The 286,698-nt window shown below is 38.1% G+C and overlaps 28 protein-coding genes, 2 long non-coding RNA genes and 2 other non-coding genes across 46 annotated transcripts; 22 read left to right on the top strand and 10 right to left on the bottom strand.

Annotated features, from left to right (window-relative positions):
- Positions 1–26,637: 26,637 nt before the first annotated feature.
- On the top strand, positions 26,638–28,264 carry LOC133843263 (circadian clock-controlled protein daywake). The gene is made up of 6 exons (XM_062276722.1): positions 26,638–26,805; positions 27,181–27,273; positions 27,337–27,490; positions 27,552–27,685; positions 27,757–27,906; positions 27,960–28,264. The coding sequence occupies exons 1-6, from the start codon at positions 26,721–26,723 to the stop codon at positions 28,163–28,165; spliced, it is 822 nt and encodes a 273-aa protein (XP_062132706.1). The 5' UTR covers positions 26,638–26,720; the 3' UTR covers positions 28,166–28,264.
- Positions 28,265–31,619: 3,355 nt separating this feature from the next.
- Positions 31,620–31,691, top strand: Trnam-cau (transfer RNA methionine (anticodon CAU)). Its single transcript has one exon. It is a non-coding gene; the product is annotated as a tRNA-Met (tRNA).
- Positions 31,692–32,137: 446 nt separating this feature from the next.
- Positions 32,138–32,209, top strand: Trnam-cau (transfer RNA methionine (anticodon CAU)). The gene has a single exon. It is a non-coding gene; the product is annotated as a tRNA-Met (tRNA).
- Positions 32,210–37,870: 5,661 nt separating this feature from the next.
- On the bottom strand, positions 37,871–38,762 carry LOC133843205 (uncharacterized). The gene is made up of 2 exons (XM_062276645.1): positions 38,519–38,762; positions 37,871–38,456 (listed from the first exon to the last, which is right to left on the bottom strand). Exons 1-2 carry the CDS (start codon positions 38,594–38,596, stop codon positions 37,950–37,952), a joined length of 585 nt encoding a protein of 194 aa, XP_062132629.1. The 5' UTR covers positions 38,597–38,762; the 3' UTR covers positions 37,871–37,949.
- Positions 38,763–38,885: 123 nt separating this feature from the next.
- LOC133843203 (uncharacterized) lies at positions 38,886–39,849 on the top strand. The gene is made up of 3 exons (XM_062276644.1): positions 38,886–38,994; positions 39,055–39,369; positions 39,472–39,849. The coding sequence occupies exons 1-3, from the start codon at positions 38,929–38,931 to the stop codon at positions 39,685–39,687; spliced, it is 597 nt and encodes a 198-aa protein (XP_062132628.1). The 5' UTR covers positions 38,886–38,928; the 3' UTR covers positions 39,688–39,849.
- Positions 39,850–43,403: 3,554 nt separating this feature from the next.
- LOC133845446 (uncharacterized) lies at positions 43,404–45,420 on the top strand. The gene is made up of 2 exons (XM_062279908.1): positions 43,404–43,729; positions 44,855–45,420. The coding sequence occupies exon 2, from the start codon at positions 44,861–44,863 to the stop codon at positions 45,329–45,331; it is 471 nt and encodes a 156-aa protein (XP_062135892.1). The 5' UTR covers positions 43,404–43,729; positions 44,855–44,860; the 3' UTR covers positions 45,332–45,420.
- Positions 45,421–48,038: 2,618 nt separating this feature from the next.
- Positions 48,039–48,832, top strand: LOC133839801 (uncharacterized). The gene is made up of 2 exons (XM_062271378.1): positions 48,039–48,313; positions 48,364–48,832. Exons 1-2 carry the CDS (start codon positions 48,215–48,217, stop codon positions 48,805–48,807), a joined length of 543 nt encoding a protein of 180 aa, XP_062127362.1. The 5' UTR covers positions 48,039–48,214; the 3' UTR covers positions 48,808–48,832.
- A 9,452-nt stretch (positions 48,833–58,284) lies between these two features.
- Positions 58,285–59,826, top strand: LOC133844989 (uncharacterized). The gene is made up of 2 exons (XR_009894670.1): positions 58,285–59,319; positions 59,382–59,826. It is a non-coding gene; the product is annotated as an uncharacterized LOC133844989 (long non-coding RNA).
- Positions 59,827–68,778: 8,952 nt separating this feature from the next.
- Positions 68,779–69,326, top strand: LOC133844804 (uncharacterized). Its single transcript, XM_062279067.1, has one exon. The coding sequence runs from the start codon at positions 68,782–68,784 to the stop codon at positions 69,244–69,246; it is 465 nt and encodes a 154-aa protein (XP_062135051.1). The 5' UTR covers positions 68,779–68,781; the 3' UTR covers positions 69,247–69,326.
- An 8,649-nt stretch (positions 69,327–77,975) lies between these two features.
- Positions 77,976–84,420, top strand: LOC133844767 (uncharacterized). Its single transcript, XM_062279017.1, has 2 exons — positions 77,976–78,600; positions 84,298–84,420. Exons 1-2 carry the CDS (start codon positions 78,000–78,002, stop codon positions 84,318–84,320), a joined length of 624 nt encoding a protein of 207 aa, XP_062135001.1. The 5' UTR covers positions 77,976–77,999; the 3' UTR covers positions 84,321–84,420.
- On the top strand, positions 79,656–80,358 carry LOC133844942 (uncharacterized). Its single transcript, XM_062279235.1, has one exon. It carries the CDS (start codon positions 79,674–79,676, stop codon positions 80,298–80,300), a length of 627 nt encoding a protein of 208 aa, XP_062135219.1. The 5' UTR covers positions 79,656–79,673; the 3' UTR covers positions 80,301–80,358.
- Positions 84,421–107,547: 23,127 nt separating the features above from the next.
- On the top strand, positions 107,548–116,019 carry LOC133845903 (uncharacterized protein DDB_G0271670-like; the record flags this gene model as incomplete). Its single annotated transcript, XM_062280559.1, has 3 exons — positions 107,548–107,680; positions 108,544–108,624; positions 115,589–116,019. Coding segments are annotated over 3 exons (570 nt in total), but the record flags the coding sequence as incomplete, so codon positions are not given.
- Positions 116,020–120,356: 4,337 nt separating this feature from the next.
- Positions 120,357–124,544, top strand: LOC133841166 (translation initiation factor IF-2). 5 transcript variants are annotated; one of them, XM_062273478.1, is made up of 3 exons: positions 120,357–120,374; positions 123,253–123,435; positions 123,538–124,544. In XM_062273478.1, exons 2-3 carry the CDS (start codon positions 123,255–123,257, stop codon positions 124,353–124,355), a joined length of 999 nt encoding a protein of 332 aa, XP_062129462.1. In that variant the 5' UTR covers positions 120,357–120,374; positions 123,253–123,254; the 3' UTR covers positions 124,356–124,544. The 5 variants fall into 5 exon arrangements, with proteins under 5 accessions (XP_062129462.1, XP_062129457.1, XP_062129461.1 ...); XM_062273473.1 differs by lacking the exon at positions 120,357–120,374 and adding an exon at positions 122,828–123,069 and having other exon boundaries at positions 123,232–123,435; positions 123,553–124,544; XM_062273477.1 differs by lacking the exon at positions 120,357–120,374 and adding an exon at positions 122,829–123,069 and having other exon boundaries at positions 123,553–124,544.
- Positions 124,374–127,687, bottom strand: LOC133841165 (ADP-ribosylation factor GTPase-activating protein 2). Of its 3 annotated transcripts, XR_009894276.1 has the most exons (7): positions 127,301–127,685; positions 126,900–127,223; positions 126,619–126,771; positions 126,378–126,518; positions 125,482–126,322; positions 125,204–125,422; positions 124,374–124,464 (listed from the first exon to the last, which is right to left on the bottom strand). XR_009894276.1 is itself a non-coding variant. In XM_062273470.1 (6 exons), exons 1-6 carry the CDS (start codon positions 127,379–127,381, stop codon positions 125,268–125,270), a joined length of 1,695 nt encoding a protein of 564 aa, XP_062129454.1. In that variant the 5' UTR covers positions 127,382–127,685; the 3' UTR covers positions 124,977–125,267. The 3 variants fall into 3 exon arrangements, 2 of the variants coding, with proteins under 2 accessions (XP_062129454.1, XP_062129455.1); XM_062273470.1 differs by lacking the exon at positions 124,374–124,464 and having other exon boundaries at positions 124,977–125,422; XM_062273471.1 differs by lacking the exons at positions 124,374–124,464; positions 126,619–126,771 and having other exon boundaries at positions 124,977–125,422; positions 127,301–127,687.
- A 538-nt stretch (positions 127,688–128,225) lies between these two features.
- On the top strand, positions 128,226–130,959 carry LOC133843242 (serine/arginine repetitive matrix protein 2-like). The gene is made up of 2 exons (XM_062276697.1): positions 128,226–128,480; positions 128,547–130,959. Exon 2 carries the CDS (start codon positions 128,785–128,787, stop codon positions 130,807–130,809), a length of 2,025 nt encoding a protein of 674 aa, XP_062132681.1. The 5' UTR covers positions 128,226–128,480; positions 128,547–128,784; the 3' UTR covers positions 130,810–130,959.
- A 584-nt stretch (positions 130,960–131,543) lies between these two features.
- LOC133843805 (protein maelstrom) lies at positions 131,544–133,222 on the bottom strand. Its single transcript, XM_062277508.1, is given in 7 exon segments — positions 131,544–132,097; positions 132,160–132,243; positions 132,245–132,570; positions 132,635–132,758; positions 132,760–132,782; positions 132,838–133,039; positions 133,108–133,222. Coding segments are annotated over 7 exon segments (1,281 nt in total). The 5' UTR covers position 133,222; the 3' UTR covers positions 131,544–131,689.
- Positions 133,223–150,513: 17,291 nt separating this feature from the next.
- Positions 150,514–153,274, top strand: LOC133842510 (uncharacterized). The gene is made up of 5 exons (XM_062275622.1): positions 150,514–150,726; positions 150,795–150,902; positions 151,752–151,916; positions 151,980–152,080; positions 152,150–153,274. The coding sequence occupies exons 1-5, from the start codon at positions 150,612–150,614 to the stop codon at positions 152,609–152,611; spliced, it is 951 nt and encodes a 316-aa protein (XP_062131606.1). The 5' UTR covers positions 150,514–150,611; the 3' UTR covers positions 152,612–153,274.
- A 900-nt stretch (positions 153,275–154,174) lies between these two features.
- LOC133844290 (uncharacterized) lies at positions 154,175–155,077 on the top strand. The gene is made up of 2 exons (XM_062278208.1): positions 154,175–154,742; positions 154,811–155,077. The coding sequence occupies exons 1-2, from the start codon at positions 154,649–154,651 to the stop codon at positions 155,047–155,049; spliced, it is 333 nt and encodes a 110-aa protein (XP_062134192.1). The 5' UTR covers positions 154,175–154,648; the 3' UTR covers positions 155,050–155,077.
- A 2,347-nt stretch (positions 155,078–157,424) lies between these two features.
- Positions 157,425–160,018, bottom strand: LOC133843711 (uncharacterized). The gene is made up of 3 exons (XM_062277364.1): positions 159,148–160,018; positions 158,901–159,096; positions 157,425–158,081 (listed from the first exon to the last, which is right to left on the bottom strand). The coding sequence occupies exons 1-3, from the start codon at positions 159,929–159,931 to the stop codon at positions 157,592–157,594; spliced, it is 1,470 nt and encodes a 489-aa protein (XP_062133348.1). The 5' UTR covers positions 159,932–160,018; the 3' UTR covers positions 157,425–157,591.
- A 5,089-nt stretch (positions 160,019–165,107) lies between these two features.
- LOC133841307 (uncharacterized) lies at positions 165,108–260,111 on the top strand. 2 transcript variants are annotated; one of them, XM_062273693.1, is made up of 3 exons: positions 165,108–166,772; positions 254,264–254,913; positions 257,524–260,111. In XM_062273693.1, exons 1-3 carry the CDS (start codon positions 165,285–165,287, stop codon positions 258,419–258,421), a joined length of 3,036 nt encoding a protein of 1,011 aa, XP_062129677.1. In that variant the 5' UTR covers positions 165,108–165,284; the 3' UTR covers positions 258,422–260,111. The 2 variants fall into 2 exon arrangements, with proteins under 2 accessions (XP_062129677.1, XP_062129678.1); XM_062273694.1 differs by lacking the exon at positions 165,108–166,772 and adding an exon at positions 244,850–246,108.
- Positions 168,400–179,486, bottom strand: LOC133841713 (T-related protein). Of its 4 annotated transcripts, XM_062274396.1 has the most exons (8): positions 179,153–179,485; positions 177,916–179,061; positions 173,008–173,347; positions 171,962–172,082; positions 171,006–171,149; positions 170,135–170,945; positions 169,178–169,541; positions 168,401–169,086 (listed from the first exon to the last, which is right to left on the bottom strand). In XM_062274396.1, the coding sequence occupies exons 3-8, from the start codon at positions 173,340–173,342 to the stop codon at positions 168,798–168,800; spliced, it is 2,064 nt and encodes a 687-aa protein (XP_062130380.1). In that variant the 5' UTR covers positions 173,343–173,347; positions 177,916–179,061; positions 179,153–179,485; the 3' UTR covers positions 168,401–168,797. The 4 variants fall into 4 exon arrangements, with proteins under 4 accessions (XP_062130381.1, XP_062130380.1, XP_062130379.1 ...); XM_062274397.1 differs by having other exon boundaries at positions 168,400–169,086; positions 173,008–173,344; positions 177,916–179,485; XM_062274395.1 differs by having other exon boundaries at positions 177,916–179,485.
- Positions 181,769–183,855, top strand: LOC133841714 (succinate dehydrogenase [ubiquinone] flavoprotein subunit, mitochondrial). Its single transcript, XM_062274400.1, has one exon. It carries the CDS (start codon positions 181,829–181,831, stop codon positions 183,773–183,775), a length of 1,947 nt encoding a protein of 648 aa, XP_062130384.1. The 5' UTR covers positions 181,769–181,828; the 3' UTR covers positions 183,776–183,855.
- Positions 220,515–222,102, top strand: LOC133844398 (peritrophin-44). Its single transcript, XM_062278351.1, has 2 exons — positions 220,515–220,683; positions 220,739–222,102. Exons 1-2 carry the CDS (start codon positions 220,629–220,631, stop codon positions 221,767–221,769), a joined length of 1,086 nt encoding a protein of 361 aa, XP_062134335.1. The 5' UTR covers positions 220,515–220,628; the 3' UTR covers positions 221,770–222,102.
- LOC133845615 (uncharacterized) lies at positions 225,205–227,677 on the bottom strand. The gene is made up of 5 exons (XM_062280113.1): positions 227,329–227,677; positions 226,833–227,275; positions 226,081–226,775; positions 225,518–226,023; positions 225,205–225,445 (listed from the first exon to the last, which is right to left on the bottom strand). The coding sequence occupies exons 1-5, from the start codon at positions 227,603–227,605 to the stop codon at positions 225,318–225,320; spliced, it is 2,049 nt and encodes a 682-aa protein (XP_062136097.1). The 5' UTR covers positions 227,606–227,677; the 3' UTR covers positions 225,205–225,317.
- LOC133843458 (uncharacterized) lies at positions 227,885–229,707 on the bottom strand. The gene is made up of 3 exons (XM_062277029.1): positions 228,944–229,707; positions 228,549–228,884; positions 227,885–228,493 (listed from the first exon to the last, which is right to left on the bottom strand). Exons 1-3 carry the CDS (start codon positions 229,584–229,586, stop codon positions 228,201–228,203), a joined length of 1,272 nt encoding a protein of 423 aa, XP_062133013.1. The 5' UTR covers positions 229,587–229,707; the 3' UTR covers positions 227,885–228,200.
- On the top strand, positions 237,613–238,444 carry LOC133844358 (mpv17-like protein 2). The gene has a single exon (XM_062278307.1). The coding sequence runs from the start codon at positions 237,738–237,740 to the stop codon at positions 238,329–238,331; it is 594 nt and encodes a 197-aa protein (XP_062134291.1). The 5' UTR covers positions 237,613–237,737; the 3' UTR covers positions 238,332–238,444.
- LOC133844847 (uncharacterized) lies at positions 251,466–252,481 on the bottom strand. The gene is made up of 2 exons (XR_009894641.1): positions 251,896–252,481; positions 251,466–251,782 (listed from the first exon to the last, which is right to left on the bottom strand). It is a non-coding gene; the product is annotated as an uncharacterized LOC133844847 (long non-coding RNA).
- Positions 256,473–257,339, bottom strand: LOC133841310 (uncharacterized). Its single transcript, XM_062273696.1, has one exon. It carries the CDS (start codon positions 257,251–257,253, stop codon positions 256,600–256,602), a length of 654 nt encoding a protein of 217 aa, XP_062129680.1. The 5' UTR covers positions 257,254–257,339; the 3' UTR covers positions 256,473–256,599.
- A 12,754-nt stretch (positions 260,112–272,865) lies between the features above and the next one.
- On the top strand, positions 272,866–276,748 carry LOC133845093 (C-type lectin 37Db). Of its 3 annotated transcripts, none has more exons than XM_062279449.1 (2): positions 272,866–273,035; positions 273,164–273,613. In XM_062279449.1, the coding sequence occupies exons 1-2, from the start codon at positions 272,982–272,984 to the stop codon at positions 273,548–273,550; spliced, it is 441 nt and encodes a 146-aa protein (XP_062135433.1). In that variant the 5' UTR covers positions 272,866–272,981; the 3' UTR covers positions 273,551–273,613. The 3 variants fall into 3 exon arrangements, with proteins under 3 accessions (XP_062135433.1, XP_062135432.1, XP_062135431.1); XM_062279448.1 differs by lacking the exon at positions 273,164–273,613 and adding an exon at positions 276,303–276,748 and having other exon boundaries at positions 272,967–273,035; XM_062279447.1 differs by lacking the exons at positions 272,866–273,035; positions 273,164–273,613 and adding exons at positions 276,096–276,226; positions 276,303–276,748.
- Positions 276,749–280,417: 3,669 nt separating this feature from the next.
- On the top strand, positions 280,418–280,870 carry LOC133844840 (uncharacterized). Its single transcript, XM_062279108.1, has one exon. The coding sequence runs from the start codon at positions 280,500–280,502 to the stop codon at positions 280,755–280,757; it is 258 nt and encodes an 85-aa protein (XP_062135092.1). The 5' UTR covers positions 280,418–280,499; the 3' UTR covers positions 280,758–280,870.
- Positions 280,871–281,580: 710 nt separating this feature from the next.
- LOC133843908 (uncharacterized) lies at positions 281,581–283,008 on the bottom strand. 2 transcript variants are annotated; one of them, XM_062277672.1, is made up of 2 exons: positions 282,790–283,008; positions 281,581–282,711 (listed from the first exon to the last, which is right to left on the bottom strand). In XM_062277672.1, the coding sequence occupies exon 2, from the start codon at positions 282,702–282,704 to the stop codon at positions 281,745–281,747; it is 960 nt and encodes a 319-aa protein (XP_062133656.1). In that variant the 5' UTR covers positions 282,705–282,711; positions 282,790–283,008; the 3' UTR covers positions 281,581–281,744. The 2 variants fall into 2 exon arrangements, with proteins under 2 accessions (XP_062133656.1, XP_062133657.1); XM_062277673.1 differs by having other exon boundaries at positions 282,794–283,008.
- Positions 283,009–283,831: 823 nt separating this feature from the next.
- LOC133843542 (uncharacterized) lies at positions 283,832–285,348 on the top strand. Of its 2 annotated transcripts, none has more exons than XM_062277141.1 (2): positions 283,832–283,876; positions 284,152–285,348. In XM_062277141.1, the coding sequence occupies exon 2, from the start codon at positions 284,165–284,167 to the stop codon at positions 285,011–285,013; it is 849 nt and encodes a 282-aa protein (XP_062133125.1). In that variant the 5' UTR covers positions 283,832–283,876; positions 284,152–284,164; the 3' UTR covers positions 285,014–285,348. The 2 variants fall into 2 exon arrangements, with proteins under 2 accessions (XP_062133125.1, XP_062133124.1); XM_062277140.1 differs by lacking the exon at positions 283,832–283,876 and adding an exon at positions 283,953–284,084.
- Positions 285,349–286,698: the final 1,350 nt, after the last annotated feature.

Below are 286,698 nucleotides of genomic sequence, written 5' to 3'. Positions count from 1 at the left end.
GCTTTCAATTTGCAGACAATTCTTAGCTGCTTATTTTTCGTCGTTTTTACCAACTGTTCTCACTCGGCGACAGCATTAAAAATTCGTAGACTTAACACCAAAGTTGTAAAGAAATACATTTGCTTGGAGTTTTTTCTCAGTCGTAAATTGTCAGGTATCTAATGCATATTTTAATGCTTCCTAATGGTGCATAAATTACTGTTGCTTCGCCTCTAATTACAACTTTATGCACCAATTAATCGAGCCATATTGCGATTCAAATTGTTCGACACCTCTGGAAAAGAAGCAATGCGAAGTAAATTGGAAAAAAATAAAAATGTTGCCTCAGCGAACAGTTCATTAATATTTATAAGAGCACATCAAAAATCCAAAGAAAATACCTTCAATGTGTCTGTGTGGCTTTTGTGTGCTTGCTCACCAGTATGTGGCAGTTGAGAACAAAGCGACCAAATTAATTTAACGCCAACACTGCCCCCACTTGACCATCGAACTATCTATCTATCTATCTATCTATCTATCTACCAACAGTTGCAACTAACAACAGGAGGAGAAAAAAAGAAATAAACTGAAGCCAGAGATAAAGAAATGAAGCAAAACAAAAAATAGAGAAAAAACTTTGGTTTTCTCTTAATTTCAACAGCTAGACAAAATGGCGTTGAGCATACCAATGGCCATAGGCCAACCCTAGTTGTCGTATCTAAAACCAAGCACAGTCCGCAATAGTGCACATTGCCACACTTGATTGATTTCATTTTATATACGCTGCGATTTTCCAATTACAGAAGCGCTAAAATCAGCACAAAATCAACGAGCGCACAGTGGAGTAGAATGAGTAGATTTTAGCTTTCATAATGAAACAAATAAAAAAGTCCAGTATGATCGACTCTAAGATACCCGGTATCCATTATGAAAAGAGGCAAAACAGTGCAACAATTATTCTTAAATTATACTAAAAATTTCTTTAATAAATTCAATAACACTTTAAAGATTTATAAACACTATCGTTATTATTGTTAGTACAGAAAATCTATTATATTTTTTAAAATTCTTTTTTAATTCTTTAATATTTAATATTAAGTTAACTTTCACCCACTGTAACCCATTTCAAAGGCTGAAAATAACATCTATAGTGGCACATTGAATAAACTAGGGTAGTACTCACTCCCTTCCTCTCTATCTCTACCTCTCGTTCACTGTGCTGTATGTTCGATTTTTCAAAAAGCACAAAACAACAAGCCTAATTGCGGAAGCAATGCGCTGGAGAATCAGTTTTCTAAAGCTGCTCTGGCCACAAAAGTGTGGTGAGAGGTCGCGTAACGTAATATATAGAAAATTTAACTTTCATTTCATTTTCGCTTAGCTTCTTTTGCTTTGAAAATGGCAATTAGCGTGGGCAAGCTAAGACACTGGAAGTGGATGTGGAAATGGAAATGGAAGCTGGGTTGGGTCAAGGCTGTATTAATGAATTAACATGGCCAAATGAGTTTCTGGCCAACACAATACAAATGGTCGTTGTGCTTAACTCTTGGCTTACGCCAAGCTAAAGCTAAGTGCAAAACTTTTGCAATAAAATGTTAAAAGAAGTTCGCCACGTGTTTCGCATTGAGAATACTGCAATTAGTCCTGTTTCACATTGTGTTACAGCTTTTGCTGCTGCACTTCACAAAATGCATTCGCGCAATTTGGCGAATCAGAAGCCGTTAAATTGTACAGCGCATAACAAATTGGTTTTTTTGGCAGCTACAACATGTGCTCCAGACATACGCAGACAAGCCTTTCACTGTCCACATTCTCTCCGCCTCGCTTTTCTCACCAATCCCATAAACACCAGCAAACACTCCCCCTACCACCCTTTACAGCCTTTCGCGCAATTCTGTCAAGCCAGCCGCGACCAAAATTGTTTGTAGCCCATCGTTGTTGTTGTTGCTGCCATTGTTAATGTCATTTAAGGTTGGAATTGGAGTCAAAGTCGCAGGCAGTGTCTGCTTGATATATTGTTATCATTTTAACAATGGAAATTATTTCATTACATTGTTTTTAAGAGCCCTTTCATTGTGTTAGACACGGCTCGTGTCAGAGCCTGGCATAGCATTAGAATGGTCTGTGGAGTGAGTCTTGAAAATAGCTAGAAGATGGAAGTTGATAAAGTTTATAGTAAAAATATCAAAGAACTTAATTGAAGGCTTTAAGAAATACTCACGAAATTTAATATAATGGATACTGATGACAGAGCCGCAGATGTGTATAAAAGTGTAAAGGATTCTCTTTAGTTTAGTGGGAAAGAAAGAAAGAAAGCTACAATCGAGTGTGATTGACTGTAAGAAACCCGCAACACATTTTGAATAAAACCTAAACAGCATAAAAATAAGATATGTGTTGAACTAAAGCATTAATAAACTCAAGAAACCTCAAGGATTGTCTACGATTTTTGATCAATTGGATGAGATTTCGCAACATTCTAATTACAGTCGAAAAGTTAAACTAATCCTTTTCAAATTATTCTGAAACTACATATTGAAAAACACTTTAACTTTCTTTGCACTTGCACACGACTAAGTAAATGTAGATAAAATATGGACCAGTGAATCGCAGTTAATTTTATTGAAATTTTCAAACACGCAAAAAATGCTATTTTGTCTGTGTTTTGTGCTATTAAAAACTTTCACTGACTAAACAAATTGCAAACGCAATGCTTTCGAATTTAATAAATCCCCCAAAGCGGGCTTTGAAGTTTCACTTACTCTTATTTCTTTTCGCAAATCGTAGAGATACTTATGAATGCGCATTTACTTCATTTGCATTTAAAATGAAATGAAATGAAAATCAGACCAGCATAAAAATACAAGCAAGTAGCAAAGAAATTGAGAGCCGATATGGTAAAATGTTTAGTGAAGTTGGAATGTATTTGGACATCATTAAAAATGCCACATTTGAATGAGTGTTTGAGCAGTCCAAGTCCAGGAGGGAGTCCACCTCAAAATCCTCTTCCTTTTGGTTTCGGTATCGTCTTTTGCTTGATATGCATAAATGTCAAAGTGATTACAATGCAGGCTGAGATGTTCGCCCGCAAATGTGTTCATCGTTTTGTGCCACGCCTCACTGCATTTGGCCCCCCAAAAAAAAGGACAACGATAGCGGCTGTGAACAGATAAAGCTGTGAGCTGTGAGCTACTACTAGTGGAAGCTGTGAGCTGTGAGCATTGAGTGTGACAACGCCCATTCATTCGCTCACTCGTTTCTTATACGCCCATCGAGCACGACAAGACAGGACAAATCTGAAGTTGGAGCTGGAGCTGGAGCTACAGCTTCAGCATCGTCCATTCGTCGTCTTGATGTACGCAGGTGCGCTTATTGTCGCTCGGCTGCACTTCGTTTGAGGGCAAGCCGAAAATCTCGACAGAAGCAGATCAAAGCCAAGTTCCTGTCCCAGTCTCAGTTACACATGCCCATCTCGTTCCCCTTTTCATTCTTGCAAGTGCTGCTCAAGCTGTCTTCACTTTTCGCCTGGATTTCGAAGTGTGCTTGGACACAAATGAAAAGCAACGTTTTAATAAATTTACCCTCGAAATCCGTTTTTGAGCGCATTTCATGTCAAACAATTTCCGGTCACATTTGCGTGACAAGTGCCACCACAATGAATTGAGATACTTTTTGAGTTTTCGATGATTCGTCAGTTTCGTGGTGACATTGAGTATCAACTTGGTTTATATTTGATTTGAATAGTATGCTTGAATTAACTCGAGTTGGCATGCCATTTTAGTGATTTAGAACATTTATGAAGCAACGTTTAAAACGAGTTTTAAATCCTCTCAAATTGTGACCCACACAGAGTTCTTTCTAAATAGACAGACTATTTAAACGTGCTAAAAGGTTTGCAAAAAAGTTAAGGACGAATATAATTAGTAGCTCTAGAGTTCAGTTAAGTTTAGCTCGAGTGGTTATATCCCATAGATTCGAATAGCTTCTATTGACTCAAAACTTGTACTAAGCAACCTTTCAAGTGCAACTTTAAGCCTTTGCAAATTTGAATATCCACAAATGTCTTTTTAAACATCTGCAAAAGGTTCAGCGGTTAGCAACAATACCCCATAAATTAACATAGCATTTAATGACTCAAAACTTGTACTAAAATACGTTTCATGTTTGCGACTTTAAACCTTTTCAAATTTGTATCCACACAGATGTCTTTCTAGGCGTACTATTGAAACGTGCATTTGGAAAAGGTAACAAAAAAACAAACCGAGTTGGTAGCTCCACATTTCCATAGACAGCAGCGCCGTGTGTGGGTCTCTGTGTCTGTGTCTGAAAACACTTTGAACTTTTTAAATTTTTAATGAATCAAAAATGTTTTCACACTTTGGCTCACCTTTTTTGCTGCAGTAAACACCCTATGCCACACGCACACATGTCAATCCATGTGTGAGTTGTCTGCTCTGCAACTCGCTACATGTCCTGTTTTGTGCGAGTTTATTCCCATTTCCAGCAACAGCAAGAGCAGCAAAAAAAGCGGCAACAGCTCGGCAGTTTAGTCTCCCAGACTCGTGAGTCGCACAAGACCCCACAAAATGTAATTGAACTTAATTCGATTTGAAGCGAGACAAGTTTTTTGACAGCTGTTCAAGTTCTCAAAGGCTGTGCTTAAATTCCAGCTTAAATTCAAGGATTACAGTTGCTGTTTAAAAGAAAGGAAATTATTGCAAACTAAGAATCGAATTCAAACATTCCACTTAGCAATTACTTTTCCAACAATAACTCAATCACTCATGTTTTTATTCGCCTCCCAGCTCACTTTATTTTTATACCCGCTAACCATTGGGTAGAAGGGTATTATAACTGTGTACCAACAAAAAAATATATGTACCAGGTAGAAGGCGGTATTTTCAACCCTATAAAGTGTATACAATATATTCTGGTATATTCAATATGGTATATTTTGTGTTCTCTGGCATTTGTTAAATGTAGCGATATGTAGCGGTATATACTAAATATATATATATATATATATACATATATATATATATATATATATATTCTATCATTTTCTTACCTAGGCTGAGATATATGTAGACTGAAAATTTGTTTATACTCTATAGTAGTAGTAGTATATAAATATATTCTATACTTATTTTGGTATGTTAATTTTGTGTATTCTAAGAATAACACCGCTCTGTTTTCATTTTATTGAAAATGAGTACCGGGTATCTCACACTCGATCACATTAGACTGCAGCTCTCTTGCTCTCTTGTTTTTTTTTTTAACTTTTACAATCCCAACTATATATGTATGTAGTTGGTGCACCTATCAAGTCAAGTGCCTTCAGGCTGAGCGAGTCCAAGAGTTGTGGTCAATTTTTGCGCATATGTTGCGATGAAGTGAACTCAAGTGCAGCAACTCCACACAAACACACACACAATACAAATTTTCCATTTTGCCATGAAAAGCACTTGAGAAGGCAGCATCCAAACAACAACAGAAAAAAATATTACATCCAACTGCACCCTAAGGCCCTCTGTGAGTGGAGCCAACAAGTTCATTTTTCTGCCAGTCAGCCACACAATTGCCACATGACACAACACTCTATGTGTGTATGTGTGTGTGGCATGTGAATCTATCCATATATGAGAAATGTGATTGCAAAATTGCATCTTCTTGATTGCAATGGCTGAGTACCGATTTTAATTGGTCGAGTAATAAGTAATAAGTAAACTTCAGACTCACAGCTCAATCTCTTTCTGCAAATACTCGTTCTTCGTTCTCTTTCAATTCAGCGAGCTGCAGAGCATAATCATAAATCTTGGGGGCTCGCAAGTTGAGCCAAAGTGCATATAATTTTCATTTAAATACCTTTAGAATTTGTAGCTCCTTTGTGTCGTCGCTCGCTGTCTGGACGCCGTTCGCAAATACATATAATACTATCGAGAAAAGTAGCTAAAAATTTGTCCTTTCGAGACTTCGGCACCGTCATCGACATCGACAACGTCGTAACGTGAAAGCCTGAGCAATATTTTTGCATTTTGCAATATTTTCGAGAGCGTTGTTAATTTCATGGGTGAATGGTTAGTGTTTTCATAGCAGCAATTTCTTTTCTTGAAAGGTGCCATCGCAAGCAGCCTTACAAGAATGATGTTGACTCACTTCGCGTATTTTTTAGAAATTTTCTTATGCAACGAGCACAACAAATGCAATTAAATCAACGCATAACTTTGCATTTCTAATCGGCTAGCACAACTTTTTAATCACTTCCACACCTATTCGAAGTTATGCCGAGTGCTGATAATAAGCTCTGTTTAAATTAAAAACTTTTCACCCTCCAAAAATAAAAAACTTCTATTTTAAATTTTTTTCTGTGTTGGTTTCCACTTGCGGCTGCAATTTCCCATCGCTAATTGCAATAAATTTGCGTTAATAAACTGAAACTGAGGCAAATTGCCAGCAGCATTGGCCAAATGGGCAAAGCCTGCCCAGCTGTTTGAAAGTTTTAGTAGAACAGAAAAAACAATTTCTGTGCTTAATTAAAAATATATTAAAATACTTTAATCTCTATGAGGAAATTTTACATTTGTGATTTAAAGTAGCGCTTTAATTTGATTTTTGTTGTGCAAGCAAAATTGATTTCTTCGATTGTTTCCACCTGAGCAAGGTAAATGAGGGGTCTCCATCTCCCAATTATACTAATTGCACCTTGAGGTCTTCTTCTGCTTCAGCTTTCGACCACGCCCACAGCAATTAGCATGTACAACCAGCGGGCAGCGATTAGTTGACTTTTTCATCGATGCTTTCAGAGTGATTAAAATCGCACAATGGACAAGATGACCAGCGATGATGCTCCTTCCACTCTCCACTCCGTTCCAGTCTCTCTTTCCATCGACTTCCCGCATAAGTAAAACCACACAATGCCTCACATTTGCATACACTTTGAACTATTCAAACAGCTACACATCCAGAAGAAGAGTGTGGAGTGAAAGGAGTGAAAGGCTACCCGTTGACTCGACAATTTTGCGAAATTAACCTCAGACCTGACTGAGACTCGGCGGCCTCAGGTCACGTTGTAATTTACCAGCCACAGCATTTCACGTAAGCCACTTGGGTCAACGTCAACCACTCTCTGACCCCATGCTCCTCCTGACCAAATGCCTCGTCAACTGAGGCTGAGGCTGAGGCTGCTGACATGCGGCGTTGGCATAAATTTAAAGAGCGACTCGGTTAACTTGGTCAGAGATCAGGGAGACGACAGAGGCAACAATGAATGGCAAGTGTAGCTGTGTGGAAGCCACGTCAGCTAACTAATGATGCCCTAAATTGAATCTAATCATCATTAACAATTACACAGCGCTGGCTCGTGTGATTACCCCCAGTTAGGCCAGTCCCAGTCACAGTAGCTCACTCGACCATTAAGTCTAATCATATGCAAATAATTAAGCGTACTGACACGGCCAACACACGGACTGCGGACGGAGGACGAAGGACGAGAGACGAAGGACTGCAGACTGCGGAGTGGCAGGCGGTCAGACAGTCAGCCGTTGAAATATTTCCCTGAGGTCCCATCGTGCCAATTGTCGCCTCTACTTTTGTCTATCTCACTGCCAGATGGACAGCAGCACAGCCGGAGGAGTCTGGGTGCAAACCTTTACCTCAACTGGAGCAGCGTACAGTGCCTGCCTGCTGATAATGCACACACTCGGTTCATAGGTGGCTAATAAATTTGAATATTAATTGTCAGTGTCTGCGCCTGTGCCTGTGCTTATGCTTGTGACTGTGGTTGCACTCTAAGATTAAAATGCGCCAATGCAGTGTAACGCCTAAGTACGAGTACGAATATGTGAAGTGAGAGTCAAGCCTGTGGTTTGAGTCACTCTGCCAACACTTCTGGGACAGCATGGTTTTCAAGTGCTCTAATTGGTTTGCAAGCAAAGCAATTCTTAGGTATATGATTATTGGCAAATGGGTTTATTAAAGGTAGTCAGCATTGTAATTAAGACATTGGAATAAAAAGAAATGAAAATTCAGAGAAAAGATTTTCCAATCTATTCAGTTTTAGACGACATTGAAGATTAATAAAACCTTTAACTATTTAATACGATTTTAAGGAAATAGAATTTGTATCTACCCTAAAAAAATGAATGTAACTTACTTACGAAAAATTTGTAATTAAAACATCGAAGTGAAAAAATAAATAAATTTCAGTAAGATAATCTAATTTGTTGAGTTTCAGACGATAATATAGATGAGTAAAATAAAAACTATAGAATCCAACTTACTACTATTAGAAATATTTTGTAAAATAAAAGTTTTCTTAATTAGATTTTAGAATGAAAAGAACATAAATTGTAGAGAAAATATGTCCTGTACAACTTAACACAAATTTAAAATATATTTAAGGTAGAAGTCTGGTAGTGAATATATTTTATTAAAATAGATGTTCAAATATAAATGATAATAATACAAATTTTATATTTTTTTAACTTTAAATAAAAACTGTGCAATTTAATACAATTATAAATGTCTTTATATATCCAATTATCCATAAATAACATTTTAAAGAAGTCAATAAAAAAACCCTAGACAACTGTAAAACTGTTTTCTAGATACAAGTTAAAATATTCGTATTGATACCTTAATTTGCCATTAAAAACTTCCCAATGGATGCGTTAATTTTATGCCATTTTCGTCAAAGATTAATGCCTGCTTTGGTTAATATTTTAAATTCGTATGTTACCCAAAGGAAAAACCGAGCACAGACAAACAAAACAAAAGACGATTCAAAGAGAGGAGCAAAAATTGCATCAAACCAATAAAGCGCTCATATGGACAGCCACCAAAAACCGAAACATAAAAAATGGCCAAATGAATTGCTGCGGCCCATCCAAAAAGTTTTCCTACTGTTCGCCTGTGTGGTGGCATCCACATTGGCATCAACAGCAGGCAGGGGGCAGTTGGGCAGCTGCCACGATTAATTTAACGCTCCACTGTGTCAAGCTGTTGTTGAATACGTTGGATACACTGTCCGAAAATAATCTGACCGAGAATTTGCATTTAAGACTTTTGCAGTGGTGGCTTTTTTTTGGTGTTTTCTGGACTCCTGGTTCGTGGCTTTTGGGCGCAGTGCACTTGTCGAGCGGCCAATGGAACATTTTCCGTTTCCGATGCGTTGCAAAAATGTTGCCACAGACAAATGGGTAACATGAGAACTCGCTCTCGCCTCTGGCCACCGCAAGTGGCAAGAACTGGCTGAGCTCCGACACGTGTGAAAACTGGGGGCACGCCTTCAAATTGCAGCATCCCTAGCCAAAAATAAAAATGCGATTTAATAGCTAAATTAAGCTGTATGTGTGTATGTGTGTGTGTTGGTCTGCCAACATTTCTGCTGCGTTAGGCAACTTTTGCCAAGTGTGTGTGTGTGTGAGGCACCTTTTAGCCAACCGCGCTTGGCTGATTGCATGCCACATCAGGAGTGTGTGTGTGCGTGTTTGGTGGCAGGAATCTGCACACGCAGCACTGTTGCAAGCTTCGTGGCCATTTGTCGACGCTTTTGACTTTTAATTGCATTAAATAAAAGTCATATAATAATTGCATAATTGAATGCAGCCAATGCCCAATGCGCTGCGGGTAAAAATTTGCTGCGTGGTTGCACATTATTGTTGCAAATAATAACATTACGAGTAATGAGCCAACAAATTGTTGACCATCAATTGAGGAGGCCAATTCATCGCACAAACAATTTGCCCATTAATAAATGCAATACATTTCAGCTAATTCACAGCCAGCACAAAAGCTTTGCTTAGCTCTTGCGTCTCTTTAATTTAGATAAATAGCAAATTTCAAATATTTAAATACTTTACAATGCGGTTAGGTTAGCTGAAAATGATATTCTAATTTAAATTTCAAGTAAGCAAATTATACAATTAATTATAAAATGCAATTTAATTTCAGAATTTAACAATAAAAGCAAGCAGCACAAACAGAAACTTCAAAATTGAGGCATCAAAAAGTTCAACTAACATCTAATTTTTCATATTGTAAACTCGAATATTAATATTGGGGATAACAATAAAATAAGTAATGTATACATTTAAAAAAGCGAACAATTATGTTTTTTAAAAAATTAGATCCACATTTATGAATACAGTTTATCTTACCTTTTTTTACACAAAATGAGTGTGTTGCTTATTGTGTTTAAGTTTCATAAATAGCAATTAGACAGATTGTTATTGAAATATTATATGTTAATCCATTATGTGTTATCAATTATACCTAATTTTATTCTTATGAATTGAATTTCATCTAAAATATTGAGCTAAAATAAAGTGAGAAAATCAATTCTAAGTATTGTTTGTATTAGTTATACACAAAAATTGATAAGGTTTGTCCTGAATGAGTTACCTTATAATGTGTTTTTATGGTACTTTAATTACTTATTAAATCTACAAACAAACAAAAAATGTATAGAAAATGTGTTTAATGTATTTTGTGTTATAGTTGCATAAAGAGCAATTAGAAATTTTGTTATTTAAATATTGTTGGTTCTTTATTTCAAATCGTATTTTTATGAATTTTTTTTTTTAAATATTAAGCTAAAATCTTTAATTATATTTCATGGTTTGATTTTTGTTCCACTCATATTAACAGTTGAAATTGTTTGCCACAGTTTGGTTCCCTCTGCTATTTACTACTCAGAGATTCATGTCAAATGTGTGCAATCATTGTCGTGTCGTTTCAGTTTCAGTTCTCCATGGCAGTGGCAGTAAATTGCATATTGCTAGTCCGCGTTATCGCAGCTTTTGGAAACAAGCGCGTCATTTTTTCCATTCTAAGCCCGAAACGAAACGAAACGAGAAACAATCTGCAGAACACTTGTAAAACTTGACAGGCGTGCAGCGGACAAGGTTTACGGGCAAACTCGGTTCGTTGGTGCGTCACAAATTTACAACGGAACAGCTGCCGCCCCACCACAACACCCCCCTCCCAAGCCAACCCAAAAAAGAGCGAAGAGGGAGCGTTCCACAAACATTTACAATTTATTGCACATTTGCCTACAAAATATCGCCCAATTCAGGGCACTGCACATTTAATGGAGTATGCAGATGGGCGCCCAGGCTCAACGTGTTGTGGCACTGGCAACCAGTGACCTCTTCTGCCCCCCTCCCTTTCCCCTTAAGGGGTCCAGTTGGATGCCGGATGTAGGGCGTTAGGAGGTGTTGTGGGTGTGACATTACAGCATGTTCCATTGCACATTTGATGAATTTATTGCAGTTTAGAATTTTTTGCTCAATGTGCAGCAGTTGCAATTTTCCCAAAGAACCAAGCATGGTGCACGGAAAAATTTCAAACTGCGATACGACGCCATGTTGCTATAAAAAAAGAATAGAAAAATAAGCAAATTCTAGCATGACTGTACATTTTATACCCTGGATATACGCGAAAACCTACTTACGGGGAAGTACAATTTTTAGAAAATGTCTGCACCAAGTTGATGATCTAACAAAATTAGAAAACAAATTGTTTGGTCGAACTCTATTAAACTTTTCCACATTTATGCCAATGAGTTGCAGTGTTCCGCAAAAATATAATTAATTAAAAAATGTGGCGATTTAGTACCTAGTTTGATTACTTATCAACCTACTCTCGTAATTTGAGAAATACTTGTTAGACAATGATTGTCTGCCTTTTTGTTTAAGGATGCCAATCAAATTACTTAAAACGAAGACTTTATTTACATTTCTTGAATATATAAATTAATGCATTTATGTTTCCCCAAAAAAAGTAGAGTGCTGGGTATCTCATAGTCAAATTCACTCCACCACTGCAATCTTGTTGCTGCTCGTTTTGTGTAGATGAAACTGTCAAAATGAACGTTTAGAAACTTATTTATAGTTTGGCGTATACAATTTTCAAAGTGGGTGCCAAAAACTTGGTGCTCGATAAGCGTGCAGCAATGAAATGAAGTTGCAGCGATATCGCCAATGACAGTTTGCCATATAAGTTTGTGAGTGTGTGTGTGTGCTGGGGATTAAGTTGTCAGTTAAAGTTTGATGATGTACTGAGATTAATTAATAGTCGTAAGCTCAGTTTTAGGCAGCTATTCTGTATCAACTACTTGGCAGCAGGATGCCCAACGTTCAGTGATTAAATTACCTTGCACAAATTAAGCAATTTCAAGGCTCCACAGTTGTGTTCACCTGCACGCTCCAGCACGCCGTTTGTCTGGTTAATTACCCACTGATTACAGCTAGCTGCAGTCCATGCGGAACTCTTGGCCAGCTGGCCACTTGCTTTATAGCCAACTAAGTGGTATTTACGTTTTAATTTAACGCTTCTTTTTGGCCTCCGAGAGAATGAGAGAATGGCGCCAAATGCGCTTTCGGTTTCAAGAAGTGCAATACAGGAGAAGTCGAAGGAGAAGGCAAAAAGCAAAAGCCAAAAAAGCAAAACCGGATGCCAAGGCTAAAAAGCTTTAAGTAAAAGGCAAAGACGTTCCCCGGGCTGGGCCGGACTTTACCGTCTGTAATTGCTGCGGCTGCGGGCAAAGTCCCTTAACACAGGACTCTGTCGGTAACTGTTGCCGTTGCCGTTGCCGTTGCCATCGCCATTGTCATTGTCATTGTCATTGACGTTGTCCCGTTGGCGCCCATTCAAGTGGTTTTTGATGACAAAATGAAAGGTAATTTTAGCGAAATTCTCGCTCTGATTTCGCCACTGCAGGGTGTCCTAGACAAATGACAAGTTATGCCAGCGACAGACCAAAAATAGTGTGAGCCCATAGGCTTTTGTATGTGTGTGGGATCGTTAATGCAAAAAAATTGGCTTGTCGGCAATTGCCGGCCCAAAAAGCAACGCTCAAAATGTGCAAAGTTATAATAATGAAAGCGTTTTTCGGTTTACCGGAAATTGTGGCTACATTAGAGATAAGTGTCCGATGAGGAAGATACAAAACTCCAATCTTTAACATGCTGGACTTTAAATGGATTCCCCGCTGAGATAAACACCTTTAAGAGCAGACAGAAGGAAATCAAAACAAAACCAAAACTCACTCTGCTAACTGGGCATATAAACGACTATCTGTATCTGTAGCTGTATCTGTTGCTATTGCTGTCTAACTCTGTGTGTGGCAGTAAATCTTTATAAGCGCGAATAATTGGTTTCCTCATTTAATGCGAATGGTTGCCCAGGAAGAGGAGGAATAGAAGGGAAGCACAGCATTGCAATCGTTGCGCCGCCGTCATAGTAGAATATGCTTCACAATAAACATCAACATTTTTTTTGCTCTGCTCTACGCTGCGCTCTGCCTCCCAGTCCGTGTTGACTGTCAGAGCAAACAGCAGGAGTCATAATATTGCAACAGCATTGGGAACGCTGCAAAGTTCGAGTCAAAGCTTCGAGTTGTAGTTGGAGTTGGAGTTGGAGCCGGTGTCCGCTTTGACTTGGGGGAGCGAAAAAGAAATTGCTGGAAAAAATTAATTGCATTTTCATTATGTTGACTGGCAGAGCAGTCCGGGTGTTTGGGGGCAGGCAGACAGACAAATGACATGGATATAGGCAATACAACGAGGGTAAATGCGACTAAACTGTCCTGTGAAGTTAGATTAATTTTGATCACAATGCGCTGCCGAGATGATAATATGAAATACTTGAACGGGAAGGCAATGAGAGTCCTTACTAGCACTTACATAACCGTTTAGCTTTTAGTGCAGATACTATAAATAAAAGACTAAACTCATGCTCGCATTATCATGAGTTGCAATATATTTCAAGCACGCGCTACAAAAGTGGATCCCCTTATCGATGTCTTATAAATTGATCAATAAAAAGCAAAAACAAAGAAACGAAGAATAAAAAAAATCGAAATGCCGCAAGAACTTTTCTTATCTGCAGCAATGCGGCGGGAAATTGATTTCACAAGCAGGTTTTATATAAACTTGTTTATGTGTTGTCTAACCCAAATCGCTGAATCGATAAGATCTCAGAAATCACATGTTTCTTGCAGGTTAGGTCGATGATGACTTCCAAGAATGAATTATATTGAAATGAACCATACCCTAAAGAGTATAAAGCTTTGTCATTATATTGCATGATTCATTTCAAATGAAATCGAAATGTTGGTAAACAGACAAACGTTTTTTCAAATTACAGCCATGCCCATGAAAAATTATCACATAAAAAGTGAACGAGTTGTATAAAGTTTGACTGATATCAGGCAAGATAAAAACATTACAGAGTTATTTGCATAAGATACTCACACCAAGAAATTATTCTGAACTTCGATTCATTAGTTTTTTGCTGTTGAAGTTTCCAAAAGCGATGCTGGCAGGTGTTTGTCGAAAGTAGAATAGAAGAATCTCACACTTGATCGATTTATACATGTGATAAGCCTGCTATTCTACTTGCCAATCCACACCACGAAAACAGTTTTTGGAAGATCCTCTTTACACTGTTGTACGATCACTTTTATATTTTAATTCACACACTTTAATCCTTTGCCAATCACAGATTTCAATCAGGTTCGCAATCTAACATAGAATCCATAATATGGTAACTGCAAAACGAAACACGGAACGAGAAACGCAACACAGAACAGAACTGAATACTTGGGAGTTCAATAACGAAATAATGACATATTTTCATAGATATCGCTTTTTATATGATATGCCTTATCTGACGAACGTTTTTTATTTACTTTACCTCTTACTCAGGCAATATCTTTCCGACAACACACACACACACACAACGAAGTGTGTGTGGAGTAGATAACTGGATTTGGATTGGACACTCTTATCGATAGTCGCGACTGTGAATGTGACAAGTCACATACTTATACACAGATAGATACGACGGCGGCTCATGACGAATGTGCCGGGGATAAAAAGCGCCAAGTGAAATAGTTCAATATAGATATGACAAAACGGGCCAACAGGTTATATATATATAGTATTGTATTTTATTTCTCAACTAGCAGCGCATTGAATTTAGTTGTTCATTTCATCATTAGTTCTTTAACTTACTTATACATAAATCTTATCTGAACACCCAATGTCCAGTTGTGGCTATTGAAACACTTTTCTGTCTGTGTGTGTTTGTGCAACAACATTGAGCACTACCTGCGATTTTAGCCGCCGTCGTCACTGAGTCAACAACGAGCAGCGAGCAGCAAACAGAAATTGTGTAAAAGGTCGTCAAACGTGTCGACTCGTTGTTGTTGATAAGAAACCCCGAAAAATCAAACCACATATGAATTCGTATATACTCGCTCAAGTATTCATATATGTACTATATATACTTGTATGGTCATACATATATGTGTCGACTGTATTTTCGGTAATAATATCAATACTTGCTTCTACTGCGGCAGTTACCAGTAAACTCAACCAGAGATAAGATACAGAAATTACCTTTGATAAATGCCAATCGGGTGAAGAACTCAAGAAGGTAGCAACACACAGTTTGGAAACTCTCCTCATGGGATAATCAAATATTGTAAATTCCAAATATAAATAATCGAAAAGAGTTTCTTAATCTTAACTTACGAAGAGGTCTTTCTCTCTCTTTCTTACTCTCAAATAGAACACTTTTTTTATCTATTTGATCAATCAAAAGCGATAGTTAGCTTTGATAAACAATACTCGTTGTAGTGTCAAGAATTCTCTAGACTTATGTACTTCATACATAAAATTATATACAACATAATAACAAATAATTAATTTTAAAGAATATGTTCTATAAATAAACTGGGAAATAAAATCCTATATCCTATATCACTCTTTCTTGGCATATTTTTATATTCAAAATCCTCCAACTTATTCTTGTCTTGCATGACATACCTCTTTTATCCACTTTAGCAACATTTCCCATGAGTTTACAGAGCTAAAAATAGGGCATTATGACGTGCTGAGAATGAATTTCTCAATAAGTGCCACAATAATTCACACCTATTGCAACACGTCGGCCCTTAAAAAACATTAACCCAAATCTCTTGTCTAATCAATTTTATGCTTGGCCATTTCCGCTAGCAACACTTACTAAGTAAACTAACAATTTCGGAGTTGCATAAGCCAACTTTGCCTCATGGTTAGCAAATAATATTTTCTATTATTCTTCGTACTCGATAATTGGGTACACAAAAAGAATGTGGCATATCTTATCGTGAGCCAAGTCAAAAATATATATACTATATTGATATGTACTTTTCTTTCTTTAAGATTTGATATGCCTTTTCAGTTTAGTCATCGTATGTTAACTTGCCCATAAATCGATACGTGAAATACGTTTGCTTATCCTGTGAATGATATCATGAATAATTCTTAAATGGGGTTCAATCAATATTTCTAGCGAATATGTTATTACTTCTCTAATTTGAAGTCAATACAACAAGTGCAAAGCATATCAAAGCAGTTCCTTGTTTGCAATATTCTTTGGAAAAGGTTATAAAATCAACTAATAATAATCTTTTATGAGGGGTCGGCATAACATCCGTGTTGGGTTTCTATAACATTTCGAAAATGGCGCCAACCTGAGTGATTCAGTCGTCTATTGATAACTTGTCAAGTGGAGCAGCGACAAGTATTTTACTTGTATTTTTTTTCCTTCTTGCATTTATCAAAGTTTATACAATTGTAAAGTTCGATCATTGCCCAAAAGAAAGTTACCCTTCTTTTAGGTATACTATTCGAATCGAATAATCAATGGAATATGCTTCCAAGAATTTAATTAAATTCCTCAAATGACAGGCCACTGAATCGAGCAGCCATCCATTCATTTTGTGGGCATATTAGGGAATATTCAGAATTCGCACGTAAAACTGATTAAAAACTACGTGTTGTGATTGCATAATCAACGTCAATGCACAAAACGCCCCTGCAAGCACTGTCTGATTTGGGGTTCTTGGACACTGCAGTAACTTTTGTATAATGGGCTGAAATATCGATGGGGAAAACGATGAGGTAGCTAAGGTAACAATTCATGAAAAACTTGGCCTGTCAAAATTGGGTGTGAATTTGGTGGCGGAGTGAGGAAAGAAGCTGAATGCATGGAAATTCATTGATAAAGAAATAATAATTTCCGCCCTTGTCGCCCACAAGTGCACACAGCTAAGATGATTTTCAATTTCCGGGCGATGGAGAAAGAAAAGGCAACAAAAAAATAAAATATGAAATTAAAGCGATTTAAAGCGCTCTAATGGCTGTTGTTGTTGTCGCTGTGCCAAAAGGTCGAGGACCGAGGCAAAAGTCAAACCATCAAAGCGGGGCAAACAGAATGGCGTCGCATCGACCTAAGCCTGGGCAGATTTCACCTGCGGCAGCTTGCAATGAAAAATCGTTTAATGACACCATTCACACACTCAGCGAGAAAGAGAGAGAGAGACCCAAGAGTGAAGGGGAAGTCGTTTCGAGTGTCTGCCTGTTGCAGAGTGTGAATGTGTTTCGTTGCGCTGTAGCGCTGCAGGCAACAATTGCAACATTTTGCAGCCGCCATCGAAATGGCAACTACGAGACTCGTACCTGCAGCTGTCCTTTGTGCCTTTTGCTATACCCCGACATCATTTGTCAAGCTCTATGGCAATTAGATTTGCCTTATAACTGTTTTCTATTTCCATTCTTTATTTTGCACTCTACTAAAGGGTGAATAAACTGCGGCACATAGACATCGCCTAAGGGCTTCTTATCTGCATAAGTTGTATACTTTTGATAGAGATGCCTTTCCCTCTGAATAGATCTTGAAAATTAGTAAGTACCAAAGATATTCAACATTCTCCCATCAATCACAGCGCATACATTGTTGATCTTTATCATAAGACTTGTCAGCTTTTGACTACTAAAACGGACGTTTGCCTAATCTAAATATACTCATCGTTCATCAATCAATTTCACCAAAGAAAAAAATAGAATTACTTCTCAGGTTTTCAGAAACGAGCTTGAAGTATTTTCTAGAGTTTCCTATTATAGTTTTTCTTTGTTAGTCTGGGACTGTACACGGTTCTTTTGAGTTGGCGGCCCACATTTTTATACCATTTTTTTTTCATTTATATTAAAATTTAGAGCCGTTTATAGCCCCGATAAGATATGATGAACTAACGAGTAAGTATATAGTACATATGTGTATAATGTTGTCGCCGGACCTATTCGTATATGTGTTTACCTGTGCCACTTTTAAACAAGTGATTTCGATTTATGATTAGAAATTTGAACATAGGTAAACAGCTTATGCAGTCGTGATAACGAACCACATGGATTGCTCTGTATGTAAGAAGGGTGGAATATTGAATTGAATTGAAGAAGTACAACGAGAACGAAGATGATTCTCGGTTGCTAATTATCGATGCATCTCATGCCAATTCGATGCCACAATGCCACAATTTTAATCAATGGCCAAAAACCGCAGCAAAGTCAACCACTGTCAATGCAGCTAATGCTCATTGCAGACTCATGGCAATTGCCAACTGCCAATTGGCCACAGTCAGGAACACTTTCGCATGCCGCAGCACGTAGAGCTCGTTAGACATTTTCTTAAGCTAATATTTTCACAGCCCACGGTGGACACGGACACGAACACATAGACAGAGAGAGAGAGAGAGAGAGAGAGAGAGTGGGCTGCTGGCAAGAGAAGATTATTCAAATGATTGGAAATTATCATGTCCTTGCATCCATTTTTGGCTACCATTGCCTATTGCCGTTTCGCAGTGCAGGTCCAATGTGCAAACAACAAATTGCATTTGTCATCTGCTGCATAAATAACGAGATAATACCGTAACATAATAACTGTCAATGGGTGTGGGTGGTGTGGCCCAAGGCGCCAACTCCACCTCGCCAAAAGGTAATCCACCTTTCAGCTGAACGTGTCTCCCATTACAGTGTGTGTGTGTGTGTGTGTGTGGCAAATGCGAATTTGTATCGTCGATTTGCATATTTAATCAAAATTAACATGACCGATAAAATCAATTACACACACACACACAGAAGCGAGAGACTGAGACTGAAGCGTAGCAGCATCTGCAAGATACAGATACACACACACTCTCTCTAGCACCTTGGTGAATAACAATTGCATTAGAAAATGTCGCCATTCTCATTGTCATCCTGCTGCTGCTTCTGCTGATGCTGCTGCCTCGACTCCATCGTCAACGTGTACAATTTTCGGTTCGTTTGCTTCTAAAATCCTTTTTGCAGAATCTACGACCATGTCGCTTTCAAACTGTGTAAACTGCAGTGCCATCCACATGTACTTGTCCCTGTCCATGTAGTTGTCTCTCTGCTTATGTGTGTGTGAGTACATTACTGCATTGTTACAGACACTAATACGCCCAACGGCTTATCCTGTCCAATGTGCTTAAATTGTTTCTTCCTGTCACACTGATTTTCTCTACTCGATTTATTTCATTTCGACTTTTCCATTGTTGTTTCTGCCCATTGCTCTTTGATATCGAAATGAATTTATACTCGAAATGCCATGAAAGAACAACAATTCCTGCACTGCATTGCACTGCGACTGAACTGCATTGCACTGAATGCTTTAAAATCCAAATAAATATCAGATTGCAACACTCTCGGTATGTGTAAATATATTTAATTGCATTTACATTTACATTTACATAATATTGCACTATACGTGAGTGTGTGTGTGTGTGTGTGCAGAGACAATTACATTCATATTTACTTAATACACGCATTGAGTATACTCGATGCTCGGCACGGAGATTTAAATAAGCAGCCGTACATTTTATGATCCATTAGATATGAAAATATATACTCCGATGACCCTTCAATAAAGTCAAAACAATTGAGATAAAATCACTGCAATCTCAAACAAACTAATTGCATATTATATGTTATATATAAATAAATGAGTTTGATATTGTTTACCAATTGTAAGTGTCATATTTCAAATAAAGACAACAAGTAAGTAAGCTACAGTTGACTGTGATACCCGCTACCCATTTTAAATAAAACTAAAACAGTGTAGTATTATTCTAAAATATACCAAATTAATATACCTAAAAAAGTTTATTAAATTTACAATCTGAACTGCACGAGTTGAACACTTTCCTACACAATAAAGCGCCACACGAACCCAAAAAATGAATTTCATGGCGTCATAAAAGATGTCCCGCGAAAATTCCTTGAATTTAATTACGCTTTCATTGCCCTTATCTATATAAAGAGGGAGCAGACGAAGATATTCGCATTGAATTGAATCTAAAGGTAAAGTTGATTTTTCCATTTAATATTTTCTCGCAGACAAATTAACACCAATTGCAAAAGAGCTTTAGAGGACCGACAAACTGCTTAAAAGTCATGGAATGAGGTTTAATGGGCGAAAGGGAGGGAAGAATGGAGGGCGTAAATGGACTCCATAAATTCGCATTGATTGCGTTCAATTAAAATTCAGTTATGCTCCGGCGGCGTTTGGCAGTAACAGGAATATTTTAATTAATTTTCACGCGCTCAGCACAAAATTTTCGTTAGCTGCCAAAGTAAATTTTGTACAGGTCTCGTCATCATGGCAGTTGTTGTTTGGCATTTATGCGCATTTAAACTGCAGACTGCAAAAATATATATTCTGTCACTCATTTCATGTCATTTATTTTTAACAAAATCTTTAATTATTATTTCTGTTGAATCAGCTAAATTTAGTTTTAAATTATTGATACGCTACAATTGAATTGAATGCTCGAGTGCAGTGGCTTAGCGTTAAATCCTTTGCTAGATTTATTGGAATCTGCAGTCAACTTTTAAATTGTTTTTTTTCTCAAAGTCGATTTAAACTGAATGAAATTTATTGCGCAAAATATTTGCTGAAATGCATTTACGATACGACTCTATGTAAATGCTTTCTATTGTTTGTCTCTGCAAAAAGAAAATATATACTCACGGTGTGTTTAGTAAAAGTCTAAACTGAAATCAATTTAAATCAAATAGAGCTTGGTCTTGAAAAGCGCAACGCGTCAGTTTAAAGGCACAAAATAAACCAGTGCAAAGAAGTCTTCGTCCTATGGCTTACATCTATTCGCTGTGCAGACATCAACATCATCAACATGTATATAGATACACTTTGTCTAGCATTTCAATTGGCAAACATACTTCAGCTTGAAAGCGACTGCCAGAGGTTTAGAGTAAAAAAGCCGCACACGCTGCGATAAATAAACAACAAGCAAGCGGGTTTTCCCTCCATCTCCTCATTTTGCACATTTTCGAACCTTGTCTACGCATTTGGCGATGTCGAAAGCCTTTCATCTACTTCAGTGCTCAAGTAGCAACAGCAAAATACACAAACAAGTCGACGACGCATCGTCAAGGCAGTAAGGGCAACCGACAACAACGCAGCTAAGTGTGATTTTCGAAAATGGCAAAAGTATGTTTTTCAAATCTGACTTTTGCGTCAATTTCAAGGCCAACAACAACAACATAAACTTTGGCGCAATTTGCAGTCTAGTTTTTGGTGCAAATTGTCGTCTTGAGGCGGATCGACGCATCGCTTGAATGTCAGTGTTGATTTTTCAAATTATTTACCAAGGTTCCCAAATGATGATAGCTCACACTGAAACCTCGAAACCAACAGGCGTTGATGACTTTGCTTTGTTTACTCGCACACAAGTCTCTGTCCTGTTCTTCTGCTACAGCTCTGAACATATGAATAGAGATTATATTAATAATAGTATAGATTACGATTATTACATGCCATGCAGATTAGTTTTAATGTCTTGAACTAATACCTCGATTCAAATATATAATATACATTTCTCTATTATTTATTCAATTTTTTCATTTCTAAAATTTAATTGATTTATTTCCCTATTCATAACTGTTCATCGTTGCTTGTGTGCCCTGGCGGCAGTTTAAGCTGTTTTTCCTGTTTATTCTAAACTTTGCTTAGCTCGCTCTATTGAAATTTGCAGTTTTAGTTGCTTTGACTTTACAGTTTCATATAGCACACAACTAATAGGTTTTCCTTACAAAGATTTAGTCATACTTCTCTTGTTGTCCTCACTCCATACTTGGGCACAAAATTACTCAACTCTCTTCTAAAGCTTCCTCGTCAGTTTCGTCCGAAAACTTCAATAGTTTGGCTTCTGTGTCAGTTCAAATTTTAATAGCGTAGCATGTATTAAGAGTCTATCTTTAAGACAAGAAAGTGACTTTAAAATATTTATAGAAGGAGACATATAAACATATAATTTTTTACATAAATTGAAACTTTATTTTCTAAATTTTAAATAAATGTGAAATATTCAAACACTTTGATTTAAATCGTTTAAAGCATTTACATTTTCTATAATATTCTTTATAACTTCTATGCTCTGATTTAACCCAAAAATACTTTTTGTTGAATTAAGTTGAGCTTCGCCAAGCGCTGGCTATTAATTATTAGCTTGAATAAGTTGGCAACTCTGCCGCTAATTAAAATAGCCCCAAAAGTATGCAATGCGGCAGTAAGTCAACTTTTTTGGCTGTGCCGCGCTCTGTTCTGGTTGTGACTAATCTATGTATGCAAAGTTGGCTTCCAACTGCAGTTGCCAAAACGCAGCACCACACGTAAAAACTGTTATGAAATTCATTTGAAGTTGAAGTCAAAAAGTCGCGGCAAAAAAATGCGAGGACAAAGGGAGACACAAAAGTTTCATACTGATAACGAGGCTGGCGACCAAAGTTGTCCCTTGATGAACTGCGACATGGACATGGACGTGGTCACATGTGGCAGCAAGCAGCTCTCGAAACCAGTCAATTTAAGCGGCTTAGAAGCCACCCTTTTGTGCTTTTTGTATGCACACGCTGCGTATGCGTAATATTTATGCATTTATTTGTGTTTCTACTCGTAATCAAATTTACATATTTGGACCACTGAAATTAATTATAATACCACCGCACACACACACACACACAAACAAAAATCGCATTTAAAGATAAAGAAAGGGAGATATGAATCGGTTGTGAGAAAAAGAAGGCTATGAATATGAAATGTGTGGCTGCTTTTGGCTTTGGCTTTGGCATTTGGCTTTGTGGACCCGGCCAGCTGCCAGCTCAGCGCCAACGCCAGCGCTTTCTCCATTGAATGTGTTGGTAATTTCATTTGACCAGCATCCTTTGCACCCACCGCATACCACCGCATATATATTCACACACATTGCAAAACTCATTTCACGGGTCACAGAGTACAATCATCCGAGAGGGCAGCAGCAGCAGGCAAAGCAAAGCAACAAACCGAGGAACAGACGAAACACCAAAAGCAAAGCACAACAAAAAAAAAAACCTGGCCAAAAATTGATTATGGCGGCGGCTGTAACGCCAGAGGGTCAAAGTGGCAGTGTAGAAGGCAAACCAAGGCAACTATCATCAAAATCCTATTAGTTGGCCCATACAATACGATGCTGAATCTGAAGCAGAAGCAGAATGCAGAGCTTCAGAGCTTTGTCCTTGTCCAGTTGCCTGCATTTTGTCAGCGTTTATTTGCCAAATTAATTCCCAAAAAGGTAAGCCAAACTTGCGATTTGAAACAATCAGTGCTGGCAAGGTTAGGCTGTCCCTTTCCCTCTTTCCCTCTTCTTCTCCCCTATTTCCCTACCCTTTAACCCAATTCACCATAACCCTTAGTAAAAAGGGCCGTAGCTGTTGTCCTTTTCCCTTTTTTTTTGTCGCTGCAGCTGCCATTTGACCAGCGGGCAACCGCCACCTTAGCTAGCACACAATTTGTGACAATTCCTTTTTGCGGATTAATATTTGCTCTGCTCCAGTCCCTTCCTTTCACCCTCCTTGCTGTCCTTTGCCGTACCTGACCGGTTGCGCTTTTATTTGCCTTGTTGTCTCCTTGCCTTCTTGCCGGCCTGGTCTGTCCTTCCTTTGTTTGTTCTCTTGGCTCGAGCTCTTTAAATTAAGATACGCATATTTTTTAATAGTCTTTGCATCGTGTGGCCATCCAATGCCAAAACAACTGTTGAAAACTTATCTGAAAAGGTGTTTCGGCAAAGGGTTTTATACCCATTGTGATCTGAAGCACGAGATAATTATTTTTAATGCTGTGCTCATTGTTTTAGAACTTAATAATGTTTTTGGGGTGCTGCAGCTCTTATTTGCTTCGCTTGCCAAATTATTATTAAGATGGGTCCAATTGGTTAACTTTCACTGATGTTGTAACAGATTAACACTGCGGTCGAGATCCTGTGTCCCTCACACTTTCCAAGCCCAACTGCCTTAAAAGGTGATTTTTATTTATGTTCGTAATGTTTAAGAGTTTAATATAATATTTATACAAATTTAGTTTGGAATTTTGAAATCACTTATGCTAAAGGAAAGATAAATATTAATGAAATACATAAAAAAAAATTGGAAATAAAAAAAAGCTGCTTAATATAAAATCGGGATTACCAAAAAACAAAAGTCAAAAGACAGGTCTTTACTTTTGGTCTTTAAATTAATTAATTAATTCATTAGTTTCAAAAGATTAAGTTTGGTTTGGAAGCTAAAACATATCTATAAATACATATAAAAATGAGAACCAAAGTCAAGTACAAGAAGCATTAAAAGGTTTTCATTATTAATGGATTCAACAAAATTCCGTGCAACATCAGATTGCTTATTCATGTTCATTGACATTTGACATTGTAGAAACAAATAATGGAATTAAATTGTTTTAGAAATACAAATTTTGAAAACCAGAAAAGTTTAAATTATAAATTTACAAATTGCCAAAACTCAGCAATTCAGCATTTTTATAAGCAAACGCAAAATATTAAATATCTTTCGGATACACTTCCTCTGCATGTATCATTGCATAGCACTTAGGAAAATGATTTAATTTTCGTAATTGCCCCCAAAATAAATGTACTCTTCTTGCAATAATTGAAAAATAAGCTTAACAGGCAACGCGATGCAATCAGAAAAACTTATGGAGACAGAAGAGAGTGGGCGGAGTAGCATACTTGTAATTCCATTGAAAAATATACAAGAAACAGCTATGCGACCGGCGATAAGAGATACCAAAAGTTTTCCCTTACACAGAATGCACTTGGACTCTAAAAACACCAAACCAAAGGCTACAATAAAGACTTATTGTGACAAAGAAAAAAAACTATACTTGGGCGCATAAAAGATGTCGAAAAATAACGCCTTCTATCGGTGGAAGTAGACCTGCAGCTGATTTGCCATCGTCTGAGGGCATGACATCTATCCTGATATATGGCTGGACATGCATTCAACTCTTTTTTGTTGCACGCTGCAAGTTGCACGTTGCACAATGTCCGACTAAGTTCATGTCGTTTGTTTTGGTCCGTTTCCTTGGTCTCGTAGGCACTAAGAAGCCACTTGAAGGACACTAATGCGTCCACTGGACAACACAGCGTAAAAGAATTGTTGACTCTAGATATTGCACATTTTTTTTGGCTCTTATGCTGAAACCAAAGTTGTTTCATATTTACAGTTTTTTACGCATTTTCTTAGTTTTGGTAAAGTCAGTTAGTCATCTAAAACTTGTTCTTTACTCATTTAAATAAAATACTGTGAGATACCCAATAGCCATTTCGAATACAAGTAAATCAGTGCGATATTATTCTCAAAATATACCATTAATATACCACAAAAACTAAAATATACCATGATGTATATTTAGTATATTGATATAGTACTACATTCAAAATGTACCATAAAGTATAATATATACTAGATTATAAGTCAAAGCAGCTAAGAACCTTAGTATGTAAGCTATTTATCTCATACTAAAATATTTCTTAAATAACATATACAATTTTTGTCTGATCGCAATCGAATTTTCCGGACCTATAAATACTATATTTGTTATTATGGTACCAAAAAACAATTTTCAGTAACAATTTTCATTTTGATTTCGATTTTTGGAGGCGCAGACTTAAAACAAACTTGACTTCATAAGAATATCCACATAATAACAACAAATTTGTATGACATTCTAATGTATAACAAATTTTGTTTAATTTGATCTTCTTTCTTATTTTGGATGTATATATTTATCTATATAAAATTATTAAACGTACAAGGCAAAGCTTTTTAATCATCTGTGATTATAATACATGTTATGTGGATGGTTTTCATTTTTGTTGTATATTTCTAAATATGTGAATTCCAAATAATTTTACCATTTTATGCAGTCTTAAGGTTGCAGCAAAGTTTCTAATATGATAAATCAAGTTCAAGCCCGGTAAGCCGAGAGCAATGACCAGCTTTTCTTCTCGGATCGTGCATAGCATAGCAAATCGAAGAATCAATTGCTTGCCACACGATGTTGCAACGATGTACGCTAACCAAGTGTCAACACATTTTGCGTACACTTGCGAATTTTATTGGCGTCTTTTTATTTCCCCACCGAAAATAAACGAGAAACTAGAAAACCGACAAACGCAAATAGTCGATGATGAAATGGTAACTCCAACTGCCAACTACCAACTGCTAGCTCCCAACTGCTAACTGTTCTCTCTTCTCGGCTTAATGGCCCACTGACCAGCTGTTTCCACTGTGCAGCGGCTGCGCAACGTCTCAGAGCAAATGCCTGTTGCAGTTGCAGTTACGAAATGCATTTGTGAGCCGCGCTCAAATCCAGTTTTTGGCCAGCGGCTTCAATGAAAGTGAAGTGCAAAATATGAAAATTGTAAAATGTTTTTCGCGCGTTTCATTCAGTTTTCATTCACAGCTAGCTGCAGCTGGACGTGTCAAGCGGCTGATAAAAACCGAAATAAATAAATAAGAGATCAAACTGTGATCGTGTCGTCTAAGATGTGGCAACTACTTGGACGCGTTGTTCTGCTGGCATTGGCCATAAGCGTAGTTCGAGGCGACGATGGCTTTCTGACAGAGCCTCGTAAGTTTCAAGTGGAAATCGGAAATAAACGCTTAATCAATAGATCCGAGTTCAAGTGGTCCGATCGATATACTTAAAGTAGTTTTGTGCTTTTGGCAAATGAATGCTGAATTTGAATATCATTATTAATTATGTCTAATACTCAACACATACACACACACACACTCACATGCTAAGCGGCTAAGCTTGGACGACCGTCACATAATTGTAACTAACCCACTTTATGCTTTTTGCCAAATATTGCACCACTAAACCGGATTTGTTTCTCTGCATTTATGTGTATTGTTTTATCTTGAAATTCGACCCAATTGCACAAAACAACACCATAAAACATAAAACAAATAAAACTGAACCAAAATTCTAATCGAACCGCAGCAGATTACATTAAGCAATGTAAGATAGCCGATAAGAATTTCGTCAACTGTTCCACCCAAAGCATACAGCAGCTCTTCGATAAACTGAACGATGGTAAGTCAGTGAATGAATCTAAGATAATCAGAGGTAATATGTGGCTGTTTATTTGGATTCAAGGCATACCGGGTCTGACAAGCATCAAGAGCTTCGATCCATTCCACTTGAATCGCATCAGGATATCCCAGGGCAATAGCAATGCGATTAATCTGAAAGTCGAGCTGGCCAATGTGAAAATCAGTGGATTTGGGCACACCAATGTCATGGAGAGTCTGTAAGTGGAATCAGTTAAATGCATTAGCTCTCCCCTCCATGCGTATTCTCCTCTCTCTCAGTGTGTTCAAAAAGGATTACAGCTGGAAGACAACGTTCACGTTGCCGGTGATGAAGCTGCAAGGTGATTACAGTTTATTCGGCCGCATTCTCCTAATACCGCTTAATGGACGTGGCCAGGTCTTTCTCGATGCAGGTGAGCCTTTACTTCTCACTGAACTTGCAATGCACACAAGGTTAATTGACTCTCCCTTTCTTCCTCCCCAGATAACCTGACTGTCACCATGCACACCAAAACGAGGTTGTATGAGAAGGGCGGCTTCACTTTCTATAATGTGACCAGTTGTCGCGTGGACTTTAAAATGGATGGCCTCAAGTCGTACTTCTCGAATCTGTTCAATGGCAATAAGCAACTAGGTAAGTAACTGAACAGAGTCGAATAGCTCACAAATTTTTTTTCCCTTTTGCAGAGGACAGCACGAACAAGTTCTTCAACGACAACTGGCGCATGCTGGCCGATGCTTTGTACACGGTGATTACACAGACCATCGAGGATATAATGCTGGATATTCTGAAAAAGATATTCCACTTCATACCGGCGAACTATTTCGTCAGCGATATTCCGACACCGGAACAACTCTACGGCAAAGCGAAGACAAAGTCGAAGCCAAAATAAAACACCTGATGTAATGTTTAATGGTTTCGGCTGACTTAATATAATAATTAAATGAAATTGGATTCGATAACAAAAACTTTACTTAAGGGAAATTCTATTTGAAAGATCACAACAATTCAACTCAAAATCTGACAGTGCTTAAATGACGAAAGAATTAAAGATTCTATTTAATTGCAAATACTATACAGGGAGAAAAAAAACTGATTGAAAAGTAGATTGCAAATTTTGATGTAAGATTTCACCATCTTGGTTAAATTTTGAGATTTTTCCATTCTTAGTTATTATTAATTTAAATTTTAAAATTGGAAAATCTAAATCTTATCTTGATTTAGGAATAAACCCTCTCGGTTTAGTTTTAATCTCATATAGTCTTGATTCAAGGTATTATTCTTGATGTCAGCACTTTTTTTCTTTCGGTGTAAGAACTCTGCTTGAATGACTAAATCTGTTCAGAAAACTATATACTTTAAAAGAAATTTCATGCATGGATTTTTATGTGCTGGTATTTGCAAAATTATCGAGTGCAGTTAAGTAATTTGAGCCATAAACATGAAAAACCAAGTTAAGCGTGCTTCAGAGGTTCAGAGGGGAGTCAGGGTTAACCACAACTACGGCAAAGCTAAAGCTGTGTGTTTAAATTAATTGCCGCAAACAGTCCCTCAACCCTTAAATTAATTTATATTTATATTTTTTTTGGCGCATTGGCTTTTTGAAGTCTGCCAATAATTTGTAAATGCAGCGGCTGCTGATGTTGTTTTCGCTGTTGTTGCTGTTTTTGGGTTTTTAAATTACCCGCACCGCAATTAAAACATTTGACGCAGCGGCAGTGGCCATTACAAATGTCCGGCAATTAGTTTAAATTTAATGCGCAGTGAGTTTTTGACTCGCGCTTACATTTTACATAGTTACAGCATTTTGCGGTTGCAGTGCGCCATTCTTTTTTTGTTTGTTAGGATTCTGAATACCAAAGCGACAAATCCTGGTGCGTGATTGCAATAAATTCGGAGACTGTGCCAGGCCAACAAAATGCAGTCGCTCACAAGGTAAACACAGCCAGAGATGCGAGATGCCAGCAGACAGTGGAAAATGTTGGTGCCACAAAAACCAAAGACAAACAAGCTGGTCTAAAAACTATTCTTATGATACAGCATTCTTAATACCCTTTCGAGTATTAAAGGGAAATAATATTATCTAAGTTTAATTGAAACAAAACTCTACACAGAGAGGAACAAATCTAAATTTACATTTTTTCGATCTTAAAAATAAAAAATCTTGGAATAGGATTGTTAGCTGGAAAACTAAAAACGAGATTTTAATGCTACGTTTGCCTATTAAGATTAAAAACTTTAAGATATTAAAGTTAAAATCTTGTTCGAGAAAGTTTTATTCTAGATTGAAAATAACATATGTTTACAAATCTTGATTTAAGAACTTTTTGATCTTAACAAAATAGAACTTCAAGCTATCTAAACTTAAGATTATTTAATATTGATATAAGATTTTGGCTTTTAGATTCAATTATTACATTTTTCCATTCTCGAAACAATATTATAATCTTTCATTATTCGATTGGGCAATCTAGATTTTTGTAGAATTTCAATCTTAATTTAATTTGTTTTTTCTTTCTGTGTACCCTTGGATTTCTACTACAATTCAATTATTCCCTTTTAAAGCAAACATTTGTGCAAGATGTTTTCAGAATGCGCTATACTCCTCTTGCGTTTGATGTATGAAATGCACCCTTTGGTTTTTGCATGTGTGTCTGATAGAGAGCTTCCTCTTTTTCTCTGTAGTTGCAAGTATTTCAATATTCGCAGCCAATGTTGTTCAATATTTGCCGGGCCTGTATTCCAGCACCTATCTTCACTTTTGTCAACGTGACAGATATTTTTTGTAGCGAGCTTAAAAGTATGTAAATCGCTGTGAATTCAAAGTCTAAAAGTATGCAGCTCTCGTTTAAAGGCGCCGCATTAAACTTTCATTCTTAAGGCGCATAATTGCACAACTGGCAACTGGAGAATGGAAGTGGACAGCGGAAGTGGCCAGCATGTCCGTTGAATGCTGCTGGCTTTCTGCACCCATTTGGACAAGAGAGAAGTTTTTGTGTTCGCCTCTTGTTTTCTTTGCCTGTCTAAAATGCTGGCAGCGGTCAACTTGTTGTAACATTCGACATCAGCTGTGGTTGCCACAGAATGTGACTATTGTTTCGAGCTTAGAACACTTTTGAAAAACTTGTGTATAGACTTCAACTCAACTGCGCATTCAACACCCAGCATAAGCTCGCTCTTTGTCAACTACATTCCACAAACATGTGAAAACCTAATTAGATCAGCATAAACTTCAACGCACGCCCATAAATTAAATATTTAATTATTATGTCCACTCAGCGTAGTTGGCCAATTAATTATAAAATAATTTCAAATTAAATGATGTCATTGCACAATTTACGCACATTTTTATGGATTAATTTATATGTAGATCTACATTGCAAACAGTTGTATGTTAAAAATGTGCCATAAAAATACTTGCACACATGAACTTTAAAGCCCGAATAATAAAAATTTATGGCCAAATAATTGCAATCTCATTAGGACACCCCTGTGTTGTACACAACATGGACATGATACCGCACACACACACACACACACACACACATTGCCATACCGCCAATTTTTGTAGAGACACTGCCATTTGGGGAATGTGTAAATATAAATATCCGCATTTTGTGAAATATTTAACAATAATTGAGCGTAAAATAATCGCATGAAATGTTTCAGGGCATCGATAAAATCCTTGCCACGCCAACAAACTCCCAAACCAACTCTCCCGACCATTTCTCCCCCCTCGAAGTTGCAATACGCGTTAATTGCAGCGATTCTGTTGGGGCAGTTGCCATTGCATCGCTGTGATGCACACGTACACGAATTGCGGCGACAATTGTAATTAAATAGACACCACACATGGCAATGGCAATGGCTGCAGCTCTCCTGTCTTCTGTCCTCTCGATACACAACAATCGTCGCCAGCAATGGTTGGGCAAGCGGAAAAGCTTCAATAATACTCAATGAGATACTTATGTATGTAGACTTGGAACATTCGATATACAGTGGAGAGAAAATATCTTCTGCCGATCCTTAGAAAGTATAAGTATATTTTATTAATTTGGCAATTAAAATCTTAAAATATAAGGTATATAGAAAGAATTTTATTTAAAGAATTTCTTATCGCTTCAAGTCACTACATCATTTGAAATTAAGGAACAAACTCTAATAGAATTGATAAATCTTAATTTTTTTATGATTATTATTAGAAATATTAAGTATTTAAAATTATTTTTCAATTCGATTTGAATTAAATATTAAGAATGTATCTGATTGTAAAATAAGTATCTTAAAGATTCGCAATCTTTTTTTAACTGATCTGAGAAAAGCATTTTGTCAACAGTTTTGCAAGCAGCAGAGTGGCGCAGTGGAAGCGTGCTGGGCCCATAACCCAGAGGTCCGAGGATCGAAACCTTGCTCTGCTAGTTGGATTAGTAACTTTTTTAATTTTTTTTTATTACATTTGATTTGATTTTATAATATAAAATCGTTAAGAATATGCGATTAAGATATACAAATTATTATATTATAATTTAAATATTTATGAAATGATTTTAAAAATGTAATAAACATGTTCACCCTAAAAGAATACCTTTCAATACTTAATAAACGCTCCTCCTAAAAGTATGCAATGAAAATTTCAATATGTACGAAGAAGTTAATTAGCAATAACAAGTTTTTAGTAAAACATGTTAATTATTCGCAAGTAATTAAATTAGAATTTGTCATTTCTCATATATATTTAATAAAAAATAAAAATAAATAATAAAAAAGTAGTATAAAATACCTATACGGAGCGGGACTTGAACCCACATTCACAGACATATTCACATGCGCGTCATGTGTACGTTTTGACACACTAACCACAAGCAGCAGAGTGGCGCAGTGGAAGCGTGCTGGGCCCATAACCCAGAGGTCCGAGGATCGAAACCTTGCTCTGCTATAATATAGGAGTGTATTTGTGAGCGCTTTTTTTTAATTTTAGCCATTGTCAATGGTCTGGTTACCTTTTCTCATTTACAAAGCGAATTGCGACCATTTATTTGAAATAATTGAGTTGTTGTTAATTTACATGCACACACACATGCGTGGTGGTATCATTTTAGCAGGCATTTTGTGGTTGGCTTCCATTTGAACGACAAACATCGAGCATCGAGGCGAACTTCAACACAAAGTGTAAAAAATTAAAAAAATAAACAACATTTCGTTTTAATCGATGCGCTTTACAATTTTCCAGTGTTGTTTTCGATTTTGGTTGCGTGTCATTAAACTGTTGGCAACGTGTGTGTAGAGTATTAGCATTTATCTGGTAGGAAATCAGAAAACAAACTGTTCTTTTGAAAAACGCAACGATTATGACAATTGTAAATTATTTGCGTAATTTGTTGACAATAACATTGGTAAACAGAATGCAGATGGATTTGGATGAGAAGCGAAAGACAAACAATCAGCGAATGGCCATGAAAAATAAAAGAATCCCCATCGTAATAAGAATTTTACAGACTTCCGCTCGGCTTCAGCTCAGCTAAGGATGTCCGCCAACGGCAACAACAAGGCAGAGCTGAAGCAATGGCGTCGTTTTACAAGATTTTATTTACACCTCCTGTGAAAATGTTTACACTTGAACAGACAGCGCCAATAAGCGCAGGACGAAGGCTGAAGAGCTGAAGAGTTCCTCCCCATGCCGCTAAAATGAGCAATGTATAAACCTCCAGGATGCCGAAGGCAGCGCCTCAAACAATTGAAAGTGGATTTCCGGCTTAAAAATTTTGCTCAAAAGGTGGAAGAGTGCTAAAGCTCATAAAAAACCGAACGTGGAGGTGTTGAAAAAATGCTAACGGCCTGCATAATACGCGTATATAGTATGATGAGGGGCGAGAACTAGAACATCGACTACGAAGACGACTGAGGCATGTCATAGCGTAAATTTATGTTAAAATTTGTAGCAATTGCAATAAGTTCGGCGCCCAGAAGCAACGTTTCTTCAGAAGATTGGGCAATTTGTGTGCAGAAGCAAATAAATTTTGCGTTTCTGAACGCATTTTTATGCGCATTTTTAATACGAGCAGCTACTCGAAAAGTGGGCGATTGCTTTAGGCTATGCTTGGTTATGATCTCTTTAATGCGAGCTGCTGCTTACAATTTGTATAGCTTTTAGATTGGTTAGTTACTATGATATAAATAAGAGACAAGTTGCTTAAAAGTACAAGCATATTTTAAATGCAAAATAGCATTAAAAACTTTACGAAAAACTGATAACAGTTTCTTCACAAGTATTTACCAAGCACTCCAAAAGTCAGAATGTGAGTCTGTTGGCACTGCCAAGCCAATAATGTACAAAACGTCTTAAGAAATGAATATATATGTACTGAAGTATATACATATACAGAGTAGGATGCAATCAACCTAGAATCCTCAGTCTCCCCATTCCTTGTCTATGCTCACTCCCCAAAGTCACAACGACTGTCAAAATTAGCTCTCAGCTGGCAACGCCTCAAAGTGCAAATATTGAGCCAAGTGAAGGAAAACTGCCATAGACTCAACCTCAGCCTCAGACTCCGACAGAGTCTTCCCATCCACCTCAACCTCAGTTTCCTTCTTTGCACTAGGAGTACACTCAAGCAGTTGGCAGACAACATTTCATTTCATCAAAATTTCGACTCGCTTATATTTTTCTCTCATTGCCGACTGTTATTTTTGGCAATTTGTTTGTTTGCCAATTGTCTGCCGGTTATGCTTATCCTTTTTTGTATGGCCATGCCCCTCAGGCTTATGCTCTCTGGGCTCTGTGATTTAATAAGATTTCATTTCTCTGACTGTCTTTTTCATGGCAATTAACATAATTTTTGTAAGTGGATTTTCATAGTTGAGCGAATTGCGAATTAAAAACTTTAAGAGAAACTTTTGCAGCAAATGGGCATTGAACTCACACTCCACTCGCCACTCGCAAATGGGTAAGTTAATCAAAATTCGTGCGATCCAACGATAAGACATCTATTGAGACCGAGTTTGACTATAAACCGCTAGCTCCCACCCTTTCGCCTTTCTTTTTGCTTTTTTGCCTTTTGCTTTTTGCTCTTTGCCGCCCCCCAAGAAACGGCATTTACATTTGCCATCACTTCAATTGTGTGACAAAAATTATTATGCCAACTTCATATGTCGAGAGATTGCGATTGCGATTGTCATTGCCAATGCGATTGCGATTTCGACTGCAGATACAGACTGTGATGGGAAAAAAGAGCAGAAGAAAAAAAAGCCAAACCAAAAACTTGAAGAGTATGCAAATTTCAAAGCCCAGAGCAAAGTTAACCCACAGAACCGGGGTTAAGGTCTTAAATTGCTCAGAGATCTCACACTCTCTCGAGCACACTCCATTAAAATGTAAAAGATGTCGCAAAAAATAACGTTAGACGTTGTCCAGCCAACAACGATTTGCCAATTATGATATAATCATAGAGAATGGATATTAGAGTTCTTTATTTCGAAATTAATTCATAGTTCAATAAACTCATCATAATTGGGCGTGGCATAGATTGTAAAGAGAACTTCACGACTTCTTATCGACACGACTTCTGTTCCCGGTTCCAGTCACGTGCCGCAACATTTGAATTTCTCATGCCACTCAAACAAAGTAATTTGCATGTCTTACCCACATTTTATTTATATATATGTTTCGATTTTTTTTCTTTCTCCAAATTCGGTGTTCAATTGCATAGAAATCGGTTTTAAATCGATCTTCTCACTGATCCGGATGCTTGAAATGCTTCACATTACTTTAATTCCATTTGCGGACTAGCTTCTATTTTTTACCTCACATAATTTATACTTGGGATTTCCCAGTGGAACTTGTTTATTCGCAATTTATAGACGGATTTCAGTTGTAGATACCCTTACAAAGGGTAAGGTAGAATTTATGGGAAAGAAGTAGCAAAATAATACAGATACTACAGCTATAAAAGTACGGTATTATTCTTAAAACATGCCAAAAATATACCAAGTGACGTATTTGGCATTTAAATATACCATAGAGTACAGAAAATATACCACATATTCAGCCAAAGCAAATAGGACCTACAGTAAGTAGGAGTTTTTCATAAATGCTGTCATTTTTATTGTATACACCGAAAATCTCTAGCTCTGTAGCTTCAAAATTATGATTCCTATGCGATTTTTGTCAATTTTAGGGGGCAGAAGTTGGTATTGGAAAAATTTTTAAACAAACTTGATCTGCGTGCAAACATAACAAGTGCTTAATATCAATATACGTTTTTTAGAATACTCGTATCACAAAACGTAATAATGATATATCACTGTGATTAAAGGAACTGAAATCCTTGTAGAGTGTATAGATTTCTATAAGAGAAAAAACAAACTATTCGCACTTGCTTTTATTTATATCACCTCTAAGCTGAGTCATTAAATAGAGGCAAGCCGCCAATTTGTATGTGAGAAGAATTCAATGATCAAAGGAGAATAGAATGCTCCAGTTTTGAGGCTCATTTGGAGTACTTTTTATGCAGTGAACCGCGTGACAACACCATCGTAATAATGACAATTATAAATTGCACATTCAATTTATAACCTTACAACAACAATTACAGTCAATTTCATGACAATTGTATCAACCGAGATGTTTTTCAACAACTTGCGAATTTTTTTTTTTTTTTTTTGGGGTGTGCAAAAAATTCGAAACGGTAAGCTCAGCAAATAAATTGAATAAAAGCCATTGAAATGTCAATAATTGAAATGCGTACCGTAAGAAAAAAAGAAGCGAAGACAAAAGAACAGCAAAAATTTACATTTTTATGTAACAAATTTAATTTGGACAACTCAAGCGAAACACAAATGGCATAAATTTCGTTGACCAGCCGTTGACGGAAGGACATTGAAACAGGTGTGAAAAAGTTGACAAATTCAAAGAAGACAAATTGAATTGTTTTTTAGGCCTCAAGTGAAGAGCTGACAGTTTGCGAATACGAAACGAAATAAGTAATCGACGAAACAGAAGATGGAAGATGTTAGAAGTTAGAGTTAGGTTTTTCATTGACTCTGTTAATTTTTTAAGAAATGTCAATAACCGATTTGAAACATGAAAAGTATTATATTTTTTTATGTTTGTCTATAAATTGAATAGTTTTTTCATCACTTACTACATACTTTCGTAGTTTAAATTCATTTAAAATCCTCAGAAAACTTAATGTTAGCTAAGAACCTACAAAAGAATGAAATATTGTTAAATTCAACGTTCCACACAAAATACCGAAACTTATTTTAAGTGCAATGAGGCCTTTGCGAGAATTTATCGCTGTCTTTTTACGAGTTAACTTAGACAAAATTTATATGTGGGTAGGAGATGCACGAGTACGAGTTCGAATACGAATAGGAGTATGAGTATGAGTATATATAAGTACATATTTTTTGCTTACCCCATCGGCCCGACCCGGCCTGACTTAGCTTGGCTGCTGCTGAGTCACGAGATTCAACGAGACATTACTGCTGTCAACGACTTTTAGCTTAAACGATGTGCATTGCATCCTTAATTACAGAAAGTAGAAAACAGAAGAGAACCCGACACTCGAGAACCTTCTAGTCGTATTCCCCACTCAAACAGCACATTCCGTAGGTTTGTTGCTTGTTTTATCGGGATAAACTCGGGAATGACACAAAAAAAGAAAGAGAAGAGAGTAACTTCAACTATTTGCAAGCTTTTATTGTCTTTGGAAAGATGTCGGTTAACTTTGTGCATATCTATCTGGATATCTATCTAGTAGTATTATATAGTTGTGGGTAGGCTTTCATCTCTCTCTGCGACTCGATTACGTGGCCTTTGGGCTGACACGTTCTGCATGAGTAATGAGTAAATTCGTAATGATCAGTTTCTGGCTGCTGCCTGTGCAAAGTGCATCAATGAATTATGCTGGCATTATTTAATGGGCAATGTTTATCTACCGAGAGTAGTTTCGGCAACAGTTTGCCGCGCGACATCATCTTCTTCGCCAAGAACCCTTAATTTATGCCACTGCCAGCGATATCAGTCGCAATCAACACACGAGTGCTCGAAACCCCCAAAAACACATGGCAAGCAAGCTGGCTCTAAATCATTGTCGTCTGTTTCACATTGGGCTACACAAACGTCTTGCCCTCCTCCTCCTTCTCCTTCCCTCTCGTTCACACGTACACAAACTCACACATTCTCCATCTCTCTCTTTAGCTTCGCTCGTCCGTTGCCATTATCAGCGTCATCAATTCGCTGCCTGCAGACAGCTTGTCACCGTCGGGTAAACATGCGAATTTCGCAGTCGAGCTGGCAAACACGTGACGTTGACGGTGACTCTACCTGCTCCTCTGTCTCTATCTCTGCCTCCGTCTACCTTTCGTATCACTCTGCCTCTAGCACTGACTGATGAGCAGGCAACAGAGGACGAGGTGTCCGACTATCCGCTGACGATGACGCCTCATAGCCGACAATGATGTCAATTGTGCGACAAAAGGTATTTTGCATACTAAAATCAGACAAACAGCAGAGCAACAGCACAGACAGGGAGTCACACATTGAAGACAGTGCCCAAAATACTACAGCGCGATGACAATAATTTAGATTGAAGACTGAAGTGCTGACAAATTTATAACATTTAAGACGAACATTATGAACACAGTTATGCACAATAAAATATATCATTATATCAACCCAAGCTGAACATTTTTAGATTGTTGAAACCTTTCGATTTATCGATGCGTCCATGAAGCGTGCCATGAAAGATCTCCTGACCCTTGGCCTGTGTCAATTGTAGGCCAAACTGAAAGTTTGTCTCTGGCAGAAAACTGGGCAACAGTTCCTCATCAATATGATAGCCCCGCAGTGTATAGGTGCCTTTTGGCAAAGGGCATTCCTTGAAGAGTTTGCCAAATCGCAGCATGTCCTGATAGATAATGCGCGTCAAAGGCTCGGCACTGCGATCCTTTAGCATCTTGCAGAAGTTTGTACTTCTACTGACGATATTTGTATAATTTCCCAGTTCACCTTGGAGACCAATGCTTATCGATAGTTCTACATCATCTAGAGGTTGAAGCACATTGATAACTGCATTCAAAGCGCTGTTCTCGTCATCATTCTCAACTTCTAATCTCACATCTAAAAACTTGGCATTCGGCTCGAATTCAAAGCGCGTGAAGACGACTTTGAAAGAACGCTAAAATCGAGAGAGGAAAATGTTCAGCAATATGATTTTTAAGAAGACTATTTCCTACTTACCCAAGCAGATGACGAGGAACTCCTCAGTAGGATGCCAAGTAAAAGAAGATACAAGCTAGAGAACGACAGTGCACGCATCTTCGGTCAATTATTGTCTGACTTTTTTTCAATTAAGCCGTAGTCATATTATATCTGCTATTACGAAACATGTCAAGGATGAATGAAGCAATAATATTGTAGGCAATTAGACAAATCAGATTAGATAGAAATCAAATAATGCCATGGCATAATCGTTTGAAACCTAAATCAAAGGTCATTTAAAAATCATTCAGGCATTTTATTTTTAACGAATTTCCCGATATCATTGAATCTAAATGAGTTTGTCCATTTCCACAAGCGTTTTCCCATCGCTATAAATAGCTAGAGTTTAACGAAAACTGACAGACATCGTGTCCATCATCGAATTCATCATGTTGTGGAACGGTTTAGCTGTATTGCAAATCGTTTTGGTTCTGTGCCATGGAGCCTTGGCCGAGGTGAGTTATCCTTATAATTAAAACAGTAAATCCTTTACTGAATCTAGTTTCTTTGAATAGAAAATGTTGCGGCCTAAGTTCAAGGATATCAAAATCTGGAGCGAAGAGAAAATGGTCAGCCACAAGGTTGTCTATGATCATGCCGATCCTCATTTGAATTTCTCAATGGAAGTGCATCAGGAGCTGCAAGATGTGGATATCCATTTGGAGGCACGTATCTCTAATAAACTGGATCCAACCTACACAACCACTCTGAATACAACCATCAACATCTGTCGAGTCCTGAACTTTGCCAACAAGTCACCTGTGGGTCGATTTGTGCACGGCTTCATTCGTGAATATGGCAACATCATCGATACTTGCCCGATTCCCAAGGTAAGTCAGTTGCATGTGTGTGATCCTTTTGATCCTACACTAACATTTCTCTAGGGAAAATACAAATTATCCCGTGACTTACGCTTTAAACGCAAATTCCAGGGATCTTACTTCATCAACAAGTTTTGGTGGCCAGAGGATCCAACTACCGCTATTCTCCCAGAGTTCGATTTCGAAATCTTCTACCAAGCCAATCTTCTGGATGCCAGCAAGAAGCGTACACTCATCATGAATGATCACTTCACTGGCGAGTTCACCGTACAGGATGTGAACAACCTGAAGCCTGGCATATTCGCTATGCTGCCCAAGACGGCCTAAGAGTATTTATATATCTCTGAAGTAGATGCGCTAGAGAAGGCCTCGCAACTGGAGTTCAGTTTCAAGTTTTAATCAGCACTTTCAATGTTTCAATGGTATTCTTTTAAATTGTCTATCAACCTTTTTTTTATGTTTCAATGAGCAATATAGTTGCCAATAAGCGCAGCCAAAAAAAACCCAAACTGTATTTTACTATCACACTTTGAAGTAGATTTTCTTGATTATTAGCTTAATGATTTGAATCACTTCATTTAAATTTTCAATAACTTAAGCTTACAATACAACTTTTTTATGTACACATAATATTTCATTTCGAACACTAGAAATGATTTTTACTTACAACCTTTCTTTTTTATATTTTGTCTAGTAGTGTAGTACATTTTTGAAGAATGTTTTCTTAGTTTAATAATTCATTTCAATATTTATCAACTTTTTTAATAATCAGTATCTTATGCGTATAACTTTTGGGTCTCAAGTATAAATATTTTTGTATTCTGCCAAGTAGTGTTGAAATTTAAATGTCAGTATCTTCATACTGAATTTCACTATCAGACTTGGAAGTAGCTTTTCCTGATTCAGTGATTCATTTTGAATAATTATTAACCTAAATATTCGGTACCTGGATTTGTGGACAAAAACATTTCCATACTCTGAGAAAATTTCTGCTTTATATTTGGTCTAACAGTACTGAAATTTTAATGCGTATGCGAACTAAACAAACCAAAAAAAAATATTCAACTTATAAATGAATTATGTATCTTAGAAAGATATTGTGAATCTATAGCTTCTCACGACTTTAGACGTAAATTGCCTGCAAATTGTCTAAAGCTGTCACTTTTGGAATATCCATCAACGTCATTTATCATACAATTGTTCATATTTCTACGTATCGCGATATTTGCATATTTTCGCACAAATTGCACAAATTGAATTAAAATGGGCCGTCAAATGGGCCATCAGAATAGACGGTAAAAATACGAGAAATTAATATTCAATATATTTGCAATAAAATGTTTGTGACTTGCGTCGTGTTCATTGTGTTCCCCGTGACAGTTTGCGAATTTTAAGAGTGCTTTTGGCTATATTTTTTGTTGTTGTTATTCGTTTTTTTTTTGTTCATTGTTGCACTGCGAAGTGGCAATCGCAATGATTTCGTGAGTATTTTGTATGATTTATGTGAGCTGGCGATCGATTTTAGCTGTGCTGCGTTTTGTTCGAATTCAATTTTTGCCAATTGACTGTTTGCAATTGGTCGTGCTCAGCTTTCTGAGCGAAACTATAAAACGTCAACACAATCGGCGAATGCTAAAAAGTTGCTGTCCAAACACTGACAGTTTAAATGACATCTATTATAACCCCAGTATCATTTATTAAATCAACAATATTTATTCCATGAATTTCATTTGAATGAGCCAACAAATTTGTTTTCATAGGGGTAATGTCTAATATGTATAAGAAATTAGTTCAGATAATTGCATAATTGTGGTATAAACCACAAAATGTTTAATACAAAATATCATATTACATATAAATTTTTCGACTAACCTGTTATCATTCTTTTAAACCGAAGGCAAATGATTAAAGCATTTGCGACAATAAAACCTTTTTTTGTATGTAGGTAAATATATCGATCAAAATCTTAATTTTACATGTTCCGCTGGTTAATTTAAATTGCTCTTGTTTATATTCATACAATAATTTTCTCCAATTAAAAAAACCCAAGATATAACCTCTAACACCGATCAGATTTCATTCAGTTGTATTTTGTTTGCTTCGCCTATTATAACATGAATATAATATCAACGATAATTCTTCTTTTTGGATGCATCTCTCAATTTTCATATGTGGTAAATATTAAATATATTGCAATCAAAATAATTATACTAACATTCTAATTTTTATTAAGATGTCCAAACTTGAACTGCAACATATTCCAGAATGTAAAAATCTAAATTTTACATATCTCCGGAACTTTTCTTTGGCAACACAGAATTCCGAACTGTTTTTAGACACGGATACACTTAAGACATTAGATTGGGGACTGCAGTTGAATATGGATTTTCACATACGAAAACCAAATTCGAAATCCTATCAGAGTTTTTACAAATACACCTTCGACGTATGTCCGATGCTGGTCAATCAACGGAACAATGTGTTTAAAAGATGGGTATTATCCTTCTTTGAATCTGGAAATATAAATTCACGTTGCCCTTTTCCTCCAAATCATTACTATATAAAACATTTTAATGTTAACAATCAAGTTCTTCCCACATTTCTGCTGGCTGGCTCTTATCGCTTTTCAATGGACATTTTTCAAAATAAGGATTTACTTATTTCATGTTTCGCAGATGCAAAATTAAAATAAAATGGAAGAATAGCAATTCGACGTATAATGAATAATATTTATATTAATACCTAAAAATTTGTATGTAGATATTATTAACAAAAAATTTTTTTCTTGACAATAAAAATTATTATAAAAAATATGTTGTCATAACGATCTTTTATTTATAATATTAAACAAGTAAGAAAGTTATAGTCGAGTGTGCTCGACTGTGAGATACCCGCTACCCATTTTTAATAAAGGCAAAATATTGCGGAATCATTTTCCAAATATACCGAAAATACTAAAAAAAAATACTAAAAAAATATACCACATGGTATGTTTGGTATATCGATATAGTATACCATTCAAAATATACCATAGACGGCACAATGTGCCAGATTGTCGGCCAAACAACTAAGACCCCTAGTAAGTAGGCGTTTTTGCCCATACAAAAGTATTTCTTTAATAACTTCCACAATTTTTATCTGATCGCAACTTAATTTTCAGGAATCATAACAACTATAGTAATTATTGTATAAACCAATTCGCAAATCTAGCTTTAAAATTACGCTTGTTATTCGATTTTTTTGATTTGCGGGGGCGGAAGTGGGCGTGGCAAAAATTTGAAACAAACTTGATCTGCGTGCAAACATAACAAATGCTGTCGAAAAAAAATTATAGCTCTATCTCTTATAGTCTCTGAGATCTAGGTGCTCATACGGACGGACGGACTGACACACAGACACACAGACGGACAGACAGACAGACGGACATGGCTATATCGTCTCGGCTGTTGACGCTGATCAAGAATATATATACTTTATAGGGTCGGAGATGCCTCGTTCTACCTGTTACATACATTTCCTGCCGGCACAAAGTTATAATACCCTTCTACCCTATGGGTAGCGGGTATAAAAATGCGAATTTATTATTAGAATATGTTTTTTTACCCTAAATACAATTTAGTTCGTCAACCAAAAACTATCGAAAACAATTTAAAATTCATTCCAATTTAATCCAATCCAATCCAATCCAATCCAATCCAATCCAACGACCTTTGGTCTAAATCAGTGTTATCAGTAAAGTCGATATATTTTTACATTTCAATATGTTAGCACGGTATGTTTAATAATATAATGGGCTTTTTCCTGAACAATTTTATAATTATTTTGTGAAAATAAAAAATTAATTTTTTACTCAAATATAAGCTGTAACTTTTCTAATATACCATTTAGTCATATTTTGTTTTCATTGCCTTTCAAAGCATGAATCTATCAACCATTATTTTTCTATTTGGATGCCTTTTTCAATTTCCGAGTGTGGTAAATATAATTATGTATATGCAAACAAAAAATAATGTACATAAATATATTGTTATTTTTTAGATGTCCAAATTTGACATAGTCAGGCCTCCTGATTGTTCAAATTATAATCAGTCATATGCTCGCAATTTTTCTTTGATCTTGAAAAAGGATATAATGAACATAGAGTTGGACTTAATAAGTCCGTTAATCACGGGATTGCGTGTACATTTGGATTTCTACACCCGCAAAGATGATTTTAAAACATACCAGAGTTTCTATCAATACTCTTTCGATCTGTGTTCGATGATGGGTAATCACAAGAATAATATGTTTAAGCGCTGGTTCATATCATTTTTTTCGTTTGGTAATTTTAAGTCGTATTGTCCCATTCCACCAGATCATTACTACTTATGTAAGTATAATGTTAACAATGTTCTTATTCCCACATTTCTATTCACTGGCTCTTATCGACTGTCATTTAATGTATTTCAACATAAGAAATTGGTGAAAGATTTTGTACTAGGCTGCAATGTAGAAGTCAAAATTAAATAATTAAATCAAGCAGAAAATCTTAATTAAATTGCAATATAAAAGAAATACAATTAAATATGGTTTGTATAGTTATTTGTAAAAAATCAATTCGATTTCATTGGACTAATTAAACTAAGAGCCAACTTATAACTGACTGTAACATAATGTAGAACACAATTGTCGGACCACATAATGTAATAATACTCGTTACCCCTAAGATAGAAGGGTATTATAACTTTGTGCCTTTATGAAATGTAAGTAATAGTTAGAAGGAGGCATTTCCGGCCCCATAAGGTATATATATTCTTGACAATTTAGCCATATCCGTCAGTGAATCAGAGAATTACCCATATATTGAATACAGAACTGCATCAATATACAAAATATAGTATTTGGAATATTTTTAATTATTTTGCTGTATGATTTCGATATATTTTTATAATAATACCGTTTTCTTAGAGTTGCATTGCAAATAATAACAAAAATAAATTATAGGAAGCGGGTATCTCACAGTCTTATTTTATATTCTTTACTAATTTGTACAAAAATAGACCACAAACAAACGAAACTAAAAATAATTTTAATTGCGTGAGGTTGTTATTAAATTTGTTGTTTGAGTTTATATCTTTTTTTGTAACTTATCTAAAGGTTTGGATCTTAATGCCAGCAATTTGTTTGATTGCTTTGACTATACAGGTGATTGAATAAATTGTGGTATTTGGCATATAATTAATTTTTTATCAGATTCATACTTAGCGCATAACTAACTCCGGTTTTAAATATTTTAATATGCTACATTGCTTTGCATGTTACCTAAATTTAGGGATTTTGTTTAAAGTTTTTTAGATTAGAAGTTTTAGCGTTAGTTTGATTGTTTCGCTCCATGGATGATGAATACATTAACATTATTTCTGCTTTTGGCATGTGTTTCTCAGTTGTCTAGCGCGGTAAACAGTTATGTTAATAATAAATAAATAATGCAAACAAAATAATAATTTATTTTTAGAAATCAATGTTTGACGTTCTAAAGACTCTAGAATGTGATAAGTATAACTCTTCATACATTCGCAATTTATCTGTAAGTCTCACGAATGCCCAAATGAATGTAGACTTTAATTTAATCAGACCGTTAGTTCCCGAAGTACGCTCCAATATGGAATTCTATAACCGCAAGGAAAATTCAAAGGCATATCAGAAATTCTACAAATACTCAATTGACGCTTGCTCCATAATGAGAAATTTAAGGAGTAGTATATTTAAGCGTTGGTTTTCAACATTGTTCGCGCATGGAAACTTTAGGCCGGATTGCCCAGTTCCTCCAAATCATTACTATGTAAAAAATTATAACATCAAAGATCTTCACATTCCCTCATTTCTGATTCCTGGCTTTTACCGTTTCGCATTTAATATATTTCAACTTAAGAATGAGGGAAAACATAACGACTTCCTAATTTCTTGCTCCATAGAAATAAAAATGAAATAAATGGAAACACATGATACCAATTCTTTTCGAATATTGTAATTTAGTAATCAAAATTTCGTAGCCTAGTTATTTATATTGATGACAAAAACCAAAAAACAATTAAAACTCAATTTGTAAACGCAGTTGTTTATACACAATTTCTTTCTCATAAAAATGATTACTGTCATTCCAATATGAAAATTGCCCCGAAAATGATCAAAGTATATCCGCACGGATTTATAATCGAAGCTATTTTACTGATTGTGTCTTGCAATGTACCAGTTGCCAATGCAGTAAGTAACCTCAATAAGGATTAAAATAAAAACTTTAATTTTCCTTAAAGTCCAGCGTCGTTATTCAATCTGGTGACTGTAAGTATAGCGCCAAGTTCTTTGATAACTTTACGATGACCATTATCAACAACACACTCAATCTGGATATGATCACCAAAAAACGAATCACTCGTAACTTTAGGGTCCATGTTGACTTTTCTCTCAGTCTTGGAAAAAGCAAGCATTATCAGAGCGTCTTCACACGTATTTTGGATCCTTGCGGAGTTGTTTCCGCGGTGAAAAATAATATATTTAAGTCCTGGTTTCAGTCAATGCAGGAGCATGGCAACTTTATGTACAACTGTCCAGTCGTAGAAGGTCATTATTTTCTGCACAACTGGCAATTGGAATCTCAACTTATTCCACAGTATTTGCATGGAGGAAATTATCGAGTTACTGGACACTTTTTCTTTGGAAAATTTAAAACAAAGAGCGAACAATTTGTTTTGGACATGATTGTTTTTGCACTTTTGAAAAAGAATTAATTTAGCACAGAAATATATACAATAATATGGAATTCAATTTTTAAATTTTTTGTTTTTACTGTAAGTTTTTATTCCCGGTACTTGTAGAGTATTATAACTCTGAACCTTTAGGAAATATATATGTATATAATAAATAGAAGGAGGCATCACCAACTCCATAAAGTATATATCTTTTTAATCAGCATCAACAGATGAAACGATATTACAATGTCCGTGTATACTGCAAAAATAATACCTCACTGTTTTGCTATTATTGAAAATGAGTAGCGGGTATCTCACAATCGAGCACACTCGACTGCAGCGTTCTTACTTACGTTATTATAACATTTATATTCTTTTTTGTTATTGAGAACGTTATTTGAAGAATGAAGTAAAACGTAATAATTTCAAAATTTCGCACCCTATATATTTATATTGAGGAGAAAAGAAAAACCAATTAAAACTCACTTAGTCGACAGAGTTGTTTACACTTAACTTGTTGAAAAATAATTATTGTCAACATCATTCCAATATGCAAATTGCACCGAAAATGATCAAATTATATCTGCACGGATTTATAATCGGAGTTATTTTCCTAATTGGGTGTTGCAATGTACCGGTTGCAAAAGCAGTGAGTAACATCAATTATAATTATAATCAAAACTTGAATTTTCCTTAAAGTCCAGCTTCGTTATGCAATCTGGCGAGTGTAAGTACAGCCCCAAGTTCTTCGATAACTTTACCATCACCATTACCAACAACACCCTTAATCTGGATATGATCACCAAAAAGCGTCTAACTCGCGGATTTAAAGTTCAATTAGACTTTTCCATCAGTCTTGGCAAAAGCAAGAAGTATCAGAGCGTTTTCACGCATATTATGGACACTTGCAAAGCAGTTGCTGCGGTTAAAAACAATATCTTTAAGTCCTGGTTTCTGTCAATGCTGAAACATGGCAACTTTATGTACAACTGTCCAGTTGTAGAGGGTCATTATTTTGTGCGAAACTGGCAATTGGAATCTCAACTTATTCCACAGTATTTGCATGGAGGAAATTATCGAGTTACTGGACACTTTTTCTTTGGAAAATTTAAAACAAAGAGTGAACAATTTGTTTTGGATATGATTGTTTTTGCATTCTTAAAAACGAATTAAATCATCACCAAAATATATTACCAGACTACGAAATTAATTTATTGAATGATCCTCAAAATTTATATTTAATATTGAAAATTTCTGTACCCGCAACCGGAGGGAAGAAGAAGGGTAGCTTTGTACTTACAGACAATGTACATATGTAGTATATAGGAGGAGGCATATTTAGATATACTTTTAATCAGTACCATCAGCCGAGACGATATAGCCATGTCTGTGTGTCGTTCCCTTCGATCGTGGATCCGTGGACCGTATATCCGCATGAAGCAATAGATCTCAGAGTCTATAACAGATAATGCTATAATTTTTTCAGCACCACTCGTAATTTTTTGCACGCAAATCAAGTTTGTATTAGTTTTTGCACACGCTAACTTCCGACCCGCAAACCAATTAAATCCAAAAGCAAGCGTAATTTAGAAGCTAGAGTCGGGATTTTCATATTCATCAATAATAATAACTAGATTATTTACCATTCTTGAATTGGGTCGATCAGATTAAATTTGTAGAAGTTGTTAAAGATAAAATGTAATGCGAAAAAGATGGCTGCTGAATTCGACGTTTGGTTTATCTGGTTTATTTTCAGTTCTATGCTATATTTTTTATCACAATATATATCGACATACCAAATGTAAGCTTCGGTTTTCGTGTTTTTCGGTATATCAATTTGGTATATTGTAAATAGAATATCACTGTTTTGCTATTATTAAAAATGGGTAGCGGGTAGTCGAACACACTCGACTCTAGCTTTCTTACTTATTATTATTATAATTATATATATATTTTTTTTGTTATTGAGAATTTTATTTGAAGAATGAGGGAAAACATAACGATTTCTAAATTTGTTACCCTAGTTATTTTTAGAACATTGATGAGAAAAGAAAAACCAATTAAAACTCACTTAGTCAACAGAGTATAAACAACACTTAAACAATTACTGTCAACATCATTCCAATATGCAAATTGCAACGAAAATGAACAAATTATATCTGCACGGATTTATAATCGGAGTTGTTTTAATAATTGCGTGTTGCAATGTGCCGGTTGCCAAAGCAGTAAGTAACATCAATAAAGATTACTATAAATACTTGAACTTTCCTTAAAGTCCAGCTTCGTTATGCAATCTGGGGAGTGTAAGTATAACCCCAAGTTCTTCGATAACTTTACTATCGCCATTACCAACAACACCCTCAATCTGGATATGATCACCAAAAGGCGTCTAACTCGCGGCTTTAAGGTTCAATTTGATTTTGCCCTGAGCCTTGGCAAAAGCAAGAACTATCAGAGCGTTTTCACTCATACTATGGACACTTGCGAAGCTGTTGCTGCAGTAAAAAGTAATATCTTTAAGGCTTGGTTTCAATCAATGCAGGAGCACGGTAACTTTATGTACAACTGTCCAGTGGAAGAGGGTCGTTATTTTGTTCATAACTGGCAAATAGAATCCCAACTTGTTCCACAGTTTTTGCATAGAGGAAATTATCGTGTAACAGGACACTTCTTTTTTGGAAACTTAAAACCAAGAGTGAGCAATTTGTTTTGGACTTAATCATTTTTGCATTTTTAAAAAACAATTAAATTATAAAAATATAAAGCACAAATATAATGCAAAATTAAATTATTGAATTAATCTATTTTCCAAATTTATGATTAAAGATGAGTGACTCATCTTTGGTCTAGTTTTGTACATTTTTTTAAATGCGTTATTATTATTATAATTATATATGTATATTGTTGCGTGATTGCTCTCTGAATATCGTTTTTAACGCTGATTAGAAATGTTCATTAAAAAAAGAGAATCGATTGAGCTAACCAACCAGTATTATACAATTGATGGCGTTGTCAATACCTTTATTTATATTTTACCCTAAAATGTGCTCAAATATCTTAAAGTTTACTATCACAATGTTTATATTTATGTCAATAAAGACGAATATGGTATGTCTTAATATTCAATTCAGTTAAACATAAATTCTTAATAACTTTTTTGGCAGGCGAAAAGAATGATATTTAATAATTACTGTTGTAATTTCAATCCCGACATAATTTCCAACTTTACACTTCAAATACCAAATGGATTAATTTATGTAAATTGCTGGTTAAAAAAAGCTCTAACCTTTGGTCTAAAAGCCCATTTGGGCTTCGATTATCGTCCGTCCAAAGCGAAACTCTTCGAGAGTGTATTGCATCATGATTTTGATTATTGTTCATTATTCAAAGCTACCAGAATGACACTTATTCGACGATTGTATCTTAGTATGAGAAAGAAAGCCAACTTTTCTCCCTCCTGCCCCATGGTACCCAGTTATTATTATATGCATGGCTGGAAAGCAGATGGAAACATGGTCCCGTCTTTTTTGCCCAATGGAGAATATCGAGTAACTGCGAGTTTTTATTATGGACAGTCTCGGGAAGATAACGAAAACTCTGTGTTGAATTGCTCAGTTGAAGGCAATTTAGTTAATTAATAAAAGGCATATTTACATTTAAGACATATTTATATTTAATTTATTTAAGTATAATACAGCTCTTTCTTTTATTTATGGAGGTCCTTATTCTCAGTTTTAATTGCTAGTTTAATCCATGTATTGTATTCTCTTATCTGCATTTGTATTTTTAATTTCCCTGTTTAATGACTGTGTTTTTAAATAATTATACAATCAATTGTCAACAGATAAGTTAAACATTGTATTTTTATAATTTTGTAATTATTGTAAATTTATTTAAACCACTTTATATTTTAAATGTTTTCGATCGGAAATAAGATTAATATTAATTTTAAACACGCTTCGAAGATTGGCCAATTGAGTTGAACTCAGTCTCATTCGATTGCTGCAGCAACAAAAAGTGCTTATGTACCGGAATTATACCAAAATTCAAAATGTTCTTAGATTTCATAAAGTTGATGTTAATCTTTTTAGTGTTCATGCTAATGAATTGCGCTTTGGTACGTCCGAAAGATCTCTTTTGCGATTACGTGCTTTCTAACTCTCATTTCAACAGGCAAAGTGGGTGATGTTTAGCAATCCACAATGTTTTTACAATCGCGAAACATTTTCGAATATTACTTTAAAGACTCCAAATGGAATAGTTTATTTAGATATGTGGATAGCGAAAGCTTTACCAGTCGGCTTACGAGGTCGCGTAAGCATTGAGGTTCGAGCAGTTAAAACCAAACCGTTTCATCACGTTTTCGACTTTGATCTTGACTATTGTGAAATGCTGAATAATCCTAGGATATCTCTAAGTCGTCGATGGTATATGAGCATGCTGAAGAAAGGCAACTTCACCAACACCTGCCCAGTTCCACCACGTTACTATTACTTGTACGGATGGAAGGTCGATGGAAGTTTGGTGCCTTCATTTCTTGCGATGGGAGATTATCGTGTAACTACTAATTTTTATTATGGAAAGTTTATACAAAATGAAGAGAAACCACTATTGAGGTGCGTAGCTGTTGTAAATTTGGCTGGTTAAATAAATTGAATTTCTTTTGATAGAGTTGGCGAGTTTTATTTTTATATAATTTCATAATATTTTGTATTATATCATACTATTCTTTACGGGCCCCCAAGTTAATTGCCTATGCTGACGACATAAGCATTTTGATAACTGGGAAATGCCCAACCACCCTTAGTTCCGTAATGGAACTTACTTTGCGGGAAGTTAAAGCATGGGCCGAATCAGCCGGGCTCAGCATTAACGCGGATAAAACGGACCTTATCCTCTTCACGAAGAGGTATAAGGTACCTGCGTGGTCCCCCCCAAAAATAGGCTGCACTATGCTAAAGCCGAGCCTAGCAGTAAAATACCTAGGTGTGGTCCTCGACAGCAAACTGACATGGAAGCTCAATGTGTTAGAAAGGGTGAAGAAGGCCACCGGAGCCTTGTACATGGCGAAAAGATGCTTAGCTGCACTTGGGGCCTCTCTCTAATCTAATGCGGTGGATATACATCTCAGTTGTTCGCCCTATCCTCACCTACGGTGTTCTAGTGTGGTGGCAGGCCACTGAAAAAAGGACGTACCTATCCATCATGGAAAGGACACAGCGTCAAGCGCTACTGTGTATCACAGGCGCTCTCAGGTCGACGCCAACTAAAGCCCTCGAGGTAATAGCTGGTGTCGAACCATTAAACCTATACGCGCAATCCATAGCCGCAAAATCGTCCCTACGGATTGCCGCAACTGGCAATTTGGGTCTGCTAGGCTATGGTCACAGCGCCATTGGTAGGGAGACTAGTAGAGACTTGGACTATACTATCCCCCTTACCAGTACTGACCATATTAACACTATATTCTTGGAACCGGAGTGCTGGCGGGAAGGGTTATGCATTCCCGAAGCCCTCAACCTCTTCACCGACGGCTCGAAGATGGATGATGGTGTCGGAGCGGCCGTATACTGCCCGGACCCGGTCTCCAAACAATCCTATAAACTCCCAGACCATTGCAGCATCTTCCAGGCGGAAGTTTTTGCCATTGGAAAGGCTGCCGAATTGGCTCGGGGTTTACAGCGTGATCACACCTCTATTAACATCTTTGTTGACAGCCAGGCTGCAATAAGATCAATGCACTCTGATGTGGTCAAGTCCAAAGTTGTCCTGGACAGCAGAAGAGCAATAGAGTCGCTGAACGCATCTGCGGTCGTGCGTATCTATTGGATCCCAAGCCACCAGGGCATCGATGGCAACGAGATCGCAGACACTCTCGCCAAAGAGGGAGTAGGGCTCGATGTCGGTAACATGTGCAATGTTCCGATACCCCTGCGAACTCTAGGCAATGAAATTGAGGTGCGCTCTAGACTTCAGTGGGACGCGAGCTGGCGTAATGCCAACTCGTGCAAAACTGCAAGGCTGATGTGTGCCTCTACTAACAAAAACTTAACCAAATTCGTCATGCAGCTTTCAAGGAAAGACTGCAGGCTAATGCTAGGCATTTTAACTGGCCACTGTCTGTCAGCTGTCCATGCTGTAAAGCTGGGCATCACGAACAGTGATCAGTGCAGGAAATGCAACGAACCCGGGGTTAAGGAAACACTTGAGCATCTTCTCTGTAGATGCCCAGCGTTATCCCGACTCCGGTTGAAATACCTTAATTCGCCGTGCCACAACGATCTTCGGGACGTCTCACGGCTATCTCCTAGGATGCTGCTGGCTTTTGCCAAAAATGCATCCATACTGCGCGATTTCTGAGACGTAGATAAGCTACCGGTACAGCTACGGACCTCCACTGGTCTATGCTTTGCCCCGTACAGGGGCAGCCGGTCCTACCTAACCTAACCTACTATTCTTTACATTATTTTTTAATTCCGGTACATTTGATAACAATACTGATTTAAATAAATTGTTGGCTAAATTCTGCAATTGATCTTGATTATAAATTCAATTGGTGTTTAGCTAAAATATTCTCCTGAACGCCTCACTGAATATCAGCGGCAATTGAGCTAAACTCAGTTATCAGTCTCTTTCGATTGCTGCAATTGCAAAATCTGTTAATGCAGCAGAATAACACCATAACAAAAAATGTGCTTAAATTTCATTAAATTCTTTTTATTAATTTTCCTTTTCATGCTATTGCATATTACTTTGGTATGTATATAAATTTTTCCTTTAAATGTCAAAAGATTCCTAACATTTTATTTCAACAGGCAAAATGGGTAATGTTTAGCAACCACTATTGCAATTATAATCGTGAAGTATTTTCCAACATAAGTTTAAAAATGCCAAAAGGAGTAATTTACTTAGATATATGGATGATAAAGTCTCTCTCAGTCGGCTTAAGAGGTCATGCCAACTTAGAATTTCGAGCGATTAAAAATAAACCCTTTCAGCGAGTGTTTGAATTTGATATCGACTTTTGTGAAATGCTCAATAGTCCGAGGCTCTCTCTTAGTCGACGATTGTATCTCAGTATGCTGAGGAAGGGAAACTTTTCCAAATCCTGCCCATTGCTACCAGGCTACTACAATCTATATGGATGGAAAGCGGATGGAAATTTGGTGCCTTCGTTTCTTACATTTGGTGATTATCGCGTTACAGGCACTTTTTACTATGGAAAGTTTCAGGAAAATGATGAAAAGCCTTTATTTACGCGCACTGCACAAGCAAATTTAGTTCTTTAAATAAATTCTATATTTTTTTATAAATCAAAGAAGTTGGCATTTATTTTCTTCTAAAGTGTTTCTGCAACATTGAAAACAAATCAAATTCATTTTTAGCCAAAAAGCAATATTTGTTTAAGAAATATATATCTACATATTGAATATATGTATATTTATTTGCTATTATTATTATTCTATAATATTCGAGTATATCGAGTTGTTAATATTCACATGCGAATGCTGCAATTGATATAGATTATGATCAGTGGTTAGTTAAAATGCTTTTCTAAACGCCTCATTGAATATCACCAGCAACAGCCTTAAACTCTCTTGTCAGTTTTAGAAAATATTTTCAGCTGTTAAAGCATTTATGTGCAAACTTAAAATGTGCTCAACTATCTTAAGGTTTACTATGATTTCCTTTCTTTTCATGGCAATGAATGATTCACTAGTAAGTCTACAAGATTATTGGAAAGAATAAATAAAATACTTACATTTATTTCAACAGGCCAAAAAAATGATGTTTAGCAATGGACATTGCGATTACAATCGAGATGTATTTGCAAACTACTCCCTTCGCATACCAAACGGAATAATTTATATAGATATGTTGGTTATAAAACCATTACATGTTGGCTTGAGAGGGCATCTAAGCTTTGAATTTCGAGCGTCAAAAGCAAAGTCTTTTCAGAGAGTATTTCATTTAGATCTTGACTATTGCAATGTTCTTAAAGCTTCGATGAACTCACTCACTAGACGATGGCATCTCAGTATGATGAAATTGAGTAATTATTCCACAAAATGTCCAATACCACCTGCTTACTATTACATGCACGGTTGGAAAGCGGATGGAAATTTGGTGCCTCCATTTCTCACAATGGGTGAGTACCGTATTGCTGGCACCTTTTACTATGGAAAGTTTCTGGAAAATGATAAAAATCCTTTATTAAGATGCACAGTTCAAGCCAATTTAGTTGGATAATAATTTTAAGTTATTAAAGAAAAAAAAAGTCAATTATCTGACATTTTCTGAATTAATAATTATTTCGACCATGAAAAAAGTGCCTAATTGACGTCTGCTAATAGCAATAATTGCATAAATTAAATATTTTTCAATGATGTCACAAAAAACAGAGGAAAATTGCTTACCCATACAATGTACATATTTATAATTGAAAGTAAAGGAATGTAATCGCAAATCCTTATTCTGAGAAAGACACTCGTATTTGATTGACAAACGTGAAATTGTTTTCACATTGTTTAACAATATAAACTTTAACGGATTGCCACGTAAGGACTAAACGGTCAATTCAGTAACCATTTCAGCTCCATTAGACAAGAATGCAGTGAAAACCCTTTCTGACCGAGGCTTAACTAAAATTCATTGTTCAGTTCAACTTCAAAATATACACGGTCGTGGACTATCACACATTTACAATGCTTACCAATTGGTCAGACTGGCAGCTGCTTAGCTTTAGCTTACGCTCGAATTCTGCATTCAAGTTGTAAATCTTGAAAAATGGCCATTCAATGCAAACATTTTGAAAACATTCATCAATATGTTGGCTAAAAAAAAACGACGAGACCATTCGATACGTATTATTGGTTGCGGACTACGCACCAAACAATGAAAATCTCAAATTTAACGTTAAAGCTGATACACTGCGAGAAATTATGTGTACACATTTATAAATGTTCTTATTTAAATGTTTTATTATGCGTATTACGATTTATTTACGATTTGATTATTATAAAGAACAGAAATCTTTTATAAAACTTTTTTTAAAATGCCTAAATTGTTTAACCAATCCTAGACTTTCTTAATTATGAATCAATTCCTTATAGAATTTCAATTAAAAATATAAATATATTTTGTAAATTTATAACCTTTTATTTTATAACCAGTTTTAGCGTTACTTACAACAAATAAATTCAAAATCCCTTAAAGAACATAAATCTTTAGTAAAACTTCTTATAAAATGTTAAATTTTGTAACCAATCCATTATTATTATGAACTTATATAGTTAATTTAATTCTTACTACTTGGGATCCATTTATAAATTTCTTACCTATTATTTTAAGATTAGCTTCAGCATTATTAATATATTTTTAATATAATAAATATGTTTAAAATCCCTGAATTCGCAAATATATTTGAAATATATTTATTTGTCAACCTTCCCGAACTTTTGAAGTGTCTTTTAATGCAACATATTGCACACAGACCGCCACCGTTGAACCAGCTTCAACCTTCACATATGGCTCAGCAACAGCAGCTTGGCAGCGTCCCAACCTCGAAGCCACACACACACATAGAGCGTCGGAACCTCACAGCTAGTCAGAGCCAGTCAAATCTGTCCATTTGGCTAATAAATCCTTGAGCAGCTTATTGAGCAACGTCTGCGCATAAATATTATGGCTGGCAACTGGCCGAGAGAAACAGAAAAAAGAAAAGAAAGAGGAGAACATAGAACGACTGTCGCCTTTCCATTCACTTTTCACTTCAATACTTTTGTGTCCTATCCCCCATCTCTCTCTCTCTCTCTCTTCTTCTCTCTTTGTTCCCCTGTGGCATTAAAGCGGAGCATTCTGTGCCTGCCTCGTACGTGTTAAATAAAATTCAATTCTTTTTTTTTTTGTAGCTCACTCACTCTCTCACTTACACTAGCTGGCAAATTCTTGAGCTGACATTGGATTTCGGTTGACTGTCGTGTTGGTATTCGAATGCAGGATTGTTGTTGTTTTTGTTGTTCGTGCTTCTTAAGTACGCTCGCTGCACTAAAAGGATATGCAAATTGTTTGAATAGCAAACGACATGCTTAACAATTTTAGCTCTGGCCTCTTCTATAAAGAAATAAAATCCAACACATAACATTATTCTTTAGTTTTGTGTATGTTTTGCCACTGCTTTTCGTTTTGGTCAAACAATTTTTCTTGTGGCCATCGCAATGTTGTTTGTTTTTGCGCATTAAGTTGTTGCTACAAGGATACCAGACCATGTCCTCCACCTCGGTGCAATGTACAGGAAATCAGGAAATGTTTTGTTGTATTTCACACTCGCTGGATATAAATCACAATGTCCCATGTTGCTTGTCCCACACTCTTACTATGTTTTCCACTCTTGATTTCCCAAACTTAAACTGTGGCCTGCCTCCTCTTGGATTATTGAATTAGTTGATTATGTTGTGGAGGCAGGAGGCAGCCAGTAGCTTTTCTATTTGGGTTTTGTGCAGAGCAATAAATCTTTTGTTTTCCAGTTCCAATTTACACATTTCAAATCTCATTTAAATCCGTAACAAGGCCAATTCCTTGTTGTGGTATGAAGAGACACTTGCAACTGTTCCCCACCTAGACAGAGTTGCTTTACTATCTAAAAAAAAAATCAATATTAGTTTACACTCTCATGTTTTCATAGGTATTTCTTGTTTATTTTCAATTAGGAAGTAAAACTTTTTCAGGACGAAATTAAAGTTTTATTTGAGTTATGCAAAAGTCACATGTTAATTTCCCAAGTTAATGCCACATCAAAAACTCAGTTTAATGCGCAATCAAGCACAAAAATTGAGCAAACATATGCAGGAATCAAGGTTGCAGCTAAGCTGATAACGAAGACAAATCCAAGGGGACAGCAAAGACAGCAAGAAAGTTATCCTCTTTGCTGCTTGGTATTTAGAGTTAACATCGATGGCAGATTGCGACAGTCTGCGAGAGGATAATAGAACGACAACAGCCGACAGGACAGCAAAATAAATACTTTATAGCAACAATAAGGTTGTAGTCCACCTCTTTCCCACACATTTCCTCTCCCTCTCTCTCTCTCTCACCTTTGCGAAGTTCTTTCCAAATGGCTGAAGGCATTTTTTACCGCCCGGTCTGCAATTGAAGTTTCTTGGAAATGCAATTTTGTAGCTTGTAAATCTGATAAAGCATTTGTAAGTGGATTGCATTAGACTCAAATTTAGTTTAACGAGGACAACAATAAAAAGCAAAAGAATGGCCGAGTTTATGGGAGAAATTGGTTGAAAGACGAACAATTAGCAGGCACAAAGGTATCCTTGGGTTGCTCAATTTACAGTGCAGAATGTTGCCCACAGTATCTAGAGTAAATCACTTAACCCTAATCCTTGGACCCACCTATTCATATCAATTTTTGCAATTCGCTCCACAATCAAAAAAATAACAGAAAAGAAATGAGGGATGGTTGTGGGAAGGATACAATTGTTATACTGATTCATTCACTCCCAGCATTCCTTCTACCCTGCGGCTTTTTCTTATTTTTTTGTTATTTTTGCCTGACTACAAGGATATTGACGTTGTCGTCTTCGTCGTCGTCTCCGTCGTCCTTCGTTTGGATGATGATAAAGTGCCACACCAAACCGCATTTTTATATATGCTAGATGCCTGGCAATCGACTGTCGTCAGTCGTCAGTCGGCGGGTGCATATTTATGCACAGTTCAAAGATCAAAATGAATATTTTATTTGATTTGATTCCTGCTTGGCTGAGCTGCTACAAGAAAAGCATTTTTAAGCGCGCGCCAGAAACGCGCAATCCTTGGTACCATAATAAAGTCCTTGGAGAGCATCAGCCACCAGCAGCGGGCCAATTGTCTGTTTACGGATTTGAATACTCACCATGAGTATGAGTGGATGATTGAATACGAGTGAGTATGTGCTCTATGGACTGCGGCTGCGATTGTGCAGCAATGCGGCATCAGCTTCTTCTGTGTGTTAGCTCTGCTTAATGCGCTGTTAAAGCGCCTGAAAATATATGCAAAGATTTATTAAAGCGACTTTTTAACGGACTCAAAGGAGATCAAGCTATTGTTGAGCCAAAAGAAGTATAAAATTGTTGCAGTATAAAGATAATTGAGGGATTATCTAATAGTTATATGATTCTAGAATTTGTATAACTTCGATTGCAGCGATTTAAAGCAGTGGGAAATCTCTACTGCAGCTTTATGTATAATCAAAGTTGGCAAAGACAGAACTGCAGTTCACGCCTATACAAAATAACCAAATATGGCAGCAAGACAAAGCAAAGGGTGTGAAGCATAAAGTTTTCTCTGAGGATGCAAGCCAGTAGTTTTTGGGTCTACTGTGGCCTGGTCACCGACTCGACTCGTTGCGTTCTCATTTTGCTGCTGCAAATCCATCAAACCATGGATGCTCCAAGGCTGCAGCGCATTTCACACGCTTCGCTGGAGTTGTGCAACTCAAATTGGCAGACAGACGAAGGGCGGCACAACAAGGAGACAGCCAGGACAAAGCTGAGAGTGAGAGGACAACACAGGAAGCCTGCTCCAACCGAGGCGGTGGCGTAGGCTGTGGCGGTGGCGGTGACGGCGTCGTCATGTAAAACTTTTTTGCCAACGCTGCTGGGCAAAACTTTCGCCGGCGTCGCTGAGCCTGCACAAAATGTGTGTCCAAAAAATGATTTGGCTGCTTGAAGGGCAGTTGAGCTTTAAAAATATATATATTTCTGACTTGCCATATTGCTCATGTAGATATATGTATACGAGTATGCATATACTTGTGCTAGCGAGATCCTTGCCTAAATGCGCCTAAATGAATTTTTGGCAAAACTTTTGCCAGTCACCTTTGAGCAAACTTTCGCAGTATGCCTCAAGTTTTTGGCCAAACATCGCCAAAGGCAAATGCAAGCTTGGTTTGTTGCACAACTTTTATAATTATTTGATTTGCAACACAATCACTCGTCTCGTCTAGGACGATGTGTGCAAATCCTTTCTTTGGCCTCCCTCACACAATGACAATATTTTTGCAACTTTTCAATAAGTAATTTGAAATGCATAAAGTTTCCTTTTCAACTGTTGTCATCACTTACAAATTTCTGCTGCAAATCATCCGAATATTCATTTAAATACCCAAATTCATTTTAAATTAAATTTTATACGCTGACATGTGGAAAAAACACCTGTGGCCTAAGCAAACATAGACTTCAAAGTGAGTTTACAAAATAAACACACGCGCCCTAATGTTAACAACCAAAATGATCTTTTTTGTAGCGCGAGAGAAGATCTTTAAAATTCTCTTAAGCAAATGAAATTTCTAGAGCTCAATGTTAAGTAACGACAGTTGTCTTCAGCCAATTGCTAAATGCGGTACGGCAATGCATTATCTCTGGGTATTTATCTTGGGAATCGTGTGTCTGTCCAACTCTAGCTCTTCAACCTCAACTCACAAGGAAAGTGAAGGCAGTCCGAAGAGTTCATTAACGAGAGCGGCTTCGAGTGAGAACACATGGTTCTTAAGATCCATCACACTTGGCGTTATGCCCCATCATCGCTTGAATACAACGGTCAACAAAAAACAGACTTCATCGTGGGGAACAACCAGTACAAATTTCATGCAAAATATTTGGATAGTATTCTTTTTTGTCTATATTTGTTATTTAACTGTTACTTTGTTTTGAAGTACAATAAATGATCTAACAATATAAAACACTAAAAATAGTCGTTTCTTCTAACGATTAGATAATTATAAATACATATAAGTAAATAAACAACAAAGAAAATAACTTTTTTTCAAATAATTTTGTATTGCAAATGTTTTGTATAAATTTATTCTTCTATCAATTAGAATCCAATACCGAGCGTTATATTGAAACTAGAGCAATGCTTGGTACATACAATAATATCTGCAATATTTAAGATTCATCAAAATTTGGTTGTCGAGTACACTTGACAGCAGCTTTCTAATATATTTTTGAATTTTTTCGTCGATTTAATCAAATTAAATACAATTTTTTTAAATTGATTCTCCTGTTTTCAATACATCAAATGTGGCATTAAAAATATAATTTAAAATCCATTTATATTCAACGAATAATAAGAAACAGATCCCAAATATTAGCTTAAATAACTTTTTTTTGCCTGTATTACATTTCTTCGCATTTATTTTTATATTATTTTTTATTTATAAAATGCAATGAAAATCCGTTAATTTCCAAAGAATAAACTCAACCCTTCGACTATTCCTTTTAATTACCTATATTACTCGTCTTTCATGTATCGATTAATCATAAATTATGCTTTCGCTTCTGCTGCTCACAAATCTTTAACTAGGCGTAACAATTCACCTAGTCAATTAATTGATTGCCTTTGGGGTTAGCGGTCAGTATTTCACATAATACATTAAATCTCTCAAGTTTTCCACTTGAGTTGTCAGCTTTTTAGCATATTTTAAGCATTTCTCATAGAAGCGACTTCAGTTTTCGGTCCAACTCCAACTCTATTTGTATTGGGCGACATGTGTTACCCATATGCTAAGTATGCCTAGCCTCAGACCCCGACGTGGAACCCTGTCGGCTGTTGCTTTCGTCAACTGCAACATAATTTATGACGCTTTCATTAAAAGCGACAAGCGAGACAAACGCCCACACACAATCACAATCACGACTGGCAACAAATGTCTGACTCAAACAACAGCAAAACTCCAAACTGCCACATGGACTCTCGACCCCAAAATTCGTGTGGTGTGTGTTTAAAATGTGTTTTGTGTGCCGGGAAGGACGACTCCAGTGCAGCTTGGTTACGTGTGCCAGACAGTTGTCAGGCGGCGTCGGAACACCGTAGATGTCGGCAACATTTCACCCCGAACGGTGTCAATTTTTTAATGTCAAACGGTTAACTGGCATGCCGCTGCATAGCGAAAGGATCAGGAGCGATCCTGGTGGGCGGTCGCCACTGCCGTCGCCGTCGCCGTCGCGCTCTGACATAATTAAAGGCCATTAATCACGTGTGCTGATTCAACAACGCCCACTCGCAAGGACTTCAGGTTGACCTCTCTCGTATCGTTTGGGGTTAATCAAGCCACTTGGGGCTTCAGTTCCTAGGTTGAATTTTAAATTGTGCAGCCAAGACAAGAGAGACCCCCATCGCAACATTGGTATCGCTTCCGTGTATCGCTCGCTGTATCTTCTGTTACAGAATGTGTCCAACTGGACAAATTCTTTTTACACATGCTTCGTTCTTTTTTTTTGTTTTTTTTTTGGTGTTTCGTTTTCGTTTTTCGCCTGATTTTGCCAACAATTTTTGTTTCTCTTGTTTTCAGTTTCCCTTAATTTTTCTTTTTTCAACCTTTTCTGCAGCAGCATTTTGGCGTCAATTAACGTTCTTTGTTGTGGCGTTACATTGGACACTTTTTCAGCCCGAACTCACACACAAACACAAACACACACACGCACACTCACATATGGACTCACACTCATAGCCAAATCTATAGCTCCACGTAGATTGGACGTTGCGCTTCAATTCGCCTCAACGGATTTGCTTCCCGCGAAGAGGACTGTGAATAACGCTACAATTGTTAGAAAATAATATTTTTGTAAAACAATTGAAGAATTTATTTTATTATGTTACGATCAGTTATTATTTCTTTAATTATAAAATTAAGCTAAAAGCAATTAATTTTCAATCAAATTTGAATTACTAAACTTACATTCTTCGTTAAAGTAACAACTTAACTTTATAAGTAAAGGAAATTATTTGTAGATAATTCTAATATTATTATATAATATATTTTCATATTTATATATTTTTTCTTCTCTCAAAGTCCATACAACCTTGATTACAGCGCACTATTCAACGCACTAAAAATGACAAAAAATATATATGAAGAACCCAACGATATGACAAAACAAATTCACAAATATTCGCTACACACACACGCAACCATAGACAGCACACATCACACACACACATAGACATACATCGATAGGACAGCGATACCGAAACCGAAAGATATCGGGATATATTGATGCTACAGCAACGGCGCTTATATGGACTTATAGTCTCGCATATTGACCGCGATGGGGCAGAGTCAGCGACACCTTTGCTACAACACGCTGAACCCACGCTGATGCCTCTCACAATTCCCCAATCCTCCAATGCCAATCCCTGCAATGCTCGATGCCCAATCCTCGTGACTGCGGCTGAAGGGGGGAGTAAAGGGAGCGCCTATGGGACGCTTGGGGATTGATTTTTAACGAGCGACAACGTGACGTTGGACGCTAGTGAAACCATCGAAGCGCTATGAATGTTTTGCCCGCTTGAATCTTGTATAAAAAATTATGGAAAAACAATTTTTAATGGACATAAACTGCTGCAATTGGTCGCCATGTGTCTGCATTAAAGGGTTAAAAGTGCATAAAAATGATGGAAATACGAGTGCGAGTATTTTGTTTAAATTGCTGCACGGACTTTTGGCTTTCAAGTGGCCAATTAAACGAGCAACCCAATTTTTATACCCGCTACCCATAGAATAGAGAAAGTATATATATTCTTGATCAGCGTGAACAGCGGAAACGGTATTCACTCGATCCCAGAACCTATAAAAGATACATAGATCTAAGCTTATCACTTAAGAAATACTTTTGTATGGCGAAAAGGGCTACTTACTTGGGTCTTAGTTGATTAGCTGACAATCTGGTATATTTTGCACTATATTCAATATACCAAATGTACGATTTTAGTATGGTATGGTAGTATGGTATATTGTAAATGTAATGCAATATTAATATACCAAATATAGCCCTCGGTATATTTTGGTATTTTGTGGTATAATTTTTTAAGTATTTATAGAATATAGTTATATTGAAAATGGGTAGCGGGTATCTCACAGTCAAGCACACTCGATTGTATCTTTCTTACTTGTTTATTTTTGCGTTGGCCCTGGGATTTGTGCCAATGACTTTTAACGCAAGGCAATTGCCATATGGATTATCATTTAAATGGTCAATTGATTCGTCGGCTATCACATTTTCAAATGCTAATCAGTGTCGGCTGTCTGACTAAACAGACAAACAGGCCAAAATCAACATGACTGCCAACCAATCGAGTCTAGATCTTGGAATAATACACAAAACACCAGGCAAACCACAGTCTGCAATTGAAGAGGTGTCTCTAAGCTGAGGGTAACATTTAAATTTCTGCCAACCAAAAGCTACTTTGTGGCTTTAAGCAACAACAACAACAACAACAATAACAACAACAATGGCTAAGTACCAAAGTAAACATGGCATAGATGTCGCCAAGGGTGCGAGGGGCCAGTGAGGAGAAGCGGCCAAAGTTTGACCACATAAAAGGCGACGGCTACGGCTACGGCAACGGCAACGGCGACCCGGCGAAACTTTATGCAAAATGCCCGCGGGCAATACACACACATGAATCTAGTCTCGAGAGGGGTGGAGAAGAGAATGGAGGGAAGCGACACGCTCTATGTGTTAATTTGGTTGGACGTAATTGTAACTTGGCATGCGAGGGCGCAAACTGGAAAAGTGTTTTAATTGAATTATTTTCATTGTCGCCCCAACCGAAATCCTACTACTACTTCTGTTCCCAGCTCCACTGCCTTCTGGCATTATTAACTTTTTTCTTGTTGCTACAATTTATGCAAACTTTCTAAAAAAAAAAGAAAGAAAAAAAATGAAAAAGAAAAACATACAAAAAATAAAGAACGCACCACCCCAATTGCAACAAAAAAGTTAAATGAGTTAAACGAGCAATTTTATGAGCATGTCGAAAGTTTCACAAATGCCCCACAATAAAACAAGGCAACCAATTGTGTGGGATGCTCCGACTCGTTACCAGTTACACAGCTACCCGTTACCGTTACCCGTTACCCATTTACCACTTGCCACTTTGCCAGCTACGATTACCTTTTGTTAGCCCGCGGGCCAAGCAACCCTCGACTCGAATTTGTACGTGAGTTTTACTTGTCTAATTGTTTGTAAATGCAGTTTGTGTAGCCAAAGAGCAGTTTCTGAGGAAAGAGTCGCATGTGAAATCAATGAATTTGCATCTATCTCGTACTCATTCCCTATCTCTATCTATCTTTCTATTTCATTGGAAATATCTCCTTTTACCTGTCACTCTCTCTCTCTCTCTCTCTCTAGAAAAAGTTTGGGGCAAAGTTTTCGTAAATTTCATTGCGGTTACCTGACAAGTATTTGTCGATAGTTTACAAATTGCAAATCTTACATCAAATTCCAACATACAATTATGTAGTTGTCAATCACTCTTACACTACTATTGAGATTTACTTAATTAATTGATGCACACCTATTTAGATTGGATTACATACATATATTCAAAACTTATATATTTACAATTTTTAAATAATTGGATTATTAGTGGATGCCAATTTTATATTGTATTTTTGTAATTTTATGTAGAGTTATTGAAATAGTCAGAACATATTATATATATAATATATAATGATTTATTAAATTATCACAGTTTTTAATAAAGAAACATCATTGTAAGAAATGTAATACCAAAAATAATTAGTATTTTATTTAACAAAAGTATGAATAAATAAAGAATTCATTATATTACATAAAATACTACTCAATTTTAAAAATATGTTGTTGAAGTAGAGTTCTTCAATTATTAAAAAAAGATAATTGTAAGAAATGTATTATTCATACTAAAAGTATTTCAATTTTTATTTACACAATTAAAATAAATCATATATAGAGTTCTTGAAAAAGTCAAAATATATAAACTTTGAATCATTGCATTTAATAAATAAATCATTGTAATAAATTGAACAATCATAGCTAGAATAATACAATATTTACTTTACAAAACTCCAAATAAGAATATATTGCTTCACTGCATACAAAACTACATACTGTTGAAAAATGATTTTTCAAGGATTTTCTTAAATTCGATGCGCCGTTTATCAAGTGAAAGCTGCACATCAAAATCCAATTATAGGAACCTATATAGACGCAATTATTTGACCCATAACTTTTGCAAGCCATAGCAAAGTTATGCCACACACCCAAACACACACACACACACATGCAACACGCACACACACACACTCACATGTTGAAAATTGCACACTAGCACACCATAATCCCCTGCACATTCTTATCGCATCAGCCAAAAACATTTTCAATTTCAATAGGCTAACGAGTTGTTTTTTTTATGCTTCTTTCGTTTCTATCAGCAAAAGAGCAAAGCGTCTAAAAATTTGCTCGCCAAAAAGGCCAAATGCAAATGGAAAATGCCGAAAAGCGGCCAAAAGAGCAGCAGCAAGTGAAACAACAACAACAACGGCAACGAAATAAGCCATTCACACTTTCAAATGGGTCGACTGACTGACTGCCCGTGTGTGTGTGTGTGTGTTTGAGTATGTGTGCAAGTGTATGTGTGTATGTGTGTGTGCGGGTGTGAATTCTAATTCAAAGGCCAAACAGCAGCCACAATGGCAACACGTCGTCCCCGTCCAAGGCAACCCAATCAAAAAATGGCAACTGGTTGGCAGGTACAGGGAGAGGAGGAGTTTTTTTTCGGGGTAGGTGAGGGTTAACTGTGGAGATGGAGGGTCGAGTGTGGAGGGAGCTGCAAAGCGCAGGACGATGTGCAAAATGTTCTTAATTCTCAATTCATATGCAAATTTATTTTATCGCCAGCGTTGCTGCTGCTGCTGCTGTTGCTGCCTGCAACAACAATGAAGGATTGTGGCTGCCTGCCTGACTGACTCTGCTGGGCAGAGTGGAAATCATCCATGCACACACACACACACACCAAGACAAGCACATACACCCACACATTCACACACACACACACTTGCATATATGTAGAGTCATGGCCCCCAAACCTTCACAGTGTGCATGGGGCTTGACTTTTGTGGCTGAGTTTGGTTTGCCTGTGGGGTCGAAAGAGAGGCTGCCAGAAAGTGAGAGGGGACTGCCAGTGCCAGCGGGGGTGCTGCCAACTCGTTATTGCTTGTAACTGTGCATTTCATAGCCCATTTTGGATTTTGTATAGCGACCCAGCCTTTTTGCAGCTTTGTAATTGATCGCACACATTACAAATTGGAAGCCATTCGAGCAGTGCTTAAATGCCAGCTTTTTAAGTAGGCAACAAATAATTGCAGCCACTGTGCGATGCGCTCTCTCTATCTTTCTCTCGGTCGCATTTAAGTGCATCATCAGCATTAGACAGTCGCTTAACTGTCGCCATAATCAACACTTGGCCATAATTAAAAGCTCACGCAACATTTGCTTTGCCACTTCTTGGCTTGTCCACTAATTGCTTGCGGGCCAGAAGTCGACACACGTTGCAAGTAATGATTATTATGGCCAGGATCTGGCTGCCAGGCTGCCTCTATTCTGTTGCACAAAGCGAAAGCTTTGGCTGGCAATTGCCAAGTGCCAATTAGCAAGCAAAATAGATTGTAAATTTTAATGATATACACGGACCATCAGCACAAGAGGCTTTTCCGGCTCCTGCTTTTTTTCTGCTTTTCATTTTGCTTTTCATTTCTTTTGCTGTGAGACACTTTCAAAAGGCAACTCCTTTTTGCAAAAGGAGTCAAAAGACGTTGACCGCTTGCTGCATCATTGAATATAAAATACACTAACAGACTAACTACACTACACTACACAATTCCACTTGTTTTTGTGTATGTGTCTGTATGTCCACTTCAATTAAAAAGACTTTCACCCGTTGTGCAAAAACGGAGGCTAAAAGACTTGAAAAACACTTCCGCCTTACTTTTGCAATCCTTTCTTCTACTTTAGTGCTGGCTGCGCTTTGGTAAACGTTTGCAATTGCTTTGAAATTGCGCAGACGTGCCGTGCAGAGCCAAACCAAGTCAAGGCGAGCCACGTCACAGACAGAGCAAGAAAAAAGTGTCTACCTTCAGTCCAAGCGACGGCCATTGCAGCACAACACTTCCGCTTCCGTCTCGTTTCGTCCATGTGTGTGTGTGTGTGTGTGTGTGGAAGTAAAATCAATTCAAAGCCTGCCACGCTGTTGCTATACTACATACTGCTTCTCAATTGCCCTTTTTTGTCATCAGCATCAACATCAACGCTTCCTCATCGTCATCATCAGCTCCTTCATTGCCATTGACATTGCCATTGCCACTGTCATTGCCTTTTCAATTCGCATTCACCTTTCCCCTCTTCATGACCATTCCCATTCCCATCATCTCTCAATTGTCGACCCTTTTGCTTGTCCAGCCAAGTCAGTTGGAAATATGTCGCCAATGTCTTCCTCAATCGAAATGGCCAAGCGACAAACCCTTTTCGCTATGTCCTGTCCCGTCTTAAAACAAGAACTTGACCGTTTCTTTCTTTCTTTCTTTGTGGTACACTCCTAGCATGGAGTTTTCAAGTGCTTTACAATGAATGCTTTAATAGAGTAAATATAAATAAAATAAACACAAATAGAGCAATTTTAAACCAAACAATTAAAACAGTAACTTTCCATTACTATACCTTGATTCAATAAATAACTTAACATAAACAGCCTATTTACCTTTTGTGTTTAACACAAAAAAAATGTGGTGTCTGTGCTTAAGTGTTACAAAATTTGTAAAATAAAATATCTATTTAAACAACTGTTTCAAGATGAGCTGCCTAATTTTTGCATCAAATGATCAATCCGAGTGCTATAAAAGCCTTGTAACTTTCGCAATCTAATCATTAAGAACTCAACCATGCGTTTTACATTGGCATTAGTGATCGCTCTCGTCAGCTGCCTGGCCGTTGCTAGATGCGCTACCACCGCTGGCTCGTCAACCTCGCCTACAACCGGTTCTTCCACAACGCCAGCGGCAAGCTCCACGACTCCAGCGGCAAGCAGTTCCACGACTCCAGCAGCAAGCTCTTCCACGACTCCAGCAGCAAGCTCTTCCACCAGTCCATCTACAAGTCCTTCCACTAGCCCATCAACAAGTCCTTCCACCAGCTCTTCAACAAGTCCTTCCTCGACCTCATCCACAAGTCCTTCCAGCAGTACCTCAACAAGCACCAGCACCACAGCCGAAACAACTGAGGAACAAAGACTTCAACTCTTAGAAATTCTCGAAATCCTGAGAGAGAGACGTGCCCTAGCAGCCCTTAGGCGTAAACGTGAAGAAGGTGGCTTCAGGCGTGGCCGCTTAGAAGGTGGCTTCCGGCGTCGACGATTTGGCAGAGAGAGGTTCGCCCGTCGCGGTTGATTGACCTGAGCAGCAATCTAAGAATAAAAATTCACTAATAAAAAATGATTTAAATAAAAGATTACTTACAAAAGCATAATAATGTCATTAAATTATTGTATCATATAATTTATTTATAAATCATCCTAATCGAGACACGTTTTCGGTATGTCTTTGCAAATATCTGTTTTGGAATTGCCAAAAAATATTCTTTCATAAATATTTTTGGCATATGTCTTTAAATAATAATTTGCAAAACAAATATATTTAAGTTTGCTAAGCACGCTTCAAATGAGTAAATAGTATCTGACAACAAAGCAATGCAAAAACATCAGAGCCGAACATATATTGAAACAACTGATTTTATTAAAGAACACTTGTGACGTGGACAATTTAGACAATCAATGAATTTGCTATAAAAGACGGACCACTTTCTCAGTCTAATCATTAAGAAACTTCACAATGCGTTTTGCCTTCGTTCTAGTTTTTGCTCTCGTCAGCGGCCCGATCGTTGCTAGATGCGCCGCCGCCACAACAACCCCGACAGGCAGTCCTTCTACTACTCCAACAGCAAGTACTCCCACAACGGCAAGCTCCACCAGTCCAACGACTAGTACTTCCACTAGTCCTACCACTAGTACTTCTACTAGTCCTACCACCAGTACATCCACCACTCCGACAACAAGTACTTCGACTAGTCCTGCCACCAGTTCAACAACGACTTCTACCAGCCCATCCACAAGTACTTCGACCGATACCAGTTCCAGCACCACAAGCACATTGACTAAGGCAGAAAGACGTCGCCTATTGAAAATTATTGCTCGCTTGAGAGCTGAGCGTCGGACTTTGAGAACTCAGCTTCGCAACAAAGCAGTTCGTACAGTCGTAATCCGGAAAACTCGTGTCGTCAAAAAGAAAAGTGGCTGAAGAATTGATGAGAAATCTCTCAAAATCGAAAAATATATTTTCTCGTCCATATAAATAAAATGCAAAATATTCAAGAATAATAACTTTGTTTAATATTTTGTGGGATGTTTGTAGACTTTCTGATTACTTTTTAATGTTGATTACAAAAAGACTACGTAACTTAATCTAATATGTGTCCAACATTTAACTTCACTTTTTGCAATAATTTCTTATAACATTGATGAACACATTTTATTAATAGCTTCTTAATCAGTAGCTTCAAGGATTTTGAGCACCAACATCTAGAGTAAATCCTTTCTCTCAGATTCTGTGAAATCGTCTTAATTGCCTTTAGTAAAACGATTGAGTTTCTGATATTGTCTTAAAAATGAATTCATATATGCAAATATGATAATATTTAGAACAATAATAGAAATTTTCCACTAGCTAAAAACACTTCAGGTAAATTAAACACATTTAAATATTTGCTTTTCATTTCGTCCAAAATGTGTACACACATGTAGTAAATTATATATTTTTAAAATATAACGTCTTATTGATACAACTGATTTTATTTACCAACAATTCAACTTTTTAATGTACATACAAGACAACACAATTTCGCTATAAAAGGCTTGTAACTTTCGCAATCTAATCATTAAGAAGTTTAACCATGCGTTTTACATTGGCTTTAGTGATTGCTCTCGTCAGCTGCCTGGTTGTTGTTAGATGCGCTGACACCGCATCTTCGGATACTTCCGCGACCTCATCAGCAGATCCGAGCACTGGCTCGACTTCTTCAGACACCACTTCTTCAGACTCTACTCCTTCGGACTCTACATCTTCCGACACCAGTTCCTCTGATACCAGTTCCTCTGACAGCAGTTCCTCTGACAGCAGTTCCTCTGACACTAGTTCCTCTGACAGCAGCTCCCCAAACACCACTGAATCTACAGAAGCTGAAAGACTTCAGCTTTTGAAAATCCTCGCGCTCGTGAAAAAACTCAATGCAGAAAAACGTCGTCTTAATCGCGGTTAAAAGTCCTAAACTTTAATCTAGGATCTCTTCCTAAGAGTCCAAATATACAAATTGAATTCAATAAAATTATTAAAATGATAATTACTTGTTTTTTATAATCTCTATATATCTACAAAAATCTATAATCTGAATATAATGATATAGTGCATTTTTCCAAATTTTTTAGAAGACCTTACCTTTACCACAGTTGTTCGTTTCGTCAGCTGCCTGTTTACTCGTTGTTATGTGCGATACCATAGCGATAGTTAAGAGTCTTATCGGACTCTTAACGGATTCTTCCCCGAGTCCTTTAACTCGTATCTTCACCAGTCCGTCAACAAGTACTAATTTTCACTTTTGATTTTAGAAATTATAGAATTTTATTAAATTAAAGGGGATTGTGAAATGTTAAATTTTGCTTTTAATAAGCTGATATTTGTTGGATACTTGGCTGCGGAAGATTCTCTGTCAATCTTCGAATCTATAATGATGCAAATATCTGACATCATTGACAAATTATCTGATATTATTCCAATAAAAGCCAGATTTCACTAATCTAAAACAAATTTAAAAATTTAAATTGGTGAAAGCGTTACAAAAATTACCAGAATATGATCATTGCGTTTGGAGCTCATAGGATTTTGGATTCCTTTAATGTATAGGTCTTATAAAATGCTCAGCCCACACAAACCTTTATGAGTTTCTTACTAACATACGCATTAGCCCCAACCAAAATAAATTTAAAAACCGAGCAATTGTTTTATGTGTACTCATATGTTTCACATGCCTTACAATAATTGCAGTACGTTATGAATAGACCAAACACAAATAAGGGAATCTTTAACTCAAAAATAGTAACTTTCCATTATTACACCTTAATTCTTCAATAAATAAAATAAAGAGTATATATACAATTTGTTTCTAGTAAAAGAAATGTGAAAGCTGTGCTTAAGTATTACAGAATTTAAAAAATATCTCTATTTAAACAACTGTTTTAAGATGAGCTACCTGATTTTTGCCTCAAACGATCAAACCGAGTGCTATAAAAGCCTTGTAACTTTCGCAATCTAATCATTAAGAAACTCAACCATGCGTTTTACATTGGCATTAGTGATCGCTCTCGTCAGCTGCCTGGCCGTTGCTAGATGCGCTACCACCGCTGGCTCAACCTCGCCTACAACCGGTTCTTCCACAACGCCAGCGGCAAGCTCCACGACTCCAGCGGCAAGTAGTTCCACGACTCCAGCAGCAAGCTCTTCCACGACTCCAGCAGCAAGCTCTTCCACGACTCCAGCAGCAAGCTCTTCCACTAGTCCATCTACAAGTCCCTCCACCAGCTCCACAAGTCCTTCCACCAGCCCCTCAACAAGTCCTTCCTCGACTTCATCCACAAGTCCTTCCACCAGTACCTCAACAAGCACCAGCACCACAGCCGAAACAACCGAGGAACAAAGACTGCAACTCCTAGAAATTCTCGAAATCCTGAGAGAGAGACGTGCTCGCCAAGCAGCCCTCAGGCGTGAACGTGAAGAAGGTGGCTTCAGGCGTCGACGATTTGGCAGAGAGAGGTTCGCACTTCGCGGTTGAATGACCTTGGCAACAAGCTAAGGGCCAAAATGGCAGAATCTATTTTCATTACGATTTAAATAAAAGACTACTAACAAAAGCATAATATAGTAATGTCGTTAAATTATTTAATTAATAAATCATTCTAATCGAAACACGTTTTCACTATGATTTGCAAATATATTTTTTGGAATTCTTTCATAAAAAGTTTTGGCATATGTCTTTAAATAATAATTGCAAAACAAATATATTCAAGTTTGCTAAGCACGCTTAAAATGAGTAAACAATATCTGACAACAAAGCAATGCAAAAACGTCAGAACCGAACAGAAAATATAATATATTGAAACAACTGATTTTATTACAGAACACTTGTGACATGGAAAATTTAGACAATCAATGAAAGTGCTACAAAATTAAGACAATCAATGAAATTGCTAGAAAATACGGACAACTCTCTCGGTCTAATCATTAAGAAACTTCACAATGCGTATTGCCTTCGTTTTAGTCTTTACTCTCGCCAGCGACCCAATCGTTGTTAGATGCGCCTCAAGGATTTTGAACCCCAACATGTAGCGTAAATCCTTTCTCTCAGATTCTGGGATATCTTCTTAATTAATTGCAATTATGATAGTAATACAGTTGAACGTTTGCTATTGTTTTCAAAATAAATTCATGTATGCAAATCAGATAATTGCTTGCACAATAATAAAAATTTTCCACTATCTAAAAACACTTCGGGTAAATTAAACACATTTAAATATTTGCTTTTCATTTCGTACAAATTTTGTACAGGCATGTAGTATTACAAAAATTCAAATAGAACGTCTTATTGATACAACTGATTTTATTTACCAACAATTCAACTTTTTAATGTACATACAAGACAACACAATTTCGCTATAAAAGGCTTGTAACTTTCGCAATCTAATCATTAAGAAGTTTAACCATGCGTTTTACATTGGCTTTAGTGATCGCTCTCGTCAGCTGCCTGGTTGTTGTTAGATGCGCTGACACCGCATCTTCGGATACTTCCGCGACCTCATCAGCAGATCCGAGCACTGGCTCGACTTCTTCAGACACCACTTCTTCAGACTCTACTCCTTCGGACTCTACATCTTCCGACACCAGTTCCTCTGATACCAGTTCCTCTGACAGCAGTTCCTCTGACAGCAGTTCCTCTGACACTAGTTCCTCTGACAGCAGCTCCCCAAACACCACTGAATCTACAGAAGCTGAAAGACTTCAGCTTTTGAAAATCCTCGCGCTCGTGAAAAAACTCAAAGCAGAAAAACGCGGTTAATAGTCCTAAACTTTAATCTAGGATCTCTTCCTAAGAGTCCAAATATACAAATTGAATTCAATAAAATTATTAAAATGATAATTACTTGTTTTTTATAATCTCTATATATCTACAAAAATCTATAATCTGAATATAATGATATAGTGCATTTTTCCAAATTTTTTAGAAGACCTTACCTTTACCACAGTTGTTTGTTTCGTCAGCTGCCTGTTTACTCGTTGTTATGTGCGATACCATAGCGATAGTTAAGAGTCTTATCGGACTCTTAACGGATTCTTCCCCGAGTCCTTTAACTCGTATCTTCACCAGTCCGTCAACAAGTACTAATTTTCACTTTTGATTTTAGAAATTATAGAATTTTATTAAATGTTAAATGTTGTGAAATGTTAAATTTTGCTTTTAATAAGCTGATATTTGTTGGATACTTGGCTGCGGAAGATTCTCTGTCAATCTTCGAATCTATAATGATGCAAATATCTGACATCATTGACAAATTATCTGATATTATTCCAATAAAAAGCCAGATTTCAATTAATCTAAAACAAATTTAAAAATTTAAATTGGTGAAAGCGTTACAAAAATTACCAGAATATGATCATTGCGTTTGGAGCTCATAGGATTTTGGATTCCTTTAATGTATAGGTATTATAAAATGCTCAGCCCACACAAACCTTTATGAGTTTCTTACTAACATACGCATTAGCCCCAACCAAAATAAATTTAAAAACCGAGCAATTGTTTTATGTGTACTCATATGTTTCACATGCCTTACAATAATTGCAGTACGTTATGAATAGACCAAACACAAATAAGGGAATCTTTAACTCAAAAATAGTAACTTTCCATTATTACACCTTAATTCTTCAATAAATAAAATAAAGAGTATATATACAATTTGTTTCTAGTAAAAGAAATGTGAAAGCTGTGCTTAAGTATTACAGAATTTAAAAAATATCTCTATTTAAACAACTGTTTTAAGATGAGCTACCTGATTTTTGCCTCAAACGATCAAACCGAGTGCTATAAAAGCCTTGTAACTTTCGCAATCTAATCATTAAGAAACTCAACCATGCGTTTTACATTGGCATTAGTGATCGCTCTCGTCAGCTGCCTGGCCGTTGCTAGATGCGCTACCACCGCTGGCTCAACCTCGCCTACAACCGGTTCTTCCACAACGCCAGCGGCAAGCTCCACGACTCCAGCGGCAAGTAGTTCCACGACTCCAGCAGCAAGCTCTTCCACGACTCCAGCAGCAAGCTCTTCCACTAGTCCATCTACAAGTCCCTCCACCAGCTCCACAAGTCCTTCCACCAGCCCCTCAACAAGTCCTTCCTCGACTTCATCCACAAGTCCTTCCACCAGTACCTCAACAAGCACCAGCACCACAGCCGAAACAACCGAGGAACAAAGACTGCAACTCCTAGAAATTCTCGAAATCCTGAGAGAGAGACGTGCTCGCCAAGCAGCCCTCAGGCGTGAACGTGAAGAAGGTGGCTTCAGGCGTCGACGATTTGGCAGAGAGAGGTTCGCACTTCGCGGTTGATTGACCTTGGCAACAAGCTAAGGGCCAAAATGGCAGAATCTATTTTCATTACGATTTAAATAAAAGACTACTAACAAAAGCATAATATAGTAATGTCATCAAATTATTTAATTAATAAATCATTCTAATCGAAACACGTTTTCACTATGATTTGCAAATATATTTTTTGGAATTCTTTCATAAAAAGTTTTGGCATATGTCTTTAAATAATAATTGCAAAACAAATATATTCAAGTTTGCTAAGCACGCTTAAAATGAGTAAACAATATCTGACAACAAAGCAATGCAAAAACGTCAGAACCGAACAGAAAATATAATATATTGAAACAACTGATTTTATTACAGAACACTTGTGACATGGAAAATTTAGACAATCAATGAAAGTGCTACAAAATTAAGACAATCAATGAAATTGCTAGAAAATACGGACAACTCTCTCGGTCTAATCATTAAGAAACTTCACAATGCGTATTGCCTTCGTTTTAGTCTTTACTCTCGCCAGCGACCCAATCGTTGTTAGATGCGCCTCAAGGATTTTGAAAACCAACATGTAGCGTAAATCCTTTCTCTCAGATTCTGGGATATCTTCTTAATTAATTGCAATTATGATAGTAATACAGTTGAACGTTTGCTATTGTTTTCAAAATAAATTCATGTATGCAAATCAGATAATTGCTTGCACAATAATACAAATTTTCCACTATCTAAAAACACTTTAGGTAAATTAAACACATTTAAATATTTGCTTTTCATTTCGTACAAATTTTGTACAGGCATGTAGTATTACATAAATTCAAATAGAACGTCTTATTGATACAACTGATTTTATTTACCAACAATTCAACTTTTTAATGTACATACAAGACAACACAATTTCGCTATAAAAGGCTTGTAACTTTCGCAATCTAATCATTAAGAAGTTTAACCATGCGTTTTACATTGGCTTTAGTGATCGCTCTCGTCAGCTGCCTGGTTGTTGTTAGATGCGCTGACACCGCCTCTTCGGATTCATCAGCAGATCCTAGCACTGGCTCGACTTCTTCAGACACCACTTCTTCAGACTCTACTCCTTCGGACTCCCCATCTTCCGACACCAGTTCCTCTGATACCAGTTCCTCTGACAGCAGTTCCTCTGACACTAGTTCCTCTGACAGCAGCTCCCCAAACACCACTGAATCTACAGAAGCTGAAAGACTTCAGCTTTTGAAAATCCTCGCGCTCGTGAAAAAACTCAAAGCAGAAAAACGCGGTTAATAGTCCTAAACTTTAATCTAGGATCTCTTCCTAAGAGTCCAAATATACAAATTGAATTCAATAAAATTATTAAAATGATAATTACTTGTTTTTTATAATCTCTATATATCTACAAAAATCTATAATCTGAATATAATGATATAGTGCATTTTTCCAAATTTTTTAGAAGACCTTACCTTTACCACAGTTGTTTGTTTCGTCAGCTGCCTGTTTACTCGTTGTTATGTGCGATACCATAGCGATAGTTAAGAGTCTTATCGGACTCTCCGCTTTCACATTGGTGTGGTTGTAAACAATCGTCTTAATCGCGGTTACTAGGCCTAGACTTTAAACTAGGTTCTCTTTTTTTAAGACTCAAAATATGTAATTTGAGTTCAATAAAATGATATAAATAGTAATTATTACATGGTATTATTATAAATGCATAAAGAATCTTCTGAGATTTGTAAGGTAAATTATAATACATTCATTTGATAGATTTTCGACAATTTCATATGTTTTTAAGCAAAGATGAGTAAACAATTTCTGGCAGCAAAGCAACGAAAAAAAAGTAAGAAGCTACTCTCGTGCTTGACTGTACGATGCCCGCTTCCTATTGTCAATAAAGGCAATACAGTGAGGTACTATTATAATATCGGTATAATAATACCGAAGAATTAATTAAATATACCGAAGACTTTATTTGATATATCGATATACTTATGTTTGTTAGTATTTTATTGCGCTATATATTCAATCTTTTTCACTTGCCCAAAATCTAAAGACAAACTTTATCTGCGGTCAGCAAAAACAAGTGCTGTCGAGAAATTATTGCTTTATCTATTATAGTCTGTGAGATCTTGTCTTCATAAGAATGGACGGACAGACAGACGGAGAAATGGACAGATGAACATGTTTACTTCGTCTCTTCTGTTGGTGCTGATCTAAAATGTATATACTTTATTCAGTCGAAGATGCCTCATTCTAAATGTTACATACATTTTCTAAAGGCACAAATTTAAAATACACTTCTACCCTATTGCTAAAGTCAAAAGTACCTTCCTGTAGTAGTTCCTCTAACATAATCACCATAATTTATTCAAAGGCCCTATACCAACCGCTTTTTAAAATGTTCAAATACGTTCGCAGTCCTGCGTATATATGGAAAGGTTCAGCATTCTCCTGAAAAGGATCGTTCGTTGCAGTTGAACGACCAACACACGGAGCCAAAATAAACAAATTGATTTGAATAAAATTTTAATAATGAATTTATACTAATATAAAATCTATGCATCTATACAGATCTGCATTCTTTTCTTCAATTTCTGTCTACATTGGTCTGAGGTTTTATATTGCTACATACATACGTAGTAAATATACGTGATAAAAACTCAGATGATGATTGATATGAAATATAATGGTGATACTTCTAACAGTGTACATTATTGCTTTCTATGTATGTTCTGTAAAATTAAAACAAGAAGAACGCTGTCATTGTGAGTGTATTAGATCCTTTACATTTACATACGTTTTTCTAAATCTGTTCATATTTAATACTCCAATATTCCGATCATATTCAAGAGCTCAACAGATTGGAAGAAGTGCCTATGCTTGACCGTTTTATAAAGACTGTTGACCTCGGCCACCTGAATCTTGACGTTCTTTAGGGGGTGTTGTCGTCATGGATCGCACAACCTTGCTACAGGCTAAATGGGCTCGAGATGAAACAACGCTCGTCTGCCAAAAGATTGGAGTTGTATGAATTCAACGCACACGATAAGCATTGTATGAGCTTACGAGTACCAGAACATGGCGTTGCTTCACGTTTCATTAAAAGTGTGTAATTACCAAATAACTAAGCTCTTACCTAAAATTATAGTATTATTTCAATTACGGAATATTCCTAACATGCGCAACATATGTTTCAAAATGTAAATAAATTGAAGACACGCGAAACCAATCCTATTGTATTATGTCCTGTGATTTTTTTAATATATCAACAAATCTCTATTGAAACAGCTGGTTATAGAAACATTTTTCTTTTTGATGATCATCGAATTTTGCTATATAAGTCTGCCAACTTCCTCAATACAATTATTAAACAGCGTAACAATGCGTTTTGCCCTCGTTTTCGTTTTTGCGCTTATCAGCGGCCCAATCTTTGTTAGATGCGCCTCAACGGATACTACTGGGGGCACAACAGGCTCAACGGGTTCTACCGGCAGCACAACGGGTTCTACTGGCAGCACAACGGGTACTACTGGTAGCTCAACAGGCAGCACAACGGGTTCTACTGGCAGCACAACGGGTTCTACTGGCAGCACAACGGGTACTACCGGCAGCTCAACAGGTACTACTGGAAGCTCAACGGGTACTACAGGCAGCTCTACGGGCACTACCGGTAGCTCAACATCGACCCCAGCAGGCAGCTCAACATCCACATCGTCAAGTACCCCAGCAGCTAGTTCTTCCACCAGCACTTCCTCCAGTCCTTCTACCACCCCATCCACAAATACTTCTTCTTCCGATACCAGTTCCAGTACCACAAACGATTCAGCGGAAGTCGAAAGACTTCGCCTATTGGAAATACTTGATCGTCTGAAAGCTCAGCGTCGCCGTATGAGAAACGAGCTTCGCAAATCAAGAGCTCGTGCAGCCGCGATCCGAAGAAGGCGCAATGCTGCGACTAATAGGCGCCAACGCCAACGCAGAGGTAGGATCAATCGCCGTGGATAAGGGATTCAGTAAGGGCGCTCAATATAGATAATATTATATTAATAAAATGTATTAATAATGCAAGCATAATTATTGTTGTTTTTAATCAATTGCTTACCGATCTACATAATATTATGGCAATCTGCCGATAAATATGCAATATATTTAACTCTTCCATATTTTAAGAGTACACATAAATGTAAAACTTAGTTAACCTGAAGTGCGATCTTAATTATAATGTTGTTGCTATGTTAATAAAAATTGACTGACTAAGTAAGCAACAGGCAAATGAGCTGACCATGAGATATCCGCTACCTATATTCAATTAAATTTTAATAGTGCATAGGTTAAATTATCTTTTAAATATACCAAATTTGTATACCAAAAAATATACAAAAATTTACCATAGATGTTCAAATATACCAGATTTTCAACCAACTTAATTAATGGCTTCATTGTCAATTATTTCTTCAATATCTTCTAAGTTTTTATCCGATTGCAACCTCATTTTCATTGTTGTGCCAAAAATATGTTTACCATTCTTTAAAAAATCTAAATAAATCTAAAACAAACATGATCAATTTTGTCATGCTTATAAAATCTTTTAATCTTTGCTCAACATTTCTACGATCATATGAGGACCTGAATACGGCGTGCTTCATGTTTCATATAAAGTGTACAGCTAATTAAAGCTCAGTACCTACTTTAAAATGTAGTCTTCTCTAAATTATGGAATATTCCTAGAATGCGCAACATATGTTTTCAAATATTTGCTTTCTACAAAAATTAAAGCCACCCAAAACAAATCCACGTTTCAACACAGACAAAACGTAATATCACACAAAAGATTTCCATTTGCCATTCAAGCACTTCACTAAGTAAGCACTAAGTAAACAATTTCATTATATAGAACACAAGTTATTATTATTGTATGTCCCTGTGATTTTTTTAATAAATCAACAAATCTCTATTGAAACAGCTGGTTATAGTAGGATCGTTCTCTTATTGAGCATCGAATTTTGCTATATAAGTCTGCCAACTTCTTCAATTCAATTATTAAGAAGCTTAACAATGCGCTTTGCCTTCGTTTTAGTTTTTGCTCTCATCAGCGGCCCAATGGTTGCTAGATGCGCCGCAACGGATACTACCGGCACAACGGGTACTACCGGCAGCACAACGGGTACTACCGGCACAACGGGTACTACCGGCAGCACAACGGGTACTACCGGCACAACGGGTACTACCGGCAGCACAACGGGTACTACAGGTAGCACAACGGGTACTACAGGCAGCACAACGGGTACTACTGGAAGCACAACGGGTACTACAGGCAGCACAACGGGTACTACCGGCAGCTCCACGGATACTACTGGAAGCTCAACATCTACGTCGTCAGGCACCCCGGCAGCCAGTTCGTCCACCAGTCCATCAACAACTACTTCGACTAGTCCTTCCAGCAGCCCATCATCGACTACTTCCACAAGTACTCCTTCCGACACCAGCTCCAGCACTACTACCGATTCGGAGGAAGCCGAAAGACTTCGCGAAAGAATTAGGCGCTTGAGAGCCGAACGTCGCCGATTGAGAAAAGAGCTTCGTAAGTCTAGAGCTCGTACAGCCGCGATCCGAAGAAGGCGCAACGCTGCGGCTAATAGGCGTCAACGCCAACGCGCAAACAGGATCAATCGCCGTGGTTGAAGTATCCAGTGAAGAGTCTCAATTTAGATAATTTCAAATTAATAAAATATAAATATTGCAAACATAATAATCATAGTTATATACTGGCTATTAGCATACAAAAGTATTATAACTTTGTGCCGGCGGGAAATGTATGTAACAGGCAGAAGGAGACCCCATAAAGTATATATATTAATAATCAGCGTCAACGCCTAAGTCAATAATGCCATGTAAGCCCGTATAAAAACGGAGACTATAAGCATTGTTCCGGTATTCACTTTTAGTTTTCGTTTTGAAAACGACAACGAAAGAATTGGTGCTCCCGTTTTCACTTTCATACGCCATACTTTTGATGGAATGAAAAAGCAAGTTAAAAATACTTGTATAATGAAACGGATGGCATTAAATTTGTTGAAGTTAAGTAAAATATGTTTTATAAAAATTAATTTTTTTTAATTTAATTACTTAGTGCTAAAATATTATAAAAAAAAAAATTCTTGAAATCACCGGAATGAAATCCATTAAAAAGGTGGCATCCCCATTTTTTTGTGGGAAACAGCTGATTCCCGTTCAACTCTGATTTCGTTTCAACGGCTTTTTAAAAATGTGAGTAAAAAAGTTTATTTTTTATCAAAAACAAAATTACTAATATATTGTTTGCAGGGGACAACACAAATCAACATTGCAGGATGAAATTATTCTCAATTTTATGCAGGCTAACGAAAGTCTGGCGCGTGGATTCGCCAAAGGCGATCGTGTGGCTGCAGAAGCTAAGTGGAGCGAGCTTGTCGGTGCCTTGAACGCAATTGGGCCTCCAATTAAAGATGTTGCGGGATGGAAAAAGGTATGAGTATCCCCAGAATTATGACAAACTAATATATTATAATAATATATTCCAGGTTTGGTGCGATTGGAAGGACAATATTCGCAAGAAAATTTCAAAAAAAAAAAGGCAGAGGTCAGGGCTACGGGCGGGGGTCCTTACTCCCAGCAATCGGTGACAGCCATGGAGGAGGACGTGGCGAAGCTCTGCGGGCTTTTTAAGATGGTCGAGGGAGTTGGTGCTCCAGCATATGGAGCACCAACCACCATGGTAGAAAAAGAGGTGGCTAACGAAAAAGCTGAGGAGATAGCCACAGAGGAGTTGGAGGAACCGATGCGAAAGCGTCGCCGCACAGCTGCAGAATTTGATTTGCAAAGTCTATGCCTAGCTCAATTAGTCGAAATGAATACAATTAATTTAACAATGACTGAGCATTTCCAAAAAATGAGAAGTCTTCAACAAGAAGACTTAAATTTAAAAAAGGAGCTACTTCCAAAGTTTCATCAAATTTTAAAAAAAATTTATGAATAAATACATTTAAATAACTGCAATGAATAATTTGTTTATTTATGTATTACATCTTAGTTGCTTAAATTTTCTTAAGTCAAATAACTTTGACTTTAAAAGGGGCATTTTTTCCCGTTGTTTGCTTCTGACCAAAACACAAATCAGCTGGTTCGGCAGCAAGAAATTATGAGAAATGAAACGTTCCGACACCAAACCGATAACTAAAAACTCGTGCAAACCGGAGCACCTAAAAACGAAAATCTCGGTTTTGGTCCCAAAATATATAATTTATTTCGAAAGTTCCTTGTTATGTTTGAATGCAGATCAAGTTTGTTTCTAATTTTTACCACGCCTACTTCCGCAGTCGAAAATCGACAAAAATCGAAAGAGCAAAGAAATACTTCTGTATGGTAAATAACGTCTACTGCCATCGGGTCTTAGCTGATTGCCAATTTCAATAAAAGCAAAATAGTGAAGATGTGGTATTGTCTAAAATATACCGCAAATACTACTGCATTTTTAGACCCTTGACTTTTAATCTTCCCAAATATATATACCTATTGTGCCTATTGATTTGATTGACCGTATATTAAACATGTGGGCATCCCTGTAAGGATGTTGTGATCATGGATTTCACAGGTCGTCCTGGGATAACTAGCGCAAATATATATATATTCTATATGAGCCCAAAAAACGAACACCTGCCTGCGATTAGAGACGCGTGTAATCTACGTACGTCAATGTACATATGTATATTGACGGGAGCTTACGAGTATCTGAATACTAATAACTGACCACTTACTTAAAAATTTGGTCTTATTTTAATTACAGAATATTCCTAAATGCGAAACATATGTTATGTTTCCAAATATTTACTTTGTAAATAAATTGAAGACACGCGAAACCAATCCTATTGTATTATATCTCTGTGATTTTTTCAATAGATCAACAAATCTTTATTGAAACAACTGGTTGGAGAGACATCTTTCCTTTTGGTGAGCATCGAATTTTGCTATATAAGCCTGCCAACTTCCTCAATCTAATTATTAGACAGCGTAACAATGCGTTTTGCCCTCGTTTTGGTTTTTGCGCTTATCAGCGGCCCGATCTTCGTTAGATGCGTCTCAACAGATACTACCGCACAGTGGTTCCGCCCATAGGCCAAAAATAAAAAAGTCATAACAACAAAAATTTACAAAAAGTAAACAAATCGTTACTAAAATGTCCAAGCTTCTTCATTGCAAACTAGATTTTTCTGGAAATTTAACGGGACATTCTAAAATAGAATGCAAAGTGTGAACACGTCTTCAATTTTGCTGCAGCAACTGCGTTTAGTGGGCTTTTTGTCAAAACAAAAGTGAAGTTCAAAGTGGTCGGACGTTCGTAAAAATTCACCAAATTGAAATATTTAAAAAGGGTATTAAAGTTGAAGATATTTACTTTTACAAGATCTTTTACTGAAATTAATTTGAATTATTAATTATTTGTTATTGTTTAATTTTAATTAATACTAATTTTCAGTGAATTGTGATCGTCATTATCTCTGTTTAAGTAGATTTTTAGGTATGTTCCCCCCCGATTCCCCCTTTATGAGTGATATCAGTGCATTTGCCAATGTTTTCAGGTAATAAAAATGTTAAGTTCAGGTGCAGATTTTGGCAGATGTGTATATACTCATTAATAAACTCAAGCTATCTTACTGTTTTCAAGGTCAAATTTGCGACGCAATCTGCTGCTCCTTCTTTGCCTTTGTGATGTTTTTTTTGTGTTTGTGGACAATTTTACATATTCTTTTTTCGCTTATTTTTATATTATCATTTTTATTGGCGCTTTATAACTACGAGCTTTTACGCATGTACATCTTTTGATCTTTGGTGCACAGAAGAGGGCACGAATGCAGAAAAAACTCGATAAGTAATTAGTTTAGTAGAAGAAAGCAGAAAGGTAATTTAAATAGTCTTATACATATCTTGGATGCTAATAATCAAATTTTAGCACTGTAACTCCACCGGAAGTATTTTGGCGCACTATCGGCATATAAGCCATACTAAGGTTGTATGGGAGCTATAGGATATAGTATTCCGATCTAGACAATTTTTTTACTATATATACAAAATATTTTTATAGAATTTTGGGCAAAATTTCGTAGCAATATAACATCTAGAAGTATTTTTGGCCGCAACTCCCATACTGGCGGAACCACAGTGTACCGGGGGCTCAACTGATACGACCGGCAGCACAACGGGTTCTACTGGCAGCTCAACAGGTACTACCGGCAGCTCGACTGGTACTACCGGTAGCTCAACGGGTACCACCGGTAGTTCAACAGGAAGCTCAACGGGTGCTACAGGCAGCTCGACTGGTACTACCGGTAGCTTAACAGGTACCAACAGGCAGCTCAACGGATACTGCCGGTAGCTCGACAGGCAGCTCAACATCGACAAGCACCCCAGCAGCTAGTTCTTCCACCAGTACTTCCTCCAGTCCTTCTACCACCCCATCCACAAATACTTCTTCTTCCGATACCAGTTCCAGTACCACAAACGATTCAGCGGAAGTCGAAAGACTTCGCCTATTGGAAATACTTGATCGTCTGAAAGCTCAGCGTCGCCGTATGAGAAACGAGCTTCGCAAATCAAGAGATCCGAAGAAGGCGCAATGCTGCGGCTAATAGGCGCCAACGCAGAGGTAGGATCAATCGCCGCGGTTGAAGGATTCAGTGAATATATATGTATTCAATATATGTAGATAGTTTTAAATTAAAAGGATATAAATTTTTTAGGCATAATAATCGTGTATTTTTTCAAAGTGTATAATTTATTATTTACTCAGCACCTACTTTAAAAATAGTCTTCTTTTAATTGCGGAATTTTCATAGCATTCGCAACATATGTTTTAAAATATTTGCTTTCTAAAAATATTGAAGCCACGCAAAGCAAATCCATACTTTAACACAAACATAGAAACACAATAGATTTTCGCCATTTTAGCACTTCTCCGCTGAGTAAACAATTTCAGTAAATAGCACATAAATTATTGTATTCTGTCAAGGCGATTTTGTAAGAAGATCAACAACTCAGTATTGAAACAACTGGTTATAGTGACATCTTTCTTGTTGATGAGCATTGAATTTTGGTATATAAGTCTGCCAACTTTCGTAGTCTAATCATACAGAAACATCACAATGCGCTTTGCCTTCGTTTTAGTTTTTGCTCTCATCAGCGGCCCGATCGTTGCTAGATGCGCCACTGCTCCGGCAGCCTCTTCAACTACTCCGACAGCCAGTTCTTCAACCACCCCGGCAGCCAGTTCTTCAACCACCCCGGCAGCCAGTTCTTCAAGCACTCCGGCATCCAGCTCTTCAACCTCTACGCCATCCACTTCATCAACCTCACCGTCATCCACTTCTTCCAGTAGTGATGCGACCACTACTACCACTACTGCGGCCCCCACTACTGCCACCACCGCAGCCAGTACTTCTTCTTCTTCTTCTTCTTCTTCAAGCACCTCAAGTGTCGCAAAGGAAGAGAAAAGACTTCGTAAATTGATTAAACGCCTGAGAGCTGATGAACGCCGCATGAGAAAAGAGCTTCGTAGATCTAGAGCTCAAGCAGCCAAGCTCCGAAGAAGGCGCAACGCTGCGGCTAATAGGCGTCAACGCCAACGCGCAAACAGGGCCAATCGCCGTGGTTGAAGAATCCAGTGAAACCACTCAATAAACTTAATTTTAAATTAATAAAATATAAATAATGCAAGCATAATAATTGTATGTTGTTTATTAACTGATATAATCATAGATATTATTTAATTACCAGTCTTAGTATGTAGGTGTTCATACGGTCATGGCTATATTGTCTCGACTGTTGACTCTGATGTAGAATATATGCATATATTTTTTAGGGACGGAGTTGGCGTCTTATGCCTGATACATACATACGTACATACATTTCCTGTTCGCATGCACTTTTATTCTTTGGTTGGTGCGCATAAAAAGACAAACTTCGGCCAACATAACTATGTATGTGATATGATATTAAATATCTGCAATAAACTCATCCTGGAGGAATTTCTATTGAACCATGTACATATCCGCATATGATCGGGCGAACAGTTGGCCATGACTATATTGACTATATACATATATACATATATGCTTTATGTGATCTGAGATGTCTTATCATATCGATTTTGACAATTCTAATAATGAAAAGGTCTTATTACTATACCTATGTAAATACGGAGATGCTTCAAGTTTCACTCTTAGTGTAAAATTAACTCAGCACCTACTTTAAAATTAGTCCTCTTTTAATTGAGGAATATTTGCAACATGCGCTACATATGAATTAAAATACATATTTGCTTTCTAAAAACATTTAAGCTACGCACAGATTTCCATCACTCGGCCATTTTAGCACTTTAGCACTTAAATAGCAAACAAATTATTATATTTTCATTGCTACATTAGTAGCCTAATCGTTGCTAGATGCGCCACAACGGATCGTATCGTACATCCAGTTCTTCAAGCACTTCGGCATCAAGTTCATCGAGCAATCGATCTCAGGCAAGCAACATGTTCGCTCTGTTGGACATGGATGAGGAAACTGATGATGCTGATGAAACAACTGTAGGTGATACTAATGTCACAGTGAACAACGCAGCAGTTATCAATAATGACAATGATGAGGCTGCTGCTGTACGTAGAGGTCATTCAAAGCCACCACAAATAGTAGTGCACACAAATAGCCTTAGTGACCTATTTGAACTCATAGATGAGGTTGCTAATAGAGACAAAATTATCGTTAAGGTCAATCAAGGCGAAACGATAAGAATATTTCCCAAAGACAGTGATACCTACAGAAACCATTGCCACACCAAATGAAAACAGACAAGCCGTATAGAATCGTTGTAAAAGGCCTGCACCATAGCACGTTAAACAGCCACATTACGGAGAACTTCAAAACTCTTGGCTACGAAGTGCTACAAATCCACAACCCAAAATCAAGGACAAATACTAATGGCAAACATATTCACAAATTAAACACTCTTTGCCGCCAAAAATTGAGAATCGACAGGATGCGTAAATCATCCGAAATAGCACAATGCTTAAGATACCAGGAGTATGGGCACATTGCCAAATACTGTCGCCGTCATCCAAACTGCGCCAGATGTGGAGAAAACCATCACACTTCACAATGTACGCGCTTCCAAGATGCTTTACCTACTTGCTATCACTGCTCAGGAAGTCATATGGCCAGCTACAAAGGCTGCCAATGATTCCAGGAGTTTCTGCGTCGTTCAACTGCACCTGCTAAGGTTCAGAATAATGCAAAGCCGACGTGTCGGACGAACGTTAGGCCTCTCGAGCTTTATCCCAAGCTGCAACAGGCTCGCCCTAGCACAAGATCCAAGCGTCAAGCGACGCAACAACAACACCCAACCATACGCCAATCACAGCCTGGAACTTCCAGCGGTGGTCTCTCTTATGCTGCAGTTACTAGAAGTAATGACGGACCTGCTCAGCGTCGACTCCATAATTTCCAAACGCAACAAATACTACAACAACAAGCTATGACTAAGCCAGCTGACACTGTTCAGAGACTGTTACAGCAGCAGCAGCTACAATTTCAAAATTGGCAGCAACAACTACAACAACAGCAACAGCAGCAATTCTTTCTGTGGCTACAAAAATGGAGCAAGAACAGCAAAGCAAACAAGACAACGATCGCCTGGAAAGACTGGAAAATGGTGCTTGACATGGCCAACACGATTCGTCAATGGTCTGGAAGTAAATTTAACTCCCAGCTCCAGTTTAACGTTCCAGAATCACAATGAATCCACTAAAGATTCTTATTTGGAATGTCAACGGCATAGCTGGAAAAGCCAAAGAGGTTGAACTCTTTGCGCACAGCAATAACGTTGACATTAGTCTGTTGTCTGAAATTAGGCTCAACAGTTAAAAATCTTTGGATATGCTTTCTATCCCGCCTACAAGCCATCGAACAACAATCAGAGTGGAGGCGGCGCAGCTGTTTTAGTAAGAAGTACTCTACGCCACTTTCCTCGAAGAATTATCGAGACACTTACTACTCAAGTAGTATCAACAATTAAAGTTGCTACTGAACTAGGAGACATGGAGGTTAGTGCTATATATTGCCCTCCGAGAAATAGACTTGAAGAAAGAGACTTCATTGACATACTTCGTGCTAGCGGTCAACGATATCTAATTGGCGGAGACTGGAATGCTAGACACTGGATGTGGGGTGACACATACAACTCACCCAGAGGACGCGAACTTCCAGAAGCCGTCGCTGCCTGCGGAGCCAAAGTTCTTGCTACAGGATCGCCCACAAGGTGCCCATATGTTGACAACCATACGCCTGCCTGTATTGACTTTGCCTTATATCATGGAATTGCTGATTTGCTCATAAATATAAAACAGACCTTAATTCAGATCACCTAGCCCTTGTCGTCACCGTTAACACAAACAGTATTAGCGTCACTACTTCTCCTCGGCTCATTACTAAACGCGCTAACTTGCCAGCATCTAGACATCATCTGGAAGGCTCATTGTAATTAAATCGAGCCCTGGACTCTGGAGATGACATAGAAGAGGCAGTTGACATATTGACTGACAGAGGGCTGCTGCTGCATCGACTCCACCTTCCGCTCAACCAGATGCAATCGAATACGGAATTAGCCTCACAAGGGAAGTCAAACAGCTTCTTGCAGATAAACGACGCCTCCGAAGACGTGCTATCCGTTCTCAAGACCCTTGGGATCGATTAATGTGGTACCGGACTACGAGGCAGTTGAAAACTATGTTAAGGCAGCTAAGGAGTGATTTCTTCGATCATAAACTGGCATCATTAGTCTACACGGTTGACGCTAACTACTCGCTCTGGAGATGCACAAATGCTTTGAAAAGACAACCCTGATAATCCTGCCACATGATAGCTGGAGTCCCGCAGGCTAGTGTTCTAGGACCACTGCTGTACTCCTTATACACCTATGACCTACCCATCCCAATGGGTGCATATATGGAAGATCCCTCCAAGGCTCTCATTGCAACTTATGCGGACGACATTGCTGTATTATACAACTCTCCAAGCCGAGTAGAAGCTGCAAACGGACTCCAAGGATACCTGGATAGCTTGGCAGCTTGGTGCAGAAGGTGGAATCTGAAGGTCAATTCCACAAAAACAGTAAACCCATGCTTTACTCTGAATAGATTAATCTCCACCACTCCAGCTATTTACTTCGAAGGCGTGACACTGGAACAACCTATTTCTGCGAAGTATCTTGGTATCGTTCTAGACAAGAGACTCACTTTTGGGCCACACTTAAAAGCTGTCACAAAGAACTGTGGCCAAAGGCTACAGAAATTACGCTGGCTACTCAACAAAAGAAGCAAAATGTCTCTTCGAGCAAAGAGAGCAGTATACGTACATTGCATAGTGCCAATTTGGATATATGGAATGCAGATTTGGGGGATTGCTGCCAATTCAAACTACAAACGCATCCAAGTACTGCAGAATAGGGTATTACGACAAATTACAAACTGCCCTTGGTACGTGAAAGGATCCACCCTACACCGCGATCTGAAAATACATTCTGTAGAGGAGCAGATTGGCAGACACAAGCCGATATAGTGACAGGTTGCTAACCCATAGAAGCAGACTTGCTAGGAGACTCCTACAAGCTAGACCGTTGATGCGATTGAAGCGTCAAGGTTTCGCCAAAGCGTTCACCCAATCGTAAACTTCACATAAACTCCTTAAACTAATATGAAGTTTGGCCCAAATAAATACATTTTTTACCTGTGTTGTTATAGTACTATTTTCTTCCTGCTGTACTGGTTCGATACTTAATAGAGAAGCTAATTATTTGAAAAACTAAAAAAAAGTTCCAGTACCACAAACGATTTAGCGGAAGTCGAAAGACTTTGCCTAACGGAAATACTTGATCGTCTGAAAGCTCAGTGTCGCCGCATGAGAAACGAGCTTCGCAAATCAAGAGATCCGAAGAAGGCGCAATGCTGCGGCTAATAGGCGCCAACGCCAACGCCGTGGATGAGGGATTCAGTAAGGGCGGTCAATATAGATAATATTATATTAATAAAATACTAATAATACTAATTATGCAATCATAATTATTGTTATTTTTAATCAATTGCTATACCGAACTACATAATATTATGGCTATCTGCCGATAAATATATTACATCATTTGACTCTTCCATCTCTTAAGAGTACATATGTATGTAAAACTTAGTTAACCTGAAATGCGATTTTAATTATAATGTTGTTGCTATGGTTATAAAAATTACCAGACTAAGTAAGCAACAGGCAAATGAGCTGACCATGAGATATCCGCTACCTATAATCAATTAAATTTTAATATCAAATTGGAATACCAAAAATATAAAATATACCAAAATATAAATTTACCATAGATGTTGATATATACCAGATTTTCAACCAACTTAATTAATGGCTTCATTTGCAATTATTTCTTCAATAACTTTTAAGTTTTTATACAATTGCAACCACATTTTCAGAAGTCATAAGGTCAGTAGTAATAATTGTTGTGCCAAAACTATCTTTGCTATTCTCTGTTTTTGCGTGGGCGGAAGTGCCGTCAGCAAATCTAAAAAAAAATGATCAATTTGGTCAGGCTTATAAAATCCGTTAATCCTTGATAAACATTTCTACGATCATAAGAGTACCTGAATACGGTGTACTTCATGATTCATATAAAGTGTATAGTTAATTAAAACTCAGTATCTACTTTAAAATATTAATTATGGAAAATTTCTAGCATCGCAATATATGTTTTCAAATAATTGCTTTCTAAACAACTTAAAGCCACCCAAAACAAATCCACATTTAACACAGACAAAACAAAATATCACACAAAAGATTTCTATTTGCCATTTTAGCACTTCTCTAAGTAAGCACTTAGTAAACAATTTCATTATATAGAACACAATAGGTTTTATTATGATTATCGTGACATCTTTCTTTTTAAAAAACGCCGAATTTTGCTATATAAGTCTGCCAACTTCTTCAATCCAATTATTAAGAAGCTTAACAATGCGCTTTGCCTTCGTTTTAGTTTTTGCTCTCGTCAGCGGCCCGATCGTTACTAGATGCGACTCAACGCCTGCCGCCGCCACAGCAACCCCGGCAGCTTCTACAACTCCAACAACAAGTCCTTCCACCACTCCAACGACTAGTCCTTCCACTAGTCCTACCACTAGTCCTTCTACTAGTCCTTCCACCAGTCCAACGACTAGTCCTTCCACTAGTCCTACCACTAGTCCTTCCACCAGTACTTCCACCAGTCCATCAACAACTACTTCGACTAGTCCTTCCAGCAGCCCATCATCGACTACTTCCACAAGTACTCCTTCCGACACCAGCTCCAGCACTACTACCGATTCGGAGGAAGATGAAAGACTTCGCGAAAGAATAAGGCGCTTGAGAACTGAACGTCGCCGATTGAGAAATGAGCTTCGTAAGTCTAGAGCTCGTACAGCCGCGATCCGAAGAAGGCGCAACGCTGCGGCTAGTAGGCGTCAACGCCAACGCGCAAATAGGATCAATCGCCGTGGTTGAAGAATCTAGTGAAGAGGCCCAATATAGATAATTTCAAACTAATAAAACATAAATAATGCAAGCATAATAATTGTATGTTGTTTATTAACTGATGTAATCAAAGGTCTTATTTAATTATCAGTCTCTTAGTATGTAGGTGTTCATACTGTCATAGCTATATTGTCTCGACTGTTGACTCTAATGTAGAATATATGCATATATTTTTTAGGGACGGAGTTGGCGTCTTATGCCTGATACATACATACATACATTTCCTGTTCGCACCCTTTTATCCTTTGGTTGGTGAGCATAAAAGAAAAACTTCGGCCAGCATATCTATGTATGTGATATGATATTAAATATCTGAAATAAACTCATCCTAGATGAATTTCTATTTAACCATGTATTTAGCTACATTGACTTAGCTAATGATAATGGATACATATGCTTTATGTGATCCAAGATGTCTTATCATATCGATTTTGACAATTCTAATAATGTAAAGGGTCTTATTACTATACCAAAAACGGAGATGCTTCAAGTTTCATTCTTAGTATATAATTAACTCAGCACCTACTTTAATATTAGTCCTCTTTTAATTAAATATTCGCAACATGCGCAACATATAAATTAAAATACATATTTGCTTTCTAAAAATATTTAAGCTACGCACAAAAAATCCACACTTCAACACAAATACAAAAACACAATAGATTTCCATCACTCGGCCATTTTAGCACTTTAGCACTTAAATAGCAAACAAATTATTATATTTTCATTGCTACATTAGTAGCCTAATCGTTGCTAGATGCGCCACAACGGATCGTATCGTACATCCAGTTCTTCAAGCACTTCGGCATCAAGTTCATCGAGCAATCGATCTCAGGCAAGCAACATGTTCGCTCTGTTGGACATGGATGAGGAAACTGATGATGCTGATGAAACAACTGTAGGTGATACTAATGTCACAGTGAACAACGCAGCAGTTATCAATAATGACAATGATGAGGCTGCTGCTGGACGTAGAGGTCATTCAAAGCCACCACAAATAGTAGTGCACACACATAGCCTCAGTGAACTCATAGATGAGGTTGCTAATAGAGACAAAATTATCGTTAAGGTCAATCAAGGCGAAACGATAAGAATATTTCCCAAAGACAGTGATACCTACAGAAACCATTGCCACACCAAATGAAAACAGACAAGCCGTATAGAATTGTTGTAAAAGGCCTGCACCATAGCACGTTAAACAGCGACATTACGGAGAACTTCAAAACTCTTGGCTACGAAGTGCTACAAATCCACAACCCAAAATCAAGGACAAATACTAATGGCAAACATATTCACAAATTAAACACTCTTTGCCGCCAAAAATTGAGAATCGACAGGATGCGTAAATCATCCGAAATAGCACAATGCTTAAGATACCAGGAGTATGGGCACATTGCCAAATACTGTCGCCGTCATCCAAACTGCGCCAGATGTGGAGAAAACCATCACACTTCACAATGTACGCGCTTCCAAGATGCTTTACCTACTTGCTATCACTGCTCAGGAAGTCATATGGCCAGCTACAAAGGCTGCCAATGATTCCAGGAGTTTCTGCGTCGTTCAACTGCACCTGCTAAGGTTCAGAATAATGCAAAGCCGACGTGTCGGACGAACGTTAGGCCTCTCGAGCTTTATCCCAAGCTGCAACAGGCTCGCCCTAGCACAAGATCCAAGCGTCAAGCGACGCAACAACAACACCCAACCATACGCCAATCACAGCCTGGAACTTCCAGCGGTGGTCTCTCTTATGCTGCAGTTACTAGAAGTAATGACGGACCTGCTCAGCGTCGACTCCATAATTTCCAAACGCAACAAATACTACAACAACAAGCTATGACTAAGCCAGCTGACACTGTTCAGAGACTGTTACAGCAGCAGCAGCTACAATTTCAAAATTGGCAGCAACAACTACAACAACAGCAACAGCAGCAATTCTTTCTGTGGCTACAAAATGGAGCAAGAACAGCAAAGCAAACAAGACAACGATCGCCTGGAAAGACTGGAAAATGGTGCTTGACATGGCCAACACGATTCGTCAATGGTCTGGAAGTAAATTTAACTCCCAGCTCCAGTTTAACGTTCCAGAATCACAATGAATCCACTAAAGATTCTTATTTGGAATGTCAACGGCATAGCTGGAAAAGCCAAAGAGGTTGAACTCTTTGCGCACAGCAATAACGTTGACATTAGTCTGTTGTCTGAAATTAGGCTCAACAGTTAAAAATCTTTGGATATGCTTTCTATCCCGCCTACAAGCCATCGAACAACAATCAGAGTGGAGGCGGCGCAGCTGTTTTAGTAAGAAGTACTCTACGCCACTTTCCTCGAAGAATTATCGAGACACTTACTACTCAAGTAGTATCAACAATTAAAGTTGCTACTGAACTAGGAGACATGGAGGTTAGTGCTATATATTGCCCTCCGAGAAATAGACTTGAAGAAAGAGAATTCATTGACATACTTCGTGCTAGCGGTCAACGATATCTAATTGGCGGAGACTGGAATGCTAGACACTGGATGTGGGGTGACACAAACAACTCACCCAGAGGACGCACTAACTTGCCAGCATCTAGACATCATCTGGAAGGCTCATTGTAATTAAATCGAGCCCTGGACTCTGGAGATGACATAGAAGAGGCAGTTGACATATTGACTGACTCCGTACACAGGGCTGCTGCTGCATCGACTCCACCTTCCGCTCAACCAGATGCAATCGAATACGGAATTAGCCTCACAAGGGAAGTCAAACAGCTTCTTGCAGATAAACGACGCCTCCGAAGACGTGCTATCCGTTCTCAAGACCCTTGGGATCGATTAATGTGGTACCGGACTACGAGGCAGTTGAAAACTATGTTAAGGCAGCTAAGGAGTGATTTCTTCGATCATAAACTGGCATCATTAGTCTACACGGTTGACGCTAACTACTCGCTCTGGAGATGCACAAATGCTTTGAAAAGGCAACCCTGATAATCCTGCTCCCATCGTTATCGAAGGTATTTGAAAGACTTATTGCCAATAGACTCCATGATGTCATGAGAGAGCGTCACATCTGGCCGGAGCACCAGTTTGGTTTTCGCGAAGGGCACAGTACAGTGGAACAAATACACAGGCTGGCAAAACATATCCTGCAAGCGTTTGACGACCTAGAGTACTGCAACGCAGTCTTTATAGACATGCAACAAGACTTCGACAGTGAAAGGCACGATGGCCTTCTGTGTAAAATAAAAATGCTGCTACCTGCTCCATTCTATGAAATCTTAAAATCGTATATGGATAGACGCAAATTCAAGGTCAGAGTTAGAGACTCATTTTCTACACATGCCACATGAGAGCTGGAGTCCCGCAGGCTAGTGTTCTAGGACCACTGCTGTACTCCTTATACACCTATGACCTACCCATCCCAATGGGTGCATATATGGAAGATCCCTCCAAGGCTCTCATTGCAACTTATGCGGACGACATTGCTGTATTATACAACTCTCCAAGCCGAGTAGAAGCTGCAAACGGACTCCAAGGATACCTGGATAGCTTGGCAGCTTGGTGCATAAGGTGGAATCTGAAGGTCAATTCCACAAAAACAGTAAACCCATGTTTTACTCTGAATAGATTAATCTCCACCACTCCAGCTATTTACTTCGAAGGCGTGACACTGGAACAACCTATTTCTGCGAAGTATCTTGGTATCGTTCTAGACAAGAGACTCACTTTTGGGCCACACTTAAAAGCTGTCACAAAGAACTGTGGCCAAAGGCTACAGAAATTACGCTGGCTACTCAACAAAAGAAGCAAAATGTCTCTTCGAGCAAAGAGAGCAGTATACGTACATTGCATAGTGCCAATTTGGATATATGGAATGCAGATTTGGGGGATTGCTGCCAATTCAAACTACAAACGCATCCAAGTACTGCAGAATAGGGTATTACGACAAATTACAAACTGCCCTTGGTACGTGAAAGGATCCACCCTACACCGCGATCTGAAAATACATTCTGTAGAGGAGCAGATTGGCAGACATAAGCCGATATAGCGACAGGTTGCTAACCCATAGAAGCAGACTTGCTAGGAGACTCCTACAAGCTAGACCGTTGATGCGATTGAAGCGTCAAGGTTTCGCCAAAGCGTTCACCCAATCGTAAACTTCACATAAACTCCTTAAACTAATATGAAGTTTGGCCCAAATAAATACATTTTTTTACCTGTGTTGTTATAGTACTATTTTCTTCCTGCTGTACTGGTTCGATACTTAATAGAGAAGCTAATTATTTGAAAAACTAAAAAAAAAAAAAGTTCCAGTACCACAAACGATTTAGCGGAAGTCGAAAGACTTTGCCTAACGGAAATACTTGATCGTCTGAAAGCTCAGTGTCGCCGCATGAGAAACGAGCTTCGCAAATCAAGAGATCCGAAGAAGGCGCAATGCTGCGGCTAATAGGCGCCAACGCCAACGCCGTGGATGAGGGATTCAGTAAGGGCGGTCAATATAGATAATATTATATTAATAAAATACTAATAATACTAATAATGCAATCATAATTATTGTTATTTTTAATCAATTGCTATACCGATCTACATAATATTATGGCTATCTGCCGATAAATTTATTACATCATTTGACTCTTCCATCTCTTAAGAGTACATATGTATGTAAAACTTAGTTAACCTGAAATGCGATTTTAATTATAATGTTGTTGCTATGTTAATAAAAATTACCTGACTAAGTAAGCAACAGGCAAATGAGCTGACCATGAGATATCCGCTACCTATATTCAATTAAATTTTAATATCAAATTGTAATACCAAAAATATACAAAAATTTACCATAGATGTTGAAATATACCAGATTTTCAACCAACTTAATTAATGGCTTCATTTGCAATTATTTTTTCAATAACTTTTAAGTTTTTATACGATTGCAACCACATTTTCAGAAGTCATAAGGTCAGTAGTAATAATTGTTGTGCCAAAACTATGTTTGATATTCTCTGTTTTTGCGTGGGCGGAAGTGCCGTCAGCAACTCAAAAAAAAAATGATCAATTTCATCAGGCCTATAAAATCCGTTAATCCTTGATAAACATTTCTACGATCATAAGAGTACCTGAATACGGTGTACTTCATGATTCATATAAAGTGTATAGTTAATTAAAACTCAGTATCTACTTTAAAATATTAATTATGGAAAATTTCTAGCATCGCAATATATGTTTTCAAATAATTGCTTTCTAAACAACTTAAAGCCACCCAAAACAAATCCACATTTAACACAGACAAAACAAAATATCACACAAAAGATTTCTATTTGCCATTTTAGCACTTCTCTAAGTAAGCACTTAGTAAACAATTTCATTATATAGAACACAATAGGTTTTATTATGATTATCGTGACATCTTTCTTTTTAAAAAACGCCGAATTTTGCTATATAAGTCTGCCAACTTCTTCAATCCAATTATTAAGAAGCTTAACAATGCGCTTTGCCTTCGTTTTAGTTTTTGCTCTCGTCAGCGGCCCGATCGTTACTAGATGCGACTCAACGCCTGCCGCCGCCACAACAACCCCGGCAGCTTCTACAACTCCAACAACAAGTCCTTCCACCACTCCAACGACTAGTCCTTCCACTAGTCCTACCACTAGTCCTTCTACTAGTCCTTCCACCAGTCCAACGACTAGTCCTTCCACTAGTCCTACCACTAGTCCTTCCACCAGTACTTCCACCAGTCCATCAACAACTACTTCGACTAGTCCTTCCAGCAGCCCATCATCGACTACTTCCACAAGTACTCCTTCCGACACCAGCTCCAGCACTACTACCGATTCGGAGGAAGATGAAAGACTTCGCGAAAGAATAAGGCGCTTGAGAACTGAACGTCGCCGATTGAGAAATGAGCTTCGTAAGTCTAGAGCTCGTACAGCCGCGATCCGAAGAAGGCGCAACGCTGCGGCTAATAGGCGTCAACGCCAACGCGCAAATAGGATACAACGCCGTGGTTGAAGAATCTAGTAAAGAGGCCCAATATAGATAATTTCAAACTAATAAAACACAAATAATGCAAGCATAATTGTATGTTGTTTATTAACTGATGTAATCATAGATCTTATTTAATTATCAGTCTCTTAGTATGTAGGTGTTCATACTGTCATGGCTATATTGTCTCGACTGTTGACTCTGATGTAGAATATATGCAAATTAATCAATTCAGTTGTACTGAATAGAAAAAATATATTTTTTTGTTGGGAGCTGCAAGCTTCCGCTTTATTCGGATATCAAATTAGAACTAAAGTACAAAAGTGGACTTATGCTGCAAGTCAGCTAAGATGGGACAAAGCTTCTTTATGTTTACAAAACGGATGATGAAATCAAAGATCGAAGTGTGAAATGCAATTGTGTTTACAATTGCATTTTGACATGTCAGCATTTGCTGTTGAGTTTACATTTAGGTTTGCGCATTATGATCTGGGCTTTACGTTAATTGTGTTTATGCTAAGGCATAATTGTTTACATAAAAAATGACTGCGCAATTGGAATTGGACTAATTGGAAATATGCTGAAGTGAGAAATTGAAAGTGTTTATATTTTCAATAAGATTTGTTATGTGAGCTGGGTGATAACTCCCCCCTTCCTAAGATAGTATCGTCCCCGATACTTAATGTTTTTTTAACAAATCTTCGACTTTTCGATTTAATTTACTTAAAGTATCAAGCTCTAATTCTTGATTTGGTAAATCATAATTTTGATTTTCAGAATTCTTTGATTTTAAAAGGTTACAATAATTGAAATACGCGGGCCGGTACTTAAGAAGCTTTATCACAAAAAATATTAAAATTAATACAAATAATAAAAATGTTATTTTAGAATGGTTATTTTCTAAAGTGATAATAATTTTTGATAAAACGCTTATGTTTTCCATTTGTAATTCTGTGATATTAGTAGGTTGGTATTCAGTTACTAAATAGTTTGTAAATTTTTTGTCTTTTAAATAGTTTAATATTTTTTTTTTCGTTAAAATAGGATGTATTATTGATTACAACCATGTTTTTAAATGTAACTAGATAAGTGCCAATAAACAATGTTTCATTAATATAATTTGTTCCTGATACTAGAAGAGCACCATCTGTTATGATTTCTGTTGGTCTATTTTTTTCAGTTAGTTTTATACAACTTGCAAATTTTTTATTAAGGAGGTTTACAAAACAATTTGATTCAAAATTAATTTTAGCAAAGCTATTAAATATTTCTTTTTTATATTTTTCGATGGCGTAAAAAGTATTATTGCATTTAGCTACTTTGTTGTTTACAAATAATTTTCCATCTTTTTGAGCTATTGCTTTTGCGTGATATAACTTACAATTATAGTTAACAGTTGGATATTTTATATAAATTATGATTAAACCTTGATATGATATAATTGAAAAAGACGAAACATCTAAAAGGTCTATTAAAGTAATGTTTAATTATTCGTGGTTAAAAATTTTTATCATATCTTCTTTGCTTAAGATTTTTGGGTTTAATATTTTGGCTTTTGAAAAGGTTATAGTGTTTAGCAAATCTTGTAGGTCAATTGATAATAATTTGAGTCTGTATTTTTTTAATAAAAATTCTTGATCAAGTTTAATATTTTTTAAAATTTTTGATACTTCGGCTACTTCTTTAAAAATTGCAGAATTAATTTTATTTTGTTGATTATTGTTCTGTACGAGTTCGTTGATTTTAGTTTGAATATTTATCATGTCGTCATGATCTGGTGTTCCTGTTATCCATTTAAAAATGGTACCTAGCTCATTGACGCTGCGTTTAAAAACTTTGTGAGGTGTGAGTTGAGAAATAAGTGTTTTGATTAAATTTAATTCCATCGTTACTACCCAATCGATAGTACTGTTCTTGTTTTTGAAAAATTTTAGTTCTTTTTCAAATATATCATTATAAAAACTTAAGTTAGTAACGTGGAAAACTTCTCCATATGTTTGTATCCTCTAGTAAGACGTAGTCGTCGTTTGAATAATTAATAATTTCCGAACCGCAAATCGGTATTAAAATGCATAGAATCATGTATATGTTCATGCTAAATAGTAAAAATATATATATAAAAAAATATTAAATAAGTAAAAATGGTATTTAAAATTTTATGTTATCTTTATGAATTATTCTCTCTCTGTTATTTATTATTACTTTATTTCCCAAGTCTTCTTTAACAACTTGTTTTTTATATCTGGGTCTTAATTTATTTCTTTCACCATGTTTTTTCTCGTAAATTACTTCTCCCACATGATAATTTTTAGGTGTTCTTTTTTCATTATGATATTCTAACATTTTGTCTTGAGCTGTTTGAAGTTTGGCTGGTAAGTTATCATGTTCTGTTTTATTAAACAATATGTCAGATGGTTTTTGCTGGATTGTTGATTGAATAGTATTATTGTATTCTTTCGCCGCTCTGTATATGACCTCGGAAGGATCCATTATTTTAAATTCTTCTTGAATGCAACGAGAAATTTCAATTAATGTTGAATGTACTCTTTCTACTGGACCATTGGTTATACTATGTCTGGGATCTGCGAAATAAATTGTTAAGCCTGCGTGATTCATAGCTGATTTAAATTGGGCTGATGAAAAACTAGGTTCATTATCCATCATAACGGATTTTGCAAACGGAAAGACTTGGAGTAATTCTAGTACTTTATTTTCCATGTTAGATTTGTTTTCTTTTTGTTTCACTACTAGAAATTTCGAATATGCATCTACGCAAGTAATGAATGATAATTTTTCTGCGTAAAAAATGTCAATGTGCAATTGTTCTCCTTCTCGTTCTGGAATGGGTGCTTTAGATATCGGTATTAATTTGGGGTGCCTGTTATATTTATTTTTGTTACAAATTTCACAATAACGAATATATTGTTGAAGTTTTTTATACAAAGTTGGCCAATAGTAATATTTAAGGTTTTGTTTAAGATTTTCATCGAATCCTCTATGTGCTCGAGCATGTGTCTCTTCTATAATTATTTCTTGATCATCTTTGTTTTCTATATCTTGAACGAATTTTCTTGTATAAAGGAATTTATTTGTAAAAGTGTTTTTAATAATATTTTGAATTTCATACAAATCTTCGGGAGTACAATGAATACCTGTTGTAAGATTTGGTTGGAGGAATTCTTTCAAAATGGCAATCAAATTATCGACCGTATCGTACTCTATAATGTGCCTTGTTTTATTAAATACTTCGTATTTCTCATGGATTGTGAATCTATTTTTTGCAATAAGCAATTGTTGTTTGAATTGGTTTAAAGGTTTATTAGTTTCCTCAATTATAATTTGATTACTGCTGTCAGCGGAATGTATTGTTTCAATATCGGACAACTCCTCAATGTTTTCGTTAGTTATTTGGTTTATAATAACTCTTGATAAAGCGTCTGCAACGACGTTTGTTGCTCCTGGTTTATAAAATATTTTAGGAGAGAATTCTTCAATAAATGCATGCCATCTTTTCATTTTTGAATTAGGATTACGTGCAGATACTGCGAAAGAAAGAGGTTGCTGATCTGTATGGATTTCTAGATTGGTTACTCCGTACAAGTAATTTCTGAGATTTTTTAATGCCCACACAATGGCATATAATTTCCTTTCGTTGGTTGCATAATTTCTTTCTGTTTTATTCAAAGTTTTGGAAATGAAGGTAATTGGTTTATTATCTTGGGAAAGTACGGCTCCTATGGTAAAATCGGATGCGTCTGTTGTAAGGACAAATTTCTTTGAATAATCTGGCTGTGTTAATTCAACTTTTGTGATTAACTGGGATTTCAAGTTTTGAAAGGCTTGTATTGCTTCTTCATCAAGTGTTATTTCTGTTTTCCTTGAGATATGCTTTGTAACTTTTCCATTATGACCTTGTAAGTATTTGGTTAATGGTTTAGCTATGGCTGCATAGTTGTTTACAAATTTCCTGTAATATACGGTAAGTCCTAAGAAACCTCGTAGTTCTCTTATATTGTTAGGCGGAGGAAAATCTACTATTGTTTTCACCTTTTGAGGGTCTGTTTTTATAATTTTGTGGGATACTATATATATATATATATATTTATATACTATAAATTCTATTTCTTTCCGGAAAAATTTAGATTTCTCTAAGGAAATTTTCATGTTTACATTGAATAAGATTTCAATAATTTCTTGTAAATCATCTGAATGTTGTTTAGCGGTTTCTGAAAACACTATTATGTCGTCTATGTAAATGTGACATGTTTTGCCGATTTTATCTCGTAAGATATTATCCATTGCTCTCTGAAAGATTCTTGGTGCATTTGTTAATCCGAATGGTAATCGGAGAAATTCATATTTTCCATTGTTAATGGAAAATGCTGTTTTTTCAATGTCTTCGTTTTTCATCAGTATTTGATGAAAACCTGATTCTAAATCTATTGTTGAAAAGAATCGTGCTTTTCCAAGGTTAGATAATATTACTGTAGGATCAGGCATTGGATACCTGTCCGGAATGGTATTATCGTTCAGTTTTTTTAAAACGATTACTAACCGATTTTTTGGAGTACCGTCTTCGTTAAAGCCTTTCTTTCCTACTACCCATACTGGAGAATTGTAGGGACTTTTACTAGGTCTTATAATGTTTTCTGCTAACATCCTATTAATTTCCTTGTTAACAAAATTGTTAACTGAATGCGGATAAGGATATTGTTTACAGTATATCGCATCATCATTCAACGTTCTTATTTCTCCTTTAATAAAGGGAAAACACGTTTGAATTTTAGAATGCTTTGTTATTATGTCTTGAACAATTTGTTGTTCCAGATTGTCCAAGGTTTCCATTTCATTTATTTCATTAGATGAATGGCTTGGTTTGTTTTCTGCGTTTGTCTTTGAGGATACCGACGTGTTTGAACGTCTGCTCTTTCTGACTTTCTTTTTTATGCGTTTTACTTTGAGTGGATCATCAGCGTCACTTGATGACGATGATTCATGATCAGACACTTGGAATAAGGAAAAAGTTTTCCTTGCTTTATTTTGAACAATGTCAAAAGACTCATCTGAACTTTGCAGATTGCCTAATGTCTCTTGAGCATTTATTTCGTCATTTATTTTTTCAATTTTGTTGTTATAATATAGATTTCCCTTAGAAAGATCTATTATAGCATTAATACTTTTTAATAGATTGTAGCCGACCAGTAGGTCACCACACAGGTTTTCTATTTCGTAAAATCTGTGGCGTTTGCCGAAAATATTTATATTATGGAAATGCGTAATAAGGCTAAAGCCATTTACTGTTCTAACTCTTTTCTTAATTGCTAATTCTTCACCGTTATTATATATACCTCTTTTGATATAGCAAGCAGTTGCTCCAGTATCAATTAGTATTTTTAGGTTTTTATTTTCTTTCTTATCTATTCTGAAGATGAATGGGAGTTGTCCCCCTGTTCTTCTAAAAAATGGTCCTCATCAAGGTTATTGATACGCATTACTTTATTTGCTTGTTGTACAGAAACAGAAGCATAATCGCGTTTCATAGGATGTGAATGATTTTGATTATAAGGTTTATTTTGAATTTGAATCGATGGATCTATTTCCATTGGTTCTGGTAACTGGTTATTACCTTGTATCGGATTTTGATTTTGGTTATTCACTGCTCGATTAAAACGGAGATTATTATTGTTTTTTCTGCTATGATTGTTAAACTTTTTGTTATTTTGATTCACAGTTTCAGATTTCTTTTCCTGAACCTTTGAATCCGAGTTATTATTATTTTGCACTGTATTTGCATAATAATTGTAAGCAAAGTTTGCTCTTTGATGGTTTGCCTCTAGCTCTTGGGCTTTTGCCAAAGCATTAGGTAAGTTTTCGGGCTTGAGAGAAAACAGAATTTCTGACAAAGAACCGTTTAAACCAGTGATAAAGATCCGCAAAGCGTTATCTCTATTCTTCCAATATCTCATTTCAGTTATGACATTGGCATTGTTGCCATATGTCATGATTGTTTTATTCACCAGTAAGGTGAGTTTTTTATTAACCAAATTGTAGTATTCTAGCACGGTCATTCTGCCTTGCCTTAGAACACTCAATTCTTGTTCAATTATATAAATTGGACGTTTATCGCTATAAGCGAAATCCAATCTATGTAGATAAGATGGCTTCTAAATTTAAGACTGTACCATGATTCGTTAAGGTGTCATTCGCTTTCCCTGTCACTTTGTTTCTTAGGATAGTAAGCGCGCCTACGTATCACGCCAACTGACATATTGGTTAAAATTTCCTGAAAACTCGGGAACAGATTTGACAACATCGAAAGATTCGTCACAACAAATTGAATCGTTGATGACTGTGGATTTATATTCTTCTACTGTATTCGTGTTAGTCGAGAGTTGCAATTTTAACTCTGCAATTTGTTCTTGAAGATTATTATTATTGTTTACAGCCATGTTTAATTTTTCAAAATCACTTATCAATTCGTCCAGGGTTTAATGATTAATTTTACTTATAAGCAATTAAAAATAACTGAAGCTCACTTGGCTCCCGCTCACTTGAGCCTCCTTCTTGTTGGTTGTAGTCTTCCTTCTTTTGGATGATTTTGGACCTCCTTCTTTTAGATAATTTTGATACAGTTGTTTTTTTATTTTCAGTTAAAGAAAAGGTTGACAACTTTGAAAACTTTTTATTTCGTGTATTTTTTTCAAATACACTGCGTTATGTTCACATAACTTATTTGATGTTTTCTTTTTTGGATCACTCTCACTTTTTTGAGTTTTCGAACACACGTCTTTTCCAATCTAAAGGAAATTTTTATTGCTCTTGTTAACTTGTGCTATTCAGCACTTGTTTCGTTTTCGGAACACACAGTTTTTCCGGCTATAGGAAATTTTTTGATGCTCACTATGATTTGTGCTTTAAGTAACTTCGTCACTTGTTTTGTTTTCGGAACATTGATGCTCACTATGATTTGTGCTTAAGTAACTTCGTCAATTGTTTTGTTTTCGGAACATTGATGCTCACTATGATTTGAGTTCAAGTAACTTCGTCACTTGTTTTGAGTTTCGGAACACACGGTTTTTCCAGCTATAGGAAAATTTTTTATGCTCACGATAGTTTTGAGTTTTTTGAGTTCGAGTAACGTTTTATATTATTGGTTACTTTTGATACCGACAACGGATTCTTTTTTTCCTCGCGATACAAAGGATTTAGTTACGTATCCTTTTTTGTATGTTTTAACACGACCCCCACGTTGGGCGCCAATTAATCAATTCAGTTGTACTGAATAGAAAAAATATATTTTTTTGTTGGGAGCTGCAAGCTTCCGCTTTATTCGGATATCAAATTAGAACTAAAGTACAAAAGTGGACTTATGCTGCAAGTCAGCTAAGATGGGACAAAGCTTCTTTATGTTTACAAAACGGATGATGAAATCAAAGATCGAAGTGTGAAATGCAATTGTGTTTACAATTGCATTTTGACATGTCAGCATTTGCTGTTGAGTTTACATTTAGGTTTGCGCATTATGATCTGGGCTTTACGTTAATTGTGTTTATGCTAAGGCATAATTGTTTACATCAAAAATGACTGCGCAATTGGAATTGGACTAATTGGAAATATGCTGAAGTGAGAAATTGAAAATGTTTATATTTCCAATAAGATTTGTTATGTGAGCTGGGTGATAACTTGCATATATTTTTTAGGGACGGAGTTGGCGTCTTATGCCTGATACATACATACATATCCTGTTCGCACACACTTATAATACCCTTTTATCCTTTGGTTGGTGAGTATAAAAGAAAAACTTCGGCCAGCATATCTATGTATGTGATATGATATTAAATATCTGAAATAAACTCATCCTGGATGAATTTCTATTTAACCATGTATGTACATATCCGCATATGAAGGAACGAACAGTTGGCCATGACTCCATTGACTTAGCTAATGATAATGGATAGAAATGCTTTATGTGATCCGAGATGTCTTATCATATCGATTTTGACAATTCTAATAATGTAAAGGGTCTTATTACTATACCTAAATACGGAGATGCTTCAAGTTTCACTCTTAGTGTATAATTAACTCAGCACCTACTTTAAAATTAGTCCTCTTTTAATTGAGGAATATTCGCAGCATGCGCAACATATGAATTAAAATACATATTTGCTTTCTAAAAATATTTAAGCTACGCACAAAAATGCATTCTTCTACAAAAACACAATAGATTTCCATCACTCGGCCATTTTAGCACTTTAGCACTTAAATAGCAAACAAATTATTATATTTTCATTGCTACATTAGTAGCTTAATCTTAGCTAGATGCGCCACAACGGATCGTACCGCCTCCTCATCGAGCACCTCTACATTCAGTTCTTTAAGCACTCCGACATCAAGTTCATCGAGCACTCTGTCATCTAGCTCAACAAGTACTCCGGTATCCAGTTCTTTTAGCACTCCGTCATCCAGTTCTTCCATTAGTCCTTCGACCAGCCCATACACAAGCACTTTTTCTTCTAGCAGTACAAGCGATTCAGAATTTTTGTTAATTGTTGCCAAAGATAATCTTAGACAAGTAAGAAAGTTACAGTCGAGTGTGCTCGACTGTGAGATACCCGCTACCCATTTTTAATAAGGGCCAAATATTGCGGTATTATTTTCAAAATATACCGAAAATACTAAACAAAAATACTAAAAATATACCAAATGATATGTTTGGTATATCGATGCAGGACACCATTCAAAATATACCACAGACGGCACAATGTACCAGATTGTCGGCCAAAACAACTAAAAGCTCTAGTAAGTAGGCGTTTTTGCCCATACAAAAGTATTTCTTTAATAACTTCCACAATTTTTATCTGATCGCAACTAAATTTTCAGAAATCATAACTGCTATAGTAGTTATAGTATATACCAAAATTCGTAACTCTAGGTTTAAAATTGCGCTTTTTATTCGATTTTTTTGATTTGCGGGGGCGGAAGTGGGCGTGGCAAAAATTTGAAACAAACTTGATCTGCGTGCAAACATAACAAATGCTATCGAAAATTATAGCTCTATCTCTTATAGTCTCTGAGATCTAGGTGTTCATACGGACAGACGGACAGACACACAGACGGACAGACGGACATGGCTATATCGTCTCGGCTGTTGACGCTGATCAAGAATATATATACTTTATAGCGTCGGAGATGCCTCCTTCTACCTGTTACATACATTTCCTGCCGACACAATGTTATAATACCCTTCTACCCTATGGGTAGCGGGTATAATTATATAACAAAATTCTGCATATCTGCTGATGAATGTAGTACCTCTTTACACTCTTAAATTTTTGTAGGAAAGTTCCTTGAACAAGGTCTAGAAGTTGAATTGTTAATAATAAGAATTATGGGATAAAAACATACTTGTGCTTACAATTACGAATGTATTAAGCATCTTACAAAGAAAACTCGCAAATTCTTTAAGTGTAAGAACAATGCTCTCAAAATCAAAGAATATTATTTTGACTCCAGCTAAATAAAATTTGAAAACACACTAGTTAATCACGTTATTATCTTTATTTTTATTTTTATTTTTTCTTTGTGTTCGCATAAGAGTTTTGGCGTAAGGCTAAAACACTTTTTGAAGATAATCGTATCGGAAATTGACTTTGACTGTTCTCATCAATTAAGTTGTTTGATAATTTGTGAGATGCGTACAGATCTGACTGTTATCAATTACGTTTTAATTTCAATCAATCCATAACTTAAGTATTTTACTCTGCATTTGATAATTGAGTTGATGCGCTATTGATGAATATATTTAATCAGTAGTTCTAAAACTCTTTTTTTCTATTTAATTATTATATTATTCTCCTTGTATTCATTCACAATGTCAACTGCACATATATCCTTTAAAGTCTGCAAACTCTTCCATAAATACAATTAGTATAACACTTTGCTTTATGCTTATTGTTTTCAAAATAAATTCTTACTCACTTACTTAAAAATTTGGTCTTATTTTAATTACAGAATATTCCTAAATGCGAAACATATGTTATGTTTCCAAATATTTACTATGTAAATAAATTGAAAACACGCGAAACAATCTTATTGTATTATATATCTGTGATTTTTTCAATAGATCAACAAATCTTTATTGAAACAACTGGTTGGAGAGACATCTTTCCTTTTGATGAGCATCGAATTTTGCTATATAAGCCTGCCAAATTCCTCAATCTAAATATTAAACAGATTAACAATGCGCATTGTCTTAGTTTTCGTTTTTGCGCTTATCAGCAGCCCGATCTTCGTTAGATGCGCCTCAACAGATACTACCGATAACTGATCAACTGATACGACCGGCGGCTCAACAGGCTCAACGGGGTCCACCGGTACCTCAACGGGTACCACCGGTAGCTCAACAGGAAGCTCAACATCGTCAAGCACCCCAGCAGCTAGTTCTTCCACCAGCACTTCCTCCAGTCCTTCTACCACCCCATCCACAAAAACTTCCACTTCCGATACCAGTTCCCGTACCACAAACGATTCAGCGGAAATCGAAAGACTTCGCCTATTGGAAATACTTGATCGTCTGAAAGCTCAGCGTCGCCGCATGAGAAACGAGCTTCGCAAATCTAGAGCTCGTGCAGCCGCGATCCGAAGAAGGCGCAATGCTGCGGCTAATAGGCGCCAACGCCAACGCAGTGGTAGGATCAATCGCCGCGGTTGAAGGATTCAGTGAATATATATGTATTCAATATATCTAGATAGTTTTAAATTAATAAAATATAAATTTCTCAGGCTTAATAATCGTGTATTTTTCTCAAAGTGTATAATTTATTATTTACTCAGCACCTACTTTAAAAATAATCCTCTTTTAATTGCGGAATTTTCATAGCATTCGCAACATATGTTTTAAAATATTTGCTTTCTAAAAATATTGAAGCCACGCAAAGCAAATCCATACTTTAACACAAACATAGAAACACAATAGATTTTCGCCATTTTAGCACTTCTTCTAGCTGAGTAAACAATTTCAGTAAATAGCACATAAATTATTGTATTCTGTCCTTGCGATTTTGTAAGAAGATCAACAACTCACTATTGAAACAACTGGTTATAGTGACATCTTTCTTGTTGATGAGCATTGAATTTTGGTATATAAGTCTGCCAACTTTCGTAGTCTAATCATACAGAAACATCACAATGCGCTTTGCCTTCGTTTTAGTTTTTGCTCTCATCAGCGGCCCGATCGTTGCTAGATGCACCACAGCTCCGGCAGCCTCTACAACTACTCCGACATCTTCAACCACCCCGGCAGCCAGTTCTACAACCACCCCGGCAGCCAGTTCAACCTCTACGCCATCCACTTCATCAACCTCTACGCCATCCACTTCATCAACCTCTCCGTCATCCACTTCTTCCAGTAGTGATACGACCACTACTACCACTACTGCGGCCCCCACTACTGCCACCACCGCAGCCAGTACTTCTTCTTCTTCTTCTAGCACCTCAGCTGTCACAGAGGAAGAGAAAAGACTTCGTAGATTGGTTAAACGCCTGAGAGCTGATGAACGCCGCATGAGAAAAGAGCTTCGTAGATCTAGAGCTCAAGCAGCCAAGCTCCGAAGAAGGCGCAAAGCTGCGGCTAATAGGCGTCAACGCCAACGCGCAAACAGGGCCAATCGCCGTGGTTGAAGGATCCAGTGAAACCACTCAATAAACTTAATTTTAAATTAATAAAATATAGATAATGCAAGCATAATAATTGTATGTTGTTTATTAACTGATATAATCATAGATATTATTTAATTACCAGTCTCTTAGTATGTAGGTGTTCATACTGTCATGGCTATATTGTCTCCACTGTTGACTCTGATGTAGAATATATGCATATATTTTTTAGGGACGGAGTTGGCATCTTATGCCTGATACATACATACGTACATACATTTCCTGTTCGCACACACTTTTATTCTTTGGTTGGTGCGCATAAAAAGACAAACTTCGGCCAACATAACTATGTATGTGATATGATATTAAATATCTGCAATAAACTCATCCTGGAGGAATTTCTATTTAACCATGTACATATCCGCATATGATCGGGCGAACAGTTGGCCATGACTACATTGACTATATATATAAATGCTTTATGTGATCCGAGATGTCTTATCATATCGATTTTGACAATTCTAATTATGTAAAGGTCTTATTACTATACCTAAATACGGAGATGCTTCAAGTTTCACTCTTAGTGTATAATTAACTCAGCACCTAATTTAAAATTAGTCCTCTTTTAATTGAGGAATATTCGCAACATGCGCTACATATGAATTAAAATACATATTTGCTTTCTAAAAATATTTAAGCTTCACACAAAAAATCCACATTTCAACACAAATATAAAAACACAATAGATTTCAGCCATTTTAGCACTTTAGCAATTAAATAGCAAACAAATTATTCTATTTGCATGGCTACATTAGCAGCCTAATCGTTGCCAGATGCGCCACAACGGATCGTACCGCCTCCTCATTGAGCACCTCTACATCCAGTTCTTCAAGCACTTCGGCATCAAGTCTCCGTCATCTAGCTCAACAAGTACTCCGGTATCCAGTTCTTTAAGCACTCCGTCATCCAGTCCTTATTTTAGTCCTTCCACCAGCTTATCCACAAGCACTTTTTCTTCTAGCAGTACAAGCGATTCAGAATTTTTGTTGATTGTTGGTAAAGATAATCTTATATTATATTACAACATTCTGCATATCTGCTGATGAATGTAGTACATCTTTACACTCTTAAATTTTTGTAGGAAAGTACCTCGAACAAGCTATAGAAGTTGAATTGTTAACAATAAAAATTATGGGATAGAAACATTATACTTGTGCTTACAATTACGAATGTATTAAGCATCTAGCAAATAAAACGGTAAATCGCATTAGGAAAATTCTTCACGTTCAAGAACAAGGCTCTCAAAATCAAAGAATATTAACTTGACTCCAGGTAAATAAAACTTGAGAACACACTAGTTTCTTTTTCTTTTTTTGTTGTTTTTTTTTTTTGGGTGTTTGCGTAAGAGTTTTGGCGTAACGCTAAAACACTTTTTGAAGGTTAATCGATACATCGGAAATTGACTTCGACTGTTCTCATCAATTAAGTTGTTTGATAATTTGTGAGATGTGTACAAAACTGACTGTTATCAATTACGTTTTAATTTCAATCAATCCATAACGCCATGATAATTGACTTGATGCGCTATTTATGAATATATTTAATTAGTTTAAAACTTTTTTTTTTTTTCTTTGTTTAATTATTATATTCTTCTCGCTGTATTCATTCACAATGTCAACTGCACATATTTCCTTTAGAGTCTGCAAACTCTTCCATGAATACAATTAGTATAACACTTTGCTTTATGCTTATTGTTTTCAAAATAAATTCACTTATGCTAACAAGCCAGGCTGTCGCTTAATAATAGAAACTTTCCACTAGCTAATAGCCACTAACGCAAATATTAATATAAAGGTCTGTTTTGTGTTTCTCTCAAATTGGGAGTTGGACGACAGACACAAAGTCGCTATTGAAACAACTGGTTATATTTATGTATAATTGCGACTTTTTTAAGAAAAAGATCAGGTAATTTTTCTATAAATAGCTTAAACTCTTCACAATCTAATCATTTAGAAACTTAACCATGCGTTTTACATTGGCTTTATTCATCGCTCTCGTCAGCTGCCTGGTCGTTGCTAGATGCGCGGACACCACCTCCTCGGATACTTCCTCCGCCTCATCATCGGATCTGTCCAGCAACTCTACTTCTTTGAACTCCACTTCCTCAGAAACCACTGCTTCGGAATCCCCACGTCCTTTACTTAAGGGTCGACTTCACATCGGTGTCATTATTAACAATCGTTTTCATCGCGGTTAGTAGACCTGGAACGAAATTGAATTAAACGATAATATTGCAATACATGCATAATTAAATAGTTTTACTGATAGCTTGTAAATAACTGTGAAACATTTACTACAAGTTCTTATGGAATCAATAAATCTATAGAGATATGTGTGTAAATTGAATTAAATAAATTGAGTAAGTTTTTCGACTATTTCATGCTATGCTCATCACGCTTTAGATGATTATACAATATCTGACATCAGTGTCGCAAATCTGAAGCGAACCCATATTGAAGCAATTTTTTTTATTTAAAAATTCCTGCCGAGACAATTTATACAACGATATTATAATGATATTTTATATATTTTGATTATATGGAGTCTTAGGCTTTAAAAGCATATCTGAATCATAAATCTACTTCGCTGTTTTCCTTGTGTTCGGTTATGAATATTTGGCAGCTTGAATATTTGGATCTCTTTGTTGGATAAATGCCATTCACAATATTCGCCATAAATCCCATTGCTTTTGGTTCTCACAAAATATGGTCATACTGCTAATCCTTTGAATGGTATTAACTAGATCGTCTACCAATCTTTCCATCAGCCCATTAACGAGACATCTCATTAGCCCTGAAATACTTCAGTTCTAGCACCAGAAACACATTTACAGTGGTGGAAAGACGTCGTCTATTAAACATAATTTCTCGCTGGAAAACTCAGCAGCGACGCTAAAGACCCAGATTCGCAACAAATCAACAGCTCTAACAATCCTGCTCAGAGAAACTAGTATGGTATATAGCGAAGTAGCTTTATGATTGAGAAGAATACTCTTAAGACTCCTTGTAATCAAAATATACAAAATATCATTATAACGATGTTAAATTTCTGTGTAATGCCTATCAATTAATTTTAATTTATAAAATTTCCTCAAAGCCACAAGCTCAAGTCTATTAATAAATTGACTAAGCCTAACAATAAGTGATCATATCTTAAAATTAATAGTAATTGATGATTCTATTAAACTGTTGTTTGCTATAATCACTAAGGATATATGGGTAGATCACTACGAAGCAAAAGAGAATTTTTTTGTGAGTTCTCGTACTAGATGTTTTATATGAATAAAAAGGTATTTTCCTTATGTTCGGTTATTAATTCTTTGGCAGCTTAAATATTGAGATCTATCTGTTAAAAAAATTGCCATTCACAATATTCGCAATCAATCCCAACGCTTTCGGTTCTTACACAATATGGTCACACTACCCCATTGAATTATTTTTGCCAACAAGTTCTAATGTCCACTTCAGACTAAAAATGTTTTTAATGACAAAACAACAACTTTAAATAACAGGGAAAAATGAAGCCTAATAATAGAAATATAACATATGTATTATATTGCTAGAAAATCTTGTGTCGGTCGTGTGATGCCATTAACTTGTATACGTAATAATAGCATTATTTGGTATTTTTTAATACTTGCGAAAAATTAAATAATTGTTTTGGGTTTTTTATTCAGGTTTATAATGAACTTCACATCGATGTTCGAATAAACAGAATGTAAAATAAAATATTTTAATCTGAATTGTTTATTTGATGCGCCTTTAATGAGTAAATTTAGTCAGTAGACTAAGATTCCTTCAAAAATACAATTATTACGTTTTACCACATGTTTTCATTAACAACACCATCAGCACATTCCATCCCTTGAAGTGTGCGAGTTTATTTGGCACTTGGCTCGTGCCTTTTGTTTTATAAAATAATATCACTAAGGCAAATAAACCAATCTGTAACCAAAAGAAACGATTCAAGAACAAAAAGCTCTCAAAGTAAATATAACTATAAATATAAATATCTGTTTTGCAATTTGTCCAAATTGAGAGTTGGCCAAAAGATCAACAACGCAACATAATGACTGAGATATAGCATTACATAAAATCGAACAAAAAGTCGCTATTGAAACAACTGGTTATATTCATAAACAGTTGGGACCGTGTTACGTAAAATATCTAGGCATTCTGCTATAAAAGGCTTGTAACTTTCGTAATCTAATCATTAAGAAGCTTAACCATGCGTTTTACATTGGCTCAAGTGATCGCTCTCATCGGCTGCCTGGTCGTCGTTCAATGCGCCACCTCGGATCCTTCGCCGACCACTTCAGATCCTTCTCCTTCGCCGACCACTTCAGATCCTTCTCCTTCGCCGACCACTTCAGATCCTTCTCCTTCGCCGACCACTTCAGATCCTTCTCCTTCGCCGACCACTTCAGATCCTACAACTTCGACGTCCACTTCAGATCCTAGTACATCGCCGACCACTTCAACTCCTACAACTTCGACGTCCACTTCAGATCCTAGTACATCGACATCCACTTCGTCTAACAGCACCTCCACTGCATCAACAGAGGCTGAAAGACTTAAGCTTTTGGAAATTCTTGAACTCGTGAAAGAACGCAAGAGGGAGGCAGCAAAAGCAAAACGTCGTGTAGTTGTAGTCAAGGTCGTCGAACCTCGCACCGTTGTAAGGAAGAGGGCTGGAGTAGTCGTCAGAAGAAGGATCGTTCGTCGTGGTTGAAGACACTAGACGGAAGTCTAAGATTTAAAAAAAGCATACTGATTTGAATAAAATGCTTATAGATCAAGCATAATTTAATTGTTTTACTATATACTCATATAGATTAGTCCAAAGGTATCTTTAAACTACAAAAAAAAACAAGCGCTTAAATTCTTTTTCAGCAGCAAGACTTCATTGGTCGAGTAGTATATAGTAAAATAAAGGCCATTTAAGTAATACGTATACGTGATAATTCAATGGAATTATGAATCTCATGACTCAAATGTATGTATATACATACATATTTAATAGATATACATACATACATGATACTTGTACTAAAAACTGTTTGAAATGATTTCAATTAATTTCCGTAGCCATTGTTTCAAAATGAATTTAATCTACGTATACGTAATATGTTAGTGTGCCGGAATTTTTTCCTAGAAAAATGTTAGTGTGAAATTTATTACTATACGAGTATATACCTGAAATCGGCAATGCTTCTTTTTCCATTGGATGTCAATAATTAACTATTAACTCAGCATCTGCTTGAACATTTGGTCTTCTTTTAATTGCGGAATACTTAAAGTTTGCGCAACATATGTCTTAAATTATTTGCTTTGTAAATAAATGAAAGCAGCGCAATATTAATAACCACACTTCAGCACAAAAATAGAGGGAGTAGAAATCTACCATTCCACTATGGTCCGGATTCCCAATTTGGTGGCATTAAATCGAATATTGCATCTATCTAGCTGAAACTTGGCATACTTCAATAATAAACCACTCTAAATATTTAAGCAAACTTCCAAGTAAGTTTGACCATGCCTATTCCAATGCCCATATAAACATCATGACGTATACGTGATATTTTTTTTTTATTTTTTTTTTTATTTATTGCACTCCTTTTTGTCGTCGCTCAGTGTACATTCCTCTATTTGACCAAATATAAATTTATCCAGCGCGAAAGAGTGGCGCCCGCTGACGATCCACACGTTCAGCAACGTGGTATGATAGAACTCAAGCACATCTTAATAATTAAAGCATCGGAAAAGGCGCAAAAAGCTGCAAACCGGGCTGTTATTAAAATTTAATATAAAGTGTTATTAAAATTTAATATAAAGTGTCTACTATAGTTTAACATACATTACACAACGCACAAATACGCAGAACACCTTATTTTCTTCTACAGAAGTTGACCACTTTTGTCAGCTTTTTGTTTTCCTTGGCCAACACAAAACAAGTACACATATATAACGTTAAATAAATTATCACACAAACTGTGTTTATTATTCCTAATTTACATACCTCCAACTTCAATATCGATTTTTAAAAATTCAAAATTATTATTTCGTTTGGATTTGCCAAGCGCTCAAAGTCACTAAAAGTTTCCTGCCAATTTTGTCACAAAAATCACCTGACTTTAAACGTCTGTAAAAATTGCAAGGTTGCATTTTTGACAAAAATATTTATTGATACTTTCTATTTAGGGTATCTAGTTTAAATATATAAAAAAAAAATTCAGATTTTCTTCCATAAAATTTTGGACTTTATGCCACCAAATCGGCAATCCGGACCATAGTGCATTCTAGCACTTCTCCACTGAGTAAACAAATTCAATAAATAGCTCTCAAATTATATTATTATCTTTGGGATTTGGTCAATAGATCAACGTAGCAAACTATGGAATCTGGGAAATTCCCTATTGAAACAGCTGGTTATAGCACAATTTTTCATTTCGATGAGTATCGTATTTTGGTATATAAGCCTGCCATCTTTCTCAATCCAATCATTAAGAAGCTTAATAATGCGCTTTGCCTTGGTTTTAGTTTTTGCTCTTGTCAGCGGCCCGATCGTTGCTAGATGCACCACAGCGCCTGCCGCCTCAACCAGCCCGACATCCAGTTCATCAACAAGTCCAACAAGTTCTTCTTCTACTCCGGCAGCCAGCTCTACAAGTCCTACCAGCAGTTCGTCTTCAACCAGCCCGTCTACTTCCAGCAGCTCATCAACCGCCACCACGACCACAGCACCAGCTACCACTACCACTACCGCTAGCAGTACCACAAGCTCAAGCTCAAGCACGAGCACAACCACATTTACGGCAGCCGAAAGGAGACGCTTGTTGAGAAGAATTGCTCGCTTGAGGGCTGATCGTCGCCGCTTGAGATTGCGTCTGCGTGAAAGATCAAGAGGTTGCAGAACTGTGGTTCGCAGATCTCGCAGCGATAATACAAGTGGTTCAACTGGTACAAGGCGTCTAGTACGTCTACGCAGAGGTAGACTCAATCGCCGCGGTTGAACAAGTTACGAAAATTGTCATTTCCAATGGAATAAAATATAAATAATGCAAGCATAATAATCATGATTTATTTCTCGATTTTTGCTATGGATGGTCATAAATAAAGCTATTATCAAACTCGAACTGCTTATTGGTCTTCATTACACTCTTAATCGTAGAAATGTATATGCTCAAGTGTGCTCTTAAAGTTGAATTGACAACAATCACAATTGTTGAACGGAAACAGAAGAGTCGTGCATACAATTACGTATGCTTATTGTGGCACATCCGGCAGAGAAAACAACATGTACCAAAATCCGTATGAGGCTCATTAGAAAAGTTTTTTGGTCATGGAGGCAGAGCAACCAGAATTGACCATAAAATAAATTGAAGTCGGCAACAAAAAGCAAGCAAATGAATTCGAGTGAAACAGGTGGAACAAAAAGCATAACAACTGCAGCGTGACAAACAATGGGACAGTTTGAAATGTGTTCAGGGATGGCATGTAATGCTCCTGTTCTCCTGGTCATGTGTCAATGTAGCGGACGGCAACGACAACGACGAGGAAATCGTCGTGTAGAGGTCGAGTTCTATTGCGACAGCGACGGCGGCTCCCCTGGGTGGCAGAGAGGCGATAAGAACAACGAACTGCGATAGTGTCACAAAACAAATAAGTTGCCTAAAAACCGCAAAACCAACAGCAACAAACTGGACACGACACGACACGGCAACAACAACAACAACAACAGCTATGACCACTAATGTTCAACCGCACACAAATAAAGAGATAGAGAGCATACATATAGGGACATACATACATACAAGTATATACCTAGAGAGAAAGAAGAGGGATTGGAAAGGGTTATCAGGGGATGTCACGCGGTTGCAATTGCATTGTCAAAGTTTTATAGGCTCATGGAAAATGCTGAGCTTTTTCTTTAAAGTTGAAACAATTATGTTGAAAGTAGCGAGTAGAATTAGTAAGAAATTAGTTGCTATTAGCGAGTTGGATTAGAACCATTTTTAAAAAGGATCTAAAAACCATAGAGAAAGTATTCAAATTATATGTCGATTACAATTACTCAAATGACTGCAGCGAGTTGATGTCATCTATAGTAACGAGTGACTGGTAAAAAATAGCAAGATCTCCTTACAACAAACTGTGAATGAAAAGACCTATATTCTATTTATATATTTAAAACGTCGGCAAAATATGAAGGAAATATAAGAACTCTTTCTGACGAGTAGTTACTAGCGAGTTGGTTTAGTAAAAAGTAACGAATAAGTAATTAAAATAAATATCGACGACAACTTTGTATAGCCTATATATTTCAAGATTTCAATTTTAATAAATAGACAATAAATAAATTTGCGATGTAAATACAAACTGTAAATTTAAATCAAAAAGTAACGTGGCAATGCTTTAAATTTCACTATCTAAGCACACAAAAGAAAAGGGAAAACCAGTGTGTCACTCCATTGAAGTCGCACTGTCAACGATTTATTAGCACTTTCTTTAAGACTTAAAACGGTGTACTCTTAACCGGCGAGTAGTGCGTGAAGCGGCGAGTGAGAGTGACGAGTGGCGAGTGCTGAACTTTAATGGCATTGCCTACTTTGAGGCGCACACAATTTTTGAAGTGCTCTGTAAATATTTTCTAATAAATTTTGCACTCCCATTAGGAGGCGACCCTAGCAAACGACAGCCTAAGATTTCATTACGTTGCACTCAAGTGTTTCCTGCCAGTCTGCCCTGGTCTGGCCTGACCTGGCCTTTCTGTTGACTGGCTCCGCCCACGTAATGAAAATTCTTCCTACGTAATTAGCAATGCTGCTGTGCAGTAAGAGGAGAATGAAGCAGAGTGGAGAGCGGAGCTTGGATGGCGGCATTGCCGGCGTTTCAAGTATTTGAGAGTGTTTTTAATACGCATCAACAAAAGTGGGCAATGCCGGCAGCGAAGCGTGGAACGTCGGCAGAGGTGTCGTTGCCGTTGTCGTTGTTGAGCTGCTCCATTCACACTTGACATATGCAAATGTGCACTTTAAATGGATTTATATTGTACGTGGCCTGCCATTAGCCTCGATGTGCTTTCTTTTTTGTGGGTCGGCGTGGTCGTCAACTTCTAGTCTAGTAATTAAAGCCAAGAGACGAGCAATTTAAACTGCGGACGTTGTGATTGAAATACTCACACATCTAATGGGTCACAATGCAGTCACAATCAACGGCAGCAGCAGCAGCAGCGGCAGCTCATTGTCTGCATTCAAATTATTTACACATTATCTGCAGCAGGCAGCCAAAAGGCAACACTAAGATCTCTCCAGGGCATGTCATCCAGACAGTCAGAGAAACAGAGAATGGGCGACTGAGCATTGTTATTTTAATAGTTTAAGTAACCATAATATGTTGAGTACTTTTTAATAAACTTGAAACATGAGCAAATGTTTTGTTTGTGCGCGTGCGGCACAAGGACACCAGGGACCAGGGACCAGAAACAAGCAACCAGGAACCAGGCAACCTCCAGTACAAGTGTCTACAGCACAGGCCAAGATTTATGCAAACCAAAATGTTGCCAAAAATTACAATTTAATGGAGTAGACACTGTGTTTTCCTTGTTGTAGTTCTGTGCGTGTGCGAGCATGCGAATGTGTGTGGCACATAATGAGCAGCGAACTGCGAGCAACTTGCAACAGAAACTTGCACAAAGACACAACCTGAAAGTGCTTGTGGGGTCTTTTTTTGGGGAGGGGCACAACAAAGCGTCGAGTGGCCAACTGGCAATGTTAGCAAAAGTAACTTCTCTAATTTTGTAGGAAATATGAAGCCATTAAAGCTGCAACAGACATGGAAAATGGCAACATCTTGACTGCGCCAAAGTCTCTAGTCAGCGTGCAACATGCCTCAGGCCAGCCCGGGCCATGTGGCGCCTGGCGCCCTGTGAAAGTTGTCCTCGAGAGTGTGAAAATAAATTCTGTAAGAGGTGGAGAGCTGGGCAACTCGTTTGCATGTTCTCTTCACTTCCAACTTCACTAAAAACATCTGTTGCATTTTTTTTCTATTGCAACAATTTATATGCACAAAGTGAATACTACAAAAATAAAAAAAAATGAGGACAAACAACAACAACTAGTGTACACTTATACATATATTTAATTGCCAACTTTCAAGTGACAGGCAGCGAGAAAAATGACCAGTGCCGAGGTCGAAAGGACATATCCAGCAGAAGTCCTTTTGCCATTCGGACTATTCACATTCTGGCCAAGGCTTGCACTTAATCACTGCTGCGACCAGCTGTGCCAGCTCCGCCCTGTGGTTGTTAAGTCTCGACATTGCATCCAACTCTCTGACTCTCTGATTGTGAGTCTAACTCTGTGTGTCCTTTTTTATTATAACACAATTGTATGAAAATTTATCGGCTTGAAATTGAGACACCTGCGTGGGTCAAGTGAATTACGTTTGCTCTTTCAGTTGTACCATTTTTAAACGGGGTATTAGACCTTAAACAGCAATTTTACATTTAAAAAGGGGAAGTGAAGACTGTTCTCGACTTATAATTTAATTAAATACTATTTGTCAATTTAATTTATTTATTTTCTTGTGATATCGGCAACTAGCATTATAGATTTAATTCTTACTGTTAACTTAATTTATTTCATTACAACAGTAGATGTGGATTTTACCTGGAGTCAGCAAATTAGACTTAACATGTAAGAAAGCTACAGTTGTTATTAAATTTTTATCGAATCGCGGAGCTGAAGTGAAAATTCAACATTTGAAATAAGAAGACAATAAGTCAAATCCATTTAAAATACTTGGATAACAAAAATGACTAGTGAAAAAATAATATAATTATGTTTTATTAAAAATATCTGTATTCTTTTTATTTTTACTCGAATTAATAATAGCTTTACTTTGATTTATGTGTAAAATTCTTAATAAATTGTTTCTCTTACAATAAAGTTTAAATTAACCCAAATCCCAAATGGAAAATTTAATTTAGTTTAATTTGTAATATTTTATTGTGTAAGTATTTAAGCAATATTTCCTTGAGAAATCATATAACGAAATTATTCGCGAGTAATACAAGCATTAAGAGAGATGACATTAAGTCAAATAATTTCCTTGATAATTGCAAGCTGGAATTGAGCTGAGAATTTCACGTGCGAAAATGAGGAGGAAATTAACGAAATGGAAATGATGTAAGAAAACGGTTGTTAAAATACGTTCACCGCAATGACGGCTGCATGAAATTAACTTAATTTTAATTTCCGTTGATTAATTGCATTGTCAGACGAATGCGAGATGAAATGTCCAGAGCGTGTCCCGAACACATCAGGGAGAACTCAGAATCGAGAACGTTTTTGTAGCCCCCGATGGATGAAAACCGCATGCCAAGTGTTAAATGTCAGCCACGCTTTTTAATGCAATTGAGCGACGCGTTGGTGCAGCACATGTGAGTGCCATTTAATTATAAATTAAAATAATATCAAATATATTTACATACTCGTTCACGTACTTGGATTGGACTGAACCAAATGTCATTTTAATTGCGACTGCAATACAGTTGAGGTTGAAAACTACTCGTACTATTCGGCGGGTGCTCGAATTTTCGAGGCATCTGAACTGAACTCTGTGCTCTGAATATCGCCAGAGCCACTGCCAACGATTGTTCTTCAAATTGCTTTTTAAGCACCGCGCGAATTTCATTGAAATTCCGTTTGCGCCTCGCCAATAATGTTGTACATTAAGTTGACTCTTTGTGTTTTTTGTTGTATAATATATTTTTGGTAGGTGTTTTTGTTTTTTTGTGGTTGTGGGTTGTCCCGCAAAACAGAAAACATGTTGTTCTATTTGGAATTATTTTTGGTTTGGGCATGGCTATCTAGTGCAATGGATATTTATTTTTATGGTCTTGGGTGTTCCGAATTCGGGAATTAAATGAAACGTAAAAAGCTAACTGCTTCAAAAAGTTGCCTGCCATTTGCATAAATGTCCAATGCCCAATGCCCGTTGTCCGATAAACAGGTGTTCAACAGGATATTAAATTTTTTTTTTTTCCTTTGTTTTTTCCCCCCATTTTTTTTGAAGCAAACTATTGCGTAGAACGGTCTTAAGTGTGCACATTATCATTCCAAGCACACGCGGTTGTTGCTTCTTTTTTTTTTTGTTTAGCCACTTGCATAAAAGGCGTGATAATTAGAGGCATGTGTTTTGGATAAATCATAAAGTGGTTCAGTTAAATGGAATTGCGCAGAGATAATGACTGTTGCTGGGTGGTCTGCAAAGGAACAAATGTTCGAGGAGCAAACTGAAGACCCTTATAACTTTTGATTGACTCTTCAACTCTATCACTAGATGAGGAAGTTCGATGAAACCAAGAACTATTTTATTTATTAAGTATTCATCGCGTCGTCGCTTTCTAATTTCGAATTATGTACGTAGCTACCTGCTCAGAATAGATGGACAAATAGATAATATTCAGTAAACGCATTTTGATTTATGAATAATTACAGAGAGCACCGAAATTCATTACACGCATTCGAAATTAATTGCGTAAGCTTCTGAATTTCCCCATTTTTAAATGACATCATTATCTGATCTCACAATCATATCAGCAATTAAATCATTGATCTAGTTCTAAAGCGAACATTGTGACTCAACACAATAAATACCAACACTTTGAGATATAGTAAAATTGTAGAATTCTAGTGACTAATCAAAAATGCATTTCTTAGAGCAAAAAAAAAGAATGATTGCAACTGTGTTTTAAGAAGCCGCCGCACCACGTTGCGTATGATTAATGCATTTGTCGAGAGCAAAAAAAGCGGCTGAAAGGAAGCTTCAGCAGGCGACAGCAGCTCAGACTGAGACAGAGCTCAATTAATGATGAAATGCACGTCGTGAAATTGAAGTTTGAGGGGCAAGGAAAACTGGCAATAATTGACTTTTAAAAGGAAACAGGTGGCGCCCAACTCAAAAGACGTCAGCGAAAAAAAAACAGAGAACTGCTGACGTCAGTTGAAGGAATGACTCAGGTGTCTCCTATAACTGAAATTACAGTAGTACAACGTATGCAAGAGTATCTATTTTAGGCATCAGGATGAATCACAGACAGACAGCGTAGGCTTCCTCTTCCGATATGATCCTCTGTTGTCCGTTGAGACAAGCAACAACTCCCAACGCAATTCGCTATGTCCATCTTATTTATGCGCTGCATGTCTTTGAGCATTATTTTTATTGTAATTCTCTAGGCGGCGGACTTTTATCAACGGCGATAAGCCGCACACGCACCCATAAACCTCGTTTCGTTTCGAACCTGCCGTGTCCACGGGTGTACAACAAAATGACCTTAAAATTAAATGAGCAATTTTATTGTTATGGTCAACATGCGTGCATTATTTACGAGTAATTTTACCAAATCAACTAAACGCAAAATAAATAAATAAACAAAATAGAAAATAGAATAATAAATTTGCAAAAATAATTAGGCAAGTGCGGGTAATTCTTTCCTGACACTTTCAATTGAACATATTAGGGTGATCGCATTAACCATAAACAGAACCATAAACTGACAGCTTCTCTCGCCTTGTCTTGTCTTCTTGTCTTCCGTCGCACAGTTCGCCATTCGATAATGCAAATTTTGAAGCCGCTGATATCCAACTCATCGCAACTGGTAACAACCAACTGTCGACGACTGGCAACAGGCGGTTCGCACGTTCGGAGTCAAGACTCAAGACTCGAGACGAGTCGAGTCGCTTCCAGGGAGAACCAATGCCGCATACTAAGCAGGGGCGCTGAGGCCCCACTTTGGGTATATCCGAGTTTTTAGCAAAGCGAGCTCATTATGCTCATTTTGTATGCTTTTTTTGCCAATCTGCTTTCGTATATAAATCTAACGCGCTCCGTTGGATAGTCATCACTTCTTTGGTGGAAACTTCAGTGTCAAGTTTAGCTCCTGCTGTGATCAGTGCGCGAATCTAATAAAATCTAAAAAAAACATCAAATTCCCTACATTTGCAATCTTAAATAAGGATTTATCCCGAAAAACTTTAAAATCACTCCAATCAACATGAAGTTCAGTGTTGCGTTTGCTTTGTTGGTGATCGTCGGGTTTGTGGCCATCGGCGATGCTCTGCCTGCCAGGAAAAGTGAGTGATCAATTACCCAAAAAAGGATACGCACAATAAAACTCCGAAAATAAATTCAATAATATTCTCTACCAAAAGAAAGAAATATATTCATCTCATGCTCATCTTATTCTCTCGTTCCATCCACATCCACAATCATCCACAATTTCGACTTTACTGAAGATCGACAATACTTTGTTCCAGGAATGGTTTACTACCAGCAGCCCGCCGCCGCTGAATGGTACGGTGCTGGGTCCGGTGTTGGTCCCCAGCAGAGGATTATGTACATGCAGTATGTGCAGCCAGGACGCACTCATGCCCGCTCCACTCAAGCAGCCAGCGCCCTTGTGGCCGGCGAATCTGTTGCCACTGGCACCTATCTGAAGGGTAAGCCAACGACATGATTTTGTCTTCCATTATGCCATCCCACACTCACTAACCAAATCCCTAAAAAAAATCCTCACATTTTCCCTTGTTGTTCTAACAAAGATTGCAATCACGCAGAGTCCGATGTGGCAGTCAGCGTTGATGACAGCAGCGCCGAGGGCGCCCAGGCCGATGATGTCCTGAGCGCTGCCGGTGCCCAAGGTGCCACCTCTGTGGCCGAGGCCTACCCCGATGAGGCTCCCGTCGTCCAGGTTGCCGTCGACAACGCCGCCGAATCCGAAACCGAGGTCGAGGCTGAGGTGCCAGCTGCTGTAGAGAACGATGATGCCGCCAAGGTGCCACGCGATTTCAACTTTGCCGCCGAGGAAGCCGCTGCTGCTCCCGTCGAGACTGAGGCTGAGGAACCCGCCGCTGTGCCCGCTGTTGAGCAAGCCGCTGAGGAAGAGCTGCCCGCCCCCGCTCCAATTGCTCCTGTCGCTCCCGTTGTGCCAGCCAAGCGTGTTCTGCCCGCCCAGAAGAAGAAGGTCATCGTTGAGCTCGACCAGTCTGCCGATGATGTTGAGGAGGCTCAAGTTGCTGCCATTGAAGATGAGGAGGCCGAGAACGCTGTCGCCGATGATGTCGAGGAGGATGATGAGGATGTTGTTGAGCCCGTCAAGCCCGTTGTTGTGAAGCGTCGCCCAGCTGCTCGTCGTCCAGCTGCCAGACAGCCAGCTCCTGCCAAGCCCGCCAAGAAGCCACTGCCTGCTGGCACCTTCTTCCCCATTGACTTCGGTGGCACCAACGGTGGCGCCATTGCCATTGCCAACTCCTTCAGCACGGGCGAGGGCGGCTCTGCCACTTCGCATGCCATCGCTTATGGTTCTCCCGATGCTGCTCGCGCTCGCGTCCGTCCCAATCCCAGCAAGCGTCGCCATTAAGCGGCTCTGATCCACGACTGATGCTCAATCCCAATGCAAAACAAAAAACACCACCAATTCTTGCTAACGCATCGACAAGGTGCAAACGATATCTTCTTCATTTCGAAGTCTGTAACAGAGTTTTGTAATAATTAGTCGAATTGTAAACACAGTAAATACAATAAAAAAAAGTTCTTTCTGTTTTTTAAATACTCAAGTGTTATTTACTTCACAATTAATAATTAGTTGCTTTCTGTTTTTGCAATGCAATTATTTTATTTCATACACTTTTTTTTAGTTTCAATTTCAAAAACAAATTAATTGCTGTTTAAACTTAATACATTACTAGATGGAACCAAAGGCTTGAAAAAAAACATTTGATTTAACAAAACAAGAATGCAGAACTTAGCGAAGTAAATGCCTCGGTAAATAGATAAAAACAAAAAAAAACATCAGCCATCGGATTTGACTTAAGAGCTAATGGTTGTTCCTCAATTGTGATATCATTGTGTTGTGTGTATATAATATAATTATTTCTCTCTTTTTGTGTTTTTGCTTATTCTTATGCTTCTTCATGTCTGCATTCAATGCGCTAATTTTACAATAATTATTTCGGTGTATATGAATTCAGAAGACACTACGCTTACGCTTAACTTGGTTGCTTTTCGTTTTTTTTTTGTTGTTTTGGAATTCAATGCAACTGCAATGTGAGTGCTGTCGGCTTGGAATTTGTTTATAACCCTTGTTGTTGCACATGTGCTAAAGTGAAGTGAGACTACTCTATACATATACATATATATATATATATATATATATATATATGTGTGTGTATATACTCGTGTATGCATTAAAAAAACATTAAAACTAACACGGCAACTGTTGCTGTCTACTGTCCCCGCACCCGGCTTTCCACTCTCCAATCTCTCTTCACTATCAGTAACCGTATTTATCCTGCAGCGAGGACATGACATCGTTGGCCAGATTGCTCAGCCTGCCGGCCACTTTGTGTACTCCCTGGCGCACGCTCTCCTTCACATCATCGAGATCGGGAGCATTGAAGTTCACCGCCGTCGAGTAGCCACCAGAACCTAAAAACGAAAGTACACTTAAAGATGGTTTGTTTATGGAATGTAATTAAAATTATTACTGTTGCGATTGTTCAAGCCACTGCCGCCTGACGTTCCGTCGCCAAAGTAATCGGATGACGATATAGCGCGTGAGCCCTGGAAACGATTTAGATTTGCGCTAATATCAGCCGATGATTGTTCGCTCGCAAAGAACTGATCGGAGCCAAAGCCTTTGGCATTGCCAAACTTTTGTTGAGCCGCCACAGGATCATTGCTATTGTAGCTGCTATTACTCTTGCTGCTTTTACTTTTGCTGGCCAATGATGCTGATCCGCCACTGGTCGCCTTGGGCTTGTCGTAGTCACTGCTGGCCGCGAACATTGACGTAATGTTACTATGCGTGCCACCAATGGGTTCAATCGTCTCATAGCCCAACGCATCCAGTTCATATTTATCTAATTTGCTGCTGCTGCCAGTGCTCGACTCCTTCTTTTCACCGTACAAATTCAACGAATGATCATTGAAGAAATTATCATTCTCCAGCGCTGCCAATTTGCTTTGTGCACTTGACTTGGGCGCAACTGTCTGCTGCAACGTTTCCATGTCACTCAGCGCCGAATGTGCCACATCAGAGCCACGTAAATTGAAACCCATGCCCAGACGCTCCATTTGCTTGGCCTTGGCGGGATCGATGCTCTTGAGCTTGGCCTCCTCGCGTGTCTTTTGCAGCGACAGATCCTGATATGCCAAACGCATGCTGGCCACCGTCTCCAGTTGCTCTTCAGCGGTTTGTGGCTTGTCAGCGACAGCAGCAGCAGCTGCTGTTTTGCTCTCATTCGCTGCATTTGCGCGTGCTTCGATGTCGGCAAAGTTAGTCTTTACTTTTGTGGCGCCCAAGCCGCCCACTTTTCGTGCTCCCAACTGAAGAAATAACAGATTTAGTTATAGTTTAAATTTATAGTTTTGCGCCACTTACTGCTCCCTTCTTGGGCTGTATTTTGCGCACACCAATCGAAGACGGCACCGCCGCAGGTGCCACAATGGCATTGAGCAGATCAACGCTGGGTGCGCCCGTATCAGCTGCCACAATTGGGGTCGTGGTTGCTTTGGGTTCCAGCTGCAAGCATAGAATGATTAATTGGAATGTCTAAATAGTGCAGGTTGTAAATAAAGCCGTAAACAAATGTAACAAAACAGCGTGTCTAGTGGTTCTTTACCTTGGGCGTGTTGCTTGCCAGGCTGATGTTGTTGTTCTCGAGCAAAGCGTTGGCATTGTCATTGTCGCATTGCGCAAAAAAGTCCTCCTCCTGCTGTTCCTCCTTGGCGGCATCGTTGCCCTCGCTCTTGTCGGCCGTGGGTTCCAAATGCAGCTGTGTGGATGAGTGTGTCGTGTATGTTTGTTGTTGGGCAAGCAAGCAAAGCAAAGAACAAGAACAGGAACAGCAACAGAGTGTCAAAGTTAGTAGGAAACAACGCAACGTGTGGAATGGACACTCACCTTGGTGCCATGCACCTTCATGGCTTGCTGAGCAAGCGAAGATAACTTGTCGCGATAGAGCTGTGCTGCCCGTGAATTGTATTTGACTTGAGCATCGCTGCTGGTGCAGTTGTGGCCACGAAAGAATTGCGCCGCATTCGCATTACCGCCCAGCTGCATTTGGCGTAACTGCAGCCAAGTCCAGTTGGTGTCGAGGTTCGTGCTGCGCACAAAGGTCAAATGCACGCCGAGATTGCGATGGACGGCGGAGCAATCGATGCATATGAAGATGCCATACGTGACGGAGGACCATGTGGGCGCTTTAGTGGCGCAATCAAAGCAGGACTATTTAAGCAATTATAATCATAATTAGACCATTTCATGGAATTGGGAAACTAAGAAATTTTGATTGATTTACTGACCTTGTTAGCTGGTTGCGCACGCAGACGACTGAAAACGGCTTCAATTTCTTGTTTTGTGGGTCCCGTTGCATTGTTCGACATCTTTGTTGACGAAGTTGATTCCCTCTTTTTTTTCTTGTGAATTTGTTAATTTAGTAAACTGTTTTCGTGGCTGCCTCTCGCTGTGCTCTCTTCCTCTCTCTGTCTTCACTTGTCACCGAGTTTGTTTTATTGACACTTCCTGCTCTACGACCTCAACTGCGGCTTCCCTAAACTTATTGCAAACCTTTTAAAATTTGGATCAATTGCATTTGGCAACGTTTGTTTTAAATGCTTTGTAGTTTGCTATTCGTGTTCAAGAATTTTTGACGTGTGTTTTTCGTTCCAGTCCCCCTTCCACGTTCACGATAGAGATGAGTTTAGTGTGACCGCACGTCGCATTTGGAAAAGTCTTATTTAAAGCATAAATATTATACCCTGCCTACATTTAAAATTTGTTAAATTGATTGTTATGTTAATAAATTGTAATTATAACTTTTCGTTTATTACATTTTCGATTAAACAATTAACCTTGACGATTTTCGCTTTCATTTTTTAAAACTAATATTCAATAATATATATATTATTTTAAGAATGAACGATAAAATATTCTATTAATAATGATACATATTTGCTCAAAATTACTATGAATTTTGCAATAGATGTTTGTTTTACAATCTCATCACAGCGACCTCCGCCTAAAAATAAAAACCGTTCATCGTACTTCGTTTTTAATACTATCGTATAGACTGCCTTCGATAATATCGCCAGCAATCAGCTGTTCAGACCCGCGCAATTGGAACCCGAACTTGTTCGTGGAACATCTTTGAATTTGGAGGGTAATACTTTAAATTTAATATAAACATTAAAGTACTTTTAGGTAATTAAATATATATACCTGAAATATTTAACAAAATGTCTTGAGAAATGGTTAACACACAAGATTCAATTTGAAATTAAAATTACCGGCGGCACGAACAGATTTCCTTTTTATAAACAGCTGTTTAGGGCATTTTAGTGGTGTTGAGCAACAGCTGCGGGAAAACAGTATTGTTAGAATACGCGAACGGAGTTCCTTACGCGATAAGAAGATTAACAGGCAGAATTAAATAGTCGCTACAAGATGGCGTGCAAAATACCTTTTACGCATTGATCGAGCGTGGTAAGAAATCGCTACTAATATTTGCTAAAGTCTAAGGTTGATTAACAAGTATATATTCAATTCTAGAAGTCAACCAGGAAAACGCAAGGGCCACAAATACCCTCGTTAACAAAGACTTGCAAAGAATTTACGGAACTTTGCTGGAATTTTTCCAGTAAGCTCCCGTGTTCACGTTGCAGCAACAAATTCCTGAGGTCAACAAATCTCTTAAATTCCTTAACACTGGCCAGGACCCCGAACTAAACATCTACTCCATCGAATATATTTACTGTATACCAAAGGCAACCAGTAATTTGTTACGGAAATGTCATCAGGCAAAGAGTCAATATCACTCTGTGATCCTAAGGATGCAACGCAGGAATTTACTATAAAAGTTGAACCGAATATGAATGACTTTTATTTAGATAAAGACATAATTGAGGCCATCGACAGCCTGCATGATTTATTTGTGGACATCCTTGAAACCAAAAATTCATTTGAGTTAGAGGAAGAGCAGAATGCTCGGAACTGTGGCAAGCATAAGAAAGCTAAAGAAGAGGAAAAAATGCCTCCAGCGCCGCCAGCGCCTTCCATCAACGCAATAGAGGAAAGCAGCAACTTGTTCACACAAAATTTAATGGAAATATTTAATCCTGAGAGCAAAAATTCAAACGTGGTTTTGAACAGTCATCCTAAGTCTGTAAAAGAAAACACAAAAACTTTGAAGTTAAGTGATAATTGCTTAACTAATTTACAAAGCCCACAAGGAAGCATCCATAATAAAATCATCGATTCACATCAAATGGTTAAAGAGGATAAAGGTTGGTATTCACCGCCATCTTCTCCGGAAACCTCAAGAAGTATGTCGAAAAATCGACGTTTTGAAGTGGGGAGGCAATCTAAGTCTAAAACCCGGAATATTTCCCCAAGAAAACACCTGGATAAGCGTTGGCGATCGAGATCGAACAGTCAAAATATTTCTCCAAGGGGTAGAAGAATCTCCCGCTCGAGATCTAAGAATCGAAATATTTTTCCTAGTCGTAAAAGTGTTTCAAGAAATAGACAATATAGAGAAAACCGTCGTTCGAGATCCTACAATCGAAATATTTCCGCAAGGCGCAGAAGACCTTCGCGCTCCAGATCTAAAAGCCGAAATATATCTCCAAGTCGAAAGAGCCATTTTAATAAGCGCTGGCGATCGAGATCTTACAGTCGAAGTATTTCACTTAGACGGGGAGTTGTGCCGAGAAATAAAGACCGTAATGAACGTTCGCGAACGAGATCTGCAAATCAAAATAATTACCCAAGTCTAAGAGAACTCTTGCGCTCCAGATCTAAAAGCCGAAATATTTCGCCACCACTTAGACACTTAAGACGGCAAGCAAGATGTGACAGTCGAAGTATTTCTTCTAGTCGTGGTTTGTGTAGGAGTAGATACGGCAATGATCGCTGTCGATCAAGATCTAATAATTCCCCGAGGCGTAGAAGATGCCGGCGTTCCAGATCAAAAAATCGGAATAATTCCCCAGTAGATAAACGTGTCTCAAGGAATAGACACTCCAAAAAGCATTGGCTATCGAACAGTCGAAGTATTTCCCCTAATCGTGGTAGTGGGTCCAGAAAATCAAATAAACGATGGCGATCGAGATCTAAAAGCCAAAATATTTCCTCAATTCTTGACAAGTCCAAGAGTCCAAGTATTTCTCCAAATAGTATAAGTACAGTGAAAGATGATCACTCTAAACAACATGCGATATCCAAGAGTCGAAATATATCCTCAAGTTGCAGAAAACCATGGCGATCGAGGTCTAAAAGTCGAACTAGAGTTGTTTCACGTGGAAGAAGTATTTCTCCACAAAAAGGCAGTAGACTTCGTTCCAGAAGGAGTCGGAGTCCCCCACAATATCCACACAGAAGCTACACTGAGCAAGTGCCGCGCGAAGAAAGTAGAAGTTTGGTACATCAGTCCGACAATCACATTTCTGAGCAAAGATCAAATTTATTTATACCTCATGAAAGAGCTTTATATAATGGTTCATCGCCAAGGCAACTAGTTAAAGCTCGACAGTTCGTTGATGATACACTTTCACATCAATCATATTATTTACCATTTTTGAAAGAAGGTAACTTAATTAATACGAGACTAACTTCTCGTCCTACTACGTTGGAAAGCCACTTTATTATAAATCCGATGGCGAATTCAGCGTATCAAGGTATAAATCATTTTGATAAATTCGGATATCAAACTTTAGGACCACATGATTTGCGACACAGATTGGAAATACGTCGTTATTATAATTATGAAATGTCGCATTGCAAAATGTTTAATTATGAATACTTAACATATTAACTTATATATTATAACATATGTAACATATTATTATTAGTATTATTTGGCACACTTTTATGTATTCTCGTTTAATAAATTCTGTACATTTTAAAACTTAAAAAGATTTCACTCTAGAACGCTACAATATTTAGATGTGCTATATAAGAATATACTATGATATGTACATATATTAAAAATCTTCAGGCCAGCAGTTTGTTATGTTTTATTGAGTAGAAGGAATTATAATCAAAAATTTAAATGGTTAAGTTGAGAACTTGCACTTTTATTAAATATGTACAATTCTCATTATAATTAAGTTCACAACCAGCTAAATTATTATTAATTATTAACTCATGATATAATCATTCAATTACATAAGTTTTTAAAAGCGACATAAGCTGACAGTTTATTTCTGATTCTTCTGGCATACTGTTAGGAACGCCTTTAAGGACGTGATTTTTCCACATGGTTAGAAAACTAAATTCCTTCCACCACACACTTACGCTTACCCAAGTTTAGGATTATATATTTTCTTCTGTCAGACAGGATACTTGAAATGCTGCTAGTATGTTTGCTACAACTGATCTAGCAACGGGTTCTCGATTTGCTGGTAATTAACAAATATCAGAAATGTGGTATAGAATCTGGTTTTTATGAGGCTGAAGTCACCCTTTTATTAAATTTTTGAGAAAATGCAAATACACGTTTCAATTACAAATAGTATTTTACCTATATAAACCTCAATATTCTTTTAATTATAATTGCAACCCGATGTATCGGTTTATTTTATTGAACAAAAAGTTGGTGTGTCCATGTACACATAAATTCATTTGAGTACTATAAGAACGATGTAACTATTATGTAAGTAGTATTACTGGTTAAACTTGTTGACAGCTGCGTCCTAATCTTTAGCACTACGACTAGTTGTTGGTATATTCCAATCATTCTTCTGCGAAGTAGCTCTAAAATTGTTAGACAACGGAGGACGTTGGTTTGGTTTTGGTTTACGTCCGCCCAGTGTTGGAAAATCATCCTCCTTATTAATGCAGGCGGCGAATGCTGTACTATCAGTCGGGGAGTACTTGTTCTTATTCTCTGACGATTGGCACGAGACAAAAGAAGAGCTTGTGATGTCCGCTTCGGGTTGATCGTTTATCACCTGGAACTTTCGCTCTTCCCTCGGTGGCAAATGTTTGCCGGGTATTGGCTTGATTGCGAGATCGCCACACATATAATCGCTGAAGATAAAGGCCCAACGAGAGACCAAGGAATGTACACAATACCTGCAGCGATCGTTATCTTCGTGGTACTGCAAGAAATGAAGTCTTGAAAGTATTATAACTCATAGCTAAGCTAAATTATTTGCCTCACCTGACAGGAGATGCCCGAATTATATTCATAATGGTCATTAATGAAGACGGCATCGGTAACACTCTTATTAATGCCAGTGCTTTTTTAAATCGGCTATTTCCATTACTTCCTTCTTCAGGATATAGAACAGATATTGAATGTCGTAGACAAGAATATCTGTGTCCTGTATATCCGAGTCGCTAGCCAAATAGCGGAAGCAGCCTTTCACCACAGGCATTAGTTCAGTGCTCGTGAACACGGTCAAGGGATCATTGGGATTATCACTGACTTGGCAGCCACGCAAGTACTGCACAATATTGACATATAGTTTTCCCATATCAGTTTCCCCCAATGCTTTTGGGGGAAGAGGCAAATAATGCGTGGAATCCGCATGAAGTTTCGCATCGTTGCTCTGGCCAAAGATAATCTGACCTGTAATCGAAGAATTATAGAAGATTATAGGCCGAGCCGTATTTGATTAGTTAGTTGGTCTTACCCGGATTTATCAGCGAACTATAGACGGATATTTTACCAGATTTTATAGAGAATAAACAAGCAGCAAACTCAGCTGGTGTATAAATGCCATCCTTCGTTTTGTCAAAATAATTGAAAGCGGCAAAAAACAAACTTGCTATTTTCTAAATCTATGGGATGAAGAATTAGTGTGGTAAGTATAGATGTAGCACGAGAGAAACCTACCATACTGTGCCTTGCCCTTCATAATTATGCGCTCAATATTGCATTTCATTTGTGTGTTTTGCTGAACGGCTTCACGTTGCTGACTCTCCACAGTGGAGACAAGCTGGCCAGTGGACGTCATGCGCTCCCTGGTTCCGCGTTCTGCAATCTCAGCGTCTTTGGCACGTGAATTGTACGGGCCGCGCTGCTGCGCATTCATATTCTACACGCATTTGGAAATTGAAGATTGTTTATGTATGTATATATGTATATCCATTGTGAAATACTCACACTCCAAATGCCTCCGCATCGTGCCACAGCTTGGGGCAATGTCAGGCCACGTCCTTCTGCGCTGTTACGCCAATCCTGGACGAATGCCATGAAACCATTCTTCTTTGGGGGCATTTTTAACTATGTATGTAAATCTCCAAAGCGAATAGAAATGTGAAGCGCATTAACAAACTGAGCATGTGAAGTTACAGACATGAATTTGCATACATACATATGTATATACACAGATTCATATGTATGTAAATAAATAAATAATATTAAATCATTCACACAATAATTACCTTTTTTACAAATCAACGTTTTAGTGACACGAAGTTTACAAAAAAAACTCAAGAGAAATAATTTTAGCCCAAGTAAAATTTTAAAGCAAATGAAAAGGGCGCTACGTTTCCCCCCAAAAGATCAAAGCACAACTACGTAGCGTGACCGCATATTATATTTGAAAATATACTGATTTGCTCAGAAAAATACACCACTTGTAAGATCCGTTCTAATAAATTTGTCTTCCAACACTTTCCAAAATAACGGCAAATATCAGTGCTGCCAATTTGGATTTTTTCCCGTCAAAACTGGCTTTTTTTGAAGGCTAAATGCGGGAAAAATTTGTGAATTGCGGGAATTGTGAAAAGCGGGAATTCTAGCTTTTTTAGAAATTCTGTTGGCTTTTTCCCAACTTTTTTTGTGTTGTTAACACAAAAGTACAAAATATGGAAAAGTGGCAGATTTACGATAGGCACTTATAAACAATCCAGAAAATGTGTTGGCGTATCGATTGTTTTCTCGAAATACGCTAATTTCATCACTCGCTTAGTGTTTCCATTTCAATTTGCTCAAGCGGGCCAACATCAGCAACACAAACAAATTTTTATCTTTAAAGATTCTGGTAAAAACCGGAGATTTTTTTGAGTTGGCAACTGTGGCCATCCAAATATTGTGTTTGCCCTGGTCATACGCGATTTCTGGCTATTTGCCAGGTTAACCAATTTAAGGAATGCATTCTAAGCATAAGTTAAAGTATTAATTTCAAGCAAAAGATATACTCTATTCATTTTTATTGTAATATAGAGAATCGGATTGTGACGGATGGGAAAATGCTGCGTCGACTATGAAGTGCCTATAAAATATCTACAGATGATAGGCACTAGTATGTCATACGCAAATGAGACAGACTAAGGAGATAACGATTAAATAATGCAAATCTTTATCTTTTAAACAAAAATGAACTTAATAAATTGTTATTTTTGAAGACATTTTTTTCTCTTTTTTTTGATACATTTGTTTTTAGCTTTTTTTTGGATTTTTAAATAATTTTGTTGAGCTTTTTTCTCCATTCATTCCGTCAAAAACAGCTTTTTTTTTGCTGGTCAAAAGTTGGCAGCACTGCCAAATATGAACATGCATGCAGTTAAAATTGACAAATAACGAATTATTAAATTTCAAAGGAAAATGGTATTTTTACTGTAATGCGAACATTAATAAGTATTTAATATGACAGTCAGAATAATAAATTATATTAAACTTATTAACTTGTTTTGTATATTGATATATTTTATAACGTCCATGGAAATGGTTGGCAACGCACTTAACAATCTTAACAGTGATGCTCCTCACCAAACTTTATATTTAACAGTGAGCTGTTGCCAGTTAAGTTCAGCATCTGTTACGATTATGTAGTTGGCTTTGCGTTATGTTTCTCTATCTGCGTTAGAAGCAATAAAACGACACTTTCTGTTAAGATAACCGTTACCACTATTTTAACTCAGCATTTTTCAGAATAATAATATTTTAACGGAGTACCTTCGAATGTTAATCAAAAAAGCCATAGACAGTAGTTTCGGCTATATTAAAAAGGGGGATAACAACAACCTGTTTAAACTTACGCGCATTGAAAATATACTAAAATGTTCAGAGTAACCAGGTTATAATTTCGATGTTCCTGAATTTTGGTATATCTGAATGGCGTTAAAAAGCTGTTTTTTCAGAAAAAAAAGTTTGGATAAACATTTAATTTAGAAGCATAAACAACACCATGCGAGTCGGACGTGTACCGCGCGTAATTGAAAGTTCTTCTACTTGTATAAGTTTGTAGAATGATATTTTATAAAACGACGCGCGAAATGTTTAATTTCAAAAACTTATAGTAACGGATATGAGTAAATAAAAGGTGGGCAATATACTAGTGTATATAGCCTTGTTTTTGTTAATAGAAATCGGAAAGAAAAAGCTCGGCTTTAACACAACAATACTTTGGTCGCCGGGCTCTAAAATTGTGTTTGTGTTTTAATTGTGTTTCGCCAGTGTATTATTGTTATTGCCAAGTTAAATAATTAAAATTGTAAAATATAATGCCACGACCTCTAAATTTACTAAATAGCAGCTGAGAAAAAAATGCAAGTGCAAAAAGTATCCGTGAAAAAGTACGAACTACTCATATAAGAAAAATACGTATACACGCACACACACTCGCATACATGACGATCATTCATTATTGCTGCTGCTTCTTCTTCTTCTTGCGCGACGTGTTTCGCTTAAGCTCACCTGGCGTGTGTGTATGCGTGCGTGTGTGAGCGAGTGCTGTGTTGTGCGCAAGTGTGAGTGAGACAGTGAGTGCCGAAGTGAGAAGCCGAGCTTTCAACTGTTAAAGTTAAAGTTCTTTAGCTTGCGTCGGCGTAGCGTTGGCAGCAGCAACAGGTTAGACCCGTCTACAGGTTGGTTGGCATTTTTTTTTCTACATCGTTAGTCTCTTCTGTTTACATTTGTATGCATTTTACATTTGCATTTGATTTGTTAATCATTTGCATTGCATTTGTTTAAAAAACTCGTGATTAATCTCCTTAGGAGCTTTGCTTGTTTGTTCGAGCTTCTCTCATGTTCATATTACCTGACTTATTTATTTTATTTAGCTTATTTATCCCTTCTCCTTATCAGATGACTCAGCTGACACGTTCGTTCTCAGTTCTCAGTTCCCAGTTCTCTGGTTTCCCCTTTTGGTTCTCGTTCGTTTCTTATTGTCTTTTCGCATTCCTCCTCAGCAATGTTTGCTGACAAGCGCAGATTTCAATTTCTTTTGCTTATCATTATACGTGACTGATCTGATCTATCTAATGTAATATCTTTAAGATACGCTTCGTTGATATATGTTTATAAACAAAGAAACTTAAGTCTGAAATTTATTTATTTTGGTCATTCTCGTGCAGTCTTTTCGTGTTCTCACTAAACACATAAAAATGTTACCAAAATAGTTTTGGGCCAAACCTCTTTTAGTGTTTTATTTGCCAAATTGGCCTTCTGAGTGAATGCTTGTCAGGACTTGATGACGCTAACGACTCTCGCTTCCCACCTATTCTTCTTTTTTACGACTACATAAATCCACTTTTCTATTTTGTTCACAAAAACTCGATTTAGCAAACAAATATAAAGGTGGAAGAGAGAAGTTCTGAGAAAGTGAGCGACATGATGCAATGCAAATTAACTTTTTAATTTGCAATTCCAAAATTAAGATTCTAATCGTAATGCTTCTCGTTCTAAGTACGAAATAAAAAGCAGTTGAACAACTGAAATGACAACATTCATTACTTGAAATTCTGTATGACATAATAAACTCGCATGAAACAATTAATTAGTTGAATAATTGCAATTACTTTTTTGATTTATTGATAAAGTGGTTCAATGGCTCATTTATTAATGCATTTCATTCATGAATGTTGTTGCAGTTTTTCTCTAAATTTGAGTTAAATAAAAAACAGTTTATTCAGATAAGGTATCAGAAAGTATTTGTTGAATAAGTTAAATATAAAATTTATAATGTAGAACCACTTGCTTACTATATCGAATAAGTTTTAATCACAAGTATGAGTACCCAAATCTATATTTAACATACATCGTAATGATGTAGTGTATCGAATTATTTATTCTAATTATAAAATCGGATTAAATAGTGTTATATAAATTATTACATAAATACTTTGTTGTAATATCGATAGCTTAGTATTACTACATTAGTTATTCTTTGAATGCATCATTGATACATCAGATAATATCGATATCTTAGTATTAGTTATTCTTTGAATGAAATCAAATTCTTTCATAAGTTTGATAGGTAACCTAATTCAATTTGCTTTGGTCTATTGAAATAGACTGTTGTAATTCTGTGAAGAAAAGCTTCAGACTCCAACCTGGAACATTCACATAAAATATTGTCTTTTTAGCGAGGCCCAACCTCAAGTGCTCCCATTTCAGTCGTTTAATAGGTCATTCGATTGGATAGGTCGCCATATGATGATGACGATGGCGATGGTGATGGGCGGGCTGCACCCATTTGGCCAGAATGTGAGTTGCGACTTGGTAATTAGCTTTTAGGTCAGTATCTAAAGTCGACCTTTTATCAACGTAACGCAAACGACATGATATAAATGAAATTCCCTTGCGTGTCAAGCCAAAGATCGGAGGCATAGTAGGAAGAAGTTTGCGTTGGCTAAATTATAGCAAATGTTACGAGTCTTTTTTGGTTTTTGTTTTGGCCAAGGTTAGAAGCCGCGCAATGTGACAATGTTACGTCTGGTCAACTTGGCACTCCCACAACAATCAGAGTTGGAGTTGTCCCCATGACGTCAACGTTGTGTATAAATGTTGTGTGTGGTTCTCCATATACATATATACATATAAATTTTTGTATATTTCGGCCTCAATTTAGTGACTTGCTACAGTTGACATATTTAAATACGAATTTGCATTTGCCACTGCACTGCGACATTTGGCGACAACAACAATAATAACGATAACAACTAGCAAACAAATCTTAAGTTTTCTAATTGCTTTGCCATTTGCTAATTAAGTTTTACAGTTGAAGAACCTTAAGGCCCTTATCACACAGTGCAAAAATTTCGCAGTCGGTGTAAAGTTTGCATTTTTCCCTCCCCACTCCAAGCTTAATATTATTGTTGTTGTTGTTGTAGTTGCACTTGTTACCTGCCGTGACTGAAAGTCATTTAAAGTGTTTTGGCTCTTGCCTGACGCTGTACAATATAATTATTTATATGCATGTACAATGCTTCTGCCACCAGCTGTAACCGCTTTCCCAGCTCCAAACGGCCAACTGGCAAACGGGGCCAACTATGCTAATTTAAGCATGTTCAGTGCACTGAAGGTAACACAGACGAAGTAGGAGTTAAGCCCGCAAATTCTCCTACAACTCGTATTTTCAAATATTAAATGGGACCTCTGATAAGGCGCTGATTTATTTATGATTTATTTATGGAAAGGGGTTACGCAAAATGACTGTTCAAGGGAACTTTAAACTTGTGAGCTTATTTTGCACAAAAAGAGTCAAGTTATGATAATAATTACTGCACATAAACATAAGAATTTGAAATAATTGTTATTAAAATACCTTTTAAATGGATTTATACAGCTGTAAACTTTGAAATAGCAGTGCGACAGAAACAAAACTATATTCCTGTTTTTAGAATACGTATTTAAAAAATTTGCATAAATATAATGTAATTTCAGAAAATTTAAAAATTTTATAAAAGTGCACGGTACATATTAATATATATATCAATATTTATTGTGTAAGAGATGCTTCAATTCAATTCAATTTGGATGAACAAGTTTTCAATCAAAATTGTATTACATTAATGAATTGAAATATTCAAGTCTATAATTTATTGCAGCCCTGCATTCTTCATCTTTTTTTATTCCAAGTAGACAATCTGGGATTATCGCTAAAGTGTTGACCAAGATATGAATTCTTCCGAAACTCGTTAGCTCAATAAACTGAACACTTTGGCCATGGCACGCGTTCTCTGCTGCTAACAGACATTTTCGTATTTTCGTATTTCAATTTTCCAGTTTTTCTGGGCGACAGACAATTTTGTTATGGACACGTTTGAGCGTCTTATCGGTCAAATTACTGAACATGTCTTCGGGTTATTTACCATAATGCTGGAATTATGCAAATGCAGCAAATGAGGTAACGAGGGAAAGCTTTGGGATGAAGTGGGGAAACTTGTACAATGAAATATCTTAGAAATATGGAAATACACCACATTGATAAGCTTCATAGGTTGGACAAGAAGATAGCTCCAAAAAAAGGGTTAACCTTCTTTTGTTAACTTGGTCAAATCGCAGTAGGGTCTCGCTTCACTTCAACTTCAACTTCAATTTCAACCTTAATTCAAAAATCATTTCGTTTTCAATGCACAAATTGTTGAAACCGGTTTAACGGTTAACAGCAGACACACGCACACTAACACACACACACTCACACATGCCACTCAGGTATTTTATTTACCAAAAAATGGAGTAAAAAGTAGGTGACGTAAAGCTCCGTTAGCCCTGCAACAGCAGCAGCAACAAAAATAGAAGCCAAACTGGTTGTTGTTGTTGTTATTATATCTCTCTTTTTGTTTGCTGCGCTTCCTTCCACAAAGAATAAAGCAACAACAACATCGAAATTGTCGAGCCCCGAAAAAAACGAAATTTGTCTGCGCACAGTAAAAGAATTTATCAAGTCTACCACGCCCACACCCACCTAGCCAACTGAACACACATACATTCATACAAACACGATTGCACGTCTGCATGCAAGCATATTTACATAACCTGTGAGCGATGAGAGACCGAGAGAGCAAGAGAGAGGGCAGTGCGCAAAGCTTTGGTTGAGTACCCGTAGCAGCAACAACAACCATAATAAAAACAAAACACGTCACAGTTGCGTGGCCAGCTTTTGTGCGAATGCAAGGGGGTGAGTTGGAGCATGGGAGCGACAGGGAGAGCGGCACGCATGCCTTGGTAGCTTTGGGCGTCAGCTTCACGGCCATTTGATGCGAGCAGTAAGAGCGAGCTACTTGTTGAATGCAAATTTTTGCATTCCCTCTCACGATCCAGCAGCTCTCTTCTTAGTTGGTACTCTCCCGCTCGCACTCTAGCCCAAGATTGTGCAAGCTGCGTAATTAAGTGACCGGTAATTGAGTTTTAAAGCAACGGCCTTTATGCTGTCTCTTTAGAATGGTCACTACTATATCACTGGGCTTATTTGGCCCAGCTTTATTTGTTGCATTCTCTGTGCCTTTTAATTGATATTTATGCAGCTAGTTAAATGCGCAGCCTAAGCGTAGCAGACAGAGCGAGCGAACATGTGTGGGAATGGGAATGAGAGCGGGAGTTGGAGTGAGCGTGATGGAGCGATGCAATGAGAAGGCTGCGCTCCAGTGATTCTTTTCTCATGTTTTGTGTCTGTTTTGCTGTTTTACTCTGCCATACAACAAAACTTTTATGTGCAGTTCGGCTTTGTTCTTATTGAGGAAGGTAGAAAGCTTATTGCATTGATTTCATTCCAAAAGTGCAGCAAATAATTGTAGTAAATGAATTGCAGACAGGAAATTAGTTTGTTAGTTCATAAAACACAATTTATTTGGCTATTAAATAAACAAAAACGTTAAGCTAATGGGATTTTTTTTTTTTTAAATTTCTCAATTGCTTTCCAATTGTAATGGGTTGCAAACTGGATTGTATGTAATGCATATCTCTACATTCCTGAAAAAAAGTTTCTTTAATCTTCTCACTTTCCCAGAATATAGTATGTAATTAATTGGGTATTCATTACAAGTTGCAAAATCCAAATAACTCAAGTCACATGCTTCGAACTCGAGTTTCACTTTGCACTTCCGTTAATTAAACGATACACATCTGTCGTAGTACCTTGGCCATGGCAATTACCACTTACATGCATAGTTACTGTCGGCTCTTATCAACTCCATATCATGGTTTGACGGAACTAAGCACTAAGCACTAAGCAAATTGTAAATAATCGGAGAAACAATGAAATTGCATGGCAATTACCCAGCGACCCACCTGGATTACTAAGCTACTAAGCGACTGCTTGTAAGCCACCCACAATAAAAAACCCTAAGACTGACTTTGACTATGTAAATAAATTAGTTGATTGACTATGCGATACTCTTACAGTCAGTTTGCACCTAATGTCAACAGAATATATTATGACCATAATGACAGTTGACACGTTTATTTATCATACTGTATTACGTGCTGAATACAGGGTATACAAATTTCACAATAAACAGCAGCAATTTGTATGCAATCCACAAAACCAAAAAAACCGATTACTGTGAAGGGGATTCAGATCTGGAAAGACAGGGCGCTGCCGTCATAAAATTGGAAACTCTAGAAATTGCGTGAATCACGATAGACAGTGAGTGTGAGAGACAGACGAAGTGAAGACGAGTGGGCGGAAATCACTTGAAATCAAAAGAAATTCGACAATTGTCAATTTGATGGCTTTCGAATAGCTTTCCTTATATAGCGAATACTTTAATATTGTATAAACACTTTAGTAATAATGGAAAATAAATAAAAACGTGAATAAAAGTAATAGCTTCGTTGAGGTTAATCCATAGCCAACTATTGCGGGAAACTTGCCAAGAAACGCGATAGCCGTAGCTTATATAAATTATAAATTAATTGTGCAATTGACCCCTTTTATCATCATAAATGAATAGAAATAGTGCTTAAACTGAGAGCATACTATTTTGAGTGCCAGCACTTTTTGCTTTGAATACTCGAACACTAAATTCGAGCACCAATTTGCCCAGTTTGCGCAAATACTACGAGAAGTACGTTTGAGCGTAATGTTTGCCCAAGTTCCGCGACTTTTTGTGACCTCTTCAAGCATTTTTTTTGAGCGGACTTCTGTGAAGATCACGTCGATTGTGCGTTTAACTAACTACGCTTCGATCTATGACCCTCATAAATTCTTGTAACTCATCAAATGTGTTGTAATCACCGTTGCGTAATGAATGTAAAATTTCATTTACTTACATCACATTAATGATACTGGGGAATCAGGTGGAGAATTGGTTGGAATTCTTTGTTTTATATATTATAGTTGCTTTAGAGTTACATAAAAAGGTATTCTTATGCAAAAAGGTATAATATATGGCACAGTTTAATTTCTTGTCATTGTAACCAAAGATAAATGCTATGGGTTTAGTATTTCTGGGACAACTTTGATTAATTAAGGACCAGTTGTTAGCTGAGACCTTTTTTTGTGTGTGTAAGAAACGTAAACAAAAGTCTTGGCATTTTTTGTTTGTCGCCAGCGGCTTCTAATTTACTTTTATGAAATAAAATATTCTCACTCTGCGCTCTGCTCAGTTATTCGCGGTCAAGGTTATTAACCCAAAACCGCGCCTCGCTTATTTCTTGAAGAATTCTTTATGCTCACGACTTGTAAAAAGCGAAACAACAATATTATGTATACGCGACGTAAGACGGAGGGAAAAGAGTGAGGCACATATCGAATTAAAATATCCCATAAACGATATAAAGAAATGCCAAAAACACGTTGCAAACAACAACAGACAATAGCAACCGGTTCAATAACTGACAAATGGCAATGGAAGGCATAAATTGAAATACATTGAAAGGGCAGCGGCCAAAAGATGAGACGCTGATGATGACGAGACAACCATGATGACGATGATGATGATGATTATGATGTTGTTTGTAGTGGTTTGGCTGAGTCAATCCAGCCATAATTTTCAATGTGTACTTAATGAAGCGAAATTATTGAATAAATAACAAAATTATCGGCATACTATACACACAATTGAAGTTCTGTCGGTCTCATTAGTATCTTGTTTGCTTCTGTGCATTACTGACCTTTGCTTAAACCGCGAGCAAATTGAAACTTGTTTTCCATTCGTCATTGTAAATTTAATTATATATGTCTTAATTTTACTCTTTTACTATGAAAACTGCGTGTGAACATTAATAGATCACTTTATGCAAACTCTTCAAAATGTATTCCTCATGAAATGTATAAATATTGAATATTCAATTTAGCTTAGCTTGGCAGCAAAAGACGTATAATTTTATACAACACTCTTTCTTTTCATATTGCAAACTCTCTCAATTTACACATAATAAACAATTTGTGCCATTCCAAGCGAAGTGTGTAAACAACAAAGGCAACTGTGAAAGCCTCATCAAAGCCAAAGAAAAACCTCTCGCCCTCTGACCTCCAGCTTCACACGTTGCCAGGGATTCACCTGCTCAACGAGGCTTGGCTATCTGCAGTTCGCCTCGATGTCTGCCTTCTGCTGTCTTTTGTGCTGTGTCAGCTGATGAACTGCAAGATACATTTGCAATTTCACACCCATAAAAAACCAACACAGGCAGCTTGCTGCCCAGATACACTGATAAACCAGCTGGCAATTAGGCATTGACAGGCAACTCTCTGATGCTGCTGATAGGACACGTGTCTGATAACCATGGCAACTGTTTTGGCTGCTGTTTTAAAAGAAGTTGAAAGCACGGTTTTTAATTAAATGTGTTTTATTAACTAGAAGAAAAGGTGGCTGACATCTTACTCGTTATAATAAGTATGAATTAGAAGATATTAATAGACAAAAAAATGTATTTCTAAAGAATATTTTAAATATTTGCATCAATAATAACAAAAAAAATCTTATTCGGTAAAATTAATAAATTTTTTAAAGAAATGAAATGTTGTTGCTTCACACTTTTACAATTTTCCATTTCATCCATATTTAATACTTCCAAGACCTTTATAATTACCTTGACAGCTTTGCTTATTCTACAGTTCAATTGTTAATAAATAAGCCGATATTAATTGTTGACAGCACTCACGTTAATAACAAGCTCAAAGTTTAGCAAGTGAATGCGATTAGAAAAGTAAATGACAAGCTAAGTTTACTCATCGGATTTGAGCAATTAAAACACTATTTCTAGATAATTTAATCAAGTCTACGTCTTTGTTTAATAATAATAATTTTAAAGTGAAAATTAGTTCAATTGTACTTAAGAGCCTCCTCAATGTTATAAATAGCGTTGATCAGTCAGTTCCCAGCTGAGTTCTTTTCTAATGTCAGCCAAACAGTTACATGGTTGTTAAGTGGCCAAATGGCAACAACTTCCTCACTAATACGTAGAGCATCGGAATAAATCTCGGAGATAAAGTCGAGCTTCTGTTTCTCTTCCTGTCTCAGCTTGGTCTGAGTTAATCTTGAGCTCTGCTTTACAAGCTAGCAAAGGTTCTCAAGCTGCAAGCACGTCAACTTGAAGATGGGGACCGAGTCTTAGGTAGCAGCAAGAGCAACAACAACACCAACAACAACCATGAAATTAGGTCAGCACTTTTAGGGGGAGATAGGGGGGCATATGTTTGGTCTGGTTGGGTCTTGTCTAACCCAAGTTGAGAACTCTGTCGTTGTCATCACTGCCGTTGAGTTGTCGGTTATGTTGTATATTATAATTGTTGGTGGTGTTCTTGTTTGATTTGTAGTTACCACATTTCTGGCTTTCGTTACGGAAGCTGTTGACGTCTCTTTGACTCTTCTTGCCTCTTCATAGTTTTTCTCTTACCATTTTCACGTTTGAGTGCATCGTGAAAAACTTTTACTTTGTGACGTCTTCAAACTCTATGCTTCGTTTATTTTTTCGGTGAAAGTTTTTCTTAACAGCTTTGGAGGGTTTTCAATTAACACAGCTGCAAAATAAATCGTTTGCTCCCCCACATGGTTCCCTTCTTGAAAAAAAAAACTAAGCATTTGGCCCTTTTTCGGAAAAAGCTTGTCAGCTGGTTGTCTAAACTTTTTGTTGCAAGTATTTATCTTTCATTATGACAACTTGGACAAAAAATAAAAAGAGAAAATATGCAAGTTGTGCAAACAATCAACCTGCCAACGCCCCTTGGCTGGACAATATGCATAAGTACTATGAGCGGAGCACATTGACAGGCCTCGTACTATCTGTCCTAACTACTTGCACCTTCTGTTTTCCATCCTCATATGTGTGTGTGTGTGTGTGTGTCGTTCCGTTGACATTGTCATTAACGCTGCTCAGCAGTCTTGGCTCTCTTTAGCTTTTCAGCTGCATCGCCAACTGTGAGTCCCTGGGTGACAATAGCTTTTGTGGCTGTCATGATGATGTCCGTTCCACACGACAACATGTTTTTGCTCTCTATCTATCTCTCTCTCGCTCTCTTTCTATCTTATCTGCCTTCCTCTTCTCGCACTGTTGTGTATTTTGAAAACACATCAAGTGTTGCATTTGACATGAAACGCTTTTTTATCCAATATTCCTAGGGCAGAGGAATTAACTTTAATTGCTGTACAATTTTCTCGAAGGATATTTATGTAGGATAACGAAAAAAGCTTCCAAATCGTTCATTCAAGTGATAGCCCTAATGTAGGTAACTTAAATTGAATTATAAATATTCATAAATCTTTGATTTTATATTGGTTTCATAAAGGAATTGAGAAAAAGAACTTGATTTGCATTGAAGTCTTTGAAATTGTAATATAAGAATATTTTATATCCTGTATTTAAACTATAGTAAATTCTAAGTGATTATTTTGGGTTTATAATAATCTTTATGAACAATTCATTAGAAATTTATATCTTTTGAATATTAAAATAGAACATTTGTTTGCCAATATATATATTCATATATAGTTTAAATATAAAAGTCTCTTTAGAACATTTATTTTCTACATTTGTATTATACTAATTATATCTTTAATATAAGAGAACGATTAATTTTTTTTTATATTTATTATTATTGATCAAATTATCTTTAATTTGATTTGTTATATGAGGCAACTGTACTTCTGGTCGCTGATGATTACAGAAACATGTAATCGACAAGACATCAGATAATCTGCATGAGATTCTCATTGATGCACGTTAAGTTGATACTATTAACCCAATTTGTGTCATTGTGAACACCCAAAGAGCTTTGCTTGGCACCCCTGACTGATATTAATGACGATAATGATGATGACGATGATGGCCCGTTGTCTATTCATTTAATTTGTCCGCGCTAATTTTGCGCTCGATGGGCAAAAGTCACACGAAGAGTCAACAGAGACAAAGATGCCAGATGAGAGCTGGGAGTTGGAAGAGGCTCGACATGAGTATCGCAACGGAATGGGCGATTCAATAAAGCCATTAGCTAAAGTAGCCAATGCATTGGGGACACATGCGGCACTACGAGCAGAACTTCAGCCTCGAGCTGCGTACGGTTCACTGGCTCGGCAAATAGAAAGTGCAACGAGGCGACGACAAGAGGTGACTCTCGGTTGCAGCCTCTCGTTGCACGCACACACACATGCACACATGTTTACGCTGTCAGTGGGCTTGGCTCTCAGAAGTCAACGGAACGTGTCCATGTCGATAGCAACTAACGTGGTCATAATTTTGCGTGCTGTTTAACGCCTCAAGCAGCAGCTAACTAGATAGAAAAACTTGGTGCACATGCAGTTCACGGTTAGTTCACCGTTAGTTTGCCGGTTTTTTGCGAAGTTTGGCAACGCCGCACTGAACACTTAACTAATGAGTTACGTAACAGGCAACTTGTGTATGTGAGCATGGCGAGATCGCTGCCGCAAACTCGTTGCTGTGACACTAAATTGAACAATGTTTTTGGCAAGCGGCTCAAGTCGCGTGGCTTTATTGCATTTTCCAGTGTTCCCAATTTAATGAAATGAATTTTCCAAGGTAAAAGCTAAACACAACTCTTGACAACTCTTGTTTTAGTTGCCGTTCTTGTTTGGTGTTGTGGCCTAAAAAGTTTGCGCACCTTGCCATGGCAACAAGTGCAAGCGGGCCTGTCTGCCAGTTATGCTAGGCAGGTTGGCATAAACAATGGCCAAGTCGCGTTGCCAACTGAACGACGACAACAACAAACAGACCACGATTCTGGCGAAAATCAATAAATTGCTTTAGGCTTCGGGCCTCAGACTTTGGCCTGTCTTTTGGTGTCTTTTGGGGCGGGGTTCAACGACAGGGGAGAACGTTGGGTTAGACTACGAACCTGGGCACCCAAATTTGAATGGTTTAGAAATGTCTAACCCCACAATGTCCGAGTGCAAGTCGATAGCGATGTCTGTGTCTGTTGTGTCGACCGCGACACGTTTTGCCATTTGATTCCCAGGCAACCCGACAAATTGAACTAAATTTCCTGTTTTCCTGCCTTTTTCTCCATTTGTTGACCCAATTTGCCGCGGAAAAGCGACTTTTCATTAGTCTAAGTTGCCTTTTGTTAAGGTTTCAGCTTTCAAACTTTCGGGTTGCGGGTTGCGAGCAGCGAGTTGCGACTTTGCGATTTGGCGCATTTGATTAAGTGCCGACCAACTGTCGACTCTCTCAGGGCTTAGGGTTGTTGGCCTCATGGCAGATCCCATTTGGTCGACGATTGTGGTCAGCGCAAAATTACTTTATTTTGACTGGAAGTCGGAGTGGTTGTTAATTGATTTCGTTGTTTAAATTACTAATGACTTTTGGGCCTAAATTAATATACAAACTTAAATCTTACAGCTTAGCGAAGAATGCTTTTTAAAAGGGGGTTAACTCTGCTTAAAGACGAGGGTTAAATCCAGGGATTAGAGTTGTGTACTTGCTCATAAAATAGGCCAAGATTTATGGGACAAGCTGCATGTTGTGACTGAACACGACACCAGAAACCTACATGATGTGCTTTTCCCAGTGGCCGACGGCCCGCTGACAATTACTTGTAGTGGAAAACGTGTTGGCTACTTACCGAAGTCGCTTCCTCTCTTCCTCCGCCGCTCTTCCGGAGGTGTCTTGATCGCAACGTGAATCGTGTAAATCATATAAACATTGTTGCACGTGTAGGCAAAGCACCTCTAAATCACGCATGGATTACCGAAAGAAATCAAATGGCCAAAAGCGTCATAAACTTTTGCCGCGTTGTGGCCACACAACGTTGCAGCGTAGGCGGAGCGAGACAGCGATAGAGGGAGAGAGAGAGAGAGAGGACAGAAGTCTTTGAAATTTATGCAAGTTGAAAGTCGTGATACAATTGAGAAAAGTTCAGTTGTTGACTTTAACTTCGGGAGGAGATGAGATGCCGAAGAGGAAGCTGAAGAAAGCATTTGCCTTGGGATAGGGTCTTTGATCTTTTGATCTAGTGCTGGAATCAGGCCATGGGCCAACTTATCATATGTTTATATTTCGATTGTGCGCGATTGTCTGTGTGCCACCAGTGGTAAGAGAACCTTTCGAAATTCGACAACCTGTTGCCTTTTTTTTGTTTTGTTGTTTTTTTTTTGCCGCCTGCCCTCAACTGTGCATAAGTAGAACGCCACACAGTTATAATGGCTGATGGTTCCACTCAAGCGACCATAGACGACGCGTCGGGCCTCCCAACTGCCACAGCAACACAGTCACAGCAACAGCCACAGCAACAGCCACAGCAACTGCCACAGCAACAGCCACGGCAACAGCCACAGCAACAGCCACGGCAACAGCGAGTTAAGAAGCAGAACCAACTAAACCAACGAACGCGACGTCTTTTTATTCTTTTTAATTTTTTTGCTGGGTAATTTAAGAAGCTCGCCTGACTTTTTGCATTCACTTTATTGCCGCTGGTTGCTGTTACTGTTGTTGTTGGTTGCTTGCTGGTTGTCTGGATTGTTGTTGTCTATTTACCGCTAAGAGCAACAAACAGCGAACGCCGGCCCGGCTTCAACTTGAAGTTGGACACCCGCCACCAACCGGGCGAGCTTCCAATAGAGAGTCGCTTCGTTCAGCTTCAATTTCTTGGTACTCTTCCATTCCATTCGCTTTGCTATGCTGTTTGTTTTGGCACTGTCTCGATTGCCGTATCGGCTTTGTCATCTTAAGTTTCGGACTAGTTTCTCGTTATGCTGTTCGTCGCTTGTTGAAAGTCTGAGAACTCAGCTGATGCTTTTGTTTTATTGCATCAACGGTTCACAAGCTAATCTAGGCATGTAACTAATGTAGCCAGATGAAATCTCTGCAGATAATTAACTTGGTATTAGAGTCGTGTATATTAAGAAGATTTAGTTGACAAAGCTTTGGACTAATTTATAGAATTTTTATACCTACTACCCATAGGGTAGAAGAGTATTATAACTTTGTGCCTGCAGGAAATGTACTATATAGTACTCTATTAACTTATACCACATATAACCTTCGATATATTTTAGTTTTTTTTTCACGGTATATGAATTTGGTATATTTTAGAATAATAATTTCACACTGTTATTCAAAATTGGTAGTTTTCTTACTTTTTATTTTATAAAATACACGACAAGATTTGAAGAAAGCATTTTGTTACACGGCTAGAAGTGCCAATTGAGGTAAATCACCACGTATTTAAAAATCTGATAATAATTACAAGAGTGACATCGAATTGCATTTCTCACAAAATTGAACACTTGAAAACTAAATGTGAAAGTTTCTTTTATAGCAAAAACCTTTTATTAAAATATAAATCAAAATATTTTAAGGACAAATTAAGAATATAGTTTGAATAAAATGCAATTCAAAATATTTAAAGCGCAAAGTAATTAATATAATTCTAATTCAATTGCAAAATATTTGAAATTTAATTCTAGAGAAGGCGTTACAAATTAGCGTCTTTTACATATTGAGCTGATTGTATTTTATTGCAAAATTTGTATCCAATTTTATGTGATTCACTTTGACGTTTACTTTCCAAATGAGCCACGTAAATAGCCACTGCTAATTGTTAATAGCCTTTCAATGAGCACAACGTTGTGGAAAACATTTTTAGCATTGCTCAAATTCGTGCGCCTTTGTTATAGATATATATTGTCAAGTACGGCTGCAGATACAGATACAAATTCAGGCAGATACTGAGATGCGAGTTGGCAAAATGCTTGTAATTGACATTTAATTACAGGAAATCGGCTTATTAGAAAATCGGCTTATTTCAGAGCACAAATATTTGCAAGGCATTTAAATTGTCAGACAGTTGAGACAACTGTGCCATTCTCTGGCACTCTTGAGTATGAGAATATGCGAACACACGCACACACACACACACACACACACACACACATGTGTGTGTATTGAGGCATCTCCATATCGCACAATGAGACAACGTGCCACTTCTGCGAAAGCTTTTCCGCATCTCAAGGTCAGCTCTTTATGTATGAATGAGATCTAATTGTTCGCCATGTCGATGATGACCGACTCATGGGCTCATTGTAACTACTACTTACGAGATTACGAGTGCCTGCCTGCCTTCTACTTATGTAATCACATAGGCAAATATTGGATTACATTTCGCAAGAGACGAAGAAGTAACGAAAGGTGATCCGGCCAAGTGTAGCCACTTGTCTGAGTGGGTGGCACATTGGGTGATAGTTCAGCATATGAATTTGTTTTTTTTTTGCTAGTATACTACAACCCACATCTAACATTGACATTCCATAAATGATATGCTGCTTAATTGACGAGAAACATCAATGAGTAGTTGAGAATTTTATTTGCTTTTGAAATATTTGGTGCCAGCTGCCGCCAAGCAAAAATACATATTTAAACAATTGTCAATTTTCTTTTGTATTGCAGTCTCTACCCCTCAATCTCTCTCTCTCTGATCTGGATCTCAGTATTTAGCAAGAGGAACACTCGCAAGTCATCCCAATCGTTATGCTGTACAGTAAAACATGGCAACGTCGTCACTTTATGTTGCTGGGGTGACCTGTTTGGGTTTCGTGTGCTTTGCTTTGGCCTCCGTCGCCATTGGCATACCCATTTGGGGTTACTACGATAGTCCATCAGGTGAGTGCTTATAGAAATGCGCTGCATATTTTCTTATTTCTCATCATACCTTTCGACTTGCTTCACAGGTGGCTATGACTACGATCGCGGCTATTTTGGGCCCTTTAAAGTGTGCAAGCAATTGACTTATAATCGCGAGAAATGCGGCAACGATGTCTCCAAGTTCCGGCTGAGCAGTAAGTACTCGAGCATAAACAAATTAACTATGCTATTTTTGAATTAATTGAGTCTTCTTATTAAAGACTGCTTGTCACTTTTCCTGTCTTTTCATTCCCATGAATATCTAAGAAATAGAAAGTTATAGTTATTTTGAAATGTTGTATTAAAAATAGTAAAATCAAATGTTAGTGACTTACATCATATTTTATAAGCTTTATCTTGTGGTGCAAAGAAACCAATATATAAATAAATAAGTCTAGTTATAAGATATTTATAAAGTGAGAACTTCGGGCGTAAAGTTTTTGTACTCTTATGTCCACAAATTGAAATTTGAGTGCAACCAGTTTTATACCTCCTAAAAATCATTCTCTTGATAAGTATCTTTCTTTTGTAGAATTTTAATTTCCTGCTTATATGCTGTGCGTTTTCTTATTATTACTGAAGCACCTGTAATTTATTCCTGGCTCTTCTTTCATAAACGTCTTTTTGTTTTATTAATCTCTTCAGAATCCTCTTAAAAGTTCTAAGCTCATTGAAAGCACATACTTATTTGATGTTGAAATTTTTAATTAAATGCATCAAATATGAAGTTTCTTAATGAAAACATACAAGCGATTATATAGCAGAAGATCTAAAGGTGTATATTTAAAATGAAAGCATAAATTATGGAATAAAATATGTTGAATATGTAGCATGTTTGCCGCATCTCATTGCAATAAGGAATTGTATTCGTTATTTTAATAAAATACTAAATAACTTTATCACTAAATATTGGACTGTACTTTTAGACATATTTATAGTTAATATAGTTTTAGAATAACCTACTTAACGTATAGTTATTTATTTCATATTTCGCTCCCTTATAGATGCCGTATTCGCCAGCGGACTTTTGGCTGTGGGCAGCTCAGCGCTGCTGGGCATCTTCTGCATACTGTCGGTCATCCAACACGCGATGATATCGTCACGGGAGAAGGTGGTCATGTCCTACACATCGCTGGTCATTGTCAAACTCATCCTTGCCCTCCTGGGTGGTAAGCATTTTTTGTGCCCCCAACTGTACTCAGATGGGTATTAACAGAGAAATTGACTTGCAGGTTTGCTGGCTATTATAGCCGCAGTGCTTTTTGCGTTGCAAATCGATGAACAGGAGCGCTTTGGTTTCAAGATATCGCGTGGCATTTCCTTTTACATACAGGTGAGTCAGTCAGTTTATATCGTGATAAGCAGTTCAAACTATTGACACCATTTTCTTTATGATTCGCAGATAGTTGTGATTGTTTTATCGATTGCGCTGTTTGTCGCCGCCGTCTATGATGTCATCTTCTCCCGCAGCTCTGGAGGCGATCCCACAATGGCGCTGGACGCTTCATCGCCAGCTAGTGCGACCACATTCAATAATCCCGGCTTCAAGGAGCCGCGTAGTCGCAACGGCGTCTCGGTCACAGATGCCTCTGGCAAGCCATACAGTGGCATCCGTAATGGAGCCGGCACAGCAGGCAGCGTGGCTTCGATGAGCACCACTGTGACCAGTGTCTCGAATGGTTCCACATTGGACTCTGTGACACGTTCCCCGCTGCGTTCGAGTCTCAAAAAACCACGACCCCGGCCAGATCCGACGCTGGGCATTCAAAATCCCGGCTACTCTGGCTCGGGTAGCTCGCCGCCGATGCGTCGCAATGGCAGCGTGAAAAAGGTTCGCATTCAAACGCACAGCACAGAGGTTTAGATAGAACAGGGCGAAAGTGTGTAGCCCTCACTTTATGCGATTATCGAGTAGAGCATCAATACGAAATAAGCAAAAAGACGACAAAAACAACAAACAACAAACAACAATTACAAAGACTGTGTATAGTAGCAAGCAACACAAAACGACATTTGAAGAAATACAAATTGAATGGAAAAATGAAAAGTTTCAGGCGCAGACAAACAAGACATCAGTAAATTATTTTCATTTGTCTTCCAAAATGAGTCGCAATGTTAATTTGTTTCTAAACAAGAGGTTAATTTAATTTTGATTAAATTGTTTAATGGCAGGCAAATTTATCTTTTTGTAAGCAACGGTTTCCGTCCAAGGGCAGAGTCAAAGTAGTTAATTTAATTTCCATTCGACATTTTGTTTAATATATGTTATGTATATTTATGTATACAATATACCATATATATATTATTTATCATCTCTCAAGTGTCCTTACGACCCAGGCCCAGTCCCTTCACAAGCTACAAAACAAATCAAATCAAATCGAACCGAACCGAATCAAACAAATCAAATAGAGAATACCTTTCCATCTTTGTAACGATTTAGGTGTAGACTAAGATTTCATTAATTTGCAATGTAAAATATAAACAATTGTTGCTAAGTTAACCATATGCAAATACATACTACAATTAAGCTTGTTTGTTTAAAAATAAGTTTAATGTTTTTCGCTGTAAGTTACAAGTATAATAAATTAAATGCAAATTAAAATTAACTATTACGTACATTACAAATAAGGAGTTTTTATTCGAGTAATGGCTAATAATTTTAAATTTCGATAAATGCGATTTGTCTAGCGGTTAACCGATAGTGTGCTGCCAGATCAACTAACAAAGATGGGCGCCATCTAGCAGATATGTCGCAGAAAGCAGTGAGGAAAGAGTGGCGCCATTTAGCACATACGTATTGCAACAGAAATGTTGCAAGCAGTGAACATACAAAGATATACGCCATCTAGCAGATACACAATGTAACTAAAAGGTCGCAAGCAGTTAACAAACAAGGATTGGCGCCATCTAGCAAATATGTTTTGCAACTTAAATGAAGCAAGCAGTGAAATACGCACAAGCAGTGCACATAGCAAGCAGTAATCGCGTCTGTTATATTGGGATACGTATATTAAATTGAAATCGGTCGATCTATGACATGCGCTGCAGATGTGCAATTGATATTTTAGCAAATGATTATTTTCTACAATTTCAAGAAAAGAAGTACGAAGCAGAAAAGCAGTACATGCGGTTGCTCTCAATGGTAAGCTGTTGTATGTCAGAAAGCAGTGCAATTTTATCTCCGCTTCAAATGGCGCCATATTTTGAATTTGAATAATTTTGAATTAAGAATGTGAAATGAAATATAGACTCAATTTATTAAATTCCACTTTATACTGGAATTATCTGTTGCATTACAAAAATTCTTGCTGATGGTCTACGACCTCAAAAGCGCAGTGGAAGCCATAAAGTGTTCTCTTTGTGTGTAGCTCAGCTCAGTTCATGTTGGTCTCTCTATCAGCAACAGTAGCAGCAGTCAAGCGAGCGTTTAGTCATATTGATACAGCCACAATCAATTGCGCGGCTTTGTTTACAATTTCAGCTGTCAGTCTCAATCTCAATTCTGATTATATGTGGTATATGAGTAATTCATTCAAGCCTAAACAGCCGATAAGCTCATAATTCTCTGAATTCAGGTGAAATAATTCTATGAAAATAAGCATATACCTTATATATAAAGAGAGAGCGAGATTAGAAGTGAGAACGATAGTGAGTAAGAGAGACGCATTCAACTTGCAGCTTCATCCGTTTGAAAGCGCTCAAACCTCCGGCAGTTCGAGTTGCGATCGCGTTGATTCAAGACGTTGTTTTGATAATTATTGTACATACGCGTAATACGAGTCGAGTCGTTCATTCTTATATAGAGACGCGTGCAGCATCTAGTATATAAAACAAATCCGACGCTTTCATTAGTTTCTATTGCTGTTGTTCGCGCTTTTTGTTTATATTTCATTTCGAAATTATGAAATCAAAAACATTGCACAAGTCTCTAATGCTGCTACTGCTGATGCTGCTGCTGTTTGTTTTCTTTCCGCCATCAGCTCGTTGCCAGCCATGTAAGTGGATTTAAATCTGAGAATGCGTCGCTATAATTCACTCTACTTTCCTTCTTCAACTTTGACAGTGACGCCTCCGGATGAGCCTGCGAAGCAACGCCCATTCATATTCATTAAGCACAATGCGAGCCCCGAGGATGCAAAGAACTATCAGATAACCATCGAAAAAGATCCACAGCCTGGCGAACCATGTCTCACAATTAGCTGGAAGACAAATCCAGATGGCAGCGGACCCTCCGATCCTCAGATTTATCTGTCGCATGGTTACTTTAAGATCGTTACTGCCTCGCAGCCAAAGGTGCAATAAACATCTAATTTATTTATTTAACAAGGAATTCTTGCATTTAAATAGAAAAACGGAAATATGCAAATCAAATGGCGCACTCTAAGTGAATTTCGGCGACATTAAATCGCTATACAAATCATTTGACCACATTCAATTTAGTTATTTGTATTATTTCGCGAGTCACATAGCAATTCGCTTGCCTCGAGCCCTAAAGTTTTAATTGACAAAGTTTTTGGAAAACTTCCCGCTCAAGATATGCGGGAGAGGACTGAGAAATGTACATACATAGTTGACCTAATAATGCGCTGTATCACAAGCAAAATTATGCTGCTAGTATGTGGCTAAGTGGCTGCCTTTTCTGGCTTATAGTTTAACATTAATCTCAAGTTCTGAATATGCTTTTAATCATTTGGAATTTTGTTTGTTACCGAAACTTTTGTGGATTGGCACCATTTGCATTTTAGATGGCTAATTCTATGAAAACAGGTTGCAAATTCTGGTCTACGAATTCTTCATTTAATTGTTACTGCTGTTTGGCTTGGGCGAAAATTCTCGTGAAGTGCGAGCCGAGTCGAGCTGAGTCAAACTGAGTGCCTTTCATTTTCATTTTAATTAACCAACTTTAGGCATTTATTTTCATTTGCCAACTTTTCTGTTGCAACTCGATGGCAACTTTTCTCCCTCTGACGCTCCGAACAACACACACACTCACACACACACACACAAAATATTGCGTTGAATGCAGAAGGCGGAGAGTGGAGAAAAAAGGGCTTTTGGCTTTGTGGCTTTGTAATTATGCAATATATTTGTGAGTTTATGAATAGATTTAATACATAATATGATAAAAACTATAAATAACTGGTAAATCAGGTCACTACGTTGCGGCGCTTTGAAGATGTGTGGCTGCAGATAATACACGATGCCAAACTATTTGCCATATGCATTTTAATAATCTGCTGCAGTTTGCAAAGTTCAGAATTTAATTATTCGTATTTTATGCATATTATTGCACTATTTAGCGAGTCAAAATATTTGCAATATATAAAAGCACAAACGCCATATCGATTTCACGCTTGGATTACATCGATTTCAGAGACTTTCTGACTTTTCATTCAATAGGGTTACTATTAGTTGCGGAAGGGCTCAATGAAATTACGTATACGTAAGGTAGGGAAATATAATGAAAGATGAATAGTAATCAAATCAATATAAAGCTGGGTTTGTATTGTTTAAATTACGTGTATGTAAGGATCATTACGTATGCGTAATATCAGATCCAGTTTTGATATTACGTATACGTAATGCAGTGAAAATGAATAAATTTATGTAGTGTTAATCTTAATTCAATGTACGTAAAGTAGAAGCTATTCAAATTAGATATATAAAATAAAGTATACGTAAAGGTCAAGATTACAAAAATTACGTATACGTAAGGTAGTAAAATATGGAAAATGATAAATCGTAAACAATAATAAATATAATGTTAGGTTTGTCTTGTAAGGATAAGGTGTATATTGAAAGATAAAAAGAATCGTAAATAAGTATATAAAGTGTTAATCTTAATAAAATTCAGATTACGTAAAGTTGAAGCTTCCATAGTAGCTTCATAAAATTAAGTATACGTAAAGTGTAACCACTTTATATTAGATTAACAAAATTACTTATACGTAAAGCTAAAACTCGACTATGAATAAAAAAGAAATTAATACGAAATGACGCAAAAGTAAACATAAAGCACTTCATATTACATTGATAAAATTACGTATACGCATATGAATAAGACAGCAAATCGTAATAAAAAAGTTATAACACAAAATAGATAAATTATATATGTATATTTCCAGAAGAATTGAATTGTAAGACATTATCCTATTATTGTACTGATAATTATTTTTGATTTATTTTTTTATGATTTTCAGTCCAGCCATAAGGTTTTAAAACTACAGGGAAGAGTATCATTGTTTCGCTTTATGCTTTATGCTTTTTAATGTTATTTGTTATTAAAGCCACTTTCTGTCCGTCTGTCCACACTCGCAGACATATGTATGGGCACAAATACAAGCGAACAACAAGCGTGTACGTGTGTTTGCCATGACAAATATGCAGTTTGGAAATGTTTTAAAGAATTTTCCGCCGACATGTTGTTTGAGAATTTATTGCAGCTCGCATTACATTGCCAATTTACAACCCACACTTCATCCCGGCATGCGACGGCAACATTTGTTGCGGCCCCGTCGAAACTGCAACGTTGAAACGCAGCTTTCAGCAAGTTGCTGTTGTCAATGCTGCCGCAGTTGCTGTGGGTGGTTGCTGCCATGTTATTGTTACCGCTAACAATTTGTTACTGTTACTGTTGCTGAATGCAGCAGCAAACAAAATTGAATTTATGTGCGAGGATCTATTAATATTTTGGAGCATTTAAGACTTTAATCTGGCAATCAACTGCGTTTAGATCTGCACTAAAAATTGCCGTTTAAAATGATTTCAGTGCAGTTCTAAACTCAGTCTTGTATGCAACTTAATAATATAAAAACAATAACAATTTAGCAGAGAACAACTTAATTCATATGTCACCTTCTTCAACTTTGAATGTGTTGCCTTCAAGATCGGGAAATTCTGGCACGTAGACGGGATCCTCTTTCTCCTCCTCGAGCAGACAGTAGATACTGTCCTTTTCCTGTTTGATGATCTCGTGGCCCAAATTATGCCAGAAGGGACGACAGCGATTCTTCCATTGTCGCAGATTGAAGAAGGCGCAATAACGCGAATTCGATGCCTTCAACATGGCCATGTAGAGTGGCGTAATCTCGTCGGCCAGCAGTTTTCCCATGAGAAAAACAGCCGTCTTCTTGCTGTGATTGTCGTTAAAGTCAATGTAAATGCTTTTGGCCTGATTGTAGCACTTCTTGGCAATGCCCGTCTTCTGGGTATCGCGGGCAAAGAGCTTGCCCAGATTGAGCAGAATCTCGGCCTCGTGATCCTTGTGATCGTAGAGACGTGATAAACGCAGAGCTCGCTTAAAGTTGGAAATGGCCTTATCAATGTGATCGAAGCTGAGAAAAGCAGTGATTATATAAAGATTCAGCTTAAATAAATAGGAATTCATATAGACTACATAAGAGGAGAATACAATTATGTAAATAGTAAAATATAGAAAATTACAGATATGCAAATGCAGATTATATAGATTAATTAGATAAAAACGTACAAATTAAACAGAAAAAAACATTCAAATATAAAATTCAATTATTAGTTACAGATATTCGGATGCAAGTTGGATAGATGGAGACATGATATAGTAAGTGAGGCAAATATACTATAGATATACAAAAAGACAGATTAGATAGATTTATTTATATGAAAATACAAATATGTAAAAAGAAATATATTAATATTAAAATGAAAAGATAGAGATACAAGTTGTAAAGATGGATTGAGAAAGGAAGAAAAAAATGTACAAAATTGATAATATGTAGAATTCAGATAAATATGTTGAATGCAATTTTAGCGATCGATCGAAATAGAGACACAGAAGATTTATTTATTTATTTAAAAGGATAGTTGTAATTAAAATTAATACTAACGTAATGGTAAAGCAATGGCAGCGAAGGCCTTCAGCTTAGCAGAAGATATAATTTAAGTTTACTGGCGAGGTTAAAAAAAAAATTAAATTATTATATGTATTTAGAAAAAAGGTACGGTAAGGACTTTACAGATTAAGCAGATATGCAGACATATAAATACATATAAATATACATGTGAAGACATTAGATAAAATAATACAGATATAATTATGCAAAGATAATATAAAATTATAATTATAAAGTGGATTCAGATAGTATTACCAGTATCCTTATAGACATAGCTCTTACCTTTCAGCGCATTGACCCAGATACAGATACAATTTGATGTTGAGCTTGACGAATCTGTACTCGGTGCAAGCTATAATCTCCGATTTGATCTGCTCCAAGCACTGCTGAGCTGCATGATATTTGTTAGCCTCCATGAGAAAGAAAGCGCGCTCCAAGAACGTATCGCAAAAGATGTCCAAGTTCTTTTGGCGTCCGACTATCAAATAAAAGCTGTCATTAGTTTATAAATTAACTATCATCAACTCACTCTCTGCTATTAGTACAGTTGCCTTTCTGGCCATATCAACTGCCTCCTCGGGCTGCTGTCGCACAATCTGCCGGCCATGGATGAGCAGCTGCCTTGCGAGCTGTTGAGCCACAAGCGCGTGAAGAATGGGACTAGCTGAACCTTTTTCTGGCTCAGAGAGCCACATGTGTCCACGCACCAATTCGAGAGTGGATTTCAGGTACGTAATCGCATTGACACGTTGCCCAGTGTGTTCCAAAAACATGGCAAACCTGTGATAGATGCGAGCTATCATCTCGGCAGCATCGCGCTCCTGTCCCTCGATGTTGTGGCAGAGAGAAACAATGTGTTCCATGACAGCATTCAGTGCATACTCGTACTTGATGCGATACGGCTCGAGCAGCAGCAGCGTCTCATAGAAGAGTGTAAAGCACTCCTTCAGGCCTTTCACTTTACGCTTGATCACTGCCAGCTCCGCACACTTAAGCTTATCGATCACCTCGTAGAGCAGTGGACGATCATCGATGATCCTCGCACGTATGCTGATTGACTCAAACAGCGCCTGCTCCTTTTCGGCCAGGCAGCGCAAGAATTCGGGCATCATCAGGCATCCTTCGTGGCGCAGTTCATCCTGCAGTGCCTCATAGATGGGACCACGCTTGCGACGTGCTTCAATGAAACTGAGGGGCACAATGCTGGCCTTGATCTGCTCGCGATCGAAGGTGATGTCCCGAAATGTGCGATAGGGCAATTTGGCCCTCACTTGACGCTCGATGCGCAGGATTTCCTGCTGACGTCGTGACATTGTGACTTTTGTAAATTGCTGGGAATTCGAAGCGTTTCAAATGTTCAAATGTCTGAAGTGTAAAGTTAAGTTTACTGATTAAATGAATTTTAAATTATATGATAAACCAATTTTTGTGTTAAGCCTGCAAAAGCAGAAAACTTAAAAAGGGTAAAACTATAAATTAATAATAATAATAATAATAATAATAATAATAATAATAATAATAATAATAATAATAATAATAATAATAATAATAATAATAATAATAATAATAATAATAATAATAATAATAATAATAATAATAATAATAATAATAATAATAATAATAATAATAATAATAATAATAATAATAAATTAATTTATGTTTTTCAGTTTTAAATTATATGTATGTATGTTAATCACATTTTTGTAAGAAAAATTTAGTTAATCAATTAATTTATTTATTCATTTCTGTTTAAACATGTGAAAGATGAAAACTTGACAATAGTACAAAGTTTTATTTATATAAAATGAAAGGTTTTTAAGTTTTAATTTTTCTATTTGCTAACAATACAAATTTGTATATGCAATATTGTTAATTAGCAGCTGTCGAGTTTCTTTAAAAAGTCTCTCTCAATAAAATTCGTTTTTAAATGCACTAATTCTACGACACCTTTATTAGGAATATTTATATGAAAAAGTATGTGTACGGTTGAAGGAAAATTTGAAGAAAACAAAGTACAACGAATAAATCAAATAACTAATTTTTCTACTCTTAAATTTGTTATCTTTTTTTTTAGCCTAAAATGTAATATTTTAGGCTATATTTATAATATTTTCTATATTAAATACTTGATTTTAATTGTAAAAAACAAGTTTTACATTTGATATAGAAAGAAAGTTTCTTTTAGATATAAAGTATATCGATAATACAAATTATTAGCTATGTAGTTTACATACATATGTATGTATATATTTGTCACTTTAATTTCGAAGCTTTTCCTTTTTGAAATCGTGTGCGCAACTTTAAAGCCAACTCAAGTTACTGAAAATGAACTTAATGACAATATAAATGGCAATGAAGTTAATTATTTTGCAGATCGAACACACTTGGACGTGGACTGCGTGTTTGAATTGAATGAGCTCATTAGTTGCAACAGAAAGTTGAAAAGGCATCAGCTGCAAAGTGAAAACTGCACAAGTTGAGAATAATTTTACGGCACTCTTTCATCGACTATACATAGTATATTGTAGTACTTGCCACACATTGTGTAGCATATTTATTGAGTAATGTGTATGAACGATGCTGAGTCTGTGCAGTGCCACTAAACGGGTACTCGAACTAAGCTATTACGAGTAGATAGATACAAGTATTCACACAGTACAAGTTTTCCGAAGGAAAGAAAGGAGAAAGAGAACAAGTGCCGCACGGAAATGGGGGAACTTGCAACGGCCAGCATGTGGCACAAACAACAGACACATTACGTTGTTGTCTCAGAAACGAAACTGAATTTCAATTCAATAACTTTTTCGACTAAGTTGAGACTCTGGTTGTTTTGCTCCGAAAAGTATGTTTCGATTTTTGCTGCTGAGAGGACAGCGTGGAAAGTTGTGGGCGTGGCAAAGTTTGTTATTTGTTGTTACAAATATACACCTATATTTTGTAGTCGATTCGATTTTAGTTTGTTTGCTCGCATGTGCCCATGAATGAAATTAAATGCAGCATCGCAACAGGCGCCTTTCTCTTTCTCTCTCTCTCTCTCCTTCTACTCAACCTCAAGCCTAACCTCATCCATGACCCACGGCCCACAATGAGGTCGCTTGTTGCAGCTTTGGTTCAGCAGCTTGTTTTTGATCTTGACTTCTGCCATCCGGCTTTTCGAGCGCCATCTCCAACTGCAGCTGCAACGCAGGCTGTGCCTGTGGCTGCGTCGTTCAAAACTTTTGGCCAGCCGCCTCCCACCAAAAAACATGAGCAGGCGACACAAGGAGCTTCGGCAAAAGGGTGTCCTCTTAAATTTATGGCTTGCCGGCGGCTGCGACAGCGGCAACAGCAGCAGCCTTGTGACAATGTACATTGCAACGAAAATTTGTGGTTAGCTGAAATTAAGTTGCATAATTCTCCGAAAATGCTGCATTTTCACTTCTTTCGTTTTAAGTATGCTAATAAATCAAATGTGATACTAAAAACATTCATGACTCATTGGTTTCCTCAAGTTTTTCATCGCAGTGAAGCGCGTTAAAATACAGTTTCAAAGTGTAACGCTAACTTGTTTATCATTCAACAATTCTGGGTTGTTTTTGTTAGCCAAGAACGCAAATTATCGAAACTTTCTTGCAAAACAAACTATAGCGTATCAATAATCCATAAAAAAACCTTCTTCAAAATTTTAAAGTATATTCTTGTATTGAATATTACTAATTTTAAATATACTCTTCTTTTTCTAATTCATTTTTATTATGTAGCAAATTTAGCTTAATCTTTATGCCGGAAATTACTTTTATCAAATTTGCGGAATTTGTAATTGAGTTTATGTGCGTATACTTAATATAAAATGCTCGCTGAGTTTATGAAAATTCTCCCAAAATGCACAACGTGTGTCTCATGTCTAATATTGTAACTGACGTACAAGTAATTGGTTTATTATTTTACACTAATTAAAATGGACTTCAGTTCAGGCCAATTAGACCTCAAAAGGAAACATCAAGTATACCAACCATGTTGCTTTGGATTTAAGATATTAAATTAGGTTGACAAGAAATTAATTCTATTTTGATTTTCAAATGACGAAAATTTATTAAATAAATAAGCACTTACACAATAAAAAATTTATACAGAGAGCAAAAGATTTAAGATTTTTGAGGTATTTAAAAAACAACATACTTAAATGTATTTTCAAAAAACATAAATTTACAATCTTGATTCAACATTTTAGCTATTTTTCATTCTGTTTAGTTGCTCTATAATGAAATTTATTTACTTACTTTAATTGTATATTCTTTTATTTAGCAGTGTTAAGCTTTGTAGTATAGGACAAATTAAATTTGCAGGGTATGTAAGTCTATATCACTCCATTTTATCTCCCGAGTCTCGTTTTATTTCTCATGTATAAAAATATAATTGAAGTGCTTAATTTAATCTGGAATTAACACGTCAATCGACTACCACATACGCTGCATTGAGTTTCGAAATTAACTGATAAATAATCAAATAATTGTGTATCAAAGTGAATTGCATAAATATATATGTATATATGAATTATCTTGATTATTAAAATTACACAATTGTTCGATTTTAAAATGACAAAAATTAATAAAATAAATAAATAATTGAACAATAAGAAATTTATACTCATGATGAGATCTAGTTTTATTTGTAATACTTGGTTGATCTTTGGAGTACATAAATAATATGCCCAACTGCGGGCAAGATGCGCACCCTATAAAATTATGTGCTCTGCACTTGGTGCACACTTTGCACCTGCTTCATGATATGTTATATACACATAGAGGATATATGGACATCGTGGTTGCAGTAGTAGTTGTAGTTGTATAAAATCTGCAGCACGGACTTGAATTTCATTAACACAATTCGGAGAGAGCAGCTAAGAAGTGATGGCCATACATCAAGATGAAGGATGAGTGCTCTTCTGAGTGTACAAGAGTGTATGTGTGTGTGTGTGTGTGTGTGTTCTACATGCAAGTATTTGCAACATACTCGTGAAAATATGTCTCAATGTGTGCGTATGTGTGTGTGCAATATATGTAAGTCATATAAATATATGGCAACGCATTGTGGCGCTAACTGATGTCATTCCGCTGTCACCTCAATGATGAGCGGCTGCCGGATGGAAGGGGAAGGTAAAGAGGAAGCACAAGGTGGCTTGCCAACTGCGTTGAGGTTAACAAAAATGGCAACGGCACCGACAACGTCATGTAGCTGACTGCAAAATTGGATGCGGAACGAATGCTCGTACATATTTCATAGCACCACAGCCATTAACACTTACACGTTGCTCGCCGCATGCATGCATACATAGTAAGTAAGGATTGAGTAATTCATGGGCGAGCATAAAACTAAATGCAATAATGCAATTATGTCTTTTCAAATATATTTCATTTTCCAAACATTTTTTGCTGCTCTAGAAATTGTGTTCTATATATATACAGAATTTCTCCAAATATTTTCCATTGACGAACTTAAATTGTATGTGTGTTTACGTCGCAGAACTTAATTATATATTAAAATGTGCTATATATGTTTTTTCCAAATTAATTTGAAGCGAATATAACACTATAATATTGTAGATATAAGGAATGTAATAGAAATTATAAAAAGCATGCTTTATTTTTGTTTTATTAAATTTAATTGTACTTATTTAAAATTTTATTGAATAAAAGCTGAAAATATTCTAATTTTTGTATTTTTAAATTGATCATTTTTTTGAGAAAAAGATGATTTAATATAATATATTGTATTTAAAAAAATATATATATTTCAAACCTTAATAAACGTAATCTTTAATAATCATTACTTATAGAAAATTTTGAATATTGCGATAAGTGATATTTTATTTTAGCAAATAATCTAATTTTTTCATTCATGTATTTCCATTTTTATTAATACACTTAAATAAACTTTTTTTTTTTTTTAAATTACGAGTATTTGTTGTATTTAATATGATAACAATTTTTGTGTACTTTTTTAATTGTGCAAATGTATGGAAACCAATAAATATTTTTTTATTTTGCAATGTTTAATATATTAGATTTATAATTTTGTTTTCTATTTTCATATTTTTTTAATTTATTATGAAATATTTTCAGCTTTTTTGAAACTGTAGTGCATGTGTTGTTTTTGATTTATTTAAATTTGTTGTGTGCCATTTGTAACTTTTGCAAAAAATCCGAATTTAGGAAAACAATCAATAGTGTGTCTTATGTTGATAATATATTGTTGTGAATTTAAATTCCTTTTGCGAATGCAAGGAATTAATCCGTGTTGGTTTTCTCAGTGCAGTGCAGCAGTGAAAGCATCAGACTGGCTGGTAGCTTAACAGAGCGACACACTGACTCAGATGTTAAGCTAGGTCACTTACGTTCCACACACGTTCCACGCGTGTGCGGATGCTGATGCTTCGTATGCTGTTGGCTGTTGGCACAACCGTTATAAAGTAACCGTGCTGGCTGCTGTACGCGTTCAGTGCGCCGACAGCCTCGTGTGCTAACGGTAACGTGTTGCGCTCTGCGTGTTTCATTTCGAAATTGTCGCGCCATTCAAAATGTGAGTGTTCGAATTGCGAAGCGAATAACGAACCAAGTTAATACGAAAGTGAGAGTGAAGTGATGATACTCTGTGCCGTCAGTGGCTGTCACATTCTGCTGGCTGACCATGAGTTCCGGTGAGTGGGATTTGCGTGCGCTGAAGGCGCTCGAGGAGGAGGAACAAAAGGAGTTTCTGGCGCTCAGCCAAAAGAATCTCTTCGAGCCACCGCTGCCAACAGGTGGAGGCGACAATGGCAGCGTGCTCAGTGCGGGCGCCAAACCATCGCTGGCCTATGCGCAACTGCATCCGCATCTGCTTAAGCTGCCCACCATCGATGAATGCCAACTGATTGCCGCTCAGCGTCAGTCCGCAGCGAGTGTGGCAAGCGGAGCGCGTTTGAAATTCACGCGTGCACTTTCCCTCTCCGCTCACTCGTTGTCACCACGAACAGGCGGCGGAGGAGGCGGAGCTGGCTTTGGGAAGAAGCTGAAGGCACGGCTAGTGGGTGCCAAGTCAAGTGGTTCGCTGTCCCCGTCGAGGCACTCGCATAGCTACAGCGTGTCGCCAGTTTATACACCGCCGCCGATGCGACGTTGTGCCACGTTGCATCACACGCAACCCGTGCGCAAGACATTCAAGACGCTGCAGCAGCTGGAGCGGCAGAAGCGGCAGCACAACAACAGCAGCAACAACACAACGCCAACGGCAGGCAACTTGCCGCAGTTGCAGCGCATTGTGGGCACCAACAAAACCTACTGGAAATATGGCGCCAACTCCACAGCAGCCTCCATCATAGGACAACGCGCCAGACTCCAGCAACAGCAGCAGCAGCAGCAGCTTAGTGAATTGGAGTCCAGCAACTCGGATGAACCCAATGCGGAGCTGCTGGAGTCGGAGGCATTGGACAGCGCCACAGAGACGGGCTCGTGTAGTGTCCCATTGCCGGCGGCGGACTCCAATGAGCTGTTGCGCCTTAGCATGATGTTAACGGCCGCCAGCTCGGCTGTTACTGCTGCCACAGCAACTGGTGGGTCGATGAGGCCACAGCAGCAGAGAGTTGTCGAGCAGAATGGTTGCGAAACTGTTGCGTACGAAGCTTTTCACAGGCCCAAGAGCTTTGAGCGTTCGCTCTTACGCGGAAGCAGCTTAACAGTAACAGCGCAAGAGAGTCACAGTAACAGTCGGAGTCGCAGTCACAGTCCCAGTCCAAGTCCCAGTCGAACGCGGCCAATGCAATCCACACGCATATTCAAGTCCACATCGCTGGATGCTGGCGCCGATGTGGCCATGGGCATGGGCACCAAGGATTACCACCAACAGCAACAACAGCAACAGATTATTGGCCAGCCGATTGCCATGATGAGCATGACAGCGGCCACAAATCAGCTGGCAGAGCAGCAGCAGCAGCAGCAGACAAACGAGTCTCATTACCACAAAGGAAAGGGAGAATGGGAACGTGCGAAAGTCAAATATCATCAGGATTTGAACGTCGCATGTTATGGTCATGCACTGACGCTAGGTGGCGCCAGCATCGACGATGAGCTCGAGCAACATATCAAGCATTGTTCGTGCTCCTGCAATCACATGGGCTACGGCAATTCAATGGACTACCAGGTGAGTGCCAAATGCCAATTTGCCCTCTTTTCTATCTATGTACGTGGATTTTCTAACCTGGCGCCTTGCTAAAGTGCATTCCTTTTTGCAAACGATTGTGGCATGTCTTTTTAATTATACTCCAGCTGGACAATGGGCAATCTATTATGTGTGTGTGTGTGTTAGTGTGTGTGTGGGTGTGGGTGTCCAGCGATTCTCTGACAGCTGGAACATTTGTAATGGTGGCACATTCAATTGTCTGCTGCAAGTTTACATACACGGTTCGCCTTCACTTGCCTTGCCTTCACTTCGGCTCGTGCAATTCTCAACTCATTATCATCACGTTGCTTTGTGGTGCATTTTGTGTTCATTGCCTCATGAATTACTCTGGTCTCTGGGTCTCTAGGTCTCTGCCTCTGACACAACCAGATTGCTGCCAGGAGCACACTTTTGCGGCCAGTAGGCAGCACCCCTTCCTCCTCTCCTCCTCCTCCGTCTCTGTCATGCTGCTGGTCTCGATTGTTTCAACGTGAGTGGCCAGAGAAGTTAAGCGCAAGTTTTAACATAGGCCAACATGAATGCTCCTTTGGCTCAGCCACCTCCTAAGTTTAGCTAAACGAACTAAAGATAAACTTTATTTTGTGTTTTGTTAGCGCAACTTCCTTGTCTGCCTTGGTTGTTGTCAGTTATTGTCTTGAGCTACAGTCAAGTCCCGCATACGCTTTTTCCATCCCCATCCCCATTCACATCCGCATTTCAATCTTAATTAATGGCATGCATGCAGTTGTTTAGTGCGCTTACAATATCACTCCGAAGCTCTGCTCTCTCCTCTCCTCTATAAACTATTGCTTCATAAATATTAAATAGTCCTGCAGATCGATTGCCAGGGGAAAGTTTCAAATAACTTGACCAATGCAGCAAAACAGTTGGCTAACCTGAAGTAGAACTTTAAACAACAAGTGAGAATGCTTTTACTAAACTATTTATATTTTCCTTACACGAATGAATATGCTTCCAGGAATTTCAATGCTTATAGCCATGCTATGTTTGGTGTTTACAGCAGCTCATCTTACAAACAAGCTTCGTAGCTTACCTAAGATTTTATCTACATATGACATAAATATGATTTTTATTGGATAATCTGAAATTTACGTTTAAGTTTGGTATAACGCAAATCTGTGTAAAATATATGGGAATTAAATTTGAATTTGCAAACCGTAATTTAACACTTTTATACTGACAGACTATCTAAACACAATAACAATTATTGATAATTATAATGATAATACCTTGATAAGTAATAGTAATTGTCTCTTTAAGCAATTTAATTATATAAAAAAAAAGTTACAGACGAGTTTGCTCGACTGTTACATACCTAATTCCAATTTTTAAGAAATTCATATTCTAAAATTATACCAAATTAATATTCCGGAAAAATAGTAAAAGATGCCGAAAGCTGTATTCAGTACACTGATGGTATGCATACTATTACTTGAATAACTTCAATTAAATCTTAATGCAGGAACTATTTATTAAATATTGAATAATATTTAACATATTTGTTAGAATTTTAGAATATACTTATAGATGCGACTTCTTTTAGCAGACAACTTTATAGAACGCACCCATCCATCAGTTGGAAACTCTTTTGCGCGAGACTTGCTTTGATTTTCAAACATATTTAACTCTTTTGGAAGTAGGGCCACAAAGATTTCACTGTATTTAAAAATATGTTGAATATATTCATCGAATGTTGTTTGTATAATAATAATGTAAGTATTTATATAGTAATTTAATTGAAATAGAATGGAAGGCCACAATGGAAGTTTACAATAAAATAAGTGTTTAAAAAGAAACATTTTGCTAAATTTACAATTACTTGTCATACTCGCGCACTCGCGACACTTAGTGGAGTAACTACATCATAGAATTCTTTACAACTAACTTGTGCGGTCGGGGTCAAGTAGCTTTCGCTTAGGGATCATGGTCATGCGTCTAAGGGCTGTGGGATGATGATAATGGCAGCCAATCGATTGATTGACTGATTCACTGCAGCGTGCTTTGCGGTGGTGTCAGCGGTGTCCAGGTGTCCGCTGTCTGCACTACAGACGTGGGCACGCCGGTGGCCACAGCACTGGCCACTGGAACTGCGACACTGGCCACGCTCTGCTCCAGGGATTCCAATTTGATCTCGTTGTGATGGTGAGCAGCAGACTTTAGCGTGCTGGCGCACTCCAATGTGATGACCGAGTTGTGCTCCATGGCGGACTGCTGTGGCTGCTGTGACTCCAACGATTTGCTGACGTCCACAGGCTCCAGCGGGTGTGTGGCATAGCTGCATAGTCGGAGAGTGTGTGCAATCATTGATAGCTACTTTAGCGTGTTAATTGAATGTATCATGGATCCACAATCGATCGATCACTTACCCAATCTCAAGTGGTATATACTCCGGTTGATAATAGGCAGCCGCTGCATTCTGATACAATCCGTATTCCGCCCCAGATCCATTGTGCCAGCCACTGGTCGGATAACTCAGCGCTGTGGGCGCATTCAGCACATTTGTGTACAGCTGATGACTGGGCGAGGTGGGCGTGGGATGATAGACTTGATGTGCTGGAGCCATATAAGTCTGAGGCGAACTCGAGGCAGCTGTCGATCCGCTGGCATAAAGATCCGACTGCGACATGTTGTACTGATGGCTATGGGGAGTCAGGTGATGAATGGTGTAGCCAGGCGAGGGAGTCGTGTAGCTTGGCGAACCATTTGTGGGAGAAGGCGAATTGTGAGTGGCTGTAAAGTAAGAAAAATGAGTATGATTATATATAATCATTAAACCATTAATTTAATCCTTAAACTACTAAACCAAATTAGTTCTGCTGTTCCGTTCAGAACCTCTAGGAATTTTCTACTTCTTTTCATTCCAAGTAAAACTACTAACTACGCTTGTCATAATCCGTTCCGTATTTTAAGTGGGAATTATCTCAATAACACTGATTTGCTTTAGTAAATCTATTCCTCAGCTTAAAAGGTTTTCAGCGGTGCCACAGATAATAATTTCACTTCGATTGAATTTTCAGGAGCCACAAATCTCTTTTTACAGTGGTTTGGCTTTTGGTGATTTCCCAAATCACATGTGATTTCTGTGGCATCTCTAAATATTACAATATCTATGTATTTAGTATTTAGTTATGTTATCTATATACTTATTTTTAGTTTACTTCATTAGTTATCCAATGTCTTATTAATTGTTCGCAGTTTCCGATTAACGCATGCTGGTCAAAAATTATTATTTTTTATCCACGGTCAACTCGATGGTAGTGTTGTTAGTAAGTCAACAATCAAAAAAATAAATAAATAAGATGGAGTCGTAGCTGGGAACTTACAGATTTGACCGCGACTGCAGACGTTGATGGGCATGGGACCCGGCACACTGCTCGAACTCCAATTGTAGCTGTTGCTCTGCCAGCTGCTCGGGTAGGGGAACACTGAAGGAGTCGACGCTTCCACGGGCATGAAGCTCGACTGCGAATAGGAACTGGTGAAGCCTCCTCCACTACTGCTGTTGCTGACCACGCTAGCGACGCCGCCAGCGCTGCTGTTGGTGCCACCGCCGCTGCTGCTGACTGCGCCAATCGAGGACTGCAGACTGGTGGGCGTCTGCGGTGCCGACGGTGGCTGCGGCGATGAGGAGGAGGCATTGCCCGCACTGCCATTGGAACCGGCGGAGACCACACGAGGTCGGCTATAAGGTGTGCTGCGATTAGGCGCCGCACTGCGCGTGGACAGCGAGCGACCGTAGCGATCACAGCTGCCCGCAGCGGCAGCCGAGGAGGCGGACGGAGAGGAGGAGGATGTGGGAGAAGGGGCCATCAGGCTGTGGCTCTGGCTCATGGGCAGCGGCGGTGGTGGAGCAGCGACTGCAGTGGCGCTTGTGTAGTGTGTGGGCGGTGGGATCAACCAGCCGTAGTGGGTGTCGTGAGGATAGAGCGTGTCGGGACGCTCCTTGGCATCGAGAAAGGCCTTGGCAAAGGGATTGTACTTGATCTTGAGCGAGGTGACCTCCTCGTTCTGGTACGCAGTCACTGCGATGAACTGTGTCTCCGGAAACGGATAGGTGACCACATGACGTTGCTCGGAACCAACGCGAACGAGATGTACTCTCGGTTCGTATTTATGCAGCGAATTTAACATGATCTATAAAATAAAATAGGAGTTATAAATAGGAGTTTCGTAATTGAGTAAGTTGTTACTCACTTGTCCATTTCCATTGGTCTTGTTGGTCAACTTGACCTTTGCAAATGAGATTGGCTCCTTCATCCAATGTGCGCCGAAGTTGGGAGACTCCGGATGCACGTAAATTGGATTCGAGGGAGGAACTTCTGCCTTGCCACCGGGAACCTGTTGATATATTGTAAAAGAGACAAGAAATGATTAAATATATTCTGATAAATGTACTTATTCTATATTAAATTTCGTAGTATTTTCTTTCTAATAAAAGACAAGAAGTAATTGAAAAATATTCCGATATTTAAATTATGAAATACAAAAATGTACTTAATTCATATTTAATTTCTTTGAATTTTGTTTAATTAAACAGTTTAGTGTTTATAAATTGTACAAACATATTAATCTTCATTATTATATCAACACATTAACAAATGTCAGAAATTCAACAAATAATTTCATCGTGTTGGAAGATTAAAAGACTTTTGAATAAATTTGTTCATAAATTATATTTTATCGCTAATGTTTTTCATTGCTAATTTCTGTGATTTATGTTAATAATTATTAGCAGCAAATTTTTTAAATTAATATTCATAAGCACCAAAATAGATTAATCTATTTTTAGCTAATAGACACAGACTGTTAATCAAATCAGACATGTTTAAATGCTTGCATTAATTTTCATATTTTGCAATCGAGTTCTTCGAAAAAAACAATTTAAATGCACAGAACATAAACATCTGTTTCAGCACAAACGTGGTCAATAAAGAGAAAATATGTTGAAAGCAACTCATTTAACGAAATGACAAACATGAATATAATAATTATTCGTTTTTCATTTAACCATTAATTCAAGAATAAATGAATAAAAGAATTCATGATGAGGATGAAAAATCATGACATTGAAATGAATGTGAAAATCTTGTCATCGTTTTTATGAGCTGCTCTTGAATTCGTTTAATATATCTTAAACTGCTCAGACATACCCATTCTCCGTTGACGTACTTCCACCGATGGGTGTCCACTTGCACGAACTCCAATAAAACCGTATACATGGCAGCCGGATCCAAGCCGGAGGCGCTGATTTTCACAACCGGAAACATTCGCCTGCAATGGGAAGCAGATGCAAGATAGAGAGCGAGCGAAAGAGAAGAAAGAGAAAGAGAGATGTAGTGAAGTTAATGGCAACTGAACAGTTATATAACAGTCAAAGGCAAATGAATATTCTATGCACCGATAGTCAGAGCCAAAGGCAAAGAGTCCGAACCGAAAAGCATTTCCATTTGTTCAGTTTGCTTTGCTACTTTGTTGTTTTGCTATGAGTACATATGTGTGTGTGTGTGTGTTAGCCATTGCCCTTGCCCAGATTCTAAAGAGGCCTCTGCTTGCTTGGGATTTCGTCTCTCTCTCTCCGCGTCTTGAATTCTCTGTCGATGCCGATGCCGACGTCGTCGGTTTCGGACAAATATTGAAACGCGCCGTCCGCGCACTGTTCCACAACAATTAGTACAAGATGGCGGCTGTTGCCGAGCCGCGTTAATTAGCACCTGCCCCGAGAGTAGAGTGCTCAGAGGGACAGAGACAGAGGGAGAGAGGGAGAGAGAGGGGTAGAGAGCGGGGCAAGGAACGTTTAAGTACAAGTTCTAAGCGCGTTTCGCACACATACACACACATGTGGGTAAATAAATATTTTTAGTTATTTCGACAAACGCTCGCATGTAAATAAATACCGCGTAGAGACCTCTGTATATATATCGGGGTATACACATAGATATAGCTGAATATATTTGTATGTAGAGCTACAGAAACGTTAACGCTTCATTATAAGGTGCAAACAGCACCAAATGAAAAATCATTGCAGCAAAAAAACAAAAGCGCAAAAAAAAGAGCAAAGAAAAAAAACCTCATTGCCAATTTGCATAGGAAAACAAAATGCGCCGCAATCGTCTTTGGCCACGTTAACTTCCATTTAACACGTTTTGGGTGTCTGAAGAAGGGCCACAAAGCAACGAGCTAATGATTCACAACCCACCTGCCGTTCTTGGTGACGATCATCTCGTTGGTTAGATTCTGAAAGCGCAGCCACAGCTCTCGATCGTCCAGCGAGACACGCAGATTGCGATCCAGTTCATTCGGGCTCCCAGCGCCGCCAGCAATGCGATGTCCATTGCCACTGCCTCCGACACCCCCGCCGCTGACTCCCGAGGCCATGGCCACCACACCGCCAACACCAGACATTCCACCGTGTCCGTGTCCATTGTGCGTGGCGTGCTGTGGCGAGCCACCGCCAGCTCCTCCTGCCGCCGACACATTGCCATTAAGTCCCGTTGTCGGATCCACTGCGGACAAGATATGTGATGTGGTCATGTCTGCTGTAAAAAGAGAACACGGCAAATGGGTTAGCGAAAGGCTTTATTAACTCATCTGTTTCGCAAGGGAGTCATAAAAAAATCAACTTCCATTTGTAATCTTAAATGTAATAAAAAAGGAACTGTTTCTGTTTTCATTATTATACTACAAAAGTAATTATAATTTCGAAAAAATATATAAGTAGTTTCAGTTTTAATAATAAGACAAAAAACAATCTTTTACTAAATATTCTTGAACTTTTATTTTTTGATGTTCTTTTATTTTTTGCTTTAACTGACTACCCATTAGAGTAAGTTAATAAAACTATACTGCAAATGATTTCAACAAATTTAAATCTGTAATCTTGAGAAATGCATCAAAAGAGATGAGAGCATTTTGATGAAATTTTATTTCATATTCATATTTTCTTACAACATTTTAAATACAGCCTAAGAAGAGAATCAAATGAGTTTTTTTTACTACTGCGCGGAACAACTACACATTAACATAAGTTTAAAAAAACTATAATGAAAATGATCTTATTAAATTTGAATATTATCCAAAATATGTCCTCTAAAAATTAAAAAAAAAGAATTGAAACATTTGTATTAATCTTTCCTCATTAGCTACAGATTATTATAAGTTAATAACACAAGAATGCAAACTATTTCTTAGTGCCCTTAGTTAATTACAGTTTTACAGCAATTAAACTGGCTCAATAATTTTCAATAGCTGTGTTTATTTGTTAGGTAGTAGAGGAGTTCACGCAGTCGCTTGGCATATAAAGTAAATGCGAGTTATTGGAATGCAGAGTTCATGCATTGGGATTGGCACTGGTTGGGTTTTACATCAAAGAAGGTTGACCCGCCGGCACTTTATTTATACGTTTACAGCGCTGTCCCAGGCGCATTAGAAGAATGCCCGTCCAAGTCTGTTGTCGGCTTTTAATTATATTGCACACTTTAGCCATGCCTGAGACTCCAATTCAAACTTCAACTCCGACACCGACACCGACTGCGACTCATGCTCAGGTCTTGAACCTCGGCCAACAAAATGAAGCTGGATGCTGGCTAGCTGGCTGACTGGCTGGCTGGTTGGCTGACTGGCTGGCCATAAACAGCGGGCACCCTTTTTATTTATGGCCGTGGCAACAGCAACAAACACCTCTGTTTACTCCGGGCCTGCAACCGCTGCCACTACTTCATCGCTTGCTACCTCAACCTGAGACTCTTGGATTGTAAATGTGGGAGCGGGAAAGGAAGAAAAGGTAGAACGCTTAAAATCTGCTTGGTGATGTCTAAATTCTGGTCTGGCACTGAAAGTGTTTCTCGCAATGTTTTGTAATCATAAATTAACAAAATGTATTAATTGTTTTGTTTACTTTTATTGTGCTACGAAATTGGACTCGAAATGCCGACGCCTTTTACCATTGTAGTGGCAAATGGCCAGAGCATTCTCCCCCATTTTGAGCGAGGAGATTGAGCAAGATTATATAATTTCGAATATTGTTCTGCTATCCCCAAAACCCTCGTTGGCTTTTGATTAAACTGTTTGTCAAATTCAATTGAATGCGTCCATAGTTGGCCTGAACAAGGCATTAAAATGTTGCCCGTAAAATGTGTCTTCCATTTGTCATAAATTTAATTTATTGCCACTGAAAGAACAGGAATTCCTCTGATCGTGATTCAATCAGCTGATCAAGCAGAGGACGATGCACTCGAAACGCATTTAAAATGAACGAGATGATTAAGTATTATCAGATTCTCATGAGTCGAATTTCTTACGCACATTGAAACTTTAATTCATCTTTTGAAGTTTCTGCTTGCTTGCTGAAAAGAAATTTCTATTTTAAAATTAGTTTTTGGGAAAGTTATTAAATTTTCCATTCAAACTAAGCTGATTTTTATATGTCCATATGTGTATATATGTTATGCATGTGTGTGTTTTTGGACGTATTTCAATTCGTGATACATGCTTTGTGTGTGCTCTCGCCTTGTATGCTGTATGAATATCACAGTGGAGCACAACGTTCCATCACTGAGGGGCTTAATGAAAAGCTGTTTTTGTATGTTGTCTGACTACGCATGCCTGTGTGTGAGTGTGTGTACACGTTCTCTGTGTGTGTGTGTGTGTGGACGCGTGTGTGTGCCTATGTACTTTAACTTTAACATTTGATGGCTGCCATGACGGTTTGGGTTTGGGTTGGACTTTTTCCCTCCGAAATACATTCGCTGCTGATTGTTGATTTTTGAATGATTTCGTGACTTTGATGTTTACTCAGACCATTTTCAAATACTCTAACTGAGGGCATTTATAATATGGAAATTGTGTTTGCTACGCACGCTCACCCATTGTGTATTTAAGCTTATTTTTATCAACACCTTTTCGAATGAATCGCAAGATAGACTAAATACAAAAAAGTACCAAAAAAATCACTTGGCAAATTCGTGTCTGTGACAGGCTTCAATGCTTATCTTTATTGCTGCTGAATTGCCGCTGCAAAACTTTTAGCTTTGTATCCTGTTCGGAAATTGGCACGAAGTATCGATAATTTGGCATTTCACATTTCACAATTTGTGCAACGCGCACACAGGAGTTCACACCTGTTAAGGACTTTGCTGGCGGGTGGCATTGCCATTGGCTTTGCCATTGGCAGTGGTAGGTAGCTTATCGTCGACGGCGATTAAACAGATTTGCTAAATTTCACACTTCAGTTTACATAAAAATAAACTCAATTTAAATTTAGCCCTCTGCCTGTTTGTGTATCACAGGCGCAATAATCACGAGTGTCACAGAAAGGGCTACGCGTGGGTCAACTCCTTTCGAAAAAAATATAACACAGCGAGTGGGCGTGGCAGTTATCACACTTTTGTTTTCTGCACACTTCTCGCAAGCAGCAAACGACGCTGCTGCTGATAGACGCACTTTATGAGATGCTTACTAAAATTTTGTACAAACTGTAATTAATTAGTAAGCATTTGTCAAGTACTAAACTGGGATGCTCGTCGCCTCAGGAGGGGGGATGGGGGTTGGGTTATTGGCTTGAGGCAATGCTAAAGTGTGGGCGAAAATTCCTTGGCTCTTTTGATTCGCATTTAATAGGATAATTTTCACATGCGTCGTAATTGGCTCTGCTGCTTCTGTTGCTGCTGCTGCTTCTCTTGCTGGCCAATTGTGTTGGTCCCCGCTGTTTCGCTTGTTGTTGCCGATTAAAATGCCTGCGGCACAAGCAAATTCTTATGTCCCTCCTAATTTGCGTGTGAACATTTTTGTTCAGCTCAGGCTGCGAGTCGCGTGGGCTGCTGTTTTATATTATTAGAGTTATTATTAGGATCATTAATATGAGTTTTTGTCACTTGCTGGGTTTCTTTTTTCCGGGGGAAGTGTTGAATAGATTTGGGTGTCAAATTTTGTGTTTTGTGAATTTTGGCGCTTTGGGACAGTATTTGGATTTAATGTTTGATTTTCACACGTTTGTTTAAATAGGCTGGACAATTGTTAATTTGCATAAAATAAAATGATTATAATAAAACCCACAATAACACACACAGAATGCCAACTGAAATCTGCATTGTCATGCCCATGATTAACTTCTAAATTAGTTTGGCTCATTTACATTTATTGCTCTGCATTCAGAATATTGTTTTTATATGTTTAATAAGCTCTTTGTTAAATAAACATATTTATCCCAAATACAAATTATCTAATCTAATATGTTTTGTAGTAATAAATTGTGACAGTCGTAAGCTGTGTTGTATAATTAATGATTAATTAGTCACATACACAAATATTGTTTTTATTCTACATTTTGATTAGTGAAACCTCAATATGTTTATGCATAATTAAAACTAACACAATCATTTGATTGCATCAATTTAATGCACAGCTATTTTAATATGGAATACGTTAAGAGGCTCCCTCGCAGTAGAAACTTTCAATAGAAACTTATTCAATTGTTGACTTAGAGAATATACATATATCTTCCAATATACATATATCTTTTCTCTCTACAGATTTTAAACTAAGAAATCTCAATATCAGTCATGAAAAATAATGTCATAGTTTAAATGTGTCAAGAAATTAATTACTTTCTCTCTAATCTACTTATACAGCCAGAAAAAATTGAAAAAACGTTAATTGTTTTAAGTCGAGATTCAAAAATTAAGAGATATTTCTTTATTAGACTACGTAGAAATTCGAAAAAAGTAATAATATGAGAAATAATTCAATTATTTATTTTATATGCATTGCATTACATTAAAATACTTTATCTATTCATTTTTCAAATAAAATCCTGAGATAAATTTATAGAAAGGTTTTTTTTTAACTAGCCAAGCTTTGAATTAATTTCTTAGAAACATAACATAAATATGAAAAATAATAATTATAATATTATATTTCATATGGTTAATTACCATATTACTAAGTTCTTAAGAAATTAATGTATATCTTGGATAGTTGAAAATAACTTAAAAGAATGTTGTATTTTTATTTTACATATTTAAGTTAAATTCATAAAAAATTAAAGTTGGAGTAGCCCTAAAAAGTTTCTGGTAAATGTATTAAATCCACAATCTTGAATTGAACTTACTTATTTAAAAGAATATTCCAAGGTTTACACCGCTGCTTTTGAATTTAGTAATCCTTTAAGTAATCAGATCAATTTGTTAATATTTGTGATCTGCAGATCACACACTTGAGCACACACTAGACACAATAATCAATTTTCTTTTCACGAATGTTTTTGGCGATGTCAAAAGTATATTTTATGTTATAGAGTATCAACTCTATCACCGATGTTAGTTGGGAATCTTGCGAGTTGCCGTCGTTAAATTCGTTGTCGAATTTCGGGCCGCCGATCGAGTGCGTTGCGTTGTTTGCGTTGCCACCGTTCCCGAGCTAATGATCGACGATCGGTGCTAATTTTTTCAACCATCACAAGCCGCGCTTGCTTTTAACAATCGATGCTCGCTTGCTCGATGCTTGCCTCTATTTCTCTTTGGCCAACCTGCTCTGCTGTGCTGGCCAAGCCATATTGTTTGCCCGCTTGGCTCAATGGCTGATTCAACTCTTTCTCAGCCATTGTCGATACACGTCACATGCCGCAATCTGGCCATCTCGCTCGCTCTTGCGCCCTGTGAAGCGCAACGTATCGATCGCTTAGCCACACCTTCTAACAGTTCAAGTGTGAGAAGGCGAGCGCACGCTCTCTCGCTCGCACACACAGTACAGTGTGCAGCAGGTAGAAGACGCAGATTCCGGTTTTTAGGTCTTAGTCTTGAGTTTTGAATATCATTCATGAGAACGGGGCAGTTGCTCGTTCAATGTGTTCGAACGTGATCGATGACTGACCTCCTAACACTGAGACTACGAAGTGGGCCTTAGGCAACAATCATATCCTGAGGAGTTCCTCCTCGACGAGCTTTGCATGCGCCAGTGATTAAATGCAAAGTGTTTGCAGAGATTATGATAGAGAGCCGTGTGTACAACTTTTGCTGCGGACCTACATAGTGAACCGATGTCTGAGTGGATTCGATTTGTTTAGACGCTCGTTTTGTGCTTTTGTTTGCGCAACCAATTAAAACTTTGTATATTTTTTCCACGGCGATTTTTGTTTGTTTGTTGTTGGCCTGTTGTCTGTACCTAAAACTGGTTTGCCGCTTCCAGCATTTTTCTCTACACGTTTTTATATTTTTTTCTAGTTTTTTTTTTTTTAATTTTTCAGTTGAATTTTGAGCTGTAAACATTTAACCACAAAACCAAGCCAAGTCCTAAAAAATATACATATAGATTGAAGCTTGAATAGTGAGGTTAAAATACTACATCACCTGAAATTTTGCACCCAATTTGATTTGGTTATGATATGCTAACATGTTTACAACTCCAGTGAGTGTCATTCAATTGAGTATTTGCAAATGAATTTACTCTTCTTCAATTCAATGGGAGCAACACCGATTTCAGATTTCACACATATTGATTGCATTTGCCTGTCGAGTTGAGAACTGTTTTCATTGATTATCCGTGGCACAAATTTAATTGAAAGAAAAATACAATTTTAAAATGTGAAGTAAATAAGTAAAATACAGCTCCGCATTTTGATTTTATGTTATAAAAAATTCTGAGTTTAAATATGAAATATAACAATTAAATATATAGCTTTTTATCTGTATTATTTGTAGTAAAAACCAAATTAAAAAATGCCAGGCTTTCCTGAATCCGGTTCAGATTTTAACTACCTAAAAAACAAAAGCAAACTTTGTGATATTAGAAAGAAAATCATTGCAAGCAAGTCTACAAGACATTAATATGACTTTTGTTTCTATGGTATTTGGAAATTATTTATAACTTGTTCGTGTTTTTGAAGATCACGCGCCTGGTCAAACGTTTCGCTGGATGTTTCGCTCTTTCTCAAGTTGCCGCCGCGTGTCAATGGACCGGCTGAGTTGGAGAGTTGGGGAAGGGGATTGGAGGAGAAAAATATTGATCAGACTATGGCGCTGAAAGGTAAACAGAGCTACGGCTGCAGGCCTACAACTCGACGAAGTAAATGAGAAGAATCAACAAACTATGAAATTTTAATAAAAAGAAATCAAATGGATAAAAGTGCTGTGAAGTAACTCGATTCGAGTCGAGCATAGACAGTGAGGCGAAGTTAATCTAGCAGACGAATATCGGATGAATCGAGTCTAAGCACTTCATTCAGTTGAGTTCTCATCGGACCCAGAGTTCATTAATAAAAACTTGTGTGCAACCTATTTCAGTGGAAAGGATATGCAACATAAAAAGGACATTATTATTATGCGTTCTTCTCGACGATGTGTGCCTCGTGGCCACGCGGACTACGCGGAAGCCGGCATCCATTATGCCGCGACCTTGCCCTAAATATTTACCACACCGTATTGTAGGAACGTTTTGTGCCAGTTTATGGCAAATCCTTTCTGCTTGTGTTTGCAAACAATTCGAGTTTATGGCCGGCCTAAGCGAATTTCCCCGCCTCAATTAGGCAGAGGTTGTAAACTCATAAACCAAACACGCGGAAATGCGTGCACATAACATACGCTCGTATGTGCGTCCTGTGCTCGTTCAGGCAATTGGCGGCAGTGTCCTTTCAGGCAGACCGAGGGCAATAATTAGTAGTAGCACGCAGTATTGCCGTCGGGGAATATCCATGGCACAGAGCTCAAGTTCAAGTTTAAGTTTGTGTTAGAGTTAGAGTTTGAGTTAGAGTTCGTGTTCCAAGTCTTTCGTTTCTTGCGCTTGCCTCTCACCTCTCGCCCCTCTCGCTCTCTGGCCCTGTCAGTGCCTAGGATCTGCCTACCTAATGCCTGGCGGCGGCTTGTAGTACCACTCTATTTGCCCATAGAGAAGACCAGGGCCAGACTCATTTGCATATGGCGATGAGTTAGGTTGCGTTGTTTGGATTGCATGTCGCTTGTGCCCTCGTCTGGCCGGGCCGAGCCGGGCTAAAAAGCGGTGTAATTCGTGTTTTCGTTTCGCTTAAGTATGTTTACTCTCTGCTCGACATGGGCATGGCCTGAACGCCGACTACGACTACAAGACTACGACTACTACGGGTTTGCTACACTCTTCGCGTACATAGATATTTGCCACCCCGCCGCAGCAGCCCCTCATCGATGATGGTTCACTGTTTGCCCTCACAATCAACTGTTTGCAACCGACGCCGTTGCCGTTGTTGTTGCTGTTGTTATTGCTGTTACTGTTGCCGTCGCTTCGTCTTTGTGTTCGCGTCGATTGCCGCTGGGAGGATTTTTCGTGGAAATATGTAGCTTTTAGTTGGTCCAATGGTAAAGAGTTCGACTGCCACGCCACTGCGATGGTAACTAATATTAGAAATGGTGTTACTTCACAAACAACAGCTGAAACAACAAGGTGATCTCAGCTCATCGGAGTCGAGAGTTTTCAACTGGAGTCGGAGAAATGCAGACAACTTAACCTTAACTTAAATATGATAAAAAGATTACAAGAATTAAACTGCGACTTAAGCGTTTTACGGAATATAAATTTAACATATCAACATAAAACAATTTTTTCGATTTAATTCAAAATTTAAAAAAATGATGATTTAATTTGCAACGAATCAAATAACATAGAAAAATTTATTACTGACTTAAAAGGAACTCAATATAAAATGATGAATTTACAAATGAAATGCCAGATAAAACTCTATAAACTTAATACTAATAATAATTATATTAAAGTTATGTTGACATTTTAGTACTAATTTTAATTGTATAACTTTTTTCACCAAATACGTCAAACTGAAGAAAATTGATTGCTGTTAAAATTCTAATGACAATTCAGCCTATTTATTTATTATTATTTAAATTAATAAATTTACAATTTTCTGTTGACATATTAAATAAAATAATAGTGTAATCTAGTTACTTTGAGGTGTTTGTCGAAAGTATTAAAACTTGTTTTGACCCACTAGAAATACGCAAAATAAAACACATAAATAAATATATTGAAAAATAATACACACAATGCATCTATTAAAAATGCTACCAATATGTCGAAACGCATTCTTTGGCAGCGTGCAACGTTCCACACGCTTGTTGCACTCATCTCGGGTTTCGCATTCCAAGTCCGATTACGAGATGTGTGACCACAAGTTTGATGCGATTGTGATTGGAGCTGGTGGTGCTGGAATGCGAGCTGGCTTCGAGTTGACTCGCAAAGGCTTCAAGACTGCGATGCTCTCAAAACTCTTCCCCACACGCTCGCACACGGTGGCCGCCCAAGGGGGCGTGAATGCAGCGTTGTCGAACATGAACAAGGACGACTGGAAGTATCATTTCTATGACACCGTCAAGGGCAGCGACTGGCTGGGTGATCAGAATGCCATTCACTACATGTGCCGCGAGGCCGAAGAAGCTGTCTACGAGCTGGATCAGTATGGCATGCCTTTCTCACGCACCAAGGATGGCAAGATCTATCAGCGGCCATTCGGCGGACAGACCTTGGACTATGGCAAGGGAGGCGTGGCTGCACGCTCTTGTGCGGTGGCCGATCGCACTGGCCATGCACTTATCCACACGCTGTATGGACAGACTTTGAAGTATAGTGAACTGTGCAATTACTTTGTGGATTACTTTGTGCTCGATTTGATCATGGCGGATGGCGCCTGCGTGGGCTGCTTGGCCTGGAACATGGATGAGGGCACGTTTCATCGGTTCATTGCCAAGAACACGATTGTCGCAGCCGGCGGCTGTGGTCGAGTTTATTTCTCCACAACCGCCGGTCACACTTGCACTGGCGATGGCAATGCTTGGGTCTCGCGAGCCAAGCTTCCGCTGATGGATATGGAGTTTGTGCAATTCCATCCGACGGGCATTTATGGCGCAGGTTGTCTCATCACTGAGGGCGTGCGTGGCGAGGGCGGATTCTTTATCAACTCGAAGGGCGAACGCTTTATGGAACGCTATGCACCTAAGGCCAAGGATTTGGCTTCGCGTGACGTTGTGGCTCGTGCCATGACCATGGAGGTGCTGGCCGGCAATGGCTGTGGTCCTTTGAAGGATCATGTTCACCTGCAGTTGCATCACATTGATCCATACATTATACGCGAACGTTTGCCCGGCATTGTGCAGACTGCCAAGATATTTGCCAAGGTCGATGTGACTAAGGATCCGGTGCCAGTGCTGCCCACCGTACACTATAATATGGGAGGCGTCGCCACCGATTTCATGGGTCGTGTGGTCACCGTGGACGAGGAGAGCGAATCGCACATCGTCGAGGGACTCTACTCCTGTGGCGAGACTTCTTGTGCTTCGGTGCACGGCGCTAATCGCTTGGGCGCCAATTCATTGCTCGATTTGATTATTTTTGGCCGCTCTTGCGCATTGGACATTGCAGAGAACAGCTGCCCAGGCGACACGCCACCCGATGTGCCCGAGAGTGCGACGGAGGAGACAATGGATAACTTTAAAAAGTTGCGCAGTGCCGACGGCTGCATTCCAACTGCCAAACTGCGGGATCAACTGCAGCGTGCGATGACCACACATGCGGCTGTGTTCCGTGAGGGCGCACTACTCAAAGAGGGGCTTGAGAAGATCCAAGATCTCTACAGGCAATTTAAGGATATCAAAGTGCATGACAGAACTTTAGTGTGGAACACGGATCTCGTTGAGACATTGGAACTGCAGAATATGCTTATTAATGCGGTGCACATTATCACTGCCATGGAGAATCGGAAAGAGTCACGCGGCTCTCATGCCCGAGAGGATTTCAAGACGCGTCTGGATGAGTTCGATTACAGCGCACCTCTGAAGGGACAAAAGAAGAAACCATTTGAGGAGCATTGGCGTAAGCATACCATGACCTTTTTGGAGGGGGATGAGGGTTGTGCCACCATAAGATATCGTGCTGTTATTGACGAAACATTGGACGACTCTGTAGCACCTATTCCTCCAGCTCCGCGCACCTACTAATACCTACGACATCAAGGCTTGTGTTTTAAATTGTATTTAATTTGTCGACGCCAGGCTATTAATAAAGATTGTTGTGAAAAGTATTATTCAAGATGAGATAGGCAATTTACTATGCTGAGGAAAAAACGTTCAACACATTAGAATACAAATCTTGAGCTTGACAACTCTTCAATCTTAAAACAAGATTTCTAGATAGAACAATTCTTGAAACAAAAAAATAGATTTTAAATTAACAGTTGATTTTAAATTAATCTTGCTTCAAGAATTTTGATTCTAGAAGTCTTTTTTATTTAATATTAAAAAGTTAATAATAGTTATATTTCTATTTTTACTTTTTTACTATTAGGTGGAAGGGTATTTTAGCGTTGTGCCGCCATGGTATATTTAGAAAATATAATCGATATCCAAATATGGACTTCGGTATAGTTTAGTATTTTGGTGGTATATTATTTAGTATATTTTAATAATAATTCCGCACTGTCTTGCTTTTATTCAAAATGGGTAAGAGGTATCTCACAGTCGAGTACTATTAATATTTTGACTGCAGGTTTTTAATAAAATACAAAATATTATTCTAATTTTAATACTTCTAATATAATTTCTATATTTTATACAAGATATTAAATTTAAGACTTACACTAATGCTACAAGCTTCAACAACTTCAGCTTCTTATAAGAGTCATGCAGCTTTATTCATATATTTTAAGTAAGTTTTTAGTACTGACTGATAGTTTATATATTTTGTAATTTTATTACTAAGCTACTTACCGAACATCTTAGTTTAGAGCACGTTCGTCATACTTGCACCAAATATTTCTCCCCTGGCTCAGATTATGGATTACATTTGCGTCTGTTGGGCAGACGGAATAAAATAGAATAAGGGCACTTGCCATGACCAGTTCTAATGGCCACAATAAATTATATTCATTTAGGATCGTTTAACATATACCAGAGTAGGACAGAAACAAAAAAAAGCAGCAACAACAGCAGAGAGCCTGTTAAAGAAATAATTTATGGCTGTTGAAAACTTAACATGTTCATTTGGCCACATGTGTGTGGGCTTTGTTAAGGATTAAATGTGTGGGTGTTTTTGGTGTTGTTGCGTATCTGTTTGTTTGTCTGCCAATCTATGCGAATATGCGTGTGTCTGTGTGTGTGTGCATACACTACACAACAAATGAAAAACCAACAACAACAAGAAGCTACATAAATACTTTTGCCCACAAACACAACAAGGGCAATATGATACCACCCCAACAATTTGCCCCATCCATAGCTTAACATCAAGTCCAAGCCGAAACTATTTACTGTGTATGTATCTACCACATAGTAACACACATACAGATGTACGTACATTGTGTGCGGTATCTGCTGCGGGGTGTGAGCGAAAGATGCTTCCACAATTGTTGCTACTGCTGCTGACGGCAACGGCGACGGCACAAAAATTACAGTTGCACACACATTTGCCTGTGTTAAATTGTCTCACAACCAATACAAAGTGACCTTTTTCATTTATTTTTATGATTCCTCCCATGCCATGTGCGGCACCTTTAAGCTCCCGATTTCTCGTCCCTACCTCCCGCCTTTGCTCCATAAAAAGTGGCCATCAAATGTGGGCACCGAAACACAAAAAAAAAAGAAGAGAAAAGAAAAGAATGAAACTAGCAAAAATTCGTTGGTTAGTTCCTGGCAAACATGGAAATGCGTTAACCCTGAATGCCTTTTGCTGGCATTTCAATTTTTTTCCTCTCTTCGAAATGAATTGAAGCTGTGAACTCTAGAATTTATAAAGAAAAATATTTGCAAGTTGTTACAACTAAAGATTTTTAAGACAAGAATTCGAATTTTGCTTTCGCAAAAATTTTTTTTATTGGAATTGGTTTGCTACAATTTATTTATTATCTATAAATTTCTCAAGCTTTATCGCTTTTCCAAGTTTAATTTTTTTTTTTAAATTCTGCAACCTGCATATTTTTAGCTTGAACGTTTGTTATTTCTTATTTGGCATTCGATTGCAATTTGTTAAGCTTAATTATTGTTCTATGTATGTATTTGGCATCTTGAAGAATACATGCTATATATTTTTTTTATTAAATAAAGTGCTTTAACATTTTGCAGAAGATATTTAAAAAGTAGTTACTAAACTGTATAAACATTTCAATTTTTTCTAATTTATAAATTATAATTCTTATTTCCAATTTCAAATAAGTTCTTATTCAAGTTGTGCTTACCCAGGAATTGTTTATTGAAATTGATTTGCTACAATTTATTATCTCTCCCTTTCTCATGCTTTATCGCTTTTCCGGGTTTAATTTTTGTTGTTGTAAATTTTGCAACCTTTGCATCGGGCGGCATTTGGCGCCTTGCCATCTGCTTTGCCCAAATCAAGGTTGATTTTGAAACGCCCACAGTTGGAAACTTTAACTTTATTTTGTGTGGTGCTTGCAGGGAAATTTTTGTACAAACTATTTCAGTTATGTGAAACTGCAAATCATTTTGGATTTGGTTTGTTTGTTTTATTTAGTTTTACACTTGTTTTCGGCTTTGTTTTGTGGCTCTACCTGCTATTCGCATACCCTGTACACCGCAATCCAATGACTCCCTTGTTGCTAAACTTTTACCGAAAAAGTTTTGCCTTCATGAAAAATTATGAGAGGACGGCAGATTGAGCTGAATACATATATTAATATGCGGAGCGATATACATTTAAATTGCTAACGACTTAAGGCTCTTTCTTGATTTAATTAGCATGAATTGCTTGAATTCAATTTGTAGTACAGAATGTTACAAAATGAAAACACTCTTTGAAGAACTTGTAGTTGTTAATTGAAAACTTACATACAAAGTGTGAAACTCATGTTGAATATTCGATTGAAAATGCTCGAAAAATGTGCACAAATAGAATTATATATTTGAATTTCAGCGAACGGTGTGTGGCGAATTTAATCCAATCAAGAAATAATTTTCGACATTGTAACGCTGAATGCTGGTGCATTTTAGATTGTGAAAATAATATTCCTAAATTTGACATTCAAATTGCGTTTGTATAAAACATTTGCTTAAGTTTTTTTGGCCAGAAAGTTATGAAATTTCTGACTTCCCCTTCTTCATTGTTATGCACTTTCTACACACTTTGGTCAGCTGGTGCTAAATGGAGGACAGCAACTTAGAAATGCATTGCGTTTACTCTTCTTCGTGCTTTCCCTTTCTTTCTCTCGGCGGTATCTATCTTCACAGCAGAGGTCTTCTCTGTGCAGTCAAATGAGTTTTGCATAAACAAACACTCGGGAATATTGTTACCGTGTCTCCCTTCCCCCTTCAAGCGAGAGAGAAGCCAGAAGTGTTTTTGTTGAGGTGCGGTACATGAAGCACTCTATCTGCATGTCGTTTTTGCTACGTGAGACAAGCAAATGCCTCGACCATGTCAGGTAGACAGCAAAACAGTTAGGAATCAGTCCGATGGCCAGGATGGAAATGCATAATCAAGGCCAAACAATGCAAACTGCAAATATTATCTCTGTCGATAAGTTTCTTTAATGGTCTCTGGAAAACTTTGTTTCGATTATAGCCAGTTTAAGAGATGCTTACAGTAGAAGTAGAAGCACTCAATTCTATTTTGCTGTAAGAGTATATATTTATTTTTTTACTCTCCACTTCTGGGAAGATTCGAACTGTTCTTGCACTCGTTCAGCATTTCAGCATTGCCGAGTGTTTTGCTTGTTCAAATTAAAACACGCTCAGTTTTAAAGAGCACGTTTTCATTCATCATTTTATTATGGAATTCTACACTTTTGCCTGCACCGTTCTCTGCTTGTCGTTTACTGTTTTTCCCCATTCTGTGCAGGCCAACGTGACGCATGAGTAATGCAGCTGGTGTTGTCCAATATGAACATTCAGTGCCAGGCTGCAGCTGCTAGCTGCTAGTTCGCCAGTCACCACTTTCCATGCCCTGGACTGCAATGCATTTCCATTAATGACTTGGCCGAGACTCTCTCCGAGTTTTTGGCTCGTTGTTTTCATTGTTGCATTGTTTTTGTTGTTCGCAACGAGCAAAGATGAGCATGGAAAATATCAAACAATAACAGCAGTAATAGCACAAGCGCCAGCAACAGCAACAGCAAACGAAAATTCTCCAGCAATTTCGTTTGGTTTTTCTCTCCTCCACCTTATCCTCCCCACCTGCCTGCCCCTGCCTGCCTTGCTCCTGGTAAAAGGAGTTCGACTGCGCCATCCGTTGCCCAGAACTTACTTAGTTTATTTCACATTTGTATTCATTTGTTTTGAGTTTTATTTACCCAGCACAAAAGCAACGGCAACGGCAACGGCAACAACAACAACAAGAACCACAGCAACAATAATAACTACAACAGCAATGTTTTCAAATATGTACGTACGTTTAATTTCGCAGAAAGCTGCAGGGGAATATTCTACGTGGTATATGAAATGCGTGGCATTCCTTTAGAGTCTTGTGGCAGGTTATTGCCACATATTTGTGCGAATGCTTTTTCTTTTTTGTTGCGGAAATTAAATCATTAGCTTGAAGATATATACATGCTTTTGGGAAAAATATGCAACAATCGTTTACGTTTTGATTGTTATTCATATTATTTTTAATAATGAGAAAATAGTAATTATCTCTTTGAGCTAGAAATTTTATTTCATTTTAATTTAATTTTAATTTGATTGCAACTTGCAAAACATGATGATATTTCTATTGGTTTTAATAACGATGAGTTTCTTGTCTTCAGGTTATAAATGTTTTTATATCAAATTTGCTTGGAGAATTTAAAAATATAGTTCCCATTAGAGTTAAAATTTGATAAGTTTTACGAAATTAAGTCATTGTCAATTAATCAATTAAAATTTGTTGTTTCCCAAACTAAGTTGACCAGAAATAATCTAATTGGTTTATTTAGTTCACCCAAACTTCTGCTAACTGCATTGAAATCTATTTGTTGACGTGTTTAGAATTCCAAATCCATCAATCGGTAATTGAAAATAACATGAGATATTCCTTGTGTGCAGTCTCTCTATTTGAATTTTCATTTGAAATTGGTAACTCGTTGCGAGTAAAGTGTCGCTAATTGATGCATCACTGTGATACTTTGACAGTGACAGAGTCACTCGCTTTTTTGACGTATGCAAACTGGCGAGAGCAGGATAAGTTACCACGCGATATGTGTCCAAAGGATGAGTGGGATGGCACTGTAACTGGTCGAAACCACACAAAAAATAAAGGCAACAGCAGCGACAACGTCAACAAAGAGAGAAGACGCGAACTAAGAGTGAGAGAGAGACAGAGAGAGGGAGTGGAATGCTGAGTTTGTTAACGCCGGAGTTGGAACTGAAGCGACAACATCCGATTGCTTCAGGCGGTGGACAGCGTCGCGTGAAATTCGCGAGTGAGGCGGGACGGGTCGGGACGGAACGGAACGGGGGGAAATGCTAAATGGGAAGACCGGAACGTAGGACAAGTACGGGAAAATACTCACTTTGAGCGGGCTCCGCACTTTTTTGTGACATTTTTGCAAAAGGTTTTTGCATTCGTGCAACTTTTTGCGGTATTTGTGGTTGCTGGCACGCAAAAGGAAAAAGGAATGCGAATAGGAATGAGAATGGGGCGTAAGAAAACTGAAAATGGGAGGAACTATGTGCAAAAAGAGGCGTGTAAGTAAGAACGCCTTTAAGTTTGCGTGCACGTTAATTTTGTGTGCGCTGGCGAAAAGTGTGAAAATTTGAAGCTTTGGCGCGTTCTCATTTCAACAGTGCCAAGAATCCAACAAACTGTTGAGGTTGCCCTTCTGCCTGACGGAGGGCAGCAGCTGGCCAGTGAGTGAGTCGAGAGTCCACTGTGCGTGTGCATGATAGTCGAACAAAGAGAGAAGCGTGAGGAGGAGGAATGCAGAATGAGTATGAAAATGAGATGGAGGGAAGATGAGGGAAAAAAGTTTTATTCAACGCGCTAAAAAGTATGCAAATTATTAGCAAAGTTAGACGCATTTTTCACGAGGTGGCTGCTATTCACTTTCCCACCAGTTTGCCTCATTTTGACAATTTTCATTTTTACTCACAATAAATTCAGACTAACCATTTGCTATGCCTGCTGCTGCTGGGAAATAACAAATGGCGCGTTAAAGCAACTAGAATGGGTCAGTCATGTAAAGTTGGCAGAGGAAACTGCGTTTATTTATGTTTTCAAAGAGAGCGAGCGAGCGAAAGACTTTAAAGTGATTTCCAAGGCGAAAGCAGAAAGGTCAGGCAACATCGGCATCCCCTCATCTTCCTCACACATTGCGACAATTTAACGCCCTGCACTTGACATTTGGTATTTGCTCAGATCCAGGTCCTTGTTGGGAAACCTGCCTACCTCTGTCTGCCTTCTTGCCTTCGCCTGTGTGTGTGTGTCCCGTGTCAAGAGTTTTCCCCTTTTCGTATCCCCTACCACATGTATGTATGCGTCGTTTGTTTGAGAATTTGCACTGTGTGTGTCCTTTGTTTTGCACACAATTTGTCGAGCTCCTCCTCGTCTTCGCCTTGGTCCCCATGTTCGACTTTGTTTGGGTCCTCGACTTCCATTCCGGTCTTATTCCGGCATGTCGCTTGCCCCTTGCGGAAATTATTATTTTGTTTAATGATTTGTGCTCATTCTCGTAATTGAGGCCGTAACAAAACGGCAGCAGAAAGAGGCAAAAGGGTGACTCGTTCTTGACCCACAATCATTTCCATTCCATGGCAAACTATCGAAACAAAAACAAAAATGAAAACGAAAACTTTCCAGGCACTTTTCCTCGCCATTTCCTTGTCTGCCCAACGAAGGGTAAACAGCAAAAATATTACAACGAAAAAAAAAGGAAAAAACAAACTGCTGGATGCCCAAGTATTTATAAATTTTTCAACTGTCACTCGTGTAGAAAAAGTTCATTGTGTATCGATGTGACTCTGTGCACAGCTGCTCATCATCCCATCCCAATGTCAAATATTAAATTAATATAGAGAAGACTCGCAAGCATGCTGACAATTTTTCGCATGAACTCAAATTAAGGATGAAATTATTTTCAGCAAAATATTTTCATTCCCTCCTCCAAGAGAATAAAAAATATTTGTGCAAAGCTAATTTGGCCTTCAGATTTGATGGCTGCTCTCTCTATACTCTCTCTTTTACGCAGTTGTTTGGGATAATTATTGTCATGTCTATTTCAGATATTATTTCAAACGACAACAAAAAGAAGTGTTATTTTACGTACTGATCATATTACCGTTAATTTGCTAAATGAATTCAAATTATGCTGAAGTTGAATGCCGCTGCAATCTGAAACGGCCATGAAACATATCGAGTATGTCGACAATTTCCACGTATTGCCATTTTTGCTGCCGTTTGCCATACACAAAGTGGCACATTTATCGGCAGCGCATGCATTAACTGAATACCCAATAGGCCGCGTAATTCAATTAAAATTTAATGCAGCCATAAACATAGTCGATATGGGGCGTCAAATTGATTCATTGATGCTCGTTTCACCGACTCTTTCCCTACCAATAACCTTCGACCACTTTGGCAGCACTCGGAACTGTAAAATAAAAATGAAAACAAAACATGAAATTCAATTTTAATTCTCCTTTTGCATAATTATATGTAGTACTAGAGCATGCGTTGAAATCCCATTTATTACTCCCGTTTTAAATACATAAAATTCTGTTGTGTGTAATATTTCAGCTCTGAACAACATGTGATACAAAAAAATAATAATAATAATAATAATTGCAGAAAATTAAATGCGTGGCTTCAATTATAAAACGCAACGGATGAGCAGGTAGCAAGAGCTTGTGTGAAACAATTTAAAATTAATTGAAATTCAGGCTTAATTTGAAGGGATTATATAAAGTAAAATTCTTACTTAACATGCAGAGCTTAATAGTTCGTGCCTTTTGATACAGATTCAGCATTGAAATTGATATTTGCAGTTGGGACTATCTAACGGATGCGGTCAAATTAATTCAATTTCTGCTTATACTCAAAGAAGAGGCACCAGAGAGAAATGCCCAACTACTTCTGCTTCTCTGCGCTATCAGAATAAATATCCGTGTCCAAACGCAAACTCAGACCCTTCGGCACAGAGAGTGCCGCATGTTTATCCGCTTAGGTAAATACAAGCAGCCAGCAAACTACTACGCAGCAAAAGCAAAACAACACAGAACAGAACAGAATCAAATGAAGCAGAAGAACTTCACGTGCCGCAATACAAATTGAAAATCAATGCCATGAAAACACCAGGCTCTGCTCTACTCTGCTCTTCTGCTGAGGACAGAACGCGCGATGGTTTAGGTCCGTTTAACCCATCTATCCGAATATATTGATGCCATAAATCGATGTGCTACGCTGTGCTGCGAGTGGTTTCAGCGTAAATTCAATTGGACAGCACTTTCGGCTATTGGCCAATTCTCTCAAATTGATCAGGAATTGTTTGTATTTCGATTAAGAAAATAAAGTGCAACTCAATTGATTGATGTGCACACTATTATGTGCTATTATTGTGATTAGTTGAAAGATAAAATTTGTAATTCAATAAACTATTCATTATATATTTATAAGATTATAACCTTTAAATAATCTTAAAGAAACTTTTATATTTAATTTCTTTGTCATTTATTTGCTGTCATCTTTCAAAATTGACACTGATAAAAAAACAAAATTTGCACAAAGTCATGACATTATAATTGTTTTTTTGTAGCTGTAGACAAAAGGTAAAATTTACAATTTATTTGAAAAGGTATACAAACAATTACTAAATATTCTCAAAGAAAATTTCATATTTTATTTCTTTAAGATTGATTTGCAGTCTTTTTCTTCTAAAATTTATACTGATTAAACTTAATAATTTTGCACTTGTCAATGGTATTATTATTACTATTTGTTGATTTGTTGGTCAACAAAAGTTGAAATTTACAATTGAATTACTATTTAGTAAGAAATTAGAAATTACTTAATGACAATTTGACGTTTAATTGCTTTTATCAATCATTTGTTGTTTTCTTTAACAATGTTATCTTCAATTTCTTCCACTTATCAATGTGGTTCATTAACATTTGTATTATTTGCTTGACAAATGAATTAAATTTGAAATGTAATCACAAACTAGTTTATTATTATTTAAATACCTCAAAGGCAATTGCTTTGCCAATTATTTTTAATTGTCAATTATTAAGAATTGCAACTGTATAAACTAAAGAGTCTGGCACTTATAAATGTCCTTCATTTGTGTAAGCTTTAATTTTCAGAGTGAACTTGAAATAAATTCTTGCATACAAAAATATTGATCAGACTCAAACCCAAAAGCAGGCATAGCTAAAACAAACTAGTTCTTACGTAAGCTCCGCCATATTACGTATACGTAATGTGTGGCATATCATTTACAACTGATTTGTGCTGGCACTGAGCTATAAAACCTATAAATGTAATATCCCACCACATATCTGTAACGAGCTACAAACTTTGGTTCTTAGCTTCCTGTCTCCACATTCTAAGCGGATTGATACGTACTTGGCCCCGGGCGTGTCACGCTGGTCTTTATTCTACTTTTAGCATAATATGTTTGTTGCAAGGTTTCTTGCTTGCTGCTCACTCTGTGTGTGTGTGACAATGTGTGTGCAATGTGTTTTTTGTTTGCTTAATTCAGCTTTCGCTCAGTGAATGTTGCATAAATTTGCAAGCAGTTTGCAAGTCAGCAGCACCTGGAAACTGTTTTCAAACCAGCGCGCTGTGAACCTAGCACGACACCTGAAGCTAAACTTGAGTACTTGCAACTCACGCCAAAGTTCTTCATAACATCACCATCATAATTTCAGTTTCACGGCGAGCAGCAGCATCATTTATTGTACCTATCAGCAGGAGCGACTGTGACAACGGCATGTTGTGAGTTGCGTCAAAAATCAATTGCTTCATTTTGATAGATTTCAATTTTATAACTAGAGAAAAAAGAAATGCAGTTGTTAAATGTGAAACTTAAAATATAAATTTCATTTTTTGCTGCTCAATAAATCTTTGCTAGCATTAACAAAATATGTTTTCTATCTCTTTATTCTAATTGATTTTTTTTTGTATACCATCAAAGTAGCAATACAGTTGTTAAATTTAATAGCACTTGAGTCTTTAAACACAATTTTTTTTATATATTTTTCAACAATTCTAATATTGTTTTATTTCTCAATTTAAATCTATTTGAAAAGAACATAAGCAACGCACTTGCAAAATTTGAAACTATGAATTTAATTCTTTTCTGCTCCATAAATCTCTTATCACCAAAACATATTTTCTGTTTCATTTATTGAAATTAAAGAACTTGTATACCATTAAAAAGTTACAATACAATTGTTAAATTTAAACCCATTTGACGTTTTAAACATGGCGTTGAACTATTTCTAAACAATTCAAAAATATATTTTGTTCTCAATTGAAATATATTTGAATAGAAACCAAAGAATCAATGCAGTTACCCAATTTACTATGAATTTCTTTCACATTTCTGTTAAACAATATTCTGACTTTAAACTTTATTTTAATATTAAATATGTTTTATTTGAGTCACCCTGCGACCTCGTTTAATCGTATGTAAATTATTGAATAGCTGTCAACTTGCTACACGTTGGGTTTTCAGTAAAACCTTTTTATATTTGTGACTTTTTCTTTCTGTCTGCCACGTTTTATAAATGCGAAATCATGGGGCGCACAATACACACACAAACACACACAATTCTTGAATTTATTTCGAAAATTTGATTTGAAATTCAATTGCGGTTTCACTCGTACCCCGTAGCATTCGGTTTTTGCTTTGCCGAAGGTTGCATTTGAGTCCGTGTTTATAGTTTTGCGGTTGACAGACTTGTAGCATGTTTATAGAAAGCAAACAACTGCTGCCAGAAGGGTAAATCAACAACTTACTTAAATATGAATAAATGCAAATAAAAATACAAGTGCGGGCATTCGCATTTGAATTCGCATTCGACATTGTGGATTATGGTTGTCCTTGATTTATTTTTCTACTTCAATTTCACTCAACGCACTTGCTCGAGTGAAATGATTTATTAATATTAACTTATCTTTTGCTTACAGTTTTACTAAACTGAATTAAAGCATTCGGCCGACACAAACATTTAGTGCGACGACTTGGCATTTGAATTTAGCAAACTCACAAATACGACGAGTAGAATGCCAACAACAAAAGCAAGTCAGAGCAGAACAGAGGGAAAGCAAAGCAAGGCAAAAGTGAGCAAATTGATGTGAAAATGCAAGTGATTTGATTTTCATGCCCGGGCTAATGGCCAACTGCTTGTCTAAAGACTGACCGGAGGGCAGGCCCCGGAGAGCAGAAGCGAGTGAAGGTCCTGTTGTTATACTCGTCCTTGATGTTGATTTGCTAAATTATTGATTCGTTTGATTAATCGTCTGACTGAGTAGGAGTCGCTTAAGCTCTCTCAGCTTGGCACAGCTTCTTCTCGCTTTTGTGTCTTTGCAATTTTACTCACACTTAGGCGAATGAAACTTTAATGAGGATGATTTGGCACCCGAGGCACAACTTCATGTCTCCTCCTGTCTTAGTATAGTTCAACTCGCGCTATTATCTGCACAATTGACTATTAAATGCATTTTTATTTTCGAGTCTTAAAAGTGCATGCAAGTCCATTAGCTTTGTTAGCTATTTTAAACGCTTACATGAGCCAAAGAAGTCGATTATCCCATAGCACTCTTCAGGCTTATGAACATGAAATGAGATTCAGAATAAAAAGGCGAAATGAAGCACATGACAGACCGAATGAAAGATTACAAAAAGATGCTGAGGAAGTGTGCACAAAAAACCGAGCCGAAAAAAAAAGCAGTAGCAATTTGTTGCCAAAGACAAAATAGGACATTTCGTAACAATGGCCATGTCCTGGCCATAAGAATCTTTACTGACTTACCAAAAAGTTGCCTGCCGCACGCTTTGACACATAGGATACATGATAAAAAGAAGAAGCATGGACAGTGGGCAAGAGGAAAAACCTAGCATAGATTTCCATACCCATTGAAATTGTGAAGCCAAATTAAAGTTGAAGCTTTTGCTTCACTTCTGTAGATTCACGACTCGACTCATCATTTTCGTCATTATGTTCTTGTGCGTGTAGAAGAGAAAATTATTTGAGAGACATTTTAAATGGAGTCCAAAAAATAAAAGTAAAAGAAGAGAAGCCACTTAGCACACTTGGTTAGCTTTGGGCCAAATTCTTGGGAAATGACGCCAAATGTACGTTCGTCATATTAAAGCGTTTAAGTAGAAAATACTCAACTTGAGCCCAACTAGGAGTAGATTTTATTCACATATAATATTGGAAATAATTCTTCTCCCAAATGTCGCTTGTTAAATGTTTTACGAGTGCAATTCAATGGCAAAAGCAATCACTTAATGATTATGGAAATCCAAAATCATTTCACTAAACACTGTTGATTGCAACATATCATTTGAGTTTATTGCTAACCAAATTTTGCGCAATCAGTACTAATACATTTTTGGGGAAAATGTATTTTGATTTTATGCAAACATCGGAATTGAATTAAACTAAAATAATTATTATGCCTACATCATGCTATGGAAATAAACAATTATCCTTTTATGTGCCAAAAACAAATCAAATGCAATCAATTAGTGTAAATTAATAATAAATAAACGGCAATCATTATGCATTATTTTGGGGTGCGGTTTCAAATGAAATATGACTTTCTGCTACTATGTGGCGAAAATGTGCGCAAAAAATTGAACACAACACATTAAATGCAAATAAACATTAGCCCGAAGCTCTTCTTATGCCCTTGCTGATGGACAGCAACATTTACCTAATGCCCAGGAACATTAATCAAAATCATAAATGGTGTATGGTAAATGGCGAAAACGCCCCCCAAAAAACGTTGCTCCGCTCGCCGCTTTCAGGACATCCGGTTAGGTGCGGAAGGCAAAGGCATTAAATGGAAACGTCGTTAACGGAAGTGTGGGCATATACTATATGCAAAGCAAAGAAAGAAAAAATCAGAGTCAATGTTCAATTTTTATTGCCTTAAATCGAGTTGAATCGAATTCTTAATGTACTCTACTGAGTGAGAGTTGGGAGCACGGTTGACATTCATAAGGTTTCTTATACCCGCCACCCATAGGGTAGAAGGGTTTTTTAACTTTGTGCTTGCAGGAAATGTATGTAACATGCAGAAGGAGGTATCTTCGATCCTATAAAGCTTGATGAGCGTATTGTATTTGTGATTCTTGAGATTGATTGATTGCGATCTGATAAAATATGTTTAAATTATTTAAGAAATATTTCTAAATGACAAATTATGCCTACTGCAATCATATCATAGCTGATTTGGCTGAAAATGTGGTATATTTTGAATGTAGTACTTCATCGAGATACCAAATATAACATTCGGCATATTTCAGTATTTTGTGGTTTATTAATTTGGTATATTTTATGAATAATTCCACACTGTTTTACTTCAATTCAAAATGAGTAGCGGGTAACTCACAGTCGAGCTCACTCGAATGTAGCTTTCTTACTAAATTTTTTCCTTTTTTGGTTAGCATACAATGATATCTTATGTGGCTTTTGCTGTGCACATCCACGGATGATTAGGCATGCCTACACAATCGTCCTTACATTAAGTATAGGGACACATAGTATAGGACTCTTTGCAGCGAAGGTAAGTGGGACAATTGTGCTGACCTGTCACTTCCGGTCAAATGGCTCTGAATGGAAAGTCCACACTAGCAGAAATCTGGCTGGACTTGGCGAGGAGAGGAGAGAATGGATGGGAATGGATGTGGGGGTCAGCATAATTCAACACGTATGCAATCTGTGAAAATTTGCAAGCGTCGGGGAATGAGCATGAAATTAATCAAATTAGTCACTGGCATTGAATTTCCTCGAATTCAACAAGCCCACATCTCATATTATTCATAGCCCGAGCCATAAATTCATATTTACCCTAGCTCCGTGCATATGGCATTAGTGCAGTGGGAAATGGAGCCAGGGAAAATGTGCACACAAATTCGCAATGAATGTGAATTCAAAATGTAAATCTTTTTAATGCTTCCAGAGCATTAAGGTGAATTGAAAACTAATTAGATTATATTTGATTGAGATACGGAGAAAAATTGTAAATGAAGATGTATTGTTTGACATAATCAAATTAGTTTCTGCTCTACACAGCAAAGACAAGAGTTCGAGAGTCCGACACTTTTAGCTGTGCCCTTTCCACTTCCTTTTACTTTCGCTGTCGAAACAAAATGAACTCATTTGTTTTAATTTAATCTTATTACGCAAAGATTTATTGCCTCTCGCATGAGATGGCAACCCTTTTTGTGTACTAGACAGCACAATACAGAGCCTTCTAAAGCTGACCCAAACCCTACTTCCTTCCTTCCTTTCTTGACCCATAGACGTGGAAAAGTGCGAATTTTGCAAAGCCCTCGAAAGTTGATTATGATTGATTGAGTACGATTGAAATTCTGTCTGTCATTGTGCGGAAATTGATTTTTACAAGTGCTCAAACTGCACTCGTACATTTGACAGCCAAATAAACGAGTAATTGACAGTTAAACACAGTCGACTCACGGACATTGTGCATACGCCATGTTGACTGTATTTAAAGAGCAGCTGATAAATGAGCCGACCAACCAAATTTTGTTGGCAAACTACAATACTTATTGAAGTGATTAACTGGATAGCATCACAGAGAATTAAGCATACACACACTCACTCTGCTTTGGTATGAAATAAAAGCGAGTTTAATGTGGCCCCAGATAATTGCACAAACTAGTGCCCAAACATATTATAAAGGCAACCCAATTAAAAATAATAAAACATTAATGTTTTTGCTGCACCATAAAAACATCGTAAAACTTTATGCAGTGAGAATGCTAAACTACAATAGAACTTGTAACAAAAAGGATGTCTTAAAACACAAGCAACTTAGAGTAAAGCTAATGCTAAATTTGCTTTTGACATACTTCGTTCATACCCGACTGAACATGCTGCCTAGGGTATATTTAAACTAGACGACCACAAGCATCCAAATGGAATTTCAAATGATATTTCCATTGGGTGGCTGGCGCTTGATATGTCCATTTATTAGGATTTTGATGAGATGGCTTAGCTACAGATGCCATGCGATGCGATGCGTATGTGTCTAGGCGTTGTTGTCTGTGTATGTGTGTGGTTGTGGCAACAACGTGCAGATTGGGCTAACATACAAATGAGTTAATCACATACGAGTAAGCTCCGCTCAGCCACAGTGTTGTATTGCATTTTGCCTATTTGCGACACTTGAGCGACACTTGACTATTTGGTTCTCTCTGATCGCATTAACTGAAGCTTCGATTTATGAAAGCTAGAAGGCAGAACAGATGAATAGCAGTATGATTAGAAGTAATTTTTAAAGCAAAATCAGATGGATTTCCGTAACTCGCCTTCGGTTTACTTTATAAGCCATTGCACTGCACTGCAGGATAATTTATGTGCAGCTATCCAAACTCATTTGGGCCGCAACTGAGCAAATATGCTAACCACTCATGTTCCGCCTAGTCGTCTCCTGTCTTAATTTGCATATCTGGCTCTTGGTTCATGGCGAATTACGTTTGCCACTAACCCAATCATCGTTGCAGTTGCAGTTGCGGCAATGTGATGTTGCTGTTTGTGTTTAGATTGGCCTCGCCTTCGCGTCTCCTTCATCCTTTGCACCTCGTTTGCGTCTACGTTAGCGCCTGCGTCTTCGTCGCCTTCATTGCCGTCGCCATAGTAATGAAGTTATTATGTTGACACTTTGGCTGCCTTTCATTCACCGCACCGCCAAGCGTCGTCGATCTTTGTAGTTTACATTTGACGTTTGACATTATGCAAAGGCCGCCTTTAAATGGCAGTAAAAGGGGCAACTATCTAGTTGTTCCCCTCTAACGCATGTGTTTTATTTTGCTTTTGTAATTAAACCCCTCTCCTTCTCTCCCTTTGCCCATTTACCGAGTTGTTGCTCTTTTCTCTTGACATTTGCATCACAAGCACTGCGTACACAGAACAAACAAGAGGTAAACACACAAACACACACTCATCTAGTACACATACCGCACACACACACACACACCTACGCAGCTGCATCTGTAAACAGTCATATTTATTAAAAGCGTTCGTCCTGCGGTTGCCATTCCACAGCAGCTTTCGTTTGGCATCTCTCACGTTGCACGTCGCACGTCTCACGTTGCCCATCGTCGTCGTTGTCGTCAGTGCTCTTCAGTCTCCGTTTCCTCCTCTCATCTTCGTCGACAAGCTTTTCATTTCAGTCTTAATTCCTTTTGAATAATATCTACCACTTAAACTTACAAACATCAAGACCACACTGAGAGTAGAACACATTCATACCCACACACACGCACAGTCACATACAAACACACACACACACAGTCAGTATGTGCACACACTTGACGTAGTCAGTTGAACTTATCGTCAAGTCAAACGTTTAGTTCATGGAAGTAACGATTAAGAGGGATTCATTTGAAGCTTATTTCTTATTCATTAAATTGTAGTATCTAAAGCTAAAAAGCACATTAAAGAAACAAGAGTGTGGATCAGGTTTATATAGTTTAACTTACAATTGATATTATAAAGTGCTTCTCTTCTACTAACTAAATAAATAATCTAACATAACATAGTTCTAATTCCATAGCACAATTTGTATTAATATTAGAATTTAGCTTGACTAAAATGTCTTTTTTTATATATATATTTCTACCTTTAATCTAAATTAAATTCTCCAAATCTATTTCCCAATAAATAAATAGTGTATTGAATGCTTCAAATGGGATTTTCTCAGCTTAAACTAAAATTGCGTACTCATCATTTTTTACATTTCGTTGCATAGTTTAGCAAAATATGTTTTCGGTGGCATAAAATAAATATTTAAGCTGCTCATGCTGCACCAGCGCGTAGCTTAAAAAATAAGTAATGCAGTTACAAATTGTTTTTCATATGCATAGTTACAAAATTTGCATATACCGCCCAGCTGAATCAACGAATATTTACGCCAAATTTGACGCCCCTTTTGCCAACGTCAATGCGATATACACACATACATACCAATACATATATGTATTTGCTGGTGTGTGTACTTAAATGTGTGCATAAATATTTTAATATGCCTATTTTGTTGTGTTCGTCGGTGTGTGTTTTGTAGCTGAATGTGTTTTCATCTAGGAACGCGGTGTGCCTCTCTTTGTCCTTTGTTGGGATATTTCTCAATCATTGACGAAACCAGTTGCCGCTCTTCCAAACACTGACACAGCCGCCACATGCTGCGATTTATTTTTATTAAAAACAAGGCACCCCACTGCTTGTTATTACAAGTCTTCATCGCTACCCTTTCTCGCTTTGCTACCATATTCATTCCCATTCGTAAAGCATATCTCCATTTCACCATTTTCTTGTTGTTGTTGTCGCTGCTCAGTGATATTGTTGTTTTTGTCATTATGTTTTCGGGGGGCCCAGTGTCAGACACAGAGCCTAAGTGAGGGTAAACTCTGACTCTAACTCTGAGCTCTGCCCCTGGAGGCATATGTATAGCATGTATTAATTATGGTTGTCACAGCAACAGAATTGTGAAAACATCTTTGCTGAGTGGGACAATATCTTACGGACAGCATCTGGGCCACACATACACATACGTTATATATGTTACAATTTAGGCTTGAATAGTAAGCATTAAAGCAATTGTATTTGCAAGTTACTGTAATGCTCTAAGAACGTCATTGCTCAATCGTTGGATGGATTGACAGACTATTAAGTGTAGAGTAAACATAATTGAGTGGTTCAGTCTGAATGTTATTAATTTAATAGGACAAAATAGTATTCGTAGCTTGAACTATTATAGAATTCCTAACAACTATGTTGGAAATTATACGATACATAAATCCGGTAACCAAATTAAATTTAGCAAACTCATTCTATCTTTGTGCCTCCAGGAAATGTATGTACAGCTGTGAACTTTGGAATAGCAGTGCTAGCGACCTGTGCGTTTTTTTTCAATTTGGCTTACTCAATATTTAAGCGAATATGGATAATAACAAAATTGGGTGATTTATGAATAACTTTTAAATTTAATAAATTTTAAAAAATCATATAAATAATTTAATTCTACTACACTGCGAGCTAAATACGGCCTTATAATTTGTTGTATAGCTTTTATTGGCTATTAGAGCCTCACAGCTACGTGGCATGAAGTCCACCAAGTCCTCGCAACGCAACCGCAAAAAAACTGTTATTTAGTTTTTCTTCTGTCACACTGCTATTCCAAAGTTCACAGCTGTATGTAGCAGACGGAAGGAGGCATCTCCGACCCAATAAAGTATATCTATTCTTGATCAGGGTTAACAGCCGAAACGATATAGCCATGTGGGTCTGTCTGTCTTTCTGTATAAACACCCAGATCGCAGAGACTATAAGAGATAGAGATATTTATCGAGCACTATCACAGTCGAGCACACTTAACTTATCTTCTTATTTTCTTATTTTTCGTTAGTTAAAAGTGATTATCTCCTTGAAAATTAACAAAAGTTCAGCGAAACTGTACAACTTTGAATTTCGAATTTGATAGATATTCCAATTGTATAATATGCTCTTCTCTCTTTGCTTTTATTACGCAATCAGACTTGTTATGCAAGCAGATTTTCTTTTAAAACATCTATTTCAATCAATGTCCAGTCAGAATAAAACTTTTGTTAAGTCCCTAGATTTGTTTTTGTTTAAATTTCAATTTAAATTTGAATTGAACAAAAGTCAGAGGGAATTTATGTGTGTTCTTTGTCATTACTAAAACCCCAGAATAGTGTGGCTTAGAGAGAGAATTTGAGTATTTGAACCAGAGTCAGTGTGGCCAAAAATGAGAATTTAAATTTCAATTAGTTTCCATTTGTGTGGAAGTCATTTGAATTCGGCTCTGCTGAATTGAATCTGCTTTTGCCTCAAATACAGCCCTGGCTTACGGCATTTGTCGGGCATTCGACCATGGTTGGCCTCACGTGGTGTTGATGTCAGCCAATTAAAGCGTATAATTAAGTGTGTGCCGGGTAAAAGAAGTTCGTCAAGAGGGCAGCACGTCATCAGTCAGTTTTGTTTGTTGCTGTTGGTGGGCGTGAAGAGCCACGTGGAACTCAATGGGGCGCCTCCTTTGGAGAAGGATCCGACTGTGGTACCGACAACCACACAGCAACCGAGAAGGCGCCATCAATTTAAATGCAAAAAGGCTTTTGAGCCAAAAGCGAAAGCCCCGCCGCGCCAAGCAGTCGAGCAGTCGAGCAGTGGAGCACCGGTCAAATGTGTCGAGGCGGCAGTTTCACTAATTAAGCAGCGTGGACGAGCAGCAAATCGCCTTACATAGGATGTTGGCGCCGCATTTCGACCCTGGCTTCTGGCAATGTATGGCAATGGCGATGGCGATGGCCACCGCAGCCGCAGTCGCAGTCAAGTCACCCATGATGACGATGACTTACCCGGAGGCTGGTAGCTGGACTGGAGAGTGAAGCGTGCAGCGTGCAAAACAATGCTAAGCGGCTCAGGGCTGGATTTGGCGCCCCGTAGAGTATGCTACGTTAATTTTACGAGACGCGTAGCAAGTGAATTAAATGAGCTCGACTCTGAACTCCGTTTTTTTTCCCTTCTTTTTTTTGGAACAAAGACTTTCAACCCCTACTTGAACCGTGCGCAATGCCAGCGTCAGCTCGTGGAGTTTTGTAATTAAAATGACGAGGATTACATTAGCACGTCGGATAGCAACTGGTGGTCTGTGGTTAATTAAAACAAGGTGCGCTACACGTTGCTCAAATATTTGGGATGCGTTTAAACTGGCCACAGCCTCTGTGTGGCTACCCGGCTGCTGCTGATGATACAAGAGAGACGCCTGGCATCGACAGCACTTGAGCAGTTGGTCACATGATGCGACTTACCTGACCGACATACGCAACCAAGCGACTCAGTTGCGCGAGGTTTGATTCAAGCAATCTTTGGAAATACTTAGCCGAACTTTAAGAAGTTTGCTATACGAGTGTTCAGAGTACATTCTGAAACAGATAGTTATAATACATTCAAGTATTATACCAGACAAGCTAAATAATAATTAGTTTTTACGTTTTCTTTATTGGTGCCACTTACTCTTAGATCACAGCACTAACTTCCTTCAACCGACTCTTTTATCTTTAAATTCGATAACAACTCCCACATAAAATTAATCGATACTTATGCAATTTCCAGCACTTAAGTCATATTGCAATTTCTAAAATTAATAATATTAATTATATAAATTCCTTAATACAAAATATTTAGACTTAGTGTAGTAGACCATCGTAAATTCAACCATAAGCAACTTAATGAGTTCCTTAAAATCTGTTCAGAGTGCATTTAGTGCATTCGAGCAAATTTTATTTTCAATTGCTGATTTTATAAATAATGCATAACTAAAAAAGAAGCCCTCGCAACACGGTCTGAAAGCAAAACATTGTTTGAGCGCATTTGCAAGTAGATGCCATATAAGTACTCGTATGTGCTTGGGATTGGTATGATTTCCGACTTATGCACTTAAGAATGCAGGAGCAAAGGAGTATGCACATATTATGTCCTCATTCTTTCTGACACATTTCTGCGTAATGTTGAAGTTATTAAAGTTCCGAGCAATGTGCAACTCTGCAACTGTGCAGCTGTCTGGCAATAGATAAAGGTGTCAAAGTCCACAACATGAGATGGCCTGGAATATCTTGTCTAGAGTAGACTCAGCATATTTCTGTCGCTGGCAATTTAATCAAAATTTTTCTTCTATTTGATTACTATATACTTATTTTTTTTGCTGAAGTGTTATTTATTATACATTTTTCATATAGGATGTTGCCTGTGGCAACTTTTCTTTTCCTAAACATACAAAAGCACAAAGTATGTATTAAAATCAAGATCAAGTGCTACTCGTAGCTGTAATAAATCAAGTTATCGTGACTCATCAGACAAACAAAATCCGTTTCCATAATTTGCCATCCGCATGAAAATCATATTCAGAGACATGAAAACAATCGAATTAAACTGGTTCAAGCGTTTTCGGTAGACCACGCAAATTGCTTTGTAAACACTCAACACTCGACTCTCGACTGTCGACTGTAGGCTGTAGACAGTCGGCAGTCAGCAGTCGACACTAGAGGCTGAGGCGAGTGGCAAATTGCGCATACGCAGAGACAGAGATATAAAAAATTAAGCTTAATGTGAGGAAAGCGCTTTATAAATACTTTGGCAACTGACAAAAGTGACTTCAACTTTAACGCTGTTATTCAATTTGAGTTCTCTGATTCTGATTGCTGAGATATGGCTTGTTGAGCTCTCAAGTGTCAGTAAGTTTGTTTTTAAATCATCAACAAATAGGACGTTCTACTTAAGCGAAATTTAAGTGCAAGCAATTTAAATTTGAGTATCACACTTATAACAAATGTTAAGTGCAAGCTATTAAAATTCACTCAATTCAGTGTTTGCTCAATTTTTGTCTGAACAAAACAAACAACAATTTAAAATTGAATATTCAAGCTTGAAAATTTTATGGCATACTTTTAGGCATCGACAGGACATGTCATCGTTGTTGTCACTGCATGTAAATTGCAGAGCTAGTTATCATTGTCGGCAAATCTGCGAATTAATTGCATTGCAAATTGAAATGAATTTCAGTTGAATAATTTTTAATTGTCATCGCTTGTCCGGCGACAAAACTTGTCTGCAATGGCGGATGTCCATGCCATTTATTATCTGATGCGCAATTGGAATTTGGAATTTTGTGTTGTCGTGTCGTTTCGTTTCGTGTCGTGCCGCCTAAACACTGTGTAAACAGAATCTCTGGAATTTCGAAATTAACTGCACAATTCACAGTCGTATTTCCTCTGGCACACAGCATCAACAAAACCAACACCAAAAATACCAAGGATTCGCTGTGCAATTTCCGCAAATTAAAAGATATCACTTACAGCGAAATAATTTCCCAAAACCACAAAAAGCAAGAGAACGCGCGCTGCAAATTGTTGCGTGTCACGCCCATTCTATTTTGGTGCAATGAAAACGCAATGGGCGGAATTTTATTATCTTCTTTTTTTTAACTTTTTTTTGGTAGCTTGTTGACAGCAAATTGAATTAGAAACGCATTTCCGTGAACATCACAACCGCAAATGCAGAATGAAAAGTGATGGAAGAAAAATGCATGTGATGACGCAGATAGACCGAGCGAGAGAGAAAGAGAGTGAGAAGGAGAAAGAAGTGCCAAAGTTAAGGACAGGCTGACACATGTGCGTTCGTGTTGCATGCAAACGGACGATAGATGGCGCCTGTGGACAATGACAAACCGCAAAAATTCAATTTAAACTTTATATTTCATTGGCGAACACAAGTTGACCATCGACAACAACAGCCGACCACAAGAAACATGAAAAACAACAACATAAAGAACATCCGACACCAATTGCAAACAGCGAGATGGCAAAAGTTGGAGACACATCGCATGAATATAATTGAAAAATATTGAATGGCCGCCAAGAATACCATAGAAGCTTCTTTATTATGCCCGAGAGCAAAGAACGACAACAAGCCTGCTGTGGCTGGCTTTCCTAACTCGAGATAATTTGTGTAACAGCTACTTAGTATTCTTATGGCACATTCGCTTTTGTAATTTGATAGATCTTCATGCAAATGAGCTATCTTTGAAATCTTTAATTTTTGATACAGCAAACAACTTTACCAGCTCCTTAGGGCAGCGACTGTAATAGGATTAATTTTGTACAATTTTTAATATTTCTTACACTGAAAAACAAAGAAATGTTTCAAAAATCATGAACATTCGCTGTAAGAATTATATTTTTCAAAGAATAAATTCTTAAAACTAAGAACACTAGTCTTAAAAGACCAAAAATACGGATTTAGGTTACAAAATTCTGTATGCCATTGAAATTCCTATAAAGTTTTTATCTGGCTTTGAGTGTTTAGCTCAGTTGATTGAGGTGTCGCGCATCATTCTTCATTGCATCCTAAGAGAGGGATGCTTGACTCAAATGCGCGAATCGATGATAAGTTTGTATTTCTTAGATGGAGTGATTAACATATAGCTGAATAAATTAATTCAAAATTAATAATTAAATAAATAATTAAATAGTAAAATTATAAATATTAAAAAAAAGGAATTAAATGTTGTAGTATTATTTTGCAAGTATTTCTTTGATCTTATAAGAAGATATTTGGTCTTAAAACTAACAGATTTTTTATTCTTATTAATAAAATGTTCTTGAAATCAAGATCTGTTTTGTAAGTTTAAGGTTTTCATATTGTTGGCTCGCAAAATTCCTAGTACTAAGACCAAAATCTTGATTTTAAAACGTTTTTTTTTTCAGTGTCGAAATTTATTATGTCGTAGAATTTATAAAAATATCCTCCAAAAATTATGAAAAATTATAATTTGATGTTATCAGTTTTCTAAATATGATTTATATATCACATAAATTTCATATCTCTCAAAAAAATTTTGAATTAAAGTTAAGATAGTAAATTTCTGTTAAAATACAAGAAATTTAATGTGAATTGCAAAACTTGTTGGACAAAGCGTTGAATCGTTTCTTTCGCTCTTTAATGAAAAGTGTTCGCTTAAATGCTGGTATTAGGGGATATTAGTATTTCTTGGTACTATATTAATTTGGGAGCCACTTTTTACAACCCCAACACAATGCGTTGTGTGTTAAATGAAAACACAAGATGGCGGCAATAAGGATTTGATTTAGATGACGTGTGGCGCGGATTTGCAACGGATTTTTATGTTTATTCTGAGACTTAAATGAAATCCGTCGAGTAAAAAACAACACAAGCAAGCAAAAAAATCAGAAATCCCCAACTGGCAGTCTGAATCTTCTGCACGCATATCCCTTCGCACACACACACACACGCTCGCACACACATGGGCAATATTTTAGCATTTGTCATAATTAGAAAGCGTCGGCAGCCCCTTGGAAACAGCTGTCGAGGAAGCCGAAAGTACAAAAAGCACACACAAAAAAGAAAACATAAGAAGAATGGTCATAAAATAAAAGAAAATACGCGAGTTTCAAATTTTCATCTCTTTGGTGTTGACGTTGACGCCGACAGCGACAGCGAAAGCGGCAGCGACGATAGCGTCCCAGGCGTAGCTGGCGGTGCCACACGAAGCAATTCCCCTCGCCTCCGCCTCCGCCCCGCCTCCTCGTGCTCACTTGCGCGACTCGACAATTATTAAAGTCTTACGGGCGGCGGCGCATTTATGACTGCACTTTTCACATCCGTTTCCGCATTCGTCTGTCGACACGCACCTACCATCCACTCACACACATACAGATACACCGACACACACACATAGACACACGTAAGGCTGCGAGTCGTGTTCATTTGTTGGGCGTGGAGCCAACAGGTCGCGGGCAGCGGCAAAAGCAATTTCACTTTACATTTGTTTTACGACATTTGCTCCCCATACATATGCGCCGTTTGTTGGTCGTTGGACAGGCAAAGGGGGCGTATTCGGGATGGGGGCGTGGCATATATGCGACAACGTGTTTCGCCATAGCTGCGTTTTTGTGGCTCCTCCTCGTCCTGTGATAAGTATTTATTATTATGCTTTTTAATGGTAGAGCGCTTTGCTTCTGTGCTTTTACCCAAATGAGTTTCCCTCATTAGAGGCCCACTTTGCCAGGCATTCTCCTGTCATTTCGTGGCTGCTGCTCTCTTTTTCTCCTCCTCTCTGCTGTTGTTGTCGTAATGCATTTTTTAAAAACATATTAAGGCGGGCAACAAAGGCGTACTCTTGGGCCCAATACACAGGTATGCAGATACCCTTCAAATATGTATTAAGAAAGCGAAATGAACAACTCTTAAAAATTGCTCAATTACTGCAAATTAAATGGGGAAATTCTAAAATTCTAATACCACAAATTGATCCCCCGTCAAAACTCGCAACAACTTTTCAGCTGTTAGGGTATGCTAGCATTACTTAAAAAGCAATCATAAATGCGAGAATAAGTACAGCTAATTCTTTTCATTCTTTAATTTTGGGAAGAGCACACGCTCTCTTCTCATGCTTTAATCACTGTCATCAAAAGCAAGTTTCAAAACGAGCCAATAAAACGAGTGCTCAACGTTGTTCTTGCCTGAATAGCTAATTACCCATCGAGGCATTCTGCGCTTCGCTTATCTTGGAGCTGGAAAAAATTGCCATTGTCTTTTGGCAAAAGTTTCGCGCTTGCATTTTACTGCCGCTCGAATAAAATATTATCTTTTCGCAGCGTCGTAATAAACACTCGCTTCAAGGAGTCAATATTATAACATATTTTTATTTTTTATTTTTTTCTTTGCTCATTTCTCCATTTCAAGTGAGGCATAATGTGCTATAATTGAATACCTGGTATTGACAGTGCCTCACCTGGCAAGCTGCCTTTTGATGTCCTTGTGATTAAATGCCAACATATCGCCTTGCCACGCCCATTCCAACGCCCACATACAAGCGCATTTCCCAATGGGCTTCCTCTGGCTGTTCGACAGCAATATTAATTAACATTTCGTGGCAATATGCGATATTAATATGAAAAATATATATAATATAGTAGGTACAGGATGTGGCTGGGAAGCTTTTAAAGTAATTAATGTTGATACAAAAGGAGCAGAAACAGTTTGCTCCCTGACGCAACGACAGCTGAGCAACAAATGAGCTGATGCTGTTGAACCCTGGCACAATGAATAATTTATGGCCACACCCAAAATGAACTAACTGCAGAACTACAACTACAACTAGAGAAGCCGCCAATATTGAAAATATGCCATTACAAAATTCATTTAATAACCCCAAAAATGAGAAACTTTTCCAATGGTTGTAACCTCATACGAGAACATTCATTAGGTATTCTGTCAAACACAAGCCGGCGGCCTTCTTTGGCCTTCTTGGGTTTCGACACCAACAAACTTTTTGGTAATTTCACACCTTGGACACATTTTCGTGAAGTTGATAAATGCGAAAGTGGTTAGAAGTCGAACCTGTTGCTCTTGCTCTAGCTGTATCCATCAAAATTTAATGCAATATTCTTTAAGGGACTTTGACCGTAACCCAAATCAGCCAAGATGGCGCGAAGTTGACTACCCAAAGTTGCATAATTAACAAGAAGTCAACACATGGATTTGGGTCAGGCCAAGCTACAAGCCAAGCAAGCTACTTAGCCTCAGAGCTGCTGCTTCAGTTGTACCTAAATCATGGGCTCTCTAAAATTCAGCCATTTGTAGCAAGTTTTTTGGTTGTCACTTTTGGATGGCACGTAAACATAATTAGACGCACATTTAAAGGGACATTTAAGGACGACACAGGAGCCGACAGTCAGGCTGGCAGGCACATTATGCTGCTGCCACTCGACCCCAGGGCCAGTCAGACAGTCTCAGTTGCCCGTTGCCAGTTGCCAGTTGGTTGTGCCTCCCACATCGTACGTGTAGTTGTATTTGCATCCTGGCAAAAGTACTCTGGGTTCCCAACTCGTTGCTGTACACGTGCATGACACTGGCAACTCGTCGAAGGACGACAACTGAAACAACAACATGTAAATACCATTAGGTCTCACTGCCTGGTGCCTGCCTCCCTGCTGCCTGCTTGCTTGGTTACTTGGCCCTGGCTCGACGCGGAGGGCCCACTTAAAAATGTTCTCGACGACTTGACATTGTTTCAAGAGCAAAAATATGGCTTTTTAGCATTCTGTATACGCGTACGAGTTGTTGCTGCCAGCTAAGATAATGGCCAGAATTGCGAACCGAGCATGCTGACTGACAATGGAAATGGAAATGGCTGACAAAACACGTGGTACGCGTCTGCCACAAAAATAGAGACGCGACTCAGCCTCAGCCTCAGAAAAGGGGCAATAAAAGTATTTCAAAGTCATTAACACGTAGTTGGAGCTACCACAAATGGAATCGTCCTAGCCGTATTTCAGGCGACAAATGACACAATGTTGAAGTGTTTAGTCAATGTTAGTCTCACTCTTTGCTGCTTGCTGATGGGATTATTAAACTTTACAACACAATTAATTACATTCTTGTTGCTTTTTTCTTGCCTTGTCGACACTCCGCCCTCCACATCCACATCTTTAGTTTGTACTTGAAGTGTGTTTGTTTTGCTTACTTCACAAAATTGCCACATTGTTTATTTTTGGTGAATTTTAATGTGTTGCCACTGCTGCTTCTGCTTCCTAGCGCTCTCAAGTGGCTTGGCAAGTAGTCGTCGTGTCTCTCTTAGTTGTGCCTCGAAATAAAAATGCAGCGTTTATGGCTGAAGTTGTGGAGGCTTGCCGCCCTCCCACCATCGCCTTTAATTTTTTCTGCCGAGCGTTTACTTTATTTGCCACTCGCTACAAACTGTTACACACGCACATCTAGATTCACCCCCACAGCCACAGCCCCAGCTTGACCCCAGCGAGTGCCCATTAACGCTTTTTTATCTGTTCATAAATTTTAATTTTGCCAAAATACTCCAAGTACGTGCCACGCCCGCATGCTACATCCGCCCCCTACTTTTGCCCCGTTTGAAACGAAGCTGCTATAATTTCTTTCGCACTCCACGCACGCTGGTTTTCTTCTTGCCTCCTGTTTTTCCCTTGCCCTCAGCGCCCCCGCTTGTGCACCTCACGTTCTTTGTTGCTTGTTGGCGTTTTCATTTTGGTGAGCAAAAATATGACTTGGTGGCTCCTTTTGCACATTTCTCTTTTCTTTTCTTTTCTTTCTCTATGGCAACCTTCTTTTCCTTTGCTTTTTGGGGTTTTCATACCCGTTAGCTATAGGATAAAAGGGTATTATAACACATTATAACTAAGCATCAACATGAACTAAATGTGGCATGTAAATGTGGATTCATTTTGGTACACATTTGTGTTTTGTATTCTCTAAAAATATGTATCGGATATGTGCTAGTCGAGCACACCCGACTGCAGCTTCGTTCTTTGTTTGTTGCTGTTGGTTTTGGTTTTCTGGTTGCCACGTTTCGTTGCTTGGCATTGTCCTTAAGCAGGCCTGCGATGCGCTGGGAGTCGAGGACTCGCAACCTTATTTCGCCAGCGGCAAACATTCTCGCCGCCGCTTGTGGGTTTGTTTATCGTCCTTTGCATCTCATTGAGCCTGCTCCTCGTGTTTATGAACAGTCGTTCCTTTGAGTTGCTTCCGCGATATTCGTCAAGGGCTCCTAAAGAGCTCTTCTTTGGCTGCTTCCCGACTAGCGGCGTGCTGTCCCTATCCTTGTTGTGCCTTCTTTTAGAGAATCTGTTCATGCTCCGCTGTCCTTTTCCTTTTTTTGCTTCGCTCGGCACATTTAACTTTTCATTGCATATTTAACCTAATTAAAATGAGTTATATGAGCCAGGTATCAAACGGCAATGTTAATCCTTGACCTTTGCACTTTTCTGGCCTCTTTTGGGGATTCCTTTAGAAAGAAGACTGCACGTGGCGTCTGCTTTTGCCTAAATTTGTGTACTTTAAATTTACATGTTTTTCTATATTAGAATAATTTCAAATCAATCTATCGCCTATCAATTACAAAATCCGAGCAATTAGTTTACGATCTAAACAATACGATATCTTATCTGATGTGTTGTATTCATTTCTTATTTGCAGGTAAGACTTCTGGCATTTGGCTTCTATCTAACATTAAGCACAATGGGTGCGCGGAGGGGAGGCAAGGAGAAGAGTAATCTAATGAATTTATGTGAGTCCTTGTACAAAAGCAGAGTGCAAGGTGCAAAACGCACACGAACAATGCAAAAGACTCTAACTGAAAGCACTTAAGCCCATAAAATATTCAAGCCGTGAACATGTGGAAAAAATTACGAAGGCAACCGAGCGGACAGCACAAAAAGCCGGCACGCAAACAAGTACAAGAACAACAAGGCTGTAAGAATGGAATGGAATGGATGAGTGGACAGAACAGACATTACAGAGCGCCAGAGATGGAGATGGAAATGGAGATTGAGGCGGAGACGGAGATAGAGGATGGGCCCAGAAAGAGGCGCGCAATTTGCCATGAGAGAGAGAGGAGAAAGGGTCTGTGGAAACCGGTGAAAGGCAGACAGCCACTGATTGAATAGAGAATAAAGGGCAAGTAGTTGGCCGTTGTCGGGTGTTCGAGGAGGGGAGTTGGACAATCAGGGGTATGATGAGCTCCATAAATGTCGTATGGTAAACGGAAACGGAAGCGAATGGCGCCGCTGCTGGGACTCTCGACATTGTGCAGCGGAAGTGGTAAAAGCAAAGGGCCCAAAGTGGGTTCATGCCATTTGCATATGTTCGAAATTGACATCCTTGTTGTTGTTGTTGTATCTGTTTTTCTATGAAACGTACACACAGATAGGCAGACATATGTATATCGTAGAAGTAGTGCTTGCTTAACGAGACTAAAGTCATTGAATGATATATTACAGGGAGTCTACTATGCCATAAAAGTAGCATAGAAAAATGGCTTTAAGGATTGTTTTCTCAATCAGTAGCAGTTAACTGCTGGGGCATTATCTTAACTAGATTTTTTCGGGAATGCCTTTTGGCAATAATGAAGCGCTTTAGTAAATCTTTTTATAGCCACCTAGCGTCTGTTATTCCATTGTTGAAAGCTACCAACTTAGTCGTGTTCGTTGCAGTGCGTCAAGGATATTAAACATGTCCTTAAGCATAAAATGTCAATAAATGCAACGAGCCGAAGTTAAGTAGTTTACATTGGATGCACGACAGCGGCAAGGCGCCAGTTCCGCCTCCTGTCTTTTACAATCACCGAGACGTATGCAAAAGAACTCTGTCTCTCGTACAATTTTGCATCAATTTCTTTCTTTATTTTCTTCTCTACTTCTTCTCTATCTTTTAGATAGATTATGTTACTTCCACTACAAGTCGCTTAGTCTGCGTTGCTGTTCCGGCTGTTCAGGTTCTTTAAACAGAAGAGAAGTGTAGATAGAAAAAATGTGAAATCAAGTTAGTTACGTACAACAAGACCCCTTGAGTCTAATAGGCACTTAGAGTATCATCAAAAACTCACAGTTTTTGGTTGAGCTATTCTTGCTTACATATTCATAAATGGCATTTACGAAATACCACTTCGAGTGAATAACAGTTTACTTTGAGCTGCCCTGCGGCATTAAAGAAGCTATCAGCTTGGATTTGGTGCTCGCAAAAACGAACAAGCATAAGAGTGTGTATTTTGGCGATGGTAATTAGATTTCGTATATCAATTTAGGTACTATCAAAAACCAATTATTCACTGAATTGCCTCAGTAACTCTATTACAGTAAAATGCCAGTTAGTAATTTAAACTGATATAATTTTGTACATATTTAAAAGTATTTTAAATACTTACCTCAAACTGACGAACACATTATTACATTTTTATCATTAACTTCTTTAATATTTATAACTTGTCTAATCAAAAACTGTCAAACGAAGATTTACAGTTCGTATACTTAATTATTTACAATTGCAATACTAATTAATTAGCTAAGTATTAATTTTAAACTAAATTTGTTTAAACTGAATTGGAAATCTAATTTATTACAATAATTTTTCAAATTAATATCATTAATATTTTAAAATTACCTTAACAAAGGAAAACCAACGTCTCGTATACTTGATCTTTTTTTAGGTAGTTCAATTTATAATAAACCAATTGTTCTCAGCATAGAAATAAATTAGATACATAATTTCATTTTCTAGTTATTTTTAAATGACCTAAATAAAGTCTGCAATGAAAAGAAGAGCAACAGTTCGTATACTTGATTTTTCGTAATTCAATTGATAATAAACTCAGTGCAAATGTTTGCAATAAATTTAAGAATTCAATAATATATTATATTTTTCACCGGCTTCTCACATATTTTTGAATTGCCCAATCCCCCTTGAAAAAAATACCAACAGTTCGTATACTTGATATTGTGCAGTACAATTGTTGAAAAACGCATTCACTTTCAAGAATGTTGCAATTGTTTCCAATAAATGAAAAAATTTTAAAACATATTTTGTACTCATGCCTTAGTAATTATCAAACTGCCCAACCAAAGTTTCCTATGAATAAAAATAAATAGTTTGTTTACAATATTATTTAGAATTATAAGTACTCTATTAGGTTAGGTTAGGTAGGACCGGCTGCCCCTGTACGGGGCAAAGCATAGACCAGTGGAGGTCCGTAGCTGTACCGGTAGCTTATATACGTCTCAGAAATCGCGCAGTATGGATGCATTTTTGGCAAAAGCCAGCAGCATCCTAGGAGATAGCCGTGAGACGTCCCGAAGATCGTTGTGGCACGGCGAATTAAGGTATTTCAACCGGAGTCGGGATAACGCTGGGCATCTACAGAGAAGATGCTCAAGTGTTTCCTTAACCCCGGGTTCGTTGCATTTCCTGCACTGATCACTGTTCGTGATGCCCAGCTTTACAGCATGGACAGCTGACAGACAGTGGCCAGTTAAAATGCCTAGCATTAGCCTGCAGTCTTTCCTTGAAAGCTGCATGACGAATTTGGTTAAGTTTTTGTTAGTAGAGGCACACATCAGCCTTGCAGTTTTGCACGAGTTGGCATTACGCCAGCTCGCGTCCCACTGAAGTCTAGAGCGCACCTCAATTTCATTGCCTAGAGTTCGCAGGGGTATCGGAACATTGCACATGTTACCGACATCGAGCCCTACTCCCTCTTTGGCGAGAGTGTCTGCGATCTCGTTGCCATCGATGCCCTGGTGGCTTGGGATCCAATAGATACGCACGACCGCAGATGCGTTCAGCGACTCTATTGCTCTTCTGCTGTCCAGGACAACTTTGGACTTGACCACATCAGAGTGCATTGATCTTATTGCAGCCTGGCTGTCAACAAAGATGTTAATAGAGGTGTGATCACGCTGTAAACCCCGAGCCAATTCGGCAGCCTTTCCAATGGCAAAAACTTCCGCCTGGAAGATGCTGCAATGGTCTGGGAGTTTATAGGAATGTTTGGAGACCGGGTCCGGGCAGTATACGGCCGCTCCGACACCATCATCCATCTTCGAACCGTCGGTGAAGAGGTTGAGGGCTTCGGGAATGCATAACCCTTCCCGCCAGCACTCCGGTTCCAAGAATATAGTGTTAATATGGTCAGTACTGGTAAGGGGATAGTATAGTCCAAGTCTCTACTAGTCTCCCTACCAATGGCGCTGTGACCATAGCCTAGCAGACCCAAATTGCCAGTTGCGGCAATCCGTAGGGACGATTTTGCGGCTATGGATTGCGCGTATAGGTTTAATGGTTCGACACCAGCTATTACCTCGAGGGCTTTAGTTGGCGTCGACCTGAGAGCGCCTGTGATACACAGTAGCGCTTGACGCTGTGTCCTTTCCAAGATGGATAGGTACGTCCTTTTTTCAGTGGCCTGCCACCACACTAGAACACCGTAGGTGAGGATAGGGCGAACAACTGAGATGTATATCCACCGCATTAGATTAGAGAGAGGCCCCAAGTGCAGCTAAGCATCTTTTTCGCCATGTACAAGGCTCCGGTGGCCTTCTTCACCCTTTCTAACACATTGAGCTTCCATGTCAGTTTGCTGTCGAGGACCACACCTAGGTATTTTACTGCTAGGCTCGGCTTTAGCATAGTGCAGCCTATTTTGGGACCACGCAGGTACCTTATACCTCTTCGTGAAGAGGATAAGGTCCGTTTTATCCGCGTTAATGCTGAGCCCGGCTGATTCGGCCCATGCTTTAACTTCCCGCAAAGTAAGTTCCATTACGGAACTAAGGGTGGTTGGGCATTTCCCAGTTATCAAAATGCTTATGTCGTCAGCATAGGCAGTTAACTTGGAGGCCCGTCTAGTAAATTTAAGAAGTAGGCTATTTACGACCAAATTCCAAAGGAGAGGCGAGAGAACCCCACCCTGGGGAGTGCCACCTCGCACTACCTTTGTAATGGCCGCATCGCCCCACGTAGCCACCACCCGCCTGTCACAAAGAAGGCGGTTGACCCATCTGTGGATCGCTGGTGCCGTGTTAATTGAGGTAAGGCCCTTCATAATAGCATCAGTGGTGACGTTATTGAAGGCGCCTGAAATGTCAAGAAATGCACCCAAGGCATATTCTTTATAGTGGTCTGCTTTTTCGATGGAGGCTACTAGAGCATGGAGAGCAGTCTCAATGGACTTGCCCTTTGTATACGCATGCTGATTTGGGGACAACAGATGCATTGAGTTGCTTCTGATGTGCAAATCAAGTAGCTTTTCCAATGTTTTTAGCAAGAAAGAGGTTAGGCTGATAGGCCGAAAGTCATTTGGGACCACATGACTGCATTTGCCCGCCTTGGGCAGGAAAATGACTTTCGAGGTCCTCCAAAGAGTGGGGATATGACCCCATGCGAGGCACGCCGAATAGATACCCGATAGCCACGGAACAATCGTGGGCTTGCTGGCTTGCAGCATTGCTGGCGAAAGTCCATCGAGACCGGGCGACCTGACCTTCGCAAAGGAGTCGATAGCCCAAATTATTTTGTTGTCTGTAATTAGACCGGCAGGTGGTCTCATAGCTGGGAGACTAGGAAAGAGCTGCCAGTCACTGTTCCCTATTCCAATACATCCCGGGAAATGAGTTGAGAGCAGTGCTTCCAGAGTTTCAGCACTGCTCTCCGTCCACGCTCCATCGCCCGACTTGAGCAGACTGGGACTGGAAGCCTGCTTGGACAGCAGCTTCCTCAGTCTGGAGGTGTCTTTGATGTTATCCAGGTCCGAGCAAAAGGTTCTCCATGAAGACCTTTTGGATGATCGGATCATCTTCTTGTACGACTTCAGGAGAGACCTATACTCGTCCCAGACATATTCGTTGTCCGCCTTCTTAGCAAGTTGAAACATGCTAGTAAGCTCCCCACGTAGCGATGAGAGATCTGGGTTCCACCAGGGTGGCTTCGATCTTCTCGTCGGTCTTGAGAGTCTACAAGATTGGCGAAACGCTGAAAGTAGTCCTGCTGAAAGGACATTGACAGTAGTTTCTAGGTCCTGTACCGAGTTGATGTTACCCGGCGAACCAAGAGACTTGGAAACAAGGCTAGAGAATTTCGCCCAGTTCGTGTTACGGGGATTTCTGAACGGCTGAGCCGCAGGTACCCTGTTAAAAGGAATGGTAAAATGAATGTACTTATGGTCCGAGAAGGAGGGTCTATCCAGGACCCTCCACTCTTCAACATTGGTACACTCAGTTGAAATCGTTAGGTCCAGCACATTACTGGAGGTGGGACCTACATAGGTAGATACCTCACCCCTGTTGGCTAGTCTAAGCTTATGGTTAAGGATAAAATCAAGAACTGACTCACCCCTGTCATTGATGTCGGGACTTCCCCAGACGCTATGGTGGGCGTTGGCGTCCGTTCCGATAATAATATGCTTCTTGGAGGAGCAGACCATGTCCACCAGCCTCCGCAGCTCGTCAGGTGGAGCCGGCTTGTCGTGGGCCATATAACAGGATGCCAGCAGCAAACATCCTTCACGGCTCTCCAGCACCACCACGGTTAGATCGTCATTGCTGTAATTAGGTAGTAGATGAGCTTTTAGCCCCTTCTTTACAAGGATGGCAGTTCTCGATCTGCTTACCAATGTCGGGACGTATAAATCATAGTTAGGCGACTTCAGTCCAGCCACCGTGTTGCCCGACGCTATCCACGGTTCTTGGACCAAAGCCGCGTAGGCGGACACTTCCTCCAGGGCAAGGAGTAGCTCCGCCGAAGCCGTTTTGGATTTATGGAGGTTGAGTTGCAGCACACTCATTAGAGGTTAGCAAACTCGCGGGGGGGCCCGTCTGCATGGACAGTTCCTCCCCACCTCCTCCGTCTTGTCAGTCAGGCTGAGGTTCTGGGTGGCGTCGGTCACGCTCTCGAGACCGAGATCTGCCTCAACCTCCCCTAACCTCAGCGTGTGTGTGTCCTGGTCGTTGGGATGACGTTTTTGAGGCGAAGGTACACGCTCCCTAAGCCCCACGCCATCTTCCCATTGCGCTTGTATAGCAGATCCTCGGCCTCCTTGTTGATCTGAATGATCACGTGCTGCCCACCACTGGGTAAAGGTTCATCAACCTTCAGCACGGACCAATCACTCGTCGGTATGGCCGGGTTCTGCTTTTTAAGCAGCTGAAGCGCCCGCTCTCCCTGAACAACTATTGGGAAAAGGACTTTCGCCTTCGGCATGGACGGAATATTATTCCTGTCCACCACGTCCAGCTTGGCCCCTCCCACAGCCCGTCCAGTTTGGGTACGGTCGCTTGCAGCCACTGCAATGTTGGGTCGTCCTTGCATGTCAGGATCTTGACACCATTCAGCCAGCCAGTGCCTTCGAACGTAGGCATTGGACTGTCTGGGACATTCTCCATCCTGACAAACAGTGCGTCGACCAGCTTGCTATGGGTCACCCGCCACCGCTCTGCAGACATTTTCCCGTTAGGGTCCCTCTGTCTATGAGAGCAACGGCGAGATGCCGCCTGGCAGTTTCAGCAACCGTTGCTCTCTGTTTCGTTTTGTTCGAGTCCGTGTTGGTGGAGCCAGGTGCTCGCAGCTTCTCACTGGAGCCCCTTGCTTGGGACTCTCAGCGGACCGTTGGCGCTTGCTTGCCATGGACTCCACCTTGTTGTTGGCAGGGCCGGTAGAACCGGTCTGCACTTTAGTGTCTTTTGGGAGGGGCTAAGTTGGTTTTCCCGCATCCACGTGTTGGCCCAGGCAAGCCTCTCCTGGTCCTTGACGGACAGGTTAGCTACGCCACTAAGCCTTGCGTGAATACGGGTCGCCGCCCTATTTTTGGCCTTCTCCTTCAGCCCCCCCGTGCCCCGCTGCGCAACCTTGGAGGTGCTGGCGATAGGCAGGGGTGACTGAAGAGGAAGACGTTCCCCCTCCACCGTAGAAGTTGGCGCAGCGCTCTTTTGGTCCGTGTCGGTTAAGACCACAGCACCCGCGCGCACCAACCTCGAATTTTTTGTGGCAGTGTTGTTACAACTGGTACGGCCTGCTCCCGCCGCCTCAGAGGTGTGACCGCTGGCGACACGCAGAGAGGATCTCTCCCCCCCGTGCCCGCCGGTGGTAGCAGTCACGCCTTCCACCGACATTTGGGCTGACATCCCAGCCCGGGTTGAATCGTTTAATGAGTCCATTCCGAGACCATAGTTGGCTAATTTTGTTCTTGGGAGCCCCCCATAGCGTTTTCAGTCTTACCGCCAGACACCTCGTACCATGGATTCTGCTACTTATCTTCAGGCAGATGCCCGAAAGATAAGGAACAGAGTCCTCAGCTAGGATCTGCAGTTCCTGAAATATCGACGTATAGTAGAGATCTGCTACCCGTTGACACTGAGGTAATACAGATCCTACCCAGCCAGCACCCTCGGGGAGGGTTCAGCAGAGGATTTTTGCCAGCCAAGTACTCTATTAGCTTACACAACAATTTGGTAGCAGAGTAGTTATATTTCAACTATTTATCTAACTTTTTACTTTCCTTGTCTTTAATTTCAAAGTATTTTTTAAGTTTCCCTATCAAACTCTCCAGTGAAAAGTAGACCAACATATCGTATACTTGATTTTTCGTAGTTCAATTGATGATAAACCCAGTGTTATCAGCATAGATTCTGACTTGCTCTGTATCTATTTACATGTACTTTGAATTCGTTTCACATGTTCTTAGAAGTTTTCGACGCTTATCATTGATAGCAAGCCAAACACAGAAAATTACATGTAATCATGAAGTCGTTGCGATGCTTCCAGAGCAACAGAAGTTGTTATTGGAATGATTAGTTGCGTTGCTGCTGCTGAAAGTGAAAGAAGCCTGTGTACAATGAGAGGTAGAAAAACTGCATTTGTGACGGAGCGGATAGATTAAAGTTCACTTCTCTTCAGTTTCCAATCAGTTTTTGAATGCATTCGTGTGGACTGCGCTGTTGTGGCAATCATCATCGAGTGGCATTTCAATGGAGTTTGTTTGCAATTACTGGCACGGAACGGGCCACATAGGTGACTCCAGTGACTGCCAGGCCTGGGCATATTGCAGCAATAATAAGCTCGTCGGACGTGGATATTGCCCCAAGGGATATTTCCATGATGCGCCAACGGGCATGTGCGAGCTGGCGAGAGAAGTGCGTTGTGTCCCTCAGGATTGGGAGCGTTGTGCACAGCAAAAGGAAGGCGACTATCTAGCCGAGCCATTTGATTGTCGGAAATACAAGAAATGCGGCGATGATGAAGTGTACAGCTGTCCAGATGGTTACCTGTTTAGCAACCGCCTGCAGACATGTGTGTCCAGTGCAGCCGGATGTCCTCAGAGGAGCATCGATTTATGCGCTTTTATGCCGAGCGGCACAACTGTTGGTGATCCCCAGAACTGTGGCCTCTATCTGGAGTGCCTGAATGGAGCGAGTACGGTTAAAGTCTGTACTGCTGAACGCTACTATAACTACAAAAATGGCATTTGTCAAACGCTAAAGCCCGAGCATTGTGGCGAAGAGGCTTTCGAAGTGGTGAAAAAGCAGCCGCCTGCTACAGATGCCAATGTTTGTGCCGAGTTCTATCAATCAGATCGTTCTGGTGACCAATTCATCTCAGATTCCCTAACCTGTCAGGGTTATTACACTTGCAGCTCTCAGTATGCCATTGGCAAGTGGCACAGTTGTCCTCTGGGCAAACATTTTCAATGGTGGAGTCAAAAGTGCGTGAACCCCGACACATACAGTTGTCCCTTTGATCGTTGCGCCAATCTGAACTCAACTTTTGTCACTGCCATCAACACTGGCTGCACAGAATATATATTTTGCAAGAATCAGACTTCCAACAGACTCCTTAAATGCTCTGACGATTATCCGTATTTTGATGAGAAACGCGGCGTTTGTGTTGATAAATATCCCAACTATACTGTTTGTTTTATGAATGATTAATTGACCGACTTTTGCATTGGATAATTAACTCATTTAGACTTTACTTGAGGGGACCGTTTAACAGCTGGATATTAAGCATGCTCTTTTGATTGCAATCTGGGAGATATTTATAATTGTAATATTCATTTGTTTTTGTTGTTTTCTTGTTTGTTTTTTTTTCTTTCTTTACATCATGCTGTTGAGATAATAAATGGTTCGTGCATCTGTTGTCTATGGAAAAACATAAATATAGGCGGCGCTCAAAAATAAACACACCGAAGCTCCCGCCATTTGTTATAGGACGCAATGCAAACAAGAAGAAACACGAGCGAGTGCCAAAGAAAAATTAGCACAAAAACGCTAGAAGAAAGTCGCAGCCAACGCGTAGATAAGATTTATGTGTTGCCAATATTTTCTAGCATCTTCTTTTTTTCTTAGGCAGTCAAATTTCGGTGTAGCATCTGGCACGCAACTGGCACAAGAACAAGATACGCGTATGTGGTTGACTCGAGGGAAACCGAAAAAGCCCATGCAGCAGGGGCTTTAACAAAAGTCTCAAGGATTTATAACACTTTAATGTATACGCCGTTGAACCTGTCTATGTGTCAACAATATAAACTGTGGAGGAAGAAAAACTGCGTGTACCCGGCATAACATAAGATGTCGCTGTGGCCTCGAAATCAGAGTGGCTCCGCACGATGAGTCATTGAATTATTATGATTGACTTTTATTACATGGAATCGCAATTTATTTTACTTAACAACAAGCAGTAAAACGAGCCAAACGGGGGCCTGGCCAAGGCGTTGCCCGCAGGCGAGGCGATGCCGAGGCAAAGCAGCAACAAGCGTGGCCGAAAAGCAACCAAAAATTTGAATGAAAAGTTATAAAGAAATTACGTTATTTATCATTCGCAGTGTTGTGCAAGCCCGCGGCCGACGAAACCAAACGGAACCAAGCCCAAACGAAACGAAACGAAACGAGACGACAGACGCAGACTTTTTGAGACGCGAGAGCCGAGTTGCTGCCTCGACGCGGCAGCAACCCAAACCGTTTCCGTTTCCGCTCATTTATTTGCACAACTGTCACACACACAAACACATTACACACTCGTGCTCGTCCTCGTAGTCAGTAGGACTGACTCTGTGCGCTCTTTTTGGGCTCTCTGTGGTAGTTTATGCACTGTTAAAAAGTTTTACGTGCTGCCAAGAGAAATTTAAATTTATTGTTTTGCGGTTTTATTGAACGACTTTTCCTCCACTCTCGCTCACTCACTCTCTCTCTCTCTTTCTCAAATTAGTTGCTGCTCTCTTCAATCGATGGGCGTTTGATTTACTGGCGATGCGAGATTGAATTGCCTAATTGCTTTAAAATTGGGCGTGGTTACCGCAAGGTGATTTAACGGCTGTCGAAAAGGCAGCAAACTGTTTTGGGATTTCCAATTACACAGTCAGCAGCTTTCCTTACTTGCCGCTGGCTGCTCTGTGCTCCACTGGGAAATTTCAAGCCAGCAACTAATTTATTTATTCAATGTAAATTGCAAATTACTAGTTACATATTTCATAAACATTTTGACATTTGTGATGCCAACTGTCACTTTCAAGTGGCAAAATGCTTATGCTGCATAAGTGGCTTTACTCATTACATTTGATGTCAGGTCATTTCACATTATGACAGCCCAAAGCACAAGCAAAAAAACATTGACATTCACATTAACAGGTTACCTGGCAATAACAGCTATCTAGGAGAGAAAAACTTCCTCGACGTTCAAGGAAATAATTAAAAATGCATTACGGAGAGAGCAACGTCAGATACACGGTGTCAATTGCTGGGCAACCCCAACTGCAAACTTCTACTGTGGCCATTATCCTTGAGGTTCGCAACCTTCTGCGACGTCAGGGCCAATGCCACCAGCGAAGGGCTTACTGTGTCTAATACAAAAACCTGAGCTTAGTATCCTTTAGTCTCCAGGTAGTCAACGGAGCTTTTGTTTTGTGAGTCTGCCGAGTGGATTACTCCGCTGCTGCTGATGTTCAACATTGAATCGAGACTCTCTATCTATGCGAAGTTTCCCTTTTCTTTGCAGTCCTTCAATCTAGCTCAGTCTCTAGATGATGCAGTGTTATGCTGCTATTCTGCTTATGCCGTCGCTGTTGACATTTAGTTGACATCGCTAGCGAGTTCCCTTCGGTCTGTGCCTTGCATTTCCGGCAACACGCCATGTAATAGATCATCAGGCATCTTTGTTTGCCCATCACCACGGAGCTTTGCCGGCTGCCACTGCCATCATTGCCTACGCCTTCGCTTTCGCCATCGTCTCCCAACTCCGTTCACAGTCCGCGTTGATTGCTCGTTGTCAGCTGCTGCGCTTTATTACTGCAAGTTAGAACGATAGACGGTTGGTCGCCTGGGTCGCAGCCAGGACCAAAACAGGCCAGGCGAGGCGAGGCCAAGCCATCCTTACATCCTCTGGTGTAAACAATTTTTGAAAGGTTATTTCTCTTGCAACAGCCGCGGTCCGCACTTTGTTCCGTTTTGCACTTCATTTGGCCGTTAGTTCGTCGTCGTCGTCGTCGTCCTTCATCGTGCTGCTTCGTCGGGCTGCTTTGTCCTTCGTTTATATTCTGGGGGCTGCAATAAATATTGTTTACTCTGGGTAACGTCCTTGCTGCATCGTCCGGCACTGCTATTTGTTATGTCATTCCACTGGAGCCGTTGACATTCATCCAGCCGAGAGCGACAGCAGCCAGAAAATATGGCCAGAACATGCTTCGATAAGTATTAAATCGCACAAAGGGGATTGCAACAGAAACAGCAGCAGCAGCAACAGTGACTTATCTTAACTCGTCTCTCGTAGTCGTAGTTAACTTGTTATTGTTTCTGCATGAAACTACTAAATGTTGACAAATTGGATTAGGTCGCAATATAGATTGAGATTTCATTTTTCATTCAATCGAGTTTTATGAATAGGATTTGTTTAGAGAATTAAATGAATTTTGTTGTTCTTGCTGGTATATAAAAATTGATTAAGGGAAAAATGAATATTATTATTTATTTATGAATGCGAATTCGACAATTTATACACGAGTAAATAACGAAGAATTAAATGAAGTATTAAATGAACATTGGTAGCTTACAAAAATATGATTAAAGTAGAAAATACCTGAATACATATATATATATATATAAATTAAAAAAAACTCTTCAGCTAGCAATTTCCTGTTTGCTACAACTTTGATGGACTTTAATTTAGGAATATTTGTAAAGGTTTTGCTTTAAATTAGTTTTGCTATATATGTATATATAAATTTGATTGAAATAAAAAACTAATAATATAAATATATAATTCAAAGAAAAATAGGTTTAAGTATTAAAGTTTCAAGTCAGCAATTTCTACTTTGATCAACTTTATTTGCAAAATTTATAGATTAAAATGAATATGTTAATATTATTCCTTTTTGATTATATCTGCCATACGTTTTATACTAATTTCTGTCGCTCCAAGACTTTTTGATTATTAGTTGAATTTCCATTCTGTAGTTTTTCGCTCATGCTAATATTGCTGATTTGAACTACTTCCTCCTGCCGCCAGGTGGCGGTCTAAACGGTTTTCGACGTGATTTCGAGTCCACAATGAGCACTGATTGTCGCTTGAGGAAGTTACGCGATGGCACCTCATTATCATCATCTGTTGTCGCCACTACAAAAACACAAACAATGAAAATAATTTTCTGTTAGCTGATATCGAGCAGCAAGTGTCTTCTCAACTTACCCACTGCTGGCGCCTGTTCTGGCGAGGATGAGGAAGTGCCAGCTGCTCGCTGTGCACGACCAGCGAACAGATTGTAATAGCACATTGGCATCGGCTGTGGTTTTTCGCCCTCCACCACCGACGGCGACTTTGGTGGCTCCAGTTGATACGCATCATCCTCGTCTTCTTCCAAGTCTAATCTGGGTATCTCTAGGGGCGGCACATCCTCGGGTTTGCTCAGCTCCTGGCAGCGCTTGATCTTCAGCTTGAGTATCTCAATCAAGTCCTCATCTTGCGCTGTGTGAGCAAGAAAATTGGGCAACTCAGCGACGCTAATGTGCAGCTTACGCTCTTTCATATCAATGTTGCTCTCGTCCACTTCCTGCACCTTGAAGATCATCTCACAGATGCGCTCCTTAAGGTACTTAAGTACACCCATCGACTTGTCTGCGGCATCTGTGTCCTTTTTACGCTCCTGCTCCATGACGCCTATATTGTTTTTGATCTGTTCGATGACTTCTTGATTGCTGCAAACATGCATTGAAAATTAGAATTTAAACTTATGGTTTCTTCACCAAACTTACACTTCGCTTTCCTTGACATCCGAGAACTTGGATGCTTCTAGTTCGCTTGTTAATGCCTCTCGCTCTGCCTCTAGATTGGCTTTCTCCGCCTCAGCTGCCTTGCGCAGATATGTGAGACGCGCAGCCGATTCCTTTTGTGCACTGAAACGCTCAAAGACCTCAAAGGGTGAAGTGGCTCCAGAAGCCTCCATCAGCTGCTTGAAGAGGGACTCCATGTCGCTTGTGACGCTTTCCAGCTGCGATACTGGCTCTTCCTCACCGTTCTCGGTCTTGGCAGTGTGTTGATCCCCTGAACTGGAACCCACGCTATCCTGATGCACTAACGTCTTGGTCTCAGCGAACAGCTTGCGTCCAATGCGCTCCAACTCCAGTTTACGTGCTTCGACCTGCTTGCGAAAGTCAAGCGCTTGACGCTCGCGAGTTTTCTGCGAGAGATTCGCCTGCTGCTCCTGGCGCTGTAGAATCACCTTGGCGGCATCACGCATTTCGATGGCTTCATTGTGCACCTGCTGCAACCGCTCGATCTCCGCTTTTTGTTCATTCAAGGATTGCTCTAGCTCGCGCAAACTACGCTCAAATCGCTCTGCATCAGTCATGAGCGATGCCTCAATAGATCTGTATTTCTTGCGTATGTGCTCCGCCTCCATCCACTGCACATTTGTGCGATGAATCTCATTCTCCAGCTGGCAAACAAGCTGCGAAGAATAACTCAATTAATCGCATGGAATAACTCGATTATTACTTCAACTCACTTTACGATTTGCATCCTCTTCAAGTGTCTCGGGTGGTTTCTCGCCCAAGTTCTGGTTCTGCGCCTCCTTGTTGGCCAAGAGCTCTCGATATCGTTCAACGAGCCGGCTAAAATGCTGTTGCCGTGCCTTAAACTTATGACGCACCAGATCCGTTTGCTTCCGACTCTCAGTCAACTTGAGATCGGTCAGAAAGATAGCGTCTTCAGCATTCTTGGCTCCAATCGGATATGTCGCCTTGCCGACAATGATGGTGGGCGTGGCACCTTGTTTCTTACGTGGCTCAGAACTGGGCTCCTTGATGACTACAGGACGTTGCAAAGGATTACGTAGACGACTCACCTTCACAGTCAGTTCTTTGATGTCCTTCTTCAAGGTACCAATTGAGTCGCAATTGATGCGATTCTGCTTTTGCCATTCCGCAGCATTGGCCGTCTTTTGGCCCTCTGAAAAAGCAATGTTTTAGTTAACTCTTTTTGTTGAATAACAGTTATTTTACCTGCTAGCAGAATGCGCTTCTTTATCTCATTTATTTGTCTATTTAATTCGGTTAGTTTATCAGATTCCATTATTGCGTAGCAGTCGCTTTCTTGACTTTGAATTTGTATTAATCTCTGCACATTTGTTAGATCGATGCACTCAGCAGTTTGTTGTGGCAACGAGTCGTGAGACCGGCATAAAATATTTACACATTTTACCTGTGAGAGCTGCTTTGTTGTTAGCAACGAGACCAACAGCTGATTACGCATAAAATTATTAGCCAAGACATAAACCATTATGCTATGAAATCAGTGCGATATGGATACAAAATTCGAAGTTTATAGAAACTCGAGTCGAGTGTGCTTGGCTATGAGATACCCGCTACCCATAATGAATAAATGCATATCAGTGCGTTATTACTTTTATAAAATACCATACAAAAGATATTTTTAAATAAAAATTATAAATATTGTATTCTATGGGTAGTGGGTATAAAGATCTCTTAAATATATTATTTTATTTCTTTATTTTTCAAAGATTAATAACTCTGATGCAAATAAAGACATTAAACACAATTTACTATCCAAAAATTTATTAAATTATTTTCAAAAAAAATATGCTAATCAAAAATTTTGAATTTTCTAATTTTTTTTTTTGCACGTTCTTGAGAAGTTAATTTTTTATATAACAGCCCTTACAAAATTACAGAAATAAAAAGTTATAGAAATGAAATGTCTAAATGAAATATTATTTGTAGTATAGGCAGTCTTAAAATGTGCAAAACAAATCAAATACACATTTCTTCATTATCAATTTTTGTCAGGTCTCATCAGTAATTAGCTAACACTGAATAGTGTGCGCTTCAAGATAAATAAAACAAAAATATGATGCTCAATGCAATTCTGAATTGGCTGTACATTTGCCCACGATGTCAATAAATTGGGATGCCACGTTTGAATCTCTGAAGCGACACGCAAAACGTTCCCGCACTCCCTCCGGACCCTGAGCATAATTGTAGTGCGACCAACGGCAGCTGTTGGTGCTGTTGGTCAAATAATCGATGCTCCACTTGCTGTCCAGCCGCATATGAATGAGCAACTTTTGCGTGCACTTGTCCCACAGCAGCAAATAATAGGTTTCGTCATCAGATTGTTGCAATTTCCAAATTTCAATCTGTCCTTCACCTAATTAGGCACTTACTTAGTTATAAGTTGGTGATAAATAATATAAATTTCGAACCCTTTTTCTTCCAATCTCTTAAGTTTTCGAAAGTGAAAAGCTTTGTTGGCTTGCGAAATATTTGAACTCCAGTTTCTTGAATTTCATTGGCTCCAACGATATTTCGAGTATTTTTCTTGCCAATTTTCTTGCTACATTCCAATTTTTCCACCGGGACTTTTGAGCTGCAAGCATTTTTAACTGAAGCTAACAAAGAATTCTCTTTTATAGTTGAGTTTTTCTCTTCTTTCGATTCATTCTTTATGCTCACATACTGGCAGACATTAGAAGTTGCAGAAGGCAGCGTATTTTTGTCTTTTGTGTTATAATAGGAAGCCAAAATAGATGTTTGAATGGCTATAATAAATATTAAAAATTAAATTACATATTAAATTTGAATACCCTACATTTGTTACCCGCTTCAGGCCAATCCTCTTGCATTTCCTTTTTAATCACCTTCAAGTAATCCGTTGAAACATTTCTCTTGATAGAACCTTGAGGTTTAACCTTAACTCCGTTGTGCTTGACATCAGCTACAAGACTATGAGAATTACTTTTCAGGAATTCGCTAAATAGTCCCAACTTTGATGACAAAACTGGTTGAGTTTCGTTTACATCGACAGCAAGAATTTCACTTGACTCGTCAGTTTTCAGCTGCTCCTCTGGCATGGGTATCAATTGACTTTGCATTTGCATGACATCGACGGGCGGAGAAAACTCTTTGATTGATGGCTCCCTTGGATATGAGCTCGTTTCACTTTGAAATGACAAGAGTTCTGAAAAGTCCATCTTCTCTAGCAGTACATTGAGCTTGCTAGCAGGTGCCGCAAAGTCATTAAACCGATGCGAGGGCAATGAAAAGTCCATTTCAAATTCGTTTGTGCTCGTTGCATAGTTTGAATTCGAATCCAAACACGAATTCAAATCGCTTTCCAGCTCAAACGCGGGAATAAAAGAGACGAAACCAAGGTTCAGTCGTGGGTCTTTGGTCTTGACTTCAAACAAGCATTGATTGGGTGCATCTTGATAAAAAGCTGTGAAGCCACTGCTCTTCAACATTCTGAAGAAGTTAACAATACAAATCGTAAATTTTAAGAGGTAATATTATGTTTATGTTTCTGTTTTTTTTTTTCAATAAACAACTGCTTAGATTTGGCAACTCAAAATGACAGATATGAAAGTGTTTTCCATCTGGCACAATCAGAGAATTGATATTTCGAGCACAGAACAACGACTGAAATCTGCTCTCAATTGTTCGCCTTTGTTGTAATCAAGCAAAGCATCTGGTTTCAATCGTCGCACTTTTATTTTCTGTGCCCCAAAAAACACACTGTATTTATTGTGGTCCGTGTGGCGGAAACTATTCCGGCGAGCATTGCGGCCACTGCGTCTAATTACAATTTGCTCAATGCTCAACGGAGCGTATACGAAATCATAGGTAGCAAAGCAAGCAACAAGATGGAAACCGTGGCAACTGTGTTGGTCTGAGACTCAAATTACATTGACAACCAAAAGTTTCCGTTTAGCTTTTCAATAGACACACAGACCGCACACAAAAACAAAGCGAGCCGGAAGGCATCAAGAAATGAAAGCAACGTCTGAAGAGAGACCAAAAATATTTGATTGTAGTACAGTAGAGTACAAAATAGAGTGGAGATGGAGAGAGATGGTCAGAGCAAATAGCGCAACTCAAATCAGAAATATGCATAAAATGTGAAGAGAAGCGAATACAAAATGCGAAATGCGAATGGCGGTGAACAAACAAGTAAATAAAATGTGAATGCAAACAAAAAAAGCAAAATTCACTTTCAAAGTAACAAAAACAGCAGAAAAACAAAAACAAAAAACAATAAAAATTTGCGCACCATTAAATTTGTATAGTATTTGTACCACAAAAATTGCGTTCTCTGTTTCCGTTTCCGTTTTGCACAGTCTATGTATGTATGTTTGTGTGTGTACGTTATTTCCCATTGGCTTTTGTGTATACCTTGGCTTTTGCCTTATTCGATTACCCGCACTCGAGCTTCAGTTCCAGCTTCAGTTTCATCTCCTGCTGCCAACCACAAGTTTATACGTTTTCAATTGTCGACACTTTTGTTTTGGTTCCCTCTGCATTTTGTTTCCTTTTCGCTCGCTTTTATTTTGTTGACACTCTGCTATTTATGGATCGCATGGCAAAGCCAAAAACATGTCAAAGTATGATTTGGAAACAGTTCGAATTGATTTATGCATTTGTTGCCAAACAGACGAAACGAAAATCTTAGCAAATTATGCTGATGTTGACATCGATGCGTATTTGCAAATCAGCTAAACAAGCATTAACAAACATTGCAAAAAACAGATAAAATATCGTCAGTTTTTCGCATCAACGTTGTGTGTATTGGGAATTCATATTTGGCTGGCATTCTTATTTATGCATAAACGTATGGAATTCATTAACGTAGAATTAAACAAAATTCACATGAGAGCAGCTCACTGCATACCTTTGTGTTTCTGATGCGACCTTGGTTGTGTCTTTTGTTCTTTATTTCAACATTGTTTCTGTTAGTAATTAAATAATGAAAGCGTGATAAAATTTAAGGAAACTGTATTAAAATGGTTAATATATTTTTAAAGAAGCAAAAAATAATACTTCAATTTATACAATAAAGGTCTTTAGGCACAATATATAACTATTACTTTAGTTATTAAAACTTTGCGAAACGTGAACAATTGAGCTTGTGCGGTTATTTTCGTTTTTACTTTACACCTTTTTTAAATCCTTTTCCATCATTATTTTGTTGCCTAGAATATATAAATAGTTTTTGTTTATGAAATAACTTATGCTTAATGTGGAAAATGTCTCAAAACTTAACCGCTTCCGAGCATTAGTTTCTATATTTTTAAAGATACCGAAAATAGGTCTTAAAATTAAAGATTTAATTTACAATATAACATTTTTATTATTATGATTTTCTGTAATTTCCTTAAACATTTACAAGTCTCTGGTGACTTACAGTCCTAAGACCATTGTAATTTGAAAATAGCCTGACGAAAACATAATATCCTGTCTGTTCTATATGCAAATCAAAATATTTATGAGCATATGGTGATTGCGGTTGTATGTGCAGCCTAAAGCCAAGGCTACATATTTGGCCACTAAATTAAAATACTCTTGTACCTTTGTGTGCGAGCTGCGTAGGAAAAACGTTGGAAAAACATTTTTCGCTTCGTTTTTCGCAAATGAAAATTGGCTGTGTGCTTCACGCTGAGCTTGTCGGCTTATAACGAAGAGAAATCTTTGGCGCCGCATTAACTAAATCAGACACACATTGAAATTAATTAAAATTAAGCCCCACAAAGCTGTGTGCATGCGGCAACTTATGGGCTGTGTGTGTGGCAGAGAGATGAAGGAAAAGCTTGCTGCCAATAACGACAACGCAACCGCAAATGATGAGGAAATTAGTAACGCGAAAAATGAAAAGTGGAAGGTGGAAGGTGGAAGGTGGAAAGGCGACGAAGAAAGTTTGCTTGTGCAGTCGAAGTACAAAGTCAGGAGGCAGGAAATGAAAAATCGCCCACAAATTAATTACATTTTGCAATTTAAAGATGAACGCCAACAACGAGTGTGTGTTTTCTGAGTGTGTGTGTAATTTTGCTCTATGTGTTTGTGTTGTGAAGCGAGTCAGTGTGTGTTTTATGTGTGTGTGTGAGAGTGTGACATGTGTGTGTTATATGCTATGTCGCTGCTGGCGCTCTTGGTGATTATTTTGAGGCTATGTCACTTTGTCCTCGTCGCCAGAGTCAGGTTCACTGACCTTTTGCTCTGACATTTGCTCGTCATGCTCGACAAAGTCGACCAGCCCATATATGCTATACACACACAAACACACACACCAAACTGTTTGCGTTGTGCACTGGTGTGTGTGTGTGTGTGTGTGTGTGTGTGTATGTCCTGCAGGCAAGCACCTGCTGCTGCCGCTGCCACCCCTTGACAGATGGTAGAACATTTCCAACGTTGGCGCACGCAGCGCAGCGCGAAATTATTCTAATTAGAGCGCAGCCTCACCCGCCCGCCTGTCGCCTTCGTCCTCCTGCTCCTCACCTCACCACTGCCACAGCACTACTATGTTTTGCTCCCAACCATTAGCAGACATTTCAAAGGATATTTTTTTCGACGCTCGTTCGTCGCTTCTCCGTCTTTGTATTTACTGAATATTTCAGTTTACACTTATCAAGAGTTCCTTTTCTATACTCTGTGTGCATATATAATTACTCGACATGACTGGAGCTAATCACGTAAGCAGCCATAGAAAAGATCTCTAGCAGTAGTTGTTTCAATTATTTGGCAGTGCTTTCAATTATCTAATTGCCTCGCTGTGCAAAAATCCAACATTTAAATGTAAATGTGTTCGAATAATTGGTATACAAATCTTGTGTGCATTAAATTATTTGTCAACGGGCATTAAATAAATATTTATTTTTATGACTTGCCATTTGCTTTTTTTTATTTAGTTCTCTTGTGCAAATTGCGCAATAAAGCGTGCGCAATAATTTTAGAGAATTTTTATGGAAGGAACATTGCGCCAGTACGACTCATTTGGCAGTGCATGATGCCCACCCCTCATCATCGAGTCACGCCTCATATGTGGAAAGTGGCTCCCTGCTTGGAGTCTTTGCATCATAATGCAAAAAGTACTTAATAGTTTAACGCGTCATGTGCCACTTGCTGCGATGTACATATATATATATACATTCCACATATGTATATGTTTGCGTATTTTGAGAATATCATGCCAACACACACCTGTCCTGTCGTGTCCTGGCTTTAGCTTAATTCACTTTGCCTCCTCAGCCCGCTTTCTACTGTCGTTGGCACTGCTGTTGCTGATGATGATTATGCTGATGTTGATGCTAAAGCTGTAGCTGATGGTGGCTAGATGGCGACAAGGATGACGCTGCAAGCTGCCGACACTCCCGTAAAGGACGAAGAGAAGCGAAAGGCCGCTGCTCGTCGCTTCGTTTCGCACAATTTTTCGTCGGATTCAAATGGTTTTTTTTTAGCGTTGGCTCTGATACAGTTGCCTCACAATGCCTCGTTTGCCTCGTCGCCATGTCAGCTCCTAAATTAGAGGTACTAGCAGGCAGCAACAGCCACAGCACCGTTGCTGCCACTGCCACTGCCAGTCTCTATGCTCTATGCATTGCACGTGTCGCATGATGTATGACATTTTTGCGCCTCATAAACAGACACGTTCACTGGGCTGGTAATCAGGTGTCCACAATCCAGCGCACTTCACGTGCTGCTCAACGTTTTGCTGCTCCTTTGTTGCTGCCTTCCTCCACAGCAGCAACAGCCACAACTAGTCAAAGCGGGGTGGCAGAGTGGCGCAGGGTTTGTTTGATTACACGCGGCAATCGTGGAATGTGGCAAGCACCATGTTTGTTTACCTTAACGAAATTGGTACGACTGGCAACGGGCAGTGGACGGTCAACTGTCGACTGTCGTTTGCGGCCATGTTGACAATTTGTTCGTTTACCTTTTCAGTGAACTGACTTATTTGCCTCAATGGTGCAATTTAAATGCGGAACAAGTTGCTTGACCCCGACAATTGCAGTTTAAGCGACGAAGCATTCAACAATTGCTTTAAAATCATAGCTTAAGCAATTCTGTTTATGTGTAAATAGTAATTAAAACATAAATAAAATACAAGCAAATGGCTTAGGGCATAAACAGTTAAATAATCTACTAACTTCTCATAGAAATTTGATTGCCAACAAATAAAAGTGTATTTTATTTAAAGACACTTTAAATGCTTTAAAATTATTGCCTATATATTAATACAAAATAGAAAATAAATATATCAAAATAAACTGAAATAGACTGAAGGCTATATTTGGTATATTGATATTATTACGTTCAAAATGTGCCATTAAGTCCAAAATACAGAAAATTGCAAACAAAAGCAATTAAACTCTACTGCAGCAGCCGTTAAATAACTTCTACAATTTGTATTTCATCTTAAGCATATTTTCAGGAATCATAAGAACCGTAGTTTTGGTTGCATGTACCAAAAATCGTCACTCTAGCTTTTAAAGCTTCGATTTATTGGCAACACTTGTCGCCCTAAAAAAAGGCACACATTGCTTCTTGTGAAAGCTGAATGCAAATTTGGAAAACTTTATTGGAGTTCAAGTAAATTGTCAAATTGATTGCTTTTCCAAGTGGCACGAGCTGCTGTCTAAGCAGAAGCTAGTTGGTCCTCTCGTCGATTGCATCATCGTTAGGCTGAGGCTGTGTCACTGTTCACTGTCAAAATCTCATTAAAAACACATCTCGATTTTATTTGCATAAATCGGAAGTTTTGGGTAACGCAACGCAGGGCAGGGCTCGGCAGGGTGACAACACTTGGATATCATTCAAAATCGATTGCAAACCAATTAGGGAATGATTCCAAAAATTGTTCAAACGATACATTTAACTATGTATGTATGTGCATGTCCATGTTGTGACTCAACGACTCAATACAAATGACCGAAATGATAAACTCTTGGCAAGGACAGTTTTCCACTAGTTTTTTTTGTTGGCACCTCAGGCACTGATCCATGCCCTGCTTCGAAAGGGGACGACACAAGGACAAAGTGATGTTGATGTGGGCAGGACCGATGGGATTATGACACTTTTTACGCTTCGATGCTCGCATATTCAACTTTTGCTTTCATTGAGTGAAATAAAAAATTCAATTAAAATGCACACTCGTACAACATTCAGAGTTCAGTGCCAAAAAAATACAAAAAAAGGAAAAAAGTATTGAGAGCGGAACGGTCCAAAACAATAACAAAAGCAAACCCTGAAAACCGAAACGAAACGAAAACGAAAATGAAAACGAAAAATGTGAAAAATCAGCATAACAAAGTGAGCAAAACTATGGAAATGCATTTGTTGCAACTTGCCTGTTTTGTACTTTGGGGCATGCCCTACACTATCGCATCCGCATTTAATGGGGTATGCTATAAAGTATGCACATATTTTCGATGCTAATTTTGTGGTTTCTTGCTCAATTTATGATTGGTTTAAATATTCAATTCGTTTATTATTTAACCACCTTTCAGTTTTATCTTATTTGTAGGGTATTATGCATTCTAATTTACTCTGCTTCAGTTACGCTTTGTGAACCTGGCAACTGTCCAGTGTGTTGTACTTACTTGTTTAGGTCCTGCGGCGGTCGCCAGAAAGCACAAAATAACTATTATTTCGCTCGCTGTGTATGCAGTAAACAGTTTTAAATTTTAACTACACTTACAGATTAAGCAACAAGCTGTATGCAAATATTGCAAAAAATCTCTCTTACCAAATGCAAAATTATTAGTATTTATTTTACACTATTTGTGTTGATCTGGCGACATGAAATCAAAAGCCAGTGTTTGAAAAAATGGTAGAATTAATACTATAAAATATATCGAAAGCTAAAGTAGCTTTGAAGCACACATTTCAAAGATCTTCAATAGCTAAACTGAAGGCCTAATTGTGATCGCTTTTTCAAAGAGAAAGCAGAAAAAACTTAAAACTAAGAAACATTTTAAAATCGTGATAATATGATGTAAAAATTAAACAATGAAAACAAATTAATGAATTATTATGAAGCTTCTGCAATAATTCCACATATTACGTTAAATTTAAGTATGTACACATATTTGTATCGAAAATTCTTTTCAATATCGAAAAGTTCCCAAACTCAAAATTTATATTATTTAACTAATTTCAACTGCTTACAAAGTTAGCATCTTTTCGAAGCTTAGTCTGGTATCCCAATTCTTTTTCAAGTTAAGAGTCTCTCATAAGTTCTGCGCGTGATGCAAAAGATATTTGAATGGAACTACTTTATATAGTTTTACTACATCAATAAAATTCTGCTTTAATCAAATTACATTATAATGAATCACGTGGAATTCTATAAAAACCACACAAAAAATGATAGATTAACGTTATAAAAAATAGTCTATCATAGAATAATTCCTCTCTATAGAGTGGGTTATGAGCGTGTGTTTGCTTCAATTGGACACCTCGCGCAATTTGGCATATTTAACCCGCGCAAATAACACCAATAACAATGAAGCAAAATAAATTCATTTGTCGCTCTGCCATTGCTATTGAAACAGAAGGCTCCTCGCTTTCCGGCCCCCCGATTCTGTGATTCTGGGGCGGCACAACACGGACTGACAGGGGAATCTGGAAAAACTGAAGCTCATCTGCGGCGCCAAATGCAAATAAAATGCAAAGCCGAATTTACGGCGGCTGCTTTTCAATTGGCAAGCAGCAGTGGGCAGAGGGAAGAAGGATTACGAATATGGAATACATCAAGGGAGGAAGAGAGAGAGCGTGATAGAGGACTATGTGGGTACGTTTTATGGCGGATTTTCGACGAAATATAAAAATAAAATTGGATTTTAGCGTAAAATGTAGAATGCCGTAAATATTTTTCAATTCAGTAGCATGGTTGGTTGCTCGTTCAGTCGAGCGTACCGGGGAGCATATGTATGAAGGATGATTTCCCCAGGGCGAGAAGGGCTGCTGATGCTGCTGCTGCTGCTGCGGTTTTTGCTGGGGACACTGTCAAAAGTATTGGGAATCGCGTGCAAATGATTTGCCGGGAATCAACTCCCCAGCACGCAAATAAAGCACACAACCCACACCAAATTCTGAATGGCAAAACCACTGAAGCTGTGAGCAACATGTGCCAAGTGCTGCGGTGTTCTTGTTGTTGCTGTTGCTGTTATTATTCAAATGCCCAGAGAGCGAGTCGGGATGAGCCTCCTTCGCTTTGCGTGTGTTTTGACGCAGTCGAACTTAACCCTTTTATATCCCTTTTTTGGACCATTTCTGTCGCTCGACCGAACTCTCTCTGCCCCAAAAATCGGCCCGAAACTCATTTGCTTTGATGGCGTCAAATTGATTTGCTTACTTATCCGTTTCCTCGCAGTTAAATGCTTCGTCTCCTTAGCTACCATTTTGCGTATTTGCACATGAAAGACCTCACAAAAAATATTCCAAGAAAACTACGTTTACAATTTTAATTTATTTCTCAATTTTCTACTATTACATTCGACTCAAATGTCAGCACTGTTTTACACACTTGAATAATGTTCAAACTATAGTCTATAGTTTGTTAAATTGAATTGATTAGAAGGGTTCCCGTTGGTCCCCTTTGCAGCTCCTTGACATTTAATCAAATGCGTTATCGTGAACAATGGATTAGCGTGCAAAAGGTCATCAGCCGATGGCACAACACCGCCTTCAGCCGAAAGTTTCTGCTCTACACGAATATCGGCATCTCGATATCGTTGAGCATGTTGGGGGACACGCTGGAGCAATCGTATGAGCGCTATAAGGGCGATATCGTTGGCTGGGATCGAACACGCACCCTGCGCATGGGCATCTCGGGTCTAACAGTTGGCATTGTCTGTCACTACTGGTATCAGTATCTCGACTATATGTATCCTAAGCGGACGATACACACGGTCATCCGCAAGATACTGCTGGATCAATTCATATGCTCGCCGTTCTACATCAGTGTATTCTTCCTTACGATGGGCATATTGGAGCACAAGTCGTGGGAAGAGGTACGGGAAGAGATCAAAGATAAGGCTGTCACGCTATATGCAGCCGAATGGACTGTCTGGCCGGCGGCGCAATTCATCAACTTTTTCTTCGTTGCACCCAGATATCGTGTGTTCTACGATAATTCTGTGAGTCTGGGCTATGATGTGTTTACCTCGAAAGTGAAGTACAAAAAGAAACAGAATTCAGACACAGAAACGGATTAAGAGCCATCGGAAACGTATTGTATTGAAATTTATTTAATCGCGAAAAAAAAAATTGTAAATTTATTAAATTCTTACGTGAGTTACCAAGATCTGCTTTCAACACATTTAATTAATTGGAAATATCGGTTAATTGCCAGCAAATTGGATATTCAATCCAACTCAAGCTATCGTCTAGGCATCAAAAGTCGCGTCGTCTGCATATTAATGAGTTCAGATATATGTGAAATAAAACAAACGTCTCTGCGACATCAAAGCAAATCAGTGAAAAGTCAACAGACAACACAAAGATGAACTGACTTCAGCTGAAAACATGTTTGGTGTAAACTTTAAATAGAAGGATTATTTGATTATATTTATTTCGCAGTGCCACAAAAAAGGGCAAGTCAACTGCAAACTTGTTGGGTTGATGAATTGTTTGAGAATCTTCTTCATCTTCTTCTATCATGTGTTGTGCGCTGTTTGTGGCAACACACACACACACACCCTCACACACACATGTGGGTCCTTCACGTGACCTTTGCCAGCTCATTAAAGATTAAGGTTTTGTCGGTGAAATAAATGTGAACTGTCTTTTAGAATTTCTTAGTTGAAATATTTCGATTGCGTAACTTTTGCCACAGATAATGTGGAATTTAAAGGTGTGCATTAAATATACCTTGGCGAAATATTATCCTTTATTTTTATGGCAAATCAAATCTGTAACGATTGCAACTGGGAAGCTAAAGATTCGAATTGTCCAAATGTAGTCAATAACGCATAGATACCCGTTACTGAGTATTTATTTCGGCACTTCTAAAAATATATTCCGTTGTGTAGTTTAAATTCAAATTGAATTGATAGCGTATTTATTTTGCTGGCAGAACACATCAAATGCTTCCTTTTTCTAAAGACAGCCGACTGTTAAAGAGCAGCTAGAGCAGCTCGTAGAATGTGTTGAGTGAATGCCATCGACCACTTGAAGGAGCAACGACGACGACTACGACCAAAGCTCTGAGCACTCGTCGAGGAATTGTGTCAAGCATACAAAACATAAGAACACCAAATAAAAAAGGAAAACCGAGCAACATAAAAAATGTAAAATGCGAAATGTAAAAAAAATCAAGTGACAAAATTGATGTCAAGACGTGTGAGTCCTGGACTGCAGCAGTCTCTGTCTCTGTCTCTGTGTCTGCTTCTGAGGATGGCAATGCCACCATGGCATTCACGGCCAAACGCGAGTTCACACCCACACGAAACACATACCAAGATTAAGTATACGCCATGTGTGTATGTGTGTTTGTGTGTGCTAAAAATACACAGCCACACACGTCGACTAATCCAATTTAAATCTCTTAACATGATTTGCCGCTTTCTTTTCATTTTGCTGGATTTTATGCCATTATCCTTTTTTCGGCTGTCCTGGCAACGCGCTACTGCCAACTGCCAAGCAAAACACACGATGATTCGCCTTCGCCATCGCCATCGCCATCATTGTAAGCGTCACCGTCGCCGTCGCCGTTGTCGACGTCGTCATCGTCCGGCTGGCAAGTTGACTTCCTGTCCTGTCGCTTTATCTGCCTTTGGTCGTTGCGCGCACAAGGACAACTTAGGAGTGTACCCAAAAGGGTTCATTTATTTGGTTTACTCTTCGCTCTGGCTGCCTTACTGACTCTATCTGTATTTTGTGATTTAATTTAAAAGCTCACAAGGCACACGAGGACGACGGCAGGCAAAGTTTTCGGTTCCAGGACATTGCTCAGCTAGCTTGCGTTTAGCTCTTTAATGCGCAGTATGTATGCATGTTGTTTGTATGTGTATTTGTTTGTCTGTATCTTTGTGTGTGTGTGTGGTTAATGTCTCTTAAATGAGAAAACGTGTTGGCGGCTGTGCGTGTTTACCTTTTCTGCTGGGGTCTGCATTTAAATCAGTCAGAGCGTCATTAGGTCCAGCTGCTCTTAAGTGCTAAACTGATGCAAATTAGTTGAAGCCAATGCCAAAATAACCTCAAAATCTCATTTCATAAAAGAGGTAAATAAATTAAAATGAAAAAATACTAGGTTAATGATTATTATAAAAACTGTATTTACATAAATAACAGAAAAACATCAAAATATACGTAGACACGGTTAAATAAATACCACATAAATTAATTTACATATAAATAATTAAAATAAATATTGCTCTGCTGCAATATCCTGTCGTCACATGTTCAAAGCGATGTCAAGGACAGGTTTTTTTTTTAAGTACTTAACATTCATTTAATACTAACGATTCGCATTCATCGACAACATCGATTTAGTTGTACGAGGACACACACATACACGCACACAAAGACACAAAAGATACATATGTATCTGTCGACATTAGTGCGGACAGCTGCTGAGCTCTGAGCGCATTTGAGTCTTAATTGACGCTTGAAGCATTCAAACAGAATTGTCAATGATGTTTTCCTATGAAATTACAGAAATTGTCGTCCAGTAACTGCTGCTGTTGCTGCTGCATGCTTAATCAAAAGCCACCTGCTGGCTTCTCGCTGGCTCCATTTGTATCTGTATCTGTATCTATCCTTATGTGTCTGCAGCTGTGAAACTCTGAATGAAGTAGTGTGCGAGGAAGAGCCACTTGTTCGCAGTTATAATTCCATTTGCGATCATAAAAATGTATTACGACATTAAGTCCCTCATAACAGGTTACTTAATTAGCAAAGTATTCAAGAGTGGCAGCAGCTTGAACTGCGTCTTTGCTTTTAATACCCGCTACCCATTGGATAGAAGGGTATAATAACGTTATGTTTCCAACATATGTATAGAACAGGTACAAGTATATATATATTTTTGAACAGCGTCAACAACCGAGATGAACACGCAGATTAAGTTTGTTTAAGATTTTTGTCACGACTACTTCGACAAATTGAAATTGATTAACAACGTAAATTTAAAGTTGGGAATTTTTTAAACTTTATGGTAAATTTTTTAACCGTATAGTATATACAAAATACTATAATTGGCATATAGTACGATATTATTCTACAAATATACCAAATTAATTATACAAATTCATATACCAAATTAATATATCAAACACTATATTTGGTATATACTATATTTTTTAATTGTTGGTATATTTGTAGATTAACACAAATATACTTTTATTAAAAACAAGTAGCAAGTATCTCACAGTTGAGCACACTTGTTTGCAGCTTTCTTGTTCTGTATCTTATTTTGTTTTCCACCTACAAAAGATAAAGTCACTAAGTACCGCCCACAAACAAAAAAGAAAAGCCTACTCAGAGACGTCTCTGTCTTCTGCCAATCCTTCACAATTTGGGGCACAGAAGAAGTTGCCTTTATCTTAATTAGACATTTATTTAGTCGGGACTCACGCGCTTTTTTAACGAGTTGCTTGCGCCAAATCCGACAACTTTGTTTTTCGTCTAACCTTCATTCTAATGGCACCTATGCCGAAAACTTAATCGAGCCTAATCTATACATACCCAACATCGCTAATGCGAGCTAATTTATCAGCATCATGTGTGTGTCTGCGTGTGTCTAAGGTTGGCAAATAACTATAATCATTAACATGGTTTTAGAGAGGACTCTTGAACTTGCCTCTAAGTTACTGCATAATTAATTATGCTCTAGCAAATTTTTGAGGCTAGCAGCCAGAATAGTTGGAGAGCTTGGAGAATGTAATCGAGCGTGTTTGTCGTTTTGGAATAATTTATTTAAAAGTGCCCGCCTTCTGACAGCTCAGATTTTTAAGCTGAAATGCTTTCGAGTCGAGTCCAGTCTGCAGCACACTCTCTCAAATTATGCACGCTGCTTGCCCCTTGGACGCTTCCGTTTTTCAACTGTTTGCGTGGTTAACCAAGCGTTAAATGACGGCACATCAAATTGTATCCAGCAGACTTTTTGGACAGCCACTTTATAGCATGCTTGCTCTATGTAGTTGTAGTCAAAAAAAAAGTTGGTGAATGATTAAAAACTTTTAACTGTGCGGAGGGGGTGAAATTGAATATGCATTTAAAGTGCGCTTCGACTCAAAATGAGCCATCACAATAAATCACTGTGAATCACGGAGTCGCGGGCAGCAGCGACAGCTTTTAAATCCGTTTCGCACATTTAAGCAAAATACTTACCTTCGAATACAGCGTAAACTTTGCCGCCACTGGGATATGAAAAAGCACTAAAAACCGGCGGGCAACAATGCCCCAAAAAACACAAGCAGAACGGTATCAACAACAACAACAACAACAACAATCGCAGTAACAACATTAACAACAACAACAATCACAACAATAATAACAAGAGAAACAGCAGCAACGACGACAACAACAATACGTTGAAAAATCGAAATGAGAGCAACAAATTTTAACGAGCACCACAAAACCCCAACACGATGCTTTTTGAGCCGCCAATCCCGATGTCCCGTTGCTCCGCAATTCCCTGTCTCGTCTACCCCACTCCCACTTCCCTCCCCTCCTCCACTCGCGGAGCCTTCGCCGCGTTTTTGTAATTACAAAAAGTCGAGTTGGGCGCATTACTTGACAAATGGGCAAAGTGTGGGACGGTGGCAGACAGTGGCAAGACCGGAACGCCACGGCGAACGGAGCATGGAGAACTGAGAACGGAAGGCCGTGTAGAAAGCACACAGAGCGAACGAGCCGGTTAACCAGGATAATAGGATGAAACAAATCTAAATGGAGGACCTGGGAGCTGAGAGATGGCGACGGAAACGTTGACGGGAGAAACTCAGACTGAGACTGAGCCTGGTGGCAATTGTACACAAATAAGAACAACAAAATATATATGAAACAAAAAAAGTTCAGGCAAAAATCTGCACAAGACATTTCCAACTGTGTTTTTTGCCTTTGTCTTTCACACACAAATGGAATCGAGCCCCGCAGGCAGCAGTTCAACAGTTCTGTTTCTGTTTCTGTTGCTTGTTTCTTGTTCCTTGTTTCTGGATCTCGTTCTGTTTCTCTCCATTTTGGGGCCAAAAGAAATTTGCGACTTTATGAAATGGACAACAGCGTAATTTTAACATACAAGAGTATGCATACATAATAGGAGCACTCGTTATATACATTGCTTGAATCAGTCGACTACCTTCGCCTGCGAGCGGAGTTCTTAAGTGCCTTAAGAACTGAAAAGATATTTACATACAAAGGGATGCATACAAATTATGGACAGTAAGATTGAGATAAAGAAAGTTGTATTCCTTTTATCGTTATTATTTCATTTTATTTTGGCGGCGAGTTGACGGCGGAAAAAAACGTAATCAATCGAAAGATTAATAGAAATTAAAATTCTTTTGAACTAATTTTGAATAGTCATTTGGTGGCTACTTAAGATTATTATAAAGTCTTAAATACTATAAACAACAAATTTCTAATTTTAAAATGAAAAGATTAACAAATTTCCAACATTACAAAGCTATTTTAATTAAACTTTTAAAACATCTTACAGTTCACTTAGATCGAAAAATTTCGTAAAATTCCCCAACAAATATTGAATATCGAAATAAAGGTACACTAAACCTTAATAAAAATCTTTAATATGGGAATATTTTAAATAATATTTTTAATTAAACAAATAATTTCAAAACCTGTTAGAAATGTAAAAAAAAATTCTGAAGAACTAAACCGTTAAGAACATTTACTTCGAATACAATTTTTCTTATAATGAGGGCATATCAATAAATACAGAAATACCAAACACTTTTTCTTAGCACCAAATATATTCAAATATGATAATGTCTTGCTTAAATTATTTAAAAAATAACACAATACAAATTCATTGAATCTCTTATTAAAAAAGCAAAAGTATTTGCAACGGAATAGCTGCTCTTTTAACACATTTGCGATGGTTCTAACGCCAGCCCTTTAAGCCTAGAGCAATAAAATAATTTAATGATAGTCAGGCACAGCATTTTTTTGTTGTAACAAAAGTCCTGATGTCGCTTGCAGAATAGGCAGCCGCAATTATAGCCCATTCAGCTGACCATGCAGAGTCTGGCAGGCTGGCCGCAGTTGGGCCAACAGTTGGTTGCACAGCTGGGAACCGTCGCCGCAGAAGTCAAGAGTCAGTCGCTGTTCTGTCCACTGCCTATTTCCCCTGATGCGATGCGATTCAATGCGATGCGATTCGCTGCGATGCGATGCGCTGCGATTCTTGCTGCGCGGCAATTAAAATCTTGCATTCAAGTCTGGCCGCGGCAGCTTCAAGTATTTTAATTTCCCTCGGCGCGGCAGCAACAAAACAAAATGGAAATCAACAGTGGTCCATCCATGGCAGAGCTGAGTGAACCCACAAGACCCCACGACGTACCCACAAAATCGGAATCAAAACAAAATGCTAAGCGAGAGGCGAAGTAAAAAGAGAGATGCGGCGACGCAAGTTGCGGCGAAGAGCAAAAGAGAGGCGGCGAATTGGGTGTTTGCTCTCAGCGCATGTGCGAGCTCTGCACAAAATGGCGACGGCGAATTCAAAGTGAATGAGCAATAGCAATGGCCATTGAAATGGCTTCTCAGCTTTAGTTGCTGAATGACTGTCGCGAGATAAAGTTGACTCAGGCGCACGAGCAAAAAACCATGCGATTGAATTGCCAAAGGTACGCGCGCGAAATCTATTGAATTCGCCCCCACCCCTCGCTTCGTGTGCAGGCGACGTCGCTGTCGGTATATACACACACACATACACCGATGTGTGTGTAAGTGTGCGAGTGCGTGAGTGAACTTGAGTGTTTGTCTAGGTGAAAAGCTTAAAGTGCGAGACCATTAAATTGCTGATAGACTAGACAGACAGGCTGCCACGCCCACATAAACAATAGTAGCGTAATGGAGCACCTACGTCCGCTTAGTTATGAGGAGATGTGTCAAATGGAAATGTTGCAGGCCGGCGGCAACACGGCGCAGCCGGTGGCAACGGGCACACCAACAATGCTGCCCATCATGGTGATACCCACAACACTGATAACACAAGGCGGCGGAGTTGGACCTGGAGCAAACTTAGCCGGCGCATCACAGCCACAGGGTGGCGTCGAGCACTACTATCAGCTGCAGCCCACACATATTTTGACTGCGAGCACAGACGGAGCAGCAGCAGCAGCAGCAGCGGCAGCGGCGGGCAATGCTGGGCTTAGCGGCGAATTGGCGCTTCTGCAAAGCGGCGGCGGCGGCGGCGGCGAACAGTTTCCACACAGCATCCAACTGCAACAGCATCCACACACACTTCCACACCAGCTCACCCATGGCCACCCACAGCCTGTCAACATACTGTGCACGGGCACACTGAACCGAGCATCGCCAGCATCGTCGGCAGCTGCCACAGCAATGACGGCGACCACGGCGGCGACGCTGCCGCGCGGCTTTCAGCCGGCTGCCTTTGTGACGGACGTCGAGAGCGACTTTGAGGGCAGCGAGTGCGGTGCAGGTGGCACCACTACCACTTGCATGCCACACTTTCGCTTCGGTGGCTGCGGCCTGCCATCCTCCCAACAGCAGCAGCAGCCGAATCAAGACGCCGTCGTTGGCTGTGGCTCGCTGTCATATATGATGGGCACTCTGGCCGCCGGCGGTGCCATGCACGCTGGCCGCTTTGCTGGCACCCTGGGACGCAATCGACGTGGCGATGGGCACACCAAGCGTGTGTCCTTCAAGGGGGACAATCTGCCGCCAACGCCTCCGCCACCGCCTGCCGTCGAGCTGGACGAGAACGGTCTTCCGATACCGTTGGCGGTGCCAGGCGCTGGCGGCGCTTGCTCCTACATGCACTTCGACAACTACATGGACTACCAGGTGGGTGTGCCAAAGTATAAAGTATGGTAGACAACGATAACAGTTAAGCCAACTCTCTAATTGGCATTCATGGCCTGTTTCGCCATTGTGATGGGGACACATTTACGATTATTGACGCGCATTTGGTTCGTGCCGCGATTTAAATGAGCCCGACGAGCTGGGGAGGGGCGGAGTTTGTTGGCAGTTCAACAGACTAGAAAGAAACATCTGCCGCACAAGTATTGTATTTCAATATACTAGAATCAATTTATGCATAATACAATAAATGATTTGATTTAGATAAATGATTTCTGCGCACAAAGCGGAAGATAATTGACATGAAAGTTTAAGCCCAACAAATGGAATATTTTAAATTATCGGTTCCCTTTTATTATGATTAATAGAGCACTATAATCTGCTCAAATAGAACTAGGCAAAAGTTAAGCACGTAGTAGATTCCTGTGTACACAAAACTAAAACATCATAATTTGCTATCGATGGGCAAACATATTGATTCCCCGAGAAAGAAAACATGAGAAACTTTTATTTATTTAACGTTCATGGCATTTGAAACTGAAGTTGTTTAATATTACTTAACAGAATAATTCTATTCAAATATTGTGATAACAAAAATAATACTACCTTGTAGTAAACAAAAATCCTTAAAATATGAAAATTTTAAATTAAAAAAAAAACGTTTAAGGAGAAAGTAAAAAAAAATTAAACAAGAATGAAAAGTATTACTTTTTCAATTCAATTTTAATACCATTTATACAAAAAAAAAAAGTTCCTCTCATCAAATCTATATTTTTACTTAAAAAATATTGGAAAAAATGATGGGATATACATATATTCCATTTATGGTAAATCCCAGAAATCGATGCAGCCAACATTCTTTAAATTTATATTTGATGGTTATTTTCTTTTTTGAATGCAGTTTATTTTATTGTACTTTTTTTTGCAATGCGCTTAATGTCAGACCATCCACGAACACAACCATGAATAATGTTCGCAATTTCAGAAACATTTTGCTGGGACACATTGTGAACGTATCTGATAAACGATTATCTGCATGTAACTCAATTTGTTTGGACTTTGGGTATCAGATTCCCGAATTCATGGCATGTGTGTGTTATCGCAGAAAACCACTTTGTGGCCCACTAAGGGACAGACACTAACTACATGAAGTCAAAGCTGAAAAGTGTAACCGACCTCGGGCTTACGATAAGTACGCTCACATACAAATGAAGCGTTGCCGTTGCATAGGGAAGGACAATGGTTCTGTGATGCCATTACTCACGACGACTGTCATCTTTGGCCACTGGGGCCATTTGTTCACATTTGCATAATAAATTAAATGTTGCAAGTGTCGTTCAGTTTCAGCTTCTGCTTTTGCTTCAGTTTCTTTTTTGCAGCTAGACCATTTATTCCGTTTCTTTCCGCCAAGGATTCTCTAGCATACAGCGTTTGTTTGGTTGTCAGAACCTGCGTTTTTATGCGTTCGCCAAAACCCATAAATACCGTCATTATTGCCACGCTTACCAGCTCGGTTCGCTATTCACCACTCTCAATTGCCATTCACGACTCGCCATTCGCCGGCATTTCGCGCTCTATTGCCTCTTGGACTCTTTCCTGACCTTCCCACCATGGCAAAGGCAGTGGAATAGAGTTGCTGTGTTGCTGGTTCAATGAGCATCATCAAATGGTTTGATAGTTAAATATATATATATATATATATATAGATATAGATATAGATATAGATATAGATATAGATATAGATATAGATATAGATATAGATATAGATATAGATATAGATATAGATATAGATATAGATATAGATATAGATATAGATATAGATATAGATATAGATATAGATATAGATATAGATATAGATATAGATATAGATATAGATATAGATATAGATATAGATATAGATATAGATATAGATATAGATATAGATATAGATATAGATATAGATATAGATATAGATATAGATATAGATATAGATATAGATATAGATATAGATATAGATATAGATATAGATATAGATATAGATATAGATATAGATATAGATATAGATATAGATATAGATATAGATATAGATATAGATATAGATATAGATATAGATATAGATATAGATATAGATATAGATATAGATATAGATATAGATATAGATATAGATATAGATATAGATATAGATATAGATATAGATATAGATATAGATATAGATATAGATATAGATATAGATATAGATATAGATATAGATATAGATATAGATATAGATATAGATATAGATATAGATATAGATATAGATATAGATATAGATATAGATATAGATATAGATATAGATATAGATATAGATATAGATATAGATATAGATATAGATATAGATATAGTAGTTTTAAAATTTAATTCTCAAGTAGACTTAAAGTCTTTATGTATTTTACACATATATATATATATATTTTACACATACACTGCAACCAAAGGATTCAACTACGAAAGCAATCCTTTCACTTCATTATATCCTAATCCTGATTGACTACAATTTCGCTACTTTTCGGTTTGAACCCTGCTTGGGACATGCTCCGTTTAAGTGTTCGCTCTGCGCTCTGTTCGCTTGTTATGTTGCCCACCAATTTGAGATGCAACGTTTTACTTTCCATCGTTCGTTTCGGGTGATTTGCTCCCTTTTGGTCTGCTTTACTCTGGCTCTTTCACCAAAGCTCCCATTCAATTCATTTTCGATAGATGCTGCATTGCTGGGCAACTGAAATTCTTTCGACTATGCTCAGCAAATGGAACCGCTCTTTGATTGATGGGTGGATGCGTGTGTGGCAACAACAGTGGCAAAGGCAGTGGCAGTGGAAGTGGAAGTGGCAGTGACGCACAGCTGTTTGAGTTTGAGTTTGACTAGCATATTTTCCGATTCTGCTTTTGCCCGCCATTGTTCATGTCAGCTCACGTTTTTCCATAGCTTTTTGCTTTGTTTCAGGAGTTTGAAGCAAGCCAACGAAAGCCATCACGATAAAAATACACTGTAATCATGACTTATTATCAGCTGAATCAGGAAGTTTGCGAGACGTGCTAAAAGTAGAATTGATAAGTTTCAACGTCTCGACTGCACGAAATGCACAGCAGGCAAACGAGCAACTCGACAAAGTTGCAGCAAAAACCATAAAAAAATTTTTACGCTTAAAAGTATGCTTTAAAATCGATGTTTTGCTTCTCGCTCAGTTTAAAGTTTAGCAAAATACAAATTTAAAACAAAGAAAATGTAAAATAGATTGAAATAATTAAATAAATAAAGTTTAGAGCTTAGTGGTATCAAACTAGTTTAATATGTTAAATCATTGAACCATTAAGTAACAATACTTAAAGATCTTTCAAAGACATTAAGTAGCAAGAAAACTTCAAAAGTGTTTGGCACAGACAAAAAAGACGAAAAATACGAGCAGTCGCGGCGACAAAGCATCGTAGACAAAACTTTGATATTTAATGGAGATTTTACCCGCAAACTTGCTCGCATTGGGGTCAATTGGGGTGAGCACACAAACACACACACACACACAAGCGAGAGAAGAAAGAAATGCGATTAAAACTTTAAATTGCTTAATGAACACTTAAAGAGCTGCAATTCCTTAACTACCAATACAAATAGAAAACGAAAACGAAAGAGCGCGCACGCAAGGAAAGCGACCAGACAGTTGCCGGTCATCGCCCACATAACTCAGAGACAAATAAAGAGACGAAGGGACGAGGAAATTGGGAGACAGACAAACAGACGTACAAGCATACAAACTCACAAACTCGAAAACAAACGGCGAGCTAACACAGACATCGGCACCAACTAAGCAGTGAAGAGAGCGAAAAGGAGAGGGATAGGGAGACAGAGAGAGGCTAAAATTACGAAGCAACAACATGGCGGTTACTGTGAATGTACAAGCAAGAAATAGTGAAAGACAACAGCCATGCGGTGGGTTGTGGTATGTCAGCAATGAGACGAGTGCGAAAGTGAAGAACAACAAGAGAGAGAGTGAGAGAGAGAGAGGACGAGAGAGGACGAGATGAGCAGAGGTTGCCGTTATTGCTGGGCCATGTCCATCATGTCCATCAGCATGAAATGCCCCAATGACATTTGAAAAACTAAAAACTTGCCGACGTTGACATGAACAGCAGCCGGCAAAATAGCAGCAAAAAAACAACAATAACAACAACGACAACGGGCGATGTCGACAACATCACCGGGTCCGCCTCCCGTTGCGCCACAGGGTGCCATGAAGTAGCAGTAATGGCCAAGCGGCCCACAATGGATCACAATGGGCGAGAATCACCAAAGTTGGCCACAAATCAGTTTATCAACATTTATGAACGCATCCATCATAATCATCACTCAAATAGTGCTCTACCGTTTTATTATTGAACTTTTACTCAATATTTCTCCCATGCATTGGCATTTTTTCTCCCCTCTCCGACGTTGTGCAGTTGAGCACGAATATTGCAAACTTTTATGAAAGTTGCAACGAACCATTTGCGCTGCTTAAACTTTTAGCATTGCAATCAGCTTGAAAACACCAAAAAATACTTTACTTATTTTTCTCTTTTTCTCATTAGAAATGCCATTTTATTTTTGACCAAATATCAACTATATTATGAACTAACAGAAATTTTATAAAATAATGATATACTATTAAATAATACCTTAAATATTCGTAAACTGCAAAAATATAGAAAATTTTGATTAGTATAATAAACTGAAATGCAAAAGTAATAATATTGCAACTCACATTTGTAGAAGTCTTTTACTCTACACTTGGTAATAAAATAATCTATCGATGCGCAGTAAATTCATAAACCGACACAGTTGCAAATGAAAATTTTGTATCTATGGGATACGAGCACGTTGCATAAACGTGATATTTATAGAGAGAAAACTTTATTTCAAAACTTGCCATGCGTTAGCTTTACACTTTCTGGTTGTTGCATATTTTGCACAGTTTCCAGCTACTGACTGTTATTTCACACCCAAAAAAAAAATGCAATGGGAGTGGTAAAATCACAGTTGAGGCGAAAGATACAAATCACAAAGTTAGAAAGTATAAAAAAGGCAAAATATTTAACGCATGGCTGCTAAACTCTAAAATGCCCTGTTCATATATAAAAGGACAACAGCTGCTTACAAAAACCAAAGTCTAGCTCGAAGAGATTATTTTTGTACACGCAGTTGCTCAAAGGTTCAGACTTATGAATGGTATTAACTGCGACAACTCTTTCTGATGGACTTAACAAAGACAAAGTCTTGTCGTTTCTATGGTTACAGGGTATTTAAAAAGATTTTCTAAAAACTCTGCACCCACCCAAAAAAAGAGAGACAGAAATAACAGCGGAAAACTATAAAGCATTCCACAACGTATTCTTTTATTTTCGTCGCTGTTATTCTCATTGTTACATCTGCCATTTGTTATTGTATGTACATGTTTCTCATTCTGCTTTTTGGTCGTGCTCCCGCTCCTGTTTTGTAAGTCCTGTTGCTGTTGATGTTTGTGTGTCCTCTGTGTCACGTGGATGCCGCCTTTCTATCTGCTCTGACGATTTGCTGAATTGTGTAACTGGGATTGCGTGTTCTGGTCATGCTTGTTGCAAGTACTGCTTTCTGCTACATTTTTATTTAACGTTTCACTCCATAAATGTTCAGCTGGGGAAACGTAAGCAACAACAGATTAAATTTGAATTGCGCTGAGTATCTTTATATTATATGCTCTCATAAATAATTGTTTATTCGTGATGGAAATGAGACAGTAAACCTACTTTATTTATACCGCAACTATGAACTGTCATTCTGTGTCGAGTCCCGGATAATTGATGATTCAATAAATGCCAACAGCTCTCTTTGAAATTCATCGAACATGCCATCAACTCCGACCGCACTCTCATCCCACAAGTCATCAAGATCATCGTCTGATTCGATATCCAATTCTAAGGGTCGAACTATGGGCACATCAAGCCGCTCGCTCGAAACTTCCTCCATTTGTGTCTGCACAATAACTTCTGGCTCCAATAACATGTTTAAAATACACAACTATTTTTAAATGTTATTGTGATTAGATTATTTTTATGTATTTTCAACTTTTTCCAGCTAAACACTGTTGACACTAATTGAAATGTTAAATAGTGTACAGAGTTCAACGATACTCTGATTAAAATTTTTTGGGGGGGTTTAGAGGTTGCCCTAAAACACAAGCCACAAAATACAACTTTGTTGTTAATGCCAGCGCTTGAGCCTTGACACTTTTCCACGAGCACGACAAACTAGAATTGAACTAATTATAAAGTGGGTGCAAACAACTACAACCAGAATGTTGAACAAGTCCCCATGGCTGCTGTCACCTGCTGCTGTTGCCTCTGCTGCTGCTGCTAGTGCTGTGAGGTCAACGCCTCCTGCCACCGTCCATGAATTTTGCAACAGCTTTGACGCCTTCGCGTTGCTCCCGGTAGCGAGGGTAGCGAGCGCGAAATGTGGCTAAAGCTGCTTTCCGGATTATGGGCCATCCCCCCTATGGCAGCTCCAACATCCATCGCACCCCGCCAATGATAATTCTGCCAACTGCAAACTTTTTGCATCCGCAGCCCCGACATGCAAAACTAACGCCGAGCGACCAAAAATGATGCGCTCTTTAAGCAGCAGCAGACCCAAAAAGTTTTCCCAAAAATTTTCTATAAAAGTCAATTTGATGGCAAACTGCTCGACTTGCAAACATCCTGTAGAAGTTAAGAGAATATTCCTTATTACAGCCTTATTTTAAAATCATGCAATAAAGTTAATCAAGGCCTAATCCATTGCGATTCTCCAGGGTATTAAATGCACAATTGGGCTGCTGAAAGAGCATAAGAAATATTTACATTTTTATTAAAAATTGAATAAATTGCAATGTTTTTCTCTTGAGCATGGCAAAACTTCAACTTAACTCATTCTTTTTATCAGTTGAATTTGCCAAGTCGAAAGTTTCGCATTAATATAAGTTCATTTGCCTGCTGCTGATGCTGATGCTGTTGAAGAGAGATTCATAATTAAAATAGTTGCAAATGTAACAACCACCCGATTCGGGTTTGAAAGCATTCAAATTGCTTCGCTTGTGTTTTATTTAATTAATTTTTGAGCTGCCATGGAAAATAGTTATATGTTATGTATGTGTGTGCAACTTTTTCCCTTTGATATTATTGCGCATACGCCGCGTGGTATAGCTAATTAGCCGCATATGCAAACAAAAGAGGAATATACGAAAGTGTGGGCGTTGCACAGTAATCATACCATTGAAAATAATTGCGCAAAACTCTTGACTACAAGTGGAAGTGATGGGTGGGGGGATGAAAGGGGGATCTGCGGTATATCATTTGCCCACATGAAATGGTCCGATTAAAATAACCATTGAGTGTACGCAAGGATTAAATGCTCTTGATTGCAGAATGTGGGATTAAACAATGCCATAGTAAAGTGCCATAGAATCCAATGTTCAATTAAATTAAAACAATATTATGGCATACTCACACACACATTTGCAGTGTATCAAATATTTCGTATAATGAATGTTATCAAACTTGATTTGTTCCTTGGACTGGTGCCCAGTTTTTTGGGCTGCGCATAATTCGAGCAGATAGTCGGGGAGTAACTAAATTATTGGCAGCCTCTGGCAAAACTTTTTGACAAAGTTTTGTTTGCAAAGTTGGAAGCTGAACGGACGAGAATGTCAATGTAACGAGCGAGCGCTGGGGGACACATGTGAATTATTGCCATGGCTTAATTATGTTAGAGGCAAGATTACCCAAACAGCTGCGACACAAGGCACAGGAACTAGAAGCCAACGGCTCGGATTGGTTATGGATTTGTGTTTGATTTGATTTGGTCATTTGGTTCATTAAAAACTTTGCGACTGAGCCTTGTTGATGTTTCATGGCACCCAGTTATGAATATTGCAAAACCGTTCAAAGTTTTAATTAGAGCGCAACATCAACGAAAGAAACTTTGACGCACTTTTAATGAAGCAACTCCCCGTCAAAAGGGCTGAACGGATGACTGACTGTCTGGCAGCACCTTATGCTGCCAGGTAATATGCAGCATAAAGTAGCGAAAAAAGCTAACATTCTTTTGCTTTGTTCCATTTCTGATTTTTTTTTGCAGACAACCGGGTTTGGCGGGCTGCCAGACGTCACGGAACACTCGAACATACGCCGCACTCTCTCCCGCCAGAACTCGATCTCCAACAGCGATTCAGGCGGCGAAATTGCCAGCATACAAAAGTCCAAAGTCTTTGGCAGCGCGATGACGGGCGGCGTTGTTGTTGGCAGCGATATCGCTGGCATCGCACTCGATACCAAATCGCCCACCTCACTGGCATCCGCCGCATCCAGTGCAGCCGGCGCCTCCGGCAAGACAAAGGGAGGCAAGACGGGTGCTGGTCGCAAGGGTCGAAATAATTCGGCTGCAGGGCATAAGACACGCCGTGGCTCCTGGATGGTTGCACTGACCCTGGTGAGTGCCATCTGTCTGCTGGCGATTGCGGCCACGCTGGCATACCAGCATTTCTTCATGTCGCCCAGCCGCAATTCGCATGCACAAAGACTGAGAATCGTTAGGCGCATATTGCGTGAAGTGCCGCTCGTCGATGGACACAACAACTTTGCGTGGAACGTGCGCAAGTATGCGCACAGCAGTCTCGAGCTGGTGCATCTCAGTCACGACCTCGATCATAAGTCCATGTGGTCACGACCTGCGTGGGCCCAAACCGATATGGAGCGACTTAAGCAGGGATTAGTAGGTGTGCAAGTCTGGTAAGTGATGGCCAAAAATATAAACAACAACACAACGAAAATCAGTCAAACTAAACAAGAAAGAAAATTAATGTCTAGTGTGTTTAACTGTGAGATACCCGCTACCCATTTTGAATAAAAGCAAAACAGTGCGGTATTCATTTATATAACACAAAAATACTAAAAATATACCAAATGTTATATTTTGTATATTGATATAGTACTTCATTCAACTGCTACCTATTATGTATAAAAGCAAAACAGTGCAATATTAATTCAAAATTATACTAAATTAATAGACCCCAAAAAACTAAATACGAAAGGCTATATTTGACATATTAGTATAGGAATACATTCAAAATATACCATTAAGTGCAAAATATACCAGATTGTCCAGGTGTTTTTACACATAGAGAAGTATTTCTTAAGGAGACAATTTTTATCCAACTGTGGTTGTGGTTATATTTATCTTTTTTTTTCGACAATCTAGCTAGGCAGACCAGGAATATGTATACTTCATGTGGCCTCTGATAATTCCTTCTGATTGTTACACATATGTCCTAGAGACACAAAGTAATAATACGCTTGTTCCCTATGGATAGAGGGTATAATCAGTCAAACTGAAAAAGCCTCGTATGCGATGCAATCAAGCATGCATAGACATCGACCCCATAACAATTACCGAACACAGCGGCTGACCAGGTCACAAAGAGCAAACCTTCCGGCCAGACAACCAGCCAGCTAGTCAGTCAGTGAGCCCGATAACCGCCCACTGAGCACGAAACTCTAGTCGAGAAATGCCAACAATTTGACTGCAAAATAAAATTTGGCAACAGCTACTACGATATTGCTGCTGCTGATGCTGTCGGGCATATGGCCAACCAGCCATGCCTGCTGGCAATTTTTAGTGTATCACCAGCAACTACGAAAGCAACAACAATATCAATATCAAATCTGACTGTATGCAGTCCTTGTTGGGTGTTGAAGAAGAGCACGCTTTGACAGGCGGCAGACAGCTGCAGTTTGGGAAAAATACTGATAGGCAATCGACTTGATTTTATTTGGTTCGATTTCGAACGCCACACCACAAAACACAAAACACAGAACTCAAAACCAAGCACCACTACAGTTCGCTACGCTTGGCAGCCACCAAACGCCAGATGGCGCTGCACCGACTCAAACTTTTGTGCAATTTTCGCATTTAATTTTAGTGGTCGTCATTGTTCAATTTCCCTCACTTTCTCTTTCTCTCTCGAGAACTGTATGCTGCACTTTTCGCCTGTGGTTGGCAGCCCTCGTTATTGCCATATCATTGCATTTGAAATTCAAATGTTCTGTTAGTTAACTACTTTTATGGGATTCATGCAAACTGCATCTTAATAGCAATGCAACTGGGCCAAGTGTTGTATGGTGCACTCAACCGTTGGTCTAACTGCTTTTTGTTCAATCAATAATCACTATAACGAAAATTGTTAAAATATATAAAAGCTTAGTTCGAAAATCTTTTTACATCAAAATTAAAGGATTAAATCCAAATGGAATAGACGTTATAATCTGGACAAAATATATATAAAAAACCATTTCTCTATGTTATTTCATATGCGAAATACATTTGTTTATTCGATTTCCATGCTGAACTAAATAAAACATAAAAGAATGAGTGACATATCAACTTTTTCCCAACTTTCGTAACGCACAAAATTGCAGTCAATACCATGGCATTGAGAGGACCTTTCGGGTAACATAGAAGACCTTCCGATTATCAGGTCCATACGATCCAGACATTATCTCCTGTCCACTTTTCCGACGCTGCACGCAATCCTTGCACTTGCATTTCTTCGACTTGAAATTAGAACTGTCAGTAACAATTGCCGCAGAACTAGAACTGTCATTAACATTCGAATTCATGTTTAAATTGTCACTAAGGCTGGAATTCTCTTTTCCAGCTGATATTCTTTGCTTGTCCGATTCAGCCGCCGAACCGCGTTCTTTTTTCTGGCGATGCGTTTTGATTGCAGCAAATGCACTTAAATTGCAGTTCTTCATATGTGGATTCTGCTTGCTTTTCAAATAATACTGTCGACGATCCATGACAGCTGTGCGCTTATTGACCCACCAATCAAAGTCGGGATCTATGTATGGCGGCTTGGCATTGGTCAACTCTTTGGTCACAAACTCTTCATGCTCCTTCAACCAGAGTCGACCATATTCCCAGCCCAGCAGCAAACTCATCGAAGGTTGTTCTTTCTCGAAAGACGAGGAAAACGACAAACGACGCGGTGGCGGCTCATCGGAGGGGAATATTTGATGACTCTCCTTGCAAGAGCGAACCTGCTCTGCCCGAGCCCAAGTCTTATGCATATTATTTAATATGTCTCGATTCTTTTGTGTGTAGATCTGTTGTATTCAACTAGTAAGTGTAACTGAATTAGTGCTGATTCGTTGCTTTGAATAAGTTTAAAGTTGAAGTTAAAATCATCATCACCAAATTTAACAAGTTTAGCTTTTAAAGTATTTGAATTGGGGGAATTTCTTGTACTTTTCCAAATCACAATTGTTTGACCCTTAAGCACCCGAAATCTTGTAGCAATCTGCTGAACTTTACGAACTTTTTTTCGCCTCCAATTGCAGGTCTGCGTACGTGCCATGCGAGGCACAGGGCTTGGACGCCGTCCAGCTGGCACTGGAGCAAATCGACATAGTGCGCCGGCTGTCGGACATGTACGCCAGGGAGACAGTATTGGCGACATCCTCGCAGGACATCGTGGCCACGCACAGACGCGGCATGCTGGCCTCACTGATCGGCATCGAGGGTGGCCACACCATCGGCTCATCGCTGGGAGTGCTGCGATCATTCTATTCACTGGGTGCTCGCTACCTCAGTCTGACACATCGATGCGATGTGTCGTGGGCCGGGTCGAGTGCGTCGCCGCAGGAGCAGGGTCTGACGCCTTTCGGCAAGGCGATTGTGCGCGAAATGAATCGTCTGGGCATGATGATCGACCTGTCGCACAGCTCGGATGCCACGGCTCGTGATGTTCTTCAGGCAACACGAGCGCCCGTCATCTTTTCGCACTCAGCGGCACGGCAGCTGTGCAACTCGACGCGAAACGTGCCCGATGACATATTACGTCTGGTGGCCGAGAATGGGGGCCTTGTCATGCTGAGCTTTGACCCTGAGGACGTGGCCTGTGGTCGTCAGGCGAGATTGCAGGATGTGATAGAGCACATCAAGTATGTGCGAGCAATTGCGGGCATTCAACACATTGGCCTCGGCGCCGGCTACGATGGCATTGAAATGCCACCACTGGGCTTGGAGGACGTGTCCAAGTATCCAGAGCTGTTGGCCGCCCTACTCGAGGATCACAACTGGAGCGAGGAGGATGTGGCCATGCTGGCGGGTCGCAATTTTCTGCGCATCATGGAAACGGTGGAGACGGTGCGCGACTATTGGAAACGTGCCGCCATTCAGCCCATCGAGCAGGCGGAGCCACAGCCAAAGACGCAGTGCACTTACATGTCGTCGTGACCACTGCCGCAGGCGGTACGAACGCGCCGCGATGAGCCCGCGACGATGGACACAAGCTCAGCCAATCACACGGAAACTGCTTCAACTGATGCCCAGCACTGGCATCAATTGCAATCCCGGCCCGGCGCAAATCAAACGGAAGTGCAGCACGTGGCAATGGCAGCCACAACGATGCCAACCACATTCACAGTCAGCAGTGGACTTTTGCAGTAAGCTGCATCAAGCACACTTGTAATTCACCCAGACGAACGAGTGTTGTTAATGTCGGTTAAGTCGACTTAACCCTCTTCATTTATGTTATTTACTTAATACCATATGATCAAAATCCTGTGGCTATGTAACGGTAAATACTCGTAAAATATATACTCTGTACGTTAAGCGCAGGAATCAAAATGACAGAATGATAATATTTGTGGCGAAGAATTAAAATAAGTGTGTATTTAATGTAGACGCGTTGTATATCGATAAGTTATGCATAAACGAGGCAAAGGCATTCGTGGGTTTCACGCTTTATTTTACTGCTGATTAAAAGTCAATATTTAATTTGGTTGTAATCTATATCTTTACTTTAATTTATTCACTTTTATTTCATTTATTTTAATTTGTATGTCAACTGCACAATTTTATCGCCAAACAGATTTCGATTATTTTTAATTGCAACTCGTTATACACGATAACCATGCACGTACACACTCATGCATACAAAGTCAAAGGCATTGCCAACACAAATGAGTGAAAGAAACAAGCATATAATGAAACATGCATGTTCTGCATTTCACACGCATGCCAAGGGAATTAGCATGCAATGCAGACATGCGCTAGAAGGAGACGTATAGACAACTTCTGGACTTCGGCATGTCTAACACACTCGCACGTCTTGACACCACGTTGTTCTGGCACCTGCACTTCAAATCTGCAAGTCATCAAGTGGCAAGCGACAAACTCAAGTCGAGTCACACAGCACGTTCTCGCAGCAGATTTTAAGCAACTGCAACTGATTTTGTTGTCATTTAAAATTCATTCTTTAAAATTATGTTTAATCAATAATACTGCAGCTACTGATAAACAATACTTGCAATTAAATGTATTTTTTTCTATTTTAATTTTATATTTGCATTTCATTAATTATTGCGCGGCAGATTAACAATTCAACATCGAACGAATCGCATGGCAAGCAATTTGCAACTGTATTATAAAATAAACAAGTTTAAATTGTCGACATAAGTAATACATATATCGAAAAGTATAATTATTCCTAATTAACACGAATAAATAATGTATTCATAGTAATTACGAGGCAACTCTTTATACCCATAAATTGAATGCAAATTGTCACAGTGTTGAATCGATACGCAAAAAAAGAAAAATAGAAAAAATATGTTAAAACAGTGCGAATTCTGTTTTTTTACCCACTTCCAATGAGTATACATACTCTGTATGCTGTATGATTGCAATTGTGCACTTGTAATTCTTACAGTCCTAGGTTAGAACACGACATATACATAAATATAATGATTACAAATGTTGTATGCGTTACTACACACACACTCCCACACATAGACACACACACACAGGAAATATACAGAAATTCAGCATAATCGTATTTATAAATATTTAGGAAAGCAAACGCGAATATCTTATAGAAATAAATGCATTTCCATAAAATAAATCAAACTAAAAATCACCCAAATGACGCATTTTTTATTTGTGACTTTTCCAGCAAACTTAACTTAACTCAATATAACAAAAAAAAAAAAAGAAAAGTTATTCCAAGATGTTTGATCACTTGCAGTTATACGAACTCAATTGTTTCCTTCAACTTCTAAAGTTTATTATTCTGGGATTATTATAGTAAATGCCTGATTAGGATAACTTCAAGCTCAGCACTCTCGACTGAATCACTCTTATTTGATTAACAAGGTTGCCAAGTACAACTACTTGGGACGCACGAAACTTAACTAGAACCATATTTTATGGGCAAGGGCCAAACACGAGAGATATAGGGATCTGTTTTATATAACTGTAAGAATAAGTGCTGAGACACACAGAATCGCAGTTTGTTGTCTGAGGCCATAAAAAACGTTAAGTGGTCGTAAATCAAAATTCAGCAAGCATGAGAAAAGTTCACCAAGTTCTTTCTATTTCATTCATTCCTTTTTTTTTTTTGTGTTTCGTAATTTTTTTTTCTTTTCTTCATTGTCGGTTTGGTCTTATTCCTGGTGCGCTTGTATTTATTTTCAACTATTTTCCGAGCATAAAAAGAAAATGCAACTGGCTTTCGCACAGTATAGCTAGAGCGCAAATAGAACCGGATATTGGCATTCGGGTCGGGAAAGAAGTTCAGTGCCGGCGCCTAAAGTCCTTAAACTTTGTTGCAGCACCAAGTAAATTCTATTCATTTACAGTCCATTGAAAGTTGCTTAAATTTTAACGAGAATAGGCAAACGTCATCCTCCCAACCAGCCCACCCACAGAATCATCTCTACTAAGACAGCCAAGTCCAATCTTCGCTAACGATTCTTTGCGATGTCTCATGGGCCTTGACGGCGCCAACGCACAGTGGTTCCGCCCATAGGCCAAAATTAAAAAAAGTCATAACAACAAAAATTTACGAAAAGTAAACAAATCGTTACTAAAATGTCCAAGCTTCTTCATTGCAAACTAGATTTTTCTGGAAATCTAACGGGACATTCTAAAAATAGAATGCAAAGTGTGAACACGTCTTCAATTTTGCTGCTGCAAATGCGTTTAGTGAGCTTTTTGTCAAAACAAAAGTGAAGTTTAAAGTGGTCGGACGTTCGCAAAAATTCACCAAATTGAATTAGTTAAAAAGGGTATTAAAGTTGAAGATATTTACTTTAACAAGTTCTTTTACTGAAATTAATTTGAATTATTTATTATTTGTTATTGTTTAATTATAATTAATACTAATTTTCAGTGAATTGTGATCGCCATTTTCTCTGTTTAAGTAGATTTTTAGATATGTTCCCCCCCGATTCCCCCTTTATGAGTGATATCAGTGCATTTGCCAATGTTTTCAGGTAATAAAAATGTTAAGTTCAGCTGCAGATTTTGGCAGACGTGTATATACACATTAATAAACTCACGCTATCTTACTATTTTCAAGGTCAAATTTGCGACGCAATCTGCTGCTCCTTCTTTGCCTTTGTGATGTTTTTTTTGTGTTTGTGGACAATTTTACATATTCTTTTTTTCGCTTATTTTTATATTATCATTTTTTATTGGCGCTTCTTATAACTACGAGCTTTTACGCATGTACATCTTTGATCTTTGGTGCACAGAAGAGGGCACGAATGCAGAAAAAACTCGAAAAGTAATTAGTTTAGTAGAAGAAAGCAGAAAGGTAATTTAAATACTCTTATACATATCTTGGATGCTAATAATCAAATTTTAGCACTGTAACTCCACCGGAAGTATTTTGGCGCACTATCGGCATATAAGCCATACTAAGGTTGTATGGGAGCTATAGGATATAGTATTCCGATCTAGACAATTTTTTTACTATATATTCAAAATATTTTTATAGAATTTTGGGCAAAATTTCGTAGCAATATAAAAACTAGAAGTATTTTTGGCCGCATCTCCCATACTGGCGGAACCACAGTGCAACGCCATCAATGTCTGATAACAATGTATTTGTTGTTTACACGAGGACTTAAGGTTTTTTCTTCTGTGATACTCATAGCTTGCCACTTGGCATTGAACTCCCCAATCTCTCACGCTCCGACTCTCTCTTTCTGACTGACTTCCCTGACCTATTCCCTGACCCGCCTCTTTGCCCACTTCATTGTTTATCATTGTTGTTATTTCGGCTGCTGCAGCATAATAGAGACACTAATTGTTGTGCCTCAAATGTCTCCAAAGTATTTGATTTTGTTTTGCAGCTTTTTTAGCTTTATTTCCCATTACAGCACAAAGCAATTAAAGATGGCTCAATTTTCAGATACTCTCGCATTTGTTGAGTTTGCGGAACAAAGGCAATAATATTTCTAAAGCCACTTACTTTGTCTTGATGACTTCGAAATCAATGCGAACTGTTAATTTGCCAAATGAAAGCATTTCAACACAATTTCTTTGACCATTTTTTAATGGGGATTTTCGCTCCTGTTCCAATTTAATCTTTTAAAATGTGGAAGTAAGACAGTTTGACAATTTCAAGTAAAAAGATCAAATAATGTCGTGCATTAATGGATTAACATTGTAGATAACACCTTTTCATTACTGGATCCTTTTCATGAAATGGATCAAAGGCGAGTTTATTATGGTTCTCTCCATCAATTTCGCATACATAGTAAGGAATAGCATAACTATTTAATCCAGGCGAATAAGTATACAAAAGTTTATGGCTATAATTCTCATTAAATGTAATAACCTGTTGTTAAGGACACGCTAACGACAAGTTGGCAACAGGGCCGAAATAAAGTCGCTCGTTAACGGCCGTGTCGTCATCGCATAGCTTTCTCATTAACACGCCGTCCGGTTTCAATTTCCCGTTTAATTTCGTTTCATTAAAAATGCCTCCCCTATGGCACATTGTGTTCAAGTTTCAGCATTAATGGAAACTGTCATGCAGTTTGAGACCACTTCAGATCTACCCTTCCCCTTCCCTCCCCCCGCAGTCCATCGCGTTACCACGCGATGCTGTGGCTGTCATGGACGCAATACACCCAAAAAAGCGAGCAATAAACATTTTTGCCATGTCCGACTCTGCGGCAAGTTGATGGAAAAAATAATGCCTGATGACATTTATAATGACTAAAATCAGCAAGAATTGTTCTCTGTCTCTCTCGTTGTTGCTATTCATTTCGTTGGAGTGGAATTGCCACAATCGAAAATGTTGAGCTTCGCAATCATAAATGCCAGCAATTCATTTGGAAAAGTGATTTTCAGTCTGTCTGTTCATACACAATTATCTTCGCTGCTGCTTTTCGCTTCTATGCATAATTCCACAGCTTCTATTATACCTTCTATTGAAATTTCCATTCAATACTTCCATATTCAATTCAATATCCAAATTCTGCATTCAAGGTATTTCAAACTGAAATTTAGTATTTGTGTTAGCTCCTTGTCACCCAGGTTTTCTATTAGTCTAACGTGACAAGTCGCAAAGTCAACAAAAAGACCGACCACACACACGAACTGAACTGAAAATGCCTGACAAGTGGCAACTCCTGTTGCCTGTTGCCTCTCTCATGCAATATTTACCCGCACGTCCATAAATTACGTATACGAGCCGTAGTGCAATATGCAAACATGAAGAGAAATTTGATTTTTGCGCCAAATACAGCCCAAAGCGATTAATAAGTGAATTAATGATATGCGAAATAAATTAGAATTTAATTAGCAAAGCCAAATTAATTAAAATATCATGTACAGAACTCGCATAAATTTCCGAATTGAAAATCAATAGCTAAAATAAAGCATTACCAACATTAATTGTAGCCTTGTGACTTTAATGAGGAATTAAATAAAATAGCAAACTTCAAGTTTTGCTTTATACTTCGAGCCACACTTAATGCAGTCAGAAAACTTGTGAGTCAAGCTCAAGGCAGCAAAATCATAATAATTAAATTGCAAATTATTGAATAAACCACACTTAGAAGGAAGAAGGACAAGTTTCATTGGCTCTTTGCTGGCTTTTCTAACCCAAGTGGCCGCAAGGACAGCCAGCATTAGAAATGCATATGTATATATGCCCAAAAACCAAATTGGTCCTTAAAATGATGCAACGAGAGGCAAAGAGTTTTCTCCCCTAACACTCACCCAACTCATTCCTCTTTCAACTCACCCGCATGCATTGACATTTGCAAAACCCCAAAATTGTTGGCTGTGTGGCAAACCGAGCGACATCATTTGCAGGCAAAGCGCAGCAAGGCAAGTGCAATTAGGAAATTTGCAAAATTGTCTATTGCCCCCAGGCCACAGAACATGGCAAATCACAGAGCAGAGCCGAGAGATGTTCTCTTTGCATAGACACACCCCTAACACACACAGAGACAAGTTTGCAAGGAATAATGTGGGAAACTGAACATTCCTTGGTCTAGGTATTTGCATTGGCAAACAGTAGTCAATTATGGCATTATCTTGACGTAATGCATCTTGGTCACATTTTGAATATGTTCGTACATTTTGTTTGATTAAAAATAATAATCATTAAATTTCAAATGATTTTAATAGTTAGCCATAAATGCTCAGATATAATATTGTAATTTCTAGCTATGATAGTCTTTACATTTGTGCTGATATGAAGTGCCTTCTGGGAATCCACCCACCATGTGTGCTTTACTGTCCATCATCAGCATGTGTCTTAAGCCTTGTTCAGAACGTCGAGCATGCAGCTGTGCACACATTCCTAAGTAAGTATTTGTATTGTATTTGCAAGCAACAGAGAGATGGAAATAGGACACAAGAGGGCGAAAGCAAGGAGGTTCTCCACTCTGACAAGCTGCGAATTGTTTACGAGCACACACAAATGAGCAGTTGTAAAAGAGCCTGAACATAATTTAAGACGTTTCTGCATCTGCACTTGAGCTTACCACAACGAAATTGATTTACTTTTGCTTCTGGCCAATTTGGCACGTACATTCCCTGGCCATGAAATGGCATCAGCATAGTTGGCCAAAACACATTTGTAATTAAGCGCTTGAGCGTCCCCAATGTGTAGTTAAGCCGTAACTGCCATAAATTCGACCTTTGTGGTGGTATCTAATGTGTTTGTTCTGCCATTTGTTGAGGAAATCACACAACACAATGAACACGATTATTGCACAAGGTGAAATCGCAAAAGCAGAGTAAACAATTAATCGGCTCTATTAGCATATTTGCAATCATATTAAATATAATTATTATTATTATTATTACAGCTTTTTGTTAATGTCTTGTTTATGCTTATTTATTCAATTAACTTGACAGCACAAATCAATCAATTACAGCTTACATTTATAATGCTATTACCAAGATAAATATTAGTCATATTCCAAACATTCCCGCTACCCATAGAGTACAAGGGTATTATAACTTTGGGCCTCCAAGAAATGTACGTGAAGAGCCAAAGGAGGCATCTCCGTCCCCATCAGGTATATATGTAAATTCTTCACCAGCGTCTGCCGATACGACATAACCATATCCATATTAACTTTTTTTCACGCTTACTGAAGCTCCCCAAATCGACAAAAAATGAAAAACAAGTGTAATTTTGAAGATTGAGTCGAATTTCGGAATAGACAATAATATCTGTAGTATTTATAATTCGTGAGAATTTTATTGCGATCTGTTAAAAGAGTAAAAGTTATTTATGTTTGGCAATCTGGTATAGTTTGCACTTTACAGTATTTAAAATATATATATATTTAAATGTAGTACTATATCAATATATCAAATACAGTGTTTGGTATTTTATGTAGTATTTTGCCTTGTATTAATATGGTATAATTTAAAAATGAATACCCCACCGTTTTGTTTTATTCAAAATGGGTAGCCGGTATCTTACAGTCAATCACACAGAAGCTTTCTTCCTTGTTATTTAGTATCTTATGCCTTTAGAAATATCTCATTTATTTAGTACTATTTATGCTCATCCTCGGATATGCTCGTAAACAAAAAAGTTATCTCCGAATTGCTATTTGTGGTTTAGAGCATAAGCAGCAAATCTGGCATTATATTTCACCCTCCAAGCTAGTAAAGGTGTTTGTTTATGAGTTTAAAGAGCTTAATGTGTTTTGATAAGTATTTATGAGGGCGTAATAATGTGTAGAGAATAGAAAGAAGCTGAAAGTGCAACGATTAAAACAATTCAATGTGTTAGCTCTCAATTAAAACAGAATTTCAGCTTACTATGTTATTTTAACAAAAGATGAAGAAGCATAACTATTATTTATGCAGAATTGAGGAGGAAATAAGCATGTTCATATAATTTTCATATTTATTTTATTGACTTTTCTCGTGCAGAACGACTTTTAATATGCATTCAGATGAGTATGCAAATGTTATCTATGCAAAATATACTGCAGACTACCATATACCATATATAGTATCTAATCGCATGCACGTACGCAATAGCAGGGAAATGCGATCCCTGAGGTCATCCTAAATACACATGAAACAAAAATATGGTTGCTGGCGGCACACATGAGATTATATTTCAACTCATATTTACGGCTGCAATATGCAATATTTAATTGGAAATTTAAAATACGCTGCACACGCTACTGAAATTGGAGAACTTCCACTTAATTTCCTTTGGCTGTCAAAATCGCTCTTGTCACGAGCACTAATCGACAGGCCGGAGTACTTGTTGATGCAATGATGGGGATATTCAGGAAGTGTCTGTCACTGTCACTGTCACGGGCAATACGACCATTCAACACTTGGCCACTTGGTCACATACTCACTCACACACTCTCACACACACTCATAGATCGCACATCTAATTTCCATGTTGTCAGGCATGAAAGTGCTAGCTGGCAGTAGGGCTCTTGTGAAGTTCGCTTTCCTTCGCCCGGACTGTTGTCGTTTCTGGTAATTTGGCCTGGGCCTGTGTGGCAGGCTTTAAAGCAGAACATGTACTCAAAGTGAAATGCATTTACACTTAACATACTTTCGCTTCGTTTGGGTATGAGTTTAGGTTTTGTGGGGAGGAGTTGCGCACCTGAACGACAATCAACAAGTTTTTGTTGTTATTGCTGGCAGTTTGCTGCTGATGCTGCCAGTTGCACTTGTAAAATGCATTTGCAGTTGCTGTTGAGTACAGAAAAACGGCTGCTCAGAGGAAGCGCTGCACAGCACAGGAAGATGTTAAAGGAGCTCGCACGCTTTTCCTGCGTCATAAAAAGCAGCTCCCCTTTACCACGCCCTTCCCCAAGGAGACGCATAGCGGAGGCAAACATCATAGCTTCGACATGTAAGGAAAAGGATATGCATGTACACTATGCACCTGCCAAGCAACGTGCCTAGCTGACTGGCGTATTGTCCATCTGGCAGGTCGTTATCTCGTGCAATATGACAATCTAGCCGTTGGCGTCGCTGAAGCAGAAACTGCAACAACACGCGCAGCCATAAAAGTTACTAACTTCATGGTCTCCCTGCTGAACAAGAATTTAAGCAACATGCGTGAGTGTGTGTGCGTGAGTGTGCGTGTGTGTGTGTAATGGCATATTCGAGTTAAGCGAAATAACATTTGCACTGCCCAGAGCGACGCAGCACAGCCAGATTCTCAGCCATCAAGTATACGCACTGCTGTCCGAGACTGACTGACAGTTCTGCGCAAATATGCATAAGGAAAATATTAAAGATGAATTACAACTACCGGATGCATATGCGCAAGAGACCAAAAGACACGTGCAACAAAAGCTGCAAATACTTGCGCCATGTCTGAGCCACCTGCCGAAGCGAACAACCTTCGGAGAAGCCATCTTCAGGACAGCATATAGCAAGAGTACATAAAAACATACTCCGATGTATTTACCATATATACCCTACAGTTAAGTATTGTTAAAGAAAAGTCGAAAAGACTTTAAATAAAAATATTGAAAAATGTTGCAAAAATTGTTTTATTTATTCTCTTTATTTAAAATATAAACATAATTCAAACCTAATTCAATTTTACCAAAAAAAAAAATAATTACGAGTAATATATTCTATAAACGCTAACTGCAACTGACACATTGTTAATACAAATAAATGGTGAATTCAATTAACTACTTTAAATATTATATTGTACTCATCACAAAGGGTATCAGTCAGTTGCCCTTTCTCCAACTAATTTTAATTAATTCATTTGCAGTGCAAATAATAATTTGCAGTTTCCCAGCATATTATAAATTCAATTAATATGAATGACACGAGAGAATGGATTTCGATAGCAATAAATTAATTGCTATTGAAACTGGCGATGGAAATTTGCCACAGAAAAAACTAAATGACACAGAGAATGATGCAAAACTTTTTAGAATATGTTTCTAAACGTTTTTCAATCAAATGAGTATTGAGCAACAAAGCAATAAACAAAAACGATTAAATTGAATATTGCAATTGAATGAGCTTAAAGAATAAAAGCATTGACAACATTGTCATTTCAACTAGAAGAGAGATAGAGAAAGCATGGGTTCATGATACGCTGCATTTAAAAGCAAGAAAATTTTGTATATTTCTTTTAAAATAAATTTAAAAACTCTTCATAAAATACTTAAATACTTTACATTTTTATAATTTGATTAACTTAATACAATTCAGATCTAAAAAAAAAAATATATATAATAATTTTATGAATTTCTTTTCATTTTAAAGAGTATACACGGCATCTATCATCTCGAAAAAGAATTATTCCTTTGATTGCTTTCAGTTTTTCAATTTTCTAAAGGCCATTGGCGAGCATTGCTTTGAAATAGAAATGGCAAAAGAATAAAAGATGTGGCAACCGGAGATGGTTTGTTTCAAGTCAAAAATTCATTCGCATGAAAGCCACTTAATTTGTTTTTCTACTTGAAAAACGTTTGTACGCGTATTCGCGTACTTGCGACGCATCCGCCGGAAATACACACACTTACACACACACACACACAGACAAACACAGACAGACAGTAAGACTATCGGCCTGTTCATTTACTGTTCATGCATGACCACGTCAACATTTTCGCTCCTCATTCGTTTTCAGCACTCGCATTGCTTACACTTCCGGCGCCGCCTTTTTTTCTTCTTTAGCATCGAGCTGCCAAGTCGACTCGTGGCCGACTCAAGAGCCTCTGGGTGGCTTCAAAAAACATTTCCAATTCGATTTTTTGCCAATTGCTCGCCTCTCTGCCGCGCTGCCTCTGGCCACCCCTCTCTATGTATCTGCATATGACGAATATGCGTACGTGATGCTGTCGTCGCTCATACGCTCCGTAGGACGCACTCTGTGTGTGTGTCTTTTTTTGTTCGTTCTGGTTCTGCCCGAAGTCAAATGAATATTTTGAAAATTTCACCACTCCCTGGGTGAAATTTATTTTCCATTTTGCATATTTTGTGGGTAATTTTGGAAAGAGTGTCGAGATGCTCTTGCATCTTGCCAAGCATTTATCCTTTCGCTCAGAACACACCACTATATAATAAAGTACATATTTTAGGATTTTCGGCTTATCAACATAATTTGATATTAAAATAAAGCTAGTTCGTTGGGTAAGTATACTATCAGTCCATGCAAGCAACCAATCGATACTTTGATTATTATTCGTATCTAAAGAGTATTCACGAAGGTTGGAGAAATGAACAGACAGACTGTCGCAGGGCATTCCTTTGTTCATTGTTTTCAACGTCAAATCGTTCACGTAAAATATTCATACGTTTCCTCGGCGGTTTTTGGCTCTCAAGTGTTTGCAATTCAATTACAATTCAATTGATTTTCGTCTGCGGGCCCAATCTGCCAGACTGGCGTTTCGTTTCGGTTTCGTCTTGTGGCCCTATGCCCTATGCCCTCAGTGCTCTCTTGGCTGGGCTTGGCCTCGATTTTGTGCAGCACGGGCATTGGATACAATTTATGACTTCAGATAGACACGTGCCTCAATCAGATACTGAGAGAAACATGCAACTGCTGTGGAATACAAAAACAGAGAGAGCTGCTTCTTCAAAATTTAATTTGTCTTGTGACTTGAGATGCTAGTAAACATCCTGACTCTTTCTACACACAATGTGGGATCACTTTGAGCTACTAGCTACTTGTGTAATACTCCTCACTAAAATGCAATGTAAGTACGACTGCCTCGTAATTGTAATTGGGAAAATCGAATAAGGTTTCTTACTCTGGACTCTGCAGCAAAGGCTACTCCACTCAATAAGTATTTCCTTCTGCCAAGGAGTCGTTGGGTGGGCAGCCACCACAAGTATCTATCGGATAGACAGGACGTAAGACAGGACGTAGACAGGACGTAAGAGCGTGTATGTGAGCTTTTTTTTTAAGAAAGAGTATGACTGGTATTCGCAAAGAAGGAGGATGTGGAGGAGAAGCTGGCTTCACAGTTTCTCTTTCTATTGGCATTAGGTCATGTGCGCTTACGCGTACGCCAATTCCTTCAAGTAAATAAAGGCTTTACAAAGGAAATAAATAAAATTAAATGGGAAAACGAAAATCCAACTCCCCACTCTGGCACTGACATTGCCAATGGGTTGAAACCAAATCACAGTCACTGCCAAAATAATCTTCGTTGCTGTCTGACTGAAATAAATAAACTTCTCGATTTTACCAAATCCACAAAATTTGGCATTCAAATTTATTTAAAAGCTTGCAAACATCATTACAATCCGACATGCCGACAACTAACGATCAATTTGTCCTTTTGGCCTAGATTAAATCAATACATAGATTGTCTGTGGTTTAGTTGTGATTGATTGACTGGAGTATAGCAACTGTCAACAAAGGACGATGATCTTCAAGTTCCTTTTTTAATCTACTGCATATTTCCAATCGGTTTCTGTTGCTTCCTTTAGTCAGTGTTGGAGAGTAAAAAGGAACTGCAAACAGCAACTCGTCAAGAGCTTGCTCAACATACAAGCAGCAGTCGTTGTCAAGTTTATCGATTTACTCATTTGCATACTCGTCCTTATTCTTAGTTGTGTTACATATTCGACAAGACAAAGGCGGAACAAAGGCGTAAGTTATAACTTGATTTAAAGAATCTTTGACCAGGAATTTAAGAGTAGCAAAATTTTATCCTCCAAACAAACGCTAAGACTTGAAATGTTTTTGTCCGAAATAAGGTTTTTATATATTTAGTAAAATTAATATAGATCAACCAATTACATCTTTGAAATTAATTTACTGAAGTTCTACTTAAGAATGTGAAATTAATAAATTAAGTACGAAATAGAGACATAAAGCTTAAATTGATTAAAAAATTTATATATTTACGAGTTATACAGGCATGCTCCGGTATTCACTTTTCTTTTTCGTTTTCGTTTTGGTACCAAAACCGAGATTTTCGTTTTTATGTGCTCCGGTTTTCACAAGTTTTTGGTCATAGTTTTGCTATCGGAACGTTTCATTTGTTACTGCTGAAACAGCTGACTTGTGAAAAACGAAAACGAAAACCAAAAGTGAATACCGGAACATGCCTGATGGAGTAGACATCTGATAAGTTTGTATTGCCTACTTTTAGGTATACTTCTGTTAAATTTAACATACATACATTCCCTATTTTTGGGCTGTGTTTATTTTTTACCAAGCAGCACTTCAACATTTAATGAAAGATAGCAAAAACAATCCACAGTAAAAAGTATTCATATATAATGCATGTATTACTCATCACTAAATACTGTATTTAAATATGTTTATTCATTTGAAACGCTAATTTCTGTGAATGCGTCATTACGTTTCATAAACATAGTTCATAGCCACTAGAAAACAGAAAGATTTACAAAATAGTAAAATTAGTATTCAAATAAATCTTGAAAATTTGCTCACAATCAACTCAAAAATTCTAGGCAAATTTATATTACCTCTAACTTATTATTGAAAGCATCATTGTAATGTATTGCATATGTGATTTTGATCCCTTATCTCAAGGGTATTCCTCTCTGTAGTTTAAAAAAAAATTAAACAAACAAAACCATGACACACGATTCTCTTCGGGTTTTTTGAGTTGATAATTTCACAGCATAATACTATATATATATACTATATTTTTGGAGTAGACATCTGTTAAGTTTGTATTGCCTACTTTTCGGCTGAATATTTATTTTTTTACCTACAGCATCTAATGAATGAAAGCAATGGTAAAATAAAAGAAATTCGCATTATCAGTAAAAAGTATTCATATATTATGTTTATATTACTCACAATGGAAAGCTGTATTTAAATATGTTTATGAGTCATTTTGATTCATAGTTGTATTTATTATCTGTCTAAATTGTTCTTAGTTCATTAACACTACAATACGGAAAGGTGATAGGCCTGATTTGCAAAAAAATCACGCACGTTCATCTTAGATATAGAAACATTTTGCAAAAATTGTAGGCAAGTCTTTTCACGTTGAAAAATCTCTCTATAATTTGTAAAAACGACAAGAGAAGCTGTAGGAAAAGTTATATCACCTCTGATCCCATAAAGTATATACATATGTATGTTAGTATATTTATGAATATGTGAATGTGAACACTATGAAAGTGTGCTAATACTGTGATGCGTTGTATAATTTCCATAGGCTTATTATTTAAATTCTAAGAATCTGTAAATGCAATATATTATATGTTTAACAATCGAATTTTTTGGGACGTACAGATGGAATTACCAAAAAATTGATCACAAATACAATATAAAACAGTATTTGTAATTTGGGCGCCTTATCTCAATTTTTTGGTAGTTCCATCTGTACGTCCCAAAAAATTCGATTGTTAAACATATAATATATTGCATTTACAGATTCTTAGAATTATAAAAAAAAACTAAACAATGTCACACGTGTCTGGGTGGATTTTCCAAGTTGATAATTTCAATACATTTTTGGGTATATAAGTGCTGCTGATTTCCGAAGCAGCTTCAGTTCATCTCAGACTCTTCACTCTTTGCAAAATGGACATCATTAATAACCTTTTGTCAATCTTTGTTGCCTACGGCATTTTAGATGTAAGTGTGATTAAAGAATATTTTCGAAATGATTTTAAATTTTATTTCCAGCAGGATATAAAATTAAACAGAATGTTTAAGATTTACATATGTGAACTAAATCAACTTTTCAATAAATTTATTTACAGAGATGGCAACGAATTGGATCAAAATATTATTACATTGAACGATTGGAAGAGGTAGCTTGGTATGAAGCACTTAGCAAATGTCAGGCAATTGGAGGACATTTGCTTAGTATCAAAAATCAAGAAGAATTCGACGCAATCAAGTGCGAATTGGATAGGGAAAAGCATTATTGGATCGACATTAACGATTTAACTAAGGAGGGAGAATTCATTTCGGGGGCAACTGGTCAAAAAGCGACGTATTTCAATTGGCATCAAACTGAACCAAACAACAAGAATGGCAATGAGAATTGTGTCGAGTTATATTACCATAATGACAAGCACCTAATGAATGATGATAATTGCCAAGAGAAAGAATTATTTATTTGCGAGCCGAATGACCAAGTTTGAATGAACAAATTGTTTTTAATTAATTAAAACGTATTTTGATACGCACTATTTTGTAATGTATTCAATCTAATACAAATTTTTGTTTTATTCAAGAGATAAACTTTTGTTGGTCATGAGCACGTAACATAAGTGTGTCAAGTATGATTTTTCTTTTGCAGATTAATTAAATAAAAATAATTATATAATATAATGAAGAAGCGTTTGGTATTTTTGAATATGACTCATGCTAAATAGTTTTTTTTTAATTGTATTTTATTTTCAAGCAAGTCTTCAATTACAACTTTATATAAAGGCAGATGGCGAAGGCTGTAGTACAAGATGTACTATTATCTACTATGTATATATACATATGTATATTATCAACAAGTTCATGCTTCGCTAAAACACTTGAATATGCTCGAGTTGTATTAGCGAATGTGTTTATGTGCCCCAACACACCAAAATGATTATATACTTTTATACTTTTACAATTACGTGTTAAATTGTTCAACTAGGAAAGTTGCATTATTACATATATAATCATCCATTCGACATACAACAACTTTAACATTGAATAAACACACAAAATCGATAAATCATTCGAATGTTATAAAGGGTATAACCCGCTGGATCGACCTTAACGATTTAAACATGGAGGGAGAATTTCTTTCGGTGATAACTGGTGAATACCCGATCTATTGACGGTGAACCAAACAATGGTGATGGCGTTGAGCATTGTGACGAAATGTGGTACAATAATGACGAGCACTTAATGAATGATGATTATAGTCTAGAGAAAAAATTCTTTATTTGCGAATACTAAGATTAAGTAAACAAATAGTTTTCAATACATTAATACGCATTCGTTTAAGCACTTTTTGTTAATATATTAAGTTAATTACAAACTTTTCATTTATTCAAGAATGTTGTTGCTGAAGAGCACATAAATGTCACAAATATGATTTATTGTTTTAAGGATTAGGTATAAAATATATCTCAACCAAATAATGAATGAGCGTTTGGCGTATTTGAAAATGACTGATAGCACTTTGTTAGATGTGTCTTGTTTTAAGTGTACGAATGAACACTTTACTGAATAAAAAAGAAAAATAAAAGGTTTTATTTCTAATGTGTTTAATATATTGATATACTATAGATGTTGGAAAATATCTATGAAATTTACCCAAATTGAATCTTCAATAAGTTGATAGGACCGAGTCTTCATCATTTGTGGAAAACCCAAAACAGAAATTGTATTAAGTATATTGTATATTGCAAGAAAGTGAAATTGCAGAAAATTTTACCATCTCTCTTCCCATAAATCATATATGTAAGTAGATTTGGAATCAATGCGAATTATATTACATATGTAAATACCCCAGCATAAGCAGTGACGATTTAAATACTTTTCGTTGGTGTATTTATTACAGCATCGCTGTTTAATATATGTATATATGTATATGGTATACATATAGACTCCTTATCTCAGATATTGATACTAGAATTCTAGACTTTCCTACAATGTCGTTCCAATGCGATTGTTCTACGTAGAATATCTTGTTGTTGCAGATTATTAAAACTGAAACGTAAATTTTTGTGTATGTGTCATTTCGATTTTGTTTACTTGTTTGTTGGTATGTATTAACATTAATACAAGAAAATTAAGGAATGATAGGATTGCTATATAAAATAAATAATAATATACAAAATTGATTAAATTTAACTGCGATATGCATCCGTTTGAATAAAAAAACAAACTACAGTCATGTGTGCAAAACGGTGCGGAATTATTCTTAAAATATACCAAATTAATACACCGTAAAATTACTTAAATGTACAGAAGGCTATATTTGTTATATCGATTTACTACTGCATTTAACATATATAACACAATATAAGCAACTAAACCCTGAATACAAAGGCGTTTTTCCATACAAAAGTAATTCTTAAAGAACTTCTACAATTTGTATCTGATCACTTCCAAATTTTCAGCAAACTTAATCTGCGCGCAAACATAATAAATGCTGTCTTTTTGTCTTTTAGAGGTATTCATAAGGAAAGACATTTCGGCTATTGAAGCTGATTAAGAATATATATACTCTATACAAAGTTTTAATATCATCCTACCCTATGTGTAGCAGGTATAAGAATGGGTGCTAGTTTTATTGCGTTGAAAAGTCTCTTTGCCATTTGTGAAAATAGAAGGTGTATTGTATATAGTATATTGGAAGAAAGTATAAATTTATAATCTCTGATCCCATAAAGTATATGTGTATGTATGTGTGTATAATAGTGATAATTTTAATAATTCTCCTTGACCTTTTAAGACATTGATGTTAATAATGTACATATGTATGTATGTGATTTGCACATCTTATCTGAGTTATTAGTATTCGCAAATCTATGTTCCCATTTCAATTGTTTAATTCGAAACATCAGCTCACTTCCCCATTTTTTGCACATTCTTAGAAGTACAACAAACAGAACAATGACACATATCTGTGTTTTGGTTTTGATATTGATAACCTTAAGAATAAATGCAAAAATAATTCGCACAACGTAGTATTTTTGGGTATTTAAATGCTGCTGATTTCCAAACCAACTTCAGTTCATCTCAGACTCTTCACTTTGTGCAAAATGAACAAATTATTCTTTGGTGTCCTTGTGTCAATCCTTGTTGTCTACGCCAGTGTAGATGTAAGCGCGATTTAAGAATATTTTCGAGATGATTTCAAACTAAATCAACTTTTCCAACTATTATATTAAATTACAGTGCAGAGTCGTTGGATCGCCTTATCAACTAATTGGTTCAAAATATTATTATATTGAACGATCGGAAGAGGTCACTTGGTTTGGAGCACTTCACAAATGTCAGGCAATTGGAGGACATTTGCTTAGCATCAAAAATCAAACCGAATTCGACGCAATCAAGAGCAAACTGGAAGTGGAAAAGGATTATTGGATCGACATTAACGATTTAACTAAGGAGGGAGAATTCCTTTCAGTGGTAACTGGTCGAAATGCGACGTATTTCAATTGGCATGAAGATGAACCAAACAACGGTGGCGACGATGAAAATTGTGGCGAATTGTGGTACGCTAATGACGAGCACCTGATGAATGATGATTATTGTCTAGAGAAGGAATTCTTTATTTGTGAACCCAAAGACCAAATTTGAGTAAGCAATGAGTTCTTAATAAATATGAAAAATATGCACTATCAATGAATAGATTGAATTAAATTTGTCTGTTTTTCGACAGTGAGTACTGTGTAGTTGCTCATGAGCACATAAATGTGGCAAGTATGTTTTTCTCTACCTACCTCTATCAAATAATACATTCATATATGTTGATGAATACATACTTATATGATGACTGAATGACGTATTTTCACTTCACAAATTTTTCTAACAGCAAGAGATAAGCAGCAATGGTTCGCTCATACTTATAGCGTCAAAAAGACTCTGACCTTCGTTTATATCAAATCAGAGTTTCGGACTGCGTTGCTGACCGATTTTTGCTGTGGATTTTTACAGCTTTTTGCCAAAACAGTGAACTACTGTCTTAATCATGGAAATGGCGAGGACAAAATGCCCTTAATGACCTCGTCTGCAATAAATGAAATACAAATTACAATTAAAATACATTCATCGATTTGTCAAGTAGGAAAAGAAGAACGATAGCGAACATTAGTACGCCCTAAAAGGCCAATGGGACTAGCCATAATTTTGTGTACTGCGCACTTAATTTTTCCTTCACTCATTTGCGCTCATCTTAATTAAGGGGCAGGTGGTGGAAGCTGCGCTAGAGTCATGCCAACGTAGCTAGAAATCAATTAAATGTTTGGAAAATGGCAGCTCAATGGGCTCAGGTACATTCAAAGCAATTCAAAGAAAAGAGAGAGCACTGACAACGCAAAATGGATACTCGCTACGTATACTACGTATTTATTGAGGGTTCTCTGCGCGCCTAAAATACGCCCGAGGGAGTCATTTGGCAGAGCGAAGAGTGGCCCAATATCAGACGGGAATGCTGGGACACAAGTACTCGTATCACAACCGAAGTTCTCTACGCTTTTGTCAATTATCAGCTCCCTCGAACATCTTTTATTTATTGTTTGCCCGCCCGTTGAAACGTGTCCCTCTTTGCTGTGGATTTTTACAGCTTCGGCGGCACCGCAAAAAACTCTACCCTCTGTGCATGCTATTCGATTTTAGCTGTCGCAATTGAATGCGAATCGTAGCAGCATTGTTCAGTGCGTGCATTTCCATTCACACATTCTTTGGTGAAAAGGTCTATTGTCTGTTCACCATTCCCCAAAAATAAAAGGCAATATTGTGTATACGTACGACGTTTATGAGCGTATACGTAACGTGCGTATGGAAATTAATAGATTGAATCTTTACGGTCACTGGAATTGAATAACAATAAACAATATTAAAATTGTATACATTTTTAATTGACATAAACGGAAAGTGCAGCTCAAATGGATCTCCAAATATAAAAGAAATATGTGCATTGTTTAATTATTATATCCATTGTTTAAGAACTTTTGTTAAATGCTATGCACATTTCGTAGTATGATGTAATATGCAGTATTTAGAATATACAAAAATATGTAAACTTAAATTTAAAGAATATTCTTCTAAGCGTTTGAAGAATTTTAATTAGTTTTCGTAAACACTATTTGGCTGGATGTGAGAATAGGCTGCATGTTATACTATTACAAAATATAATAAAAATTCTTTGTCAGCAATAATGCCATCGCTTTCAAGATTTTATGGGACAGCGGAAGGAAGAGTGCTTGCTGTAGAGATTTTACACCCGGAAGCCGAGTCGAGGTAGTCGAAATTACAAATATTTTTGGGGCCATGAACACAGCACACAATACAACGTCGACTGTCATGTCAAAGGGCGCTTAACGCATGTTGGCAAGAGAAAGGGAGAGGAAGTAAGTGGAGGTTAGGTAGGCTGGCTACCTGTAGGTGACATGTCCATGTCAAAGCTTAGAAATGGCGCAACAGCCGCCATAAGCTTGCTTTCGCCAGTGTCCTGTGAGGTCGTAAAAAGGACGACAGGCTGGCGACTAACATTTGTTGATGCGCACTTCCGCCAGTTGCCATTTTCACCAGTTTCGCCAGAGTTTTGCCAGTGTTGCCACCAATTTGCTTTGTTGTCAGCCTCACTCGTTCTCTTTATGAACTGTGAACACAGTTTTTTTTTTTTTTCCATTCGCATGCTTCACTTCTCTCCCTCTGCCTGAATTTCTCTTTTGTACTGTTGTTGGCTTTGTTTTGGGGAACATGTTGCCCGTGTCTGTTGTGGTCAGATTTTCGCCCAACGCACATTGTACTCGTGCAGCCTTATCATCATCATCGGTAATGGGTTTCAAGGATATGCGTAAACATTTTACTGTGTCTTAAGGTTTAGCTTAATGGCTGCTGAACTTGCTCTTTGCATGCGGCTGTACTCCAAAGTAATGCCCGATTGACACTATCAATAACCCTCAGTACTCAGTTCGCTAAACTCTGGCGATACCAACAGATCCAAGATACTGCTATGCTATGTACTATGTAAAACTCACGCAGTCATAAATTATGCGGCCATGCGAAACACTTACGCGAAGCTTTAAATTTAAAGCGCCAGCAAGAGGGAAACTATGTGAGCTTGTGTATTGGCAATTTGTTATTGAACTTTAGCACAGCAGCATTTTCGCGTCGCCTCCTCTTATTGTATACCCTACAAAGTTGAATTTGGCTAAAAGGATGTATCACATGTGAGCATCATTTTAGCAGCGTGGAAGGAATTCAAAATTTAGGAAAAAGAGAAAACTCTTGTTATACCCGCTACCCATAGGGTAGGAAATATGTATATGTAACAGGTAACTTTGTGGTACATCTTGAATGTAGTTCTATATCAATATCACAAATATAGCATATACTATTTTTAGTATTTGTGTGGAATATAAAATTGGTATATTTTAAGAATAATACCGTTCTATTTTGCTTTAATTAACAGTCGACTTCAGCTTTCTTACTTGTTTTTAACATTTGCTATCTTTAAAAGTTTCGTTCAGCGAAATATGTTTTTCATTTTAAATTTTGCAATTGATAAAAATAGCACTGATATCTAGAAGTTCAATAACAACTAAAAGTTTCAATTTTGATATATAAATACCTTGAGCTGATATAGTTTTAATACATTTATCATTTCATTATAAAATTCATATTTTAAAGTTGAATTTTATAGATTGAAATAAAAATAATAGTTTCTTAGTGCTACATTTTAATAGCATGCAAATAATTAAAAATCCTATAAAAATCCTTTAAAATTTTTCCATCTTTCATTCAATATTGTAGCTTAGATCTAAACAATTTTCGGTCGGTGCGTAAATTGAATAGAAATGCATACATCAGACTTTTATTTATTTGCTTATTGGAGCCAGGAAGTTGAGCTGCTGTCAACTCTGGGCTCATTTGCATTTGTGTCGCTGCCTTTTTGATATTGACTCAGGACTGCGTCTGTGGCTATGAGTAGTGAACAATTTGCATATGAAATGCTCTCGCACTCGCTTGTGTGCCATTGATATACTATACTATATTTGTATATGTATATGGTTTATCAAAATGCCAAAAATGCACAACAGCATGGAAAACTAAAATAGCAGTGACAACAAAAGGTTCAGAGGACAACAATGGCAAGCAGCAAGCAGCAGGCAACGTGCAGTATTCACAGGATATCGCCAACTGACAAGTGACATTTTTTCAAATTGAATTTTTCATTGGGATCGGGTTATGTACCATAGACTACTTGATGTGGTCCAGTTGAAGCACTCGGAACTCCGAACAGAGCTGAGTACACTTGGCTCTAGCTGTCAGTTTTACTAATTCCGGGTGTCAGAAGCAAGCAGCTTAGAGAGCTCACACACACAGTTTTAGACAACAAGTTTTAAAATATTTCTCACAAAATCAATGCAAAATTGTACTTGTGGTGCTGCCAGTGGCATATTTGAAATGGATTCCAACTATAATGTGATTCTGCTGCCCATCATAACGGCCGTTATGCTGAGCTACAATCGTCCAGTGTCGCTGGACGAGATCGCCGATGGAGTTATGGCCTTGCTCAGTTCGCAGCGTGAGAAGATCAGTCCAATGACATCGAACAGCGTCGAGAGCGCATCCGATGCTTCGTATGCAAAAATCTCACCGGCACACCGCAAAAGGAAGTAGAAGGAAAAGAATTGATTGATTAACAAACATTTTTGGGTTTTCATATTTAAGAATTTGTAAATTTTTTTTACTCATTTTTTTAAAATGAAACCTTATAACACGATTGAACCGCATCTTTCAGCGTTTATTGTTGCAGTGTAATAGTCAATGTTGCTGCAGCCTCTGCTGCTGCATGTTTAAAAAGTTTTTACATCCACATTTCAGCGGAGCGAAAAATTGTTTATGTTTCGCATTAAACGGGGCACAACTGAGCACACATTGTCTGTGTATGAAAGATACTATAAAGTAACTTTCGAAGAAATTTCGAATTTAAATTTATTTGCAAAATAAAGGTAGCTACGCTCATCGCTCGCTTAAATGTGGAAACTCCGTATTAATATTGCCCAGGTTGCATGTATTCTGAAATTGAAAAAAAAAGAGTGTATACTTCAACCAGTCCAGTTGAAAAATATAATAATAAATTATTATTTAATAATAAAATATTATATTTTCACTATTTTTATCCTCTAAAATTCTAAATTCGCTTGAAGGGAAAAATGAATGGTAATGATATAATCCTAAACCGTAAAAATTTAAAAAATAAGTAAAGATTACTAACTGGATTACAATTATATTTGAGGTAAGATAGATTGATAGAATGTTTTTATGTTTTACTAATATAAATATATAAATTCGTTATTTCTTTGGTTTGTGCACGAGTTTGTCCATTTTTGCAATTACCTTAAAACAGTAAAATAATTCTTTGCTCTAATTAAAGTGCTATTACAAGCTGTAATATTCATATATGTGTTTTTTCATATATGTATGTAAATGTATAAATGTCTGAATTCGAATCATGTTCATCCTCTAAAGAATGAGTCTAAATTGAAAAAGAAGTGCACATTCCTCATTCAATACAAGCTACACAAAATGCAAATTATATATTTATATATTATGGTATATATATATTCATATTTTAATTATTTGCATCTTTTAAAATACAAATGTCTAAATGGGGCTGATGGGAAAGAAGCGCGTGTATCTCAACCAATCCAGATTAGTGTTGCCCACATGTAAATCAATTGGCGTTGGCAAAACTTCATTCACTTCCTGCTCAGGTGCTGCTTTCGGTGGTTCCACAAAGCTCATTTCCAGTGTGCCACCACTCAGTGGATCATCAACTCCCCTGGCAATGCTGCGCAGCACTGCATCAATACTTCTGGTAGGTTCACTCGATGTACTCGACATTGGTTGCTCCACATCGGGCAATCTCTTCTCCAGCTTCGAGTGCTGTGCATAAATCGAATACACTGCCTCATCGAACGCTTTTCCATGTTTGGTATAAGTCCTCAATGTCTTCGAGCGTAGTTTCTGACGCTGAGCTGCGTCTCGGATCGTGACCTCAATGGCCACCACGGCAATGGCGCACTGACTGTGCTCCAAGTGAAAGCCATCTGACTGACAGCTGCTGATCACCGCTTTGATCACCTCGCCATTGTCAACCCTTCTGCCCAGTTGGGCAGTCAGTGCAATTGCAATACTCGCGATCTTTTGAGGTGCAAACACAGCTCGAGCCAATGGTGTCAACAATACCTTGTCCCTCGGATTATGCTGATCTGGCAGTATGGAACATAACTTACTCGCCGCCAAGAGTCCAGCCTGCTTGAGGGTTAGATAAAGGTTTTGCTGCTGAACACGCGGATTCACGTTGATGGGATTCTTAAAGGTGTAGGAATAGATGAAAACGCTGCCGCCCCCGTTGAACATGAGACGCCACATCTGGCCTGATCCACTCTGTTTAATCTGCCGCATCTTTGGACCCAGCTCGAAAAGCACCTTGTTGGCAAAGTCTAAGCTCTGTGATGTGCCAGGCTCAGACCGTTGAAAGTCAGGGCAAATTTCGCTGAATGCTGCACAAAGTTTTGTATAATCGAAACCATTTTGGGTTCGTATCACTCCGTTTGCCATAACTCTACTGCGTAGTGAAATTCAAGATCGAATGTAAACACAAAACTTGGTTCCACAAACGTGCCGCAGTGCATAACAAATCCACTTACGCGATAGAAATTTATGAGATCTTCCGCTCTTGACGGCCAAACAACGATTGTTGTTTCGGTTTCAGCTCTCGAATCAAAATACTGCAATCGCCAATGTTTTGACTTCTCAGAGAGTCACAGAGGAAAGTATGCACAAACAATAAAGTTCTCCTTTTGTTTATAGATTGTGTATCGAGAACGTTCGTTGGTCCGGATAACCGACGGCTTTTACTCCTCAATCTCAGCAATTTCCGATACTCAAAGAGTAGATGGGTACATAGCACATAATAACTATAGTCTTTATGAACCTGAATATTGGTTGCGATAAGCTAAAAATCTTAGATCTTGTTCAGGAAATTATTGTTTATGACAAGAACCGACTGCTTTGTTTGACAATTTTATATATACTTAAACTTTTTTGGTATATTTCACATATATATAAAGAGGAAGAAAAGATACAATTTAGTATATTTTAGTACGTTTTCAGTATATTCATTTCGTAGCGGGTATCGCACAGTCGAGCCCACTTTACTGCAATTTTCTTATTGTTTACGATTGCTTACTATATATATGTACGTGCATATATGTATATATAGCTGTATGTATATTGTTGCTGTATAGGATAGAATAAAGAAATGATAAACGTGCACAATCACAGAAGAAAATATTGCAACTTAAAAATAGATGAACAAAATAGCAGAGATACTGGAGCGTGCAAAAATCAAATAGTCACGACTATATTGAATTATAATCTTTAGACCCAATTTAAACTTGTCTTTAAAGTGACTCTCATAAAATTCAAGTTTTTACATTATTTTTTAAAATAATTATACCTTATTTAAATTCGTCTTTATGTTGTGTTAGGAAATCTTGAAGTCGAGCATTCCTCAATAGCAGCTTCTCAATTTTCTCCAGGCCTCAAGCAGTTATCAACACTGTGCATATGAATATGTTATGTTACATATGTATGTATATATTCGAATATATATTCATACAGCGTATCTGCTGAGTCAACCAGCTATTGTGTCGATCCATCGTTGCTCAGTTGGAGTTCGTAGATCGAAAGGAAACATTGTATTAACAGAGAGTGTCGCGAAACTTGATGTAAGCAAATTTTCTCCAGGCCTCAAGCAGTTATCAACACTGTGCATATGAATATGTTATGTTACATATGTATGTATATATTCGAATATATATTCATACAGCGTATCTGCTGAGTCAACCAGCTATTGTGTCGATCCATCGTTGCTCAGTTGGAGTTCGTAGATCGAAAGGAAACATTGTATTAACAGAGAGTGTCGCGAAACTTGATGTAAGCATAAAACAATAAATGAAGAAACAATAGTTTAACTAAAGCCACGTAATTGAAATTTATGCAGAAAAACAATCAAGATGAGCAAATGCATTTTTGATTTCAAAAAATTAATGCACACATTCATCGAAATATGCCCCGATTTTATGGCCGAACCGGACTTTAAGACCGCCACCGAGAGTCGCCGCTTCGCCGAGCAGGTGATCTTCGAGTGCAGCAAGGAGGCGCATTTGGCCAAGCATATGGGCGTGGACAAGACATGGCGAATTCGCTTGGATACGCATAACGCACAAGGCAGGAGGATCAGCCCTGAGGTGATCATTACAGCGCATGTTAGAAAAACGCCTCCGGTCTATCAACCATTTGTGCTCGACGGCTGTCTTAAGCTCACCTTCAAGCAGGCAAGTCTCTTGGCCGTGGCCAAATATTGCCAAATGGTTCCCTATCTAGTGGAGCGCAATCAGATCGTGCTCACGCCCTTTGCCGGCGCCGTTTTTACCCACAATGATATACCCCGGCTGGCTTTGGCATTGGGTGAGCCGGTAGATAAGACGTTGATGGCAGTGATCAGTAGTTGCCAAACCGATGGCTACTTCCTAGAGCATAGTCGTTGCTATATTGCGCTGCGTGCACTGCAAAAAACGATCGTTGATCGCTCTATGCGTGCTTCGCTGCTCATGAAAACCATGAGAATGTATCAGCTACATGGCAAGGATTTTGATCTGCCCAAATACATTATAGTCTGTCGATTTGTGCGCACCGACAGCAATGCAAATACTTCGTCATCCGCTGAATTGGATTATCTGCTCAATGAGATAATGACATTAGGTATTGTCACCGCATCGGATCCGGCACCAGCTGTTGCTTCAAATTCTAAGAAACCAGCTATGCGATGCGCTGCTAACTTCAGCAGCAAAGCGACAAAATGAAGATGTCAGCTGGAAGTGTCAGCATATTTGTTGCGCCGTTGTTGAGCATAGACAGAAGCAAAGTTAAGTTGCATTTTTCAAGCACTTTCGTGTTTTTGTAAACAATAGAGAACTTTTCTGGTTGGTTAACCGCAAAACTTAAGAGCGCTTGCCACATTTTACTTCTTAATTTGTACCGACCATTCGGCTCTCTATCAAGACCAAGTGTCTACTTTAATCAAACGTTCTTAACACGATAAAGAAAATCACTTTAAAAAATATAAATCACCTATTCCAAAGTATTTAACATAATACAAAAAATAATTTCAAAAAATGTACCAAAAAAAAACAAAAAATTATTATGTATACATATAAAATTAAAAAGTTCTGCTTTCAGAAAAAACTTTTGATTTAAAAATATGAAAGCAGTTACTTGTCTTTATCTTTTTTTCACTTTTTTAAGTATTTTCCTGTTTTCAGAAAAAAATTCTTTTATATAAACAAAAATGTTTACTTATAATTATGAAAACAGTTATTTACTTGCAAAAAAAAATATTACTTTATTTACATACTTTATTTTTTCAATAATATTTTGTCTTTTTATTTTGTATACACAAATGTAAAGCAATTTTTTGTTCAATAAAAAGCAAATATTTGGAAAAAAAAAAACAATTTCGGACAATTTAAGAAATACATAATTAAGACATCGTGTCTTGGCAATGGCATGAAGGGAGTTCGAAATCCGTGCTTTAAGTTTTCTTTGTTGGACGCCATTTGAAAGCGGACACGACAGAGCTTACGTTGAGATTTCAGCTTGTTCTTTGTGGTGTTTTCTGGTTGAAGTTTTGCAAGGAGTTTTGTTGCTGTGGCGACGCCAAAGCCACTCAAAGATTATTGCGCGTCGTGGTCAGAAGTGGAAGTGGAAGTGGAAGTGGAAGTGGAACTGGACACAGACCCTTTTGCGGTCTCTGCGTCGCTAAAGAAAACTTTGTCCACTGTTGTTGTTGTTGTTGTTGTTGCTACTGTTGCTGTTGCTGTTGCTGTTGCTTTTGTAGTAGTCGTAGTATATGCCAACGCCGAAAAGCCTTTAAGTTGGCGAAGGATATCGCAAAAGCAGGCATTAAGGAATATGTATCTGAGAAGTGTCCAAAGAAAACAAAATGCATAGTTGATAAGCGTAAAGGGACCTAAAGGGAGCTAAATATCCAGCAGCAAACGGCACGTGTCTTGTCCCACAGCATCGAGCAAAAGGAAAACATAAAAATTATTAAAAAGCACCGACGTTGGGTCTATCATTATATTAATTATATCGTCGCACATGCATATGTTAAATATTTATGAATTTAAAATTCTTTTAAAGTTGTTAATTGAGAATTCAACGGAAATTCTTTATTCTTTTCGTGGCCTTCTTCGTCGTATTAAATTATATTTAAAATAAGGTAAGTATATATGTATTTTCACTGATGTGACATTTAATGCTTACTTTCAGCTGGTTCAATTACTGCATAATTAAATAGTAATTATTGATGCCATTCACAAGCATCAGCATATGTACGTTGTGTATGTAAATATAATGTGGATGCGTGGGTGTGTTGTATGGCAAAACACATCAGTCCCCATTACAGCCACAACCAGAGTAATCAATCATATTTACAATTACTAATGTAAATTGACGTTAAGAATGGGTGGTCCGAAAATTCAGCACT

Source organism: Drosophila sulfurigaster, chromosome 3 (genome assembly GCF_023558435.1).
Source record: "Drosophila sulfurigaster albostrigata strain 15112-1811.04 chromosome 3, ASM2355843v2, whole genome shotgun sequence".
NCBI lineage: Eukaryota > Metazoa > Arthropoda > Insecta > Diptera > Drosophilidae > Drosophila > Drosophila sulfurigaster.
The sequence above is the reverse complement of the archived record's forward strand: the minus strand, read 5'-3'. Positions and strand labels throughout refer to the sequence as shown.

Bases quoted from the DNA above. Each gene is read 5' to 3' on its own strand.
- LOC133843263 (XM_062276722.1), top strand. From the start codon at position 26,721: ATGTGGCAACTACTTGGACGCGTTGTTCTGCTGGCATTGGCCATAAGC. The intron at 26,806-27,180 runs GTAAGTTTCAAG...ATCGAACCGCAG, and splicing joins TGGCTTTCTGACAGAGCCTC to CAGATTACATTAAGCAATGT. The intron at 27,907-27,959 runs GTAAGTAACTGA...TCCCTTTTGCAG, and splicing joins CAATGGCAATAAGCAACTAG to AGGACAGCACGAACAAGTTC.
- LOC133843205 (XM_062276645.1), bottom strand. From the start codon at position 38,596: ATGCGTGCACTGTCGTTCTCTAGCTTGTATCTTCTTTTACTTGGCATC. The intron at 38,457-38,518 runs GTAAGTAGGAAA...TCTCGATTTTAG, and splicing joins GTTCCTCGTCATCTGCTTGG to CGTTCTTTCAAAGTCGTCTT.
- LOC133843203 (XM_062276644.1), top strand. From the start codon at position 38,929: ATGTTGTGGAACGGTTTAGCTGTATTGCAAATCGTTTTGGTTCTGTGC. The intron at 38,995-39,054 runs GTGAGTTATCCT...TTCTTTGAATAG, and splicing joins GCCATGGAGCCTTGGCCGAG to AAAATGTTGCGGCCTAAGTT. The intron at 39,370-39,471 runs GTAAGTCAGTTG...CGCAAATTCCAG, and splicing joins ATACTTGCCCGATTCCCAAG to GGATCTTACTTCATCAACAA.
- LOC133845446 (XM_062279908.1), top strand. From the start codon at position 44,861: ATGTTTGACGTTCTAAAGACTCTAGAATGTGATAAGTATAACTCTTCA.
- LOC133839801 (XM_062271378.1), top strand. From the start codon at position 48,215: ATGCAAATTGCAACGAAAATGAACAAATTATATCTGCACGGATTTATA. The intron at 48,314-48,363 runs GTAAGTAACATC...CTTTCCTTAAAG, and splicing joins ATGTGCCGGTTGCCAAAGCA to TCCAGCTTCGTTATGCAATC.
- LOC133844804 (XM_062279067.1), top strand. From the start codon at position 68,782: ATGCGTTTTGCCTTCGTTCTAGTTTTTGCTCTCGTCAGCGGCCCGATC.
- LOC133844767 (XM_062279017.1), top strand. From the start codon at position 78,000: ATGCGTTTTGCCCTCGTTTTCGTTTTTGCGCTTATCAGCGGCCCAATC. The intron at 78,601-84,297 runs GTAGGATCAATC...GCCAACGCAGAG, and splicing joins GCGCCAACGCCAACGCAGAG to GTAGGATCAATCGCCGCGGT.
- LOC133844942 (XM_062279235.1), top strand. From the start codon at position 79,674: ATGCGCTTTGCCTTCGTTTTAGTTTTTGCTCTCATCAGCGGCCCAATG.
- LOC133841166 (XM_062273472.1), top strand. From the start codon at position 122,991: ATGAAGTTCAGTGTTGCGTTTGCTTTGTTGGTGATCGTCGGGTTTGTG. The intron at 123,070-123,231 runs GTGAGTGATCAA...ACTTTACTGAAG, and splicing joins TGCTCTGCCTGCCAGGAAAA to ATCGACAATACTTTGTTCCA. The intron at 123,436-123,537 runs GTAAGCCAACGA...GTTCTAACAAAG, and splicing joins CACTGGCACCTATCTGAAGG to ATTGCAATCACGCAGAGTCC.
- LOC133841165 (XM_062273470.1), bottom strand. From the start codon at position 127,381: ATGTCGAACAATGCAACGGGACCCACAAAACAAGAAATTGAAGCCGTT. The intron at 127,224-127,300 runs GTCAGTAAATCA...TTGCTTAAATAG, and splicing joins GTGCGCAACCAGCTAACAAG to TCCTGCTTTGATTGCGCCAC. The intron at 126,519-126,618 runs GTAAAGAACCAC...CTATGCTTGCAG, and splicing joins TGGCAAGCAACACGCCCAAG to CTGGAACCCAAAGCAACCAC.
- LOC133843242 (XM_062276697.1), top strand. From the start codon at position 128,785: ATGTCATCAGGCAAAGAGTCAATATCACTCTGTGATCCTAAGGATGCA.
- LOC133842510 (XM_062275622.1), top strand. From the start codon at position 150,612: ATGGCAACGTCGTCACTTTATGTTGCTGGGGTGACCTGTTTGGGTTTC. The intron at 150,903-151,751 runs GTAAGTACTCGA...GCTCCCTTATAG, and splicing joins CTCCAAGTTCCGGCTGAGCA to ATGCCGTATTCGCCAGCGGA. The intron at 152,081-152,149 runs GTGAGTCAGTCA...TATGATTCGCAG, and splicing joins GCATTTCCTTTTACATACAG to ATAGTTGTGATTGTTTTATC.
- LOC133844290 (XM_062278208.1), top strand. From the start codon at position 154,649: ATGAAATCAAAAACATTGCACAAGTCTCTAATGCTGCTACTGCTGATG. The intron at 154,743-154,810 runs GTAAGTGGATTT...CAACTTTGACAG, and splicing joins ATCAGCTCGTTGCCAGCCAT to TGACGCCTCCGGATGAGCCT.
- LOC133843711 (XM_062277364.1), bottom strand. From the start codon at position 159,931: ATGTCACGACGTCAGCAGGAAATCCTGCGCATCGAGCGTCAAGTGAGG. The intron at 159,097-159,147 runs GTGAGTTGATGA...TTTATTTGATAG, and splicing joins AACTGTACTAATAGCAGAGA to TCGGACGCCAAAAGAACTTG. The intron at 158,082-158,900 runs GTAAGAGCTATG...TGCTTTTCTCAG, and splicing joins CTGGGTCAATGCGCTGAAAG to CTTCGATCACATTGATAAGG.
- LOC133841307 (XM_062273693.1), top strand. From the start codon at position 165,285: ATGAGTTCCGGTGAGTGGGATTTGCGTGCGCTGAAGGCGCTCGAGGAG. The intron at 166,773-254,263 runs GTGAGTGCCAAA...TTTTTTTTGCAG, and splicing joins GCAATTCAATGGACTACCAG to ACAACCGGGTTTGGCGGGCT. The intron at 254,914-257,523 runs GTAAGTGATGGC...CTCCAATTGCAG, and splicing joins TTAGTAGGTGTGCAAGTCTG to GTCTGCGTACGTGCCATGCG.
- LOC133841713 (XM_062274397.1), bottom strand. From the start codon at position 173,342: ATGACCACATCACATATCTTGTCCGCAGTGGATCCGACAACGGGACTT. The intron at 172,083-173,007 runs GTGGGTTGTGAA...TTCCCATTGCAG, and splicing joins ATCGTCACCAAGAACGGCAG to GCGAATGTTTCCGGTTGTGA. The intron at 171,150-171,961 runs GTATGTCTGAGC...ATATATCAACAG, and splicing joins AGTACGTCAACGGAGAATGG to GTTCCCGGTGGCAAGGCAGA.
- LOC133841714 (XM_062274400.1), top strand. From the start codon at position 181,829: ATGCATCTATTAAAAATGCTACCAATATGTCGAAACGCATTCTTTGGC.
- LOC133844398 (XM_062278351.1), top strand. From the start codon at position 220,629: ATGATTAGTTGCGTTGCTGCTGCTGAAAGTGAAAGAAGCCTGTGTACA. The intron at 220,684-220,738 runs GTAGAAAAACTG...ACTTCTCTTCAG, and splicing joins AAGCCTGTGTACAATGAGAG to TTTCCAATCAGTTTTTGAAT.
- LOC133845615 (XM_062280113.1), bottom strand. From the start codon at position 227,605: ATGGTTTATGTCTTGGCTAATAATTTTATGCGTAATCAGCTGTTGGTC. The intron at 227,276-227,328 runs GTAAAATAACTG...TTGCTTTTTCAG, and splicing joins GAAGCGCATTCTGCTAGCAG to AGGGCCAAAAGACGGCCAAT. The intron at 226,776-226,832 runs GTGAGTTGAAGT...TATTCTTCGCAG, and splicing joins AAGAGGATGCAAATCGTAAA to CTTGTTTGCCAGCTGGAGAA.
- LOC133843458 (XM_062277029.1), bottom strand. From the start codon at position 229,586: ATGTTGAAGAGCAGTGGCTTCACAGCTTTTTATCAAGATGCACCCAAT. The intron at 228,885-228,943 runs GTAACAAATGTA...TATTTATTATAG, and splicing joins AGAGGATTGGCCTGAAGCGG to CCATTCAAACATCTATTTTG. The intron at 228,494-228,548 runs GTTCGAAATTTA...GTGCCTAATTAG, and splicing joins AAGAGATTGGAAGAAAAAGG to GTGAAGGACAGATTGAAATT.
- LOC133844358 (XM_062278307.1), top strand. From the start codon at position 237,738: ATGCGTTATCGTGAACAATGGATTAGCGTGCAAAAGGTCATCAGCCGA.
- LOC133841310 (XM_062273696.1), bottom strand. From the start codon at position 257,253: ATGCATAAGACTTGGGCTCGGGCAGAGCAGGTTCGCTCTTGCAAGGAG.
- LOC133845093 (XM_062279447.1), top strand. From the start codon at position 276,110: ATGCTGCTGATTTCCAAACCAACTTCAGTTCATCTCAGACTCTTCACT. The intron at 276,227-276,302 runs GTAAGCGCGATT...ATTAAATTACAG, and splicing joins TTGTCTACGCCAGTGTAGAT to TGCAGAGTCGTTGGATCGCC.
- LOC133844840 (XM_062279108.1), top strand. From the start codon at position 280,500: ATGCAAAATTGTACTTGTGGTGCTGCCAGTGGCATATTTGAAATGGAT.
- LOC133843908 (XM_062277672.1), bottom strand. From the start codon at position 282,704: ATGGCAAACGGAGTGATACGAACCCAAAATGGTTTCGATTATACAAAA.
- LOC133843542 (XM_062277141.1), top strand. From the start codon at position 284,165: ATGAGCAAATGCATTTTTGATTTCAAAAAATTAATGCACACATTCATC.